At 34.9% G+C, this 288,358-nt stretch overlaps 1 protein-coding gene, 1 long non-coding RNA gene and 2 pseudogenes across 4 annotated transcripts; 3 read left to right on the top strand and 1 right to left on the bottom strand.

The window, feature by feature from the left end:
- Positions 1-25,784: 25,784 nt before the first annotated feature.
- LOC311606665 (tubulin alpha-1C chain-like) lies at positions 25,785-27,147 on the top strand (annotated as a pseudogene). Its single transcript has one exon. The product of its transcript is annotated as a tubulin alpha-1C chain-like (transcript).
- A 30,519-nt stretch (positions 27,148-57,666) lies between these two features.
- Positions 57,667-166,833, top strand: LOC311606507 (DNA-directed RNA polymerase II subunit GRINL1A-like; annotated as a pseudogene). The gene is made up of 8 exons (XR_014783667.1): positions 57,667-57,778; positions 57,919-58,047; positions 112,444-112,535; positions 116,920-117,794; positions 118,031-118,158; positions 160,152-160,253; positions 160,641-160,861; positions 166,658-166,833. The product of XR_014783667.1 is annotated as a DNA-directed RNA polymerase II subunit GRINL1A-like (transcript).
- A 14,388-nt stretch (positions 166,834-181,221) lies between these two features.
- Positions 181,222-182,538, bottom strand: LOC311607080 (C1GALT1-specific chaperone 1-like). The gene has a single exon (XM_084798631.1). It carries the CDS (start codon positions 182,403-182,405, stop codon positions 181,449-181,451), a length of 957 nt encoding a protein of 318 aa, XP_084654757.1. The 5' UTR covers positions 182,406-182,538; the 3' UTR covers positions 181,222-181,448.
- A 41,783-nt stretch (positions 182,539-224,321) lies between these two features.
- LOC311607903 lies at positions 224,322-227,539 on the top strand. The gene is made up of 3 exons (XR_014782788.1): positions 224,322-224,370; positions 225,740-225,839; positions 227,432-227,539. It is a non-coding gene; the product is annotated as an uncharacterized lncRNA (long non-coding RNA).
- Positions 227,540-288,358: the final 60,819 nt, after the last annotated feature.

The following is a 288,358-nucleotide window of genomic DNA, read 5'->3' on the forward strand; positions in this document are numbered from 1 at the left end:
AAAACCATGGTGCAGAACAATAGTCTGAAATCAAAATGAAAAACAAGAAAAAAAATATAGCCATACATAACAGAACGAGTACTGCAATTAATCACCACTGTAATTTTTTGAAATTGTCCAAGAAACAATAGTAAATGGATACCTATTTCTGGGGGCCATTAAATTTTCCTTTCATGACATTTTGGCATTTCAATGTATAAAATATCAACCAGCATAGATTGTCATATTAGGGAATACATGTATAGGTATGCACAAATCAGATTCTAAGGGCACATGAATACATCTGTCTTCTTTTCCCATTGTTTTCCTCCCAAATGATATGATATATGTGTTGTCTATTTTTCTAGCTTGTTTCATTTGCACATACTTTCACATAATTTGATTTAATTCACAATTTACCACTAATCTCTAATGATTTGTTTTTAGTATTTTTAGATTATAATGTAATTATCATACTTCTCCCTTCCCTTTCCTCCAAACCATCCCATTTTCCTTTACCCTCTATGAAATTCTTAGACACATTTTTGGTTATTTTTCATGCTCTTCTTTGTCGTGGCAAATCCTGTGTTCCATTTCTCAACAATGAATTTTCTTGTGCTAACAAGAAAGTTAAGATAAAGAAAAAGAATATGTCCTTTACGTGTGCCATAATTGTAAGTGGTGTTTCTTTACTGAAGTTCATGACTGCATGCTTGAAATCAAGGCCATTTCTATATGTATAAAGAGTCACAGTCAGCCACCCTGTTAGTTTATTATAGATGCATTTTTGTTTCTTGCTTAATGGGGAAATCCTTGCACGGGCAGTCCACAGGATTACAGTGCCTTATGTACCTGCTATAACAACGTTTTTGTGATTCTGTACTAAGGTAGAAAGTGTAAGCCAAAAAATTTTTTTGTCTTGGAATCAAGATTCAATTATCTTCTAGCAAAACATTGTAGGCATTTGAGAATGTATACATAATAATGAACGTTTGGTGCAATACAATTAGGGCTGTTTTTATCAAACTAGGCATGGATTATTTAGCTTTATGGGCCTTTCATTTGTTTATGTAGAACAAGCTTATTAGGAGTAAAAGCCAACAATTCCAATAGACCACACCACCAATCCAAGCTGATGAACGTTGAGAGAGCACGTAGTCCTCAAGCTCTATACCCCCCAATGAACAGCCATCCCTCAGCTGGGGCCTTTGCATAGATCCAGAAAAATATTTGAGCACTTGGTGGTCTGGTTGATAAGCATGCTTCCTTGTGGTCATTGAGATGTAAATTTATAGTAAGCGGGAGGGATCGGTGGTGAAGGAGAGTCTTTGCTAGACAAGAGAAAAGGAGGAATGCCTTGACTAAGAAGCTGAGGTATGGTCCCTGGGCGGTACCTGCTGATACTCAGTGGGGTACTGATCAGTAATAGAGCCAAGGCTGACAACTCTCCTCATGCATTATTACACATTGTTGCTGGACAATCAAGTACATTATCAGTGCAATTTCTAGCCACTCAGATATGTGAATTTTAGCGTATGTGATGAAGGGAACTGATTTAGTGACAAATGCAGTGAAAGTGCCTAATCAAATACTCACTATGGAACTCACTTCAGCTAGAACTTTCGTCTGGCCACCACGCAGGCAGCTGTTCCTTGTGCTCATTTTAAGCTTTGTCCATTTTGTTTCTGTAACAACCTTAAATATATATTTAATTGTTTTTTTTTTCTGAATCTGGTGACTATTTCTAGTAATTTACTCAGCCCAAATGTTGTCTTAGTGATAATGACAATTGTCATTTAGTATAATAATATTTATTTCTTTTTCCTAACCAATAAATTTTATCTTGTTTATTGAGACACTGGAAGTGAATTATAGGACTCTAATACAGTCTATTTAAGCATATGCAATTCAAATGAACAAACATGTAAGATGGAAATTTCTTCTGTAACTGCATTATCAAAAGAGTAAGGACAGTAATATTTGTGTAAAAATAGCATCATTAAGAAATGATGGCAGTAAGGACCATTTGCTCTGCCAAGTTTAAGTTTCATATTGAATTCATGTAACCCACAGAAATGTATCTCAACCATGTAGCATGCATAAATTAAAACCAGGATTTCTATTGGTTTTACATACAGGATTTCGATTAAAACATGACATTTTCCAAAACTGTTCTTGAAAATGTGATAATGCCGTCGCTAGTTTCAGTCATCAACTTTCAGCAGCCTTGAGTTACTAGAAGATTGGCCGGTCAGGTTGGCCTATGACTACACGAGATTTCCATAACTGATGACTGACGAAGGAGTGGCCAGCATAAAGGATTGTAAATGAACTCTAATAATGGACATAATACTATTTACATGCATGGGTTTTATTTTTTGTTTGAATATAATTATTCCCTTGTTCTTACATTTTGGAATAGACATGGGCATAAAATTATTTCTTTATTTCATGTTAGCTTAAGTACTTAAAATTTTAGAGAGATGCTGTGTTATCACCAAAGGCCATGTGGATATCTATGGTCTATGCTGGCTCCTGAAGCCACGTTTGATGTCCATGGGCTTTGCTGCTGTTGGGCTGGTGGCCATGTTGATGTGAATAGCCTGGGTAGCCACCTGAGGCCATGAGGGTGTCCATGGTCTTTGTTAACACCAAAATCCATGTGAGTGTCCATAGTCTATGCTGCCACTTGAAACCACGAAAATGTCCATAGACCAAGATGCTGTTGGGGACAAGATCAGTATCATGCCCATGTTCCTGAGACAATGATGATGTCCTTAGTCTGTGCTCGCACTTGGGTCTATGATGGTGTCCATGGCTATGCTGCAGCAGAGATCTATGTTGATATATATGGTTGGTACTGCCACCTGAGACCATGCACGTGATCACACCAGAGACCATGTGGAAGTCCATGATCCAGGCTCCTATAAATGGCAAGGAAGATTAGTATGACTTAAACTCACAGTTGAGAAAGAGAGACACAAAAAACATCGGTGACAGCTTCGACTTCCACCCCAATCCATCCTCAATAAATAGACTAGACAAAAAGCCAGAAAAGAGAACTTTTAAAAATGTGGTAAGGATGCTGACATATAACTCTCCACAACTGATGGCTCTGCCTGCCTGGGTTTTGGGTAGGGACAGGCCTAGTTTTCTTTAATGAGCTGGTTACTGAGAGTTTGATCATGCTCCTGTGAGTATACAGACAACACAAATTGTGCATGTTGGTTTTGTTTATCTTTTTTATTTCTGTTTTTTCTTACTATTTCTTTTTGCTGAGGGTATCAAAAGAGGGAGTCAGGCCTGGGAGGATGGGAAGTAAGTGTGATTAGGGTAGATGATGTGAATTCCCAAATAATAAAAAATATTATATAATAAAAACATTTTTATTTTTTAAAGAGACCATTCTAGGACTTTGTGACATAGACTTTTATTTTTCTATTAACCAGAGAAATTAAGAACAATAAATGAAAGGTTATGGATTAAATTGCTGTGGTGGAGTTTCTAAGTTAGCTTCAGCCATCAACTGAATGGCTCTACATTTTGAATCATCTGAGAGATTTGCTGTTAAGGAATTGGCCATATTAATTGGCCGTGGCCATGTCTGTGAAAGGCTATCTCAACATATGACAAGTTTGAGAGAGCCCGGACCCATGTGGGTACATGATTCCTAATTAGGTGGGTCTGGGCTACGTGTAAGGTAGTGAACAACCAAGCCTGGAAAGAATATTCCTTTTGGGGTCTGCCTCAGTTCCTGCTTATATCCCTGCCCTGATTTACTTTGATGTTAGATTGTAACCTGAATGTGTACATCAAATTAACTCTGTCCTCCCATAAGTGCCTTTGGTTATGGTGTTTATCACAACAACCAGAAGTCAAATTGGATGGCATTTAATACATATCGATGCTCAAGATTCACTTAAACTGTCTTTAACTTTGGATCCATATATAGAAAAAAATATAAAACCTGCTAAAGACATTGATTCGCTGCTCAGATTTGTTTGGAGTCAGTTTACTGAGTATGCTTTAGGCTTCGTTCATCACACCTATATGGGTGAGATAAGCTCAGAACTGAGTTAATGGGAGAAAAAGCTAGCACATGAACTGTATCAAGGCATTAGCATAAATCAGAAAAGAGACAATTCACTTAGGATACCTTTGTTTTCTGATTACAAATGGATATATTGTTGTTGTTTGTTTTCCTTAGTTAGATATGTTATAGTAGGAAGAAATAGTTTTACGAGGTAAAATTTATTCCTGGAATTGTGATCGGATATTTAATACACTTTCGATCATTGTGTGCTCTTCTGCTTGCATTATTTGAGTTTAAACCTCAGAGAAAATTTTCCGATGCCTGAAAGCAAACTCTAAAAGCTAGGCATTCAATATGTGGAAGAAAGAAAATCACCATTAATTTACAGTGCTTCAGTGCTTCATTTACAAAGCCTCTAAAAAGTAAACAAATGGACATCAATATTTTATAGACTTTCAGTTCTAAAATTTCCTTCTCCTTCGATATAAACACAAGTAAATGCAGTACCAACTTACCTAATGAATACCCAATTTACCAGAGTGAGTTTGATTTACATACAAGGTATTGTCAAAGTCTAATGCAGTTTTGTTCCAAAATGGTTCTTTATGTTTAGTTCACCATGTGGAAAACTCAAGGTAAAACGAGATTATTAACTGGAAATATAGTTCTCTATGAGCACATAAAACAGTTGTTCTGACACAAGATTCACGTTAATGCGCCCACTTGGAATCTTGTGTTTCCTTACCTTAGTGAGAGTCTCTCTAGAGCATCAGCATAGATCCATAGCAGATCGGTCCAATTTTCTTTTTCTGAAAACAAAGAAACAAGCAGAAACACATGCCAGAACACAGGGCAGTGAAAGCCCTGTTATCCGCTATAACTCCTTCATGCCTCAGGCACTTTGTAACTTAGAATGGTAAGTGAAGGACAGCAATAAACCAAGTTGTGCTTTAGATTTTTCAAAGAAGTTATAAGCTTATAAAACATTAAGTCAAGCCATGCCAGTTAAGATTTTTTATATCAAGTTACTTTTATATGAAGAAAGTAATATGTATTTTTGTGTATGTGACCAATCAGTCAATCAATAAATCTGTGATCAGTCAATCTACATAAAATAAAGATGTCTTGTGTTTGAGATACTTTTTTACAAGTTAAGACTTAAGAGTTTTTTGCTACATTTTAACATAATTCATAATTGTTGGTTACAAAAACCAATATACTTAATCTTATCTTTTATTTGATGAAAGCTATTGTTGAAACTTATATAAGATACTAAATAAAAAATGCTTTAATCTTTAATGTACAAGCCCTCTATTGGTGAAGCAACTATGGGGAAAACAAAAACCATTTTCATTAATTAATAATAATAAATATAAGAATGGAAGCTATGCAAAACATAATTAAAAGTTTATGATAATGAATGCCATTATATTATTTTAAGTAATTAATATATATATAAGTTTATCTATATATGTGTTTATATGTATATAGTATATATGTATATGTATATAAGTTTAGTAGATAGTAATGATAGAATAAACTGTGCCTTTGGTTCTATCATTGTAGCTAATGTTTTGTAAGGAAATGTAAAAGAATCTTCCCTACTCTCTAATGTTTACATGAAATCGCTGTTAATTTTCTGTGAATATTCACAACATGAGATTTCTATATAGTGCATGTTTCAGTTTTGAGTGAATCAGAAATTGTTAAAGTTTCTGGTGCATTTGTTTCTCTCTTCCAAATTTAAGGCAAGATACAGTTGACTTAAGGTAAAAATTAGGACAAAAGATAGCCAGGCAGTGATAACTCAGGCCTTTAATCTCAGCCCTCTGGAGATAGAGGCTGGTGAATCTCTGTGAGTTCAAGGCCAGCTGGGTCTACAGAGTAAGTTCCAGGAAAACAAAATAAACACACAGAGAAGCCCTGTATGTATAAATAAGTGAAAATTTAAATAAAATCCAGGCAGTGGTGGTGCACACCTTTAATCCCAGCACTCAGAAGGCAGAGGCAGGAGGATTCTATGAGTTTGAGGCCAACCTCCTTGACAAAGTGATTCCAGGACATCCAGGGATGTTAGAGAAACCTTGTCTTGAAACACCAATAATAGTAATAATAATCATCATCATCATGATCATCATAATAATCAACAAATGCGTAAGTAAAATACAATAAAAGCTAAAGACAGCAAGTCAGTCAACTGACCACAAGATATTAAAAAAATGATGTTAAGTTTCTGTCAGTTAGTTGATGTTTTCTTTGTGTTGGATGTTGGCTGAATTGAACAGGTGAATGAAACATTCTTTTAGGGATATAAAAATTAAGGACAATTTTATACTGCCCTTCTAACCTTGATCATGAGTTATAAGGTGTTATCTGAGTGATTCCCACATCATCCCATCTGGAATATTTCTTTCAATTATGCCTCTTGACATCCTAAATCAAAACTCAAGTAAAATTTCTGCTGAACAAGCAATTGTCCTGTAAATAAACATCAGCAAGAAATGACATGGCTAAGGGACTGGAGAGATGGCTTAGTGGTTAGGAGCACCACCTGCTCTTCCTAGAGGTCCTGAGTTCCATTCCCAACAACCACATGGTAGCTCACAACCATCTGTAACATAATCTGATGCCTCTTCTGCAGATAAAACACTCATATACAATAAATAAATGTTTAAAAAATGACATGGCTCTATAATTTATTAATTTTTCCAGTACATTAATAATTCTACTGCAGAGAATCTTGACATTATAGAATGACAGTTTTGTTTAATTCCAGATTCATTCATGAAAGTGTCTCCACAGTGAAAAAGGCAACTCTCTGTTCCTAGAAAACATTTTTCTTCCTTCAATATTTTGGAATTCCAGGAATGTAAATAAATACGCCCCAATTTGTGTTGGCCACTTGATGATCAATGTCTTGCGGTTAGGTTCACTTGTAGCTAGTGCAAATTGCATAATGGATTGATGGATTAAGCTGATTTTTGGCTGACATTGCCTCCTCACAATGACATACATTGTTTTCCGATCACACACTATGTCATGGTACTACCCTTCCATTCTCAAACAATAACCATCACCACCACATAACAACAACACATTTAATTTCTTTGATCATCTTTCAATTGTCTCCTATCACTCTGTCTTCATTTTTTAAATCTCTTTTTTAAAAGACTCATTATAGAACACTTTGCACTTGGTCTAAAGTTTTCTCCAAATTATTTTTAAACATATCATAACAGGAGCCAGGAATTCCCAGATATCTTTTCAATATCACTAATGACCACTACTTGACTAAATCCTACCATCAAAGCGCATATTCTCCTCTCTCTCTCTCTCTCTCTCTCTCTCTCTCTCTCTCTCTCTCTCTCTCTCTCTCTCCTTCTCACCTCTGTATCTTCTCTTTCTGGGTTATTCTTCTCAAGTTGCCCCTGAACAAACATTCTAAGTTTCTATCATACACCCTGATCATTTTTGTTTTGTTGTTTTGTTTTGTTTGTAATTATTTTCCACATGGACTTGATTGTAAAAAGTTTGGTGGCTCACACCTTAATCCTAGCACTCAGGAAAAAGAGACAGGCGGATCGCTGTGAGTTTTAGGCCAACCTGGTCTACAAAGGGAGTGCAAGATAGCCAAGGCTACACAGAGAAACACTATGTCAAAAAAAAGTCTCAAGATTCATCTTTTTTCTTTCTTTCTTTCTTTCTTTCTTTCTTTCTTTCTTTCTTTCTTTCTTTCTTTCTTATATATTTTATGTGTATGAGTGCTCTGTCTGCATGCACACATGCATGACATAAGAGGGCATCAGACCCCATTATAGATGTTGTGAGCCAACATGTGGGTGCAGAGAAATGAACTCAGGACCTCTGAAAGAACCCAGGGCTCTTAACAGTTGAACCAATTCTCCAGCCCTTCAAACTTTATTTGTCAAAATTATCATTGTTCAAAATGTTTTCTGCCAACTTCTACTAATCCTGAAAGCAATTCAGTAAAACTAAAGGGTAAAAATTATTAAAGAAAATTCCCAGTTCCACCTTTGACCCCCTTTCTCACTCCCCTTTTCCATGAGCCACGGAGGCTGGCAAGGAGTACCAACACACCCTGGAATCTCAAGTCACATCAGGACTAAGGTAATCCTTTCCCACGGATACCAAGTAAGACAGCCCAGCTAGAGGAAAGGGATCCAACAGAGTCAGAAATAGTCCCTACTCTAGTTGTTAGGGGACCCACATGATGAACAAGCTGCATAGCTGCTGCTTATGTATAGGGGATCTTAGTCCAGCCCATGCCCTTGAGTTAGTTTTTCAGTCTCTGTGAGGCCCATTGTGGCCTGGTTGGTCACTAAGTCTTCTTGTGGTATCCTTGACCTTTCTAGTTCCTTCTATTCTTCTACAACACTCCTCAAGTCCCCTATTATTTTGTCGTGGGTATCTCTATCTGTTTCCACCAGCTCCTGGATGAAACCTTTCAGAAAACAGTTATGCTAGGCTTCTTAGCAGAGAACCATTAATAGTCTCAGGTGTTGGCTCTCTGTCATGGGGTGGGTCTCATGTTGGGCCAGTCATTGTTTGGCTCTTCCCTCAATCTCTGTCTCATATTTATCCCTACACTTCTTCCAGGCAGAACAAATTTTGGATAGAGGGTATTGTGGTTGGGTTGGTGTCTTTCTCCTTCAACTGGAAGACCCTTCTGGCTACAGGTCTTGGCGACTTCAGGAACCATCTCTTCATTGCAAGGAGTTTCAGTGAGGATCACCTCATAGATTCCTGGATGCCTCCTTTGTCCCAGAGACACCTCCCACCCAAAAGTCGTGTTAGAAAAATAGGATGTCAACTAGTCATGTAATAATAGGATCCTGGAGTATCAGTGTGTTGGTTACTTTTCTACTGTTGCAGTAAAATACCATGACTCAGGAAACTTATAACAGGAAGAGTTTAGCTGAGTTCAAGCTTCCACAAGGAAACTCACAGTGGAGAATCATGGCATCTGGTAGACATGATGGCTGTAGTAACCAGTTGAGAGTCCACAAGCCGGTATCAAATGATATTAGTACAGGATAGTCAAGCATCAAAGCCAACCGTCCCCCATGATGTATTTCCCCCAGGAAGGACTCATAAACTTACTGAAACAGCACGTATAACTGGAGAGCAAGTATTCAAACATCTAAGCCTGTGCAGGAAATTTTCTTTTAAAACGTAACACATGGGTACCAGAAGATAGAACGTAATTAAACATGTGAAGCAAGGTAAACAAAATGGGCACTGGAGATAGAATGATATGTAGGTAATCTTATTAGTAGAATACTACAAAGATACATAATTTTATACCAGATTCTAAGAACATGGAAACATATGTAAACTGTCAAAAGGTAGATGCGAATGATAAGCAGGTGATACACAGCTGATTGTTAGTTGTATATATATATATATATATATATATATGTATGTATGTATGTATGTGTGTGTGTTAATATCTGACGAAATAAAGTTTAACTGAGCCAATTATCACACTTGGAGTCATCTCTTTTATAATATGCCATATAATATGTCATATGCCCTGTGACATTATGAAAATGTATTGTTTCCCACAATTCTGATATGACCTATAGCCCTTTGTTCCAGTGACCTCTCAACAATGACAGTGACATATATTATTCTTCTTTAGAACAATTAGATACAGGTTTAAAATTGGAAAAAACTCAAAGCAGCAATTAAAGGTGCAGTGAGGTTGTGAAATCAATGGAGAGTAGGTTATATCTATTGCTCATTGAGTCAGCTAAGCTCACAGAAGCAACTATAATCCTTTCCATGAAGTGCACTAAGGGAGTCAGTGTATTTGTCAGTCAGTAGGACACTTACATTAATTAGTCTGTATGTAAATGCTATTGTGATAATACAAATGAAACATACTTAAACTATGATGCTTAGACATAATAGCGGTGAAAATATTATATACCACATATTTCTCTACTGTAGTCTATTGATGATGAAAGCATAGTGAAAACATACCTAAGTGAGAGTCTCAATGATACACTTTTCACTCATGAAAAAATTTGCTGAAAAATATTATATTGTATATGTGGAAGGAACCATTAATTGTATAAGTGTACTATTTCCTAGAAAAAAAGTACAGCTAATGAAAATCATTATATTTATCTGGAACCATATTACAGTGCCGTATTATGCTTCTACTATAATATATTCCAAAAGTTACAGGGACACTGGGCACTCCATGAAGCATCATAATTTATGACAAATTAACAGCTGTTGTATTTTAATGACTTTCTTTAAGAAATACCCCATGTCACTTTGCAGGCTAAATTTTTCCTAAGTGTGAAATGAGATCTATAAAGTTTTGAAGCATGCTACAAGAGTAAAGTTGGAGGTTAAAATAGGAAAGTCAGCAAAATTATTGAAATTTATTGAAAAAATTAAAAGGGCAAAGTATGCATAGAATTTCCAACAGATATGAGCTGACAAATTGTATCAGTAATTTTTCTTGCTATTGCAACAATTTTTAAATTGCATCAGACTATTTTTATCACTTTATTGTAATCTTCTTCACAAGATTATACATGATCAATTGAAGTTGTTTTCCTGATTTTCTATGAAACTTAGACTCTTAAAAGAAGTGCTATAAAAAAAACCTCACAGATTGAGATTGACTATACCATTATTTTTAATAACATTTCTGTAGTGAAGGGGAATCATTTGAAAAAAAATGTACTACAACTATTAACAGAATTGATTAAATGCATACATCAACTACCTCGGAAATATCTTCATTTGCTGTTACTTTTTCCCAGGATACCTAGAATGATTATTCTGGTTTTTAACAATGTGCCTCAGGAAAGTGAATTTCTACATGACAGAAATATCTTAAAGAGAAGTGCACTAAATCAACTAAAATTCAGTGTTAGGAAGTAGTGATAGACTCATTTTGCTAATGCAAAATCATATACAAAATCATTTTTGCCAATAAAATCACATCAGAGAAAATATATAAATCATTTTCATAGCTGAAATAAATATATTCAAAAGGAATTAATAATACTGAAATATCCCATAGACATGTTTCATACACTCTTCTAGAGTGGTTCGTGAACTTTTGGGATAGGGGTTTTGAAAGACAGAGGTTGTCAAGGAGTGTTTGAAAATATAAATTGTTGTAAACAAGAGTTCACAATGGTTGTAATTATCTGCAGAAGATCAAGGCCATAGAGACTTCACTATTGAAAAAAGAGCTGCCCTTGAAATCCTCCAGTCCTTAATCAAGGAAGTACTGTGAGCCAATGCCTACTAGGAAAGAAGAGTCTAGACCATCATACATACTAGCAGAACTAATTTTACTCAATAGCTTTAAGATAAAAAGGGAGGGGGCTATTGTAGGGGTTCTTTTGATGTTTGGAAAAAGTAAATAGGGAATGTATATTATAAAATCCAGGTTATACCCATATATAATTCTAAATAAGTATATATATATGTATACACATGCTTAGAAAAATATAATGCCATAATATTGTTCTAAATATATGTACATTGTTAGATATGGTAACAGAGCTGATTTTAAATATTCCAATAAGTGTGACAAAGTCTTCCAGTATGATTTGTTTGTTGTTTCTGGTTGTTTCTAGCACTTTTTGAGTAAAAGGGTTACAAGTATCTTCATGCTCTCAGGCCAAGAATTTGAATTGTCTCTCTAGTATTCCAGCTTGCTCTGAGTTCCTGAGTTTTTGACATGGAGTTCATCAAATAAACCTGATTATGACCATTATTATTGTGTAGTTTAACACAATGTAAGGGGTGGAAATTTGACAGGCAGAAAGACGTCTATCTAAATGCAGCACAGTGATATCCATTTCCTTCAAATTACCATACTTACCCATCATGCATGACTCACCATATTGTAAAAATATAACATTAAGAATGAAAGGCCAAAGTAGTGATTGAGCCAGGAGACAATATCGTACTGAGATTGGTTTTGTTTTATTATTTTTGTATTTTCTCCAGGGCAAACAGGAAATTTCCAGTGTTTACCTCTCAGTCTCACCGATATAATATTTTGTAGCCTTCAGCAAGGCTACCTGCTCAATTTATGCTGCTGAGATGACTGGCTATAAAAATGATCATAAATATTTCAACTTCTTTGTCACATTTTTCCCTGATAGGGACTAATTTTCCTTAAAATCTTATTCATATTGCAATAAGCAAATACTTTACTGTGAAAAAATAAATGGAAAAAATTTCACAAGATGCTAATTCTTGATTGTCAACATTAATAAGATAATATGAAATTAAAGGCTATGTATAAGATCTGGTTATAAACACATGCAACATTTATAGAGAGAAATATATCTGACATTTAGCATGCTAATGTGAAGGTTGAATGATAGTAACAATTTGATAGTTTCTGAATTATTTTCATCATTTACACCTCTAGCAGGACACGTTAAATCATGTGCATGTATTTTCTACTTTTGTTAGATGTTATTAAAATTCCAAGGTAAGTAAATGGATTTAAATCATACTAATAAACAACATACCCACCTTATATGTACTGTAAAAACAGCAATTTAGGAAAAGTGGCTTATTGACAGAATCAGTGGTTATTGAGTATACAGTATATGTAATGAATTCTTATAAATGTAAGACAACATATCCAAACTGCTTGTCTACATGGAGCTTATCGTCGGAGGTGTCAGAAGATAAAACATAATGTATACACATTGACAGGTGATTAATTCTAGGAAGAAAGGTGGTGGAAGATTTTGCACATATGAACAAGATACAAAGAACAACTTCAGTAGTTAGAAACACGGAGAGGGAAAGCCTTGGAAAAGACAGGTAGCACTCACATATTTCACCGCTATCATGTAAAACAAGTGGAAAGATACCAAAATGAGTGTGCCATTACTTTTTTTCTTTTGGCTTATTCTTCTTTCATGTTACACATACCAACCTCTCCTTCCTCTGAGGTTACCACGCAGCCCTGCCCCCATATACCTTCCCTCTTATTCTGCCCCTCTATTTGCTTTCAGAAAAGATGAGGCCTCCCAGAGATATCCATTGACCTTCGTATAACAAATTATAACAAGTCTAGGAACAAATCCTCATAGTAAGGCTTGGCAAGGCAATCCAGTAGGATTAAATGTGTCCCAGAGTCAGGCAAGGGGTAAGAGACATCCCCACTCCCACTGTTAGGAGTCCCCCACACAAGTACGTCAAGCCAAACAACAACACCATATATGCGGAAGGCTTCGCTTAGACCTATGCACTCTCCATTAGAATTAGACAGTGAAACAGTCAAAAGTGCAGAAACATCAGTTGAGAAGTTTATTTAGACTAAGAAGGAACTGTCAGTAATCTTAGTCTTAAAAATTTGCTTTTAGTGGGAGTGCAAACTTGTTCAACCACTTTGGAAATCAATCTAGCTCTTTCTCAGAAAAATTGAGCTGAGCCAAGATCCAGCTATACCACTCCTGGGCATATATCTGAAAGATACTGCATCACACAACAAGGACATTTGCTCCACTATGTTCATAGCATCCTTATTTGTAATAGGCAGAATCTAGATATCCTTTGACCAAAGAATGGATAAAGGAATTGTGGTTTGTTTACACAAAAGACTCTTATTCAGCTGCCAAAGCAAGGAAATCTTGAAATTTGAACACAAATTGATAGAATTAGAGACAGTCATCCTGATTGAGCTAGCACAGACCCAGAAAAAAAATGCATGGCATATATTCACTTAAAAGTGAATAATAGTCCAACATAGATATCTTCTGAGAGACTCCACCTAGCTGCAGATCATGTCAGTTACTGAGACTCAAAGCCGGACCCTTGGTCAAGAGCTGGGAGTTGTATGGAAGAGATGGGAGATGGAAGGATGAGGCAGTGCAGGTGGGTGAGCCTTTCAAAAGCTCCACAAAGAGACAATCCAGGCTTGTGAATCTGGATCCAGGGCAGCTTGCACAAACTGATGCACCAACCTAGGCCATGGTAAGCAGAGAACCTGGTCCCCCTGTTCAGATATAGCTGATGGACAGCTCATTCTCCTTATGGAGAGCGGGAGGGGAGATGGGAGTTCTACCTTTGACAGGAATTCTGGTGCCAGTGATTTGATCACTGACCCTTATGGGAGAAGCACTGTGGGAACACCGAGGAGGGGGATGCAGGCTGTCCAGATGATACGGGATAGGCTGTGGTCAGATGGTGAGGGAGGGGAACCACAGCTGTCAGAGGTCTGGGCAAGGGGAATAGGACAGAAGAGAGAGGGTGGGTTGGAACAGGAGGATAAGAGCAAGAGGATTACAGTCGTGATGTAGTGTAAGTAAATTAAAATAAAAATGTAGATACAAAGTGAAAAACAATGTTCTTAATTGAAACTGAATTTCATCATTTACCTCTACCTTGTATTACTCCAGAATTTCTCAGACACCTTACATACTTTTTTGCTGATCCAGTCTTAAGTTGATAGATTCTTTTGCTTTGATTGTAATTGTTACATAAATACAAATTCAATCCTTTGGATCCATTTTTGGAGTTTGTGTGTCACTAGTATCAAGGATGAGCACTCTGCTTTGCAGAAGATTTGGAACAGATTTTTATCAGTGTCATTTATTATATTATAGGCTGATTTGACCACTCCTGCACTTGGAAAATAATGAAGAAAGAAGAAAGAAGAAACTAGGCAAAATTTGAAAATCTCACACATGGTACCAGTTTGAAGACATGGAAATTGCAAAATTGAGGGCGTCATGAAGATTACATGAGGCCAGATGTCATGAGGTAAGTTTGAACTGTCAAAGAGTGATAAAAAAAAATGGTCTTTGTTGATGGAGTAGTCAAAGTTCCAGAGTAGACTCCAATATATTGAAAATTCTAGAACTGTAAGATGACCACCAAAGACAATAGCAGATGTGAAATGCAAATACCTTGAGTTTAGGAAATAGATTGTGTGTCCAATGGATGGCAGAGAAGAAGGGCAGGAATGCTTATGTCCTCTAGAGCCAAGAGAATCAGGAATTAGACTGAGATGTTAGACAATGAGTTTTCCAGTGTCAGATTTTGGTTTTGCTTTAGTCTGATGATAACTTTCCCTGGTTCCTCTCAACTTTGAAATAAGAGTATACACATTATTTTGGATTTTACAAGAGCCCACACCTTTAGATAGATAGATAGATAGATAGATAGATAGATAGATAGATAGATAGATTTTTAAAAATGAAAATCTAGGACTTTTAAAGTGTTAAAAATTTTTAGACCTTTGAGACTTTTAAAGTTGTAATTCATTTTATGTTGTGATATTAATTTAAGTTTGGGGCACAAGAAAAGGTTATCATTTAACACTGCTAGATTTGTTTCCAGTTTAAAAAATGTTTTGCTTGCTATGGTTTAACTTTCTTGTCAACTGGATACACTCAAGAAGAAGGAACCTCAGTGGAAGGCTTATCTGCATCAGACTACTGTGTGGGCATCTCTATCTGGTAGCATTATCCTGCTGCAAATTAATATAGGAAGAACCAACTCATATTCCGTGGCATCATCCTTGGGAAGACGGGGCTGGATTATGCAAGAAAGATAGACAAACATAAGCCTGAAAGTAAGCAAGTACGTGTTTCTCTAAAATTTCTGCACCAGGTTCCTGCTTTGACTTTCTATTTCGACTTCCATAAAGGATGGACTTTAGCCTTTAAAAATGGAATAGGTCTTTCCCTCCCCAAGTTACTTCTGGTTAATACTGTTTATCACAGCAAGAGGAGGTAAACTAGAATGTGTAGATTTGGAAAGTATGTACTGTTTTTGTTGTGACATTTTATCTCTCAATATTGTACTTTGCAATACTATTGATTATATTGCAGTAAATCATAAATTGATCAATTTTATTTCCTATGCAGTACTCCATTGTAAGAAGATACCACATGCCATACATTTATAGCTGAAGGTTGTCGTTTGGATTATTTGGGGGCATATGATGAACTGAGGATAATTTGCTAGAAACATAATTGTAAAAGTATACTTAATGCAGCAGCAGGAGTTTCACCTCCAGCTTTCAAATTACACTCAAAACCCTCCGGAAGTCAGATAAATTTAGTGTTTGAAACAGTGTCATTCCCTACTTTATTACGCTCTATGTTCATTGCTCATGAAGAGAACCACTGCATAAGGTCTTTATTTCATATATCAGATTTTTAAAACATAAAGGATAGGCATTAGATAAAGATTTTTGTATACTCACCAGTGAAAATATTTATGCTAGTATAAATGAAAAACTTTTGGTTAATGGTGACAATTTTAATATTTCAATTCAAGTATTCATGGGTCTTATTTCTTCTTAAACTATTCTTAGAAAGACTGTGAAAAGTAAGTGGTCCAGGGTCCCTTCGTTTAAAACATTCAGGTACCCTGGAACATTTACTGAAATATATATGTTTTTTTCCATTGCATCTCAGTCGAATTGTTATTTTTCATTAGTAAAAATTTCTTTAATTAGTAAAAATGTTTATATCCTCTCTTTCTATGTGCATGTGTGTATGTATATGAATATATATGTGTGTGTTATGTATATATATATATATATATATATATATATATATATATATATATATATATATTGGTGTGTAAGCACAGATCCATGTAAATTTTTTGTGCCTGTGTTTGTAGGAGTGAGGCTGGTTGGCATCAGTCTTCCTTAGGTGTTCTAAAGTTTTGCTGTTGTAGTTTTGGCTTTTTGTTTTGTTTTCATTTCTTAATTTTAAACACAGCATCACTCACTGACTAGAGATCAGAATGAGTGGTCAGAAGACCCTAGGAAAACTCACTTCTCAATCTCTTTTATCTGATTCCTCAGCCCTGGGACTCTATACCTTCTTTTAAAATATATGGTTGCTGGCCATTGAGTTTGGGTCCTCATACTCAAGTGGCAAGCATTTAATAGATTGGCCAATTACTTCAGATCTTCCCTTAATTTTCTTGTATGTGTTTCTCTGTCTCTTTGTCTCTTATATCCTTTCTTTTTAACCTAAACAAACTTAGCAAAAATATGATTAATAATGAACTGAGAATAGGAAATATTATTCAATGCACGTTTTAGACTATCATGTTGGAAGCTCCTAGCTCAATGAACAAATTACAATAGACAGAATAACTGTAGGATTAATAACCAAATTAATTGTTTACTGGCGTAACTACATACAGACGCAGTTGAATAAAAAGTCTATCACCTTGGTTCATATTTGTATCATCTACATCTAATATCTCTCTCCACCAGAGTGTTCATTATTTATGTACATTATTTATTACTTACACAAAAATAGTGGTGAAATGTCTTTCATCAGTAGGCTTTCATTTGTCCAAGCAGCTGTGATTATTGTTACCTTGTGAAATTGGGTGCTTTCATAACAAACGAAAGCAACCAGTGCTCACAGAACTTGAATATTTTTATCTTTCATTAACTATTGTTTGAAAATATGAATTGTAGCTGCCTAACATGATTCATTAAGTGTGTACTTATTTTATAATATAACATTTTAGTAATACTTAAGTGGCAGAGGCTTTTGTTATAGTTCTTTATCAAATTCAACTCTGTTTTTCATTAGGCAGAACATATTGAAGTTATTAAAAATGGTGGTACTTATTCAGCCTGTGAATTCCAATCATGTGTGAATAATGTCACAGGGAAATGAACAAATTACTTAATTAAACTTATTTTATGTAAACCACTTTTATGAATGACTTTTCATTCCTGAAAATAATAAAAATGGTATGTATTTGCAAAAATATTGCATACTAAATTAAGTTATAATGGTTCTGTCATACCCTGGAATAGTGTAAATATTTTACAAAGGTTTAATGAGCTTGAGCTCATGACAGGTCACTAATGGAGTCAACTTAATGCATGTTCCAGAAAGCTCTTAAAATATTTTATCTAGATCAGTTCCCTGATCACTACTTTCCCTAATGATCAATCACATATAGCAAATAAGTAAATTAAACTGATAGAGGTTAGGTTCACTCTCACTTAGCATTATTTATGTGTAAGTATAAAATCAATGTGTCACAACATCCTGCACTTTTCACTTTATAAAATAAATAACAAAAAATCCATTCTTTTTATTTACCCACTCCCTTTGCTTTGAGTTTATCACTGGAGTATTTATAGTGGCAGATACATGTGGACTAAGCAGCTAAATATCATGGGAAAAGATCATTTTAAAGTTACTACCGGAGATATTTCTATACCAAAAATAATGAATTCTGTACTGAAGATTCATGTATTATTTGCAAAAATATGACAAATAATACAAAAGATAAGTTTTTCATTAGCAAATATTTATTTGATAATTATTAACGCTTTGGTGTTTATATAAATATGAGTTGACTGCTTTGTTAGCATATGCATTACTTACAATCAATTCTTTATTATCTTTGATAATATATCACATATTACCGTTCCAGATTTAATGACTCTATATAAATATCAAGTCTTCTTGGTGTAATTATTCCAAAAATTCTGAAAGTGAACTTGAACGGGGACAGAAAATATCACTTACATAGGGAAGCATGATATAAACTATTTTTAATATCTTTCTATGGGAGAGACAAAATTATTACAAATGACTTTATAAAGATTATAGGAGAATATATTAGTTAAAAATTGTGTACTGGAAAATATTACTATATATCTCCTAAAATATTCTATTATCATGGGTTCATGCAATCCTTGAGAGGTATTTAAACTACTGATGAGTACATAAGGTTTTGGATTTATTCTTCATAAAAATCATGTTGCTTGTAAAATGTACATGACACATGTCTTTGATTCAGTGTAGATCATTTTAAGTGATCTAATGATGAAGTTAGAAAACAGTACTAAAAAACGTATCATCAGACAAAAACTTTTTCTATTATTCATTCATTCATATATATGAATGATACATGCATAATTGTACCTTATATTATATCTTTGTCCATAAATTTCCAATTCTTATACAACACACACACACACACACACACACACACACACACACACACACACACATATTACTCAAGTTGTAATCATGGGTAATGCAGTCTATCTGAGGAGAAAATTAATCATCAATCATATGAGCTATGACCATTGTGAACTAGAATAATGACCAGATTGAAAAAAACATGACCACGGGTGAAATACAAGAACACACATGGGATCTATGAAGCTATTGCAAAATTTCACTTTCTGATTGATTCTGATTAAATTTAAAGCCTATTACATAAGATAAAATACATACCTGGTAACATTTTCTGCTAATAGCCATTGTTTAGAACCATGAGTCCTAGGGAAAACTATTTCTATAATCCTGCAAAAATAGACATCGTATTAAACTGACATTCTCCTGAAATTATTTTGTCCTCAATGTATTTTCTATAATTCATCTCAGAAGTTCTTATTTGTGGTAGACAGGAATTAACACATTGACCCACAGGCAGTAAAAACATAAAGAATAAATGCCTGTAAAATGTTTATCCCTGAATGTAACATATGTTTGTATCACTTTTTAAAAATTTTTATCTCTTGAACATAGGATGATTTCAGTAATCAGAAATTTTGCCATTTGAGATATGCCCTACAATATGGGAAAAAGAAAAATAGCTCATACCACACAATTTTAACTGATATAACCCAACTCTGATACTTTCAAGGATGAATGCCCTCTATAAGTGAGATTTGGTATTTTACCACAACAATGGTAATGTAAGTAATATAGAGAGCACTACAACAAGAGGGATGATGCTAAGGAGAGCCAACCTTGCTTCTTTGAGGAATGCAAATGACTTTGGAATAGAAAAGTAGTTGGATGCTCTCTGCAGTGCATATGGTGGCATTCCAGTAGTATCCCGGAAAACAGTTCTATCAGTAATGCAGACTGTGGACAATGACTGCATTCAAGGGCACTCTTGGCACATTTTGAAAACAATGCGGCTTGTTTTCTTGCCATGTCTTGAGAACATTCCTGAGATTATATGATACAGTAGTGAATTAAGTTCTTTGGTGGAAGAAATCATAATGCTGACTAAACTTGACTCTGCGGCATATTACTCTTTCTCATGTAGCCAGGAGTTGCAGGCTCTGAAATTAAGAGGAATACAAGGGAATGGTTCCATTAATTGTCAATGGAACTGACCCACTAGAAAAACAAATTTCCTCTTACCATGAAATTATTTTCTACTAGCATAGAAGTTTTGCTTATGAAGAAAGAGTGGCTTTTCCTGGAGAAAAAAAACATACAAGAAAGACAAAAGCATTCTATTTGAGCTGGAAGGAAAGAATTGCCCTTGACCACTACCATAAGTTAAGGTAATGACTAATGGTGTTAGGAGTGACTGATCCAGACCACAAGGGAATTGATTCCCTTGCCTAAAATGCAAGTAAAGAAGATTATGTCTAGAGTTCACCAGATCTCTCAGAGCATTTCTGTGATTAAGGTCAATAAGGACCGCAGCACAATCCAGAAATATTTATATAGGAGCTATACCCTCTAGAGATTATTGTATGGGTCAGTCTTACACAAAAATAGCCCAGACTTGCTGAGATAATTTCTGAGAATGAACTAAATACAGAAGATAGATATAAACACCAGCTAAAGACACATGACAAACTAGAGAAATAACTTATAACTGACATGATTGTTTCTGTCCTATTTTATTATAACATATTTTGCATGTATACATAATTATTAAACAGGTATTTGTGTCTTCTTTGTTATTTCTCTTTAAAATGTAATGCCATTTCTAATTATGTATTTAAAACACTGGGAGATTATTTTATTCTCATATATATATATATAAAATATTTGATTTCAATTTTTAATATATTAAGAAATATTCATAGTCACATCCGTACTTATCAGGCATATTTACATTCCTACCTGCAACAGGTAAGGGCTCACAACCCTTCACCTCTGTACCAGATTTGGTGTTGTTGCTTATTTTCTTTATAACAACCATTCTGAATAGAGTGAAATTACTTGACAGTTGAAATATAATAAACATTTTAATATGTTTGATGTTTATAGTTCTTTGTTTTAAAGATGTCTGCTTATTTTATTATCTGTTATTCAATCAATAACTTTCATTGTCTTGAAGATGTACCTAATGAATAATTAATAATCACAATATATAAATAATTGAAAATTTAAACAATAAATCAAAAAACCATTCCCAGTCTTTCAAACTTTATTCAGTGTCTTCAAGGAAGAAATATTGCAAAATAGTGCACATCAGTTTAATTACTCAACATTTTTGTCTTAATATACCTAAAGTCATAAAGAAGAGTGAAAGTTTATGTCCAAAAGAAATATCAAATTTTGAACATTTTTACAAGTAAGCAATATTTTAAACATTTTGAACCTTAAAAGTCTGCTTTTTGTTTTACTATCTATGGTATACAGGCATCCTTCAGCTCCATCCTTCAAGTATGACATGGAAGGAGACATACTAAATAATAAATACATTGAATTAAATCAGATATAAGGGCAAACATGTATTAAAATTTAGCCTTCAGTGATAACCATTTTTTTCTCCAATAGAATCTCTAATCGGTGTTCAGCTGTCCCATATAAAAAAGAGCAAATTTATTTTTTTATTTTTTATTTTTTATATTTCCTTTTTACATATACATTTATATTATTACACATAAATAAAAGAAACTAAATACAGCAAGAAGAACAATAAACAATCAGGAATTATATAAATGTTACATTCATAGTGATTTGGCTATTTATAATTGGCAAACTTGAAGGAAGCATCTTTCCTATCTTGGTGAGTCTAAAATTCTGAATGTAAATCAATATTTATCATATTTCTTCTCTATCAACTTAAAACATCTATCTAGACCTAAAAACATATTAACCCCTAAACAATTAAGCTTAATTGTAAGATTAAAATATCTGGTATGCAACCCCATCAGAACCTTGAGAAAGAAAAAAACTTAATTACTTGAGTAAACCGGAAGTGTAGTTAGCAGCTTCCAAACTGTAAAAATGACAGAGACAGTTTGCTGCCTGAATAATCACCTAGAACTTTCTATAATGTTGGAACATAATCTTCAGCGTTCTGGCCCAGTATATCTGGCAGATATATTTGTGAGGCAGGAACTATTGAGGGCTTCATTACCCTGACTTGGCAGAGTTGACTGTCTACACTGCCTGCATCCAACCTTGTCCTTTTTTAGGCAGAATTCTGTCTGTGGCAGAAATTAGGACATTTTCCCCAATGGCTTGTTTTCCACATTTGCAGCTATCATCACAAAGGAGGTTCTTTGAAGCTAATCATCCTTTTTGATATAGGCTGAGTTTTGCCAGGAGTTAAACAGTCTTATTGTCAGTGAATCTTGAAACTAATAAAAATGTCTTTAAATGCCATATTCTGTATGCCTCTGAGGTTTTTGAAGACCTTATCTAACTATCTAACTTACCTTATCTATCTATATAATCATATCTGTTATATCTAGAATATATATTCCTGTGATAAAAATAGACTAGTAATTGATGCGACCATGATTTGGTCAACTGACAATTGACTTGTATACCTTACTTATTCTAAACAGCATGCAATGGTACTTTCAAAGTATCGGAAGTATAACTTGTATTATAATTGAGTTGTATGGGTACAATACTTCATAGTAGAGTAGAAATATATATTATGTTTGTGAAGAATAACCTTAAACTTGAATTCTCTACCATCTATATAGAAAATTCTATACCAGTGAATTAAAACTAATCTTGTGAGTAACAATTAAAGCATTAAGTTGAGTAGATTCATTAATCTTCTTTTTGTCATATCACTCCTATATATTTCTATATTCTTCGTTCTTTCTTTTCAACCCTTATCTCCAAACCTAAGAAAGATAAAGGAAAGAAGAGACATCCCTGAGACCAAACTTGTTTTCTCTCTAAATAAGACGAATAATAACTTATAACCAACTTCAATGAAAATAAACATCTACCACCCAAGAAAGCAACCAAATATCTACCCAACTCTTTAAGGGAAATGGGACATCATTCTCTTAAGGTTTCTTTCAACTGAATTGGGACAAATAATAGCCATATAGAGCCCCAAATAAATTGGGGGAAATGGTTAAACAAACTAGGGATAGCATTTGTGGACCAATTTTTAAACGTCGAGAAATTCCAGGATTAATTAGAGCCCTGTGTTGGACAGTCTGAAATGCTGGACCAATCAGGATTAGAAGCTTTCTTCCAAATGAAGTTGAGATTTGATAACTTAAGGTCTGTAAAGAATTGTCTTGGAATTTTGATGAAAATTGTATTGAATCTATAAATTGCTTTTGGTAAGATGGACATTTTTACTATGTTGATTCTCCTGATAAGAAAACATTGGAGATTTTTCCATCTAAGAACTACAATGTTTATGAAATAATATTCATCTTTTTTGCTTCCTCACTAACTGTAGGTAAACTCTATATATTAAGTAACTGTTTTGCATAACCATTACCAATTCCCCATTGTTAATATTATTTTATAATCATTATATACGTTATTCTATTACACTATTGATCCAAGTAACTCCAATGAATGTAAAACACAATAGAAATTGTGCAAAGTGGAAATAAGGAAATTGTGGGATTTGACATCATAAAATCTGATGTCATTAGCCCTGCAAAGAGAAAGTTTATTGAAGTGAGCCAATAGTTTTAATCACCTACACTCACAAGATTTCAAATTCTTCTTAAAAGTTAGTACATTTTACTCAACAACTTATAGCAATATGCAACCTATAATAATCTCAAGATCTAGTTTCATATTAAATGTAACTAACACTCTTTAATCTTTTAGTCAGGTAGTTTGTTTCAGTGTTCCCAAATCCAGGGGCACACTCCACTTTCTAATTCTAGACCTATGAGCTACTTTAATAAATTCAGCAAGTAACTTTAATATTCTGTTCTTATCGCTCTTGCTATAAAGTTAGAATATTAAGCATTTCCTGCAATGTTATGAGAATTAATTATTGAATGTTTATAAAGTTCCTTCCAGCTTGAAAGAATCATATTTCTTATATGTTTAATAAATCTTTTTATAAGTGAAACTCATGGAAATATTACTTACTACTCCCAAAGTGTAAAATTTTATATCACAAAAGAAGACAAGGTGAAATGTATACAGTGTATTATATTGAATATTATTATAATTTGTTTGAGGAATGATTTTTTTCAAATTTATAGATTTTTGCACCAAGATGTGCTACAAACATGCTCATAGGTTAAAGTAGTCTAGCACTGAATCTAAAATCACTAAATGCTAGCAATTGTAAAAATAATGGTAAAACATACTTCAGGGAGAGGTGTGGGATCTGAGGTTTATGAAAAGAGCAATTGGAAAGAAGGCTTTTTTGACTGAAGTTTTAAATAGAGTCCATGTTCTAGTTAGTTCTAACTTTTCAATAGCTTGGAGTCATAGAAAAGGGAGTCTAAATTGAAGATTTCTTTGATCCAATAGGCCTGTGTCATATTTATGGAGAGTGTAGATTGCCTTAATCTAGGAGGGCCCAGGAGTTTTTGTTGGTGTCATTCTCTAGGAGGTGGTCCTAGGCTCTATGAAACAGCTACCTTAGTATGAACCTGTTACCAAACAAGCAAGCAGTATTTTATGTGCTTCCATTTCTTTCTGCTTCACATTCCTACTTGAACTCATGAACCACTTTCTTCTAGTTACAGACTATAATTTAAATATGGAAATAATTCATCTTCCTTCTTTAGTTACTTTTGGTCATGTTATTTGTCAAAGCCATAGAAATGAAAAATTTTAAATGTCATAACCATTACTATAAAGTAATATTTATAAATTATCAATTTATTGGTATAATAGCATAAACTAATGAAAATATTTTGTCTCTTTGTTCTCTATTTCTGTATATTTATTTTAGTACTATGTCAAAAGATAATAAGGGCATGAAATTAATTTTAGATAACTTATTTTGTAGTTTTAGCTAGTATATTTATCAATTGTCAGCATTATAATTTCTAAATGTTGCATTAAAAGTAATTCTACATGAACTTGCAATTCAGGAATGCTGACAGAGGGAGAAAATTTCCCTAGGGATGAGTACAACAATTAGTTATTCAATATCGCATGGTTCGCCCTGAAAACATACATATACAAGTAACATTTTACAGGCTGAGTAGGTTTAATTTTTGTATTCATGAATATATATATATATATATATCACATATATATGTTACTTAAATATATATATATATTTACATATAGATAAGTTTTATTTAGGAGTGTGTGTGCATGTGTGCGTATGTTTGTGACAATTAGAGAAACAGAGAGATATGAATCTGAAATAGAGCAAGAAAGCTATGGAGAGTTTTGGGGAGAGGGCAGGCAGAGTGGAATGGTACAGTTAAGTTATAATTTCAAAAAAGTCATAAAATTCATTTTAAAAACTATAGTAAAAATAATGGTAGTATTTTTGTATAGTGATGACTTGATCAAAGTTTAAGAGGTAAGGTGGCAAATTTGTGATTTTTTTAAATTTTAATTTTAATGTTGCTATTTTACAAACAAATATTTTAAATTTCTACTATTTAAATAAATATATATTTAAAGATGTTCCATAATCCTATATTATAGTGTATGAAGTGATTAGAGAGCATTAGGATTATGTCAAGAGACTACTTCTCCCTGGGGCTCCTTGGTAGTCTATTTGTGGGAGCTCCTCGTCACTCTGTCTTCACTTCCTCAGTTTTCGAGGACCAGTGCAAGGGCCCAATATGCGTGAGATCGTCTTCATCCACGCTGATCAGGCTGGTGTTCGGATCAGCAATACCTGCTGGGCGTCCTACTGCCTCGAACATGGCATCCAACCTAATGGCCAGATATCAAGTAACGAGACCATTGGAGAGGGGGATGCTTCAGTGGTACAGGCGCCAGCAAGTACCAGTCTCGGGCAGTATTCATAGACCTGGAACACACAGTTATTGATGAGGTTCGCAGTCGTACCTACCGCCAGGTCTTCCACCCTGAGCAGCTCATCCATCACAGGAAAGGAAGATGCTGCCGATAGCTATACCTGTATCACTACATCATTGGCAAGGAGATCACTGACCTTGTCTTGCACAGAATTCACAAGCTGCCTGATCAGTGCATGGATCTTCAGAGTTTCTTGATTTTTCCACAGTTTTGTTGGAGGAACTGGCTCTGGTGTCACCTCCCTGGTGGTGGAGTGGCTGTCTGCTGAATATGGAACGAAGTCCAAGCAACAGTTCTCCATTTACCCTGCCGGCCAGATTTCCACTGCTGTGGTTGAGCACTACAATTCCATCCTCACCACCCACACCACCATCGAGGACATGGATTGTGCCTTCATAGGAAAACAATGGGGCCATCTTTGACATCTGTCATAGAAACCTCGACATCGAGCACCCAACCTATACTAAGCTTATCTGCCTTATTAGCCAGACTGTGTCTTCCATCATTGCTTCCTTCAGATTTGATGGGGCCCTGAATGTTGACCTGACAGAATTCCAGACAAACCTGGTGCCCTACCTTCACATCCACTTTCCTCTGGTCATATATGCCCCTGTCATCTTTTCTAAGAAGCCTATCATGAGCAGCTTACAGTAGCAAAGATCACCAATGCCTGCCTTGACCCAGCCAACCAGATGATGAATGTGATCCTTGGCATGGTAAATACTTGCTTACTGCCTCATGTACATGGTGATGTGGTTCCCAAAGGAGTCAATGCTGCCATTGCCACGACCAAGATTTAGCATACCATCTAGTTTGTGGACTGGTGTCCCACTGACATCAGGGTTACCACTAATTACCAGCCACCCACTGTGGTGCCTGGTGGAGACCTGGCCAAGATCCACAGAGCTGTGTGCATGCTGAGATGCTGACCAATACCACAGCCATTGCTGAAGCCTGGGCTCACCTCGATCACAGAGTTTTATCTGTGATCTCACAGATCACAAGTTTTATCTGATGTATGACAAGTGTGCCTTTATGCACTGGTATGTGTGTGAGGTAATAGAGGAGGAAGAGTTCTCTGAGACCTGTGAGGACATGGCTGCCCTAGAGAAGGATTACGAGGTTGGGGCAGATAGTGATGAAAGAGATGATGAGAGTGAATAATATTAGCCCATGTGCAGATTTTACACTTCCATTGTCTTGTATTTGTCCTACACTGTCAACTTTAAGTGGAAAACAAACAAACAAACAAAAAGACTGTCCATAAAGGAAATACAAGGAGAGATGAGCCTCCATATTTTGTATCATGCACGTAAGTGGCTTGCATTCAGGATAAAGGGTAACATAATTGACTAAACACAGCACTGACTTGAATGTTCTTTGGTCCATTGTTTAACTATATTGATTCTTTTAATATATTAAGTTACAATTATTACTTATTTCACTAGTTCATTTCTATGTTTTAAGTACATTTCTGGAAAGCATGTGTTAAAAATTTAACATCATCTCTTCAGTGTATGTTTAAGTGTTTGAATGTGGGAGTAAAATAGAAAGTATGTAGGGTGTGAGGATGCTATAATATTAAATTATTAATATTAATTAAAATATGCTTGAGGTTATCCATTTATCTAGTACCTTTCACAATCAAATCTCCATTTTATTTCAGTAAGGTAACAAGGCCATCACTAACTCAGTCTTCATATATAGATAGACTAATATAGAAAAATATGAGTCAAATGTGCTTTTGTTATTCCTAAAGTAGTTTTTAGAACTATGTCTTAGCAACAAAGATACATAAAATAAATAATACAAAAAAGTTTACTTTAAAATTTCAATTTAAGTAACACTAATGACAATTTGTGTTTTAATAGATAATACATAGTAAAAATGTTTCTGAATGAATGAGAAAAATCATAGATCAAGTCGACAGGTGCAGTTGGGATAAGCCAAAGATTTGTTTGGTTAGTTGTTAAAAGTATCAACATTTCTCCTACAACCTTTTGTTTTGTGAAATGGGGTTTTATCACTATGAACTTTTGGAGTGATAAATTTAAGAATAATCAATAATAAAAAGCCCATAGCACTAAAGTCATTGCTCTTTCAGAAATGATTGATAGAATGGCCTGGTTTAAAAACTAACCTGTCCAGTTTTGTCGCATGACAAATAGCATCAACAAGAATATATTTGGGGGGGGGGAGTAAATTCCTTCCCAAATGCTATGGTCTGAGATAAGCACAACACCGAAAAGCAGATCAACATTTTAAATTCCATAATGATGAAAATTTATTGCGGTAAAATTGATGCACAAGGAGAATAATGACATTTTTAAAGTCATATTCAATTTAAAAGGCTTTTGATCAAAAAGCTAGCTTAGAGCAACAAATCATTCACTACTCAATAACTTTATCAAATACCTTGCTTGGTGGTTGGCCACAGAAGAACAAAAGTGATTATGCTGCCAATAAGACTAAAGAAGAGTAATTAAACTGTGAAAGTGAATGCAAATAGAGTGTTATGGTGTTTCATGAAAACTATAATTGTTTAAATTTTCTCAGGTGACCATGGACTCATTCAGTTCATACTGAAGCAATAGATATGTATTAGATAAGTGTTAAGAAGCTGTTATCAACAAATGCTATGATTTTTATAACCAGTTATTACTTTGAATAAAAATTTACTTAACTAATCTTTCTTTTATCAAACATGAAAAGAAATAGGTGATATTATTATTATTAATTTAATTATAAATGAGAAAAAGATTACAAAAATTACCTTTAAAATCACATTGAGATAGTGTACATATTCTTTGTTAAATGCTAACAAACATTCTAGAAAGTTCTTTGGTGTTGTTTCTCATTGCTGTTGTTTTTAAGATTTAATTATTTACTTTATGTATATTAGTGCTCTACCTGCATATACACCTGCATGTTAAAAGAGGGCATCAGATTCCAGAACAGATTGTTGTGAGCCACCATATGGCTGTTGGGAGTCAAACTCAGAACCTATGGAAGCACAGATAGTGTTCTTAACTGCTGAGTTATCTCTGTTGCTTATTTTCTTAAATTATTTATTTATGAAAGAAAGATAGGCATCAATTTCAAAACTCTATTGATTGAACCTTTTTGGATTACAACCTATCCACTATACATGTCAATTTTTGAATATTTTTATATGATTTGTATAGTCAATGTATTCATTGTTTTTCTCTGAGTTGTTCATTGTTTTTCTTATTCCTTAGCAGTATTTCCAAAAACTACAGAGTCTTTCTTCCTATATCTTTTACTTGGATGGTGCTTTCTTTCATATCACATGTCACATATGCAGAAAAAAATCAATTCATACTCCTACTTCACAAAAATGTCGTATTTAAATCCTCAATAATTTTTATGGTTTAGATAATACTTTGAGTCCCTAGGCATAACTCAAGTTCTTTATTTTTGGTGTGAAATACATATTTGTTATATTTTTAGAAATTATTATCCAAATGTTTGAGTATTTTTATTAAAAGTTTAATGTTCTCATGTTTTAACTGCTTTTTAATTAGCACAAATTAAGTTTTGCTTTGTTTTTGCCTTATTTGTTTATTTGTTATTCTTTTGAGAATCTCGTTATTTATTTGTGGCTATCCTAAAACTTAATATGGAGACAAGGGCAGCCTTGAATAAATGGAGATACTTCTGTCTCTGTCTTCAACTCATGTGTTTCGATTAGATGCAAGTAACACACATCTGGCATAAAATTAATTTTTACAATTCAAAAAAATCAGAAATAGGTATGTGTGTATTGCTCTCCACTATCTGTATGATGGATTATTTCAATAATCTTAATATAAATACTACATAGTCCCATCAGTGTAGTATTATAATTAATTTAAAATTTCTTTCAGGCAGTTTAACTGTCCATGTTATTAATGACTTTTAATTTTAGCATCTTGTCTGAAATTTATATAAAAAGGTCTCAGAAGTTTAGTAAAAAATGACTTGAATTTATGTAGTGATATTGGAAAAAAATCACATCTGCAATTTCTGTTTTCTTATTTATTCAGTTATTTAGTTATTAAGTTTTACTGTGATTTTTCTACTTTTCAATATCAAAGTGATAATCACATATAGCTACCCTTGGTTATATTTACCTACTAAAATTCCAATACAAATGCCAGTTCTATCTGGATAGAATTTCAAAGAATTTTGTATATTTTGGGTAATGTTAACCTGTCAGTGTGATGTTTTTATTTGCTTGGGACTTTTAAAATATTTATAACATTTACTTTAGATTACATATATCTTTCTTTTAATAAAAATATAGTTTCATGATACCCCCTTTTACATTTCCTTCCTTTAGGCCTCACTATCTCCCCCCAGCCTCTGTCATTTTTTTTTTCATTTTCACTAAAGCTCATGGCCTTTTTTACTTTATTACATATAATCACTTTTTTAGTCCCTGGGGATATTACAGCCTTTCAGCCATCCCTGGCTTCCGTGATATTCCCTAAACTTTGGGTACAGAAGTTACGTTGCCCATGTCTCCCTTGGCACTGGACACCCATAGTCAGTTGATCTTTACGATAATGAGTGGTTTACTTTAATAAGCTCCATCTGAGGCATTAAATAAATTTCTCTCAATTTGAAAGCTACACTTACATCATGAAATTTGAAACTAGAATGTGGAATGAAACTCTTTCTTTTCCTTTAATTATTTACCTTGGTCATGAAGTTTTAGCATAGTAATATAACAGTAACTAAGACAGAAGTTGATAGTAGGAGTTAGGCATTATGACAGGCCTCACTATGCTGGTTATGAGGGGAATGTGGAAGAATGTTATTTTGTACTATCAAAGTGGCTGAATAATGTAAGTGGGACTTAATGGAATAACCTAGTAAGAGCGTATAAGATAGTAAGGCTAACAGCAACATGGACTATGGAGGCCAGCTTTAGAGGTTTCAGAAGACAACAACAGTAACTAGGCCAGAGACCGTTTTTTGAAATGTTGAGGAAGAATGGAGATGCTTTCTGCTATTGCCCTAATACTCTACCTGAACCTAAACTTAAAATTACTCAATTAATTTCCCTGATGGAGAAAATTTCAAGGCAACCTAGTATTGACTCTGTCACATGTTTAATAGTGATCACTCTTATGTAGATCTATAAAGAAAAAAGAAGAAGCAGGGCAAAAGACTACAAAGTGTATAGCTTGAAGTGAAAATAAACACTAGAAATTTTAACGATGAAACCAAGGCCTGTGCAGACAAAGTTAAGGATATTAAAGAAAGACCTGTTCCAAAATGGAATAAGGGGATGGGTGCCCGCAGAGCAAGACCTCAATGAGCTAATATTCCAACTTAGCAAAATAATAGCATAAAAAGCCACACTAAAGCAAAGTACTGTGAATGTAGTAGGGATACAGGGTCTACTGTAAATGGACAGCTAAATCTGACAATGACGTCCACATGATTCTCGATTAGTCATAAAGGACACAATATATTTTAATTTGAGTAAGAATGGCCCCCATAGGCTCATATAACTGAAGGCTTAGTCACCAGGAGGTGGTATTCTTTAAAAGCATTCAAAGGGTTAGAAAAAGTGGACTTCAAGAGGCAAGTGTGTCATTGGAGGTGGTCTTTGAGATTCAAGAGCCATGCCAAGCTCTCTCTCTCTCTCTCTCTCACATACACACACACACACACACACACACACACACACACACACACACACACATACCTGCCTTTCAATCAAGATATAGCTCTCCATTACTTCTTTAAACCCATGCCTGCCTGTGTGCCACCATGCTCCCACCACGCTGACAATGGACTAAATCTCTAAAACTATAAGCAAGTCCCTAATTAAATTCTTTCCATTTATATCAATAGAACAGGAACTAAAACGCAGGTGTAAAGTACCTGTGAAATCTTCCACCAAGTTAAGGAGACTAATTAAGGAGGCCAGCCATGTAACAAGGGAGAACACGTGTGGATGACCTGAGAAGATATTTCACAAAGCTGTGAACATGAAACCTCAATTATGTTGGAGACTCAAAGATGTTGAAGATGCCAGAGCCATAATTTATGTTCCGAGGAAAGCTACATACATGAAAAGAAAGAAGCGCATTGCAAATCACCAGTCTAGAAAGGTGGAACTATTTAAGCCCTCTGACTTGGAGGTTTCTTTCTGTGTTTCAGTCTTACTTTAATCCAATAATTTCCCACTGTGCCCTTTCTTCCCTTTTAGAGATGATAACATATATTTTGTTCCAATGTTTGATGTAAGTAGGTAACTTATTTATTTCTTTTTCTTTTGTTGAGACTGGAAAGAGGAGGGAGAGTTTAAAAGTAAGAGATTGTGACAGGGGAGGGGAATAAGGGGAAAATGGGAGGGAGGGAAGAATGGGAGGATACAAGGGATGGGATAACCATTGAAATGTAACAAGAATAAATTAAAAAAAAAATCACACATACAAAAAGAGATTGTGCTGACCTCAGAAGAGCCTTAGGAGTTTTAATCTATGTGTGATTGAAAAGGTATGCAAAATATAGCCACAAACTTCTGAAGGCCAGATAATGGAATGTGATAGTTTGAATTGTAATGGCTCCCAGAGTCTCGCATACTTGACCACATGGTTCCCAGTTGGTAGAACTATTTGGGAAGGATCAGGAAGTGTGGCCTGTTGAAGGTGTGTCACTGAAGCTAGGATTTGAGTTGTCAAAAGTCTCATTCCATTTATAGTCTCTCACTTCTCTTTGTCTGTCTCTGTCTCTCCCTCTCCCTCCCTCCCTCCCTTTGTCCCTCCCTCCCTCCCTTTGTCCCTCCCTCCCTCCCTTTGTCCCTCCCTCTCTCTCTCTCTCTCTCTCTCTCTCTGCCTCTATGAGTAAGTTTTCTACTGTTTCTCTGTTCTTCCATCATAGATTCTAACTCTTTGAAACAAGCTAAAATTTATCCCTCTCTTTTACAAATTGCTTTGATTATGGAGTTTTATCACAATAATGGAAAAGTAACTAAGACAATAGGCATCACAAGGTAGTGTTAATCATCTTTTACCCCCATTGGCAAGTTTGACTAACAGTTTCTGCTACCAAGAAATCTATCCAGCAAGAGAGTGGCCTTCAAGTCAGACCCAGATCAATTCTTCTTAACCTTGTATGTAGTGTTTTTAGCAATAGGGAATGACCTTTAATTCCTTGGAGGCAACATAAAGCAGAAATATTGGGCCATATTGGTTTGGGAAATTCTCAGGCTCCCCTAAACAAGTCAAAAGAAGTTTTCATGCTGAGTACTGGGTTTTTTATTAGATAGTCCATGTCTTTTACAGGGAACAATGTTAACACAAATGGCATAACTCCACTGTAAATATAAAATGGTATTAATCACTATGGCCTTTGCAAATACTCATAGTGTTTTCCCTCTTCTTTCTCTCTCCTACTAATTGATCTGCCTTATCCTCTCCAATTAGATCTTCCTCCCATTTTCCATTCTCCCTCTCATATTAGCTGTTTTCTTTTACACCTTCTTCTACTCCAACTCCCATATTCCCTTTTTCATTTATCTGGTTCTATGGCTACTTTCACTCATACCTAAAGATTTTGGACTATAAATGAAAGATAACATGGGCCAGTCTTCTTTCTGGGTCTGGGTAACTTCAATATAGTACTTTACAATATTTACCAGCAAATTTCACATTTTTCTATACAAGTAAGTAATATAAGTGTGTATATGTGGGAAATTTTTACTATCTATTCACCTTTTGACATCTAGGAAGATTATAGTTCATAGCTTTGTGAATAAGACAGCTATGGCCATCAATTACAAATATCTGTCAAATTGTATGTCATGTTCTTTGGGCATATTCCCAGAAGCAGTGTACTTGGATCACATGATATTTTGTTTTAGACTCTTCAGGATTTTTCATACTGATATTCAGGATGACTGGAATTACATCTCATTATACTGAAAATAGCTATAATCTCTTAAATAAATTAGAGGGCTTTTTAAATTTTTCTGCAAAATACCTAAGATTATTATTTTTATATTCCATTTTCCTTTATGTCTTTAAGTATGAACACAATTCACTCCAATTCACTGAGACTTTGACCTTATAGCAAGTATTATTTTCACTTTTAGTTAACTATTCGTTTCATTGATATCTTGCCAGGATCACTTTTATTATTAATATTTATTTCTATTGTTTACATATGATCACTGAAACAATCCATACGTCATTTCAAATATTTCCATAGCTTTTCATCTCTTCTATGCCAACCCAGAACACTCTATACCCCAATCACGACTTAGTAAGTATTGTAAAGCCAACTTTCCAAACCATGACACCCTTTATAATTTATTCTGTTCAAAATGTCTTAATACTAAAAATAATAACTTTCAGTAATTTGTAACAGCTACAACTCTGCTTCTGATATAAAAATGTGGTTTATTCAGAGTTCTCCAGAGAAATCCAAACAGAAGACAATTATTTAGATAAATAGATAGATAGATAGATAGATAGATAGATAGATAGATAGATAGATAATAAGTAGATGTGGTGCTGTAATGGCCCACTCTACAGAGTAAGGGTCAGGGAAGTTTCAACCCTAGATATCTCAAACATGAGGATGGCAGAAGCAGCTATTCGCCTCCTCCAGACCTTTCACCTTAAAGCCAGCTTCTCCATCATCAATCCTAGTAAAGATTTATTATCCTGATAATTATCAAGCTTTACTCTTTGTTTTACTGTATGAGGCCCCCCTCCTAGACCCGCCAGACACTGACGATGCAGATGAAGCGTCTTACAACACCTCTGTCCTGGCAAATGGTGCATAATGACACAAAGCTTGCCCCAGAGAACCTGGCCATATCCTCAGGTCCATAAATAAACCTTCCCCCTCTCAATAAACGAAAACAGTTGTCTGAAGCTATTCCTGGGTGTGGTCTGGACTCTCCACCCACTGACATCCTGCACTACACTCACCCATGACGAGCTAAGTTGTTGGTTTTTTGTTTTGTTTTGTTTTTACCTTCAGTCTAGCTTGCTGTGCAAGAATTCTGGCTTCACAGAGTAGGAAGTGGACACAGGGTGGTTGATAGATGATAGATAGATAGATAGATAGATAGATAGATAGATAGATAGATAGTCAGTTAGTCATACAGTAGACAGATCAGTCTTAAGGTGATTTGCTCAACATATTATGCAGTCTGACTTTCACCGAACTCTGGTGCCCCATATTTGACCATGTCCCCTGGATGGGGAGACCTGGTGGCACTCAGAGGAAGGATAGCAGGCTACCAAGAAGAGACTTGATACCTTATGAGCATATACAGGGGGAGGTAATCCCCCTCAGGAACAGTCATAGGGGAGAGGAATAAGGGGAAAATAGGAGGGAGGGAGGAGTGGGAGGATACAAGGGATGGGATAACCATTGAGATGTAATATGAATAAATTAATAAAATATATAAAAAATTAAAAAAGGAACCTAAAAAGATTTATGAAAATCTTTGATTATTTGAATTTCCTATGTGACAATGTTGGCTTAATGAATCACACCAATTCTATAATTCTAAGAATCAGCCAGGCAATTGGTCTAATTCTAAGTATGGAGACAATTCTCGTGAAGTTGGGTTAAACACTTGTTCTCATTATTCCTATTATTGTCAGAACGAAAGGGCCGAAGGGCTTAGATTTCTGATTCACAAGAACAGAATGAAATGTCCCAATTCCAGGAGAAAAATAAGCATGTATTTTGTCTTCTTTGTAGCTTTCTTGTCAACAGCCAGTTGAATATTGGTAGCTTACACTTAGAGAAGAAAATCTCTGTTACATGCTGAACTCTTCCATAGACACCATCACATAGATACCAAAATCAGGCATTGTATCAGATACGGTCCTGTTTAAAACTCAAATTAACTTTACATTTAGAAATTTTAATCACTAGGCATTACTTTGATTTTTCTTTTTTATTATATTTCTCTTTTACTTATACATTCATATTATTACACATAAATAAAACAAATTACATACAGAAAGAAAAACAAAGAAACAATTATGAATTATATAAACATTATATTCAAAGTGTTTTGGCTATTTGTACTGGGAACCTTAAAGAAATATTTTTTTCCTATCTTGTTGGGTCTAAAATTCTGAATGTAAATCAATATCTATCATATCCCATCTCTATGAACTTAAAAAATCTATCCAGACCTATAAACATCTTAACCACTAAAAGGCTTACTGGGTTACTCCTCATGGGTTATTCAGTATACACTTGTGACACTCCCAGGACCACCAACAAGCCTGGCTACCAGTTCCCACAGAGAGCTCAGCCCTCCCACAGCCATCACAGACCTGGACACAAGCCAAATTTGTGACTTTCTTAGTTTAAGTTCTCTCTCTCTCAAAATGACTTTAGTTTGTATCAAATTAAAATTTTATTTTATTTTGTTTTTCTAAGTTTTTTATTAATTTATTCTTGTTACATCTCAATGGTTATCCCATCCCTTGTATCCTCCCATTCTTCCCTCCCTCCCATTTTCCCCTTTTTCTTCTCCCCTATGACTGTTCCTGAGGGGGATTTCCTCCCCCTGTATATGCTCATAGGGTACTATCTAGTACGTATACTTTGAGTTAATGTAGATGACTTGAAATGTAGAAATTGAAATACTTATACTTCCTCCACAAAGATTGATATGATACTCAAATAATAATATATTAAACATACATATTATATACATATAATTTAAGTATTATAACATTATAGTATTTATATACTATATGTAATATAGATATTATATTATGTTATATCATATTATTAATGGTAATTTTATTTTATTTTTAATTTTTTATTGAAAAATAAAATCATTCATATTACATCTCAATTGTTATCCCATCCCATGCATCCTCCCATTGCTCCCTCCCTCCCGCTTTCACCCCATTCCCCTTCCCTATGACTGTGACTGACGGGGACCTCCTCTCCTTGAATATGATCCTAGGTTATCAAGTTTCTTCTTGGTAGTCTGCTATCCTTTCTCCGAGTGCCATCGGGCCTCCCCATCAAGGGGACATGACCAAATAAGGGGCACCAGAGTTCGTGTGAAAGTCAGAGGAAAACCAAAAGCAAACCAAACCTCCTAGTGAAACCCAAACAAACCATGAACTGTATAAAAGAACACTTTGTCGTCTCAACTACCTTGTCCTTATTCATCATTGGTTTTTATTTGTGTGGTGTAGCTACACTATAAAGCAGAGGAATAAATTAATTTCAAACTAGTAATTTATTATAATAGTACTCATTAGATAAATCAAAATGATAAGCTTCGAACAAAATATTCAAACTAAAACTACGTATAGAAATTCTTATACAAAAGAATTTTGTTTATATTTTTAATTGACATAAAGTGAATGTTTTCACTTGTCCCTCATTCTTACCTCTAGCTCTCCTCAGCCACATCCTGTCTAACACCTTCTACATCCACTCTGACTTTCAAATTAAGAATCTCTTTTCCTTTAATCTTTGTTTTCTTCTGTGTGTGTGTGTGTGTGTGTGTGTGTGTGTGTGTGTGTGTGTGATGCTGAGTCCCTAGTCTCCTTTTGTTGGTAGTATGTATATAGTTTCAAGTTTGAACATTCTTCATTGAGCAACTAATAATGAGTCTCATTTCTAAAAGAAGCAAATTTTCCTTCTTCAAGCAGTCATTCAAAAATAATTCCTGGTCTTCCAATGGATTGCAGATAATGTGATAAGGAACCAGGGCTACCATTGGGCCAGTGAGTGCAGGTCCAAGAGAGATATCCAAGGCAACTTCTTGCCATGGCAAATCAGCCTGGGGTTCCTGCCAGTTTGATGTCTCACAGAAAAAAAAGTAAAAATCAGTTGAGAGTCGCTAGGTTATAGAAAAAACAAAACGAAACAAACTAACAAAAAACAAAACAGAACCTTGACCACTGACTTAAAAAGTGTTCAGTCCATCATAAACATCTGTTTATAATTTTCCACTAAGTATAGTACAATTAATTGCTTAATGGCAGGGGCATGATTTTACTAGCTGAAGATAGCTTACATTTGTAATTCTGGGGACTCTTCAGAGGGTGTAAATGCCAAAGCCTCAAGAGAGCCTGAGGTGGCGGCTGCCATCGCCATTATTAGACTCATCCCTGATGGTTAGGGGCATCAATTTCCTTGGGAAAATTTTATCTTTGTCCTAAGGTATCTATTACTGCTGTCGCTATCTGATGGATTGCTGGCTGCTGCTGGTTTTCCCAATTGGACATAGTTTATGTTTGGAATTCTTGAACTCTTTAGAGGACATAAGTGCTAGTGTCCTGAGAGGGCCTACAGTGGCAGCTGCTGCTCCCCATGCTGTTACAGGTTGCTTCTTGCTCCTGCTGCTGTTGCTGTTTACTGGATTGCTGGTCGGAGATATCCTGATGACAAAAATCAAACTTTTCCAAGAAACTTTATACGGCTGGTCATCTGGAAGGAGTCTAATAATATCAATGCCACTGACATCTATCCTCTTTAATCTGTTTACTCTCCTACCTAGTGTATGGAGGTTGGAAGGGATAGGGATGATGTAGTGAGGTAGGAAAAATAGCCCAATAACATAGTCAGAAAGCTGGCTGCACTGGCAGCTACACTTACCTGTGGGTGTAAGTATAAAGTTTAGAATAATGTGGGGAATGGAATAATGAGAAGCTGCCTTCAACTAGGAAGGAAGAATGGAGGCAAATAAAGAAGAAAAGAGAGGGATGAATAACATCAAGCTTGTTTGATAAGAGCATCAAGAAATTGTGTTACTTATATTTACCTAAATTTTGCAGAACATATACCGTATCCTCAGACACATTGATGTGTCTCTCTATATGTGGATGTTAAACCACTTGGGCTGACAATTCTCTACACCACATCCTAGGACTACTTAAAGGTCTCTTTTTAAATCTTGAGCTGGATCTAAACTGAAAGTTTTTTTTACTGTGGGGTCTAGCATCCATATTACCACAAAATACAATGTAAGATGCCAAATAGGGAATGAATTACACAATCCTACCCAAGTTTAACACTTTTGAATAGCATGGATATATATGTATACATATATGTATACATGTATGTATGTATGTATGTATATACATATGCATATATATGCTGTAATGAGTAGCACTCACATGTCAGTGAAACCAACCAACAGAGAAAGCCTGTCTGGTACTGGAAACGTAGCCAGTTTCCTGGAGCTATTGATGTCATGGATGCTAGAAAAGACTATCTACTATGGCCACTATACTACACCAGCATAGTTCCTTATTACCTTAAAAAATCATTTAAATACAGTAAGACACAAAACAATTTAAAATGAGATGTTTCCCCAAAGACAGACATATTTTTAAAATTTTGCTTTGCTTGTGCACTATTTAAGATTTTGTTTCTGGGTAAATCTTTTTCCTTTGAACCTAGTCATGTTAGTTGTAAAATTGGGATTTTAATGCCAAAAAAATTCAGACTTCATAGTTTTATAATGGGCTTAATTTAAGATTCAATGACAGTGGTTTCTTACTTGCTCACCTGTTTATTTGTTTGTTTTTTTTTAATTAAATGACCAGCTATCTGAAGCACTGATTGGTGTTAATATTTAGCCACACTAACAAAACTTCAACTTTACACTTTACAGAAATAAGCAATTATTTCTAGACTCAAGTACGTTGTTGTATGTTTCACTTGGATATTTGAAAGTACACAATACTATTTTTCTCATCAGACAGTAGACATCTCTCCTACTAGTTGTTTTTCAAAGGCACACAGCTTCTCATGGAAATAAATAATCTGACTAAGAAAATTGCTCTGATAGAGTAAAGCCCTGTTAATAAGAAACACTGTGCCTTTACAATGCCTATTTTACTTCCAAACAGCAAAGAACATTCAATCATTTTTTAAAAAGTGACTTGAATAAAAACATAGTCATCATTCATTTTTACTCCATTGGATTCTGGAATTGATTTATGGCAATCTGAGCAATTGGCCAATTTTAAGGGAAATTATTTCAAACAGTGTTCTCCGTAATTCTGAAGTTACTATCTTTCCTAGAGGTTACTACATCATTGATAACTGATATTTTTTCCTCAAAGATTCTCAATTGTAAATAAACAATTTGAACTTCACTTTATTTATAATTTAGTGGTGTCAGGAACAATGAAAAAGATATTCATCTCGGCAGAGTTCATGGAGACATGCATTTATGAAATACTGATTTTATTTCTACACTGCATAATAGTAATATGCACTCAAGAATAACCTGTTTGGAAGATTATTGTATTATAATCTCAATCCTCTGGCGAGTTATTTAATCAAAATAGCTCTATATTTAAGTGCACGACAAGAGAAGACATGAAAAAAATGTCAAAAGATCAAGGAGAGACAAAGGCCTGGGATTTTCAATGCTGAAAGTAATTTGGTGCTTTAGGGCATGCTACTTTTATATTTTCTTCTTAAACTCAAGGTGGAAAAAAATTCGCAGTAAAGTCAGGAGTATCAAAGCTCCAACTGAGATCTCAGTGAATGGGAAAGTAAATTCTCAAACTCATGCACAACTAAACACCTAGATTAAATGTGTTAAATCAAAATGCAAATCCTAAGCACACTGTTCTCCTTAATAGTCAGTGTTAGTGAAACCCTAATTAGTAGCATATGAATAGTGCAGCCCTGGTGGATTGCATTTTTTTTTGTCTTAACTCTTCTTATGCATGTACGTTCATGCAGACTTTTCAGTAACTCTATAAGCTGAAGTGTAGAAATACTTCTGTTTTCCCACAACAAGTTAAACAACATAATGTCCTTGCATAATAAATTAAGTGTAGAGGCATGCATTCTTATCTTACTATGGAAATCTATGGTAATTACCCTATTAATGAGTAGTCTGTGTTTAATCAACATGCTTAATTATCTTAAACTTTGATTATTGAGGTTAAAACAATATAGGAAGCACCAGAATATTTTAGTGAATTTTATTCCTATTTGTTTTTGTGTGTAGATTCATTAACAGCTTTCTCCATTGTAAGTTAATACTGGTAGCATTTCTTTTCAAACTATTATCTCAAATTTTTATTTTCTCCATCATCATAAATAAAATCAACATGATTGGCTATTGGTCATTTGTGTTACTGTTGAGCTTCTTTTAATATTTTTATGTCATTCCAATTTAATCGGCATAACCATAAACCTATAAAAATGTTATGGTTCATTTCAATGGAATTACAAACAATTTTGGTTAACTTTTCTCTGTCTCCAGACTTATCTACGTAGAGGATTAGCTTTTTATAGCTACTTTGTCAATAGTTTGTGAGAAGAGGGCTTTATTTTTTGAAGACTAAATTATATATATATATATATATATATATATATATATATACATATATATACATATTTGTGTATGAATATTTATATTTCCAGTTAATTTATCTTTTAAAAATATTTAGTTTCTCTTTTTTTTTTACTTAACATTATTGGCATGTATTTTCTGTATTTTGATTTCCCTTCAGAAAAGAACAGGCCTCCAAAAGATAGCAAGCAAACATACAAACTGGAAAAAGTACAAAGGAATAAATTAAAATAAAGGGATTTTATAACTCAGTAAATGAAATGTATACATATTTAAAGTTTTCAATTTTTTGAAATAAACATAAAAAACATTTTGCTATGTAGAGAATGTAAATAGTTGTTTGTATGAAGTAAAAGAAAATCGTTTTAAAAAGATGAGGCAAACATACAATGTGACACATTAATAAAATATGGAAAGGAAGTAAGATAAAATAAAATAAACAAAATATACCAAAATAGTAATATTCACATGTATGTATAAATAATATATGAAATGTATTGTATTATATTGGGCATATGTTATATTATATATATATAAAGAAAGACTGAAACTTTATTCCTCTGCTCACCTCTTTCACAACACTATCCTGCTTTAGGCTTGAAAGAACTATCTTTTTAATTATATTTGCTATGGTTGATTGAATAGAAGTAGGCTCCATAGACCCATGCGTTTGAATGTTTCATCCATAAGGAGATCCAGAGTAATGGTTGTGGCTTTGTTGGAACAGTTGTGGTCTTGTTGGAGGAAGCATGTCACTGGGCGGGGGGGTAGGCTTTGAGGTTTCATCTGCTCAGGCTACTCCCAATGTTCAACAACATCTCCTTCTGCTGTTGATCTTGATCTTCAAGATCAAGATATTGAACTCTCAGCTCTTTTTTCAGCACTACGTCTGCCTACATGCTGCCATGCTTCTCACCATGAAGACACCTAACTAACCCTCTGCAACTGTAAGACAACCACAATTGATGTTTCTTGTTTCTGCTTTTTTTTTTTTTTTCACTTTTTGGGTTTATTGTTGTTGCTGTTGTTGTTATTTTAAGACTTGCTGTGATCATGGTGTGTCTTTATAGCAATAGAAACCCAAAGATACTTGCTTTGAGGTTTGGGGGCTATAATAAAGTATTGTCTAATAGGTAATGTTTGCAGAAGACATTAAATTAGCATAAAATATAACAAATATTATAAACCAGTCTATATTTTTTAATGAGAATATCTCTTTTACCATAGCATTAATAATCTATGTTACTGTAAGCCACTGAAAAGTCATTTGTGTTTACACAATGTCTAATTAATTGCCAGTAAACTCTGTGTTTGCTATCCTGATCACCGCTGTGAGCTTGTATATTTACTGTACTCAAAATGTGCTGTATTATATTTTCAGATTGTGAATCTATTTTGTTGATTCAAGACTGACTTAAAATGCTATATCCTGCTGTCTGTCTCATGCTCTGAACTCTCATCGCTACTCGTTTATGGCAGAAGACTCTTGCCATTTATCTGTGCTTGTGTGGACCATGTTGGTGCATCTGGGGTTCATTTATTTTATCTATATGAAATAAAATATTGAAAAGAAGTTATAAAGTCAGACCATTACTAGGTTCATGTTTTAAAAAGTAAATATAAGATAGTTATCTACTCTACTCCAAGTGCGAAAGTAGTGGCAAGTTGAATATTTTCTTTGCAGGTTGAATTTTTAATAATGCATAAATAGACACTAATGCGTAATGGCCTCTACTGTTTTATCTGTAATTTGAAGATCATTTATTACAAAACAAAGTGGAAGTACACAGAGCACCAATAGGTGTCACTGAGAAAGAAGGGCAATGTAGAAGTTAAGTTGAAAGCTCACCCTAAATGCACTTTTTATGGAAAGTCTTATGCCAGATTGTGCTGAAAAGACAGCATAACATCAACAGTTAGCCTGGAAAACAGAAATAGAATTGAGAGAGTCTGGCTTTAGTAATCCCGAAAGCACAGCTGAGATGTATCAAGTCCCAACTCTAGCTGCTGGTTCTGTAAACAGTGCCAAAGGTTTCATATTCGAAATATGGATCATTCCTCTGGGAGAATACCATTACTCAAATCTGGAATGTTGTGACGTGCAAATCATAGGTTAGTACATAGAAAATCATGTTTGACTTTTTTTTACAGACATTTTAATTTGGCTATTAAATTTTAAAATTTATTGGAACTTTGTGACAACAGGTAAATTGTATGACCATTGCTCCCTGTGATTTAGTGTTTATTCAGTGCAAAAGTGAATAAAACAAAACTAACACTTATAGGATTTATACAATGATAATAGTAATGAATCTATTATATAAAGCATAAAATATTCTTGTATAATGAATACTATTAACATTGTTCACTGTTTTTCTTCTAACATATTTAGTTGGGAAGAGTTACTGTGTTTACTATTCTGATGTGGAAAGGTTTATTTTTTGTTTGATTTAATATCTTCAACGAATTTGCTTTTTTAATTTATTCACTATATTTAATTTAAAGAAATTCATCTACTTTTAGCTTTATCACCAAAGAATTAATATCAAGGGTCTCCTTTTCTTCTAGGCCCTTACATATCATTGAAATTATGCCATGAAAGCATGGGCTTCCAATATCATATCTGCAAACACAAAAGTACTTTTGCTACCATGAAATAAAACTAAAACATTTTTAAGTAAATACATGGAGTCAGCTGCTGGAATATCTTTTAAAATATGTTTTTAATTTAAATAGCTCTACATCTCTTTTTTCTCCCTCTATTCCCTCTCTCCAAACAGTCTCAACTACCTTCTTTCCTACTCCCTGCACTTTTCCCACATTTCTCTGGTTATTTGCCTCTTTTTTTGATTAGTACATTAAAACACACACACACACACACACACACACACACGCACTGACGTATGCACTCACTTGCACACATCTTTATGTATGTGCACACACACATATATAAAACCTAGTGTGTCAGTTTTTGTGTCTTATGTGAATAAGGTTTCAGGACTGACCACTCTACACTGAACAACTGATAAGTGGATTCATCTCTGGGAAAGGCTAAATTTCCTGAGGAATGATTTTTTTAATTTGTGAAAGTCTTGTGTTGAATCACAAATCATTATGATACTAAAACTTAAAATAACTTTGCATTTTGCACTACTAGCTTTCCCAGGGCCTCAGTTTCAACTTCCTAAAGTCCAGTGCTAGCTATTAGAAGGATTGTGAGTGAGCCTGGTGCTGGTTTTTCACCTGGGTGTCCTGAAAATCTCATTTACTATATCAGTAATCTTTTGGAAAAAATGTTGCTGCCAGTTTATGAAATCTGCTTTTGAAGAACTTTAGTTAGTAGTAGTTTTCTTGAATAACTCCTTTCTAAACTGTATTCACTGTAAAAGTTTAATCACTATCTTTTATTTTATCATTTTTTACTTATATTCTCTCAATATGGTCCATGTCAAGAAACTTTGATGTTCTTATTCTGATCATTATTATTATCATTAACATTATTTTTACTACCACTATATTAACATTCTGTAAGTTTCTATCTGCAGCACAGTGCACTCATGTGTACATCCTAAACTTTAAGTCCACGCTTCCAAAGAAGCATCCAGCATACTTACCTGCCTCAGGTGTTGTTATTCCCACCTCCCAGTTCTCCAAGGAGGAAGCAGATGTCATCATGTTTACATGATAAGCTTACAGAAATGCTGTGGTAGCATCTATCTTAGGTATAATGATCAAGTCCTTTCATAAAATATTATCTCCAAACTCTCCTTCAGAATCAATTCCAGAGAAGTGTTCCTAAAGCACAAAGTGCCACCTTTTCACTTTCCTTCATAAACACCCCCCAAAACATCTTGGCTGTCCTAGACTCACTTTGTAGGCCAGGCTGGCCTCAAAGTCACAGCAATCACCTGCCTTTGCCTCTCTGAATGTTGTGATTAAAGGTGTGTGCCACCATGCCTGGCTTCATTATGTTTTGCGTATCACAAAATTTCTCACTTATTAATTTGTTTAAGATGTGTTGGCTATGTAGTGTAGGCAAAAGAGTAATTAATAAATCCATTGTCTATACCCAGGACAGTGTATAATGATTGTTTAAAGTACATCCTTATAACTGAGATTAAATATGATTAAACAAATAACTACTTTCCACATTCTCTCCTTATCCTTTCTTAATAAAATGATTTTTTCTTTTGTCTGTTCATTTGAATATTTTATGACAGTCTGGAATATGCTAGTTTATTTTGTCACATGGAAAATCCATTCCTATTACCACCTATGTTGTTATTATGTCTCTAGAAACTATCTGAACCAGAGCCTGCTGAGTGCTCTTTAGAGACCTTAAGGCTCTGTGTTTGAATCTTACTGTGAGGTTGATTCAAATCTGTCTCTTAAAATATGTGCTTTTCTCACTAACCACAAAGTTCCAGAATTACATCTATGGGTTGGACTCTGGTCTCTACTTGTTTCTCTCTGTCTTTTCCTCTCTTCCTTCCTTCCTCCTTCCTCCTTTCTCTCTTTTCTTTCTTTCTTCCTTTCTTCTTTCTTTGTTTCTTCTTTAATTCTCAGATACTCCACGCTTGGATACGTGGAAGCTTTGGCATTTTCACCCTATTGCCCTCTCCCATGTTCCTTTTCTCCTACTCATACTCTTCTGCTGCCCAAAAACACTGCATCGAAATTGATGTTATTTTTAAATTATAGTTGCTTACATGAGCATGAATCTGTGTGGCGTTGTTTTCTGGAATGTGGGCAATTTACCAGATGTTGTGCCACTACAGAAAATGGTATCTCCTTCCCAGTCCATAGTCCCTCGGGAGAGGTGTGACTCATGAGCACATATTCCAGTGCATAATAAAATGACACCAGCCTTTATCTTGTTCAGATAATCACAGATGAAGTGAATTCATCAGTGCAACATTTGTGTCATATCCAGAATGCAGTGGACAATGTTTTGCAACACTACTCCACGAACTCTCTCTCTCTCTCTCTCTCTCTCTCTCTCTCTCTCTCTCTCTCTCTCTCTCTCTCTTCTCTTCCACAATGTTACTTAGATCTAAAAAGTAGTGAAACAGATCTTCTGTTACAATCACTTTCTCCACTTTGTTCTTATCTGCACTATTCTTTGGATATAAATCACACATATTTACTTAAAGTTCAATTGCTAGGCCTATGACAAATGTAAATTTGAATTTTTACAGTTTTAAAAATGTATTTTTGTTTTCATGTGTGTGTGTGCATGTGTTATATAAAAGCCAGTGACTTCATGTGTTACTTTGCCCTTTTACTGTGGTTCTTCATTCTCTGTTTGGCATGTACTCTCCATAGAGATCCTATCATCTGCCACTGATCATTTGCAGTAAATTACAGCAGTACATATTTTAAACAAAGTAATAAGTGTAAGATTTATATTTATTCATTTAAAGAAAAAATATCTGTTTAAATCTTTATTTTGAATCTTATATTTGAGTTCCAGAAGAATCCTAATTATTGGATTTACCTTTATATTTTATGTATACCGTTAAGTAGAAGTGCTTCATGGATGTATAATGCTAAAGAAAACTATTTAAAAATCAAAGGAATTTGGTTTTGGCTATTTATATTTCTAATCAAATCACTAGCTTTGATCCTGCTGAGTCTAATTTTATTTGGTAGCCCTGTAAAAGACCTCTTAGAATAGCTTATCTGTGTCATATAGTCCTAAGTTCCCACTACACTATAAGTCATTTCAAATTTTAGATTCACATTTTAATGGAAATTTTTCAGTATAAAAGCTAAAGCACTGAAATTATTGCTTTGAATACCAAATTATTCTATTACCATATTCATATCAATAAATTATCTTATTTTTTGAACCAAATCATTTTCAATTAATATCTCATCAGAGCAATCAGATATGTTTTGTCATTATAATATTAGAAGATTTGCCAATGTATTCTCCAGTTCCACTACATTTTTATGATCGTTACATTTTACCTTTCTTTTGAAATGTCATACATACAGCAGAACAAATTTATAGAGTTGAGCCTATCAAGCACTGTAGATATAAAATAGTCTCCAAGGAAGCAGAATCATCCATATACAACAGGAATTATATACATATGAACTCACAGAGACTGTGTCAGCACAAGAACTACACAGGTTCAAAACACACACACAATCCCAGCATTAAAATGCAGGGTGTGGTGGCACACGCCTTTAATCCTAGCACTCTGGAAACAAAGGCAGGCGGATCTCTGTGAGTTCAAGGTCAGCCTAGTCTACAAAGTGAGTCCAGGACTGCCAAGGCTACACAGAGAAACCTTGTCTTGGAAAAAAAAAAAGAATAATAGACAGAATTTCTTAGGCATAATAAGTCAGGAAACTATTTGCTGTTGACACCTGCTGCCAATGGGAAAATCAGTTTTCTTAAATGGATTGGCACAGTTCATGGCTAAAAGCCACGTGCATGAGTACTTGATCAAAACAAGACAGACTCCATGTTCTCTTTGATTTTTGGTGTGCTTTTTGTTTTGTTGTTTGTTATTATTAGCTTGGATTTGTTGTTGTTGCTGCTGCTGCTGGGGCTGCTGTTGCTTTGGTATCTTTTTGAGAGAGAGATGGTGGAGAATATGGGATTTTTGGATAGACAATTATCAAAATATATAAGAGAAATGAAATAAAAAAAGTATTTGCAACTATAAAATAATCCAATTCAATGAAAGAATTCTTAAAATATCAAAGAGTTCTAAATAATAATCTAATAAAAATGTTGTCTACTACTATATATCCTCTGTAAGCAATTAAATAATTTCATACTTACAGGAATAAGCATCCTGAATGTATTTTGACACTGTTTAATAAATATAATTTTCTGCTATAGATTTTTTACTCATTGGAAGGTGTTTAACAGCATTCCCACTGTATGCAAATTTTTTACCAACTTTCAACATTCAAACTTTGTTCAAATTTGTTCAATGACATGTTCAAGGCAAATTAATCCATGTCTATGTACAAAAAGAATTAGAAATGAAATGCATCTTTAATATGGAAATTAATCTTTTATCACATTATTCAATGTTTACCTTATGCTGAATATCCTGTAAATATCAAAATTAAGATTCATACATTCAATCTTGAAAATGAAATTGTATAATATTCTGACATAGCTCACGAATTAGAAAGAAACAATTCAACATGCTTCATGGATACAAGAAGGTATATGTAAGGTAGCAGAAAACTATGAAACTTCTAGAAGAAAACATATAATTTTCAAAACATTTGAAAAGACATACAAAATAGTAACAGATTCATACAAATAAACTCACTATCTTCAATAAAATGCAAATCAAAACTACAATGCAATATACAATATTCCATTTCAAATGACTGTTATTGATAAGGCTAGAAATAAGAGATATTGAAAAGACTATAAAGAAAGTAGGTCTTGGAATTAAAAAAAAAGAAAGTGGGAAGCTATAGACTGTTATGGATATATCCATATACTATAGAAAAATAATATCCTGGGTCCTCAAAAAACCTTAAAAATAGAGTGGCTATATGATTTAATAATAACTTTACTTAATTGGAAAAAAACAATGTTGAGAAATATATGCACTGTCATATTTATGATAACACTATCTACAACTGGCAAGATGTAGAATGACCTAAATATATAACAACAGTGAAATATATTAATATATGGAACATACACCTTTACATATTACCCAGCTATAAATATATGAGTTCTTGTATATTCATGACATATGGGACCAGGAGACATTTCAAAATAGTAATTGACTTTCAGGAGAATATGAATCCATGCATATGTGGAATCTAAATAGTAGACACATGGTAATATTGATTAGAGTATATATATTCATATATATATGCAACAACTGAATGTGACTCTGTGTGTGTGTGTGTGTATCACATGTATGCATGCATGTGTGTGTGAAACAATAAAGAAAAAGAAGCTATCTATTTGAGAGTAAAAGGAAGAATGTGGGTAAATGGTGAGGGAGAGCAGTACAGTACTGTGATGCCAGAGGGGAAAAAGGGAAGTGAGAAAGTGATATAATCTCTCTCTCTCTCTCTCGCTCTCTCTCTCTCTCTCTCTCTCTCTCTCTCTCTCTCTATATATATATATATATATATATATATATATATATAATATTAAACATATATGTTTAAAATATTTTAATATATATTCAAAAGAACACTAAAATTAATCACTCTGGACCCCCTTTTTAAATATTTTTTGAGCTTTTATTCGTATATAATGTAAATAACTATGATGACTTAATGAGGTTATTTTAGACCGTATTCCCTGAGTTTTAACTTGTAGTGATGTGAATAATTATGACTGCCTATTGAGGTTATTTTTCAGCATGTTGCAAATGCCAAATAAAGATATAATTGTGATTTTTTATTCATCTGTTATTGACATGAAACCTATGTAGATGCCTGTGGCTTGTCATAGCTGCAGAAGTAACTTCTTAGAAGGTGCACAAATAGAATTTTGAAATAGAGAATGAAAGGAGGATCCAATCATTTATTGGATACATGAAATTACAATATTAATGATAATATCATCTACCTCATTAATTTTAGAGCCATTTATACTTTAAATATATATATATGTGGTCAATCCCCCCTGTTACATTAAATAATTTAGTTTATATATTATGCTATATTTTTTCTTTGTTAAAATCCTTCACAAGTTTAGTGACTTATGATATACATATTATCCCAGATATATGATGCATGCCTTTGATCCCAGAGCTTGAGAAAAAGAGGCAGGCAGATCTCTTTGAGATCAATGGCAGTCTGGTCTACAAAGTGAATTTCAGGACGGCCAGAGTTGTTATACAGAGAAAAATCTGTCTCAAAAACAAAAACAAAAACAAAAACAAACAAACAAAAAAAAATCAAAAAAAAAAAGAAAGAAAAGAAAAGAAAAGGAAAAAGAAAGAAGAAGGTATGTGGTATATCTATTATATCATAGTTTTCTCTTTGAAGAGCTTAGCTATCTTTGTCTTTTCTGAGAGCCTCAAAGAGTCGCTGTAAGGAAATGGGGCAGGGCTATGATCTTACCTAATCTAAAACTTTCATTCAAGTTCACCCATCGAATTACACAATTTTATGCCTCTCAGGTGTGCTACTGAAGCCCCTGGATCAAAAAGGGCAATATGATAATTTATATAATTGCTCCAAAATATTGCACTGTATAACTCGTCTTGTCAATAAACAATAAAAAGGGTTACTTTCTTCCGAGGGAGTAGCACTGGAGAGATAAACTACTCTTAAGTGGAGGCTGCATGCTTAGCAGCAGCTGGCCAAAAGAACAGGAATTTGATGGTATTTTTGCTGTTCCTTGCCTCATAAGGTTGTGATAGCACTCTTAATTTTTATGTTATTTTTACATTTATATACATACATATACACATATATATATTATTCTATCTACTTACCCTCCAGCCTTTGTGTTTAAATTATGGCTTACAGTTTACTGTTTTTATGGTATTCCTAAGTCTGTGAACACATGGGTCACTATTATTTTTCCGCCCATTTATTTTGTCTAATACCTTAAAAATTTTTTTTATTGAAACTAGATTCTTCTCTCAGACGACACATCCCCCACAACAATGCGCCCTCCCTCTACTCCTCACAGCTTGTCCTACACCTCCTTTCTCCTCAGATCTACCCACCCTTGCTTCTTCCTCAGAAAAAAAAAAAAAAAAGCAGGCCTCCAAGAAACAACAGCCAAAGAGGACAAGAGAGGATGCAAAAAGACAATGCAAAAGTCATCATACTGAGGCTGCACAAGGCAACCCAATAGGAGGAAAAGGGTCTCAAGAAGAGGCAAAATTCAGAGAAACACCTGCTCCCACTGTTTAGAGTTCTACAGAAGCACAAAGCTAACAGTTGTGACAAGTATGCAGAGGACCTGGTGCAGACCCGTGATGACCTGCTGCTTGCTAGCTATTTCACTATGTGTATTATGTGAGCCCAGATTATTTGATTTGGTAGGCCATGTTCTCCTGGTGCCTGCATCTCCTCCAACTGCGACAATCTTTCTCCCTTTCTCCCCTTCTTCCAGGTAGGTTTTCCAAATTCTAGTGGAAGAAACTTTTGGATACCTCCAAATCAGATATTCTCTCTCTCTCTCTCTCTCTCTCTCTCTCTCTCTCTCTCTCTCTCTCTCTCTCTCTCTCTCTCCTCTCTCTCTCTCTCTGCATAATGTCTAACTTGGGTCTCAGTACCAGCTGTCATATGATGCTAAAGGAAGCATCTCTGATGAAGACTGGGCCATGCACTGATCTATGAGTATAACAAAGTATCATTAGGGATCATTCCATTGATTTTTTAAAAATCTGTTGTGTTTGTTTCTATTCTACATCTCTGGGCCATCCAGTATCCACTTACTGGCTTTCCAAGCAGTCTAGAGCATGGACCCCCTCCCCTGACATGGACCTCAAGTTAAACAAAACGTAGGTTGACCAAACCAACACATTCTGCGTGGCTATTGCCCAAATGCATTTTCCAGAAATGGCAGACTGTAGGTGCAGGGATTTGTGGATGTGTTAGTGTCCAGGTTTCACTTTTTGTTATCTACAGTGTGTTTTCTTGTACCAAAGAGACTCAAATATGGTAGTGAAAGTTCCATGCCCACACCAACTCCATCTCTCTCTCTGATTGCCCGAGGCAACTGAGTCCTGTTGTCAGTTTTCAGGGAGCAATCTGTCCTGGCATCAACCTTCGTTGTTTTGGAATCTCCAATGGACCAACTCGTTAAAGTAATGTAACCCAGTCCCACCACTGGAAGACTTGACTGGCTACAAATGAGGACCCATTCAGATTCTGTATCCTTTATTACAAGGAATCTACACTAGGGTCACATTTATAAATTCTACAAGTTTCCCCTGTGTTAAGATTCCACAATCACCTCCCAACCCTCTCTAATTCCAGCTGTGTCTCTTTGCATTCTCTTCCTTCATCCCTTTTTCTCCCACATGACCACCTCCCACCTGATCATTCCAGCTGCAGTCCCTACCTGTCCCCAGTCCACCCACAAAATCTATTCTATGTCCCCTACCCAGGGAGATCCATGCGTCTAGCCTAGACCCCTCCACTTTACCTAACCTTTCTAGGTATGTAGATGAAAGCTTGATTATCATTTACTTACTATCTAATATCACTTATAAGTGAATACACACCATATTTGTCTTTCTGTGTCTGGGTCTGGATTACCTCACCCAGGATGATATTTTTCTAATTCCATCCATTTGCCTGAAAAATTCATGATGCCATTTTGTTTTATGGCTGAGTAATATTCCATTGTGTAAGTGTAAAACATTTTCTCTATCCATTCTCCAGTTGAGGAACAACTACATTGTTTCCAGTTATTGGCTACTATGATTGAAGCTGCAATGAGCAGAATATTTGAGCAAATGTACCTGTCGTAAGATTGAGCATACTTTTTGTATATGCCCCAGAGTGGTATAGCTTGGCCTTGAGGAAAGTCAATTACCAAATTTCTGAGAAAACACCATATTGATTTCCATAGTGGCTGTACAATTTTGCACTCCAACCAGCAATGGAGCAGTGTTCGCCTTGCTCCATATCCTCACTAACATAATCTGGCACTCGAGGTTTTGATTTTAGCCATTCTGACAGATGTAAGATGGAATCCCAAAAATTTTTTGACTTGCATTTCCCTGATGGCTAAAGATGTTAAACTTTAAAAAAAGTGTATCTTAGCCATTTTTATTCCTCTTTTGACAATTCTTTCTTTATATCTGTACCCCAGTTTTAATTTGACTATTTGGTTTTTGCATGTGCTGTCCAACTCATATATATTAAATTCTATTTTATCTTACTGCATCTTGTAAATTTTTATTTTATTCTCAATCCACATAAACTTATTTGTTTTCTAATGAGAGGCAGAACATGAGCTGATCCAGAAGGAAGGATAAGGGGAAAGAACTGGAAGCAGTAGAGGTAAACAGCATAAACATATGTATGGGAGAAAAATATGTATTTTCAGTGAAAGAAACAATGAAGTGTTTAATTGTATGTGTCAGTTTGTGAAATTCCTAAATTATTGATAAAACATTATTCTTTGAACTGTTACTTTGAGTTGTTATGTAATAATAGTAACTTCAATAATCTTTGAATAAATCAGGGTGCTGTACATTATGTTACATGGCCCTCAACCATTTAAATTAAATGTCAAATAAAACACACAACCAAAATCTAACCTGGTCACTCCAAAAATATAGGAATGTCTACCTTTCTTTAATCCTATTGGACATGTTGGTTCTTCACAGGATATAGAAGCTCCTAGCCCATGCTGCTTATTTCTGAAGATTCTATGACCACACAAGACATTGGACTAAAATCATTGCTTTGTCCATCTCTCTTTTTCTCAGACAATATATTTTGCAATATAACCTTTTCTGAATAAATCTGTTCTTGTGTCATCATTGTGTCACTTTCTGTGCAGCATACCTTTTTGCTTTATTAAGGATGACAAGAAAGTGGTTAAGCAATATGGCACAAGGTACATAGAATCACTTTAGAATCTTTTTTCACATTTGTTTTCTCTGAAACAATTGATAGCTCTACAAATATTTCACTCAAGATGTTTAGCAGCTCAGAAGCAACATTAATTTAATGACACCCAATATATTATAGTTTGTCAGTCATAATACAGACAAATTAAGGTCAACATCATAATTAAAGACAGGTAAATTCACATTGCATTACTTGTCCCATTTTTCCACTAAGGAGCCATAAAATCTGAATAATGAAATATATAGAACTGTATCTATTCAAGTGTTTATGGCGTAGAAATAGAGAATAACTAACAATATGGAGGAAAATTTTACAACATAAAGTTCACAGTAATACAATGTAATATATTTATGAAAATCTATAATAAGATCGAAAACTTAATCAACAGAATATTAGTATGCAATATGAACTAAGAATAAATGTCAAGAAAAGTTTTTAAAAGTTTTAAAAGTTTATGATGGGCACAAGAAGCAGAGATGAGATGCACACTGTCACCCAGACCTCCTGGCCCACCTCCCAAGGAGGCATGTAGGATACCAGGAATCCAGCTCCGACCCTTCTCTAATACACCTCTGACTGCCTGGTCTTCCTAGGGCACAAGCAGCAGATGTGAGTTGTGCTTTATCTCCTTAGCTGCACTGTCAGGCCCAAGGCTCTGCCTGCCTCCCCAGGACTAAGAGGAAAGTTCATAGCACTAAGAGCCCTCATTAAGAGATTGAAGAGATCCCATACTAGCAACTTAAAAGCAAACCGGAACGCTCTAGAAGAAAAAGAAGCAAACAAACCCAAGAGGAGTAGACAGCAGGAAATAATCAAACACAGAGCTGAAATCAATAAATTGGAAACAAAGCAGAAACAAAACAGAAACAAAAACAATAGCAAAGAATCAACAAAACTTAAAGTTGGTTCTTTGAGAAAAAATCAACAATACAGACGAAATTTTAACCAAACTAACTGAACGGCAGAGAGACAGTATCCAAATTAATGAATGAAAATGAAAAAGAGAACATAACAACAAACATCGATGAAATCTAAGGAATCACTAGCTCTTCCTTCAAAAGTCTATACTCTTAAAAATTGAAAAAAAAAAAACCTAAATGAAATAGATGATTCTCTTGGTAAGTACTACTTACCACAGTTATATCAAGATAAAGTAAATAATTTAAATTTTACTTATACAAGGAATTAAAAGCAGTTATTCAGAGACTCCCAACCAAAGAAACCCCTGGAATAGATAAATTTTGGATAGAATTCTATCAGAATTTCAAAGAAGAACTAATTCTAATTATAAATAATATTTATATAAATATAAATAAGAAATACAATAGCATTTGGTACATTAAAGGATATTTGATTGAAAGGACTACATAGCTCCCTTTTAAAAACTCCTACATTACTTTAAAAGTAAACCACAAAATAACAATGTTGCTATAAACACTGCAACAAAAAGAGATTAGTCTAAGATGAAAGGTCTCTCCCATTCCTAGATGTTTTAAATAATCCCTGAATATTCTTTGCCTGATTATAAAGTATCCTGTGGTGTTTAGATAATGTTATGGATTTTTAAGTATGACATGCTGAGTTATTAAATACATCCTTAAATTAAATCTTAATTATAACTTGTTTGACTTTGTCTCTATATCATTTCATCAAGCTCAGAAATCCATCAAGAACACTTAAATGAATATGTTTATTCAATAATAATAAATTATATATTCATAGGATCCTACTCATTCATATTTTTACAGCATTGTTTATTCATCATTTATGATGTAAAACTAACTTGTGTATATGAGTGGTACCATCACCCAAATTTAGGAAAATAATTTTTATAAAGTTAAAATCCTTAATGACTCATATATAATAGTTTGCTAAATCATGGAAAACAATTTTTATGGATGTGTATACCATTCATCTATGTTTAGTCCTTTCTTATATTTACATTTATGAACAATTTTCCACTCTGAAAATTTCATGTTTTTTTAGGTTTATTTCACTGTAGTATTTTAATAGCATACCCAGCTAGCATTTACTGAAAGTTCATTGTAGAAACCATATGCTATTAGGTGTTTTTTTTTAATGAAAAAATATTTTATTTTCATCCACATAATAAACTAGTTGTCCATGAATATGACACATTTCTGAACTCTTTTTGTGTGCTAATAATGTACTTTACAGAGACAAGAAAAATTACAAGATGAAAACTGTATTCACAACTGCCTTCGACTTGCAGAAAGAGAGATTCAGAAACATCTGATTAGAAAATAGAGAGATCCTAGGGTAAACAGAAAGTTAATAAAAAGTATAATCAATGGCACAACCTCATATACAGTGGTGTCTGCCAGAATCTCACAGATGAAATCTGTTTGTTATGTGAGCCAATTACATAAAGGACCTTGTGATAAAGGGAGAAGTCAGTGAAACGCAGGAAGGAAAAAATTAAAAAGTAAGATTCAGATATTTTTGTAAAACTTCAGAATTTAAAAAACCTATATTGATTTTGTTATAAGAAACAAATTTGCTGTTATACCCAAAATTACTAATTTAAAATATGAACAATATATCAGTCAAAATCAAATATAAGCTAATTCTTGTAGAGACAGAGCTGTGATATCATATAGTAACTTTTTGACTTTATAGTTACATTAAAATATTTGGTTAAAGAAAAAAAGTGTGTGATTAAAAACAATTTTATTTATCAATTCTTCGGTTGAGGGAAATCTAGATTGTTTCCAGACTTTGGATATTACAAATAAAGCTGCTATAAATGCAGTTTACCAAATGTCCTTGTTGTATGGTGCAGCATCTTTGGGCATATGCTCAGGATTGATATAGCTCCAGCCTGAGGTAGCATTGTTCACAATTTTCTGAGAAAGCTCCCATTTGATTTCTAAAGTGTTTGTACAGTTTGCACTCCCACTATCAATGGAGGAGTGTTTCCCTTTCTCCACATCCTCTCCAGCATATGCTGCCACTTGAGTTTTTGAACTTAGTAATTCTGGCAGGTATATGGTGGAATCTCAGAGTTGCATTTCCATGATGACTAAGGACTCTGAGCATTTATTTAAGTGCTTCTCAGCCGTTAGAGATTCCTCTGTTGAGAATTCTCTGTTTAGTTCTGTTCCTCATTTTTAATTGGGTTATTTTGTTTGTTGGTGTTTAGTGTTTTGAGTTTTTATATATTTTGGATATCAGGCATTTGTTGCATATAGGATGGTGGCAATCTATTCCCAGTCCATAAGAATGGTTAAAAAATTGTGGTACATTTACACAATGGAATATTGCTCAGCTGTTAAATACAAGGAAATCATGAAATTGGCAGACAAATGTATGGAACTAGAAAATATTGTTCTGAGTTAGGTAACTCAGGCCCCAAAAGACACAAATGGTATATACTCACTTATAAGTGGATGTTAGCCTGTACTCCAGGGCAACCTTACTAAAATGTGCAGACCTAAGGAAGCTAAGTAACAACGAGAACCCTAGGGAGGAGACTTGATTCTCATTTAGGAGGGCAAATAGAACAGAAACTAGAAGCCATAAAAGAAAGGCAATAGGACTGGAGCCTACCATAGATGTCCTCTGAAAGACTCCACCCCGCAGGGGATTGAAACAGATGCTGAGACTCAGAGCCAAACTTTGCATAGAGTTCAAGGAGTCTTATAGAAGAGTTGGGGGACAGAAGGACTAATAGGCTACAGGAGCTCCACAAGACCAAGGGAGGCAGGAAATCTGGTCCCAAAGAGGCCTGCAGAAACTGATGCACCAACGAAGGACCACACATGAAGAGGACCAAACCCCCTGTTCTCTCTGAGGACAAGGGACGTGGGGATGGGGTAAAACGGAGGGAGTGTGAGACCAGGAAGAGACAAAGGAGGGGGCTCCAAATGGCACGTAAGTGAATAAATTTTGGAGAGGATCCAAGATGGCTGCGCCTAACACACACATTACCTGCTCAGCAGGATATCAGCGACTACTCAACAACCCAAGGGCCGATCTGAGAACCACAAAACATCAACTCTGGTGACCCACAGGTGAGAGGGATCCAAATTTTGTGGAGCATGCTTGTGTCCAGCCTCTGGCCACCAGGCAAAACCGCAAAGCACCTGGTTCCCACAGAAATAAGTGTACAGCCTACAAGGCTAGTGCCACATGTCCAACAGGTAAGCAGTTCTGTGCACTCCCTAGTGCATAGAATTAGCTGGGTACAGCCAAACCACCAGCGTCTGTGCGTCCTAGTACCAAGCTGACCCCACAGTCAGGATCACAAGAGGATCTGATCTCATGTCACCCAGAAAAGACACAAAGAGAGCTCCTGGGTTCCTTAACATCCCCCCACATGCATGCAGGACCCAAAACAACTAGCGGTGGGCTTCTCTTGTACCCCCTAGTGCTCAGAACTAGCTTGAGTCTAGCACTGAGAAGTCCCCCACATTTGGGACCACAAACAAAACTGATCTCAGGTCACCCAGAAAAGCCACAGAGAAAGCTCCTGGGTTCTAAAACAGTCACCACAAGCCTTCAAGATCCAAAACAACTGTCTGTCGGGATACTCTTGCACCCCGTAGTGCACAGAACTACCTTGATACAGCAAAATCATCAGTGTCTGTGGGTCCTAACATTGAGCAGACCCCTCAGTCTGGATCACAAGTGGATCTGATCTCACGTCTCCCAGAAAAACCACAGAAAGTTCCGAAATCCAAGAAAGAACTGGGCATACACTCCAACCAGAGACATCACAATGGGAAGAGGTCAGTGTAAGAACCCAAACAATAGTCCCCAGAACCATTTGATACCAGGAAAAACTGAATGGAGCAGTCCCACCACCACACAAGCCCTGGAGAGACTCTCTCAGCTGACACAATAGAAAAGGATTTCAATTCTGAGGTTATGGAAATGATGGAGGCATTAAAGGAGGAAAGGAAATCCTTTAAACTAGAACTAAAATACACAAAGGAAGAAATGGATAAATCACTTGAAGAAACCACAATAAACAGGAGAAAGAAATGAATAAAAGGTTTCATGACCTAAAACAGGGGAGTCAAGGTATGGAGAAAATGGAATCTGAAATAATCCAGGAAATGGAAACCCAAGAGAAGAGGACAGGATCTATAGACACAAGCATGACCAACAGAATTTAAGAGAAGAAAAAAAGAATATATAGATAGAAGATATGACTGAATAAATGGATATAGCAGTCAAAGAAAATGCTAGATCTTAAAAGCTCTTGAAACAGAATATCCACGAAATCTGGGACACTATGCAAAGACCAAACCTAAGAATCATGGGGATAGAAGAAAAGATTACCAACTGCAAGGCCCAGAAAATATTTTCAACAAAGTCATGGAAGAAAACTTCCCGAACCTAAAGAAAGAAATGATCATAAATATACAAGAAGCCTACAGAACTCCAAATAGATTGGACTAGAAAAGCAAATCATTCTGACACATAATAGTCAAAACACTAAGTGTACAGAACAAAGGATATTAAAAGCTGCAAGAGAAAAAGGTCAAGTCACATATAAAGGCAAACCTATCCGACTTACACCTGACTTCTCAACAGAGACTATGAAAGCCAGAAGGGCCTGGACATAAGTCATGCAGACACTAAGAAAGCACAGATGCCAACCCATTCTACTATACCCAGCAAAGCTCTCAATCACCAAAGATGGAGAAAACAAGATATTCCATGACAAAACCAAGTTCAAAGAGTACCTAACCACAAATCCAGCTCTACAGAAGATACTAGAAGGAAAGCTTCAACCCAAGGAGGACAAGTTTACTCAGAGAAACAAAAGAAATGAATAACCCCACAAACACAAACACAAAAGAAAGGAAGCTCATACACACTCTCTACCACTACCAACATCAACATAATAGGAACCAAAAAGAAGCAGACTCACCTAAGAGGAGTAGACAGCTGGAAATCATCAAACCCAGAGCTGAAATGAATACAATAGAAACAAACAAAATAGAAAATGATTAAAAGAATCAACAAAACCAAGAGCTGATTCTTTGAGAAAATCAATATGATAGACAAACACTTAGCCAAACTAACTGAAAGGCAAAGGGAGAGTAATCAAATCAGCATAATCAGAAATGAAAATGGAGAAATAACAACAGACAGTGAGTAAATCCAAGGGTGCCTGGTTGAAAATATGTACACCCTTGGCTTCTATTTCCTTAGAGGTATTAGTTACACACTCAGAAAGCTGGCTCTTCGTATGACTATTTCAATTTTATTCTAATTTATGCCACTTGACACCACTCCAACCAGTTCATTGAAGCATAGCTGCTTATTACAGACAATTGTTTGGAAAGCATTTCATAATAGCTCTTTAACACCCATCATAGAAAAAGAATGTGTAGCTTTGTAATTTGAACATGCGGAAGAAAGTCTGGTATGATTTTGTGTTATATGATGGAGCTCCTGACACCCATGAGAATTGTACATCACAATATTGGACAGGATCCTCTACAATTCTTCATGACCTATTCTCAAATTCAGATCTATGGTTAAAAGTATTGTGAAACAGACACTGTCACTGTGGAGAAAGACTCTCTAATACAATTGGCAGAAAATTACGAAAACATAATCACAAAATATACAGCCAAGGAATAGCATGTGACAAGCTGACAAGCAAGTAGAACCCAGCATAGCTCTTAACTGTTAGTGGCTTCCTTCCAGAGAGATAAAAACTCAGAGCAGCAGTGTCAGCACCTCCCCTGAGCAGTATCACTGTCTTGTGAGGAAGAAGAATGACAGATGTTGACTTGTTCACAGATACCCAGGCTCTATGCATTTCAAAAGCAGAGGTAAAGCTGACAGTGTAAGACGATTGTATATTTCAAGGGTAGAGCAGACATAGACAAGATTGAAAATATGTTACCCAAGTCACTATCAGGAATAAAATTAAATGGCTGAAATGGCATGACAAGTAACTAGAAAATTAAAAGAAAAAAATCTTGTGTTTTTTAACAGACGTCAAGGATTGCACATACCATCTCCTGTGCATAGACAATTTTGGAAAATTAAATATTTATTTATGGTGATTGAGAGTGTGCATAATTGCATGATCAAGAATATAGAATAAATTTCATATATTGACTATTTTCTCAAGTATATGCATTTGTTTAATCCATTCATACAAGAAAATGACAAATACTGAAAATAGGAAAAGTAATTATATAAAGATATTTGTCATTTGTATGCAGGAGGGCTACTGGTTTTTTGTTTTATTTTTTCTTATATATTATAATTTATTCACATGTCTAGATTTTTATCCCTCACTCTTATCTTCCTATTTCCCCCATCCTCCAATCCATTCCTCTCCCCTAGACCTCTGACAGGTGTGGTCCTCCTCTTCCACTGTCTGAGCACAACTTATCAGTTCTCATATGGACAATCTGCATCACCCTCCTTTGTGTTCCCACAGTACCTGTCTGCCAAGGGGGAGTTATCAAGTCCTGGGCACCAGAGATATTCTCAGAGGCAGTCCTCCACTCCCCTCCCCGACCCTGCTTCCACCCCCTGTGGATAATGAGCTGTACATTGAGCTGATTTTGTATCCAGCCACTTGCTAAATGTGGTTGTCAGCTATAGGAGTTCCTTGGTAGAATTTTTGGGGTCAATAATGGGGTCAATACTATCATGTCTTCTGTAAATAGTGATACTTTTACTTCTTCCTTTCTAATTTATATCCCTTGATCTACTTTAGTTATCACTCTAACTATAACTTCAAGTACTATATTGAAGAGATACAGAGAGAAAGGAGGGTGACAGCCTTGTTTTGTGCCTGATTTCAGTGAAATTCATTGAATATTAAGAAAATATAACCATTAGGCAACTATAGCTAAATTTATTTATGCAATTGTAGACTAAACTGGCCAATATATAATGCTACTATTTAACCCATAGATATATTCAAATTTTATTCAACAGTTGATTCAATATTAATTATGTGGTTCTACCAGACATTACTTACACAAATCTGCATTCTTTGTCTATACATTAAAGTAGGAATAGTTATCCTCATGTCTGTGACAGCCAAGAGTTTATCTTTCTATTGTCAAGTGATCTTTAAGATAATAAATACATCTTTAAATGCCATATTCTGTGGGCTCTTGGGGTTTTGGAAGACCTAATCTATTTTACCTTATGTATCTATAGAATCTTATCTATCCGTTACACGTAAGATGTGTATTTTTGTGATAAAAATAGACTAGTAATTGATAAGACCATAATTTGGTAAACTAACAATAAACTTGTATTACTTAATTATCCTAAGCAGCCTGCAATAACACTTTCAAAGTATTGGAAGTAAACCTTGTATTATAGGTGAGTTGTGTGGGTACAATATTTCATATTATAATATATATGTATCAATATGTAAGGAATAATCTTAAATTTGAACTCTATTCCAATTTATCACAATTAAACTTATTTTGCATCAATAAACAAAATTCTATACCACTGAATTAAAAATAAAATCGTGAGGCCGGGCGTGGTGGAGCGCACCTTTAATCCCAGCACTTGGGAGGCAGACACAGGCAGATCACTGTGAGTTCGAGGCCAGCCTGGTCTACAAAGCGAGTCCAGGACATCCAAGGCTACACAGAGAAACCCTGTCTCAAAAAAAAAGTTTAAAAAATTAAATTGTAAGTAATAATTCAGGCTTTAAGTTGAGGAGTAGATTCAATAATCTACTTTTGTTATTATCATCCTTATATATTTCTATATTCCTTTTAACCCCTTTCTCCAAACCTAAGAAAGAAAAATAAAGGAAAAGTGAGACATCTCTGAGTCCAACCTTGTTTTCTTTCTGAATAAGACCAATGATGGCTGATATGATGTCACCTTTTAAATAATGTTCAAACTCCAGGCATACTAGGAAAATCTAAATTATGACACTGAAGAGTATGTTCCACAAGGGTTTCATTGGTATGTACGAGTTTAAGTTTCTCTAAATAATTGGCTTGTTTTCTTAAAGAGTAAACAGCCCACGGATCTCAGAGTACATTAACTAACCCAGCCTCTCTCCTCTGACCATGCTATTCATTTTTTCTCTGGGTAAACCAACTTTTCTGGGAATAAGACTCTGGCCAAAGGATATACTATGATCTCAAAGTCTTCATTTGAAGCTGAATCTGTTTCTTTTTTTAATTTTTATTTTATAAATTTATTCATATTGCATCTCAATGGTTATCCCCTCCCTTGTATCCTCCCATTCCTCCCTCCCTCCCATTTTCCCCTTACTCCCCTCCCCTATGACTGACTGAGGGGAACTTCCTCCCCCTGTATATGCTCATAGGGTATCAAGTCTCTTCTTGGTTTCTTACCCTGGTGAGGAAGGGTATATTGTAAAAGCATTTTAGAGTACCTTGGAGAACATGGCCCACTGCATCAACTAAGTGAGGATTGCATGGGCTCACAGAAACTGAAGCACAGCGCCTGCATGTGTCTACACCAGGTCTTCCATGAACATGTTATGGCAGTTAACTAGGTGCTTTTGTGGAACTCTCAACAGATGTCCTCTGAGAGACTCCAGATACTGGGACTCACAGCCACCATATGAGTGGATAGCTAGGAGTTGTATGAAAGAGTGGAGGGAGCATGGAAGAACCCAGAGGGGTCAGGAGTTCCACAGAGAGACAATCATGGCTATTGGATCTGCACACAGGGGGGCTGCACAAACTGATGCACCAAATAAGGACAATGCATGCAGAGAACATAGACTCCTTGTTCAGATGTAGCCAATGGACAGCTCCTTCTCCAAGATGCAGAAGCTGGGGGTTGGGGCTTGGAGGGCTTTTGCTGAACCTCTGACATGCACTCTGGGGCCCACGATTTGGTCAGTGCCCCTTGGCAGGATGGCCTTGAGGAACAAGACACAGGCTATGCTGATGAGACCTGGTAGGCTGTGGCCACACAGTGAGGGAGCAGCCCTCCTCCCCACACCATCGGAGATCTAGGAGAGGGAATGGGCAGAAGAGGGAAGGAGCGTAAGAATGAGAATTTAAGATAATCAGGATGTAATGTGAATAAATTAAATTAATATCTTTTAAACAGAGGTAGTGGGCCTCTCACTGTTTCTTTTGCCTACTCTTGAGTTTTTAAACTCCCTATTAAGTTGTTTAGTCTTGTCCTATTTGTCTGTCTTGTCTTGGAAGACTGCTCCAAGGAAAATAGAATAGATCTGGCACAGAGGGAAGGTTGGGTGGCAGAAGCTGGGAGAAATGGAGATTGGGGAAACTGCATTCAGTATGTATTGTATGAAATAGTAATCTATTTTCATTTTTTTGCTTTGTTTTTCAAGACAAGGTGTATCTGTGTAGTCTTGCCTGTCCTGGACTCACCTTGTAGACCAGGGTGGACAGCGATCCGCCTGCCTCTGCCTTCAGAGTGTTGGGATTATAGGCATGCTCCACTGTGCCCGGTCCTAAAAAAAAAAAAAAAGAAAGAAAAAACACAACAACAACAACAACAAAACAAATAACTCATTTTAGAGTGGTAAGGGATAAATGTAAATTCTACAGGTGGTTTTTACATTTTGTAACCCCTTTTCCAAACCAAGTGCTTGATTTGTATTAGATATGGGTCATGATGAAATGTAGAAAATGTAAATATTCAGCAAGCATTTTCAAGAATCTTAAAGCATAAACAATTATCTGTTACTGTTTTTTGATAAAATAATCAATTAGACATGAGTTTCCATTAACAATGAATCTATTTAGAGTGTTAACTTTATCATGAAAAGTTCCCTAAATAATAAAGTCTTTCAGAGAAGATAAATAGGAAAATCATGATAGGATTTTAATTAACCATTACCCATTACACCTGATACTAAGGTGCATGAACTGGTGGTGGTGTGTGTGTGTGTGTGTGTGTGTGTGTGTGTGTGTGTGTGTGTGTGTGTGTGTTCGTGCGCGTTCGCTATATTTGTATGAGTGGTGTGTGTTTCTGTAAGGTAGGTCCGCAAAAACACACATTCATTTGGGTGACTTGAGTCCTCAACGGTATTGCTGATTTTTAATTTTAAGCAAGCATTATTCTATATTTTAGCTTAAGCCAAATAAAAATGAGGTTGCCTATTTTAGGGCAGTGTAAACATAGATGACCTGTGGATGTTATTGATCGCTCATGCCAACTGTATATCGATAACCTCACAAAAGTACGAGTTTGTTGTAGTTTGTGTGTGCATGTATAGCTTTCAATTTTGTGTTGGCTAGGAGATTTCTTTACAGTGCTCTCCACTGATGTTGATAAATATAGCAACAGCTTAACTCTCTGGAAGGATTAATTAATGTTGCCTGAAAAATACTTACTCTGAATTCAAAATGTCATGTCCCTCCTCTCTGCTGCTATTTTGCTGTTTCTTAAGATTTCCCCATTGCTACTACTGTGATCCAGTATGTTCATCCTCAGAACTGGAGCCTTTTCCTTTTTGCTTCTCAGAGGCTATTTAATTTTAATTGCTCCCCAAGCATAAGCCAATTCAGGATGGCAAGAGCTGAGCAAGAATCCTTCAGAGATCCTTTGAAGTTTGAAGAGCTCCTATTCATATCGCCTCAGGCTTCCTTCTAACATTTGTGTGCAAATATAACTGAACACCTCTGTCCTACATGCTCAGTGTTAGTTACCCTTAGCAAAAAGGACCTTGTGCAGATTTGAGAGTTTTCAAGTGCCCACAGAAACTTTAAGGTATCAAAACAGATGCTGAAGAGTTTCCAGAAGCATTAGCCGGACATGGTTAGGAAATACTGACAGTACTAGAATAAATTATTTAATACAAACAAAGCATTAAACGATTTTACTTGGAATTAAAATATGAAGAATTATGTTCTCTTCAACAGTAGTACAATATGATTAACAACATTTTTGCTCGCATATTGGCCAAAGTACACTGAATAGCATGTACATTATGAAAGAAATGCTAGTTAATTCCTTACAGTAATGAATACAGATATTCAGTTGCATGTAAAGATGTGGCCCACTCTGACTCTTTTGTGGAAGATAGAAGCTGAAAAAAACATGTTTCTTCTATGACAAACTGAAACCATAAAAAGTAACACAAAATATTTTAACGTAATGAGTAATTTTTAAGTAATACAGCAGGAGAAATATAAGCCTGAAGATATGTGAAAACAAAAATTTTAAGAGATTTTTTTCCCTTGATCACCTTTTGATAAGTGAACAGGATTATTTCCAAAAGGCTCGTGTGATTAAGACTTGATCACAATCTTCACACAGTCTTGAAGTGGCGCATGTATCAAAGGGCTTTTACCTAATCAATAGTTTATGAAAAGGTGGACTCATGACTTTCAAGTGTTTTCTTAAATATCATGAAAGCTTTGAACATGTGTCTTCCTCACCTACAGTGCGTTTCAGAAGTGTACCTTTTAAAGGGTATGTCTTGGCCCCTCCTGGGCTATTCCTGTGTCTCACATTTCCTGACTGCAGGAAGGTAACCAAGGTCTTCTGATATGCTTTCTTGCCACCAAGATTACCTGCTTCATCTCAGAACCTCAGATCCAAACTTGATGTCCATCCAACCTTGGGCTGAACTTTCAGAAACCTTAAGAAAGGAAAAAAGACAAGGCATTTCCTTCCTTAAAGTATCTTTTTCTAATACTGGTTAAAACTAATAAGTGAAAGAGCTGCGAGAAAGCCTGGCTTGTAGTCCCTGTTCTGCTGAGGGGAAACACCAGAGCACTTGAACTTTCTCTTTTCCTTATTCATGGAAGCAATATGCAGCTTGGTGCTGATCTAGGCAGGATCTGTCTCAAGGAGAACACTCGACAGAACATGTCTGCTCTGGCATCTTTGACTTCCCAGTTTCCAAATTTATTTTTTAAGCAATCCATGCAATTATCTTTTAGTGGCAAAATGAACAGATTAATCATTTCTCTCCTCATCTACATTTGTTTTTTCCTACCATTGATTTATCAATTAAAGAAATAACTTAAGTGCCATATTATGCTTTATGAATGCATAACCATGGATTTTCTGTTTTTTATTATTTTCTTTGAGAATTAAATACATGCATACAATGACCAGTTACCATATCTCCCTCTTATTCTCTCCAACCACCTCTGAGCCCTCTCTACACTCCACATTCTAACTTCATGTCTTCTTCTTTGCTATTTGCTATTTTTTAAATAACACACAATGTCTGCTGACTATTGGCTACATATTCACATATTCACATATTCGGACATCTTATGGCACATGGACAAGCTAACATAACCTAAATAGCAAAAGAAACATTTTTTCCTTTATAATCTATCAATTGCCATTAACTACTTGGTAGCAGTGAGGTTTTATGAATACCTACCCCATATATGCTGTAATTTTGAATAAGTTGAGCTTGTATACATCTTGTGCATGCAAACAAAGTGATTGTGAGTTAACAACTTCAGTGGCAGTGTCATGAACAGAAGACAGTTTTTCACAGCCATTTTGCCAAACTTAAGGATCTAATATTCTTTTTATATTCACTCTCTGAGTAAACCCTGAGCAATATCATGGTCATGGGATATAGGATACATGCACAAGGATGATAAAATTTTCTCATGTATGAATCAGCAGTTCCCGTAACTTATTTTCACCATTTGCTCAGTAACAAGTGTCTGTAACACTGATTGAAATTCACTGTAAAATGAGCTTCTCTAACCAAGTCTAAAATCTGTTCTTATTCAAGTAATCACATTATAGTAAACTAATGAATACAAATATTAATTCATGTCCAGAAGTCATCTTATTGAGACATGTATCTGCCTTATCTGTGTCTCTTCTTTTATTTCACCTTAACTGCAATGTATGCTGAGCCTTGAAGAGGGTACTATGGGTGCCCCATGGTGACTGCTTTTTCAGCACAATGACTGTTAGGACACTGCATTTATAACCATTTTCTGAGAGAATATTTTTTGAACAAGATGTTTTTAGGTCTAAGTAGATGTTTTAAGTTGATATATATGACACATATATATGTGTCCTCTCAGAGTGTGCACTAGAATGTTTATCAGTTGACAAAGACCATGGCCACCACAAGAGGCAGTTCGTTTTCTAGTGGACAAACATCATGTGTTTGCTCACAAATCTGTTTCCAGAAAACACCACACACTGCACAGCCTCACACAAGTCTGTTTCATATCCCATACTGTGGATCAAAGCAAAAACATGTTTACATCCACTATACTCCTTTCCACTTTATTTATTTCAAATGGTTTTATTGTCTGCCAAATCTATTTACTGTGATCTTTAAATGTATTTCTATTTTTGTGATTATTAATATTTATTATTCTGATTTATGTACCAACCTATTGATATATATATATTTCTGTACCAACTTCATCTATTATCTTAAATTTAACATGATTGACATATTCATTAAGATTACTGAGGAATTATGAAAATTACATATCTTAATAATGTATATTTGGAGAATTGGAATGTGTAAACTTCTAAGTTCTGGGCTCTGTCAAGGCTGATTGCCATTGGAAATTTTCAGAAGCAAGATTGTAAATCATACTATTTCTAATTCTAATACACAATGTCTCTTTATGCCATGCTTATCACCCTAGTTCACTTATACACTGTAGCCATTTCTTTCTTGTCTTTAATGTCTTTGCCACTTCTTAGGAAGTTATGCAACTAGAGTATGGTAGTTTAAAATGGCATTTGGTCATTTTTCTCTGCAAAATCTTACCTAGAGCAACACAGAAGATTGCTGTTACACTTACTTCTCTTTATTAAATAACTTATTTTTTAAAAATAACTTCTCTGTATGACATAAAAATTATTAATGATAATATTCTTTTTAAAAATATTTTATTAATTTATTCATATTACATATAAATTGTTAGCCCATCCCTTGTTTCCTCCCATTCCTCCATCCCTTCCACTTCCCCCCCTACTCCCCTCCCTTATGTCTGTGACTGAGGGTGACTTCCTCCCCCTGTATATGCTCATAGGGTATCCAGTCTCTTCTTGGTAACCTGCTGTCCTTCCTCTGAGTGCCACCAGGTCTCCCCCTCCAGGAGATGTGGTAAAAAAAATTAGGGCACCAGAGTTCTTAATACTCAAGAAAATTTCAAAGTCAAGGTTTATAATGAGAAATAATTTATGCTTTGCCTACATCCCAGGTAACTCATGGAATACATTATTTCCCACAATTATTTTTTATTGTGAGGCATTTTCTTGCAAAAGGTATATTTGCTAAAAGTTAATATTCATAAGAAAACTGCTGTCAGTTCATCAACGTGATGTAATCTAGTACTTATATTTCATCATAGGTACACAATAAATGGATAGTATATCAACACCTATGAAATGAAGTATCTATAAAAGTGCTTATATTTACTATTTAAACAACATATGAGACCTTAGCACATATTTATTCTGTACTTTTTATTTTGAGCCTAATTTGTTTGCTTTGGTTGTGTAAGAATATTTTTATTTTCTCTTTACTTTAGGGATATATTATATTATGCTGTCTAATTGTTTGGCCACCTGCTGTAACACTAGCTCACATTATACAGATATTTGGTCATTAGTCCGTGCAGTTATTTCACGCTTGAGAATTATCATTTTTAATTTGGCACCAGTGAACTAATGCCCAGCATGTGTTCAAAACTACCACCTCCAAAGAGCAATAAAGAGAGTTGACTAAGTTGATTAAGACAATAAAACTATCAGAACTGCTTCAAGGCTAACAGAAATGCTTACATCAACTCATACTGTTTATAATTGCTGGTATTTTTTTCTATTTTTCTTAATGACAATAATATAAGCTACTAATTCAGGTTGTAAATTAAAATATACATAAAATGATAATGTAGTACATAAATTTATGAAATCACCCATTGAAACTTTAATTGTTAAAATACTTCATGTAAAATGCACCATGATGAGACACTAAGCTAAATACATTCAAATAACAGACATTTGGTCTTCATCTCAGAATACTATAAGTTTTAGCAAGAAAAGGTAGAGTGAAATGAAAATGGAATGAGAGACAAAGTATGTTGTACAAACATTCACTTTGTTCTTTTACTCCAACACAATTAGTTGAATCTATTCTTTTCCTCGGTACTCTTCTATACAAAATGGTACAGGGAGTTTGTGCTTGGCAAACCATATCCTCATTTAAATTTCTTACCAAATATGCAAAATAAGAAGCATAAATGGTACATAAAATTTAATCCTATTTGATCGGCTGGTGTTATTATATTCTCAATATTTACTTCGGTGTCTATTTTATTTCTAATAAGCAAAGCTTATTCAACTTAGAAAATTTAAAAATAATGTTAAAGATTAAATATTAAGTATAATTAGACCAAACATATTAGAAACTCTTGTCTAATATAAGATGAAATAATTTTATAATGAGTGTATCCTCAATAATATAGAAATTTAAAAACCTACACACTGTATGAATTTTTAGTTAAACATCAAATCAAATCATTATATTTTATGAACTAGAGCAATCAACATTTACAAAGTGACATGAGAATAGCTTGCTTTATACACCACTTTGTTTTTATTCTACAGCACTGCTCTTAACTGTGACTGTGAGTTAAAATCAACAAGTAAGTATTTTAAACCAGTAGGAACGTGGCCAACTTAGACCAGTGAAGTAAGACTTTGATGCTGAGACACAAGCATCGCTAGATTTCAAAGCTTCTCAGACCCTTATGAAGATCAAGCAAAGGGCTAAACAAATTTTTTTTTGTTTTTCAAGATCCTCTATTGAAAATTATATCCCAGCTTATGTGTTTAAGACAATAAGGTGAACTTATTTAGATAAAAGCTTAATATTTCTCACTTTTATAATTAGCCAAAATGTCTCCTAATGTTTATGTTTAGAATGAATGGCAAATCTCCTATACTCCACATCTATGCTCTATTTTAGTGAACTTTTTTTGAGGCATTTTAAAAGCACTTTGAAGTTAATATTTATTCATATAAATTTCTACTTACATTTTAAAACTATAATTATTGCCAAGATTATTAGAAATGAGTCTTGTTGAGTCTGAGTGAATTCAGAGGCTGTGTTTAGCACACTGCACAACTTCTACTTACATTAAAATTAAAATAAGATTACTATATATGTGTGCCTTTGTGTCCATGTGTGTGTGTTCAGGATTGTGTGTGGTTGCCCAGGAATGTGGAGGCGGACTCATATAATTAATGTAAGACTCAGTATTACATGTTATTCCTCATGTTCAATTCATCCTCTTAAAAAAAAATACTTTACCCAGTCTGTGGGCTGTCGCTTTGTTCTGTTGACAGTGTCTTCTGCCTTACAGAAGCTTCTCAGCCTCATGAAGTCCCATTTATTGATTGTTGACCTTAAGGTCTGGGCTTTGGTGTTCTGTTCAGGAAGTTGTCTCCTGTGCCAATCTGTTCCAGGCTCTTCACATTTTCTTCTAACTGATTTAGTGTCTCTGGTTTTATGTTGAGGTCTTTAGTCCATCTGGACTTGAGTTTTGTGCATGGTAATAAATATGGATCTAATTGCATTTTTCTACATGAAGACATCCAGTTAGACCAGCACCATTTGTTGAAGATGCTATCATGTTTCCATTGAATAGATTGGATTCTTTGTCAAATCAAGTGACCATATGTGTGTGGATTCATTTCTGGGTCTTCAAATCGATTCCATTGATCAGCCAGCCAGTGTCAGTACCATGCTGTTTTGATTACTGTTGCTCTATAGTACAACTTGAGATCAGGTATGGAGATTCCTCCAGAGGATCCTTTATTGTACAAGATTTTTTTTTTTGCTATTCTGATTTTTTTCCCTATGGAGTTGAGAATTGATCTTTCAATGTCTTTAAAAAAGTCTGTAGGTGTTTTGGTAGGGATTGCATTGAATCTGTAAATTGCCTTTGGTAAGATGAACCATGTTCATACCTGCCTTATTCATAATAGCCAGAACCTGGAAACAGCCTAAATGTCTCTCAGTCATAGAATGGATAAAGAAACATTTATGCTATGGAATACTACTCAGCTATTAAAAACAAGGAAATCTCGAAATTTGTGGACAAATGGATAGAACTAGAAATGATCATACCGAGCTAACCATGGCCTCACATGGTACATACTCAATCATAATTGGACAGTAGCCCAAGAGGCATGTCCCATGAAAGTCTTCACTCACCAGGAGATTGGGATAGTTGTGAGGACATCCTACTGGGACTCAAGGTGAGAGAAGTTTCAGAGAATGGGAAAAAAAAGGATCCAGATGGTCCTAGAAAACTATAAGAAGAACTTAAAAAAATAGAGTAACCAGGAAATGCTGAGGCAATGCAGAATTCCTCATTATCACTTAATTTTAAGTGTAAAAAGATTTCTTCTATCAACAACCAGATTTATCTTAAAGTCTATATACATTATGCATTTAATAAATAAGCATTTTTCTGTATTACTACACATTAAAAGTAAGGTATAATACAAATGATACCTGTTTTTCTTGTATCATCGAGTAAATAAGATAATTCCTGCCTATAAAAGAACTAATTTCACAGCTAGCATGGCCAATTAAGAAAATCATATATAACATACTAATAGTTGAGTTATTTTAATTGATTATAATATGGAACTTTATCATTATGAAACTAGTGGCAAATAACCAGTAATAAGTTAAATAAAAAGAAACTGATAATCGACATTTTGAAAAATAATAACTATTATGTTAATTACTACATCATTAGGAAGAAATACCTACAAATAAGTCTCAAAGTAAAGTAAGTATTTTTAAATTTTCATTTATTTAATCACTTTACATCCCAATGCAAGCCCCCTCCCTTTGATCCTCCTAGTCTTTTCCTCATTCCCTCCCCGCTCTCGCCTCTCACTGTTCTCAAAAGAAGAGGAGGTCCTAAGGGGAACCAAGCAACCCTGGCATCGCAAGTCACAGGAGGACTAAACACTCCACGAAGTAAATCTAACAATGCTGAAAAAGATCGATTAAGCAAACTTTGACACCTAAATTTTAATGCAAAAAAGTTCTATAAAATATGTGCTATTAAACAAAATATTTTTGATACATTTGTAGTGTATTAAAATAATTACTGTTATTAATAGTATGTTAAGTATAATTGCCTATATTTATTTATTATTTCATAAAATATGCATCATTTACAAAGCATTCAATTTGACTCTAGTATTTTCTTTTGTGTATGAAAAGTTTCTCACTGACTAGATAGTAAAGTAAACGTAGAGAATATTGGACCACTAAAATTAAGCACTGGTTTGTACATGCAAGTTCTTAAGGGTTTATGAAAAGGCATTTTCTTTGGTTAGGATTTTTTAATGTTTATTATTTCTCTTTTTTACAAATACAATTATACTATTACACATCTATACAATAAACTGCCTACAACACAAAGAACCACAAAATGACCAAGAATTATATAAATGTTATATTCATAGTGCTTTGGCTGTTTGTATTTGGCAACCTTGAAGAAAACATCTTTCATACCTTGTTGCATCTAACATACATTAAGATACAAAGAAGTATATATATTAAAATATATCTTTTAATTGGAACATTGGCTCCAAGGGTAGGGCAAGGGGTTCACTTGAGATTAGCCAATTTAACTATCTTTTGAATAGCACATAAGGTTAGATGACACCTCATACCAAGGACATTTTGTATGTAGACCATGGGCATACTTTTCATTTTCCTTTCTTTATTGGAGTCAACAAAATTTTCATTTTATATTTTAAATTTTTATTTATTTCCTTTTTAGGCAGACTTTTTTTTTACAGAAAATGCAGATGTTGTTAAAATCCATTCTCTTGAAAATGAGATATTTAAGAAAGTAAAGATATAACACAAAGTCTTCCTTGATGAATACTTTGAGAATGTTGCAATAATGCTTGTTGATCTGACATATATTTGTCTGTCAGATATATTGGGCCAGAAGGCTGAAGATGATGCTCCACATTATAGAAAGCTTTGGGTGACTGTTCAGGCACCAAACTGTCTCTGTCATTTTCTCATTTTATAAGCTGATAATCTGCACTTCCTGTCTACTAAGATACTTAATTTTATTCATTCTCTAATCTTTGATGGGGTTAAAGACCAGATTGTTTAGTTTTACAATTAAGCTAAGTTAAGATGTTTTTAGGTCTAGATACATGTTTTAAGTTGATAAAAAGGAGATAGGATAGATATTGATTTACATTCAGAATTTTAGATGCAGCAAGGTAGGAAAGATTGTCCATGACTTGAACAGGGACATTCCAAATACTCATCAAGGAAGATTTTGTGTTGCATCTATACTTTCTCAATAATCTGATAGACTTCCTGATGTTGCATCTATTTCTCCTACAGCCTAGTTTGAATGCATCAGATTTTTGTCTAGCTCATTGCACTACTGAGAGAACATGTTATGAAAAGAAGTACATTAATAAACTTGTAGAATGAAAATATTAACTCCCTTATTATAACTTTAATAATTTATGTTCAGCATTTATGCTTTTCTTACACCCATATTGTGATGAACATATAGAAGATACATATGCTTTATTCCATGGTGTTTCTGTCCTTTTTCTCACTTCACTGACATTTCATTATTGAACTACACTAAGATTTAAACCAAATTTCTCAGAATTAGAATGTCTTTCCTAGGGATTGTTTCCTAGAGAACTCACTGATCTCTGAGTGAGAGAAACACGTACAATCCAATCGCATGATTATAAAGCATATTATTTGATTTATTCCACAATAATTGTATTTGAACTCACATTTTCATATGAAGGGCTGTTTAATCTGTGTTTCATGTTCACTAAGTGCTGTTCTGGTTCATTTTCATTTCAGCCACTGTGTTGATAGGGCTCAAAGGAAAACAAAATGGATTTATCCATCACTGAACACAATTAATTGTATATTGGCCTCTTTAGGAACAGAGTCAGATAAAATGACTTAATCACAAATTTTCAGGGGGAAATTATAAATAATTAAGTACTCTGACCAAGACTCCGATAAAAGAAACTGAAATTCAGCACATCCAGGCAAATGGGAATCAGATAAGGGAATTATATACGAAAAATGTTCTCTTATTCTGTAGCTAGTTGAGTTTCATAAAGCAATATCTCCTAGATTAGACTAGGGAAAGTTAGTATATGGTATACAAATAAATACATATTATTACATACAAACTGTTTGTGTCTGTACATGTCCATATGTAAGTTTAAGTTACTTTATAGCTAAACTATAAAAGGTTTTCCCAATACTATCCTTACCTACTGATTATTTCTTTTCATTATTTCTAATTCCATAAAGCATGCAAAATTAATGTGATCTCATGTATCAAAGTACTGAAATTAGAGGTGTGTGTTCTTTTTCTAGCATTTCAGAGTATGTGTTACATATACTTATGGATAATGATTTATGAGAGAAACTTGGAAAATATAGATATTTATATGATATGGTTGCTCACTGTTCAGTCTCATCAACCATACTTTGGAAAGATGAATGGTTTATTGTTCAAAAAACAAAATAAGTAATATTATACAGACTGAACTGGTTATATATAGAAATATATGCTTTGCTTTTGAAAGAGACCAAGGGAGATCAATATAGAAAGGTTTGGAAGGAGGAAAAGTAAAGGAGAAATGTGATTATGTTATAATTCCTACAATAAATTAAAAGAAATGGACAAATATTTTAGAGAAAAGGATTTCTGTCAAATACCATACTATTTTCTGATTAGTACTTTTAAAGTTGTGATTGGATTTCTAAAGACCTCTCTGATCAAAATAAATTTTAAAAATGTTAATTTATAATCATGATTGCTAGCAGAAAAACTGTAGACCTTTCTTGAAGAAACATTTTTTTAATCTTACAGTTCTGCATGCCAGAAATCCAAGGTTAATCAAAGGTTCACCAGTATCAATTCATTCTGTGGTCTAATTGGCTTGAAGCTATGGGTCCTCTGGATGTCTCCACACATAATAATCCTAACTATTTAAACTTCTTCCTCTTCTTAAAAGCACAGTGAAATAGAACCTTTATCCTAATAGACTTACATTAACCTAATCATCATTTTAACAATGTTCTTACTTTAGTTGTTAGTTGCCCGGTACTCCTCAGATGCAGTCAAGTTAGATATGAAAAAATAGATAGTAATAAGCTATGTCCTGAATGCTGTAGGTATTTCCCTGTAAGAAAATCTATATATTTAGTGGGTAAATTTGTGATGTTTATTATTAAATAAGAACAAGAATGTATTTATTTTACACACTCCTGGGTATTGCTATTGTCAGCATCCATTCTTCAGTCTCCTACCTGTTGGAGCACGTGTGATTCAACTCTTCTTCTATACTTGGTTTAAAATGGAAAAGCAACATCATAAGCTTGAAAATACTTTGTAGGTATCATGCAAAATTTGATTGTTTCGCCATTTCCACTACCATCTAAGAAGATTCATCTTCCTCTACCTTTATTTGTTGTTTGTTGTTGTTGTTGTTGTTTTTGGTTTTGTTGTTGTTTTTACAAAACATGTCTACATTACATCCTTGTTTTTCTACTGAGTCATTATTGATATAAAACTCTGCTTTCACAGTTATCTTCCACAGATTTATTTCATGCCCTATTCTAGAAACTTTCCTCTTTACACATTGAATTTATCTACTTGTATACATTATGCACTATTGGTGAGAGTTTAGTTTCTTTGTAATGTGTGTATATATATTTCAATATAATAATATTTTTAACTTTTCATTTTGTTCATTTGTATCTTCCATAGCTGAGATTCATTTTTCAACTTATGATGGTGATTGCTTACTCCCATTATCATTTAACTATTTTTTTTAACACTACCAACATCCATGCTATGAATGTTTCTGGTGAAGGAGGATGATCTTTAGTAAATATAAAATTACCTTTTTGGCTAGGCATTGTGGTGCACACCTTTAATCCCAGGACTTGGGAGGCAGAGGCAGGTGGAACTCTGTGGGTTTAAGGCCAGCCTGATCTACAGACTAAGTCCAGGATAGCCATAGCTACCCAGAGAAACCCTGTCTGGAAATAAATTACATTTTGGATAATGAAAATCTTTAAATATTAGATTATCTTTATATTTGCAATGCTCTAGTAAAGTATAATTCATTTAACTGCATTCAGTATGAGTGGATATTGTACCCTCATAAAGGATGTGTTCCTTTTCATTATTAATTAAGTTATTTACTTTACATCCCACCTTGGCCTTCCCTCTTTCCTCTTCTCTCTGTCCCTGCTTTTCACCTACCTCCTGTAAATGTGGTTTCTATTTTCTCAGATGATGGGATGAGATGAGAAGTGTACACAAGCTTTACTAATACATTGCTTGCGCTGATTCCAAAACATTTCCATCTAACTGTCCCTAGGCCCAGGCCTGGAATTTTTCTATCCTCCGCACAATCTAATCTACTGCAGGCCTGTGAGGATTTAGTTTCCAGCCTCCAACTGCTATCCTAGGCCTATAATGTTGTAAGCCTCTGAAACTTACTTCTGAATAAACTTACCCCCTTTCTAGTTCTTTCTGAACCCTGGCTGGCTCAACGCAGCTGTTCTGGCTCAAAACACCTCCAAACTCACTGATTGAAATTCGCTCCTCTCCACTTCTCACTGAATTGCTCTGCTTCAGAAAAACAAAAAACCAAAAAAACAAAACAAAACAAAATCTGTCTCTGAGCTCCACTATCTGAACTGCATAAGTTCAACTGCCACTCCACTGAATTTCACTGAACTGTACTCTACTCCTGAGCTCTCCTGTATTCCTGTACTGTGCTCTCCTTCTCTGTTCTGTTTTGTCTCCACCAACTCATTCTTTGTGCTGCTCTTAGGCAGCTTGTCTTTCCCGTCTGTTCTCCTGAGAGTGGTATTTACCCTATCTCTGAATCATTCTGTCAAATCTTTCTCTGATTTGTCACTTCCCCCTCAATTAGACATCATTCTTTGGGATTAAAGGTGTGTCCTAAATTCCAGGCAGAGGGATTGAAGGTGTACACTGAGGACATGTCTGTATTTCAATTAGATCATACAGACCTAGGGCTTTGGATGTGATCGCTTGCCAGAGCAGCCAAGTTCATGTTTTAAAATTTCTCCATACTCCTTATTCATCCCCCATCCCCTTCTCCTTAGAAAAGAGGAAGCTCCCTAAGGATGTAAATCAGCTTATTATGAAATTTCAATAAGTCTAGGCATATCTTCTTCTGTTGAGGCTAGACAAGGCTGCTCAGTTAGAGAAAAGGGATCAAAGGCAGGCAATGTAGGCACAGACAGTCCCTGTCCCTGCTTTAGGAGACACACATTAGGACCCAGCTACCCAACTCTTACCTATGTGCAGAAGGCCTAGGTCAATCCCACTCATGCCCTCTGCTTGGAAGTTCAGTATTTATGAACGCCAGTTAATTGATTCTTTAGTTTTTCTTGCGTTGTCCTTGACCCCTCTGACTCCTTCAATCTAAAAGATGTATTCTAATAAGTTATTTATATATTAAAATAAATTGAAATTTTACTTTCTCCTGTACAAATATTACTTATATATAAGTTTTTCTTAGATTTGTCATTTCTTACTTATTATCTCCTTAACAATTTTTAGTCATTTTCTTTATTCACATGAATCATTCTCAGTCATTGTTCATTCATGTCATCTTCCATCTTCCATTATTCAAATACTTTTTCTACATTAGCACCACTTAACAGTTTATTTTCTGTGATTTCAAATATCTTAACACTTCATGTAACTGGTTCTTTAATATCAATTCTCAGTCTGGCTTTGTCAACTCAGACAGGTCTTTATCATCTTCCCTTCATAATCAGAACATTATGATGCTATCATGATATGGTTTTAGTATAGATTAGAAGTCTATTTAATATCTCAGACTGTTTTATGTATATCTGCCCTCACTATAACATACACTTTACAGGCATAGGGATTATGTGATTTTTATTTAACTCTATAAGATTACTGTCTTCATTATTTCCTTACATAAAATAGACACGATCATAAATTGCTAAGTAAATAAAAGAAAAAAAGCAAAGAACATATATTGTATCAGTATACTCATATGTCGCTATACCTAATAGATAAATAATAAATAAAGCTAAGTGTCAGCATGAATAGAAATTCTGATGTCATCAGAGAATGAAAGAATAACTTTGGAAGTGTTGTTAAAGTTTCAGCTCTTTATTTTTCTCCATTTGAAAATGATGTCTGCTGTAGTCAACCTACAGTACAAGCTGCATAAAATATTCAAATGATATAAAAATACAGCATGTTTTTATAAATCAAAACTTTATGCTCAGATGGGAATGAAGACCTGGCAATACACTAAAGCTACATTGATAACTCCCCTGCAGTTGATAGATATCATTTATAGACCAGAAGACAATTTCTAAGTACTGAATTACTACTTGGATTCTTTTCTGTATTACTCTACTTCAAAATTAAGGTTAGTGTTTGCACTGTCATTGATTTTTCTTTTAAGAACACTATTAACTCTCTAGTAGAGTATTATTTCTCCCTACCTCATTATTTGGCATCAAGATTGGGTTATCTTTTAGAAAATTCATGAGTAAGGAACAATTTGAATTAATAGGAGATTTTGGGGTGGGTTCTTTTTGGTCTTGTAGTTTTATTTTGCAATTTTTATAATGACTTTTCCCCCTGTAATCCCACAACTTAAATTATCTGAATGAATATGACAAGGGTACACTTTTACAGCTAAATAAACATTTGTAGAAATGTGCACAGCAATAACATCTATTCTTTCTTCTCAAATGAGGATATTGAGGATTAAGCGTTTTAATGTATTTCCCCAAGTTCACAGTAAAGTCATTAGAGTTCATACTATTGGAATTTAAATTTATTAGAGTACAATCTTCTCTAATTTTAAAACAGAGCCTAGATTTCCAAGATATTTTTTACTTGTTTCATTCTTGCTTCCATTTTCTCCTTTGCAATTTTTGCCTGGTTACCTCGTCCTTTTCTGACACCCAACTTGCGTTAGTTTACAGAAATCCACTAGACTTTCAAAGATAGTTCTCAAAACGCCTTCTCTGACAGCTGTCAAATAAGACCTTCCCAACAAACTTCGACAAGAGACAGACCAACCACAAGTTTTGTCTCAGTTACAGATAAAGAAGTAATAACCTGGAAGAAAAAAATGGCACTGCATAAGCTGCTCATGCCTTACCCTCAGAAATGCCAACTTCTGAGCTCTCAGGGCTCCTCTGGCTCAGGCTGTTTTATGATGCTTTCACCTGATAAAAGCCTTTAACTGAGTTGTTCTCAATATTAGTTTTTTTCCTTTAATATTGACACTGTTCAAAACAGAAAACACTTTTTTCCTTTAGCATATGTGTCACACTACCTCATATATAATTGTACTCTTTCATAGACAGTAGGTCTGTTTTTAGTCCTGCTTTGGGAGGCATAGGAGATGCAGCTTTTATGAAGAAAGTGTGTCACTCAGGCTAAGCTTTGATGCTTCAAAGACATGGCTCCCAGTGCACTCTGTTTGTTTCATGGTTTTGTTTTGAGATGTGATCTCTCAGCTACTTCTGAAGCTGTAACTCAACTATGCCATCATAAAGCCCAACCTTCAGGAAACATATGTCAAAATAAATGTTTGTTTCTTTAAATTGCATTGGTTATGGTCTTTAGCATAGCAATAGAAAAGTCACTATTACATTTAGACATATTTTGGAAAGTCACATAAATGAATAAAATGTTTAAACATAAAACCTGTTATATTGATAGCTATGGTTGATAAAATAAATAGGTACAATTTTGATATGGAGGAAAGGTATGTGAAAGCATTACTGTCCTAATCTCTAAAACATTTTTTCATTGGTGATAAAAATAAATCTGTTATTATTTATTATCTGATATTCACCATGCAGTGTTGTGTTTTATATACTCAGCAAATGTTGTTTCACATAATATTTGATAATAATGGATTAAAATGTTTATATTTCAAACATAGTTGACAAGCAAATAGTTTGGACCAAAATAATCTGTTCATATCAAATATCTATATATTAGGCTTGAATATAAGCATTTTGTGTGTGGGATGGATGCAAAGATTATTTCATTTTTGAGAACACTTCACTTACTGTGCACCTATAAGGCCTTGAGATTTCACCAGAGTATTGATTCTAAAATACCTATAACTCCCGCCATGTGGCAAGCAGAAGCAAAAATATAGATGAGGCTTGTAGACTGTCAGAATAGTGGAAAAAAACATGAGAGCTCCATTTCAGAGAAAAACTCTGATTAAAAGTAGAAAAGAGCCTTCCTCTTGCCTCTGTATGCACATAGCACAGGCATGTACACCTGCTTGCACCTACACATACAAAATATCACACACACAGGAGAAAAATGTAATAAAATGTATTCAGTTTATAAGACATATCTAAACTTAAAAATCATACCAAAAATCTATAAATTTAAAACCTTCTAAGTTTATAATGTAGTAAGGCTATTCAAAAGTTATATGTTTTTGAAATATGTATTTTGATATCAGTATCCTATATCACCAACATTTGTTGATACACATGAGTTAGTATTTTTACTGGGGTTGGTTCTAGCTTATTAATGTAGCTTTTCATCTTTAAAATGTGTTTTTCTTTTTTATTTAAAACATTCTTTTTTTCATATAAAACATTCTGATTATAGTTTTCTCTCTTTCCATTTCTTTTATTTCCTCCCCACCTCTCCTTCCTGGAGATATGCTCATTTCTGTGTTTCATGAGAAAGGAACAGGCTTCTAAGAGATAACAACCAAACTTGAAAAAATAAAGTATAATAATAATAATAAGCAAAACCTATCATATTGAATCTGGACACAGCAACCCAACAAAGAAAAGAAAAAGCATCCTAAAAGCAAGCAAAACAGTCAAAGACCCACTCATTCTCCCAGTCAGTATATTAAAATCCTATTAATATAATTTATATGCGGAGGATCTGGTGCAATTCTAGTGTAGGCCTTGTGCTTAATATTTCAGTTTCCGTGAGACATTGCCCACCTTGCTTCGCTGATTCACGGGAATCGTGTTCCTGGTGTCTTTGGGATTCCCTAGTTCTTACCATCGATTCACTTTCTCTTACTCGGGATTCCCTGAGCTCTGTGGGTAGGTGGGAGATTTGATGGAGACCTCCAAATTAGACAACCTCTCCACAAAATGTTTGGCAGTGTGTCTCTGCATCTGTTTCCATCTGCTGGTTTTTTTTTTGTTTTGTTTTGTTTTTGTTGTTTTGTTTTCCTTTTTTTTATTAATTTATTCTTGTTATATTTCAATGGTTATCCTATCCCTTGTATCCTCCCATTCTTTCCTCCCTCCCATTTTCCCCTTATTCCCCTCCACTATGACTGTTCCTGAGGGAAATTACCTCCCCCTGTATATGCTCATAGGGTATCAAGTCTCTTCTTGGTAACCTGCTGTCCTTCCTCTGAGTGCCACCAGGTCTCCCCCTTCAGGGGACATGGTCAAAGGTGAGGCACCAGAGTATGTGAGAAAGTAATATCTCACTCTCCACTCTACTGTGGAGAAAGACTCAAATGGTATATACTCACTTATATCTGCATATTAGCCCAAGGGTCATGTCCCATGAAAGCCTTCACTTACCAGGAAACTGAGACAGAGGGGAGGACATCCTATTGGGACTCTAGATGAGAGAATCATGGGAGAATGGCAAAGTAGAAGGGTCCAGAGGGTCCTAGAAACCTATAAGTAGAACATTATGATAGGCAGATTTGGGCCCAGGGGTCCTGCTCAAACTAAGGCCCCAGCCAAGGACAATACAGACCGTAAAACTTTAAACTCCTACCCAGATCCATCTGCTGTTAATGGATGCCTTTCTGATGATGACTGAATGAGGCATCAGTCTGGGGGCACAGCTGAATATCAATGGTAATCTGTTTGTTTGTTTGTTTATTATTTATCACCTTCATAGATTCCAAGAAGTTTCCACTAAAGTAGGTGTCCACAACGACATACAAATGTCCCTAAGTTCCACCTTTCTATTATTTATTTATTTTAGACCAGTCTTGTTAGGGTTTATCCTAGGTCTCTGCTTTCTTTGGTCTCTGTTTCTCATTTATTCAAGGACTATGAGGTCTCCTTCTCATGCCTTTAAGACAAATCAGACATTGGTTAACTTTTCCCACAGTTCCTTGCTACCACTGCCTTCTTATTATTTGCAGGCAGGACAGATTTTAGGTTAAGGTTTTTTTTGGCCAGGTTGTTGTCTACTTTTCTCTGTTGGTGTCCTACAAAGAACCTTCCTTCATCACATTGGCCGGGAGGCAGGGGTGACAATTCTGTGTAGGCAGCAGCTCAATTCCTCTCTGCTCAATGCCAGTCTTGAGTTAGATTGATTCACAATTTTCTGAGAAACCACCATATTGATTTCTATCATGGCTGTCCAACTTTACACTCCTACCAGCATCATTTTTAGTGTTTCCCTTGCTCCACATTCTCCGCAGAATGATCTCCCACTGTATTGTTGTTCACAGTCATTCTGACAGGTGTAAGATGAAGTATCAAAGTAGATTTGATTTGAACTTCCTTGATGGCTAAGGATAATGAACATTTCTTTAAATATTTTCCAGCCATTTGACATTCCTTTATTGAGAATTCTCTGTTTAGATCTGTACCCCATTTTTAATTGGAATATTTGGATTTTTGATACCTAGTTTCTTGAGGAGTAAAGTGTATTTTGTATATTAGTCCTCTATCAGCTGTAGAGATGGTAAAGGCACCTTCCCTTTGTGTAGGCTGCTGCTTTGTCAGATAGACAGCATCTTTTTCTTTATAGAAGCATTTCAGTTTCATGAGATTTGTTCTGTTTCTATTTGGTGGAATAATTTGAGGAGCATTGGTGTTAACTCTTCTTTGAATGAATGGTAAAATTCTGTGCTAAAATCCTCCAGCCCTGTGTTCATTTTTAGTTGGGAGACTTTTAAGAACTGCCTCTATTTCACTAGGGATTATTATAGCTATATAAACTATGTATCTGATTTTTATTTAACTTTGATAAGTGGTACCTGTCAAAAAATTATCCATTTCTTTTAGTATTTCCCATTTGGTTGAATAAAGATTTTTAAAGTATTTTCTTATACTTCTCTGTATTTCCTAAGTATCTCTTGTTATATCCCTCTTTTAGTATCTGACTTTCTTACTTTCCATATTGGGTGATCTACAACAATGGGGAGATAAGATTAATATTCCTTTAATCTCAGACAATGGATATGTATTTTAACTAACAATGTATTTTGGTATTTTATGTAATATGACTTGATTGTTTCTGTGATTACATGGGAAAAAAGCATGGCTTTCTTGTATGGAGCCTGGCATGGAATGTGAGTACCTATGTGTGGATTCATAAAGATCTAATTGTACCTTGATAAACAGAAATGGGGAATAAGTTGTTTGAACAGGGCTGGATTGTAGAAAAATAGCTGTATTGTGTCAAAATGTATATTTTAAAGATGTTTTAACATCAGAATGTAAGTCAAGGAATGTGCTGCATTAGGGAAGAGGGTTTTCCCATATTTCCACATGTGATAAAAGACTATGGGTTCCATCAAAATTGAAAAAGAGCTGATCTGTGTAAGAGAATCTCCACCTAAAAGGCATGATTAAAGGAAAGAAGAGACACAGAAAGACAACAATGATGATGACAAAGAAGCCTGACAACCCCTGCACTGGGAAAGCTAAGCAAACTGGCTGAAAAAGACAGATAATTATCAGACTGGCAGACTGGAAAAGCTTGAAGCTGAAATGGATATTTGCTGAAGGACAGATGATCAGGACTGCAATTATGAAGGACCATCACAAAAATAGATCTTCATAAGGATATGCAGACTGCTGGATTTTGGGGATTGATAATTGTTTCTATTTAATATTAAACAGTATATGATTTTTAGCTTAAAGGGGGGATGTAGAGGAATTTTATTCCAGCAATATTGCTATTCAGGTAAAAGATCATATCCATAGACCTAGGTCTGTGTGATCTGCTTGGAGTATAGATACTCACATAGTATACATTTTTATTCCCTCTGGCTTTTATTCCCCCTTTAATTACTCTGACTGGAATATTGATACAACACACTATTAATCCCTATAATTAATGCCTTTATTACATACCTTTAATCCCAAACAATAATGCTTAATTGAGAGACAAAGTGAGAGATTAGAGAAAGATCTGACAGAATGAGTCAGAGATAGTATGCCCAACTCTCATAAGAACAGACAGGAAAGAGAAGCTACTTAAGAGGAATGGAGAGAGAGAGAGAGAGAGAGAGAGAGAGAGAGAGAGAGAGAGAGAGAGAGAGAGAGAGAGAGAGAGAGAGAGAGAGAACGCGAGCAAGAGAGTTCTGGGAGGCAGGATAGTAGGTTCAGGAATGCAGTACAGTCTGGGGAAGTTTGATGCAGTTCAGTTGAGTTCACGGAGTTCTGAGATGGATTTCGCCAAGCACAGAAATTCAGTGAGAAGCAGAGAGAAGCCAGTTTGAATCACTCAGTTTGGAGAGGCGTTTTGAGCCAGATCATCTAACTTGAACCAGCCAGATAGAATTCAGAAAGAACTAGAAAGTGTAACCTTATTTATCAGTAAGTTTCAGAGGCTGAAAATATTGTAGACTTAAGTTAGCAGGTATAGGCTGAAAGCTAAGGCCTCTAAGATCTGTGCTTACAGAAGATTAGATTTTATGGAAGCTGGAAGTTTTCAGGACTTAGCCTAGGTCAAGTCAGATGGAAATACTCTGGGCTAAATATAGGTAAAACTTGCATATGGTTCTTATTTCATCCCCTTTTTTGAGAAAATAAAAAAATAAACATATAAATATAACCCATTGAGGCTGTCTTTATTAGTGGTATGTATATAAAATATGTTTTTGAACCAAATAAAGTAGTTATTGTGCTGTAGTAGTTAAATTATCTGTATTATCAGTATTATTATGCCTACCATATTGGGCACCACTTGTTGTTTTTAATTATCTGTATTATTAGTATTATCAGTATGCCTGGCTAGCAATCAATCAAGACACTGACACTTGTTATATTTTTAAAATAACCTCAGTTAACCTGGGGCAGAGCAGACCTTAATCCTCTAAACTTCTTCCCCTGCCATCTGCTTCTAATAATAATCTAACAAGCTACCTCCCATCCATAATCCCAAGTACTTGTTAATGTTCTTCACCCGGGCTAAATCCCTATCCACACCAGCCACGTGCTTCTCTTCTCTCTAACCCATGGCGGCCTTCTTCTTTTCCCTCTCTCTTGTCCGGTCTCTCTTTCCTCTCCCCATGATTCCTCTCTGTCTCACTAAGCCCAGAAACCTTAGCCACACCTATCTCCTTTGCTCTGCCCAGGTGGGGTGGCTTGTTATTAATCAAAGGTGGGTCACAGAGACAGCAAGCAGTAATTAACATCAAAATGCATTAGACCATCACCCAACATTTTACTCTTTCACTGTTCTTTACCACCCTAGTCACTTAGACCAAACCTGTGTGCATCAGTGATCTGTATGGAATCAGTGTGTGCATCAGTGATTTATATGGAATCAGGTAGGTAGAAACAAAGCTATAAGAAAAAAAAATGAATGAATAACTTATATACAATGTGATGCATTTGTTTTTCTTTTATTATTTTATAACTATTTTTTCATTAAAAGAAAATCAAATATTGCTTTTCTGGTATTTCAGGATCTTCTCATACAAGACTGTGCTCAAAAGATTTTATGTGATAATTCTAGTAGGAATTTCTCTCAAGAGCAGGAAATACTCAGTTTATCAACGAGTTCATATTCAGCTGATAGCATGACTAAAGAGAAGCTTATTTAAATCACACACAAAAAATATGAATTGGAGAGAAGATAAATTAATCCAATAAGAACAATGAACTTACTACTCAGTGACCAAATGTCCAGCTTAAAAAAAAAAAAAAAAGAATGAGCATCACGCCTGCTGCCTCTAAAGGTAAATACAGAACTACTGTTTGTCACTCAGCACACGCAGAGAATGTTTACAAATAATAGTATGTGTGTATGTGTCTTTGCATATGTATTTTGTTCTCCAAAAAGAAAGTTATTTTTCTAATGTTACTGAGATACTGTTGTTGTGATACTGTTGAAAATATTCAGAAAAGACATAGCATAGAGGAATGTGTTATTATTGGAAATTAAAGTATTCATTCTGAAAATGGTATAAAACTTATCTAATCTCTCTCTCTCTCTCTCTCTCTCTCTCTCTCTCTCTCTTTCTCTATCTCTCTCTCTCTATCTCTCTCTCTCTCTCTCTCTCTCTCTCTCTCTGTGTGTGTGTGTGTGTCCCTCTGTCTCTTCATGTCTTTTTTCACCCTTTTATCTGTCTCCCTATAGAGATATGTCAGTGATACATACTCATGTATGTGATCATGTTAAATGTATGTGTGCACATTTGAACATGTATGTGCAGTTCAGAGGTTCATGTTGGGAATCTTCCTTAATTGCTTTACACCTTATTTCCCACAGAGTCTGAGCTTACTAGGTCTGCTAATTTAGCTAGCTTACCCAAGGAATCAGCCTTCTCCTACATTTAGGTCCGAAGCTGTTCCCCAAAGTGGCAGTGCTAGCGAAAATGCCTGAACATTTACTGACTGGGTAAACAGAAAGCAAGTTTCTCTTTAGCAAGAAAGCCACTACCTTTCTTGTAGACTCCAAAGGCAATTGCCTCAGCAAAAGCATCTCGTTCCTGGTGATTCTGGTCAGCCTGAATCAACTCTGAGACCTCTCCCTACCACAGATCTGACTGTACACTATATAAAATGTTCTCGCTTTCCTTCCAAGCTGCTGTTCCCTATTCTTGGAGGCCGTCCAGCAGTTTATCACAACTACCACCCAATCAGTAAATGTATCTTTCTTCCAAGAGAGTGGTTCAGTTCCATGGATTCAGTGTGCCCTTGCTTAAATCCAGCTCCCAGATGCTAGGTTTATAGGCATACAAACATAGTTACTATTTTATACGTGGTTGTCGAAGAACTGAAGTCCAGTCTTTCCATGAAAATATTTTATTCAGTGACCCATCTTCCAAGTCCCACGGTGGACACTCCAGCAATTGCCCACTCTGTGTTTGACTCTACTTTTCTCCTTGACATTTTCCTTAGAAGCAAAGCAGAGAAAGTATTTCTTATAGCCTTTTACTAATTTTATTACCTTATGAATTCAAATATGGAAATTTCAAGTTTAGATCTAAGTTACTTTTATCTTTAATCTAAATAGTTAGTGATGATAGGTTTAGTTTAAAAAGAGATCAAAAAGTGAGTCAACCATGAAAAGCATTATTTTAACAGTCTCTTCTATCCATGTTGCTGCTTTCCTAATAGTGTTTTCAGTCTTGACAATGAATTAAAATTCTGTATGTTGTATATTTTCCCAATAGTTTTGCTTGTATAATTTAACTTAGATGTTTCTAGAGCTAATTTTTTACCTTCAGCATTATTTTTCAAGGAGAGATAATATTAATATTGCAAAAACTGAAAACAGGTTTTGATGCTCTTTGGAAGTCTATCTTTAATATTTAGCATTTTGACCATCAAACTGACTAAACATGGATATAATCTGAAGTCTGTAATCTTTATTAATAAAAGCTCATCAGTTCAGCTAGAATAAGTAGATTGTCTAGAGCTACAGAAGCAGAGAACACTAGAGTGAGGATTTCTCATTGGTTTTGGCTTGCATAGTCTGTAGGTAGAAAAAGGTATGTTTCTATTTGATTTATGGAGGGAACGTGTAGTTTTAAGGAACTGTATAAATAAAACTTTTATTTAGTTATTATTTATTTTAATTATTTACAAAATAAGCAAATACTAGTCTGGTCAGGCGTCTCTTTCAAAATAAGATTAAAAAGCTTAAATAACCCAAGTTGTTTCCCAGGTTCATGGAAACTGGTAGTATAAGTCACTGTAACAATCCACTAAATTCTTGATTATAGACCCCGCCCTACATAGCAGTCAGCCATCTTTGGTCTTTCTTTGGTGCATAGAGAGGAAGGGAGTCAGCTGCAAAGATTATTTTCTCTTCTTAGAAGGCCAAGGATCCTATAGTTTAAAGCTCCCTTTTAGGACTCCCTTAATGGGGATTTTCATCTAAAAGCCCTATCTCCAAAAGCACTCAGAAGTGAATAGAACTTCTGTATATCACTTTGAAGGGCCTGATGACATTCACCACATAACAAAGGATATATTGACTTTTGTCACCATCTTTTCATCTCTGAAAAGCCTGTCTAGAGCCAGAGATTTCCTAGAAGGTGTGCTTATTATCTCAAAATAAATAATTTTAAATATTACATTGTTATTAACAGAAATGAAACAAGACAGCATTTGTTATTGTTAGATGAATCTGACCATTCTGTGCTAATTGAATTGGCCCTCAATGATCTCTTATGAAGAGTAACAGTTAATAAGAGGAAAATGGAGTGATTAAGAAATACTTCAGAAACAGGACTTGGACCAAATAATTCCTAAGTCAAGACCTAAACAGTGAATAACAAATACCACTGAAGAGCATTTCAAAATAATGGGGAAGGAAATGTTGTCTAACCTAATTAATAATACCAGGAAAAAGTCTTCAAAAAAGGAAAACAAGTGAATTTTTCCTTAGCTTCATCATCTAATTACTTAATTCAACGGCTGTGGTCTTGGCCAGTCTATAACTTTGTAATTGTTTTGTGGTTTGATTCTTGCAAGCCAGTTATGGTTTTTGATCCAAGATAATATAAACCATTAAAATTGACTTCTTTTAGCAGTGCTGTTGAGATTTTGGCTTTCATGTCATTTTAAATGAACCTGTGCAACTGCACACTGTGCTTTCTCATACTCCTCTTAGTTTCAGTATGTGAATGAGACCTTGGACAATTAGTTCATTGGTGTCTATAATGTGGTATGAGCAAGAATGGCCCATTAACTAATTAAAGTGTCATAAACTGCAGAGGCTAGATTTTACTCTCAATTTGTGTGTATCTTTTATGTGCATACTTATAGGAATGTATGCACACATTAATCACATGTGTAGAAGTAGTAGAGGCCAAAGATTAATGTCATGTGTTTTCCTGCAGAGCTGTCGATCTTATTTATTTATTTATTTATTTATTTATTTGGCACAGCATGCTTCACTGGTAATTTTTTAAAAATGAAACTAAGAGCCATAATATATGTGCAGAGTACCTGGTACTAACCCCTGTAAGCTCTGTGCTTGCTGCTTCAGTCTCTGTTAGCTCACACACACTTTGCTTAGTTGATTCAGAGGGCCTTGTTCTTTTGGTGTCCTCTATCCCCTCTGGTTGTTTTAGTCTTTCCACATCCTCTGGGCTGTTCCCTAAGTTCTTAGACGAAGGATGTGATGAAGATCTTCAATTTTGATGTTCATTGCATTTTTTCCTGTAGATCTCTGCCTCCTTTCCCCTCTAACACAGGAGGAAGTCTTTCTGATGATAGGATAAGAATATCATTAGAAATCACTTTATTGGTCTTTCTCTTCTTTTCCTCTCTCGCTCATTTCTTCTTTCCTTTCCTTCTTTTTTCTTCCTCCTTTCCTCTTCCCCCTCCTCCTCCTCCTCCTCCTCCTCCTCCTCCTCCTCCTCTTCTTCTTCTTCTTCTTCTTCTTCTTCTTCTCCTCCTCCTCCTCTCCTCTTCTCTTCTCTTCTCTTCTCTTCTCTTCTCTTCTCTCTCTCTCTCTCTCTCTCTCTCTCTCTCTCTCTCTCTCTCTCTCTCTCTTTCTCGCTCTGTCTCTCTCTCTTTCTTTCTGACCAGTAATATTTGGATCCTTCCTAGGTCTCTGAGCTATATATTATCCAGTTTTTTATTCCATCAAGAGGTGTGGGGTATGGGTTCTTGTTAATGGAGTGGCCCTTAAATCAAATCAGACATTGATTGGCTACTCCTAACAAGGCCTGTGCCGCCATTGCCCTAGCATATTTTACAGGCCAGATAAATTGTAGGTCAAAGGATTATGGCTGGTTAAGTGTTCACATTTCTCTTTAGGTGGTCTGCAGAGTACCTCCCTGCACCAAGAGACTATAATGCCTGGCTGGAGGCTCCATGTAGGAAGCAGCTCTACTTTTCCATGTTCAATGAATTGTATGAGTGTGTTATCCTTTGCAGTGGGGCCCCTACCACTTTGCCTAGAGCAAACCTTCATCTTAGCATCAAGCTATATTGTTTGGGAATTCCCATTAAACTCTCTTGGCCAACACCTCAATTGAATGCAACCCATCCTGCCACTGGAAGCCTTGCCTGGCTAAAAGAGAAAGCCAGTAGAGTGTTACCATCCTGTTTCACTAGAAGTCCTCATCAGAATCCCATTCATAGACTGCAGGTAATTTCTATTTTAATTAATTAATTAACTTTACATCCCCACTGTAGCCGTCCCCTATCCTCCCAGTCCCACATTTTCTACCCCATAACTCCTCCGCTATTCCTCAGGAGAGGGGAGCCCTCCTACCTGCCTAACCTAGCTCATCAAGTCACATCCAGAGTTCATCCTCTTTCCTGTGACAAGCCAGTCTCCTCATGGGGAAGTGACAGAAAGCAGAAACAGAGTCCATGTCAAAGAAAGCCACCGCTCTCCTTACTTATGGGTCTACAGGAAGCTTGAGCAGCCCCATCAGTTACATCTATAAAGAGGACCTAGGTCCTGCCCCTGCATGGTCCTTGTTTGGTGATTCAGACTTCACAGGCTTTTCTGGTCTTCCTGTGGGGCCCTATGTCATTTTATCCTCTCCCACTCGACCCCCACTTTTCCACTAGACTCCCTTTGCTTCGCCCAAAGTTTGGCTATGAGTCCCAACTTCAGGCTCAAACTGCTGCTTTGTGGGCCTCTCAGGGGACAACTCTAATACGTTCCTCTCTGCAAGAAAAGCAAAGTATCATTAATATCGGCAGGGATTGGCTCACTCCCACGGAGTGGATCTTAAGTCAGGCATTGGTTGGACTGTACCATAATTTTACACAACCTTTCAAATGACACCGGATTCCATCAGTCTCTACTGACAGTCTTTCTTTCCACCTCATCCCAACCACCCCCCAACCTGTTCCCATCCATATCCACCCACAGTAGGCCAGTAAAATCTTCTATTTTCCCCTCCAAGAGAGATACATGCATTTAGATCCTTCTCTTTATCTCCCTATCTGAGTCTATGAATTGTAGTTTGGTTATCATTTACTTAATGGCTAATAATCACCTAATTTTTAATTCTTTTTTTAAATTCATAAATCTTGTCAAAAGTATTGAGGCTATCGTTAGCAGATCAAACAGTAGTGCACATAGAAGAGAAGTCTCTGTCCAATAAAACAAGAAAAATACCTCTTTTCAAATGTATTGGCATACAGCCAGTAATTGAAATTGTGACTATTTTCAGAACACTTTTATATTATTTGAGTGCCTAATTTAATAAATATGCATATTCTTGGTGTGTATAAGTAAACGTGTTTTGGAAAAGTTACCCACATATTTAAGCCTTTCTTAATGACTGATCCTCAACTGAAGAGTTGCAGTAGGCAATTTTCTGATTTTTAAATTCAAACACCAAAAAGTTTTATGGCACACAGACAAAAAAATGCAAACATATACTTACCATAGTTTAAATGTAAAATTTCTCAGTGGAATTAATTTAATAATCCCAATTATTGCTTGGAAGCTGGTCACCTCTGGCCAGAAGCTAGGAATAGAGAATACTAAATAGTAGTAATTTAAATAATAAGAAAAAAATTGAATCAATTTAAAATAGGGCCAAGATATATTTGTTCCTATTAAAAGAAAATCACACTGTTCCTTAGAATCAATTTGTTCCCATTTGTATTCAAAATTTAGTTTTACTTACGGATTCTGTAAGTGCAGATATATGCAGAAGAACATCAAAGTTTCAGTTTTAACTTGATTGTACCTTCAGCAATAATTTATTATTTTTATAATATGAAAGGTGTGGCTCTAATAAATTAAATACAGTAGATTCTCTATTTTTATGTGGCAGAAACTTTAAGGTACTGACCCCGAATGAAATTTCTGAGAAAGAAATGTACACTAAAGTGTTCTTTTAAAAGTTAACAATGTGTTACAAATCTCGGCATTGTATTACACAAGAAAAGAAAATTAAAGATAACCCAGATGGATTGTGTGTTATTATTCATTATTTTACTTTGTGTTTTGTGTGATGTCAATCTTTTGTGCAATCCACTTGATCAAATTAATCCTCCGTACCTTCTCTGCTTCTCCTTCTTTTATCACATTCATGTTCTCCGTTTCCCTTATGGTCTCATTCCTGCTTTTGTACGCCAAAGACTATACAAATCCAGCGTTGTGTGTTACTGATTGTAATGAAGATATCATAGCCAAAATAAGACCATGTGACACTATATCCAAACGACAACAGTAGACTACACTGTTATCCTCCTTTAGCTGCACTAGGGCTTTTCTGTCTTCCAGGATGTTCCCTGAACCTAGGAAGGGGTTCACACAAACGTCTCATTTGGTTCAAAGCCCTCAGTAGTTCCTATTTTGAGTATCATCTACTGTTGACAGAGGTTTGTCTGGAAAGGCTAGCAGCTTCAGTGTTCTATCAGCATAAACATATGTGTTTAACAGTGCTTAAGCACATGCCCATTCAGCAAAGGATAAACATTATAATCTTCCATAAGGCTGGTGAATACTCTGATCTTTGGCATTGTATCAATTCTACTACTATGCTTGGTATATTTTCTTCTAGCGAGTAAAATCAAATTAGGAAATGGTTGGTTTCTCCTAGAATATCCATGACATTACTGCACTAGTGTCTGCCAAGAAGCTCAGTATTTTAACAGTCAGTGTCTACAATGGGTGTGATTCTGGTGACTTTTCCTCACCAAACAGCCTTTATAGCATTATGAAAACCAAGAAGAAGGGAGTTTCTACTTAGTTTCAGCTTGACTTCTTTGTATTTTGTACCCAGATATGTGGCATCTTCAGCAGAATAATCTTTTTTCTTTTATCACAAATGTATTTTTGCCCACATACTATATGATGATTATAGTTGCCCTTCCTAGCTCGAGTTTATCCTTCCTGGTTATCCTAGGTCTTCCTCACCTCCCTATCTGGATCTACCCCCTTTCTGTGTCTACATATTGGTTTCTGAAGCAGAATAAAGTAATAATAATAATAATAATAATAATAATAATAATAATAATAATAATAATATAAAATAAAAAGAATAGGAAAAATAAATAAAACAAAACAAAAAAAAGCACAAGGTACATAAAACAAATATACACTTAGGGGTATGCTTGTTCACACACTCAGGATTCCCATAAAAATACTAAACTGGAAGCTATAATATATACCTAAGAGCTTATAGGTGGGAAAGAAAATGTATATATAATAAAATACAAACACAAATACAAATAAATTTAATTGGAATAAAAAAAAATCACAAGTCATTATAAGACAATGAATCTCCAAAGATGCCATTGAATTACATTTCTGGTGGCCATCAACATGCGTTCTATCCTTAAGATTAGCTTGTTTACCCAGTGATACTCCCTTGGAAAAAACTGCATTTTTATTTGTAAATGATTACCAATTGGAGATAGTTTCTGTGTTAGCACGTGTCCACATCCCACTCAGCTTTAGCAAACCAGCTAGTGCAGACCCATCTATGCCCTGAATATGCTGCCTCAGTCTCTGAGTTCATATGTGCATTGCTAATATTGATTTGTGTGTATGTGTATTTGTGTGTGCTCTCCATCCACCCTAACTCTTACACTTTCTGAATCCTCTTCCAAGCAGTTGCCATGTGCTACAGGAGGAAGCATCTATGAAGATGGCCGGCAAAGCACCGATCTATGAGGACATCAGAAGATCATTAGGACACCTAGTATTCTTATTTAAGAAAAAGGTACTATTAGGTTTTACACTAGGTCACCTGGGCTAAATACTGTAGAATTCTGTCACCCAAGCAGCACCAGGTAGGGATTCCATCTCATAAAGTAGACTTTAAGTCAAATCAGATCTTAGTTGGTTAATCTCAGAAGGGTTGGCATAATTTTAAATTTTGTTTTTATTCTGCGTTCCTCAAATCTCTTTTTCCCTTCATTACCCCAATTCCCTCCAACACCTTAAAACCAAGTAGGAGAGAAAGAAAATTACTGGGGAGAGGGGGCATAGTTTTTGTTAGCTACTTCTTACTGTTCACAGTCATTGGGTTCCTTGGGGCAATTCCAATATTCAATATCTCCAACTTCTTGTCATCCAACTGCATCAACAGCAACCAGGAGCAACAGGGGGAAAACACCAGAAGCCTTCTTCTTTCTCAGAGCCGCCAGCCTCTCTCTGGGTCTGGCTTTCCCCCTCCCGCCCCAGGAAAGACCACGACCCTGCACAAGGCACTTCATAGCTGACAAACATCAAGTGCCCTTTCAGGAGGCAACTACCAGCTGTAGCCAAACTAGGACAGCCCACTTAGCCAACACCTGGGATTAAAACCAAAACGTATTTATATATAAATCAAAACTTCCACAACACAGGAGATTTGTGTTACCATTGCCCTAGCATATCTTGCAGACAGAGCACCACTGTTAGATCAAAGGTTTTGTGGCTGGGTTGGTGTTTTTTATTTGTCCTTTGGTAGCATGCAGAGGACCTGCCTTTGTCAAATATGCTAGAACATAGGAGTGAAGGCTCTATGTAGGCAACAACATGACTTCTCCATGTGCAATGAGTTGGGTAGGTGCTATCTTCAGCAATGGAGCCTTGCAATCTGTTTCTGATAAGCAACATATAGTCTTGGCAACAGCTTGGGTTATTGGGTGTGCCAGTGGGTAACTTTGGTCAAAAACTCAATTAAATATAACCTAATGCCAGTACTGAAAACTTCATTTGGTTATAAAACTAGCCAGCTGGTACTCTGTGGCCCCATTATTTAGAGATTTCATTTAGATTGCCTTCATATAATTATATATATAAAATTTCCATACTATGCCCCTCAAATAGCCCTTAATTTTAGTTGTCTCTCCCTGTCCTCCCTCCTCCATATTGTTTTCTGATCCCCTTTCTACCTGATCCTCCCATTACACACACACACACACACACACACACACACACACACACACACGCATCCCTACCTAATTGTTCTATCTCCCTTTCATAGGGAGATTCATCTCTTTACCTTACTCTATAACTAACTTCTATGGGTCTACGGGCCACAACTTGGTTATCATTGACTTAAGAGCTAATTACTACATATAAGTAAATACATAACATTTTTATTTTGGGGTCTGAGTTATCGTACTCATAACTATTTTTCTAGTTCTTTTCATTTACCTGCAAATATCATCAATTCATTGTAATGGCTAAGTAATATTCTATTATGTGAATGTACCACATTTTTAATCCATTTGTTGAGGGATATGATATATATATATATATATATATATATATATATATATATATATGTTGTTTTCAGTTTCTGGCTCTTATGGATGTAGCAGCGATAAGCATGTGTGAGCAAGTTTCTCTGTGGTAAGATGAAGCATCTTTTAGGTTAATTCCAAGAGTGCTATCACTCGAGCTATATAGATTCTCATTTTCTTAAGGAATTACCGCACTGATTTCCATAGGGGCTGTAGAAGTTTAACAAAGTAATATTAAAATCTAGTACTGGGGAACATCCAAGAACAGTGACAATTGCCTTTATTGTTTGGGGAGTTTCTGAGGGATCTCTGAAAAAAATTCATAAGGAAGTATCCTGAAGCTGATGTTGGTATTTGAGTTTGAAATTCAATCACTTCTAGAAGCAGTTAACCACTCATAAACAGTACTTCTATTCAAGCTCTTTATAAAACAATTAATTTAATTTTTTTCTTTTAATTACACATATGTGGTCAAATATCTATTTAATCATATATATATATATATTTCTCATGTGTATTTACAAGTATGTATATGTGAATACAGAGAACAAACTGGAAGTCAGTTCACTCCTTACACCATTCGAAATTAACTCAAGTCCTCATTCTACAAATTTGCATGCCCTGGGCCATCATAACCTTAGAGTTATTGTCCCTGCATTTACTTCCTGTGACATTTGAAAAAAAGAAATTTCAAACCTCGACTCTAGGAAGCCATCAATAAAATTTACTTAAACTGTATTCTCTAAAATAAAGTTTACTTACAAAATATTATAGTAAAAACACCCACTGAGAAATATTTTCAACATCCTTGACACAGAAATAAGCTATAATATTGTTTGTTAATCATTATACATGAATAATGCTGAATATAATACAAACATTAGAAAATAAATATAATTGCATAATTTTGATAAAACTGAAGGTAGACAACATAACGATTTCTATGCATATACTCAGTTAGTAGTGTTGTGCATTAGCTTCTTCAAGTTTTATAAGCACCAACATATTTGAAAACAAAAACACAGATCAAATCATTTTAGTACCACTGCTTCACAAAACAAGACTGTAAAGCAGAAATTGTTCAGACCTATTACTATGCTATTCTCAAATGTTTCTGAACATACAAAACTTGCCAGTACTAAAACAAAGTGATAGCTATCTGAACAAATTAGTTCCATCTGCCTGTGAATTACATTTTTGTTTGAGGCTATCTGTGTCTTAGTTACTTTTCTATTGCTGTTACAAAACACCAAAAGCCAAGGCAACTCATAAAAGAAAGCATTTAATTCAGCGCTTGCTTACATTTTCCGAGGATGGGCCCATGATCATCATGACAGCTAACATGGCAGCAGACAGGCATGCCTTGGCAATGAAGCAGTCGTTGAGAGCATACCTCTGATCCAAAGGCAGAAGGTACAGAAAGAGTGAGCTCACTGGTAATGGTGTGAGCTTTGGAAACCATAGAGCACACCTCCAGAGATATATCATCACGAACACAGCCGTAACTCCTAATTCTTCCCGAACAGGTCAGCCAATTTGGAATCAAATATTCAAATAGATTAGCCTATCGGGCCAATTCTCAGTAGATCATCACACTATTTAATTCCCTTCACCTCAAATCAAGTTTTAGAGACTTCTACTCCTCCTTGGAACAGAGGGCATTTCTAAAAACATATAAAAACTAGTATAGGCCAGTTTGTCAAGGACTTGTTAAATAGCCCTGGGTGATTAAAATATTTTTCTAGTCTTAGAAGACAAAGTCAATGTTGAACAATGTTCATGCATAACCAGCCACATAGTTCTAGAAGTCAAGTCACTCTGCCTGTGCTAATGAGAAAAATTCTTCTGATGAACTATTTAATTGGGTTTAACAAGGCTGTTTATAGCTAATCCTAAATGCACTAATAAGAAACTGAAGGCCTATACTCAATGTTAGTTTTAGTCCCTTTAGATCTGGCTCATAATTACAGTTTGCTCTTTAATTATTCCGCTTCTCATTTTCAATTTATGATTAAGACCAACAAGATGCCCTAGAGACTTCAAGTGCTGAGGCGGACAGGAATAAAACAGAGGACAGCAATTCCTTTGGCCAACTGGCCCAGGTGGTCAATACAGATTCTGTTTTGTTTAATTGTAAATAAATTGTTCAGAATAATCACAGATAACATGTTCATTAAGGGACTTAATGTATATCTCCCCCAAAGCAGAGAAAAAGCAACATTTTCATGGTATTTTAACATATTTTAATATACTACCAGTAAAATATTCTAAGATTCTGATAATATTATACACTGTAATAAAACTCAAATCTGGAAATTTTTGGCATTATGACCTTAAGAAATATTATTTAGATTTGTATGCCTTATTTGGGTAAGACTAATAGGATATAATACCAGGTGTAAAAGGTATTTTGTACTTAATTTAAAATATACAATTAACAACATCTGGTACATTGTAGCCCCTGGAATTCAGACAAGACAACAGTATCATTGGTGAAAAGCTAATTTTTCTATTATAACTGGAAAAGATTGTTAATTCCTAATCTGATTTATTTTCATTTGACTTAAGACCTATTTCCAAAAAGACAGGACAGAGAAATAGGTAAGAAACTGTTTTCAACTACAATTAGCACATTTTATAGGGAATATAAAAATAACATTTTCTACTTTTAATTATTTTGATTCACATAACAGGTGTTATGATACTTCAGAGGACCATTTCATTTCTTGATATGCTTTTTGAGATGCAGTAATATTCTAAACTTGACCTATCTCTGTAAAATCTTTTTCAAATCAGCATCAATTAGTTATAATAGAAAGGCAACTTACAGTTGTAAGTCTGAAATAACAGAGGGTGGGAGGTAGAGGTAGCTGCATCACAATTTAGCATCATTTTGAGATGGATAGCAGGTTTATATGTAGAGTAGGGCTCAACCACATCAAACAAAAGACAGGTTCTTACAGTTCATAATCTCAGGGATCACAATGGGATCAACTATCCATCAACAGGAGACTTTTAGGGTCGCTTGAGTGCAGGTCCTTATGATTGTCTTCTTCAACTTTATTCCTAGAGGGTAATGGATTTTGTTTCTACCAAAATCCATGTTTAACTTTGATTACAGTGATGCCATTGTTGGGAGGTAAGACTATCCATACTTGATTCTGTCATTAAAAGGGATTCGTTTCTTTCTCTGGGGATGAATTCTCATTATTTCCAGACTGGATTAGATACTGAAAAACTGTGTTGAAATTTTGTTTCCTTATATGGATGATCTGTCCTTCCTTTTATGCCATGATAAAAAAGCAAGTCAAAATCCTTCTCAGATGCATGGACTTGATCTTGGACAGTTCAGGCTCCAGATTATGAATGAAAGAAAACAAACCTCTTTTCTTTCTTAAACATTCAATACATGAATCCTGATATAACAAGAGAAATGGACTTATCGGTTTAACTTATTGCATCCTTTTTCTCTTTCCCTAAGTAGAGGAATAGGTGTGGTTGTAATCAATAAAATATTATTTTTAATAAAAGATCAAGAGCAGATCTCATCTTCTGGTGTGTTTTGCATATGTCTGTACCACAAACTCAGGATTTCTTAAGAGTTTCAGATAGTCTGCTAAAACTTGACCTTAAGACTACTTAAATAGTAGTCAATATAGAATAGAAAATCAAACAGCACAAAGAGTATCTATCTATCTATCTATCTATCTATCTATCTATCTATCTATCTATCTTACTATCTATCATTTATATCTATCTATATGTATATCTATATGTAAATATATAGATATTAGTACAATTATAGATATAATCTTTTTATAATCCTTGAACTTCATTATCTCTAAGTAAATCACAGAAATAAAATAGTAGGTGTGGTTCTGAACTTGAGAAATATATTTTTTCACTAAATATATCCTTAACAAGATGACTATAAATTATTTTGAATTAGCTACCCAAAAATATTTCATATTTTATACCAGAAGTCCCATCAAGATACACTTGAGACCTGTGCAGAATTCAGTGATAAACTTTTCAAAGATTATGACTTATTTTTAATTAGCTGTACAAAAATACTTACTATTTTTTCCAAAAACCCCACTGAGTTGTAATTGAGACTTGTAGACTTATTGATAAGAAAATTTTAAAGGGATAAGAAAATACTAAAAATATAAGGATATGAGAAACAATTGGAGTTTACTTTACTGGGTATACATAACCTAGAATAGGCCAACCCAAAATAGTAAGCAAGAAAAAGTTGCTGTAATTATGCACAAGTTTTTATAGCTTAAATTCACATAAACATGCAATCTCATTTTCTATAGTTAACAAATCAGTGTTTAAAATTATAACAGCAGGCTCCATATATTTTCTGTCGTAAGCTGTATAGTAAATTCTGGGGGAAATCAATCAGAGGAAAACACTTATCCCATAACTGAGATGTCTCTTATTTCAATAATTTGATGTAATAAGAAAACAGATTCTTTTTAGTATGTCAATAATTCTTATAGCCGTGATAAACCGGGATATTGGAGAATCACTAGATAAACTTGCTTTGAATTTTTAAAGAGAGGAACATATGATTTGCCAATGTCATTTTACAGTTTTAGAATACTTTAAAATATTTGAATTTAAATATATAGGTCATTGAAGTAGTCTTATTAATTGTGAGTATATTTAAGTTTTTCCCTTATAAACGAGAGTGAGAGTCTGAATTTTCATTGCTTCTCTCCAGTACAGCTATAATTAGACCCAGTTGATAATAACTGAAACATCAAGCATCATTTGATTCGCATTAGCAGAGCTCTTCCTGTAACAAGCTGACTTTGGAAGACATCTCTTTTACTATTTCAGAAGTAGAGAAACAAGTCAATCAAGAAGTCATCACATAAGAATAAAAGTATAGATACAACCCAAGAAAAAAGTAATTGGATTGAGGGTTACCTAAAATTTAGTTTTCATTTTCTTTCTCCTTCAGATCTGGCTCTTTCACCCTCAGAAAACATTTCCCTTCTTATTCAAATTGTATTTTTCATTGCCTGCCATTTCAGCAGCTAATTGAGTTTTGTGTCACCCTTGAAATGACTGAGAGAAAAGAAATAAGAATCTTTACACAATGTGCTTTCTTCTTTTCACTGAGAAGTGTTTGTCTATCACATGGAGACTCAAATGTCTTATGTATAAGTAGATAACTATTACTCTTACTAAGTCAATGACTAAGTTTTGGTTGCAGGACTAAAGTGTTTGGGAGCTGTTATTTAAAGCATACCCATGTTTTATCTAATACACTAAAAATATCTCCTTCCTTTTAGAGGGCTCCTTTATCCACTTACTAATCTACAAGTTTTATATGAATGTATAGTGCTGAGAATGCAAATTGAGTTAAATCCTACAGGTATGCAACTTGAGAATCGTTAATTTTCTGTGTTTTTTCATCTATGTTTTATAATAAGCACAAGGAAAATGGTAGGTATATATCATTTGGGGATGTGAGATTAATATGGCACAAAATTATGTATATGTCTATGTTATTTTATGCTACATGAGTAAGGGTACCTGTGGAGGTCTGTAAAATAGATCAGATCCCCTGAATACAGCTTGCAGGTATGTGTGCACAGTCCAGTGTCAATTATGAGAACTATGGTTTGGTCCACTGGAACAGAAACAAACAACTTTACCCTCTGGCACCTTACCAACCCTTATATCCTTTATAATCATGTGTATTGGAAATATTAGCATAATTTGCTGAGAAGGATAACTACTCTTATAATTTGAAAATGTCATTGAGAAAAAGCTATGTGATTTTACAAGTCCTAAAAAACGGTCCACAGGATTGGGGGGAGACAGTGGAAGAAGGATCAATAGAAGTCTGTCTCCATTTCTAGATGACATTTTCTCAAACAGAATTTGTATAATTCAACTCAGTACTGTTGTAGGAATCTGACCTGCATTCTGTCCGGTAACTCTGATGTTAACACTGATGTCTGAAGTCTAGCATTTGCAGTTAGCCTTTGAGCTTGGTGCAAAATGATGGACTCCTTTTAGCAGCAGGGCTCCCTCTTCACTGCCCAATCTGGGGAGCCTGAATCCTAATGAGACCTTGACTTTCAGCAAATGACCTTTAATTCATACCTGGAGTTCTTCCCCTACTTATAGGATAACTAATTACTGTGTTCCTCTCTTTACAATAGGAATGTACCACTGCATGTAAATGAAGTATCCCTAGCCGTCTTAACCCCAGCACATCAAATACATTCCTCCCCACGCCTTCCTATTGCCCAAGGTTTATAAAGTCCCAGATTCACAGAATAAAAGCTCTCATACCCCATTCCTGCACCAGGGCCATCTGAGCCTTGTCATTTATTCTGGGGAAGGACAGGCTGGACACCTGGGGCTTGACTGCCTTGGTCACCTCTGAAGAGGAGAGCTGCTGACTGCCAACTTTTCTTCTGGCTGTGAACTACTAAGGCACAATATCTATCTACGTCCGCTGACATTGAGACTACAGTTTCACCAAAGGGCTGCAACACTGTGGTATTATCGCCTGCTTTGGAATGCCTGAGTTAAAAACTGGTAACCGTACCACCCTGTGGGAACCCTTTCCCGAAGACCAGTGAGATGAATATTGCTCTGGGACCCCTACCTGAGAATTCTAGAGGTAACTGAGAAAAATGGAATGTGAGATGCTGAGATTCTACCCACCCAGAAGCCGAAAGGGCCTTGACCATCCTACTGGAGAGACACCTTTCCGGAGTGGTGCTCAGCCATGGTGGCAGCAAGGCAGAAGTGCTGGGGAACACAGAATCACAACCTTCTAACATACTTTGTAAGGTTTAAGGCAGTACACTTGAAAAAGGGTCACCTTGTACTTTAAATAGCAGGGATGTATGCTAATCACTGCATGTTATCACCTTGGTGTAGCAAGGACAAGTATGGGCAATATTTTGCACGTGCCTACATTGTTGCAAACTTCTCTCCATCTAACTGAAGATACTTCTAGGTAATGTAAAAGACAAGCCCCTTTTTTGTTCTCCTTTAACCCACTGCTTTTGGTTTCTGTTGTTGCTGTTGTTATTGTTGATGTTGTTTTTATTTAGTTCTGAAATGACAGACAATATAGAAAGGAAATGCTAAAAAATGCAGACAGTGGCATGTGTACCCATAAAGGCATACAAGGTTTGAAAAGATGAAGAAAGCATTCATTTATACTTCAAAAATTATTGTTAATATAGGGGAAAATATAGTAAAATGAAAGAAATGAATAAAACCAGAATGCAGGCCAATACAAACTAGGGAAGAGAAATATGATTTTCAGAGTGACTACACTAGATTTATACACACACACACACACACACACACACACACACACACACTACATCCAGAGATATAGCAAAAAATGGTCCTATTCAAGGGAAAAATAATAAAATATTAAATGTCACTTAAAAAGTACTAATGGTATATCTACTAAGGAACTATTTTTAAATAATTTATGACATGCCCAAAGAAGGTCTGTTCAGTTGGCTCTTGGCTCATCAGGTAAAAGCTCTTGCCATACAAGCCTGATAGTCTAGGTGGTAAAATTGGAGGGACTTGAAATTAGAGTACAAACGATGAGAAAAGGAATTATGTCTTTATCATTTTTATGTACTAATTTTATTTTTCCAAATTAATATTTTAATGGGAAGTTCACATAATGTACCCTGATCACATTCACTTCCTAGTCCTCCCAGGTCCACCCTCTGCCCTGTGACCTCCCTCTCCATCAAAAAAGGAGGAAGAAAGAAAAAGAAAACAAAAAAACCTCAAAAATCCAAATAGTTTCTTAAGAAAGGAGAAAGAGAGAGAGAGAGAGAGAGAGAGAGAGAGAGAGAGAGAGAGAGAGAGAGAGAGAGATGGAGAGAGAGAGGGAGAGAGAGAATTATTCTAGATCTATAACCCACAAGATAATAAGGCTTTTGGGAGATTACTAATGATCTTTGGTTTTGAATTTAAAGTAATATATTTTGCTGTGAACTTTTAGCCTCCATTCATCTTAACAGAACAAGCTATGTCTATACTTTCTCCTGATCAATAACAGTAAGAAAGAGCTCAGAATCACAGTCTGGTATAGCGATTCATTATTATGTTTTCCTACATAGGATTTCATATCTTCCAAAATTATCACTGTGAGTCCCAGAAAGACTTTGAAGAGTATTCTACTACAAATTTTAATAAGGAAAATGAAAGTTTCTTTATAAAATTCTCATTTGTACAGTTTATTTCAAGAGTGATCATGTTGGCAGACAGAAATCCATTAGTGAATATTTGCTGAAAGACTGACACTGCAATCAATGAGAGATTGTTAAAGTCTACAATGCAATGTTTCATTACAAGGCAGAATAACTAGGAAATCCTCCTTTTTATTTAGGGGGAGAATGGAATATATTTGAGAGGGTGTCTTCTGGAGCAGGGAGTTCTGATGGAATCCTGCCCAGTACCTCTGATGCAACATATAAGACAAAGTTTTAAAGTATAAAGCAATGCTTTTGAGGAAAAATACTAAACATGGAATGAAATATAAATGTCATATAAATCAGAAATATAAATGTCAATTAGGAGAGGTCCCCGAAGCTGTAGTGTACTAGAAGGTGATCAGAATTAAAGAGGATACTTTCACTCAATGATAGGTGATCATTACCAGTTCTCCAATTTATGGGCAAGGAGATATGTAAATCAGTTTCATTTAATTGGCAGGTGTTGACAAATAGCTCTCTGAATATTTATGTAAATATAGTATACTTCCTAGGCTATCAATAAGTTATAATGGGGCATTTGCACATGGGGAAATTTTTATCTAGGAGCTCAAAGCAAATAAAACATTAAACAGTTATTTTCACTTCTTTTTAATGAACCATCAGTAATTGAAGAATATTGACTTAAGTAACAAGCCATTGTGATTACCTGTTAAAGGCAACATTTTTTTAAATCAAACACATTCACATTTTTTTAAGAACAAAATTGGATTCTCAGTCTTATCTAAATTCAGATCTTTTGCTCACCTGGGCAGACAGCAGTATAAGGTCCTGCAAACCATAACCAGGTTAAATAGTTAATTTTAAAAGGAGTGAGATTATAAAACAATGTGTTTATATAAAACACACACACACACACACACACACACACACACAGAGCAAAGTAATAGATTTTTAATTCTTTAAAAAATTGCATAGATTATAAAACAGTGTAATTTTACCTGGAGTGTCAGCATCATCTGCTCATAAGAATGGTCATATGATAGAGATTATAATATGTTAATAAAAATAATATATTTTAATCTTCTAGGAGTACAATGGACAATAAAAATAAAATTTGAACAATAAAATATATGGTTACTAAAGCTCAACCCTTTGGGAAGGAGGTTGTACTCTTTAAGTCATAAATATTTGTGTGTACCAACATTCAGCCGTAAACTAGATTTTCTCTTTTTATTACTAGTTTAAATTTTATACATTTGATAATTTCAAATTTACTTCTCCATATAAAATAATATTAAAAATTGAAGCATCTATATATTGAAACATTTTCTAGTTACTCTCTCCAAAGACCAACTAATGATTCTCTTTTGGATTTTACTACCATTCTCTCAAATGGAGCATATATTAATCAGCATATTACTCTAATTACAAACTTTCTAATTTTGTTGATTATGATAATCAGTTATAACAAGTCATACCTTGTAATCCCCATTTCATTAGCTTTATTCTAGAAAGCCTAAATGTCTTGGAACAACAGGTTATTACTGTTTTCATTTGTAAACCATGAAGCAAAGCCAAGTTACAAAGAAGCTAAGAAAATTGATTGTATCTCAATCAAGTTAATTCACTGCGGGTAAATACATGTTCAAAACAATTTGATAAAATTTATATGGCAATCATTTCGAATCTTATTATAATCTGAATATAATTTCTAAATTTCTATACAAAGAGACAGAAAGAAAACAAATAAGGATTATCTTTAGTTTGAATAAATAGAGCAGAACTCTGGAAGATTCAATTAACTAAAATATTCAGCTCAAAATACAGGAAGTGAGAACATTTATAAGGCCCTATAAAAAGATGGTTAGAAGATTTGATTCCTTAATACGGGTGAACTCTAACAATGCCACAAACAGCAACTACAATATGGAAATTTGCACTATACATCAAAAGCCATTTTAATGGCAATATTTCTATTAATGTTCTAGTAGAAAGTGAAGAATTTGAAACAAAGCTGATGTTAGACCTCAAATTTTACACTAGTATTTGAGCAGAAGAAGCTGTCTATACATACCAATATAAATGGTTGTTAAAGGTATCCACAAAAATAAACTCTTCAAAAAACAAATACAGGAGAAGAAAATAAACGCAGGGAGATTAGAAGAAAGTCAGGGAGGAAAAGTTTTAGAGAAAGGCAAATGGAAGTAAAAAACTCTGACTTTAAAGATGTTGTAAAAATGATGGAGTTATTACACTGAGTGAGAGATCACTGATATTCATTGTTCTTTGTAAGTCAAATCAACTTATGTTATAGCATGGGAATCTATGACTCATTAAATATTAGATTATGAAAAATAATCTAGATGATCATTAAATACATTTTGAACTATATTGAATTGAATTCAGTTTAATAAAAGAGAGTTACAAGGGTTGTACAATAAAGTTATTGCAAATGCAGAGCAATGAATGATTTTTCTCTGTAATGACAATTTCATTAAAATAAGAGAAAGAAAGTGCATTATATGTATACTAAAGGCCACTAAGGGATTTGCCTCACAGTAAAGTGGGGTACTAAGAAGGAAGTATACTTGAAATTTATATAAGACACCTTTTGATTTGGAAAAAATCTCTTTAATATATACTACTCCAGAATTCAGTAAAGATTCCTGAATGGCTGTTGAATCCATTTGTTCTATTATAAATTAATGTTTATTAAGTATGAACTAATAACTAGAAAATACAGAAAGTGAATTGTTTTGAGCCTCTAGAAAATTAAACTTTAGGTGATATATGACAATGTAAAACAAATATTTACAAATGAGTATTAACAATGAAATAGGTTAATAACTATTGCATCAAGAGAAAAAAAATCACTGAACTATAACTTGAAGTTTAGGAAAATTTAGTCAACCTTGGAAAGAGAATTGTAGATAAAGAAGTTCTATGTACACCAGGAGCTGAGCTCAGGCTTCACAGAGAAACAAAATAAAATTACTAGAAAATAAATTAATAAAATATATTTTAAAAGAAAGAAAATTGAAAGCAAACAGCCACAAATCCTCCATATATTACATGGTGACACAATGCATATATATAATAAACGTTCACAACTCTACCTATAAATCTTACAAATTAAATAAGAACATAGCATAAAATGTAAAACTGTAATGTTAGTAATGTGCTACCTAGCTCACAATACAAAGGCCATTCTTCGAATGTGTGTACTGGTGTGTGTAGAACATTCTTTGAATGTGTATCCTGTGTGTGTGTGTGTGTGTGTGTGTGTGTGTGTGTGTGTGTGTGTGTGTGTGTGTGTGTGTCTATGTGTGTGTGTTTGGACTCTTTGAGACAGGGTCTCTCTGTTCTATGGAGTCCTGACTAACCTGGAATTCACTATGCAGCCCAGGCTGGCCTTGAACTCATAGAGATACTCCTGCTTCTGCTTCCCAAGTGCTGGGATTAAAAAATGCACCTCCATGGTGGCATTTTAATTTCTAGAATAAAATTATTTTAAAAAATATTACCTAATATATTTTAGAAACTATTAAGAAATGTAAATACACCCACATAATCATACTCAGTGAATACTGTATATGAACTTTTATGTTCATTAAATAATTAGGATTTAAAATTAGGAAAATCTATGTAGTTTTGGGACAAGTTTTTAAAGAAAATAACTCGAAGATTTATCCCCCAAGTAATTAATGTTCATTACTTACTATCTATACTAGCAATTATTAAAAAAATAATAATTATCATAGAATATAGTAATGGCTCAGAGGGTAAAAGTACCTTTTATGCAAGTTTAAGGACCCTAAGTTTATCTCCAGAATCTATGTAAAATTTGAGACCAGGGGTAAACGATCTACAATCCCAACACTCACACAGCAACATGGGAGGTGGTGATAGGAGATTTCTACAAAAGCTCACAGGAGAGCTAGTCACAGGATCATACATAGTAACCTAAACAAAGAAGCTTGGCTTCTATAAGGTGAAATGTGAGAAGCATCGGCCCAAAAGTAGTACTCTGATCTCCTCATATACTCAGCCACACACATTGTGTACACACACACACATACGCACACTGAAAATAGATAAAATTTACATCTTAAAATAAGTTTAAAAATACAGCCAATGGACAAGACATTCTCCACAGCTGAGTGGAGACCCGGGACTGACTTTCACATGAACTCTGGTGCCCCATATTCTACCACGTCCCCTGGATGGGAAGACCTGGTGGCACTCAGAGGAAGGACAGCAGGTTACCAAGAAGAGAATTGATACCCTATGAGCATATACAGGGGGACGTAATCCCCCTCAGGAACAGTCATAGGGGAGGGGAGTAAGGGGAAAATGGGAGGGAGGGAGGAATGGGAGGATACGAGGGATGGGATAACAATTTAGATATAATATGAATAAATTAATAAAAAAGAGAGATGATATAGTAAATGCATATGCATACATATATATTAATGACAGTTTTAGGTCAAAAATTATCTAATGAATTCCAATATTACATTGAGTTTGTGCTACATAAATTGATTTACTTTATTTTTTTCTATGACTTTTTTCTTATGGCTCCAAATAATCCAGGATTCCTGTAAGTGCCAAGAAATATTTGCTCCACGAGCAATTCAATTTTATAAAGAAGGCTCGTCCTTTAATTTACATATGTCTGATCCAGGATGAGAATTCCCAGGATCCTAGCAAGGCTGACTTAATGTGCATATGATGGTCTGTTCTCTGTTTAACTTCCTGCTGCATTTGGGAAATCAGCAGAACTCAAATTTTTCTACAATAAATTCTTATGCATCACAGGAAATATTACCAATTTTAGGTACCAACTCAGAAATTATTTTTGGGCCCAAAGGATTCATTCAATTTATATGTTTTTAATATTTGAACAGGATGCCATCCACCCCTGAGTTGAATCTTTTTCATGTTACTTAGCGTCGATTGAGAGAGAGGAGATGAATTCAACAAAATAAGTCAAAGGAGAGAATGTGACTGCATTGCGAAATACTAAGGATGTGTGTTCTCTGTTGACTGTCGATGCCGCCCCCGACCAGCAGGAAAGACACCAACACCAGGAACTCTTCTTGACGCAGCTTTATTCAGGATCCTGGACTACCGGAGTGACCCCGGGAAAAGCTCCCACAGAACCTTTATAGTGTGCCTGGTCCTATCAGAGACTACCACGTTGTCGCTTCTGGTTGGTGCATTCGGATCACGCCACCTCACGCTATGCCTTGTTCAGATCACGCCACTTCATGCTATGCCTTGTTCGAATCATGCCACCTCACGCCATGCCTTCAGGCATGTGCATAAGGGGGGGGCTTGCTCATTGCGCATGCGCATAAGGTTTACTCATTGCGCATGCGCAAAAGGGGCGCATTGCGCCGGGGAAGCAACAGGGACGCTGCTATCTGTGGCTCTCCACAGTTGACCATTACCACTGCCCCACAGAAGAAGAACCCTGATGATGTCATGAGGACCTGACAGCTAACACAGGTATTTCTTTGGTGAATTCCTAAGCTACACTGGTTTTATTTTGCACTGATCCCTTCCACGTCATGCAACACTTTTGATTAAAAACATTACACCAGGGAATTACATCGTTTGTGAATATGTGTGTAAAGCGTGCATGTGCACGACCTAATGTGCTTCTTTTCTTCTTATGGCTTTTAGTCAATAAAAAAATGGAAAAAGAATACTGCATAAAAGGCATCTGATTAGGTCTTCTTGAAAGAAACATTTCCTTTGAAAACAGAAGCAAATATATAAATTTAGCAACTACATTATATATGTAATCAGAATGGTCATTTCAGCAGTAATGAATGTAGGCATAAAGAAGAATAAAATAGGAATCATACGATTAAAAATCAAAATAAGGGATTTTAGTTTGTTTGCTTTTTTTTTTTTTTTTGAAGACAGAATCTCTTTATGTGGCCCTGGCTATGTTAGAACTCCCTGTGTAGACAAGGCAGGCCTCGGATTTATTAAGATCTGTCTGTCTCAGCCTCACAAGTACTGGGATTAATGGCATGCATTACTGTGATGTAATTTCAAATAAGATTTAAGGTAGTGTAAACTACTGTATCAAATACAAGGGGGACTTAGAACACTCATTGACCTGGGATGCCAGCAGCCAGCGTGAGTGGAAATGGAACACGCTGCCAAACGAAGAGCATCTGAGTCATATGTGGGGCTGAACTATCTGGTCTTCAATCCCATCAGAGACTTGGGAAGGAATAAAACTTAATTCCTGAGTGAACGAGAAATGCAGGTTAGCATCTTCCAAGTTGCCTGAACAGTCACTCAAATAATTGCTCATTATTTCATGTTTTTTCCTGCTGTATGTGGTTTATTTAATTTATGTGTAATAATATAAATGTATGTGTTAAAAAGAAATATAATAGTTTTTATAAGACAAAAGGGGAAAAAGGGTTAAATAATGGTTTCTATAAAAGAATAGGAAAAATTATTGATTGTTTTTTTTTATTTTTTTTTTCATTTTTTTCTCCTTTATTAATTTATTCTTGTTACATCTCAATGGTTATCCCATCCCTTGTATCCTCCCATTCTTCCCTCCCTCCCATTTTCCCCTTATTCCCCTCCCCTATGACTGTTCCTGAGGGGGATTACCTCCCCCTGTATATGTTCATAGGATATCAAGTCTCTTCTTGGTAACCTGCTATCCTTCCTCTGAGTGCCACCAGGTCTCCTCCTCCATTTTGAAATTAATTTATAATAAATGAGTACAAAACACTATACACTCAGGTAGACTGAAAGACCATGCCAGTGAAACTAAAGAACTGTGTAGGCAGTTAGGGGCATACAGTGTGTAAATGCATTTCCCAGAATGCTCATCTCCAGTGAAATAATGTGCTCATTCTGTGAAATCCCACTTTGACAAAGTAAATATTCTTGCAAAAAATAGGAGATAATATGGCCATCTCCCATGAGATAAAGAGAAAGAGGAATTATTTAATCATAAGAAATTGAAATATAAATTCCTTAGTATGCATGAATGTATATATTGCCTTACAACATCAAACTCAGGCATCCAGATGCCACAAACATTAGCTTTCATTGTGTCCTTTAAGTCTTGAATATTAACATAGAAGGGAGCATGGTTTATATGTGAAACTGAGTCACACATATTCAGTTAGGGTTTCAGGTATCAAATAATATAAATATATAAAAATATGAACATAGAAATATGAAAATATATTTTGTGTTAAGATAAGAATAAGAGTATATATGATTGTGTAATTATATAAATGCATCTCTACAATTAAAATGTAAATTAATTATGTTACAAGAAGGTATCTGTAAGTATACATATTAATAACTGTAGCTTTAATAGGAAAATAACCAACTTAATCTCAAATCTTATAGAGAAAAATCAATGAACCAAAAAAATAAATGAATAAATAAATCAGGGATTTATCAAAGTAATTTTGTATCTTGGAAAGCAACAAGAATTTATCACAAACTTCATTGGAGAAATTTGAAACAAAGTAACAGATTTTGAGCATTTCTGTATTCACTGTAAAAACCTCTAACTTGGCTTCAAATATGCTTACACTAATGATAAACATTGCTTGGGTTTTCTAACATATGAGGAGAATAAATTAGAAAGGCAAACATCTAAATTTATAATACTTTTCTGTAACTTCAAAATCAAGACTGAACTGAAAGTTGAGTTGTTTTTATACTATGTGTGGACAATAGGAAAGGTGTAATTAATGACCCTGCTTCACTCCGTGCTCAAGGCATTGTCTGGCTTATTAATTTAATATATTTTAATTTAAATTGTATTTAACAGTGTGAGCATATGTATCTATGGGAAAGTCAGTGATCCACATATAGTAGTTTTTTCAACTGGTCCTTCCCTTATTTTTAAGAGATTTTCTCATGGAAACTAGGTCTTTTGGATTTGGCTATTCCTGATGGCATGCACAGGTCAGATAGTCATTTACCTTACTTCTGGTTTCAGGTACGTGCTAACACAGACAGCTTTTCTTTGCTGGAAAGCCAGACTCAGTTTCTCTAATTTGTGTGACAAATATTTTACTGACTGAGCCATCTTATGAGCTTCATTGTTTGGTGATTTATAACCATTAACACATTCTGAAAGGGTCCTAATTTCTCTACTTGGCACTACTGAGAGATTATTGAACAAATTCTGTAAAAGTTGTCTGTCTTTAATGCATCCTCATCCTCCCTATGGTATCTTTACTGGATCCACAAAACTCAGTTTTGTGTATATTCTGAAACAGGGACAACTCTATCAATTAACACACTTTAATTCTACTTGACTTTAGTGTCTGGCAAAGACTTACCTCTGTTTCTATTTAAACACTCTTTTCTTTCTTATGCAAGACATACATGCAGAGTTTCAGAGCCCTTTCTTTTGTTCAACTTTCCAACTTCTGGAATATATGATGCTCTTTGGCTCAGACAGCAGACCTTTTTCCTTCTTTGTCTTCACTCAGATTTTAGCTCTTTTGATTGTTTTTTTTTTCTACCTTAAAATTTTATTTGAATGGTGTTTTCCAAATACAATGTGTCCCAGTTCTCAACACTTATACTTATATATTTTCCTTCACTAGTTATCCTACCACAAATGGAAATATTACATTCTGTCCTCTAATCCATTTCAGCAAAAACGAAGTGTGTTTCACTACTGACTCTACTTTCCAGTGTAAAGCACTTCTTTTCTCACTCTTCTTTCTATTTCTATGTTGATTTGTGACTGGTTGTTTCATTGTTACTTAAAAAATGATTATACATGACAAAGCATACTAAACATTTATTCTTCCGTAGACAAAGAAAATCTCATAGTGTATCAGAATCTATATACATGAGTTTCTTGGTGGAAGTCATACTCCTAGTTTGAAGAAATTTAAGTTCCCATATTCTCCTACCTAGGCCATAAGTCTGTCTACCTAGTGGATTTATTTTGCTACTATATTCATTATCAGTAATTTATAATCATTAACCTCACAGAGAAAAAATTAATTGTCCTAAATTTTCTTAGTTGTTCTTGGAGCATAGAAAGTTTATCAGTTACAGAAAACATCAATTGTGGCTGCTCTCTGAGCAGGTAAGACCCTACTACATTGCTAAAATAGACTAACGTTTTCTACACTTGAATCTTGTCATTTTTAAAGGCCAGGCTTGGTTGAGCAAGTGACTTCATTTGTCAGACATAATTTTAGAAATGTTCAGGCTATACAACTATGGAATCAGAATTGTGAATTGAGTTTATCTACTTCTCCATTGTTTGACATAAGTATCTGATATATATTCCTGCTGCACATATTATTATTGTTCCTATTTATTAACATATTTACTGTGTTATTTAAAGTTAGAAAGATAAGAAGTGCATATTTCTCTAGGATTAAGATATACATCAATCTCCTAACAATGATTCTTCAAGGAAAACCTAATTACTTACATTTTAGCTATACTAGTAGAAGATGAGGCTTAAAGAACTATGAGGAAGTTACCCAAGCCTTCAGAGTCATCCTTGAAGACCTCATTTGATCAAAATTCTTATTTATTCACACCCTCAAGCTTTTATTTCAAATGGAGACAAACATGTTGTTTATTTTTGTCACTTCCAAGCAACCCCAGTCCTCTATTAAATAACTCCATCAATTGAATAAGTGTCTGAAATAAATTTCACATAATAATATATACAGGTTTTGAAATTACCTGAGGAGGATTTCTCCTCAATGTAACTATTAAAACAGTCTCAGACTCAGGCTTGTTGGGTTTGAATTATTTCTCTGAGGCTATTTTCTTCCTAAAATTCCTGTCACTGTGGGAACTGAGCAGGCTCACAAAATGCTGACATTAAACAAAGGCAGCCAATTTTCAAAGTGAGCTGTTTAAATATTCTAGGGTAGCATTTTCCCATCACTGAAAGTGCAAATGTTATTTTCTATTCATAGTTTTGTTAGCTGGAATGTGCAGTACTTAATACTAAGGGTAAGGGCAAATGAAAATACAATACCATAAAAATTCTGAAGTGATAAATTGAACCTTCTACTACATTTTGTTCTATTAATATAAAAATTATTGCTTCTCTATTGTTCTTTTCCTTTTCTAACACTTTCAGTGGCTAAAGTGATATGACATTTTATATGCTACTGTGCATTTTGGCAAAAACCAAATCCTTAGTAAATATTAGACATCAGTATTTTGGTAGATCTTTTAGAGCATTGACTGTACCCAATATACAGTGACTCTAACCTAACAAAATTATTATCCAATAGGCATTCAGTGAGAATCTTCCCTTTTGATTTTGTGCTTCTTTGGGCTAGATGTGTGTAGAATCATCTTTGTTTAGTTTGTTGGACAGCAACAGAGCACAGAGCCTTTAATTAGTTAACTGAGCCTAAGTATAAAAAGGCAAAGTATTCAGAGTACTGACAGGCTAGAGATATTCTGAAAAGATGATGTTTACTGAATGTATTTATAGCTATGATCCTTTACTCCTTTCTTTTCTCTCTCTCTCTCTTTCTCCCTCCCTCTCTCGCTTTCTCCTTCCCTCATCATTCTTTTCTTACTTATTTGATTATTCAAGCAGAATTTTGTAGCACCTCCAACATTAGCCTCAAACATCTTTCATTAGCTTTTTTTAATCCTGGGATTTTGGACAGGAGACAACATGGGTAAATAGTGAGAATTTTGAGATTCTCTGGGTTTATCCAGATGCAGCTCATTATTAGGAAGGAAATAGCAATATATATTCCAACCACAGAAATTGATTATGGAATACAGTGTGTAACAATACTGTAACGAAAACACAACAACAAATAAAGAAACTTGAGCTAAGTCAAAGTTGTCTCCAAGTTCTTCACTTTCCTGAGTTCTATAAAATCTGAACTGAAGTCATTTTCATGTATGAATCATCCTAATTGCCTATCAATAAGGAGTGTTTAATCAGTCCTTATACTGATAATGATATATCATAAAACAGATCCATACTGCTTTTTTAAAAAGAAGTGAAAATGTAGGGAAGGAAGAAAGAAGACAGGAAATGGGGATTATGGATAGGGAGAGATCCATAAGTGAGAAAAGGAAGGGAGGCAATTCTTCCACTCCACAGTGTCAATCTGAGGTCCCCTTGTAGCTGTCTTGCATTGCTCTGTAGGATATTTTTTTGTCTTCATTTTTGTTGCTTTCAATCTTGCAATGAATATTTGAATCAGTATTAGTAGGATTAATTTTTATATGTATTTTTTCTCTACTTCACCATATCCAAGACTCTATAGTAGACATATGGGTGGTCAAAATGTACAAGTATTATAGTATGCTTTATTTTGTATAGGTTGTGTAATAATATTGCATGTATCAGAGGACCACAACACATTAAAATGTTACTTTAGATATTTTAAAACCAAATAGAGATAGTTAAGCAAGCTTTTTGAAAAATCAGCTAGTACCACAATAATTTAAACATAAAACTTTAGTTGAGCCTGTTCACATATATCCTTATAAGTGGCAAGAATAATATCAAAGAATATACAAAAGGCCGAAATATCAAAGCTACTCTATATATTTTTTTAGCAACTATAAAATTTTGAGTGATCTGAGAGCGCAATTTTTAAGCTCTGAATGTAAATAAATAATTGTGCACAAAGAATGTTACAACCTGGAAAGTTATCTCTCAAAACTGATGGAGACACAAACTATTTCAAGGCAAACACAAATTAAGGCAATTGATGAAGACCAAGCCAGCTCTATAAATAATTGTTAGAGAAACACTAAACCAAGAAGGCAGAGAAAGATCGTTTCCTCCATGAGAATGTGTGAAAATGTACACCTAAGAATGTAGACCTAAGAAAGTAGCAAGCATGGTCTTCCAGGAAAATGGCGACTCCTGCTCATGCCAGGGAACCCCTGCCTGGCTGAGCAAGGCCCAGGCCATGCGCAGTGTGCTAGCTGCCCCATGGCTCCCGAGGACTAAAGGTAGCTGGAGGAGAGGTTAAGGCACCGACAAAGGTAAAAAAAAAAGATCTCAGACACCACTGCCAAATTGGAAGCTGCCTTTGCAGAACGTGAAGAGGTTGGAGAGAGAGAGAGGTGAACTGTTTGACGCTGTTAGAGTAGACTGTAAGCTAAGGCAAGAAGCAACCACAAGAATTGATACTGGGGGCTGGAGAGGTGGCTCAGTGGTTTAGAGCACTGTCTGCTCTTCCAGAGGTCCTGAGTTCAATTCCCAGCAACCTCATGGTGGCTCACAACCAACCATCCGTACTGGAATCTGATGCCTCCGTCTGGCAGCAGGTGAACATGCAGATAAGAGCAGTCATATACATAAAATAAATAAATAAAAAAGAATTGATACTGATGTAGACAAGGCCTAGAATTCTGTTCTGATTCTTGATCCTACGTCATTAGCTCCTGGATGTTCTTCTGTAGATATTAAGTCCTCTAAAGCAACCTCAGAAACCCCGGGACCTGCACATCTCACTCACAGAGGGAATGAGGAGACTTGGGAGGTTGGCGGTCCAGTGAACACAGGCCCAGCTCCCAACAGCAGAGCCAGGGCTCCCCTCATCTGAAGTGAACCCACATCTTCCCCAGCGCCCTGTTTCAAGTGAAGCGGAAGATACTCCCAGCAGCATTGGCAGTCTGTTAATCACTAAATTGCAGAAGACCAGACTGAACCCTCAGAAGAAAACACCAGCGCTGACGACCTTCCAGGACTCCAGAGCGAGACGCCTAAGAAGCCTCATTACATAGAACTGCTAGAAATGCGAGCCAGAACCCCAGTGACCTCTCCTCATAAGTCTAAGACAGAACCCACGCAATAGAGTGACTCACCAAGTTATGGTCAGAGGTTGCTAGGCAGCATCTTAATGACGTCACAGCAACACACCTCCTTCTGCTACATCACCTGGCTGCACAGCTGCTCTGTGTAGAAAAGTTGCAGGCTCTGAAGAAAGAGCAGAGGCAGAATAACGAGGAGATGCAGGCAAAGCTCGCAGCACAGAAAATAGCCAAGAGACTGAATATTAAATGCAGAACTACAATCCAGAAGGGGAGTTTTCAGGGAGATGTCCAGAAGTGAGGGGTGAAGATGATGCCCAGTCCTTGGATGAGTGCTGAAGATGAGCGCTGGGAGACCTCGGAAGCTGACTGCTGAGCTGTTATTGTCTCCTTCCAAACTTCCTAACAAGTATCAAGATCAGTCTTAGTCAGACAGCGTTTTTTGAAGTAACCCAAAAGTAGCTACAGAGTAAGAACCAAGTTCATCTTTCAGAAGATGATTTTCACGTGCTAGAATATTGCTGAATATTTGAACTTTGTGTTTGGCCGTATTGTATTACAGTTTTTTAGTATTTTGTGCATTGGTCTGATAGTTTAGTGTGGTAGATCACACTTTTTCTTTAAGATAAGTTCATTTTCTTTATTTTTACTCTTATCAAATGGCATTGTTTACATCCCTTCTGGTGAAATACTTTGTCATCCCAGGCACCTACAATGAATTAAGAAGACCTGATTCTCTCTCTTGAGATGAAGGGAGCAGACTAAAGAGCGTTACGCATGGTTGCATGGTGTTCTTAAGGAGCTGGAGGCGAAGTACTATGTAAAACACACAGGTATGTTACAAAAGGTATATTTGCTGTCTTCCTGAAATGAGAACGAGAAGCCCTTTGAAGAGGTGCTGGATTGGGGGGTCTGGGCTGGTGTGGTGAGCTGCTCTTGGCATCCCCCGGCTTGAATTCATAGCTGTCTTGGATGATAGGTACCTGTCCTGGCGCGGAGGTTTGGTAAGGAAACTGGTGTTTTTCTAAAAGTTACAGTTGAATTGTCAGTGTGTTGCTTTTTTCCTTTTTTAAACTCAAAGAGGTGTTTATAGGCTGCAGAAACCTCAGTCTCATGTATGTACACATTTGTGTTGTTTAAAATATGATCCTACTGCCATGTAGCAGGAGGGAAGAAGGAGTGGGAGGATACAAAAGATGGGCTAACCATTGAGATGTAATATGAATAAATTAATACATTTTTTCTCCTTTATTAATTTATTCTTGTTACATCTCAATGGTTATCCCATTCCTTGTATCCTCCCATTCTTCCCTCCCTCCCATTTTCCCCTTATTCCCTTCCCCTATGACTGTTCCTGAGGGGGATTACCTCCCCCTCTATATGTTCACAGGGTATCAAGTCTCTTCTTGGTAACCTGCTGTCCTTCCTCTGAGTGCCACCAGGTCTCCCCCTCTAGCCAGAACATGGAAACAGCCTAAGTGTCCCTCAGTAGAAGAATGGATAAAGAAACTGTGGTACATATACACTATGGAATACTATTCAGCTATTAAAAACAAGGAATTCCCGAAATTTGTGGATAAATGGATTGAGCTAGAAATGATCATAATGAGCGAGTTAGTCCAGAAGCAGAAAGACTCAAATGGTATATCCTCACTTATATCTGCATAATAAAATATTTTTTTAAAACTTAAAAAATGATATGATCATTTCCCGCAAAGATACCAATATGTTATCAAAAAAGCCCTTTGTCCATTATATGGAACTTATGAAGGAGAAATCAAACACCAAAGAGAAAAAAGAAGAAAGAGAAGAAGAAGGAGGAGGAGGAGGAGGTGAAACAGCAAAACCCAGAAAAGCTTCATATGTTATATAAGAGAAGGAAAAGAAATACCAAAAATTCAGAAAAAGAGAGCATCACATAACAACCTCATATGAAATAGAAAACTCTTTCCCGTACAACTTAAAATGTAAATGACCATCATTGTGACTGAAAAAAATGTAGACTACTGGACTGGATTAAAGTTAATAACAATAAAACCAACAAATATTAAAAAAAAAACTTTATGTTTCCTTTAAGAAACTCACTAACTTACAAAGCACCCGAAAAAACACCAACATAGAATGGAGAGAGATAAAGTAAACATAAACAAGCAGGTACAGCTAATCTTACACCGGACAAAGTAGACTTCAACTCAAAACTAATGCTATACAAGGAAGAAAATTATCTACTAACAATGGGGAAAATCCTCCAAAATCATAAAAATTGTAATCATTTATACGGCAAATAATGGAGCCTTTAATCTCACAAAACAAACACTACATGACATAAAAGTAGCATTCATTCTGAAACGATAATGGTGAAAGAATTCAGTATCCTACTCTCAATTCAGATAGTGATTCAAATGAAAACCAGAGGTAGTGGAAACAGTTGAAGCTAAAATATGCTATGAGTAAATAGGGAATTATAGATGCAGAATATCTCACCCAAGAGATATGAAATGTACACTTTTCTTAGCAGCACATAAAACTTTGTCCCAAGCTGTACATAGTATATGACACAAATCAAATCTTAATAAATCCAGTCTAGTCTGTATAACTGTTTCTATCATATCAATAAATAACGGAATAAGTACAAATCAACAATAGAAACTAAAAATATTTGGGGGATGAAATGATCTTTTTTTAAATGAACAGAAATGAGGTAAATATTTTTAAGTCTTAGAATAAAATTATTCCTTTTTATGATTTATTGTTGTAGGAGAGAGAGTAGCTATGATTACCTTATGCCAACCTTCACATTCTGAGAAAATTTGAAATGTAGACCAGGTTCTGTGAATGACAATAGGAATAATTGCAATGGCATGAAATAGTATGCTGATGTAGTATACAGATACACAATGGCTTAAAATGAAGTAATTATAGTTATAGATATCATCAAGATTGAAAAAATGTTTCTGGTATACTTTCTGAAAATGAAAGTAATGGTTCTAGAAAAATATAGTTTGTTGATGTTATTGTTTTGCACACTAAATACACAGTTGAATTACAAACATCAAGGAATATGGGCTGCTATTCTTAGACATGAACTGTTTATTCGTACTCTTTGACTTTCCTTACTGGCAATAAGATGTTTTTTCGTCCCATGAAACCTCTATCTATAAATGATGGACACCAATTTCCATGTTACTATCAGTCCTATCCTACTTAGTTAGCTAACGGGCTTCCAACAATAATTTCCTCTGTCCTTGAAGAGATTTATTCCACTTATATTGCTTACAAAAAGCCATTATGGAGAACTCTGGAATAATTCCAATTTTTTATTTGCAATGAGAGAGAACAGGTGTACAGAGAATGAGAAGAATTCATTATGCATATTATTGGATTTTTATAGGGTGTGTTCAATTCATAAGATCCAACAAAACAAAGCTTTTCATCGGGCAAGAGGGCTTTTCTCCCCAGGTTTAAAAGTGAAAGCGTGAAACTGGTTGAGTGAATGGCACACAGACAGAAGAATAGCACTTACGGCATTACTAATCGGTCTTGTGACATTGGAATTTGACTAGAATTTTTAACTATATTTTTGTTTATGTGTTTGGTGAAAAACATGAATCAAAGACATGGTTTTAAAAACCATGTGACAAACAAAATACAACTTCCTAGTTTTAAGTAAAGTAATATAATAAAATGAAAGTACTCTGTTTCATTTTCTTTGGGAACCTGATGGGATTTGAAATCCACAGAAAAGAATATCTCTGGCTGCTTCTGTGACAGTGTTTCTAGATGTGGTAAGCCCTGAGTGTGGGGTGTGATGCAAGCAGAATAAAAAAGGAAGAAGTGAACTGAGCAATAACTTCTATCTCTGCCTCTTGACAATAGATTTACTGCGACACCCCTTGTGCTCTTGACTCCTAGGTTGCACCGTTAGAAGTTATCTTAGCTTTTTCTCCAAATTCTTCTGAAGGTTGAATATTATATATTTTTACTTCGTAATACCCAGATCGCCCAGCACCCCCAAAAAAGACCACTAGGACTCGATACCCATGCAACATACACAGGCGCCTGTATTAGGGGCTCGAGCTCAGGTCACAGTCCACCGTGATGCAACAGGATAGGACAGTGACCCACAGCTTCAAGGGCAATGGCTTTATAATAGGGAAAAACCATAAGCAGGTGCTGTGGGTCACAAGAATGTCACTCTTCAGGCGGATTGAGTGGAGACTGAGCCTCGAGGGGAAGGTTGTTTTTTTTGTTTGTTTTTTTGTTTTGTTTTTGTTTTTTTGTTTTTTTTTTTTATCTCAGTGGAACACTGGATGTTGATTATATGTAACTGCTCTGGTACAGTCTGTGAGACTTCTGGCAGGTGCAGTTCACAGCAGTGCGTGGTCTCTCCTGGAATTCAGGGAGAAGGGTCACCTAGAGGACAAGTTCTCACAGAAAATATCGAACATGGCATTAGTTACAGGACATACAGAACGTGGCATTAATTTGGTCCTTACAACTTCAGATTGTTTTGATTATTCACCAGATCATTAGAATACTATACTCAGTGTGAAAGAGAAAGCACCCTGTCTACTGGATTTTACAATGCAGCTATGACAGAAATTAATAAACACTAAACCGAGAGATGTGTAGTATGGTTTCTAGTACCATGGATGACATAATTGAAAATAAATCAAGCTAAGAACGTGTAATATGGTGGACTGGTTTCTGCCATTTTGAAGAGGTGGGATCAAAGATGGATGCCTTTTTTTTTTTTAAGACACTCCTATCTAGGTAGGAATTTGATTCCTGAGTATTGGAGTTGAGACGTAAGAAATGTATGTACATTCACATGGTCATCTCTGTTAGTTTTTTGCTAATTAAATGGCAACCAATAATTTAACATTATTTTTTAATACTAAAATATCTTTAATAATATATTAAATAAATAATATTATGTTAATGCTAATAATATAAAAGGGAACAATTAATTATTGTCACTTGCTTCTGTAATTCGGTGTTATTGAAATACATTTAGAATATGTTTATTTTAAAAAATGTTAGAAAAAGCAAAATTTTATTGAAAATTTTATAGTTTATCAATGTGTTTGATTTCATTATAAGAGAAATAAGACTGTGTGAGAGGTGTGTGTACAGGTGTCGGTTTACACCTACTTGTGTGATTTCCCTTCATTTTTCACCCTATGGGAAATGTAAAAGCATCTTTAACTGTATGACATAGATGTTATAATATATAAAGATAGATCAGCCACCATACAACATATATAGAACACAAAGTGATTTATTGTGGGAAAGGGGGAAGAGACGAGAAAGGAGAGGGTGCCCCATGGGAGAAACAGAGAGAGACAGGCAGAGGGAGAGAAACCTGAAGAGACCAGGGAGAGAGTGGACAGGTCCTTTTATCCAAGACACACCGGTCTGCCTGGTAGTGACATCAGGGCTTGCTAGGCAACCTAGAAACTGGCTATTGGACTAACCATAGAGAATTTTTCTAAAAATTGTCACCCATTAGGAACAGAATGTCAATGTTGGAAGGTGGTAGAATACTAAATTCCTCTTGTCGATAATTTTGGGTTTTTTTTTGTTGTTGTTCTTTTTTTCCTATTAATTTTTTTTTATTTGACTTTGTTCTTAATTTTCATCTGTCCTCAGAATTTTTTTGTTCTGTGAGAAGTGAAAGTCATCTACTTGGAAAAAAGAAATGGTTGTTAAGTAGTTTCTAACCACAACAAATGGCATCTGTATTTAGAAATATTTGATAAGTACTAAAACAAAGTGCTTGACATCGTTACATGCATTTACAAAAAGAATATTCTGTGTAGCATGCAACAATTCTCCCTTTTTACATTTAATTAAGTATGTAGCAAACATGCAATAATTTCTTTTACTCTGTGATTGAATAAATTTTGAAAGGGTAGCAGATAGCACTGATGATTTTACAGTGGAATAGATCAACATCTTTACTTCCAGCTACATGGAATTAATTCTGTATGGTGATATTGAATGAATATAGTAGAGTTCCTCATTGAGGAAAATATACAAACAAAATGCTAAATTTCCCACTCTGAGCAAAACATTGTGATCACTAGATCTGAGTTGTAACAGTATTGGCCTAGATAAAACTTGCGTCCATGGAGAAGTCAAGAACAGGAAGAATGAAAAATATAAACAGATGTATGACAAGTTTGATCTATAGTCAAAATGCCACTCTGGCCCTTCTGAAGAATAATACTGTACATGGGGATTTTGGATCCCTGGAAGTTGGACCTAAGCAGATTAATACAAATTAGAAACAATGGTGCTCCCACTTTTTGAAAAAATGGTTGTAAATAAGGAATCAAGTGAACAGCAAGAAAAATTTAAGGATGACTGGATATGGCTCAAAATACCTGTTGAGTTGTTGTACTTTCTTTTTTAAAAGTAGATAGAAAAATAGGCATGGATTTTGTAAATGAAGATAATTTTGTTTCACTTTCAAAAATGCTTGTGTGATGGTGTGCACAAAGAAATGGACGTACAGCCTTGAAATTGGCAAGAGTCTGTATGTGAGGGAAACTGTAAATGAATAAAGTGGACTTACTGGAAGGTGGGCAGCTGTTTTGTCTTCAGGTTCTTTTTGTTATCTTTCAAGAGCAAAGTGTTCATGCCAACCAACCAAATCAACCAAACCCATGGTAACAGACTTCAACAGACTACTAACAAAACCTGTTCATTAGACAGAGGAAATGCTGGCTCTTATAAACTTCTAATCCCCTTGGGCCCATCTGTGAGCTATGCTATGGAAGATATTTTCAAAAAGCTGTTGAAAAAACAAATTGTTAGTATTCTGCTTCAGTCAGCCTGTGATGTCACTGCCTACCTGCCACGGGGGTGTGGCCCTGCCTAGGGCCATTAAAAGGACAAACCTCCATGTGGCTCTCTCTTTCTCTTTCTATTCTCACTCTCCTTCTACCCTACCTCTCTCTACATTTCTCTCCTCCTCCTCCTTCTTCGTCCTTTTCTTCTTCTTCTTCTTCTTCTTCTTCTTCTTCTTCTTCTTCTTCTTCTTTTTTTTCTCTCTCTCTCTCTCTCTCTCTCTCTCTCTCTCTCTCTCTCTCTCTCTCTCTCTCTCGGGTACCCCTCCCCCTTTCCTTCTTCCCACATACTCATTTAATAAATTCTGTATAACAAAACATCTCCTGCCTGGTACTGTCTATCTATCATTGGCCTTAATTATTAAATATCACAAAAACAAAAAACAAGAACAACAACAAAAAACCCACCAACAACAGAAACCCAAAATTTTATAAAACACTGAAATCTGAATTCATGTTGGTGTGGCCAGAAGAGCTTTGGCCTCAGACATGTCACTTAGTTTATTGCTCCTTTTTTTAAATTTAGGACTTCTACAGTTTACTTTGAATTTATTTTTGCAAAAAAAAAATATTAGTCATCATCATTAAAAGAATGGTATCCATTCAAAATGTTTCATCCCCCTAGGGGGGTTCATATGCTCTAATTTTATATTTGTTTTGAGCTTTAACTTGGATGAACTGCTTTATAAAAATACGAACTCCTGTGAATACACAGATAAGGACAGTTCAGTACTGTTCTTGCCATGGCAAAAATTCTGCCAGTCTAGGCTTCTGCCAGCTGTGTCAATGACTGAACATGCACTTTACATGCCTTTTACATTTTTATCCACTAAAATGCATTATTCTCTTATCGCAAAGCTCTCTCACAGAAATGCTTTTGTATCTGTGTGAACAAAAGGGATAGATCATGTAACTTTCAAAGACCAATATCCTTCATCTATATCATAAGAACAGGCTTACACACACACACACACACACACACACACACACACACACACACACGCACACGCACACGCACATGCACACGCACACACACCACAGTTAAGTGTGCTCTTAAAAGTAAAAGGGATGTTCTGTCTATACCAAAGTGATGAAACATTTCTCCAACATTTATTTTATACATCTCATCAACTGAGCAGGACTAGAATTCCAATCCCTCTAAGGACTTACAGTCAGATTTTACTATTCATGTGCCATGCCCAGATTGTGAGAAGCCCAAAAAATGACACCGGGACTCGGTACCAATGCAATACACACAAGGACATATGACTTTTTTTGACTTGAGCCAGGCTCTGACAGTCAACACCACAGTGGTATGAGGAAGGTGCCCTAAACTCTGAGCTGAGGGTAAATTTATAGGTTCCTATCCCTAGCAGCGCCCCGAAGTATGAAAATTTCAGCCTTGCAAGCACTTATTGGTTGAGTAACATAAGAAGACCTAATGTCTAAAGGTGACAGGTTACAGAAAAATGCTCCAAGACCTCCCATGGCTTAGCTTTCTTTATTCTCTTTGTTTATTACCTTGTCCAAGGAAGTGTCTGATTTCTTATTAATCCTATCTCCAGTGGGCAGGAGGGAATGTGGCCATAATACTGGGTCTCTTAGCAACTCTACCTCTGGTGGGTGGAAAGGCTGGTTCTTCCCTGCAGCTGGCCAGATTATCTCATGTAGGCCTATTTCTAACCTTTGCCCTGGGTGACCCTGAAATCTAAATCTAATTTTATTTCTTCTGGTATCTCAGATGTTGAGAGGAAAGCAAATAAAATTATTCTGACTATCATCTGCTATAATATGCTAAAATACCTAGTTCTTTTCACTCCAATGGTCCAATTTTTAAAAGAGTTTTCTTCCTGAGACTGTATTTTTTTTCCTAGATAAATAAACCAAATCTGATTTTTACTTTTATCAGGTATTCTGAAAATCCATAGATTTAATTTTGTTTGGTTTTGCCTGGGTAATTTCAGGCAAATTGTAGTTGCTTTTGATGCTACAAATAGTAACTCTAGTATGTTTAGCTGTGTAATGTGCCCATGAAGATGGAGGATATTTAGGAAGTCCTTTCAAGTAACAACAAATATTAAGTATTGCCTTTTCAGTTAATATTATGTTAAAATGTGTTCTTATAAATATTATTTCTAAGCTTTATTTCATGATGTATTACACTATCATGTATTAAAATACATGTTTGGTATTAGTGTTAAGAAGACCTTGCTTCTAGCTAAGATAATCTGGATATTTACATTACTCAAAAAGAATGACGATAATTTGATAAGTTCAATACTATAATCATTAATATTTATGTAGGAAAGGTGTTATACATCAGTTTCCTCAGACCTTGAAACATTCCAAGGAAAGCAGGAAGGAAACACTCAAAATACTGCCCTGAACTCTCTGGAACTAAAAGCTGAGAGTCACCCTCAGGTGACAGGAAAAGCCTCAAAGCAGACTCTGAGACCAAAGCACCTACGTGTAAGAAGCAGAAACCACAGATGTTCTTGGAAGAGTCACTTGGAAACAAAAGCTCTTCAACCTGTTTAAGTGCATACAAACTGTGCAGTGAGCTCCGTGTTCCCAGCTGTGCAGGCTGTCGGGACAAATCAGGGGCTTTTAGTGATGCAGCAATCTTTAAGTCATTTTTGATCTGGTAAGAAGCCCCTAACCTATATTCGTGTGAATAACCCCAATAAAACTCATTGGTTCATTAAGATGATCTTTAGTGGCATCTGTACTTTGGTATGTCTTGGATTCCCTATCTGGGCTCTACCTTGTGTTGCATTTACCTTCATGCTAAAGAGCTTCCCTGAGGATGGACTGTTTTACTCTCTGTGCAAATTGTTACTGTTTTGTCAAAAATTGTGATGCCACACTAAATTGCGCATTATAGACATATTTTAGTTTTTTAAAAATACCCTATTCTAAATAAAAAGTATCACTTCAATTTGCTTTGCCTTTTATAATCTGATTTTGTTTTAAAGAAATAAATTCTCACATATCTAAGAAATGCATTGATGAATATCATCTGGAAAAGACAAAATATATTTTCTTAGCACATCTTGACCCTACCCACCATTTGATTTCTCAGATAATTGCTGATAGATAATTTGAGCTATGTGGAAATTGCAGTAGACACGCAATTTAAAATGAAACTCATTTCAATTAAAATATTTTTGAACTGAGTAGATGAAGATGACCTGAAAAATGACCAAGAAAATCTTAGATCAAGTAAATTTCATTTGACAAATACTGCTTAATATGCTGGTTGTTTTGCCCTTGAGAACTCTATAAACCTGTTTATTCCAAGTCTAAAAGTTGCAAACTTGAGTTTTAAATTCGACCTACTTGGCAGCTGTTGTTGTTACTCTGTCAAATAACTCACCCATTGTCTAGGTCTCAGTGGGGGATATGTGGGAGGTCCCACAGTTTCTTTCCAGCTGTTACTTAGGCTAAGATAATGTTTTTGGTTCTGTACAACTCCCAGCATGCAGCCTGCTCCTGACAGCCTCAATAAAATTCCATTTAAGCAAAATGAATTAAAAGTTGGTGTGAACAAAGTTTAGAGAAAGAAACAATTAAGAACTTTTTTTTTCTGAATTGGCTTATGACTTAGAGCTTCATCTTGAGCAAACCTGTCACCTTGAAAGATAAAATACCACAGGCAGCTTTGCAAGAGCCTGATCTTACCTTTTGCTTTTCTGAGCAAACTCGTAAAAGAGTTAGAAGGGCTTCTACAGAAATATCTAAAGCTTAAAAGCCTGCAGCATCTGTTCAGTATGATAACAGTAGCAGCCTTCTTCGCGGCAGCCTAAACCCTAAAATCCTCAAATGTACCCCAGATTTAGAATCAGGGGGAAAAAGATTGTGTTAAGCTACTATTTTTCAAACTTTCTAAAGAGAATAAGATCTGAAAGTGAGCTATATTTATGCATATACATAAGCATGTGCACAAATGCTATCAGAGAGAAAGCATACAAACACAATGAAAGAGAATTAGATGCCGTTCGAATAGTCAAATGGAAAGTAAAAAAGACAAACAGAGTATTTGGGGAAAGGAAAAAAAGGGTCTTCCTGGATGAATGGATGTGACTCCTAATTACTCAAACCAATAAAAGAGCACGAGGATTATTCTTTTGAATATATAGTGCGAATATAGTCACACTTTGCCATCACTAAGTTAATGCACCTGTTTGTATTCTTTGCCATGGCTAATAACTACCTGGGTTTGTGTGTTCACTCAGTCCCTTACCAACTTCCTTTTCCCTCTCCCTCATTCTCTTACTACAAAGGAAAGATAATTGTAGAATCCATCCCCAATATTAAAATAGTGCCAATTTCCTAATAGAAATGCACATCCGTTGGCTACCACAACACTTATCTTAACATTTAACAAGCCCTATACACCAGGCTGTCATTGACTTCAACAGTGTCATCTACTCATAAGTGGCTAAAAAGCTCTAACACATACACGATCTGCAAAAATGTATTTGCTACTCTAGTACATGATAGTTATTGCAGTACTTAGACATTTTAAGAGGTGATATAGACAATTTTGTAAATAGCTTTGAAATTTGTAGTGCTTTCATCTATGTTTTGATAGTCATACTCACTGAGCTAACTCCATTGGTTTACTGTCAAAATGGACATAACACTATTATAATTAGTTAATTAATTAATAGCTACAATGATCAAGTAGTTTCTGACTGAGACTTCACTGTCTATCTTATAAATCCTTATAAATGGAATGTAAAGGCGAGAAGATTAGAAACGTCTTCTTAGCTACATAACCAGTTCAAAGCCAGAATGGACAACATGAAGTCTTGATTTAAAAAAAAAAATGAAATAAGTATTTTCTGAAGAATAAACATGTAAAACTTATATACAGCGATATGATTTGGGATTTAAGAGTGAAAAGAGAATAAACTCAAATTTACACAGTATGGCTGCCATTAAGGAAGAAGGAAGCCAAGGAGTTCACGGGGGCTTCTGCCAGCACTGATTTGGCACTTCTCTGACTTTCTGGTTGTCTAGAAGTAATGGAGACAGTTCTAGAAGCTTTAAGTCAATCTGTGAGATGCAGGAAGGCATCTTTTGGCCCTTTTGACAACAGTTCTAAAAGAGAACAATTTCCAAAGACTCAGGACTAGGTCTGTATTTTCTTTTTAAACAGAATTTATTAAGGAAGCTGGAAGTCAGGTTACACAGGCACTGCATTTTCCCAGTCAACAGGCAGGCTCCTTCTTCAGGAAGGATGACAGTACTTTCCAATAACAGGAGTTGCCATCCTTCTTGAATACCCATGAGTAACGACAGAAGAGGTAGATAGAGCTAGATTATAGCAGCTGAGCAGCGGTTCGCCAGATCTTCTGGCAGGTGGTGGTATATCCAACACAGACAGTGCCTCTTAGAATTCTGCTTCAGTTGGCCTTCCTGTGATGCCACTGCCTACCTCTTATGGGGGCGTGGCCCTGCCCAGGGCCATATAAAACGACAGACCCTCTTTGTGGCTTTCTCCTCCTCACTCTCTTACCCCCTTACACTCTCTCTCTCTCTCTCTCTCTCTCTTTCTCTCTCTCTCTCTCTCTCTCTCTCTGGGGTATCCTCACTCCTTTTCTTCTCGCCCCATGCTCATATAATAAATGTCATATAACCTAATATCTGGTATTATCCTATCATTTTCTTATTCTAACATCTGATATCTTATCTCCTATTCTCTTATTTCTTATTATTAAACACAAAGTTGGTTCTTAAAATCCAAGATACAAAATCCAAAGGGCCAAATTCCTCTCTTTAAGTACTTTCTCACTGCTCTCCGGCTTCCTGCTGCCACCTAGCCACAAGGCCATCAGTGAAGAAGTCTTCTGAACCAACTTTTCAACACTGCCGCTGAGACCATGATTCGAAGCTGAGATAAATTTCCGGAGGGCAGGTGTTTTGCTTTGTTGCATGGCTGTACACACCCCACAACTGCGCTGTTCACGACAGACCATCTATTAATTGGTAAGCAAATGCCCACCACAGAGTGTGACCAATTTAGTGTCCCTCTGGTGGGAGGGGCTTTGGGCTGAAAAGTGCTCTGCTGATAGTGCATGGTACATAGGTGATTAATTCAGCCACCTGGAGCACCCTGCCGTGCTGATCTCTACACTACTCTGCTGCTTCTGCACTTGGGAACCCTAGCGTCAGGCTCTGGGGTTTTTGGCGCTTCTCAGGGAATCCTTCCAGGTTTAGGTTACTCCTACCATGTGGCCTGCGCAGAGCTGGGTGAAGCCTGGATGTTGTCAGCAGAAAACCCACAGCTGCCACCTCTGCCGTTGCCATCCTAGCGGCAGAGGCGCTGCACAGCCTGGTCACTGCAGCCTCCAGCACAACCTATGTCCCTACGCTGGCAGCTGCAGTGGCTTGAGCATCATGGCAGCTTGATAACATTTTCAAATCTGTCCACAAAGCGTCTGCATGACTGTGGCTGGTCTTCGCATACCTACAACTAGAACAGTTCCCTGTGAGTGAGAACTAACACAGTCACCCCTGCAGCTGCTTGGCCTTCCTGCCCTCTACCCTAAAGTTTCAGGGCACAGCTTTTCCTTCCCTTCACTATACAATCTGGACATTTTGCTACTATAATGTGTGCTCTCTCTTTTCTCCCTTATCTACATTTATATATTGTAACTTACCTTAGACAAAAACAATCCAACGTTCCTCAGTTTTCATTATAGGAAAAAAGAGGAATGTTAGAACTCTGCTTCAGACTGCCTGCCTGTGATGTCATTGCCGACCTGCCATGGGGGTGTGGCCCTGCCTAGGGCTATATTAAAGGACAGACCCTCCTCCTCGTGGCTCTCTCTTTCTTTCCCTCTCTCTCTCTTATCCCCTTACTCCCTTTCCCTCTAACTCTGTCTCTGTCTTTCTCTGTCTGTCTCTCTATAGGTTACCCCTCCCCCTTTATTTCTCTCCCCATGTTCATTTAATAAACCTCATATTATCTAATATCTGGTATCATCTTATCATTTTCTTATTCTTAGTCATAAAAGTGCCTTCAGCTCACTTTCCCTGACGCTAAGAGAAAAAGCAGAGAATTGTGACCTGGGACTGACTGGGCTTTACTGGGCTGGTTTGGAATCTCCTGTTTTATCTACACAGTGAATGCCTTCCTCTGGACTGTAAAGCCCAGGACCAGCACTTTTCACTGAAGTCAGGGAAGAAAGCTGCAATCTCTTTGCTGGCAGAAACCATGGGGTCTGAGCCATGGGTAGTATTTTAGGTGTCAATGAGGCCCAAACACCCACAAATTGCATCTCAGACCATGTGATGTTCTCGAAATGCGCTGGTGTGTCCCATCAGTGTCCTCCAAAGCTGGATGGCATCTTTATGGGCATGGCCAGTGGCCATGAAGTCCACCAGCCTCAGATAGAAGATTGGCCTAATTACCATCATCTGGGCTAAGTCTCTATCCACGCTGGCCATGTGCCTTCTCCTTCACCTAACCCATGGCACAGCCCTCTTACTCCTCTCTTCTCTGTTCTCTCTCTTCCCAAGATTCTCTCTGTCTCTAGGTCTGTATTTTTTTAACTATTACTTTGAGAATTTCATATGAGGTGTTCTGATCATAGTCACAGGCCAGTCTTCTGGTTTTTTGTTTGTTTGTTTGTTTTTTCAGATCCACTCCCATTTCACCATCATTCAATTTCTCGTCTTGGTTTTGTTTTTTCTTAAACCAATCAAAACCACTTTGTCTTGTACAGACCCCACCCCTACCCCTTGGATGTGTGATGTATGTAGTCTTTTCCATTGGAGCATACTCAAGTTAACAACGTCTATTTGTAAAAGGAAAGGGATTGTCTCTCTTAGTAGCTAACAATTGCCAATTAATCCTTGGCTAGTGGTGGGATGTCATGTTGACCTTCTGTCTCCATGCTGGAATTTAATCTGGTTTGCACTTAAGCAGTGCTTGTGCTTCCTATGGCAACTGGTGTTAGTGTAAGTGTTTCATGCATTAGTGTGTTTGGAAGGCACTGCTTCTTAGTAAGCTTCAACCACTTCTGACTTTAATAGTCTTTTCACTCCAATTTCTTCAATTGTCCCTGAGCTTTGGGAGGAGGGGGTGTGTATATTAGGCTGAACATTTCAGGGGTCTCTTATTTTCTTCAGCTTTTCCATTTGTGCGTTTATCATCAATTGCAAATAGAAACTTCTCTAATGGGGGTTGAGAAATGCTTTAATTTGTGTGTATGCAATAAGTCATTAAGACTTGGATAACACTGTGTTCATTTAGCAGAATAATAGTGGTAGTTTTTTCCCCTGAAGCCTATGACTGGTCTAGCTACAATGCTAAGAATGCTCAGTAATAGTGCTGGATATGGAATTTATTTTGTGTTTGAGAACATAAATTTAATCAGAGATTGACAGTTACTACCATAAGGTTCATGATACTATTGTACCAGTTGGCATGCCTTTGCAGGCCAGTCATCACTGTAGCCTACAAGGTTCACAGATGAGTAATATGGATTATTATTTTTCTCTTACAGCAGTGTGCATACCCTGTCCCGCATATTGAAAGCTACCCAGCATGAGTGAAGCTTCCAAATCAGTATCAGTTTAGTTTCTTTCACGTTATGTGATAGAAGTATGTGATGTCTTCAACATTAACATTCTACCATGCAGTTCTGGAATATAATTATCAATATTATTGATAGGCTATATTTTGGAGGTACAGGTCCTCATTCTCCAACAAATTCCAAAGTAAATAATCCATTCCTGGCACTAAGGTTTTCTGTCTAGTAAAGACGTTGTCTAATTAAGGGCTAGACACCTGGGCCTATGTTATCTAGTAAGTACATTGTAGCCCCATTACACTATGACACCATTTTAAGCCTTTTTATGCATGCGTGCATGTTCCATATTAAGTCAGTTGTTACTTTTCTGCAATTATCTGTAGATCAATTTCATAGCTTCCATTTGTAATCCTCGTTGTCCCGTGTTAGTACAGAATAGTGACATTTTCAGCACTGCCAAGCAAGAGGGCTCTGTTGGAGGAAGAATCACTCTATGTTTGAGTTTACCTGTTAAGGCATATGACACAGTGGTATCTGGCTGTGTTTTGAATCTATAGTAATTCAAAAAAGTTACCCATTTCTAGTGAAAGCAAATAGCACTCTTATATAACCATTAAAATCTAAAATCTTAAGTGTACAAGAATTTATTTTGTGTGTGTACCCCATTCTCCCTATTACTGAAGCTACAATGTCCTGGACTTCACAGTATAGAAAGAAAGCTTGATCCCTTCAAAATCTTGTGGTCCTTTCAATAACGTTCTTGAATTCTCCATAGAAAATGAGAACCCAATAAACCGAGCCAAATGTGATATCAGAAAAACTTACTTAGATTTGCTTCAATATTTCTGTTGACAAAAGCATCAAAAAGATTTTTAGAGGAAATGAAAGAAAATAAGCGAGTCATGTTCAGCTGATCTTTCTTCATATAGGTAGAAATTATTAAATTATTAAATGAAGTTGAGCGGACGGCGCATCAGTTACATAACAGCATTTTAGGTACAAGTTCATTGAAGAAATGCTGATTCCATTCCTTTTTAACATATTTGTGTTCAATAAGTAGTTCTCATGTTTTTACTTTAATTTTTCAATATATTTGGTGTGCCCTAAGTTTAGCCTCAGTTTCAAGTTTGTTAGTCCTCGTACATTTAATTCTCTCAGTTCAGAATGAGAGAACATGGGGTGCTTTAAAAGCAGCAGTCGATGGGCAGAGGGATGTCTCTGGCTGCTTCTCTCTGCAGGGAATTTATAGATGCAAATGCGATCTTGTTGCCATCTTAAATTGTTTGAAAATATTAGCATAATGTATTTAATTTTTACTTCCTCTTGATACATACTATAATAGAAATAATACATAGTAGATAATTACTGAGTGTTATTTAGGAAACAGAATGCATGGTTTTAGATGAAATATTTTAAAATATTTTAAAGTTTTCTATAAAATATGATGGATCTCTAAACATAATTGGAAAAAAAATCAGACATTACATATATATTAAAATATTGTGAAATTTTATATGATTTAATGCCAATTATTTATTTAAGTTTAGTTGTTTTACTATTTTCTTTGACTGTCATTTTAAACTCTCAGGTCAAAACTGCAACTTTCAAAAATACACCTTTTCTTTGAGGGAGAAAAGGATGCCCTGTGTTACTAGTCACGGTCGGTAAGAATATTTTATGAAAATTGAGTAATTTTTTTTTGTTTCTATGCTTCTGACACATTCTATCTGCATTCTTGACAAGGAAAATTAAACAGAATGAACAAGAAAATTATAATTGAGGTTTCATAATGTTTAACTAAGTACATGTTCACAAAAGTTATTTCAGAATTGTAGATTAGCTATCAAAACATTTTTATATAACTAAATTATATATGCAATATACTAAAATATGTGATAACACATTTTAAGCTTTTATTTATTGAAAAGTCTTAAGATTTTGTACATTTGACCATCGCATACTTCTTAAAGTAGCTAATATTATATTTTCATCTCTCTCTTGGACTTCAACACCCTCTGTCTTTCTTTGTCTATTTCCCCTACAACATGAAAAAGAAATAACTATTTTCTTTAAATATGGATCATAATTTCTGTACTTTAAAAATATGATACAGATAATATGTCATAAATACCTTTAAAACTTTATTGGTTCAGTAAAGTTGTGTAGTCCCAAATTTATCCTGGCACCTATCATGAATTTTTGATGCACCAAATGTTCTTTTGAACACTCATCTCACATTTGCATGTAGTATTTTCCATTTTCCTGTGCAGTTTGAAGAAGAGGAAGTGAAGTCACTAAACAATTTTCCTGAGGTTAAATTTGTCTTCTTACAAAAATAAGCCTAATTATTGCTTGAATATAAAATGTACAGAACTAACAAGAAACTTGATCTAAGTACCCTAATTCGTGAAGCACAAAATATATAAAGTTTTATTGTCAAAATTCTATCATTAGGAACCTTACATAAAATAATCAACCTTTATATAACTAAGGACAGAAAAACCATGCATGTTTTTTGTCTATAGTACAAATATTCATATAACTAAAATAATTATTTTCAGATTAGTCAGGACAATTTTATATTAAATTTGGCAATGGTAAAAGACAGAAGGTTGCATTCTTAAAGTTGATACTAATTTTTTCCCACCTCCTTGTTTTGGTTTAGCAAAGTAAATTAACATCCTGTATATGCCTATGTACTAGTATATGTAGTGCAAAGGGGAGAGATGGAGGAAGGGAAAAATGGAGAGAGAGAGAGAGAGAGAGAGAGAGAGAGAGAGAGAGAGAGAGAGGATGGATGAGAGGAAGTTCATAGAAAGGATTAGTAAAGTGAAATGTCAAACTTATTGCCATTTTTAGAAAGCATCTATTGGTATGGCTAGCAACTACCTGATATAAACATGAAGGTGTATCAAACGGAGACAATTGCAGATGTTGCCCACAACCTAAAATAGCTACTATGATGTTGAAAGCCTAGAGAGCTCAGGCCTTTTGTAGCTGATACATACAGTAGGTAGCCAAACACCAGTCAAGTCCTTTTGCTGTTATTCCTGCAAGGACTGGACTCTCAACAGCAGCTTGAGCAGACTAAGCAAGAAGAATTGGGTGGTGCCGTGGCACTAAGCTTACACAGTGCCGATACATGCCTTGTGTTTTAAGAATCCCAACTTGAATTTGACATGTGAGCTGGGAAGTACAGTCACTAGAGATAGATGTCTCCCAGGAAGAAGGCCTATCAGACAGCACAAAGTCATCCCTCTTCCATCTCTCTATGCTGACTTCTCAAGTCTTCATTCTTTCAAGGATGCTAAACCTCTCATGGGACCCTGTGTTTTCTTTATCAATCGGCCTCATCTAAGGCTACAGATATCAGTTACTTTACACACTGGAGTAAGGTATGTTCATTGCATCTTTCAGGGCCCAGAGCTCCAGTGTTGTGGGTTTCTTTACTCCATCGAACGTCGTGCTAGCTTCTCAACTAAGTATTGGCAAAATGGATTTAAAAATACATTTATTTTTTAATTCTAAGAATTTTTTAACAGAAATTTGAGGCCCCCCAAATTAAATGCTGGTGAACTTTAAAGGAGCTGGTAGAGAAAATTAGGCATATTATTTTAGAGAAGCATGTATAAACAAGAAAGTCTATGGAATATTGTTCCTCACCTTTGCTGTTGCCATGTTCAAAATAAAGTTTATTCCAAAGAACTAAGATAAAACAAATATCAGTGCTGTTCTTCCATTAACAGTATTGATAAAGTATTCGTAACAACCTCACCTAGTCTCTATGCCTGACTCCATTATCTGTCACTAGATTGACTTCTTTCTATAAATTAAGAAATCAAAGAGCAAAAATAATAAATAAATAAATAAATAAATAAATAAATAAACAAGCCCTAAATTTTTTACTTTTATTTGACAGGAATACTAACAAAAAATTGAGTTAAATAATGTACATAAGACTAACCTTCGTATTTCTACAAATTGAGAGTCCTACGTAATTTTATGGATAAATATACGATAGGTAGTTGGCAGATGAATAGCTATATATATGTGTATATTTAAAAATTGAATAAACCATCTAATTTTCATACGATGAGTTGAGATTGCTGCATAATCACTGATATAAACTAAATGCTTATGTCACTACCATATGGAAGAATCCTAATCCCATGCGATTTTGTAAGGAGGTTTGGCTTTGAGAATTCAACAGACGTCAGGGTGGTATGAGTGTGGGTCCTACCTGATGGTGCCAGTGTCATCCTTGGAGAATTTCAGGAGATCAGAACATCTTTCTCTTCATTGTATAGAACACAGCAAGGCGAATACCGTATTAGGTACAGGATGAGTGTCCTTATAAAACTTGGCCATATGGTGTTTTTAATATCATCATTCTATCCACTAAGAATATAGCAAATACATTTGTGTTATTTATGTCACTCAGGTTGTGATATTTTGTTTTAACAAATTGACTACCCTAAGATAGAAATCCTATGAATTTCTTAAAAAAAAAAACATTTCAAATCACTCTAAAATTATTCACTCATTCCAACATATTATCTTCCAAGAGACATAGATGGCAAGTTCATTTTCTTCCGCAGAGGTTCATATACATAACTCTTAAATATTCATAGCTCTTAAAAAGCCTTGTTAATTATTACTCTTCAGATTATTTAGAAAACACCTCCACAGGGACACCTGCCATGACTATCTTCACTAAGCTCTCCCCTCCTGTTTGTTTGAATATAGCAATCTTCCTATGCGGTTATTTTCTACACTGAAAATTTCAGTCTATGATTATCTGATTCATGATGAATTCAGTTGTACATTGTTCATCTGACAAATACAAACAAAGTTTCAAAGTGAATAAATGTCCTCGGTGCCTTTGTACTCTCTGCCTTCTCTGTCTTTTATAATGTTTGATATTAATCAGTAGTTAAAATGTTTCTGGAATGAATGGGCTGCCTCAAAAAGTTGATTGTAAGCAATGCATGATGTCCTCCAAATTCATGTCTAAGGGACCAAACAAACAACAGCTCAAAAAAAAAAAAAACCTAAGAAATGTAAGTGGACTAAACCTGTGGACTAAACCTATACATTCCTATTTCACTACCCTCATAATTATATGATATGAAAACTATTTATATTCTGTATTTGATATTAGATGTGGAATATATTATTTAATTGCAGGCAGTAATGTACCTAGATTCTGTGATAATCTTATACTAATGTATGTAATGGACTTGACATTCAGTAGATTTTAGTGTTTAGCGACACTACCTTCCCTCATATCATATAGATGGACATAGATATCCATAGGTATATAATTCTGTGCCAGTTACTTTTCTAGGCCTAAATCTTACACCATTCCTCAGAGGGTGAATCAAATCCACCAAGACTATGAATATGACGCACATTTTTGCAAGTGCTAAAGCTTTGTGACTATAAAACACTGTTTGTTATCCTCAAGTCATTACGAAACCCAGACAAGAAATGAATCCTTGGTGTCTAAATCAACATTGTTTAACATTTTGCTCCGTTTTTTGAATAGAGCATATGCCAAATGTGACCCCATTATTATGAAAATCTATCTTTTTTTGTATTAGTTCCTTTGATTTCATTTTTGTGATTCTATGAAAAACTTTTAAGAAGTAAGTTTACACAGAAATGGAACTCACATCAGTATAACATCAGGAACTATTCTTAGACTACATGATAAAGAACATATTTGGAAACAGAATTTTATGTTGTCCTATATGACCACTCTATTTTGTAGCATGACCTGGGAGAATGGAGCCATAAAAGGATATAAAAATTAGACAGACTAAAGCCTCATGCATTAGACAATTGATATTCAGAGGACATTCTGAGGGTTAAGTAAGGTCATGCGAGCACAGCTAAGTTAAATTTAAATTAGATACAGTCACAAAGTCAAGGTCACATGAGTTTGGTTATATACAGTTACAAGGACTATATGCTCTTGGAAACATCATCTAAATAATAATGGAAAGATGATGTGTGATCTGAAGTTAAAATCTGGCATGGACGTCAAAGCACATTCCATGAACAGAAATCTTTTTTCTCAGTCAAATTTTTATAGTATAATTGAACTTCAAATTTGAGATAAGTATAAGAAAACCAGTCATGGAAAGAAAATAATTGGATACAATTGCATAGTGTAATATTGATAAATAAAATCAAGCTTCCAATCACAGCTAAATATTCTCTTCTAAGAGAATAACACCTGTGCATTCTTGAACATAAAATGAAAATATTTTGTTGTTTACTGTATTGCTTTAGTGCTCTGATGAAAAAAAAATCCTGTGCTTGACATGAAGGAACTTAAGGCTGGAAGGACTTATTTTTGGCTCACAGTTCAAGGGAACCTGTCTATCATAGCAGGTGACTGCAGGAGCAGAAGGCAGCTGGTCACACTACATCCACAGTTAGAGAACAGACAGGAATGAGGTAGAGCTACGCAACCTCAAGGGCCATCTGCCATGACCCATGTTCTATTCCCAGGCTCCCCCTGCTAAAAGTTCCTCATGCTTCCCAAGCAGCACACTGGCTGGAGACCAACACATAGTATATGGGGGACATATCACACCCATGCCGTGATTTATATCTAGAATATAATGCAGCTATTTGAAATACTTGCAAGTCATTTTTTTAATTCCATACAATCAGTTTTCTTTTCTTAAGAATTAACTGAACTTTTCTTACTCAGATACAAATTATACTTTTTTTTTTCCTTTTCTCATCCTGTGCCTGAGTTAAACGCCAGTCATGACTATCACTGAATCAGGATAAATGAAGGAAAAGCTGCATGTGTGTGATAGGATCTGAACCTGAGATGCAGATATGAATATCTATCACCTGAACAACTATGGAGAATGCACGCTGCCACCCATCTCAGTAACGAACACGTTGCAGATCTTAATCAGGAAGCTAGGCAGCAACCGTGCCGTGATCATGGCTCGTCCGTCCTTTGTTGAGGCAACTGCTTATTTTCGGAGCTGTGTTGTCGAGTGTTGAATTCTGAGGTCCATCCTTCCCAAACTCAATATAGCATTATGTGCTTGGGTGGAGCATCCTTTCAGATGCTAGCAAGATTATAGTGTAAGAGACAAGACATACCAAAAGGAAGATGGCTGCTCTTGGTTCCTTCTCCACAGTTAATCTTCCTAACTGTGATTGTTTACTACTCTGAGGAGCCGTTTACTTTGGTAGAGACTCTAAGCCTTGTTGGATCTATTCCTGTGCAAGTCCTAACTGACTTCTTTAATTCTACTTGGGCATTTCTGCATTATAATGTGGTGCCGTCTTGTCTCTAGGAACAGAGATTTTATAAGACTCTTGTTTAGCTGGAATTTTCTCAGAAGGTGTCAGAAACCTCACACAGCTTCATTCATGGACCATCTTCCAACACTTAGAAATTTGAATGGTATTTTCTAATGATCCATAAAGTTTCTTTATATTTGATGACTTGGTTAAGTGAATAAAGTTTCCAGATATGAACTTGTACATCTGCAACAGCAGCTATTATATTAATTATGATATCATAGAATTTCTGTGAATAGAAAAGAGTAATATTGTTGTACATGGCATAATATGGTCTGCCATATCTCAAAGGCTCACTTCATTACCTTTGCCTTTCAATGAAAATGTCACCTTGCTTAGCCCCCTAAAATCATGCAAGTCAGAATCATAAACACATTACAACAAGTAAGAAGTTAAAGCACGTAAAGTTTTACTTGTGTTTTCTTGTTCATCAGAAAATTTCATTTCTGGTTTATTTCATTTTGCACAATCGGCAGCAGACAACATAAAATAATCCTTTGAAATGTTGTTTCCCTTATTTGGAACAATGGTGCCTTAGTAAAGCAATGAAGGGAAAAGACAAGCAAGTTCGAACAAGGAGAGAAGAGGCAGAAGAGAAATGTACCTGTGTTCCCAGGGAGAACTATTTGGAAAATAAATTATTCATCTTTGATTATTCATGATTCTATTGTTCTGGTGCCTTCATAGAGGTGACAGTTAGAAAAAGCCAGTGTAGTTTAAAGCTGTGTGGTACTCAGTAATATACATGTGGCTACTCTCAACACCGGAGATTCCTCTGTTTGCCTGGAAACAAACGGCAGGCAAATAAAATATTGCAAAACAACACCCTTTGCATTCTGTACAGTCTGTGGAATCACAATCAGTCCTGTGCCTCACTGATAACACTTCATTATACCTTTTAAACACTTGGAAGACTTTTTTTTGTTTGTTTGTTTTGGTTTGTTTTTGTCATCTTTTGAAGTTTAACCTAACAAATTCATAATAAATAAGTATGTTAGATTTTATTTTTAAAAATCATATTCTTTTCTGGTTTTATCACTTTTAAAAAATTTACAAACTGAAGCATGGAAAACGTAAGATTTTTTTCCCCAAAATTCAAGATTCTGAAAAACAAAAACTACTAGTACAAAATCCACTTACTGTTCAGATTCTGGTGTCTAAGTACAATCCACAAGAAAATAATTATGGGCATTCTCTCTGTAAATGAGGAAGGAGCCATGGGAAGGAAGGTTTTCTCCACCGTGTTGCTGTGTTGCTATAGAATACAAGTACAGCCACCTACAAAGAAACCTCAGCAGTCAAGACTCCCTGCCCAATAATAACTTACAGTGTGATTTCTCAGCTCACCAAAAATGTCCAAAACAACAGCACTATTAGTTGCTTCAGGCAGCAAGCTTGAGAAAGGCACAGTGAGTTTTATTGTTTCTATAGAGCAGGCTCTATTATCTCCTTGGAACTACAGTCTTTAAGAAATATCCTGATCACAGTCAACCTATAAGCCACACCACCCATTGTGAAGCTGAAGAGTGGCTGTGGTGTTTAACGTATGTGGATTTGGACCAGGCCTGCATATATAGGCTTCTCACCTTGGACTAATTATTTTACCTTATAAAATTGGCATTTTGGAGATGTTTAAAAGAATGTGCATAGAAAAACCTGGAAAGTTTAAAAACATTATTTTGAAAAACTCTATACTCTGAATCATTCTTTGTTCTCTCACCTTTTATTAGAAAAATTTTATTATTAAATTGTTGTACTCAGCATTCTTTAACATTCTTAACATTTCAATATTAAATTATTATACTCAACAGTTATTATAGAGTTGAGAACTAAACAAAGCAATCAAAAAGTAAACGAATAATAGCTTAAAATGATAGATTACATAAAATGAGGAGTATTTTTTAAATCAATGATAGGATTTCATAATAGGTGAAGAAAATCAAGATCAATGTTATAGCTCTTAGGAGATCTGCAACTTTCACAATGTTATTATATCTTAAAAGTAAAGTTTGAAGTGCAGGAATAGAAAATATATTTTTTATAGTTTCTATTATACTGAGAACCTAGGAAACATTTACTGTGTCTCATTTAGTAATTGTAATTATCAAATTACTCCTATACTAGTTCATGCGAAGTAACCAAGCCATAGCAATAACATATATATTGTTACAAGTGGTATAATGCAAATATCTACCTTGGTTAAAAATGTCTTTATTCACACTGAGAAATATGAAATGACAGGGATTGTCACATTTAAGACACACGTTTTATATTGCACAAGCAGTGACACCACCTTGGTAATAACAACTATTTACAATGATTGTTGTAATTGTTCCTAATCTGAAAAGCAGTATGTCTAGTTCAAGTCCAGAAGTTTATCTAATCAGGAAGACTGGATGTAAGGGAAATAACAGTTGCCATCATTGTAAAAATTTCATATAATTTTATTGGACTTGGTCTTCATACTTATTTAGATCGATAGCTGTTGAAGTATTGACGGCAGTACATACAGAGCTATAGGCCACATGCTACTTAAGTTTGCTTTCATAACTGTTCTGCTAGAGGAATCCTGCTAATATTAGATATTAGTCATAAATTCCCAGAATTTAAAGCCTTTGTGTACTTGGTGGTAAACATAGTGGTGTGTGTGTGTGTGTGTGTGTGTGTGTGTGTGTGTGTGTGTGTGTTTGTGTGTCTGTTGCTAAACTTAATGTTGGGGTTCCCAATAGTTATGTCCTAGTTATTTTAAAGTGTGCTATTGTGGTTTGAATAAAAATGGTCCTCATAGGTCCATAGAGAATGGTACTATTAGACCTTGAGGCCTTCTTGCAAAAGATATAACCTTGTTAAAGGAAGTATAATTCAGTCCTTTCCTGCTGCCTAAAGATATGGATGTAGAACTCCCAGCTCTTCTCTGCCTGCATCCTGCCATATTACCTACCATGACAAGAATGGACTAGACCTTGGAAATGTAAACAAACCCAAATTAAAATTTTCCTTCATAAGAGTTGCTGTTGTCATGATGTCTCTTCACATCAATAGAAACCCTAAGGAAAAAAGTGTATCAGGGATAAGGATATCGCTGTAACAGGCTGAAGCACCCAAGCAGTTTAGAGAATTGTGGACACTGGGACTTTTGGTTTAGGAAAACAGTGGAGTGCTTTAAGTACAACTTAATGGGCAACTTAGGGGCACAGAAAACAGAAGTGTGGAGGGTAATTTACTATGGGGGTCCCAACTCAAGAGATTTCAGACAAGAATAATTTAGTGTAGAGTCATCTTAAATGAAAACCTATGATTAAATATAATAAAGGCAGTGGTGTTGCAAAACCCTAGTTGGGCTAAGCTTCCAACTTGTGAAAAATAACTAAAGAAAAGATCAGTTACGGATATGGTGGTACAAACCTTTAATCCCAGTACTGAGGAGACTGAAGCAGGTACGTTTCCTAGTTCAAAGACATCCTCATCTACAAATCCAGTTTCAGAATGCCAAAGCTTATGCAGTGAAAGAAACCATAAAAATATGAAAGCTAATGAAGATGTAATTGAATGAGGGGCTATGTTCCAGCCCCAGCACACAGCAGAACCTTACAGCTTCAGCCATGTTGTTGTGGGTTTAGAGTCAAGGACAGAAGAAAGAGATTATGGAATCTCCCTTGAGGACTAAGGAAAGCCACTGAGCCCATGCGTGTGTCAGGTTGTCTGTAAATGGAGGCCTAGAGAGGCTATTGTGTGAAGCTGTGAAAATGAAGCCTCGATTGCCTTGGAGACCACAAAACACTGGAGACAGAAGAGCAGTGGGCTGACTGGTAAGGAGAGCTGACAACTGGGAGCGGAAACAATGCAAGAGACAGAAGTGTGTTGCAATCAACAAAGCTGAAAGGATTTGGAGATCTGATGCCACACTTGGAGATGCATAGTTTTGAATTTGCCCAGCAGGTTGTTAATCTTACTTTTTCCCAGTATTTCCTCACTATGCTCCTTTTCGAATGATAACGCACAACCTGTTCCATTGTATGTTGGAAGTATGTCATCTGATTTTTCATTTTGATTTATATCATTTAGGAGATTACAGCTGAGAGTTTAAGAAGAGACTTTGAACTTTTAATGTTTAAACAGTGATGAAACTGTTGGGACTTTTGAAGTTGGACATTTTTTTTTTGAAGGTGCTAGTTTATTTATTTTTTGACCACTTAGATTTTATTTTTATTTTTTCTTTTTAATTTTATTTTATTAAATTATTCGTATTACATCTCAATGGTTATCCCCTCCCTTGTGAAGAGGCTAGTTTATTTTTAATACATATTTTCATTATAATTTATTTACATTGCATCTCGATTATAATCCCGTTGCATTTGTCTTCCTTTTCCCACCCTCCCTTCCTCTTCCTCTGTATTCCACTCCCCTATACCTCTGACCAGTGGGGTCCTCCTCACCCCACCTTCTGACCACAGCCTATCAGGTCTCTTCAGAATAGCCTGCATCCCCTTCCTTTGTGTTCCCACTGGGCCTCTCCAACAAGGGACAGCGACCAATCGTGGGGACCAGAATTCATATCAGCGTCAGTTCCTCTCCCCTTCTCCATGTAGAAAATGACCTGTGTTCAGATGAATTTTGACTTCTTAAGAGACATATTTTACTAACATAATTGCAAAAGAAACCAATATTCTCATCTAATGATACAGTGATTATAGAGCATGGTGCAAACAAGTGTGAAGCTGCAGTAATCTATTGTGCTTACAGATGAATACACTTACCTTGCAAGCTTTTTAAAAACTCAGTGAATTTGTGATGCCTTCAATGGCAATATTATATTTCTAACAGTGAATAGGGGGAAATGTCTTCTCTCAGGAAAAAAGTCAAACACCCCGTCTTATAAATATTTGGTAAACAGACATCCTTGAAAAGATAGCTAAGATTCCTGTCAAATGTGTTGATCAGGAATAACATAGAAAGCTGGTTCCTAAGAGATAAAGGAGTACTCAGAGCTGTTGGATGCTGTTTACTCAAAAGGAGAAGTTGATAACTTCCTGAAACAATTAAAACTAGATTAATACTTCAGTCTGACTGCATACAATATGGTTACTTATAGATTATAAGAGTGAGTGGGATAGAAAATGAGAAGTTCATTGAGAGAACTAAAAGAATCTTAATTCATTTAGGGCAAATGGATAGAAAGAAAATTTTGGGCTAAATTTTCAGATGATCTGGCTTTGGTAGACTTATTAGGATGATCATCACATCCTGCCCCAGAGAATCCTCTCTCTCTAGGGAAGGCAACAAGAAGAGTGAATTCATTTCCAGTCCTCTAAACTTGAGAAAATAAGAGACATTTGGTGCTGTATGAAATAGAACTTAGAAGGACACTTACATGTACAGCTGGGGAAAGCAGGCTCATTCACACTGTATTTAATCACTCTAGCCTGAAAACATCCAAGTGGAAGCTATCTGGTAGGAAGTGGAAGTTTAGACTGCTAATGTGTTGAAATCAATCTTTGATGGAAGTGAAACTATGGTGGCTCACTTGTGAGTCAGTGAGCAAAGAGGAATCTCAGACTACTGTCAAACTTGGATAAGAAGACGATCTGACAGTGGAAGTGAACTTAAGAATAGAATATTATGGGAAAAATGAGATCAATTTGACATTTACAGAATAGGTTTTTAAATTGTAAATGTTACGTTTTCATGTTTCACAAACATGAACACTAGTTTATTTTTTATTATTTTATTTTTTACATATACACTTACATTATACACGTATGTACAGTAGATTACCTATAGCAAGAAGAAACACGACACAGTCAGAATTATATAAATGTTACATTCTCAGTGTTTTTGTTATTTGTATTTGACAGCCTTGAAGAAAACATCTTTCCTATCTTGGTGGTTCTAAATTTCTGAATATAAATCAATCTCCATCACATATGGTCATTATCAACTTAAAACACCTATTTAGACCTAAAAACATCTTAACTCCGAAACAACTAAGCTTCATTGTAAAATTAAGCTCCCTTTTCTTCAACTCCATCAGAAACTTGAGAAGTAGTAAACTTGATTATCTGAGTATGCCGCAAGTGCAGATTAGTAGTTTTCCAAAAGAGAAGATGAGAGAGACAGTTTTCTACCTGAATACTCTCCTGGAACTCTCTATGATGTTGGAGCATCTTCTTCAGCCTCTGTTCCAATATGTCTGACATATGTATTTGTGAGGCAGGAACTGTTGAGGACTTGCAAAATGCATCCAAAGAGATGTAGAATGAACTCTAGTTTCAACCAGAAAGTAAATAACTAAATAATAAATATAAAATTAGACCTCATCACGTCTTGTAAGTACTTTTCAATTCCTGTTGCCAAAGAGTACTGTATTAGTTATTTAGTAAACTAAATGTCACTGTTTAAAAAGCCCCTGAATGTTTTATATCTCTTTGTAATATCTGTCATGGTGAGTCAGAATTTGAGGATAATTTAGTGTGCTGTGAGTTAGTTGAGTAGCACATTCTCTTTAACTGTTCATTTCCTTTTTTTCTTTTATCTAAAAATATATGTACACAACAAATAACTCCTGATAAAAAAATTTGCTGGCAAACATCTGGAAAACATTGCAAGAAATCACCAAATTGTATCCATTTTCTTCTGAATACAATTATTGCTTGAATTCCAGTAGCTGAAACAGTGAGGTTATATAAAAAAAAATCTGTCCTTCTAGCACCCTGAAGCATGATTCTCAGTTGAAAACAGAGAATCCAAATCTAGCTAACTCAAGCAGAAGGCATTTACTAAAAGGAGAGACAACTGCCATTATTCTGAGAAAATTACGAAATGCCAGGGATTCAAGGTGGACAGGAGCGTAGAAATTCATGTGTTCAGTGTCACACCTAATATGAGTGGGCTAACTGATGATGGTGTGCTCCGCATGTCAAAAGTTACAAAGCTCTATGAAAGGTTAAGTTTGTAATGTGTCTATACATGAGTACTGTAGTTATGACTATAAATCATGAGCTATGCAATCTGGCACACTCTTCTTTTGGTACAACAATATCCCCGCTTTTCTGTTGGCAACATTCACAAAATTAACAGGAGTAGATGGCAGCTTACTAATCATTACTGAATATAGTAGTTAGATGTTTTATATTATAGTCTTCAATCCAATTTATTTTAAGATGATTCTACTCTTGGATAAATATTCTAGGTTGTCTAATAAGCAATGGAGCAATGAAATATATTTGAAGAATATAAAACCAAAATGACACTCTGTGCCTTTAAGTGAGCCATGGTCTACTGGTAAGAAGTCATGTGAATGCGACCTATCATATAATGGAGCCAGTGTTCATAGCTTTTTTTTCTTTAAGTGTTTTGAAATCATAGGGGAGAAAATAATTCTGCCTGCAAATCAGCAAGGAAGCTTCAGAAAAATGAAATAAGTTATGTAAAATTATCAAAATACCAGTAAGGAACAAATATAATTTATTTGTTGGGAGTGTGAAATGTTTGGTATATTTTCAGTCAAACACATGGACTTGATTTTTTATATTTCACATAGTAGAATTAGTAAACTATAGTTCAATGGGGATAGTTTGTGTAACTTCGTCCACAAATCTATAATGACTTTGCAGTTTTCTCCTATCTTTGCAAGACCCTCCCCTCTTTTAAAATACAAGACATTTTCCTTAATATTTTAGTTACTGGATGATAAGGAAAATAACATATAAACAGAAATAAGAATTTTTGAAACAATGTGTAATGTGTCAGAGAAACATATTGTGAAAATGAATTCTCTGTATATCCTTGAGATTTAATCTCTCTCCAATGTACTCTTGAAGTGGATGAAAGACAAGATAAAAGTATGCATAAATGAAGGATGTTTACATTTTCAGCTTTCCATCTGAAACTTTAGGGTGTCACAGGTATTTCAATTATCTTTCTTTGGTTGAACAGAATTAAGCATTTTGGCTGTGCAGTTAGTGTAACAAATAGCTCCATAATTTCCTCAGCATGAGCCATGAATGTATCATGATGCCTCCCCCAAGAGTGGTAGCAAGTATTGTCATTAACACTTTGAGGTTCTGTATTTTAGTACTAGTATTTTTGTTTTATAAAGAACATTTTAAAAATAATAATGGTTTTTAGGAGCATGTAATAAAAAAAAAAACTGGATGACTTGATCAAAATATCTCAGTTGCCAGCTCATCATTACCTTCTGATTGGGCATTTTTTTTCTTCCATTCTCTCTCTCCCTCTCTTTCTCTCTCTCTGTTTCACACACACGCGCGCACGCACACACACACACACACACACACACACACACACACACACACACACACACCTCTTTAATGAACATTAAATTGCTGAGGTAAAATGTGTCCTTGTCATTTTTTAGTTTTCCCCCAAACAATATCTTGATTTTTCTTACACTAGTGAGCATTATTTTGTATTACATTGTCATCACAGAAAGGGGTCTTCTAAAGTATATAAATAAATGAGAAAAAATAAGGCTTCCAGAAGATTTACTTTTTTATAAATTATTTTAATTACCAAGAGTGACTCTAACAGAAATCCATGAAAGAAGCATTAAAAACCAAATAGATAAAAAAATCATCTATAGTTTTAGATAGCAGAATTGGAAAGAAATACACAATAATTATTATTTTGAATAAATAATATTTGAAATTATAAAAATTAATAAAACACTAAAGCAGATAGAATTCCCAAGAAATAGTAGGATTAGATAATGCATTCAAATGTGAAGGGAGCTAAATCTTAGCTATCATGTCTACAAGAAATCACATGATTCAAATAAGAAAACATTTTATTGATTTGGGTAGTGAGTATTAAAAGATTGTTAGGCGTGTGTGTGTGTGTGTGTGTAAACGAATGCACGTGCATTTGGCAATAAAGCTAAGGTGCTTTGAGGATATGTGTTGTTCACGAAAGCTGTGACAATATCCCAATTGGCTGCTAATACTCTATTAATATCTTTAGCAAATGCTTTGTTGCTTTGCTATTCTTAAAATGAATTTTATGAAAAGCACTATGAGAATGTTAAGGATTATCTTGCCATTGAGGTGAGTGTTTACACAGATGATTGGTTATTTGATTGCAGCTTTTAGCCTTCCTATGAAAAACTGAGTGGGCTGAAAAGAAATAGCTGAAATTGATATTCAGGGGGTGATATGGGACATTCATCTGTTCCACATTACATTCCACCCAGCATTGAACTAGTTATTAAATGTGTCTATATGAAAACTAAATCCACAATTTTTAGTGTAAATAGCTTAAAGTTTCCATCGAGCTGTAACTTTCTCTGATTTTGGATCAAGGTTAAACTGCATTATCTAAGGACAGTTCCTCAACTTTGTTCATTCATAGCTGCCTTATTAATAATAGCCAGAGACTAGAAACATCCTAAATGTTCCCCAAAGAAGGGTATCATGACTTTTGTCTCTATTTTGATTTTGTTGTAGTTTTTTTTTATTATTGTTTTTGGTATTCTTTGATGGTCTTTATCTTTTGTCTCAGAGAAAGAAAACATAGGTAGATAGATATGAGAAGATCTGAGAGTAGTTGAGGGAGGGATATATGATCAAACTAGTCAATAAATTCAGAAAAGATTATTTACCATATTTTGTATTTAAAACATTAATTTTAAATACAGATTATATTATATTTAGAATACATTTATAACATTTATGACATATTATCTAATTTTACTACCATTATGGCATCTTGGTATTGAGAAACTGTGTATTAATTTCTAGAAATTACAAAGTCAATAGGTAGAAGAATCCAGATTTGACATTTCATTTGTATGTCTCAACCTTTCAAAATTTGTATGTATGTTTTCATAATAAAATTCTGGATTTGTATATACATTAAAATGTATATCATATCTATGATTCAGGCTTAACATAAAGAATACTATGTGAGTTTCTTGTATTCAAACAGATGAAGATGGGATATTATGGGCATGTACAGATGGGAACTACATCCAGTTCTTTAACATCACTATATGATGAGATGTAATATATTCTTTATAGCCTATTCATCCTTTAGTGGTCAACTTATGGCATTTGTTGACACAATGTAGTCAAGATGATCAAGTCTTTTACATCAAATTGATATTAAGTGTATACATATTTTCTCTTTTGCATAAATTAGCTTAGAATGTTTTCTCTCTATCCAAACAATCCTAAATCTGTGGCTCTTCATATACTCAAAAACGTAGTCAGTAAGGAAAGCAAACAAATAAAAATATCGTAAGATAAGATAAAGGTATTGCATGTAAATAAAAGTTATAACTTCACAATTACATTGATTTGATAAAAGACAATCTAAGAACTCCCCACAAGTGATGATTTTTCCCACATGTTTAGTAAATTGACAAGCAATGGCCATAATCATGCTTTTAATATATTCTGTGAACATAAAAGTGCTCTTAGGATTATCTGCAGCAATAAAAATGTGTATATAATATAGTTTATGATCAGTTTTTATCTAGTTGTGAAATTAGAAAAGTACTGGATAATACATCATAGGTATGAATTAATTAAGAGTCATTTAATTATAAAAATGTCATTTCTCAACTGTGAAATAAAGCCAACTCCCAGTACAGCAGTTCTGTGTATATGTTGTTTCTGAAAAGGAATAAAGTCAATGGCCAAATAAAGGAAACTACTGATTTGATCGCTATCTCATAAAGAGTGTATATAACATCCATAAAGTCTACAGGGGGTGGGGGAAGTAAATTATTTACTGTGAGAACCTTGACTGTGAAATCATTTATGTGACAATAACATTTATGTGACAGAACAGAGCTAGAAAGAGCATGAGAATCACATTTCTTTGTATTGCTCTACATTTTCTATTTCAACATAAGGCATCCTGCCTCGTAGACTTTAGACATACAATCAAAATGCCTATCACAAACTTTCTGGAACATAATTGCTGAAGGGATTTCTAAGGCATTTAAAAATTTAATTGTGCTTTTCTTTGTTCTTTAAAAAATGCATTGGATTTTCTATAGCTTTTAGTGTGTTTAAAAGCATATTACCAGACACTTTACTCTTGCCATGTGTAATATAAAATATATATTAAATAGCACTTTGTTACACGCAAGGATTACTGAGAGCTATGTGCTGAGAAACATAGAAAGTGAATGTCCCTGGGCAATACCACAGACTAAGTACAAATTAAACCACTTAATAATACTCCAGAAATGTCCCACTCTATTAGTTACTATTTTGAAAAAGAAAATTCTGACAACTAGATTACTTCTTCTCTGAAAGAATGTTGATCAATTATTTGTTCTTTTAAAGCCACCAAATTGAGGTTTCCTGAAGCAAAGATACATCTCTATATTAGCTGGGAACTGGATCTTTTCTATATAACCTTGTAAAGGCTTAAAAATATGTTAATATGAATATTAACATATCCTTATCACTACCACTGTAAAAACCAAGCAGAGATTCAAAAAAGAAAAGATGACTTTCCAGTGTAACAGATGGTTCTAGAGGAAACTTGCACTGAAAATGATGCGCTTCATTTTGTTCATTGATAACTACTCAGTGCAATCTAAGAATCCCCAGAGGGACAGGTAACAAGTGAGACTGAATCTCCAGCAATGTCTTCTCTAGATTTAGCCGTTCAAAAATCCAGGACATTTTACACTAAGAAAATTGAAAAGTACCAACAAACATGTCAAAATGGACAAGAAAATCCCATGTAGCCCAAATCTTACACTAAGAAAAACTGGCAGCTGAGTAATACTGGTTGTGAGAGAGGGACCCTCCCTAGGAAACAGCACAGTGATTATGTTGTTCAGGGCCAAACAGTGTACCCTGAAACCATACATGCAAGTAGCATTACATGGACTCAGGTTATATTTAGGAATACATTTGTCTATATAAATACATACATGCATGCTGTAACAATTAATAATTATAAAAAGGAGGCCTTGAATTTGAAAGGAATGGGGAGGGATATAAGGGAAAATTTGGAGGAGTAAAATTATTTTTCACCAGCAACTTTAATTCAGTTGTCACTTGTGTACAATATTTATGAGTACAACATAAGCACATACATTATCCACAGCATTTTTAATACGTGTAGTAATATAACATTAGCTGGGACCACAGTTGATGAGTTTGTTCTATCTCTGTAGTAAATGTCCTATGGAATAGGTCTCTGTGATTGAGCTGGGAGAAACAGTAATGCCAGCAAGAGTAATTTCATATATAGTGTATTTCAACAGTATAATCTTTCATTGTTGTGATGCAGAGCAATCATAATTACATGTCTGTAAATAACTCCTACTAATGTGTTTGTAGAAATATTTTTCTCTCCTTCCTTCCCTCCCTACAGCCCTCTCTCTCTCTCTCTCTCTCTCTCTCTCTCTCTCTCTCTCTCTCTCTCTCTCTCTCTTTCCCTCTCTCTCTCTCAGAGAGCTTCTTTTAAAATTCCTTCCTGTTATAACAACACATGTTTTCTTTCATGTCTTACAACAAACTATGACAACAAACAATCACATTTTTGTTGTTATCAATGATTTTCTCCGGAGATGCTAGTGTAAAAATTAAAATGGAAATAATAAACTCTGGGTTTATAACAAAGCTGTCTTTCTGATAAGGAAGCATACACATATAAGTGATAATATAGGATGCCCTTATATTAAGACTATAAATAATATGTTTACTTTTTACCTTCAGTTATGATAGGAATCTTTCTCTCCATGTATGTACATATGCTACATGTGCTATTGCATGTTAATTTTTTATGTCGTGATAATTTATGTTAAGTTTTGCTTCATTTCAATTAAAGTATACAGGGTTATTTAGCAGTTTTATTCACTAGGTCTCAAGTAAGATGACCTATATTCATAGAGTTCTGAATAGTTACAGAAGTTTGAATTGAAAACAATGAGATAATAAGAATTCATAAATAATGTTGACACCATGTGGAATGAGGCAAAATTAATATAATTAGCAGAATGATAGAAATTTTAAACTATTTATAATACCATGTATGGAGATATATTTAAAAAATTCATTTTATGCTTTTGATATTTCAAAATCATCAAAACCCAACAATTATTAAAAGATAAGATAAAATCATTTTAATCATACTTAATAATCTTCAGGTTTATTGCATATTTTAGGCAATATTTATCTCCCAGTAGGTGTTACTGAAAACATAGGTGTATGCAACACTGATTTTGTAATCTTTAGGAAATTTAAACGAGTACACTGTATATATATATATATATATATATATATATATATATATATATGTGTGTGTGTGTGTGTGTGTGTGTGTGTGTGTGTGTGTATACATTTCAGTTAAATTTTAATAACATTTTTAAATCACTATATAAATATTTCAATTTCCCAAGGTCTAATTATTTTCTTATAAATAAGAATAGAACCAAAATATCCAAACTTGCAAGCTTCATTAAGTTTCCTTTCTATAATATAGTATGTGGTCTTATGATGATAATTTTCTACATGGAGTAAGTAGTCAGCAACAAGAAGACATTTAATAGTTGCCACCCTAGAGCAGTGCATGAAATTTTTGGATTTATTTCCTCTCTCTCTCTCTCTCTCTCTCTCTCTCTCTCTCTCTCTCTCTCTCGTGTGTGTGTGTGTGTGTGTGTGTGTGTGTGTGTGTGTGTGTACTGTTGTGGTTGGTACTTCTTTTTTTACATATAGAGTACACTTCATTGGATCAACCAGTCTACATTTATACTCATATCTTCATAGATATAAACTAGAGCAAACAAAATGATACAGCAAGAGAAGTGGAGAAGTTGTATATTAAGCAGCACAAGACATGCCCCAAAATAGACACCTATTAGAGATCAACCCGAACTTTGCAAGGTCAAACTTTGTTTCTAAACCTTTAATGGTAGTTACACTGGCTGTTATAATGAAGGGGTTAAATTAAACTTTATGTAAACCTATGAAATATAAGCCTGAATTTAAAAAAATAGTTTTACTGTGAAATTGCACTAAATATATTTTTGAGGATTTAAAACATTGATAAATTTTGAATTGGACTCATGTGAGAGGCTGAAATGTATAATAATTAGTATATTTTAAATTTCAAATTGAGTCATAATATTTAGAAATTCACCTGAATGTATTATAGACAATAAGCATTTTGATTTTGTATTGTTGAAAATGTCTTCCGGAAAATTATTACTGTAGACTAAAATAGCAGATGGACAACATTTGGTTCTCAGGCCAAAGGTTTGCAACATACGTACTCTTTTCATTGTTAAAATATATTAGGGTCAAAGGATAATATTAAAACTTGAGGTTTAGTGATATATTAAAATTGGAAAAATCTTTTTAAAAATATATTTATTGACTTTACATGCTGGCTGTAGCCACATCCCTGTTTACCTCCCAGTCCCACCGTCCCTTCCTCTCTCACACCTTCCTCCCCTATTCCTCAGAAGAGGGGAGCCCCTCTTCCTATGCACTTCAGCTCATTAAGTCATATGAAGACTGTGTGTCCTCTTCTCTTGTGCTCTGGAAAAGCAGACCTGCCAGTGGGAGGTAACTGAGATTCTGGCAAGAGAGCCAGAAAGAGCACCTGCTCCCCTTACTAGGGGACCCATATGAAGCCAGAGCTGCTCACTGTAGGGGCTCTATGTCTAGTCCATGCGTGGCATAGAATTGTACTTTTTCTTAGAATTCTAATACATTAAGTCACCATTATTACTAAAGATGAGGCATTTATATAATTTATTCAGTCTTATATGTGCTTATAACTCAACAAGGAATCTGTAAATTTGTTAGTCACATACTCATTAAAATCGTACTTTGGTTAATTCATATATTTTTAAATTTTAATTTTACAACACATTTAAGGCTTGTAAGCAATTATATATGAATTATAAATGTACTAATACTCAGGTGAGTTCAAATTTTGTCCTTATTTCCCATTATTACTTTTCACTTACAATTATATCATTATCTTACTTGTTTATTATTCATGATTATATGACTATATATACCTACGTATATGTTCTTATGTAATTTATCAAATGTGATTTTTTTATATCTTGATAAAATAGAAGAAGAGAGTAAGCTTGTGAGCTGACAGTGTTAATTAAAGTTTAACAACATTAGATAAGACCCATAATCACAGCCTTGCCTCAGGGTTTGGGGAAAGATGATTTTCATGAGCTTGAGCCAAGCTTGCTGACTTTAACCAATCTATAATTATATAGTGAGAATTTATATGGAAGTGTTTGGAACAAAGAATGGAAGGGGAAAATAGTATAGTTAAAATTAAAAGAAAAAATAAAATAAATATGTATTTCAGAATACACAAACATAAACACACATATGTGTGTAGCAACAATTAAAGGAAGAGGTGATAAAGTTGAATAATAGTGGAGTTCAGGTACATAAAAGTTAAAAGGGCGGTAAGGGAAGAGTAAATAATGTAATTATAATTGCAAAAATGTTGTAAAATATATAAAATAAACAAATTAAAATAGGTAAGACAGAGAAAATGTGGCTTTAGTAATTTTATTATGAATATAACTCTTTAAAATGATATTGATGTATTTGGAAATGAATGTTATTTCATTGTCACTTGGTTTTCATAAAGTTGTTCATGAACACAAAAGAGAAAAAGGTGAGTGGTTTGAGAGCCACATATAAATAATATGATATGTGGCTTTCTTTTTTCTATATAAAAAATCCTATCCTTAATTCTAAGTCATAAATGAAAATTTTAACAATGTATAAATATCAAAGATCCATATAACATTTGAAATACTGAAAAATGCATATAAAAAACAGAAGGCACACTTGGTTACCTATTTATTATTTATTGTTCTTTTTAATGAATACAAGGATAGTAGTATGTTTCAAACAAAATACAGTAGACACATTATAGCAATTTATGATTTGAGTCCTGCTGCTGAGAAGCCTAGGTTAAATTATGTGGAATATGTATCTCCTTTACCTGCCTGGGAATTTGAAATTTCTATAGATATGTTCTAAAAATGGCTAAAAAAGACACATATATCACAGTACTGAGTAGCCAGAGTAGTTGTGTATTATTAGAGTAGGTTGTATGGACATCATAGATGTTTGAAGTAATGTAAGAAGAAAGTGGATCAATAACACATAGGTGTATATGGAGAGGACACTGAGAATTAATTTTTTGTTCTTTTTAACTTTTGGCATGAAAATATATGATATCATGGAATGTTTTAGTAAGTTTTACTTTTGTTGTCTCTTACTTTTTCACATACAGAATCTGTTTGCATTTAAAATAATAATATACTTCATCACAATTATATGTGTGCTGAAGTCAAAAATTATTCAATAAAAACAAAATGTATTCTAATGTCCTCACATGAATTAGGTAGATCTGCATGTTCAATTCATTGGTTCTTGAGTTTTTCATAAATATGTTATAGTGCATTTTTTAGCCTTTTTTTAAAAATTAATTTATTCTTGTTACATCTCAATGGTTATCCCATCCCTTGTATCCTCCCATTCTTCCTCCCATTTTCCCCTTATTCCCCTCCCCTATGACTGTTCCTGAGGGGGATTACCTCCCCCTGTATATGCTCATAGGGTATCAAGTCTCTTCTTGGTAACCTGCTGTCTTTCCTTATAGTGCATTCAATGCATCAGATACCTAGGAAAGTTCCAATGGCATTTAAGTGATTTATACATATTTATGTTAATAATTTCTAATTTTTTAATAATAAAAAGTGACATATTACTTAAATGAATAATAAGACAATGCAAAAGCTATCCTAATTAGTATGAAATGTGTCCGTTGATAATTAGTTTTGATACATCCTTACCTTGAGAATATGCTCATAAAAAAAGACAAAATGAATACTTTAGTATATGAGGTAGCTCTTCTACAGTACTCATTTTTATTTAGACACATATTTACATAAAATTGATTAAAGATATTCTGCAATTTTAAATAATGAAGCAAACATTTAATAACCTTGATGGTTGTTTTTGGTTGTCAACTTGACCACATCTAGGACTAATGGAAATAAAAAAAATGGATTCTTGAGTGCTGTTTTTTTGTATCAGTGGCTCATTTCTTTGTACTGTGGAATAGCATCTCATTCTGTGGATATGCTATACTGTATTTATCCATTTTGTTTTTTAAAAATATCATTTAAATCTTTTAATTTTGGGGGGAATTTCATTCAGGAGTAGTGTACTTACACATTAGAAAAAAAAACAAAGATATACTAAAAGGAGGAATGGAAATGAAGAAATACTGTAATTATGCTATAAAGTCAAAAATAAAATTTAAAATGTTTTATTTAAAAAAAAAACAAAAACAAAAAAAAATGGAGAACAGCCCTCTGAGGACATAGATCCATTTCTAATCCTTACATATAATCCTTGTATGTAAAGGTACACATGTAATACATACCTTTTGTAGACATATGACTCCTGGCACACACACACACACACACACACACACACACACACACACACACACACAGGAGGAGGGTGGGAGAAGAGTGAGAATTCTATGAATTCTGTTACTGTAGAGAATGCTGACTAACACTACTTAATAAGAAAAATGACCAGAGATTGTGCAAGATGATTCATGCCTGAAGTTGAAGCACTCTGGAGCTGAGCGGGGAGAAATATCATCAGATTGAGACTGTATTGGGCTGAATTAAAAATTCTAGCCTAGCCTGGGCTAACAAATAAGACATTATCATAAAAGGAACCAAAACTAAGCAACTAAATAACTAAGCAAAGAAACAAACCATAGAAAAATAGCTTTCCTTACAGGTGTAAGCCTGTGACTCTAGATACATAAATGTCTGAGGCAGGAGGAGTGGACCCCAAGTTCTAGCCCATTTGGGGCAACATAGAGAGTTCAAGCCCAGTCTTGGCCACTTAATGAGATAAAAATCACCTGAATAAAATCTTGTTTCTAACTACAATGTAAAAGGGTTAGGCCAAACTCATATGGAGAACAATTGTGTAGCATAGGAGAGGGCCCAGGTTTAATCTCCATTACAAGAAAAATATGGTTCAAAAAGAACCAAGTTGGTATTTTTATATTTATTAGTATTGATGGATACAATCCATTTGTCTACTATTGATTTGTAAAAGAATGGTCAAGGAATTTCATCTTGAATATAAAATAAATATTATTACTGTGTAGGTTTAAGTAGTCAAAGTAAACATTCCAGAGTTTAGCTCTTGAATAAGTCAAGAAGATGTATAAAATATATACCTGTGGTAGCATAGAGTACTAACCTCAGCTCTGCAGAGCCATAAGTGTCTATTTTTTCAAAGATAGAACCATAACAGGGAAAAAATGCCTATTGCAAAGGGAGATTAAAAAAATTCTATCCATTTTCAATGGCAAATATAATTTCCAAGGAAGTAATCTTAGATAAGTTAAAGTCACTCAAGAAAGTTTTAAAACATATTTGCATTTTTCCCATTTTTTTATTTATTTAAATCAGTTCACATTGCATCCAGATTGTTTCCCCCTCTCTCATATCTTCCTGTTCCCACCCTCCCTTCCTCTTTCTCCCTATATCCCTTCCTTAGACCTCTGATGGGGCGGTGGACACTCCTCCCTCACCTTCTGACTACAGCCTATTGGGTGTCATCAGGACAGTCTGCATGCCCTTCCTCTGTGTGACCCCAGGGCCTCCCCACCAGGCCACCAGAGTTCATGTCAAGGGCAACGCCCACTCAGCTGTCCATTGGCTGTATCTGAACAGGAAGTCAAGGTTCCTTGGTGGGCACATTTTGTGCAGGAAGGACCCCTGGAACCAGATCCATTGGCCTTCATGGTCTCCCTGTGGGAATTCTAGAACCCTCTGGGTCCTTCCTCACCCCACTTTTTCAAACAACTCTTAGCATTCTGACCAGAGTACATCTGCAAGTTCCAGCATCAGTTCCAATCCCCTGCTGTGTAGAACCTCACAGAGGACATCTATGTTGAGCTAATATCCATTTTTCAGTGAGTATATACCATGTCTGTCTTTTGTGGTCTGGGATGATCATTTCTAGTTCCATTCAGTTGCCAGCAAGTTTCATGATTTCCTTGTTTTTGATAGCTGAATAGTATTCCATTGTGTAAATGTACCACAGGTTCTTTATCCATTCTTTGGTTGAAGGACATCTAGGTTGTTTCCAGATTCTGATTATTATGAATAAGGCTTCTATGAACATAGTTGAGCAAATGTCCTTGTTGTATGGTGGAGCATCTTTAGGGTATATGCTCAGGAGTGGTAAAGCTGTATGTGTGTGTGTGTGTAATTGTATATTATATATATATATATATATATATATATATATATATATATATTTGTAATAAAATAATTGTATATGTAAAAATAATAAAATAAACATATTGAAAGTAGATTTTGTTCATAAAATATATTATATTTATGGTTTCCACACCTTAAACTCTTTATATATCCTCTACCACTACCCATCTACCCCAATCCATATTCTTATTCTCTTTCTTCAGTAAAACAAACATAGTTTGAAAAATAAGGAGACTAAAAAAATAATAAAAAAAAAACCAAAATAAAAACCAACAAACTTAAACAGAATAAAATAAACAACATAAAACTAGTGTCAAAGAAAAAGCACAAGAAACACATAGATACAGAGACAGACACAAAGATCAGGAGCCATAATATACAAGCAAGAACTATGTAGATTAAAGGAAAAACGGTCTTAGGCAAAGCTTTATCACACAGACCAGACCAAACCAAACATCTAAAATTACCATCAAATTCCTTTTATATCAGCCATCTACTTCTGTGGCCTGTACTTAAGATTGAATACATGGTAAAATCTATTGGAGAACACTAATTTTTCATATGCGAGTGGTTATTAATTGGGAATAGCTACTGAATGAGTGACGTGGATGTGTGTCTACTTCCACTCTCAGCACTGGGACCTTATCAGGCTCAGGCCTGTGTATACTGCCACAGTCTTCCGGGTTCATACATGCGTTGGTCCAGCTGTGTTTAGAAGGCCTTTTTTTTTTCCTTGTTGTTTTCTATTGCCTCTCGTTCTTACAAGTTTTCTACCTCCTCTTCCACAGCGTTTCTTGAGATATAGTGGGAGGAAATTGATGGAGACATCCCATTTAGGACCTAGAGTTCCAAGTCCTTGTCTTCTCCTTCTGGTATACTATGTTTCTCAGGTAAGGTTGCTGGGCTCGATCGAGATATATCGTTCAGGCCGTTATTGATCGTACTTTTACACTGGCTTCTAGGCATCTGGGTTGCAGGGGCACATAATTCTCACCATTGATCCCTGGTTTTGTCTTTGTTGGGTAGGTTTTCTTCTGTTCCTTGGTTTTTGCCTCTGGATCTTGGGAATGTATGGTGACGGAGTTTCCTGGTGGGAAGTGATTCTGATTTCCTGTCAGCGGTGACCACTGGGACTTTTCCATGTAGAACTTGTTACTATATAATGTTACTATATAGTGTTACACTGCATGGCTCCTGCTGTGTTTAGAGGACCTCGTTTTCCTTGGTGTTTTCCGTTACCTCTGGCTTTTACAATTTTCCTACCTCATCTTCTTCAGGAATTCCTGAGGGGAATCAGGATGGGCTGGAAGGGAGCAAAGGCAAGGGGCTGAAGGGGTCCACAGAGGGGACGAGTGAGTCCTGTGCCTGCCACAAGATCTGACTCCCCAGCTGGTGTGGCCATCAAGTTTCCAGGGAGAGACCATCTTGGGTGTTATTGGATGAGGAAAGAGAACTGTAGAAGAGATCTACTTACTTCCCATGGAGTTGTGGAAGGAAGGTGAGGCTGCAGCAGGAGGTCTGCTATAAGTAAAGGTGTAAGAGTGAGGAACTGGAATTGAAGGGTGGGTAGAAGACTAAAAATTGATTTCCTTATAACCCTTTCAGACTGGTCAGTGTGTTTCTAGGAGGAGCTATTGGCCTTCAGAGGAGACAGAGGGGGAGGGGAGAAGGGAGGGAGAGAAAGAGAGAGGGGGGGAGGGAGGGAGGAGGAAGAGAGAGAGAGGGAGAGAGAGAGAGAGAGGGGGGAGGGAAGGAGGAAGAGAGAGAGGGAGAGCAAGAGAGAGAGAGAGAGAGAGAGAGAGAGAGAGAGAGAGAGAGACAGGGAGAGAGAGAGAGTTCAATTTATTGGATTCTGTCTTTTTATGATTTTTTTGCAGGGGGATGAGAGATGACAAAAATCATAAGCAAATAGTATGCAGCATAGGTAAGGTTATAATTTTTCATGTAACTGGTACTTTAAATGTTCAAGTAGTTACAGTGTTTTTACTCTTCTCGAAGACATTTTGGTTAAAAATCTTTTCATATTTTTGTATTAGTTTTCAGTGTATGAGGAACATGTTGCAAATTAACATCTTCTCTTCTGTGACAGAGCATGGTTTGTGATAATTGGAAAGTAACAGTGTCAAGTTTACTTTAATCATTTACATACTTTTCTGTTTCATTATACGGAGGTGCAATAAATGTTCAAAAGTTTACCCAGTAAATGTTTCATATAATGTTTATTAAAAACATTCCACAGGGAAACTTTTAAAGTCCCAATTGCAATTTCAGTCCTGTTTAAAACTATGCTAAAAATACTCAGAACAAAATAAAATAAGTATCAATGTGGCCAACTAGAATTAAATGCACAATTAATCCTAATTTAACTGTTAAAGAAATAGAATTATGTAAATGAAAGTCAATTTATTCACAGAAATAGTATTCAAATTGTACTTATACATACTATGAACTAGCTACTGAGAAAAGTCTATGTTGTATTTAAAATAAAACCATGCCAAATGCATAAGAAATTATGTGTAAATCTTGATAAAATAGCCTTTTCTGATATGAAAAGTATTACAACAAAAGAGAATAATAGAAATGGGCTCTTTTGAAGTTTGATATTACTACCATAATCATACTTAACATTCATGTTAAATAGAAAAAAATTTATGAACATTTCTTTTGGGTACTATCAGGGAAGTTTAATTTAGCCAGGACAGAGCAGCTTATTTATGTAAACAAATTAATTACTCTTTCCTGGAAATATTCCTTCCCTCTATAATTTCTTAGATTACTATTATTCCCAGTTTAGTATTTTTTTTTTTAAGGATTTGCTATTTCTATCCCTAGAAATTCTGTCTCTTTGGAGATTTGGTTCTAAAATCTCTTTTATAGGCTACTGGATCTCCCATTGCTTCTGGTGCTGGTTTGGAAAACAGTTGGACCACTATGAAATGGAGTGTTAGTGAGGAAGTGGGTCATGTGCAGACTTGCTTATTTTGGGATTACCATATTTCAGCCTAAGATAGAGATTTTGATAGCTCTACCTTACAGTCCTGTGATTGAATGGTTTATGAAATATTTTGAGAACTTGTCTTATATGAATTTCTATTGCTGTGATAAAACATGGTGACCAAAAGCAACTTCGGGATACAAGGATCAAATTTGCTTAGACTACCACATCAAAATCTATCCTCGAAGAAAGTCAATGTAGGAACTCAGACAAAGAAGGAACCCAGAAACAGGAAGAGACACCAGAGTGGAGGGCTGCTTTCTGGCTTACTGCTAGTGGCCTTACTAAAGCTCCCAGGACCACTATTCTGAGAGAAGCCACTTGTCAGATTGAGATGTGTCCTCAAACCTATCATTAATTATAACAATCCACCACAGACTTGTCTAGAGGCCAGTCTGGTAGGGATATTTACTCAACTGAAGTTCTTTCTTCCAAAATGATCCTGGGTTATGCCAAGTTCACATAAACTTGTTAAAAGATGTCACGGCCCATCCAGTGGAGCCTGTGTGACAAATGTTACTGCACAATCCGAGGCGATGACCCCTGTCCAGGCAGAGCCTCCTGGAATGGGTCTGATGTTCCTGCCAGGAGTAACTGGTTGTAGCCTTCTTGTTTTGGAACATTCTGTCTGTTTTTTCTCCTATTACAGAACTTTCCAAACATGACTCTGTTGCTATGAAATGCCCTAACTTGGGACTGCAGCCAAGGGTTATTCAGACCTACAGTTTACCACTGAGTTCTGTTCCACTTGTTAATACAAACATGGCTAAGGATTAATCATTAGTTAATAGTTTATATTATGACTTACAAATAAAGTGTTTAAGACAGCTCCAGATAGTGATGCGCAGATTAAAAGAAGAGCTAAGAAAAAACTGTCTTGACACACAGATGTTTGGCATAATGAAAGAACATTGGCCTTTGATAAGGAAGGCACATGCCTACTGATACCAAGTTAATGACTTAAGAATAGAATAGTGACTCAAGATTGATGACAACATTATTACTTTGCATCCTGTATTTTAAACTGTGACTTACTTGAATGAAAAAAATGTAACCACAAAAACACTCCCCATTTCAAAAAATGTGTATAAAAATCTAGCTTGCTTGCCTGCAATTACACTCAGATCAAACTTCCCCTGGGTTTGTCTGTTTGTCACTTGGCCTATCTTTGTCCACCGACAGTCTGAGAACTCTCATTCACAAGGACGTATACCCAACTGAGAAGTCTAAATATGTTATGATACCTCTGTTAACAATGACCATAGTGAATAATACTGTTGTAACTACAATCAGTTTTCTTTTGAGGCATCAATGGATAACTTAGAAAGACTGCAGTATCCGTCCAGTTTTATTCCATAATCTTCTGAAGTCACCTGTCCTTAATTTGAGTGATCTTTGTAATTATTCCTGGTCATCGGTGAAGTCTAATGCTCTTTTATGGCTACTAGCAGTCATTGAATTGAAAATTTGAAGAGAAGCTGTATTGATGGTATGCATGTGAACAATGTATGCTGCTGTACATTTCTCTAGTATTTTCCTATTTATTCCTGTTCCTTCATTTAGAATCAGTGAGAAGTATTTTATTATGACAAAATACGTATGTAGCATTAGATGTAATTTTAAACTAACTTCTACCTTATTAGTTCAGTTATATTAAAAACATTTTATTATATCACTGTCATTGCCATTCATCTTTGTAACAGATGTTATTGTAACAAACTGAAATTCTATATATAACCATGAAGCAAAATTTTATATCCATCTTGACAACCATTATGTTATTGTCCTTTATTTCTTTTCTATTTAAAATATTAACATATATATGTGTAACATACAAGTAACATATATGTTAAACACATGCACACACATATATACATCTATATGTATATGCATATATACATACATAAAATTCATTCATCACCTCTTTCTCTTTAGTGTTGTTATGAATAAATGTGTAATGCATCTCAATGATTTCATTGACAAGGGCCCTTAAGTATATGCTCTTATGGTTGAACACTAACTTTGGATAACTAATTACAGAGCTCATAACTGGGGAATATTAGATCTTCTTCTCTCAGCATTCATTATTTACATATGGATTTATCTAGGTGTGGGACATTGTGAGAATCTCTCCATATCCATGTTGCTGTATCAACTGATGTTCTTCTTGTTGCAAACTCATGGTTGGACTTCTCTGTCCTTCAGCAGATGTCTTGGTCCGTGGCCCTCAAATTATTTTTATCCACCTCAAAGAATTTTCCTGAGCTTTATGTTTAGGGTTTGTATTGTATCAGTTGACTTTGGGAACCATGAAGTCTATTGTTCTTTGCATTTTGAGCAAATGAGACTTTCTGTGTTTGGGTTCTATCTGTAGTGCAAAGAAGCTGCTTTGATAAGAGGCGAGGGCTCATAAGAATAAGTAGAAGAAATGTCATTACAGGGGCTGAAGATACAATTTGAAGTTAAAAGAACGGGCTGGGCCTCCAGAGGGGGCAGATTCCCTTCCTAACATGCACATGGTATATAACTATCTGTACATTCAGTTCCACAGCATTCTTCACTCTCCTCTATCTTCATGGGCACCTTGAGTGCAAACAGTATATAGATATACAGACAGAAATAAACCCATAAAATAATGAATAAATAAACTAAAGTTTAAGAAGGAATGCAGTTAGGGTTTATACTGTCTGGGTAAGTCATAATAAAAGTTTATCCATGGCCTAACCTGTCATGACTTGATGTTTAAAATTATAGGCATGAATTTCCTCCAATTGAACAGACCTTAAGTCCAATTTAAAAACATTTGAGGATATCCTACTGTGTTTTTCATTGCTGTGGTCTTTGACTTCACAGCTGGGTAGGTCTATCTCAAATAAATGGATGAATTTCTGGGTTCATTGAAACTACCAAAATTCAGTTAAGAAGAGATCAACAACCTAAATGAAACCTTAACAAATAAGGTGATTGAAACATTAATAAATAGCCTGTTGTCTAATAAAAAAGCCCAGGCCCACATGGATTCACAGTAGAATTCTGCCAGATTTTCAAAGATCTACCACCAATTCTTATTTAATTATTTAAAAAGAAATAGAAACAGAGATCTTCCAAATTCTTTTCTTAAGCCAATATTCTTCTAATACCAAAATCAAATAAAGACACAACAAAAGTATAGGCCAATATCTCTGATAAATACAGTAGCAAAAACTTCAGTAAGATACTTACAAGCTGAATAAGGGCACATATCAAAAAGATCATCCACTTTGATCAAATTAGTTTTACCTTAGAGATATGATAACATTTCAACATGAAAAATGTACATCAAGAAATGTAAGAAATGTTATAAATGGGCTTAAAGACCAAATCACTTGATCATCTCAAAAGATAAAGAAATGTCAATGACAAAGTCCAATGTGTCTTCATAATGAAAGTTAGAGAAAGAATAGGACTGGAGGAAAATGTAAAATATGAGCTAATACATTTCTTTCCTCTTAATTGCTTAGAACTCACTTAGAAATAAAATTCCTTCAATACTCCAGCAGTACAAAGAAAACAAGCTCAATTGAAAAACATCAATTCCCCCTTTCTATCCCCCCTTGTTTGTGTGTGTGTGTGTGTGTGTGTGTGTGTGTATGTTATGCTTGTGGGGTATGTGGTATATGTGTGCATGTGTGTGTGCTTGTCTGTGTGTGTATTTTGCATGTTTATCAAAGTAATTATAGAAAAACAAACCTACTACTCTACCATAAAAACACATACTGACTGGTACAATATTTAAATGAATTTCATTGTATCTACAACAGATTTTTCTATGAAAAATTTTTCTAAATGAAAAATAAAATTATATATATATATATATATGTGTGTGTGTGTGTGTGTGTGTGTGTGTGTGTGTAAATTAATCCCGAAAGTGTGAGGATAAACTAACAATATGATGGGTTTATAAAAAGAAGCACAGTTGATTTGGCGTTTTTGAGCAAATTTAAAGTCAACGTTGTATGAAATTTTACCTTTCAGGAAATACATGTTAGAACTAAGGTCTATTTTCCCATAGGAATAAAGGATTTACACATTTGGAGTTGGAAGTGTTTGGGGATGATTCAAGACTGTCTCCTCTCTTTGCAAGTCAGGATGACTCAATTTTCTCTAATATAGACTCCTAACTTTGATTTAGGAGACTCTTGTATTATAGTCTAATCTGTAATCTATGACAAGGTTATCCATTAGATACCTAATTGTCTACTAGATTGAATTAAATTAAGTTGATAATAAACATCTATCAAAATTTATTTTTCCTCACAGGCATTCTCAATTTTATTGTATTATGAAGCATAAAGAAAAGGCATGCAAATCATACATTTATGGAGTCTGGAAGTCTGTCTTGCTCGGGCTGTGAATCCTAAACCAAAGTTATGTCTAACAAACTTTTATCAGGTGATTGGTATAAAAAGACAAGAGAAATACAGGTCCAGTGAATTAGCAAACATTCATTTATGTTTTCCTGTCTTTTTTTCTCACCCAAGACAATTTCTAACAGCACTTACTGAAGTTTATAGCTTAGATTTTATTATGGGAGAGTGATAGTTACTTTTTATTATCCACTTGGTACACCTACATTCAGTGTGGAAAAGGGAGGCTCAATTGAATAATTGCCTAGATTAGATAGGCCTATGACCATAACTCTGAGAAAATATCTTACTTGATAATTCATGTCGTAGGACCCTACCTAGTGTGGGTAGAACCATCCCTGAGAAAGTGAGCCTAGGCTGTATAAGAAAGGGGCTGAGTAAGAGCCAGGGAGCAAGCCAATAAGTAACATTCCTCCATGGTCTCTGCTTAAAACTCCTCCACTGAGTTTGTGTCCTGTTTCCTAGAAGTGTAAGCCAAAAATCATCTTTCCTTCCTCTCTGTTTTTATTGGGATGTTTTATAATAGCCACAGAAATATTCAATAATAACAGATAGCATGAGCTCTAGAGACATGGTATGGTTTGTCATACTTGCCCCTAATTTGGTTTCTGTATAACTTATGTGATTAGTATTTTCTTATATTCAAATTTGGAAAGTGAGATGCCAAAAAAACATACTATCATTAAAAATGGGAGGAAGATTGTAAAGATTGTGAGCAGTCTGGTGAAAATATTGTCTCTTCTTGGAAAAAAAAACTATATTCTGTAAACCTTGTCTTTAGTTTAGTCAGTAAACACACAAGCTGTGTTGTTTCTCATAACTGCTAAATGTTGGCAGCTTTGAAATAAACATATCAGATGATTAAGGACCTCTTTGAGAAGATAATGAGGTATCCTGAAGCATCCTGCACTACACTCACCATCAACCCACGAAAAGATTAAGCTTGGTTGGGTGAGTAGAGGAACAAGGCAAGAGCGGAAGTGTTCTTCCTGACCCTACTCACTTGGAACAAAGCTAATACACCTCTCTTCCTTTTCTTCTTCTCTTTCTCCATCTTCTCTCCTCTCCTTTGCTCTTTTATTGTTCCTTCCCCTTTGCTGCTCCTTCTTTTTGTTTCTTCCTTTGTTGTTTTCCAATAGAAATTAATATTTTAATAAGTGGAAATCAGAGAGGATTAAACAGAATGTTTAAAGACAAAATTAGTTTTGTTATATATTTCTCGAGTTTTGGAATTTTAGTACTTAATATTTTCACAAACATAAATGAAATAAAATTTATATTTTATAAATAACATGAGAAGGGTAAAAAGTGAATAATTGTAACGATGTCATGATTATTTCATTAATTCATCTGAACAACAGCAACAACAACAATTAAAACAAGTATCATCGCATATTAAGAAAATTTAAATACAGAGAAATTCCAGAGTAATAGCTAACCTCTGTTTTTAAGTTTTGTTTTTGTTTTATGAGTTTTTGTTTTATTATTTTGTTTGTGTGTATGTGTAGTTTTGTTTTTTTTGTTTTTTTGTCTTGTTTTGTTTTGTTTTGAGACAGGGTTTCTCCATGTATCCTTGGCTGATGTGGACTTTGTAAACCTAACTGCCTGCCTCTGCCTCCCCAAATGCTAGGATTACAAGCATGGACGACCACACTCAGCTCACTTATTGGTTTTGTTTACCATGACCAGATGTAGTCTCAAATTATCAAATGGAAAATTCTATAAATGAACAATTTATAATGATTAAATTCCCCACTGCTGTGAGTGGCATAATGAAGTCTCACACTGACTCACTTTGGCCCACAAAGTTTACTCTGTACTCTACTAATTTAATGATCACTTAGGCCATGGCTGAGGTCAAATCCTATGACACCCCAGTGCTCATATTAAATTTACCTTTTTAAATGTAAATTGTGTGATACTTGAGAGTATAAGTTACAGATAATGTGTATATGAGAAAGAGAAGCTATGAAAGGAGAAGATGAAAGTAAAATTAAATACTGTAGTATATATAGAGAGATCATATTCACATGCATGTTGTTACCATACACCTTTCTAATTGGTCCAAGTTATTATTAGTTGCCATTATTAGTATCTTACTGTGCATAATATATTAACTAAGCTTTAACATACACACATATTCTCAGAGTAAGCACTCACTACAATACATGTAGAATTTGGTAGTATCTGTGATCTTCAGGCAACCATTATGGATCTTGTGATACATGTCCAATCTATAAGGGAGCCTATTATAAATTCGAAGTATTGGTAGCCAAAAGGGTATTAGGGAATTGTACTTTTCAGAGAGATTCCATAACATGAATTATTAGTTTCAAAAATATATTTCATTTCTCTAAGGCAAATATGAATGGATGATGTAGTTATTTATTCAACCTGCTTACAGATACTTGAGAATATTTTTTAAGAACTTTTCAGTTTGCTTGTGCCATTAATCTCCTATAAGTTCCACCTTCAAATGCCTTAGCATGCTTTCCAAACTAAAATTTGAAGCTAAAACAACTGAAATATTATACTTTCTCATTATTTCCATCCCTGTCATATCATTTTTTGGTATAGTACTTGATGATAAATAGCACCATAAATGAAATTGCATGCTATAAAGTATCATAATAGAATAAATAAAACAGGGACTCGGTGGTGGCTTCATTTTATTTTCCTTGAGCCATTAACCAAGCATCGCCATTATCTTCAGTGACAGAAATGGGTGATGACAAAAGACCTGCATTTCCAGATGCTAAGCTGAAACCACAGGATAGGAAACAAGTAGAATTTTTATAATTTCATTTGTTACTGTAGTTTACAGAGATTTATTCTGCTTTTCCTGAGTTTTCTGGGTGAATATGGCTATAATGAGTGCATAGTTTAGTTTTTAAGGTAAAAGCTAAACAAAGCCCAGGCCAGTTATTTATTCTTACCTCTTTTGTATAACCAGCAGTGAACCTTAAAAACCATTTTTAGCTTTCTTAATGTGCATTTTCTAAAATATCAAGTAATAAGGAAAATAAATCACCAGGTTTTTCCTTATTACATCAGTCCTTCCCACCACATTACTTTTCTAATAGTTTAATCAAATCTATTAATTTGACTGTGGCAACACCTTTAGATCAACATCTAAAATTCCATGCTGAGCATAAGACACTGAATTTATAAAATTTATAATAAATATTAAATTGAGGTTTCTATAAATTATTTATTGAGGGTTATCAAATTGATGACAGTGAGTTTTTTCTCATAAACATGACAGTAAGGCTTTTGAGACTAAATTCAAACCATGCATATACAAAATCATGTTTAACAGACAGAAAAATACATATCCAAGTTTCTAAGACTAGACAAATTTCATGATGAATTATTTTATATTTTGGTAATATTGCTGTACTGCAAATATCACACATATAACATATATGGATTTTATGAAGCATTATTAAATGTTAGGTAGGCTAAAAATTAGTATAAGACCTGTTCAGAGATTTACATCTACTTTTGAGGCTATGAGTGGACTTATGTATAGAAGTCCAATTCATGTTTGGGAGGCATATTGAGACAATGCAGTCTAATGCCTAAATTAAAGTCAAATAATAAACTGCTATTAAGGCAATTTTGTTGGTTTAATTAAAAAAAAGATAATAAGATGCCAGGCAACAGATATTAGATGGAGAAGTTTATTAAATGAGCATGGGGGGAGAAGGAAAGGGGGGAAGAGGGGTGCCCAGAGAGAGAGAGAGAGAGACAGACAGACAGACAGATAAGAGAGAGAGAGACACGAGGAGGGGTTGGCCTTTTATAATCTTAGGTAGGCCCATGCCCCCATGGCAGGTAAGCAATGACATCACAGTTAGGCCGACTGCAGCAGAATCCTAACAACTGGAAGTGATTGTAGCTAGCCTTAGAGATAGGAGGATATAATTAATGATTCTTATGCCCCTTACATTGGCTATCAGACAAGTAAAGGAATAGATACCAAACATTGGAATTTCCACAGTAATTTTGAGCCTGGGGTGACTAGTAGGGGATCTTGTCTCTGAAAGAGTTTTACAACTTATCTGATCACCTTTCAGGGCAAATGGGTTTAGACAATGATGATGTTATATGATCCTGAAATCATCTTGACCAGGATGGCTTAACAAAGGCTGATTCTTGACTTCTACTTAAACTGCAACAATTGCCAGAAACTGAAGATGGGCTTTGAATTTCTTTGTGTCTCATCCAAACATGGCTACGTTGAATAAATATTTTTTACTTGGCTTATTAAAGACGTGTGGTGAGTTTGGCTTGCTATGGCTGCCAGAGTACATACTCTGACAGTAATAACTCCAGTAACATGATGAATGGTTTATTGTCAGAAGAAAAAAAGGGGGAAAGAAAAAGATAGAAATGAAGGTAAGAAGGAACGGGGTAATGTGAGGAGCAGAATAGAGAAGAGGAACAATGAAAATTATACAAGAAGAGAGGAATACAGGGGAGAGGAGAGAGAGTATCGGAAGAGAACAAGAACACAGGTATGAAAAGAAGGAAGTAGTAATTAAAGGAATCATAGATATAATGAAAAAGACAAAATATTAATTACTCTACCAGTTTACATACCACACAAAGACACCTCTCCCTGTGTTTGCATATTTACATGTGCTTGCCAGAAGCGGAAAAGCTCTACTCCTTCACACCTTACAGACACCATTTTGTTACTCTCAGTCCTTATGGCTGTCTGATAGTGAAAAGAAATTCCTGAAACAAGGAAGAAAGTAAATTGTCCTCTGTTTCTCCAGTTAGTATTTTCACAGCAATGAATGTCTGACTAAAACAAAAATGTAAGGGAAATTTTTTTTCACTAACTCTGGAATGATATAACACTATGAGGTGATTGATTGTATTGTTCAGCCTCATCCATAAATTGAAACTAAAATCCCCAGAATCCCCAGTGTGGTGGTATTCGGCATTGCAATATTTAGGAACCAATTAATTTTATATAAGTTTATAAGAATAGATATCAAAAGGTAGAAGCTGGTTTCTTGAAAGTGAATATGCCAAACTATTCTATTTTGTCCTGTAAAGTTGCAAGATGAAGTCTACAAAATAAAAATCTGGAAAAGTAATCAAGTCATTTGGCACCTTCATTTTGGCATATCAATCTACAGAACTATGGGCATTATACTTATATTTAGTCCATTGTATGTATATATAATGTACATACTATATATTATATATATATATATACATATATATACAATTTTACCCATGTATATGTGGGTAAAAATTATAAGAATATGCAGAAGTAGCTTTAGCATTGTATAATGATTTGGGACTATAAAAAATTAAATGTGTATTCTATGAAGATACCTATATTGCTGGGGAGGACCTATTAAGAGCAACTCTGTTGATGACTCAGAAAGATAATTTTTAAATAATTATGTAAAGAGAATAAATTAAAATATGGTTAATGAAGGACTATTGGACACAACACAGAGATTAATAGGGTTATATTTGGTAATCAGAGAAAAGGTGATCTTTGTTTTAAAGTAGCCATAAAATTCTCATGATTTTAATTATGTGCTAGTGTTTTACAGGAGCTTGAACCCATAAAAGAGAAAAGGTCATGAAAAGATGCAGGATTCCTATGAAAAGTATTTTTAAAAGCAGCTGACTTGGCCTAAATTATTGAATGAAATTTGAGGAAAAGAGAAATAAAGTCAATACTATCATGTTAACACAAAAGAAATTGAAACTTAAAAATTTGAAAAATGTCTGTCTTTCATTCTCTTTTCTGTACATTCTCTTCCTCCTTCTCCCTCCAACTCTTTGACCTTTTCCTCTCCTCTTTTGTTTTAGTTTATTTGAGATGTTTCTTCTCTAAGGTCCAGGATGTCCTGAAACTTAGTCCAAATGCTTTAATATCTTTCACATTCAAGTTGTTAATTAGTGTCCTCCTATCTTGATCCTGTCTTCTTTTCATAAAATAAAATAAAAAGCCTCTAGGACTATTGTCAATAAATGTTTATAATTCAGCTCCCTAGAATATGAGATTTGAGGATTTTTGTTGTTGTGGTTTTAGTCAAAAAGAAAGCAGAAACACAATACAAAAATCAATGTGCAATAAAATATATACAATAAATATTAAAGGCAATCCCATATGCAACAGAAAACAACCTTAAAATCATGATTAATTAAAAAGTTCCAGAAAGACACTGTGATGATTAGTGATACTTGTCAGGTTATCAATGTGACACATAAGTTTCTGGGCATACTTTGGAGATTTCATTGATTAAGGTATTTGATGCAAAAAGACCATCACACTGTGAATAGTACCTTTTTTGGTTGGGATCTCTGACTGTATGGTTAGAGAAATGGAACTGAAAGACAGGTGAAGGTGATATACATATGTATGTATGTATGTATGTATGTATGTATGTATACATATAAATACATATATATTTAGTAGAAATGATTTATATTATGATTAGAATATATTTATACATGTATTATTCATACACACAAAATCAAAATGATAAAGTTCTTTTATAAAGAGAAAGGGAAACAACTAAAGAACAAAAGCATAAAACAACAACAACAAAAATAATACTAGATTATGAGAATTAGTTTTTAATGTTCGACTGAGGGAGTGAAGGACAAATACACGCGGTCATATCCAGTTCCAACTGAATAGAACAAGTTTCAGATTAGTATGAATGTAATCCACAACACTGAAATATAGAAATCATAGAGTCATCCCTACATAATTCTGTGTATAAGTTATTTAGAACATATCGTCCAGTCTCATTCATGACAATTAATGTTGAAATAATTCAGATATGAAAGAATCTAAAACTGACTTTTTTTTAATCTCCTCTAGTTATGTTATAAAGGAATTACTAAGAACAAGTACTTGAATGGTGAACAAATGTTGTTAATATGTAATCATGTACAAAAAACTCACAAAGAACAGTACTGCAACGAGAAGAGAATATGACTCAAGAGAAGACCTTGTTAGCCTTCAGAGACATATGCTGAAGGAATACATGATTAAATATTACTGAATATTTAATTTTTATTAAATATCATTTATACTCTCTTTATTGACTAGCAAAATATATTTGAGGCTTGTTAAAATATATTAAACTTGTGTATAGCTTCATCTTACTTTTTAATGCATATTTTCTATCTATACTAAAAATTTATGGGATGCCATTGTCACCTATTCAGTTTAACTAGATCAAAATCTTCTTAAAATTCAAAAGTTTAACTCCGGAAGTTGTCATGCCATCAACACTGGAATCTAAGTAATAATTGGATTATTCTGACTTTATTGTGCAAATTCAGAAAAACTTCAACCAAAATAGTCCCAAATTATTTCATGGATCTTAACAGACTGTAGCTCGAAAGTATGCATATGCATAACAGCAAATGAGAACAAAAACAAAATACTGAATGGAGCCAAATCATGGGAGAAACAACACATAGCATTAAGCTCTAATGTAAAGTCACAGTTATAGAAGTAATGTTGTATTATCCAAAAATGGTAACATATTTAGAAAAACTATATAGGGCTTTGAAACTGATTACCAAAATAATGGTATTTTAACTTTTATATAAAGTAAAGGAATTTCACTAACAACTCTCTTCAAATAATATTTGAACAACTCATATGCAAGGGAAGAAAAAAAAGAGGAAACATTATATTGGTGCATCATTTATACACACACACACACACACACACACACACACACACACACTGCAGACTTAAACGTACAATATAAAACTATGAAACTTCTTGAGTAACATGGGAGTCAATCAAATTAACCTTGTGTTTGATGATACAAATTTTAGACGTGACATCAAATATAGAGTATATTAAACTCAGTCTGTTAAGCTTCTTTGAAGTTTTGTTTTGTTTTGTTTTGTATTTACACATTAAGTGATTAATTTAAAAGCAAAACTGAGGTTGGAAGAAAGCATTCAGGTAAATACATATCTGATCAGAGCCTCATATATCCAAATTACAAACATCTGGAAAAAGTCAACAATAAAAGAGGCTATTTTTCAAAAGAAACCACTACCTTTTGAGTAGTTTATAAATTTGCAAAAGCTGCCATAAGTGATTACACAAATTCAGTGGCTCAAAAATTGAAACTTAGTTGTTCATATTTCCATGGTCTTACATCCATGTTTAAATTATTAGGATATCTGCTTCATTCATTGACTTGACTCTAATCATCAGCGATCTTTGGCTTCTAGAAGCGTTGCTTTGCTTTCGCCTTCTACTTTGCTTAACCCTATGTTCTTGCCTGTGTTTAAATTTCCCACATTTCTGAAGACAGCGACCACTTTGGAGTAAAAGTCCACGTTATCAATTACCTCTTATTAAGCATTCTTCAGGTACATCTAAAAGTGGCCCTATTCACAAAGTTTCAAACTGAGATACAAGAAATACTGTAGAATGTTAACCCTTAGGACAGTTGATGCAGCCCACCACAGCTCTTTCTTTGATCTTTGCTCTTCATTAAAAGTGAATTAACAATGAGTGCCACCACACACTTTTTGGGATTGGAAAGCAGTGGTGACACTATATATCAAGAAGCATATGAAGCATCAAGACACCCATTATTTACACTTCAAAGAGCAACATGATGCAGACACAAAGGAAAACGGTTCATTCTTCTGATGCTGACTATGTTCCAAAGTGCTAATGTAATGTAGGTGCACATTCACACTCTCAAAGACAACACTGAAGGTATATGTTTATATTTATTATCCTGACAATTCTTCAGTATTCAAGGATGATGAGCATCGAAGAACCTCCTTTGGAGATTGCTTCAAATGTGACAAACAAGCCACTTTGAAAAATGTCCTCGTTTCAGCCACAGAAAAATTCTGCCTAACAAAGGGCAAGTTTGGATGCAGGCAGAGTTGATGGCCAAATTCTGCTTAGACAGGGTAAGCAAATCCACAGTAGTTCCTGCCTCACAAGTATGTTTATCAGATATACTGGGACAGAAGGCTGAAGAAGATGCTCCAACTATATAGAGAGTTTTGGGTGAATATTGAGGCAGTAAACTGTCTCTGTCATCTTCTATTTTGGAAAGCTACTAACCTGCACTTCTGGCATACTCAGGTAATCAAGTTTATTCCTTCTCAAGTCTCTGATGGGGGTGAAGACCAGGTAGCTTAGTTTTACAATGAAGTTTAGTTGTTTTAGATGCTCCAAAATAGGAAAGATGTTTTCTTCAAGGCTTTCAAATACAAATAGGCAAACCCTAAGAGTGTAACATTTACATAATTCTTGATTTTGTCGTCATACTTCTTGCTATATGTAGTCTATTGTATATATTTGTAATATATACTCACTTATATCTGCATATTAGCCTAAGGGGCATGTCCCACGAAAGCCTTCACTTACCAGGAAACTGAGACAGAGGGGAGGACATTCTAGTGGGACTCTAGATGTGAGAAGCATGGGAGAATGGGAAAATAGAAGGATCCAGAGGGTCCTAGAAGCCTACAAGTAGAACATTATGATAGGCAGATTTGGGCCCAGGGGTCCTGCTCAAACTAAGGCACCAGCCAAGGACAATACAGGTGGTAAACCTTAAACCCCTACCCAGATCTAGCCAATGGACAGAACACTCCCCACAGTAGAGTGGAGAGTGGGATATTACTTTCTCACACACTCTGGTTCCTCATATTTGACCATGTCCCCTGGAGGGGGAGGCCTGGTGGCACTCAGAGGAAGGACAGCAGGTTACCAAGAAGAGACTTGATACCCTATGAGCATATACAGGGGGAGGAAATCCCCCTCAGGAACTGTCATAGGGGAGGGGAATAAGGGGAAAATGGGAGGGAGGGAAGAATGGGAGGATACAAGGGATGGGATAACCATTGAGATGTAACAAGAACAAATTAATAAAATAATATATATCTTAGAAAAATAAATAAATAAATAAATAAATCTAAAAAAAAAGTAATAAATATCATATAAATGTGGCAGGTTAAATGGATGGCTAACTGATTTACCAATATACCAATCTGCACCATGAGAATTTTATGTAAAATTAATTCTGATAGTCCTGGACTCCAAAATTGTTTATAAATTGTGAATTTTTGGCTAAATGTAAAAAATGCAATAAAAGAATAGAATTATTAAAAAATTAATGACTACTGAATACTAATAATATCACAAAAGAAAAGAGGTTGGAGTTGGGGTGTCAAAAGTAAAAAAATTATGGACTAGACACAAAAAGAGAAGAATGTGAGAGTTAATGAAATACAGAACAAAAAAAAAAACACTACTGGTCAATTCAGTCTATGGCACAATTAAGAGATTTAAGCCAACAGTTACCTCTGCAAAACCCATTTGTGTCAAAACCAAATGACATCATATTGTGCAATGAAGGTCACCTTTGAAATTCACCACTCTTTCCACTCTTCTTCGCAGAACAGAAAAATAAAGAGACTGATTCTATAGTATCAGATAAAATAGTAAAAATTTTTTATTGCATAAAAAGGAATATCTAGCTTCAGAGATATTCAAAGTTTAGCTTAAAATCAATTTTAGCTTTCTGTAGTCCTGCTTTCTAGGTCTGTGTTTTGCTTGTGTCTGTCAAGTCATCGTGTGAGAATTTGAGGACAATCCTATCAAGTATATGGATGACATCTATATATTTCAGTTATATATGATGTTTCCTAAGTGTTATTGTGTTTCATTTGAAAAAAATTATAAAATACAACTTTATTGATATTTTATGAATTTTAATTTTGTATTGATTTTTAATCCCAATTAAATTCTAAGGATTGGACCCCATGTTCAAGCTTCCTTTATATGTTCTTTTTAAGAACTACTGATTGTTTGCCAACTTCATACCATGCACCCCAATTCCACTTATATTCCTGTCTCTTTGTAGCTGATTTCTGCCCTTTTAAGTTTCTCCAACACATTAAAATAAAGCAAGATAGAATAAAAGAAAAAAAAGAATAATTCCCAATTTTATAGAGAGTACCACATTAATCTCCGAAGTGGTTGTACAAGTTTGCGCTCCCACCAGCAAGGGAGGGGTGTTCTCCTTGTTCCACATCCTCACTAGCCTGTGCTGTCACTTGAGTTTTTAATCTTAGCCATTCAGAATGGTATTAAACGGAATCTCAAAGTCATTTTGTTTTGCAGTTGCATGATCATTAAGGATGTTGAACATTTCTTTAATTACTTCTCTGCCATTAGAGATTTCTCAGTTGAGAGTTCTCTGCTTGCTTTGTACTCCATTTTTAATTGGTTTGTTGGTGTTTAATTTCTTGACTTCTTTACATATTTTGCCATTATCCATCTGACAGATGTAGAGTAGGTCAAGATGTTTTCCCATTCTGTAAGCTGCCATTTGCCCTATTGACAGTGACCTTTGCCTTACGACATTCATGAGCAGGTCTACCTCAAGAACCAGCTCTTCCACTCTTGGAAGTATACCCAAAATACTCCCACCATACTGCAAGGACTCTTGCTGAACTATGTTCATAGAAGCTTTACTCATAATAGCCAAAAACTAGAACAACCTAGATGACCCTCACCGGAAGGATAAAGAAATTGTGGTACATTTACACGATAGAATATTCAGCTATTAAAAGCAAGGACATTTTGAAATTTTCAGGGAAAGGAATGGAACTAGAAAATATCCAGAATGAGATAACCCAGACCCGGAAAAACATGCATGGTAGGTACTCATTTATAAGTGAATAGTAGCCATAAAATACAACATAATCATGTTACAATCCACAGACCCAAAGAAGCTAACTAACAAGGAAGACCCAAGGGAGGATTCTTCAGTTTCACTCAGAAGGAGAAATAAATTGGACATATGAAGTAGATGGAGGGAGGGAACCGGATGGGGGTGGGGGAAGGGAAATGGGCGTGGGGATCTGGTGTGCGGGGACTGGAGGTTGGGAGGATGAGAGAAGAAGACAGAGAGAACTGAAAGTGGGGGTCATCTCTGGAATAGGAGGAGGCTATGGAGGTGACCCTAGCTGAGAGTCATAGCAGTGGAGGATATGGTTCCTGAAGTGGCCACCTCCTGTCACCAGCTGACCCTTCAAGTGGGGAGAGGGGGACACCAACCCACCAATAAAAAGTCCAACACAGAATTTGTCCTGCTGACAAGAAGTATAGTGATAAAGGTGGAACCGTGATTGACAGGATGACCAGTCAGTGAGGGGCTGAACTTGAGACCTCACCATGGGAGAAAGCCAACCTCTGTCACTATTAATGATACTCTGTTATGCTTGCAGACATGAATCTAGTATAACTGTTTTCTGAGAGGCAGAGACTCACAGCTAAACAACAGACAGAGCTCAAAGACATATATGGAAAAGTGGGACGAAAGACTGAGGATGTCTGAGAGGATTAAGGACATGATCTTGAGTGGAAATTCAAGTGTGTCCAGTGTGTCATACAGTATAGTCTTTTGTCCACACATCTCCTGCTGCAATGAGTCATCTAGCCTGTTTGGAGGCCTCTGCCTTCGGCTACACTATCTAAACTGGATCCAGACTGATTCTCCTCTCAGATATCCTGTGTTTCCCTGTGTCATGGAGATCCTGCAGCTGAGGATCTAGAGGACTGGTCCTTTCATGGTCTCCACCAGATCACCTCAGATGTTGGGGTGTGTCAACTCGAAGTCACAGATTTGGGCCTAGGAAGTCGCTAAGTTGACCAGCCTTCCACTTTAACTATGCCTGTACCACCAGGGCAAGCTTTCCAGCACTGCCACGCTATCTCATGTAGTGCTGCCATCAGTAAAGGCTAGAACCATCTCAACCACAATCCCTGCAACTAGGGTCAGTTCTATTGTGTGACCCAGGCAATAGCAGGGCCTGCTCTCCTGAGTGTCAGTGTTCTCCTGCAGCCAAGGATGGTCAGGGTCCATTCTCTGACTCTCATAACCCGCCTGCCATAGATAGTGAGGTGGGAGACACTGTTCCCTTTAATCACACCACTGCATGGCAGACACGCAGAGGGGACAGACCTTCCCCGCTCTTTCTCTCAGGCCAGCAAACACACTCACCCTCATGAGTCAGCTCTACTGGGCTGCTAAGGACAGTGATGGAGCCAGGTCTGCACAATACCTCAGGCTGCATTACAATCCAAAGTCCAAGGACTTCCACATGAGATTTGGTGGTATCAGAGTCCTGAGGAATTAATTAGGACCACAAATTCAATCATAGTCTCCAGCAGCAGTCTGGGCCTGGATGTCCCTATGGCCTCAGGTAGCAGAACAGGCCACTCAGATCAGCATGCTCCTTTCAGCAGCATGGACCACAGACATGTGCCTGGTCTCTGGTGATAACTCAGGCTACAGACATCAACACAGACCCTAGATTGCAGCAGGATCATAGACCAAGACATGATCCTTGGTGGCAGCCTAGACCAGAACCTTATTATAGCCTCCTCATATCTGTATGTCCTTCACTACAGCTCCACTTTTCTCTCTAGTAATCTTCTTGGCTTCACTTTGTCTTCCATACACCCTGCTCACCAACACCCACCCCTACTGGATCTTTCTCCTCTGTCCATTACGCATTTGTCCATTATGTTGGCACCCAGATCAGGTGCCTTGGTGTCTTCCTTCTGGTCTCCCCTGGATGACACCTTTTATATGTTCTTACATCAGCACATTTCAAATAGTTTAACACTCTAAAACATGATCTTTCTTTAAAAATAAAGTTAAGATTAGTCAGATTTCTTCAGTAAAACATGATCTTGTTTGAACAATAAGGTTAAGATTATTCAGATTTCTTTAGCAGATAACTAAACCTAAATTAATTAGAGTTGTTGGTTTTCTTTCTCTCTTACATACACAATGGAAAATAGCACTTCAAACAAAACATTGGGGAAAGTAATAATGGATGTGTATAAACTCAGGTTACAATATCAGACAATGAATTAAAGAGAAATACCTTAAAAATGACAGGGCTTACATATGTAGCCTAATGACTTTGCAAAAACTATCTAAGACATCCCTGTACTTTGTGTGTGTGTGATTTCTAATATTTTTTTTAATCCATACTTAGGTGAAAATTTGTACATAATCTACATAATGTGAATTTTTTTCTAGTGTTTGTTTGAAATGAGCCACAGTTAATGACTCCTTTCATGTTCAAGTAAGGCAAAAAGATTCCATGTCATATTTTTAAAAATATAAGTTATATGTAGGTTTGTTAACTGTGTCACTTGATAAGTAGAATTTTATTCAGTGGATACTATAAGGCTCCCAGTGAGGTTTTGGTTTTGGTTTTTTGTTTCTTTTTTTGTTTTGATTTTTCCGAAAAGTATTTCATTAGATGAATTTTTATTTACATATATTAGAAACATAAAAATTATAAAAATTTCAAAGTGTATAAGCAAAAGCATAACACATATTTTAATGTTTGTAATTTACCTTCTATAAGGCAAATATAAATGCATCCTTTATTTACATTTTGTGGTTAGTATTAAAGCAAATTTCTATAACACATGTAAAAATTTTACAAGTATTTTAAGGTAAAATAACCTCCTCTTTAAGGCTGTGAAGTGAACTTAAATCCGGATACAGTGTTTCTGGGCCAGAAAAGAAACAGGCTGCTGTCTTCCTTATGTCATTATTGAAACTAACATGGCTCCTGTGTTTATCAAATACAAGCTCTTACTTTTTTTTTCAGTCATTGTCAGAACCATTTGGAGGTAAAAAAAACAATGCATCACTGAAAGTATGTCCAAATGCCCTGAGACGGTACACCCCATACATCATCACATGCAACTGATCAGCATAAAGTCCACTGAAAGTAATGGCCATATCAGAACAGCATCCTTCGACTCTCTCGTTTGGGTGGTCAGACATCGCCTCTTTAATAAGCATCCCAATCGTTTTTGTATTAAATAAATTTTTTCCTTCAGCATCTTCAGCATTTTCTGCGAACACTCCCCCAGTCTGCAGACAGGCTGCTAGCTGCTGATCTTCGGACACCTTCCAGATAGCTATTCCCTCTTCGGGACACCGTTGAGGGGAACTGAGCATTCTGGCGAGTCTTCGCATTGACTCTATGCTTAAGACAATTCCCCCCTTCACACTCACATACTCAAGGCCATTGCTATTCTCAGTGTGACCCAGATAGAAAGGTTGTGATGAATCTTTTCTCAGCAAAAAATACTTTAAATTTTCAATAACAGCAAATGTAGTAGGATATGCGAGAAAGAACCAGTTATACTGGTCCTTGTATTTATCGAAGGCATATGCGTAAGCTTTTCTCATCATCAACCATTTGTCATTCTCGCCCACAGTAACTGACTCAAATACGTTAACATATTCAGAACTGAAGAACTCTGCTTTGTCACAGTGTTTGACCCAGGTTTCCTTCACTGCCGCCCACAGTCTCAGCTCTTTGGGTGTTACGAGAATGATACAGTACACAGGAAAGCTCTTGTTGACTTCCGTGCGTTCAGCTGCTGACATTTCCAATACATCTTCCTTGTTAGGAGCTTGAAGGTGGTGGTGTTCGTGTTGGTGCTTCCCAATTCTATGACCAATCCTTATGTGTCCTAGCATCGTGATCAAGGCAAAGGTGACACTCCCCAGCACCATACCCTTCAGAAACGAGCTGCATTCGGAAAGCATGTTTTCGGAGACTAAAATGGCTCCGTGGCTTTCTCTTCAAATCCAGTCTATTCATTCATCACCTGGCTTGGCAACATTAGATGCCAGTGGTGCTGTCTCCTTAAGTCTCGTTAAAGGAGACAGTTACATAGGAAGCTGGGGGTCTTAAAGGTACGGAGAGCCTCAAGGGGCAAAAGAGCTTTGCTCCCCTTCCCTATGGAGAAGCCCTTCTCTGATGTGAACATCAAAGGGGTCGTTGTAAACTACAGTGCACCTGAATTATTTGGTCCTAGGAAAATAATCATAGTAGCTATGTTTAGTTACCAATAGGTAACTATAAACAAAATAGAACTTGATTCTGAGTCCAGCCATAACAAGTCTGGTTATTTGCCTAAAATGGCTAACAAAGTTATGGCCTAGAGGCTGTGGGAAAGGGACATAATCATCAGCTGTGACTTCAGGAGCACTGACATAAGTGTCATTATGTTGTTTCTTAAAGTTCTCTTCACAAGTTATTGTTTAAGTAACAAAAACAAAAGAAACAAAACAAAAAAAACTATACTGGAAAATAGAAGCAACAGATTCAATGGATTTCTGCAAATTCAGAATTATAGTTCTATATTCAATTAAAAGGATGGAGAAAGGTGTGTGTGTATGTGTGTGTGTGTGTGTGTGCATGGACATAATAGTGTGCATATTTAATAATGTGTGTTCAATTGCAAGATTTTTCTTTAAACCTTTGTTATTTCTGGTTTCATCATTAAGCTTATCAAGCGCCTTTGCATATTTATTTTAGGGATGTTTTTTCTGACATTGATATACAATCCCAGGACTTTTACTGATGACTGGAGGTGATTTTGTAACTAGTATGTTTCTTCTTCTCACCATTTGCTCCTAGTTTTCTGATGAGAGTTTGCCTTGTTTTGCTATGATTCTGTCTTGGTCACATATATATTGATTCCATATTATGTACTGAACACATAATAATACGTTGAAAACAGATATACCCAGGCTTATATGTATCTATGGATGCTAATGTTTATATTTCTTCTGTTAAAAGCTACAGATAGTTGACGGTTTTATATTTGGGGGTATCTAATATTTAGTAAAATACTCTTTATAGTAGCTTCAATAATTTATTTTATATTATTACTAATGTCCAAGTGTTGATTTACTTACTACACAGCATAAGAACACATAATATTAACTATTCATGACAGAAAACTTGTTAAGTATTTTTAAAAGTTTTTTAAAAAATAAAAACTGGAATTTTTTGAAGTACTACAGGGAGTAGTCTAAAATATTAGGGCTGGTTATGTGTCTCAAGCAAAATGTCTTAAATAAAGATTAATTCAATTAAAATATTGCAATTTTCAATAGAAAATTATTAAGCAAGATATTCTGTACGTAGTTCATTGTGCATCAAGATTCTATTCACCATGTACAGAAGAACAGGAGGTAGTAGGGAAGATGCCGTAAAGACAAATTCATAGTCCTTGAAGATACAACCTAGCTAGTCTATGTAAAAGTAAATAGATAAACAAGTTTTTTTTTAAGATTTCTGATTTTCTGGCTTCTCACAAAACATGCAAATATTTGATGAAGTCCTTTAAAATGAACTTAAAGAATGTCTACATTATGTGTTAAAAGCATATATTAAATTCCTACATTATGCTAGGCCATATATCTTTACTGTCCACCTCACATGCTTGAAATGCCTACATGCCTGCCTAACTGGACTTTGCCTAAAGAGTACACAGTAGCTCACTTGCCTATAAAAATAAGAAAATTTCTAAACCTATGTAATGCTGTATATAATCAAGCAAATAGATAAATGACAACAACAACATCTCCTGGCTTCATTAAATGTCCACAGATAGAAATTCATTTTTTAGCTGAATTCCCTGGAAAGAAAATCTCAGACTCTTAAAATTCAGGGGCATTCCTTGTATATCTTGCAAAAATACTTTGGTTTTAGAGACATCTAGCCACACACTAGTAAATTTTCTATTCTTTTCTTTCAACACTAAACAGATTAAGATACAATTTATATATTTAACTTTCAGTACATGGATTATTAAATCACTCTTTGTCGACTAAGTAATATGAAATGTAGAGACCTTAAACCATTCATGGGTAACAAGCCTGTAATTCCAGATACAAAACTGAGGATGATGGTACATGAGCTCACAGCCTGTCTGTTCTATAGTGTGTGGTCTTATCTCAAAAATAGACATAGCAACAGATTAAAAGAGACACATTTGATTATGCCAAAATGTGTATGTGATGTGGGTGTTTGTGTGACTTGTGTAGAGGCCTCAGACAAGTCAGTTGAGTTCTCATTGTCACTAGGGCTTATGTACTGAAGATAGGTGTCTCACTTGAAACCAGAGTTGAAAACTCAGCCAATATCATTACTTATCTTTGTGTGAGATTATGTGTTAACATCCCACATCCTGAGGTTAAAAGAAGACCTCCATCCTCCTCTAGTAATTACATGAGTGTGGGGCATATGACCTCAGATATTTCCTCATGCACCAAAAACGCTGTGTACTGAGCCATCTCTCCAGCCCAAGACATATCTATACAGAAGTAGAAATGTGATACTTTGAAGAAGGAATGCTGATTTAAACACATTATTCTGAATAATAATTCCTCTCAATGACAATATGACTTAAAAGTTCCTTTGACACAAATAATAAGCGTTGTTTTGATTGATGTTTTAATATTTTTCTGTTGTTATATTTTATGTTTAATTTGTCAGCATATCTTTGTGAAGGCAGACTTCTTTTTTTATCTAACCTTCTGATTTGAGTTTTTATCACGGAACCAGAAAATCTGGTTAGCTTTTCTTATTCTAATTACTGTAATATACAATTTCTACTTATTGTACTTTCACCATTTGTCAATGTCAAATCCCTTATTTCCCTCCTGTTTTGACTTTCTTAATTTAAACAATTGTAATTCATATTTTTGTATTAACTCTTGTTATTTTCTCTTCATTGTATTTTTCATGTGCATTAAAAAATGTATTATTTACTCATGGCTCCTCTAAAACCTGGATATTTTATCTTGATTAGTTCAACTATAATCTGAAATACTTTGCACAAATTTCAAGACAAAGAAAGAAATATAAAATTCAAGGCCTCACAAACACTTTTCTTATCTTGTTCTACTTCTGTGTATTTCAACGTCCATATATTTTTAAGCGCTACATGTTCTGCTACTGTTGTCATTCTGTCTGTCACTGATTTCATTAGGTTGAGTGGTTCAGTCCAATAATTACCAATGTTGTAATCATTTGTTAGGTAAAATGAATAGCCTAGATTTTATTTCCAGGTATCTACAGGTTTCTGCCCAGTTTGCTTTCCACACATTTCACAGTCCAGAATGGTATCTATGCATAATATAGATTTGGTAAGTCATCTAGACCTCTATGAAATGGTTCCAGAGTTTTGCTACTGAGTGTCATCGTTTCTTTTAAGTAGAGATTGTCATGTTGTAAAACATTTGTGATTACTTATTTTATTTTATTTTTTTAATTTTTATTTTTTAATTTTTTCTCCTTTATTAATTTATTCTTGTTACATCTCAATGGTTATCCCATCCCTTGTATCCTCCCATTCTTCCCTCCCTCCCATTTTCCCCTTATTCCCCTCCCCTATGACTGTTCCTGAGGGGGATTACCTCCCCCTGTATATGTTCATAGGATATCAAGTCTCTTCTTGGTAACCTACTGTCCTTCCTCTGAGTGCCACCAGGTCTCCCCCTCCAGGGGACATGGTTAAAGGTGAGGCACCAGAGTGTGTGAGAAAGTAATATCCCACTCTCCACTCTACTGTGGAGAATGTTCTGTCCATTGGCTAGATCTGGGTAGGGGTTTAAGGTTTACCGCCTGTGTTGTCCTTGGCTGGTGCCTTAGTTTGAGCAGGACCCCTGGGCCCAAATCTGCCTATCATAATGTTCTACTTGTAGGCTTCTAGGACCCTCTGGGTCCTTCTACTTTGCCTTTCTCCCATGATTCTCTCATCTAGAGTCCCACTAGAATGTCCTCCCCTCTGTCTCAGTTTCCTGGTAAGTGAAGGCTTTTGTGGGACATGCCCCTTGGGCTAATATGCAGATATAAGTGAGTAAATACCATTTGAGTCTTTCTGCTTCTGGGTTAACTCACTCATTATGATCATTTCTAGCTCAATCCATTTATCCACAAATTTCGGGAAGTCCTTGTTTTTAATAGCTGAATAATATTCCATAGTGTATATGTACCATAGTTTCTTTATCCATTCTTCTACTGAGGGACACTTCGGCTGTTTCCATGTTCTGGCTATTATGAATGAGGCTGCTATGAACATGGTTGAGCAAATGTTCTTGTTGTGTGCTGGAGCATCTTCTGGGTATATTCCAAGGAGTGGAATAGCTGGGTCTTGAGGAAGCCCTATTCCCATTTTTCTGAGATAGCACCAGATAGATTTCCAAAGTGGTTGTACTAGTTTGCATTCCCACCAGCAATGAAGGAGTGTTCCTCTCTCTCCACATCCTCGCCAGCATGTGGTGTCGCTACTTATTTTAAGAAAAATAATTAGATAAGGATAGAAAGCAAACCAACAACACAAAGTTTGTGCTGAGGCTTTGCAGGGTAAACACAGTCAAAGTTACTTATGCTTTCCAGTGGAGGAATAAAAAGAGAAGAAAGTAGAATCAAATGAACCAGAAATGTGCTAGTGAGCATAGGACAAGTAATTATTTGCTTGGAACAGAATTTTTCCAAGCACATTTACCTAACATTCAATCATACTTGTTTACATAAATGAGTTTCTGTAAAATATTCAAGCTGTTGGTATTCACTCCATTAAATCTCATGATTTACAGTCCTGAGTTATTTGCTTTGTGCACTTGGATACATGGAAGGATGCTTTCCTAAGATACCTTAATGTAACCTTAAATGTATTGCATATATTGGTGACTGCACATTTTTCATAGTGATAAAATTTAAAACCATATTTTATAATGTTGAAAAAATTTAGACTTGTTCACACTAGAAAAACTTTGACTTTCTCAGAATACTTTGGATAGGAAAGCAGGTGGTTTTCAGTGGCTTATTAATTCATCTTTACATTTCACCAGCAAGCAGTAACTGGTGTTCTGAAATATTACTTGAAATATTTTTACTTGATACTATTATTTAGGTTAAATATATTATTGATAAAGTGCTTTGCCTGTACGTGAATATTATCTGACAAAATAACCAAGAAAGGTTATATCTTGGCTCTAGGACATCCAAATTTTTGTTAAGGTTTATTCACACATGGTGAAGAAGTCACGGTAGTTGAACCCAAAGATGCCTAGTCAACGTACAGAGAAAGCCAGAAAACAAAGAGAAATGAAGAATACTGTTTACATGTTGTTGTCGCTTGGATTTTAAATTCAGTGAAATTAACAATGAAATTCAACCACCTTAATCACTGATGTTTTATTTTAGAGACTTTAAACAGTCTGGTATCTCTTTCACATGTGCTTGTAACTGCTCTTCAAATTTTGAGCCAGTCATCTGAATTAGGAATTTGAAAATATTTCCAAGGACACACATGAATCATCTATGCTTCTAGAACAAAGTACCATAGGCTAAGTGGTTTAAACTAAGTTTTTTCACCTACATTATCAGAGGCAATTAGTGCACTCTTGGTGTTTTGTGAGGTAGCTCCTCCTGTATGAAGACAGCACCTTCTTTGTTCTCCACATGTCTGTTCTCCTGCAGACCCTCTTCATTTATGGTCCTTCCTTTTTTTGCTATATTATAAACACATGAATAAAATAAACTACTTTCAGCAGGAAAAACCATGAAACAAGCAGGAATTATATAAATGTCACATTTATAGTGATTTGGCTATTTGTATTTGGCAAACTTGAAGAAAATATTCTTCTTATCTTGGTGCAGCTAGAATTCTGAATGAAAATCCATATCTATAATATCTCATCTTTATCAACTTAAAACATCTATCTAGACCTAAAACACCTTAACATCTAAACAATTAAGCTTAATTGTAAGACTAAACTATCTGGTCTTCAACCCCATCAGAGACTTGAAAAGGAATAAAACTTAATTACCTGAGTGAACTGGAAGTGCAGGCTAGCAGCTTCCCAAATGAGAAGACAACAGAGAGAGTTTGTTGCCTGGACAGTCACTCAAAACTCTATAATTGATGGAGCATCATCTTGAGCCTTCTAGCCCAGTATATCTGACAGACATAGTTGTGAGACAGGAACTATTGAGAACTTGTTTACCCTGTCTTTGTAATTTAGTCTGCACCCAAGCTTTCCCATATTTAATGTACTCCACTTGTATTGGATCTCATCCCTCCTTTATGAACTCATTTGTTCTTAGTTATCTCCTTAAGGGCTCTATTTCTAGACGCAGTCAATGTTGGAGGTTAGGGATTTGACTTCTAATTTAGGGAAGGCACAAGTAGTGTATTATGAGCACCCTTATCAAGTATTATAAAACCACCCAGTTTGGAAAAGGCAAAATGTAGACCATCATAAAACCTTATGTCTCTTTCATTATTTGAAACTCCATATTCTCATTGGTGTAACAGTGGCATTATTTTATCAAATGAACAACTTAATTAACATTTTTACCAGGTCTCCTTTTTTTTCAAGTCTCTTTATTAAGTTACTTTTGACCAACTGATGCTCTGTCTCCCAACTGAACTTGATATACATACCACTGAACTAATATTTACCTTGGTGCACTGACACGGCTTGAAAAGGTCAACAGAGCTTAATGGACAGAAAGCACAATTATACTTGTCCTTTGATCCTTTCATAATTGCTGCTAAAACTTGGAGTTTCTGGAAAGAGTTATTGTCTCTCAAGCCTGATGCCTAAAATAATAGATTTAGAACTCTAGAGTCTTCAGGTCAAGTATGTGTGACAAGATGAGAAAATAGATCTAGGGAAAAAAATCACAGTTACACAGTTAAAGTAGAGGTTTATTTATAATTATAGTATTGCTATAACTATCTACTGGTATACTAACTTTCTGCATATTGTTTTCCTAGTATGTACCTATGTAGGTATTCTCGCTAATATAAGACATTGGAATCATATGCAAAAGATGAAGTCCATACTCTCTCAAACTGTGATTAGCCAATTAACCATGTGTTATGCCATTAATTATTGATAACCATCTGTGGATAAATATCCATTATTATCATTGGTATGTACATTTCCAATTAAACATGTAGACTAACAGTTGCTTCTTTAACTTAAATGAGAGAAAATATTCATTTAAAAATTTTCGTATTGTCACTCCCAAATGATTCTTATATTTAATTAAGTTAGTTGCTTTTGAGTCTCCTCCAGACTGTTGTACCATGAGGCACGTTTGGCCCTGATGATGTCACAAGCAGCAATCCATGACTATCACTTCTTCATGTCTCATGCCAACTTAGCCTACATTGGCAATGCCAATTTCTGTTGAACTTTGAGCGGGAACTTGATGCTTTCAGACTTCAGATACAGTGACTTCTAAATAGTTTGAGTAGGTGACCTTGGTAAAATACAGAAATAGAGCAGTTTGAATGGAGAATCTTTGGTGCTGTCTCCTTCTGAAGGATTTCCTTTGAAAATGATTTTAGAGTGTACATCCTGGGGCCTTTGCCTGATGTAGTCTAAGAAATCTATGAAATTCCACCAAAGCAGGTTCCTGTTGCTCCTATGAAAAATCCTACAGCTCTTACAATTCTTCTTAATGACATCAGTGTCTTTAATAATTGTGACCCCCTTTGCTTATTATTTAGTAGTAAAAAATCTACATTTCTTCTACATAATTTGTACCATTTTCTATTCCTTATCTTAGATGCTCACCTAGTTAGGAACATCTAGCAGTAGCCACACCCTAGTTGCATAATTATGATGATTTGAATTTTTCACATGAAAATAAGTGATGTATCCATTTTAAAGATTTTTTCAACCTTAGATGTATGAGTTTTTTGTTGTGTGTGTGTGGCAGGGTGGGCACCATAGAATTCAGAAGAGGGTATAACATATTTTGGAACTAGGGTTATGAGAAGTGTGAAAGCACCCGTGTTGTTCATGGTGCTGAACTGATGTCTTCCATACTTTGAGTCCATTGTTTTGGCACAGGTGGATTACTTTGAACTCAGTTTCATTAGAATATTTTGGACACAGGAAAAACAGAAAAGTCACTTACTAACCATGACATGAAGACATCTGGATATTGCTTTTTGTCAAGTTCCTTATAGAATCCATATTTCCATTTGAAATCTCTTGAGGTCAAGGTCACCTTTATTTCTGTATTTATATCGGAATTAGTCTCCTCATCTCTGACCATGTCCTTTCTTCCCCCCCCTCTCTCTCCCTCCCTCCCTCCCTCCCTCCTGGTTTACTTTTTAAATTTTATCTTTCTTTTAATAAAAATAGATTTTTTCATACAATATATTATGAATTAGGTTTTCACTCTTCCAGCTTCTGTAAAAAAACCCACATCCTTTCTACATTCTTTCTTTCTTGGTCTCCTCAGAAAGCAAAAAGCCATCAAAATAATAATAAAATAAAATAAGACAAATCAAAAACAAGAAAATGACAATATAATCAGAAGAAAAAATAGCTAAAGAAAAGTACAAGAATTTGGTTACACAAATATTTCCAAAATGGAAGTTCCTTAAAAACACAAAAAACAAAAATCATACTATATGCCTATATATACAAATTACTGGATGGAGAAAAGTCCCTGACAAAATATTATGAGACACAGAAACACCAAAAATGCCATTGAGTTGATTTCGTGTTGGCCATCTACTGCTAGACGTTGGGCCTGTCCTTAAGAATGGTTTGTTTACATGGAGAAATTCCATTAGAGAAAATTATTTTTTCATTTGTGAATGGCTATCAGTTGGATATAATTTCTGAGTTAGTAATGGAATTTGTGTCCCTTTTCTTCTTCGTGCTGTGACCCCATAAACCTCAGACCTAAAAGTTCTTGCAGTCACAATACCTAAATGTTCATATGTTCATTGGCCTAGTCTTTCGGTGTCCTCCATGCCCTCCGAGTCTTTCAGCCTACTCTTCCACAGGGTGCCCTGAGCTGCAAGGAGAGGGAATTGATAAATACATCTCATTTAGGGCTAAGCATCCCAAGGTGTCAACTCTACATGTATTCAGCCTGTGGGTCTCTGTATTTGTTCCCATGTACTGTAGGAGAAACTTTCTCTGATGGTGGCTGAGCAAATCATTGGTCTATGAGTACAGCAGGATGTCATTAGAAGTCATTTTTTGTATCTTCCTTTAACAGAACAGTTATTTTGTTTTCCCCAAGGTCTCTGGCTTACCTATTCTCAGATTCTTGGTTACGAGCAAGGGTCAGCAGAGTTCTATTGCATAAAGTGAGATTACAGGCAATTTTATCAAGCTCAGATAAAAGTACTAGAGGGATTCTCTGGTCTATATTTTCAAAATGTTGCAAATTGTTTCTACAAAGTTGTTCTAAATGCTAAGTACTCAAAGATGAGTTCTAATAGAAGGAAAGATACACTTCTCTGGTAAAAATTTTTCTGTTATTTACCTGTGCATCCCTGTGGTCAGAATACTTGATAGAAGCAGCTTAAGAGATGAAAGATTTGGTGTGACTGATATGTACAGTAGGTTTCAGCTCATCATGACAGAGAAGGGATTTAAAGTAGCACAGGAGGTAAGCAGATTGCTATAGGATGGTATAGTGGATGCTGCTCATGTCAATGATTACCAGGAAGTAGAAAGAGAGTCCAGAAGTGCAGGAAAGGTTGTATGAAATTCAACAGCTGACTTCCAAGTGCAAAGCCCAATTTTTAGGGTTACACTGTCACTCAACATAGTGTACCTGGCTAGGGGACAGGTATGATAACTGATGCCTGCAGGTATATTAAAAATTCAAAACGTAACTATAGATCCCTCCTATCTTTCTTTGTCTCATTTTCACACGCATGATTTTAGTCAATTTGGTTATTCACTTCCCCACCATCCAGAAATACTTATAAGTAAAAAAATTACAAGGATTTTTATAGTGAATGTTGACTTCCTTTTCCTCAGTTTTTCAAAGCAAATGCTATGTTTTAATAGTTGTTTTTTTTGTGGGATATGCCTAAATGATCTTTCAGTATTTTAATACATGCATGAATAATGGCACAGATAAAGTCATGAAACTGTAGCAATAAATAAATAATTTGGACTTGGCATTGGGAATAAGGAAGAGAATTATTCAGCCTTCAGAGAATCTGAACTGATGGCAGTTTGACAGTAGCAAATCCTGCTAACTTGCCAGGACTGTCTAAAGTTACATCTTTGTAGTCATTAACAACTGATTTATGACAATTAGCCATAGGTCTGTGTTGCTTAAACTTAGGAAATTGGAGCTGAACATCTTAAGGAATTCACTCAAGTGCTTAGATTAATTTAAAAATTTTCAAAAATAGTTTGTTTACACATTTTTCTATGTGTAAAACTTCTGATTTAAAAAATTTTATGGTTTAAATAAACAAAAATACAAGAATATTAAGGACATAATAACTTTTAACACATACTTTGTAAATACAAGGCCTGCAAGAATTCAGTGTGTAAAGGCATTAATAAAGCTCATGTCTGCTCTACAAATGTGGAAGATGTACTGAAAACAAAGGTTGACCTATCACTTTAGCATTGAACTCTCCTCCCTTTTGATAAGTAAGCTTAAAGCTAAGGAGATTAATTCAACTGATTTAATTTTGACCTGCAGCTTTGAAAGTATACAGAAGATGTCAACTGCTCCACTATCAGATAAAAACATTCTCTTATTGTGTTTTTATAGTGTACTAGTAGATTGGCAATAGTATTTGTGAGGAAATCCCTGACCTACTTCAATACTTTCCTTTTATCCTGCTGAGAGAATTATTCAGCTAACACAGGGGCCAAAATAATTTATATGGTTTTACAGGTTTATATCTTTTAATGAGTAAACACACACACACACACACACACACACACACACATACACACACACACACACACACACACACACACACACACACACACACACATTTCATGAAATTATCACACAGCACTATGGAGGTAGATGTACACAGATCTCTGTTTAAAGCCAGCCAGTTCTACAAAGCAAGTTCCAAGATATCCAGGACTGTTACACAGAGAAATCTTGTCTAGAAAAACAAATAAATAAATGGGAGAGGAAGAGAGGAAAGAGAAGTAAAGAGAAGAGAAGAGAAGAGAAGAGAAGAGAAGAGAAGAGAAGAAACAGACAGAGAAAGAGACAGAGACAGAGAGAATACTAAGAAGGGAAATGAGCCATTTTAAAACTAAAAACTGGCTGGACTGAGTTCACCCAGTAAGGCTCACCAGAAAGAAGGGTAAAAGAGATAGTACAAAAGTCAATATAAGAATGTAATGAAAATTAAAAATAAAAATAAATGTAATAATTTACATAGTTTAAGTGGAAACAATTATTTGATCTGACACCAAATGATGTCTTTTGATTTTAAGCATAGTTGCACTTTAGAGTTCACTATGTGCTATAATTAAGATGTCAACAACTGGCTGTTGGCATTTTTGTCTTCTGTTTTGATCAGATAATTTGCTTTCAGTTTTTCTAATGTTAAGTGCTTTCTTTTATTTTTTAAATATATTTTCCACATCCATCTTTAAATTTGAAAGTTATTATTAACAATAATAAAATATATTATAATTTTCTTGTCACATGACAATAAAAGCCGTGGTTTCTTTCATTACCAATAATCAGACATTACAATGCCTCCTTCATATTTGAGCAATTACATGACAATCACACCATAAATACCAGTATACTTAAAAAAAGAAAAAGCATAAAATTTAAAAGCAACAAACTCATCTCAACTCATAAAAAAAAAACTGTGTGCATAGACTCATGATTTTCCTGATTCTGTGAGGTCCCTTTCGCCTCGTCTGTTTTGTAGCTACTGCTAATATTTTCACCAGCTAAGACCTTCCATAGCTTACCTAAGTTCAGCTTGTTTTTACCTGTGAAGGAGTTAATAGCTAACATGGTCTCTTCTGAGGGAAATAAAGCATCCTCACCCTATCAATCTTCTGAGGTAAGCATGAGATAAGTAATTTTTCTCAGAACCCAAGGAAGCATACCTTCCGCAGTGCTTCTGATGGAGGTTGTGCGAAACCATAATAGAATGGAAATGCTTGCTTAATTGCCATGGCTTGTATAAGTGAGTGCATTGTATGTCTGCTTAGGATGAAAACACCGTTTCATGGACTTTGCAGATAATGTTCAGGAGTTCATATGTATTTCCTAGTCCAACTTGCAGGAATTGTTGTAATGTAAAATATTTATTTTTTGTATAGTATTTGTCATTTATTTCTTTATGTAAATGCTAAGCTTTTCCAAATCTAGTTAAGAATCCATGTCATCAGGAAAAATAGAGAAAAGATATGACACATAAAGGACATAGTTTTGGACAGGTCACAAAATGTAATGCAAAAAAAAAAAAGATAGAACTCTTCCTGAATGCCCCATTATTAACATGAGCCTCTGTAAACTGGTAAGAAAAAGATGTACAATTCATATTTGAAAAATGCACAGGTAAAGCTTTCATTACGCAAACTTCTCAAATTTATGAAACTCTTTAGCCTTCACAAACTAGTGGGGCAAGCATGGATAAACATCCATCTAGATGATTGCTGGATTGATAAATTTCTCATTTAAATGTATAAACCACTCCTTTCCCATACAAACTAGAGAGTTCCAAGCAAACAGAGGTGAAGATCATCCTTGAAATGTGAAAGTATAGATACTTACTGAAAGGTGAGACTTTGTATTTAGTTGCTCTTCCCTTGCTATGATGAAACATCAAAGCCAGAGGCAAGGAGACTGTTTTAGCTTACAGTTCCGCATGGGATAGAGTCCATCTTGGTGAGGGAGGCAGGCGGATACTCAAGGACAGTAAAGCAACAAGAGCAGGAAGATGGGGATGACATGTTTAGCCCTCAGGGAGCAGAAGGTAAGAACAGTATATGGGTGTGAAACGTCTGTTCCCAGCCAGAGTGTCCACTTCCTCCAGCAAGGCCCTGCCTCTTAAAGGACCTATAGCCATCTCAAGTCACACCACACACTGAAGATTAAGTATTCTGATTCATGAGTCTGTGGGGAATATTTTGTACCTACACCACCACAACATATATATGTTTCTCATGTTGAGCAATATAATTTATAAATTGTTGCACTCATGGAAGGATGAAGGTAATCACCTTAACATTCTAATATGATTTCTCATTAGAAGAAAAAGCCCAGCCCTTTCATATATTTGTATTTTCAAAAACAGAGAAAATAAGAAGTAATAAAGCTGAAAATTTTTATTATATTGAAGAAACACAGCCAATTGTTACATTAAATTAGGAACTTCCAGTTTATATCCTAGTAAAATATTGTTAATGTTATTGTTTTTATTCAGTAAGTCACCAAGGGTATATTCCAGAACAGCTGTAAGCCTAAAAGTAGAATAACTTTAAAACTATGAATATAATTTTAAATTATACACTGTTATATGTTTATAATCCAATGAATCTAAAACATAAAAATTATATTAAATATTCAGAGAACCAAATTTGTAAACAAAATTTGCTTTATTGATTAGTAAATATATTACCCACTGCCAAAGTCCATTCCCTAGTATCATAAATGCATAGTCCCTTAAATATTTAATAAAACATATAATCAATAAAAATATAAAGTATGTATTTTTAATCACACCCTGTATGCCTGTATGATCAATATTCTGCCATTAGAATATCAGCCAATATTTTATGTCTCTTTTATACAAAACATGTTGAAGAGAGATAAAAACATGAGCTTTTCCTTATTCTTTGATTCTTTTCCATCCAATATAATTCAGAATTGACAATGAGAATTTGATTTTTTTGAATGAATGAAGTACTAAATTAAAAAAAGAACGTTCATGAAATTTACTCAGAAAATTAAGGTGGATATTATTTTCAATGGAGAATAGTACAGCTGGAGTTTTGCAGTAAGAGAGAGATTTGACTTTAAAAACTTAGAAAATTAAAAATTTAAAGTGAACAAATTGATTAGGTGTCAGTGCTTGGAAGATTGCTAAAGAAAGACTGATCAGAATGTGCAAGAAAAAGGTTAGAGGGAAAGGTAATGTAGGCCTTGGTGGGCACAGGGGCCTGTGTGCCCCTCGAGAAGTCCTGCTGCAGATAGGGCTGGGGTAATGCAGTGGGTAGGGAGAACGTCGGATGAGAAGATGTGAATGAAGCTGTGAAGAAGCGGGCAGAGGGACAGGAGGCCACAGCAGGTAGTCTGTTCCAGAGATGGGAAGGAAACAGGGATTGGAGTTGAGAAAGAGGAGGAAGAGATGAAGGTCTGCTTTCATGACATTATGAATGCATGATGAAACCTGAAAGCCAATAATGGAGTATAATCATATAACAGCTTATGATCTTTGGAGGAATTCTGATTCTTCTGACACCTGACATCATTAGTAGAGGCAGCATGTTTTCTTATCTTTATCTCTAAAGGGATATTCTGAGAAATATTGAGGTTGCCTGTGGGTAAGGGAAAGTTCCATAAAACTGAGCACTGTAACGAGAACTGACTAATGTAAGTTGTCCTGTGATCTCTACATGTGTGAAGTGGTATTTGCCTGTGTACACACACACACACACACACACACACACACTCACACACCAAACACACACATAGACACACTTACTTTTGTGAGAAAATGCATAAACACACACAGAATACATAACAAATACATAGCTAAAAGTAATCTTTGTTATTAATATATCATTATTAATTAGTGTGTAGTCAAGACATGCTAAACTTGGAATTACTGAGGAAAAATAAGGGGAATTTGTTTTTAATGGAAGTGACACAAATGTATTTGAATATAATTTATAAATAATATCTCTTATGGTTTTAACAGATATACACAGTGTGGAAATGACAGGAAAGGAAAGGAGAGGAAGACAGAGAATATTTAAAAATCAGTTATGAATAAGCAAAAGATTTATTTCTCATCCACGGAAATGAGAAAAGGTAGAGTTGCTTGGATCTTATGTTGATTGACTAGGAATTAGAGTTGTACAAAGCAAGACAGGTCTGTTTAGGATCTGTGTGGCCAGTGCCTATTGTACACTTGGTTCTTCAAACACGGCATTTCCCTTTTTGAGTTGACAAATTTAAGAATGCTCTCAGTCAAGTTCTGTTACAGAAATTTTTTACGACTAGACTCTCACTCAAAAAGGTAGAAGAGATCCAAAATAAACCTGTGAAGGTTGTCCAAAAATATCCATGTACTTTGATAGCCACTTCTTTATCTAGTACTTTAAGTGGTAGAGGAGGAAGTTGAAACTCATATGGATATTTTAGGTTTTAGAAGTTCAATGTAGGTCAAGGTGAAGCATGAATTCAACCACTGGATATGAGTCGGCCTAGCTGGACAGTAGACACCTTCGGGTATCCTCGGTGAGTCAATCATAATTTTCTAGTCTGTAACACTATAGTATTAATTGTGAGTGAAGAGAAAATAAACTAAAAGAGGACAATGGAGAGACGAAAGCAGGAGAAGACTGTCAAAGTTTGCTTCCTAGTCTGTGTAGAGTTTTATCTGTAAAATGATGTCTTATTTTCCTGATGTAAATTTGGTCTTAGACGTTTACTGCCTCAGTTAGCTAATTTAGGCATACTCCTAGCAGCTTCTATTATTCATATAATGTAATCCTAGCCTAGAATATTTTCAGCTTCTGAAACTTACTACTGAATAAGCTCATATTTTCTAGTTTTTTTTTTTTCTGAACTTGGCTAGCTGTTTCGACTCAGCTGTTTTGGCAGAAACTTCTCCCTGAGATTGATTGATTCAAACTAGCTTATCTCAGCTTCTGACTGAATTGCTCTGCTTGCCCTCAAACTAAATCTAGCAATCTGTTCTAAACTTTTGTTCTCTTCTCATTCTCTGGCAAGTTCTATCTTCACCCATGTCTGACTTGTTCTATCTTTAACCTGTCTCTGTAAAACACCCCAGTTAAACCTGCCTCCTCCTTTCCTTTCCTTTTCTCTCTGTTCTTGTAAGAGTTGGTCATGTTTTTTGTTTGTTTGTTTGTTTGTTTTGTTTTTTCTAAGACAATGTTTCTCTGTGTGGCCTTGGCTATTCTGGACTCGCTTTGTGGACCAGGTTGGCCTTGAACTTACAACAATCTTCCTGCTTCTGCCTCCCAAGTTCTGGGATTAGAGGCATGCATCACCACGATCTTATCCTTGACTCATTCTGTCCGAAAGTTCTCTGTTTTGCCACTTTGTCTGACCCTTAATGAAGCATCACTTTCAAACATGGGCACTTCTTGCCATTCTGTGTCTGAGGGGAGCCTGGGCTTTGTCGGGTACTCTCCCAGAAAGCTCGGCCCGACTGGTCAGCATGGAAGTGCTTTCTTCACAGTGAAAAAGGATGAAACACATGGCCAAAGGCTTTCAGGGGTCCAGCCATGAATTCTTTGGGGGAAAAGTGGAACCTTTCTTTCATGAGAGGAAATGATGAGTCAGCTGGTTGTGGTAAAATGGATGATACTGGACAGAGACTTTTAAACCTTGGGAGGTGAGAGTGGTTTTGAATGTGATTGTCTTTGATTCACTCAGGCTGTGGGTGCCAGGGATACTTGATTTACATATAGTAACACAGTCCTATCATGAGAAGGGAAGCACAGTACTTAATTATCCTATGGGTGGAGGAAGAACACCAGGTATGGTTAAAAGACATTGGTTGAAAGCCTATACAGGAAGACATCACATTAGCATAGGATGGATATTTCCAGGAATCCCCAGTTGCTTGCCAAATGGGTTTCTTGTAAGAAAAGGGTTGGCCTTGTAATCTTCCTGGGGGGGCTATGTGATGCTCCTTAGAAGATCTGGAGTTTCTCAGATCAGGCAGAGAAGCAACTCAGATGAAAAAAGAAAAGAGTCCATCATCTTATCTGAGCTCAGAAGCTATTCCAAAATGCCAAACTTGCATATTAACAGCGGGTTCTCAAACTGCCTTCTACAAACTAACTTTACCTTCATTGTTTGGGATTAAAGTTGTATACTAAGAGTGTGTCTGTAGTCCAGCTAGAGGGATTAAAGGTGTGTGGCATGACCGCACTCCACCCAGATTACACAGACCTAGAATGTCTTTGAATGTGATAATAGAAGCCATGTTTCTGAATTTAAATTCCTTTTCATTTGTCAAAATACACTCCCCAGTTTTAGCCAAACTGAATTGTCAGAGTGGAAACACAGTGTTCAAAGAATGTATGTATTGTTGACACAAAAGATCAATTGAAGGGACCCCAGAATAAACCTCAGGTATATGATAATTTCATAAAAATGAATAAAAATAACTCACTGAAATCTGCCATGATGACCATTGCTTATTACTGGGACTTTTTAGCATCAGAAGCAGACAAGTTAAGCTGTACATATGGCAGGACGTACAAAGAGTCCATGCACAAGTCTTCCATTGTGCTCAGGACAATTTTCATTTACATCATTGATGCCTAGAGCATGTACTCTGTACGTATAAACAGGAAAACACTTCACCTTGTGGGTTCTGGATCCGCCCCCCCCCCATCTTCATCTTTTAGAGCTGACTTGGCTACACAAGGCTAATCTCTATCTTTAGTTTTTTCCTACCTGCTTATTGAGCTGATATTATAGAACCCACCAGGACTCACCTATTAGGATAAACGAGGATACATGTTATCAGAGCTTCCTTATAAATAGAAAAGACTCCCTTATCATCCAGGAAAATTACCGCTCCCATGTTTAGTCTCTCAAAAACAAGGGTAAAGTCCAGACATTTCTCTATATAAGTAAAAATTCTTTTTATAGATGTGAAGTGAGTGATTAACTAGTTCAAATGCTGCTGAGAACTCTCCTCATTATTGATGCAATGTAGCATTTTTCAATGGTACAGGGCACTGAACTTCTAGGAAGTTCTGATAATAATGAAAAGGGGAAGAGTGAGAAATTCCTGGAGTTAATATTTTGAGTAGATTTGATCAGATGCGAATAGAGGCACAGGCAGATATAACTTAGTCTGCTACCATGATTAAAATCACGGTGGTTCAGTCATGTAAGTGAAGAAAGCAGCATGTTTTATAGACATTGTGAACTGAACTGATATGGTAAATATTTGTACCCATTACTTTTTGAGTGCTGTCATATATAACCAAAATGAAGTTGCCAAGATTTAAGGAATGTGAGCATATCAAAGTGGTGGTGTTATTCAAAGAAAATATAAAATGTAAATATCCTAAGAAAGACTCCTGGGCTGATATGCTGTATAAATATATTATTATGATCTCATTTTATTGGGGCCTGTGGTGGTTTGAATAAAAGTGGTCCAATGGGCTCACATATTTGAATGCTAAGTCAGCAGGCAGTGGAACTATTTGAGAAATATTAGAGGACTGGGAAATCGTCCTTGTTGAAGGAATTGTGTTACTGGGAGTAGACTTTGCTGTTTCAAAATCTTAAGCCATTCTCTCTCTCTTTCTCTCTCTCTCTCCCCCCCCCTCTCTCTCTCTCTGTGTGTGTGTGTGTGTGTGTGTGTGTGTGTGTGTGTGTGTGTGCCTTCATATCTTATAGATATCATATAGGAGTTTGTGGAGCAAAGAAAAGAAAGGGAGAGATATTGCAATCATATGATATTTTCAAAAATGTTTTTAACAAAAAATCCTTTTAGATGCTGTCATAATTTAATATAATCTGACATGACCAAGACCCTTGTAAGAGTCAGGTGAGGACTCCCATAAGCATGTAGCAATCCAAAATCTAAAGGAAAAGACATCTAGAAAACTTGCTTTAATTTTAATTTTAATTTTTTTTCTGTCATAAAATATCCTGACAAAAACAATTTAAGAAAAAAAAAAGACTCTAGTTAACAATTTGGGGAACTGGTGTATCATGACAGAAAGGCATGGTGGCCGGAAGCTGAGGCAGCTTGTCGCATTGCATTTGCCGTCAAGAGGCTGAGACCGATGCTTATCTGCATTTTAGCTTCCATTCTTTTCACATAGTCCAGCATTTACACAGACCAACCCCAGAGAAATGTCAGCACCCACAGCTGGTGTTCCACTTCAGTGAATCTAATCAAGACAATTCCTGACAGACATCTCTTTGGCCCGTCTTCTAGGTGGATCTAGGTGCTGGCACGTTGAAACCACCACATTGATTATAACACAGTTCTTTAATTTATATAAGTTTAGGAAGAAACTGTTTGCTCTTAATATTCATTTTTATTGATGGGGAACTTTACATTTGCATGTGTATAATGTGTTTTTATAAAATGCATACAATTTTCCTTCTCTCCAATAATTCCTCTATTTTTAAGGCCCCTCAACTCTTCCAACTTCATATGCTCTCTATTCCTAAAAGTCAGTTTCCACTTAGTGTTATCTGTTTGCCCGTGAGTATAGGACCATCCACTTGATCATGGATAGCCTATCATGATCTTTATTCCTGAGGAAACTTTATTCTGACTTCCTTCAGATGCATTAATTATTGAGCTTCAGGTAAGGGTGAAACCTCATAATCACCTCCTCTTGCCTTGAGATTTTGACTGACTTGACCTTCTGTAAGTCTTGTGCATGTAGTCACAGCTACTGTAGTTAATCTTCTCAATGCTCTGTGCATGTTTTTATTTTGAAGTCATATTATTTAGTTATTTATTATAATTTGTTCATATTACATTTTGATTGTTATCCCCTCATTGATATCTTCCCGTTCCCATGTTCCCTCCCTCTCTTCCTCTGTTCACCCCGCATAGACCTCAGACAGGGAGAGCTTCCTCCTCCATTGTCTGACCACAGCCTATCAAAGTCATCTGGATAGATTGCACCCCTTGCCTCTGTGTGCCCACATAATCTCCCCACCAAGGAAAGGTTCAAGTCAGGAGCACCAGAGTTCCTGTCAGAGGCAGTCCTGACTCCCCCAGCAACTGTGGAAAATTAGCTGTCCATTGGTTATATCTGAATAGGGGTTCTCTGCAAGGATGTGCATGTTCTTTTAAATTGCAAACTCTATGGAGATATTCCATTCAAGGAACAGCTAATGCAAATGTCTTTATTCAAACTGTGTGCATAAACTCAGAGGCCCATAGAGAATTTTCTTGCAAAATTGTGGTGAGGAGATCAGAAATTCCTTATAAGAATATGTAAATTCCCCAATTAATAATGAGTTGTCAAGTGCGAAAAGATCGTTGGGGAAAAATCTGAGATTACAACTATGTTTCCTTTTCTTTCTCTTATACAAGTACTCTTATAAAGCTTCTTACTTGCAAGATGTTATGATAGTATGTAATAGAAAAATGAGTGAGATGTGCATAATGCCTTAAAGAAGTCACAGTCTAGTAACAAGGATAAAGAACTTACTTGTAATTCAATTCTTAGGAAGCAGCCCTAGCCACAAGTAAATGTGCCCTATATACAACTATGTCAAATTCATATTTTTTCTATTTACAAAACACATGATCTATATGTGTATAGTGTAAGGCAACTATATTTACACTGATACACTATACAACTATATTTTTATAACATAAGAATATAGCATGTATGTGCATAGTATAAAGCAAGTCATGGCGTAATGGTGTTTGATAGAATCAGATCTAAATTTTGTGAGTGTTCTTCCAAATAAATTTGTTATGTTACATCACTTGCATGCAATAATTTTTAAATACTTTAAATAAAAATTAATATAAAATATAAAATTTTACACTTTATTAAATTTCAATATTATATCAATACTATCTAAGACGATCATACTTTATTCATTTAGTTGAGAATATGTTTGCCATTAAAAAATAGCCAGGTAATATATATGTCTAAAAAGATATGCCATTGGAGTATATTCCCTTGTAAAGATAAAAATTCTACTTGTGTCATTGTATCAATAACCCCAAAACAATAATATTTATTTAGTAAATTCTGAGTGAAATAATGTAAAAAACTAAGATCAATATATAATGCATGAGTGCCACCAGATCTCCCCCTCCAGGGGACATGGTCAAAGGTGAGGCACTAGAGTACGTGAGAAAGTCATATCCCACTCTCCACTCAACTGTGGAGAATGTTCTGTCCATTGGCTAGATCTGGGTAGGGGTTTAAGGTTTACTGCCTGTATTGTCCTTGGCTGGTGCCTTAGTTTGAGCGGGACTCCTAGGCCCAAATCTGTCTACCATAATGTTCTACTTGTAGGTTTCTAGGACCCTATGGATCCTTCTACTTTGCTATTCTCCCATGATTCTCTCATCTAGAGTCCCAATAGAATGTCCTCCCCTCTGTCTCAGTTTCAAGAGACTTGATACCCTATGAGCATATACAGGGGGAGGTAATCCCCCTCAGGAACAGTCATAGGGGAGGGGAATAAGGGGAAAATGGGAGGGAGGGAAGAATGGGAGGATACAAGGGATGGGATAACCATTGAGATGTAACAAGAATAAATTAATAAAAAATAAAAATAAAAAATAGAAATGTCACAAGCAAAAAAAAAGAAACAAAAAATATAATGCATGAATATGATATGCTATAATGCAAAAAATTATATACTAGACTTACACTATATAATAAAATACATATCACTTTACAAAAATATAAATTGCATATGTGCATTTTTCTGGAACTGGCTGATGATCATAGAAAATTATCATCTCTACATTAAGTCTATAAAGAATATCTGCAGATACATTCAAAGCATTTTACGTATTAGTTGTGATTCTAGAAACGGAATGATTTAACCCAAAGTGTTTCTATTATAACATTTTAAACAAAGCAAAAACTGAAACTTAAAAGCTATGTTAAAAAAAATCAAATAAAACATATGAGATCTCTTATTGGTAGTAGTCTTAACTAGCAGGCAAAGTGTAGAAGTCTGTACTTAGCACTTTTGGCCCACAGACAGGGAACTTTCTCCTCGACAGAAGGCTAAGGAACAAGTCTCCCTGAGTAACCAAGGAAACAGGCCTTCAGAGTGAGCTGCTGCTCTTCTCTCTTAACAGATTATATTTTTTATAGATATTTATTAGTGCATCTTAAAAGTAATTTACCCAAGTAACATTAATTTTTGCATAGCCTTAAATATTTTCAGCCTGACTGGTTTTTGATTTCCTGACTGGTGTATCCTTGAGTTAACTTCGTTTTAGAATGCTAAATGTGCTTATTCAGTGCTTTCCCTATCCCACATGTATTCAATCTACCTGTCCCCAGTCAAATCTTTGTTAACTTTACTAATTCCATGAGGTGTTTATTCAAATGATTCATTTAATTAGTGCCTTTTCTTCCTCATATCATTATCTTTGCCTAAGGCTTTTATATTTCACGTTCATAACTTCAATAAAAATTAGTCTTGTTGTTACTCATACCTATAAATTCAGATACTTTTAAGGTATTAAATTGAGAAAGTAGACTATTTAGCTCTGGAAGGAAAAAAAAAAACAAAACAAAACAGGACAGAAAACAATATCCAGGCACATGTAACCAATAAACACAGTAAGTTTTTTGTTTGGTGTGGTTTGAGAAACGGTGTCTCTGTGTAGCCTCGGCTGTCCTGGACTTGCTCTGTAGACCAAGCTAGCTTTGAACTCAGACACTGGCAGACTTCTGCCTCCCGATGTGCTGGGATTAGAGGCATCCACCACCGCAATTGGCCACATAGTAGTTATACAGTTTATTTTACTGTCAATTTCATTGTTTGGAAAACTCTACATCTGAGTTAAAAATCTTTTAAGCTATAATGTTTTGCCTTCTAGATGAGTCACAGGAAAAATCAAAGTTTCTCTGGTAAAGGGCAGCCTATAAAAGCAGCTCAGGTTACAGAAAATCACAAGTCCCTTCAGCCTTTGTCCTGAACAATTTAAGAGGGTCCCAATTAAACTGGAGCAAGGGACAACACAGCTATTGTATGTCTTTCATTCTTGTGAACTCTGTGTCTAATATGTTGATTCTGTACACCTTCATTGTTGGGCGTAATCACAGTGACACTGACACTGAGGCAGCCAGGGTTCATAGTTCAATTGCTTTAAAAGAAAGGACTTTTCCAGGTGTTACTGCCCAAACCCTTTTCTTTATTTAACTGTTTTAGATGGGAGTTAATGATATAATACATACTTCACATCATACCCCTATGGCAACACTGAATACTATGTATGTATGTATGTATGTATGTATGTATGTATGTATGTGTGTATTTTCTTATATAAGGGTGAGAGAAAATGCAGCTTTCAATTTAGAGTACAGAAGCAGCTATTTTCAAATAGATAAATAGAGAAAAGTCTAAACTGATATCATTGGGAAGCAAATTATGTTTTCTTACACTAAAGTGAAGGGAAAATGGAGGAAGGTTTTGGGTAAGATGATAACATGATCAGAAACGACCTGAAGCAGATTCTTTTTTCAAAAACTAGACACATGAGATTTGACTGGTAAGAGCTTCAGTGAGGTCTATAAGCTACCTGATCTTTGAGAGAAAGTTGTCATTTATGCATCTTAAATTATGGCCTTTGCCTAATTAGTTGTTAATGATCTAACTCATTGTATTTTGAAGATAAAGGTAGACAGTACTATACACCACAATTCTGTGGGAATGTCAGGATAAACAGCTCACACTAATTGTTTCACGGGACATTTGTCTATTTCACATCCACTCTTTTTATATTGTTTTCATTTTATAGGACTATTTCACTCACGTCAATCTCTTTTTTACTATTTTCACTAGAAAAACGGGGCTGGGCCGAGTGGTGCATGCCTGTAATCTCAGGATAACTCTCCTGAGCTTCTGGAGAACCTACCTCAAAAACAAACAAACAAGTAAACAAAAAAAAAAACAAAAAAAACCAACCAAACAAAAAAGCGAGAAAAAACAACAACCGAAGAAACAAAAAGAAAAGAAAAGATACTTTTGCTTTTCCACAGATAGCAAAGTTTTTAATTTGGTCCTTTTGTAAAAATTTTTATTTTTACTTTGTTTATTCTTGTTTAGCAAACTAACCATTGCTTACTGATTTCAAACTATAATAATAGATGTTATAGTTCTTGAAATGGGAGACAGTAATAAATGCAGAATTCAGGAAGGCAATTGTAGAGAAATTTTAAGTTAGCAACCTGGCTACTGGGGGAAGGGATCGCATCCAAAGACCTAGGTCTGTGTGATTCAGCTTGTTTATAGACACACCCTTAGTATACAAATTTAATCCCACTAGTTGGAATACAGATACCCTTTTAGTACACACCTTGAGATGAGGTAAGGGAGGGATGGAGGGAGAGAGAGTGTTCAGTTCCTGGAGGCAGTACAGTTTAGTTTGGAATAGTTCAGTTTGTGGAGCCCAGAGGCAGTTAATCCAAGCAGAGCAATTCAGTGAGAACCTGAGAGAAGCCAGTTTGAGTCAGTCAGCTTGAAGAGGAATTTAAGCCAGAACAGCCATCCAGAACGCTGAAGAAAAAAAAAAAAAAAACTACAAAGAATGCGATTATTCAGCAGTAAATCTCAGAGGCTGAAAACCTTGTAGGCAGAGTTTAGTAGATCGAGGCTAGAAGCTGAAGCCTTTAAGGTCTGTATTTGCAGAAGATTAGATTGTATAGAGGTTTAGAAGTATCCAGGTCTAGGGCTAAGAATAGCTAGAACACAGAATGAAACACTCTGGGCTCAGCCAAATCCATGTATTCATACACCTTGTTTGCAGCTCTCATCCCATGCCTCATCTGTGGGAATAAAGCTATGTTTAAAGGTGGCAATATTATTAAACATTAGTGGTGGTGATTCTGTGCCCTGCATTATACAAATGGGACAAGCTTGTCTGAGATTTGAAGTCACTGTCACATACAACCCTGATAAACTGACAATGTGGTAGAAGACCTATATATGCTCATTTAATTTTAATTTATGTAAATTACTAGGCTTCTCTAGTCTCTCAAGACAGAATCTAGACTTTTCTGAAGTTTTTAACTATAATTTTCCAATAATAAGAACATGATTATTCTCATATTTTTGTCATTTGAGCTCAAAAATTAGAAAAGTAAATTTTTCATTGGTTAAGAAAAACGTGATAGAAACCAGATTCAAGGGGAAATGATAGCAAGTTGTTTTATCCAAATAGGAGAAGAAACAAACAAGGTTTGGCATATTTTTAGAATTTCATTAGAGGAGAATATTGAATCTCATATTTAATAGCTAACTATTGGCCATGAGCAAACAAATTAATTTTTCAACTTTTATAAGCCTGGAAATATAATAAATATAATATATATATGTATATAAATAAAAATATAGTTTTCTATATATAATATATAAATATATAAACAAATAAATTATACATATATTAATATATAATAAAAGTGTCAATAAATTTTGAAGGAATTGAAAATGTTCTTCATAACCATCAGTAAATCTTACCACATCATAGTTTCCTTGTTTTCATGCTACCCTTTGCAAATATTACCCTACTTTGATCAGTTTGCCACTTCTGCTTTCAGCAGTTATGAGCCATTGATATTTCTAATCAATATCATGTTATTTTATATTATATGCTCTTAAATTTTATGCAGATACTGGTTCCATAAAATTATAATGAGGAGTTTAAAGTTTACAGCCTGTATTGTCCTTGTCTGGTGCCTTAGTTTGAGCGGGACTTTCTCACGTACTCTGGTGCCTCACATTTGACCATGTCCCCTGGAGGGGGAGACCTATGGCACTCAGAGGAAGGACAGCAGGTTGCCTAGAAGAGACTTGATATCCTATGAGCATATACAGGGGGAGGTAATCCCCCTCAGGAACAGTCATAGGGGAAGGGAAAAAGGGGAAAATGGGAGGGAGGGAAGAATGGGAGGATACAAGGGAAGGGATAACCATTGAGATGTAACAAGAATAAATTAATAAAAAATAAAAAAAGAAATTATAATGAGGAAATCTCTTAAGTAAGTGGCAATAATAATTTTAAATAGAACAAAATTATAGTGCTTTGTCCTGATGCAGGAAAATGATACACTGCTTCATGTTTGCCTCATCTGCCATAAGCTTAGTTTGGGGACAAGGCAATTCCCTTAAGTAATGGCAAATTGAATTATACATTATGCCCTCTGGAATTGCAACAATAATGGCATTAAGAAATTTTCTAGGTCCTGGTTATTAAAAGTCATTTAATGGAGCTGAATAACATAGGCCTATAGTAGATGTAGACCAATCAGATATATTTTGAATCAAACACAAATGTGTATCACGTATCTTCTAAAATAGGCCACATGACTTTAACTATATTTCTACTACTTGTAGTGGAAATTGAAAAGTTCATGTAATACAATGGTTTTGAGTGAGAACTGCCATATCCTCTAGAAATTCTTCCTAACACTCTTAGAGGAAATTAAATTTACAAGACAAGCTTTCTGTCTCTGAGTTTATCATCCTGTTCTACAATTAAGATGGCAGATATAGCCTCTCCTCTTATTAAATCCTGTAAATGTGCCTGGAGGCAACTGCAAAGAAACATCCACAAAATGAGATGAAGAAATACATAAATAAGAAATGTGAGTTTAGTATTCATTACTCGTGATTTCAATCTGTGCATCGAAAATGAGCTCAACACTCCCATCCATCCACTTTACTAATATTGACCAAGCAGAATGCTCGCAAGGCGCCACTGTTCTGTCAGTGATGGAGGGAAACAGGAATGCAGACATCACTTGTCAAGTTCTGTCCTTCTACATGTGAAACACAAATATGAAAAACAAATAAGCTAAAACAGAAAATCCCTTCCAACAATTCAGACTTACTAAATGACAGGTCTGACATATAAGAAGGAGTATAGAACTTGTAAGTTTGCAAGTCTGTATACTAATGCTTTGCTAACACTTACCCTGAAATGGAGTACATTAACACAGTGTGTGTGTGTGTGTGTGTGTGTGTGTGTGTGTGTGTGCGCGCGCGCGCGCGCTCTGCTTGCTTAAATGATAATTTGATAACATATATAGATATGATAATTTTGAATGTTATACATGTTAAAAGCATTATTAACTATGTAATGTCAGTTTTCTCTCAAAATAAAAATGATATGAATACAAATTACATATACCAGTATAATTGTAAATATAACATAAGACTTAACACTTAAATATTTAAGATATTTAGCTAACAGAAGACTGAAAAGAAATAAAAATTTGGAAATAGAACCACAGTGTATTTTCATAGAGGTTTCTTAGAGAATTTTAACAAAAATAAAGTCATTCATATGACATTATAACAGTGCAAATAAAACAATATTGACTATATGTCTGTTTATTTAAAAAGTGATCTGGTGGTGGGGTGGGAATTCAAGATGGCAGCACCTAACACACAGTTTGTTTGATCAGCAGGACAGCAGTGACTGTACAGTGACCTACAGACCAAGCTGAGAAGCACAAAACAGCACGGCTGGTGATCCCCAGGTGAGAGGGGTCCAAACTGTGGGGAGCATGGTTGGGTCCACTCTCAGGGCACCCGACTAATCCAAAGAAAAGTGTCTGGACCCTGCAGGCACCAGGGTCCAAAGGCTCCAAAGACTACTGTCACCTGCTTGGCTGGTGGACAGCTTCTGAATTCCGGGTTTCAGAGGGAACTGTGGTCTACAAAAACACCAGCGTCTGTGGCTTCTAACACATAGCCAACCCCACAGTCTGGAACACAACTGGATTGGACCTTAGGTCACCCGACCATCTACAGAAAGTTTTTGGAGTCCAAGCAGGAATTGGCACACCCTCCAACTACTAGCCACAAGTAGGGCTGGCTGGCAGTTCTAAACTCCAGGGCTCAGAAAGAGCTGTGGGCTGCAAAAACACCAGCATCACTCATCGTCCCCTGGCGCTAGGAAGCAAGTGGCCCCACAGGAGCCGAGAACTGCTCCAATGTCATCCTACCTGCCTGGTAGGTACCTACCAGCTGTCTAGTAACCTGGTTCATAAACAGGGAGCCAACAGAGACAGTGAGCTCATCAGAGGTGAGTTGGGCTGTTGAAACAGAAAGATGATTGAGTTGTAATGTAATTAAATTATAATAAAAATATGTATTAAAAACAAGATGCTCCAACATAATAGAGAGTTTTGAGTGACTATTCAGGTAGAAAACTGTCTCTGTATTCTTCTTATTTGGAAAGCTACTAACCTGTGTGTTTTTTTTTTTTTTTAGTATTTCTGATAATCAGGATCCTGCATCTGAGGAGAGTGTCCTGTTATTTGTGATGTCTTATAGTGATTAAGTCATAAAATATTAATATATCACAAGATATAATTACATTGAATTTGAGAAACATAAAGAGGAAGAAAAGATATAGGTATAGAATAAATAAATCACAAATACTTGGGTCTATTTTGAACAATTTCTTCTGTTTTTTTTTTTAAGAAAAGCAGACACACGACATCATCAGAATATATTTTATTTATGGAAAAGAGTTTTCTACCTCACCTAAACTTCTCAACATTTTATTTGTCTTACCCAGAACACCCCAGCACATTCATGGCAAGTGCACTTGACTTCAGTAGCTGCAGTGACAGTCAACACTTTATCCTAGTCTGGCTTCTCCTTTTTTGCTTCCTCTACAGCAGATCAGATTGAACTGTTGCACAGAAACAGTCATGCAATCCTAGTGTCATTTTAGCAGCTCTTAAAAACTAATGTTGGTTTTTGTACTTTATCAGCAGTAGAATTTGGCTGCATGTAATATATTTATTTAGCATACGTCACAATAAAGACATTTCCACAATTTCAGTATTATGATAAAAAATTTTGGGGCACCAGGTTTGGTTGTTTCTTTCACCCTTTCTGATGTTCATAGAAAGACTGTGTATTTCACATGTGACTTGATTTTGTAAGTGTACTCAGGCAATGGTGTGAAGGATCTAGAAGCCTGAGTGTCAATAGATTTAAACCTCTAGTGAATAAATCCTTATTTGTTATAATAAGGAGCTGGACATTGGCAATTACCTGAAGTGTCTCCAAAATAAGGTAGCTAATCCCTATCCCCTGAACAACACTAACATAATTAATGATAATTCATTACTATATTAACTTGTATTTTAATAATTATCAGACCAACATAAAACATTGAAACTGTTTTTAATATTTATCATAAAAATTAACAAAGTTTTGGTATTAAACCTAGTTAAAATATGTAAAATTATGCATTCTAGATTATATTTATTCTGATTGAATGTTAGCATACTCCCTTGATAGTAGGCAGGTTTTCGATTAAAGCAAATGATATTACTGTGATACACAGAGGCATAAATTCACACACGATATTTACTGCCCACATGTTTTAAAACATATTGTAAATTGTTTATCACATTGAATGTTTAGTATCTAATTCTAAAAGAAGCAAATAACATGAAATTGATATTTCAAATGGAGGAATCTCTAATAGGTGCAGAAACTATCCCCCACACCCTGCACACACACAGAGTCAGACTCACACTGTTCTTAGCCTTGGATGGCTCTTAATGCACAATCTTATTTCAGCTTTTTAGTGCTGGATGCTGTACTTGAACATACTGGAGCACACAAGAATATTTTCTTTTCAGTTTTTGCACAGATTCTCCTTGCTTTATTTCCTGCTTTCTTTAAACTTTCACTGTTTACCTATTCCTGACATCATACTGTTTGTTTCTGTCATTCTATGGGTCAAACCCTGAGTTGAACCTGGGGTCTAATCTGATCTCTACCTTCAGTCTATTTAAACTATAGACCTGGAGGTGAAATAACATTATCTATTTGCTAAATGAAACCCAACTGCAAACCTGTTCCAATGAAGTAATTTAATACCCATATCTAAGGTCACTGTGCATTCAGAAGATAAAAAAAGAAGTGAATTTACATGATTTTCAGTGACACTTTCACATTCACACATTTTTGAAATAAATATTATAAATAAAGGAGTAAGAATAAAAGGGCATGTTATAAAGTTGGAATTTTATGTTCATAACATGTAAATTGAATAACATAATGCATTTTGGGAACTACATTAACAGCTTTCAACATTTGTTGCACAATGTAAACAAATGTTACGAGGTAAAACCAGAAGGGTAAATCAAGATCAGGTGATAAGGCATCTCTAGAGCCCATTGAAAATATTATGTGATTTTGTAAATAATGAGTCTTGTTAAATAGAGGAAACACAATATAAATTTCAAAGGCAAAGAAGAGGGGTAGGGTTCCTTACCTAGAGAGCAGCTGAAGGGCATCAATTGTGATGCTTACTTATCAATATCGGCTATTCTAAGTAAGTGTTCGAGCTGCGTGTGAATGAAGAAGATGATGCTTTCTGAGTGTAATAATGTGTGCAGCAAGTTTGGAGATTAAAAAGGAAATTTAATTATAATATTAATGCAATACATAAATCAGATTCAAACACGTAGCTTCATCAATTCAATAATTGATTACAGAACTAATTCTGTGATGAATGGAGTTTCCAGACGTAGGACATACATGATAGACTAATTTTTATCTCAGAAGACAAAAAAAGACAGATAATCAAAAGATTCACCCTAATTCTGTGTAGAATATCTGAGGAGAGATGCTGAAATCTACCAGAATAGAAAACTCTCAACTCCTTGACAGAGGGTCACGAAATGGTCTTAGATTCCTCTGGTGCCTGTGCAGTGCTAAGGACGATCAGTTTAGTGATCGACACAGTTGATTCTCATCCAGGAAGCAATCTGCAGAGTTTCCAGTGATCGGGACTCTATTTCAGGCTCTATCCCATCTGTCTGATTTATCTTATTATCTTTGCTGTATTCGTGTTATTTCTCCAATCATTAAATGATGACACCAATTGATATAGCTCTTGATTATTACTTGTGCTTAATATGTACTCAATGACCTTGGTATTTCTTCCTATCTCAGGCCACGAATGACCACACAGTGATATCTGTTTGAAAGAAAAAAATCTATAGTCTGATAGTCATTTCTAATATAGCTCTCCTGCCTGGTGACCATTTAGGCAGTTCAGGATCATTTCCTGCTGTCTACTAGATATCTCATATCATATCCAATATGTTTCTCAAATTTTCTAGGTCTAAAATTGAGTTTTTAACTCTCAGAAAAACCATTCTCTTCCTGCATGTTGCAGACAAAAATATCCTAATCTTTTCTGTGCCTTTTACAACAGGTGTTAGATCATCATTCTCTGACACGGACAACTGGTCTCCTGGCTTCCGTAGTCTCTTCACACCCATTGAGAATACTGTAGTCAAAGTATGGTTTGTATCATTTCCTCCTTGGCTCAACCCTACTAATCCACTCACAACACTTGGAAAAAGGATTCTCATATTTGTATATAAAAGATTTTGTATTATATTATACATTATTTTTAATTTATAGTGCTGAAACCTGTATCATCTCCTTTTCTGCTTTTCATGCAATTGCAATACTGTACAACCATCTACATCCTATTATTCACTACTTACCTGAGTACAACTCCATAACCATTTATCAATTCAAAAATAGCCACTGCGGTAAAAAGTGGGTTTTCAGGACCCCAAATGACCTCTCTCTCTCTCTCTCTCTCTCTCTCTCTCTCTCTCTCTCTCTCTCTCTCTCTCTCTCTCTCTCTCTCTCTCTCTCTCTCTCTCTCTCTCTCTCACACACACACACACACACATAAAACAAGTTAAAATCTTAAAACAAAATTGCAAAAATATAATCAAAACCTGCAAATTTAATATGATCCCCTTATGACTGTTGTTTTCTTTTATTTATTTATTTTTACTTAAGTAATTTATTCTGATCACATCTCAATTGTTATCCCCTTGCTTGTATCTTCCCATTCACCTCTCCATCCCTCTTTCACTCTATTCCACTCCCTAGTTCTGTGACAGGGGACCTCCTCCCTAACCATATGATCACAGCCTATCAGGTCTCATCCAGGTAGCCTGTTTCCCCTTCCTCTGAGTGACATCAGGTCTCCCCACCAAAGGGAAGTTGTCAAATTGAGAGCACCAGAGTTCTTGTCAGAGTCAGTCTTTGCTCACCAGACAACTGTGGAGAATGTCCTGCCCATTGGCTAGATCTGAATAGAGGGTCTAGATTTACTGCATGCATTATTGGTTGGTATAGACCCCCCTGCTTCCAGATCTGCCAGCCTTGTTGGTCTTCTTGTAGGTTTCTAGGAACTCTGGGTCCTTCTTCCCATTCTTCCATAGGTCTCTCATCTGGAGTCCCACTAGGAAGTTCCAGCATCTATACCCAGCTCCTGCTAAGTGAAAACTTTCAGGGGACATCCCTGTTGGTCTAGTGTCCAATTAAAAGTGAGTATATACCTTGTGTATCTTTCTGGGTCTGGGTAGCTTACCCAGTATGATCATTTCTAGTTACATCCATTTGCCTACAAATTTCAGGATTTCCTTGTTTTAATAACTTAGTAGTACTTCATAATGTAAAGGTGCCACAATTTCTTTTCCCATTCCTTGACTAAGGGGCATCTAGGTTGTTTCCAGCTTCTGGCTATTACTAATAAAGCTGCTATGAATATGGTTGACCATATGTCCTTCCTGTGTGGTGAAATATGTTTTAAGTTTATTCCAAGGAGTAGAATAGCTGGATATTGAGACAGCCATATTCCCAGTCTTCTGAGAAAGTCCCATATTGATTTCTAAAATGGTTGTATACATTTGAATTCCCACCAGCAATGAGTGTTCCCCTTGTCTACCTCCTCTCCAGCATGTGCTGTCACCTGAGTTTTTGATCTTAGCCATTCTAATAAGTGCAAGATAGAATATCAGAGTCATTTTTATTTGCATTTCTCTGATGACTAAAGACATTGAGCATTTCTTTAAGCACTTCTTAGCCATTCGATATTCCTCTGTTGAGTATTCTCTGAATACTTTTCAGCCCCATTTCTTAATTTTGGGTCATTAGGTTTGGTGGTATTTGATTTCTTGAGCTCTTTATATATTTTGGATATTATTCCTTTGTCAGATGTAGGGTTAGTGAAGATCTTTTCACAGTCTGTAGGTTGTCACTTTGTTCTGTTGACAGTGTCCTCTGCTTAACAGAAGCTTCTCAGACTCGTGAGGTCCCATTTATTAATTGTTGACCTTAAGAACTGGGCTGTTATGTTCTGTTCATGAAGTTTTCTCCTGTGTCAATGAGTTCTCTACTTTTTTGTCTAACAGATTTAGTGATTCTAGTTTTATGTTGAGGTCTTTAATTTGCTTGGACCTGAGTTTTGTGCATGGTGATATGTATAGACCGATTTACATTTTTCTACATGAAGACATCCTTATGTTAGATACACCTCCTTCTGTACAATTTCCTACCTTTAATGGTATTCCAGCTATGTTGATTGGTAATTTCTGGGGTGATAATAATAATAATAATAATAATAATAATAATAATAATAATAATAACAACAACAACAACAAAAACAACAAAAATAATAATATTTAACTTTATTGTATTCATATTACCTTTTCTCTCATTCTGTTCATCCTAGAATGAGTTGAACACAGTATTTTAAGAGGAAAAGTTCTGTCAAGTTTTAGCTGAACTCTCATTCACATACATCACAAAGATGAATCAGTGCTTACACATGATTACTTAAGTGTTTAGTCAAACATCAAATGTATCAATATAAGGAGTTGTTTGTACATTACTGTTGTTGTAAATTATCACAAAGCTGATAGCAAAATCATCATGTTTTAAAAAGTTTTGAATGTTACAAATCAAAAAATATTGATGTTGGTACAAATTTCTTTTTCTGGAATCTCCAGGTAAGAATTTTCCCCTTCTTTCTAGTATAGGCAGGCCTCCAACATCTGGAGCTTTTTGCTTTATCTTCAAACTCCAGAAGCATGGCATTGTTTCCCTTCCTTCCCCTTGTTTCTTCTTGTCAGTTATCTCTTTCTGTCTCTGCTGCAATGTCTTGTATTAGTCATCCTTTCATTGGTGTGGCATAATACCAGAGAAAGTAGGTTAAGAAAGGAAACTTGTGCATTGTGGTTTTTGTATATATACAGTCCATAGTCAGCTGGTTGCATTTCTTTTAGGCTGCAGCAAGAAAAACATCAATGAAGCAAATCTGTTCACTTCCTGGAACCAGTGCAGAGAGAGGCATCAGAAGCTTCATAAGACACATCCTTCAAAGGCACACATCCAATGATCACTACCTCCAAGTAGGAACAATTATCCCGTACACACTCCACACTATCATTATCAGTTTCTCTCAATAGCACTAAGAGCTGAGGACCAGTTTCATCAGGTGAACATCTTTGGTCATTATACACTTAACCATAACATTCCATATTCTATGAAGTCTATGTTCACACTAGGTGTACCCAGAACATACAAGAAATTCCCTTAGGGGGAGATTTTTAGATAACCACTCTTAATTGAATGTTCACATCTTTTTTTCCAGGGCAAATGAGAAGCATTCATAGGTCTTAGAGTAGATAATTTGAACACTAAGTTAGTTAATATTTTGTCAATAACAGAGACATTATTATTCTTCCACTAAGTTTAAAGGCAATATCTTTTGGAATTCTGTATGAGTGCACATACTGGTACGTATAAATAATCATGCAAAGTGATTGTAGCAAAACAGTAGGGAATGTCAGCTTCAGCAAATATCACTGGTGACCTGGATTAGAAGAGAAAACAAATCTCTGATCGCTGTATTCTGTTTGAAGTGCAAAAGACATACACATGAGAATGAAAGCCATGTCCAATGAGGTGGCAATACATGAGTGGAAACAGAAAATGGTCACAAGTAGGCAAACTAAAGGAAATCTGGTGCAGAACAATTAAAGCCAAATTCACAGTACAGATTACAGTAAATTAAATAAATTATTCTTAGCTGCTACCAGCATTTTATGATACTGTGAGGTTTTTTTTTTGTTGTTGTTGTTGTTTGGTTTTTTGTTTTTTGCTTTATTTTGGGGAGACATCAATATAGTGGATTAACATGCTGGAATTTACATGCTGCATTATTCATTCATTGGTAAAAATTGTATACATTTAAAGCTAGTGACACAGACAAATTAAATTACTGATTCTTATAAACATAGGCTGAACATGATGTTTATAGAAGTGCTTTACTTGAAACAAGCTATCATTAGACTCTATATAATCATTAAGAACAGTTCTAAATATCTTTACTGTCTCCATCACAGCATCTTTGTTGTACAAATTTATGATCATGTATTATATGATTATATGTAAACATTATATACATATATATACATACACACATGCATATATATGAATATGTATAAGACCAGTCAGTATAATAATTTTTCATTATGTGAAAAAAGGGATAAAATGTAACAGATTGTTTGCCTTCTTCAAAAACAGCAGGTTACCAAGAAGAGATTGATACCCTATGAGCATATACAGGGGGAGAAAAAAACCCTCAGGAACAGTCATAGGGGAGGGGAATAAGGGGAAAGTGGGAGGGAGGGAAGAATGGGAGGATACAAGGGATGGGATAACCACTGAGATGTAACAAGAGTAAATTAATAAAAAAAAGAGATGTAAAACCAATGTTCCTTGAAAGGTAAAATTGTAGGTAGCATGTAAGATTCCTAGTACCTCCAACTAAGCATGTCATGCCCTCATCTCACGGTAAATTCTCGCCATTATATTTACTCTTGATCTAGGCTTGCCGACCACCGTTACCATGATAATTCATGCAAAAGAAAATGAAGTTGTATGTTACTGACTAATAAGTATGTATTTTAAGCAGATATTATTTGAAACACCAGAGACATACATATATTAAGACGTTAGGTGAGGACTTGGAGGGTTAAGAAGGAGAAACTGCTCAGAATGTAATGTGTGCAAAGATAACTTGAAAAACTATAGAAATTTAGCATATCATTTCTACTTAACATTTGTTAAAGAATTAAAACTAAGGGTTATCATACTAAGAGAGAATTTTAAATTCCAGTTGGTTTTTGTCCATGCTACAAAGTGAGACTGAGTTCTATTTATTAGGAATATTTAAACAGAACGAATAAAATCTATATAAAAATAAATGTCAGATGTTTTTCAAAGATTTATATGTTGATAAAATGAACAAATTATATGAAAACCAGAAATAATACAAGAACTTTGAGTTAGAATTTATGAAGAAATATTATTTCCAAGAATAAAATAAATTTTCAAATTCCTGCTTACACTTACTATGTCTAATAAAATTGAAATGCATATTATCATCTTTTGTAGTCATCATAATTTTTAATATTTTAAGTCCTTTCTTTATCCTTTAATTCATCAGGAAGTAAATGGAGTATGCTAAGAATGTATTTTATTCTGCATACTTAACTTCCCCATTGTTTCTATTCTTGAATTCTTTTTATCTCAGAGTAGATACTTTAAAAAGTCTCCCTTTCTATTGAGGCATTGTCTGCCACCTTTAAAAAAAACAGTGACAACTTTTGTGTTACTGAAGATTTGAGATTGTTGGTTAGATTTAGTACCAACTTGTAACATTTTAATTGGAAGCTCAGCTTATTTTACACTTGGGTGGTGATTTTTGCCAACTGTAGTGTTTCAAGGACATGTAAAAATTAGTTATACAGTTAGAACTTCTCTTTATTCTTATAAAGCAAGTGGGTTTTCTTTGAAAAAAGTCCATATTTGGATATTTAGATTTAAAACCACGAGAATAATTGAGAATAATGATTTATTCTATAACATTCATGAGACAGTTGTAATAAATTCTACTTCTCACTCGTTTAAAATTTAATAATTACATTTTTCAATATTTTTCCTATGAACTGAAATGAAAAATCTACATAACTGGTTTCAATAGCTTTTAAAAATTATTTTACTGAATATTCCAGATTATTTCATAAATTCTATGAAATGACATATAGCCTTCTTATACAGTTTAATAAACTGTAAATAGGAATAGCATACACATCATTTTATATATTTCTATTATAGTTTCAGGCTTTTTCTTTATTTATATTAATTCTCAAAGATTATCTACTGTCCTCAAAGAATGTTAATATTCCATTTTTTATTTTCTTGATAAAAATATATATAGACCTATTGCCAAGTGTCAGTTATTACATTAAGGAATGAAATAAAACTTTTTCATTCAAATAAATAATTTGAATATATATATATATATATATATATATATATATATATATATATATATATATATATATATGTAAGAGACAGGAATGCCAATCTCATTAACTTAGAGCTTCTCAAGCATCCTCCAATCCTTTCTGCTTCATCAACCACTATGTATGACCTCTTTTGTTCTTTGCTTCATACTAAACTAGACTCAGTCAGTTTTATCTTAACTTAAAATTACTACACCATACAAATGTAGGCCAAGGCCAAACTCCTGTGTGACAGAGTCCCTGCTACATACCCAACACATGCATTCTATTCTCTACAGAAAGGACACATGCTTCATTCCAAAGTGTGGTTGCACCAGTGCTTACTCTGGTGAATCAGTGGTTCTCATAAGTGAGTGCTGAGAGGTGACCTACAAGCGGCCAGGGTAACTTAAAAGCAGTTGCATCACTGTGAATCCCACCTGAACACAGTGACATGTCTGGAAAGCTGCAGCCCTGAAGCTCTTTAGCAGCATAGAGACAACTCCATAGTTTGAATACCTTGCTATCCATGGTCAGAGCTTTCACTTCCAGCAGTAGTTACTCTTTTTTTTTATACTGCTAATTATGAGTTATAGGACATTCTCTCTGTTCTCCTGGACACATGGCTTTCTGTTTACTTCATGAATCTCATATCTTCTTTGCATGAAGTGCTTCTATTTAGAGGGGACATTGAAGCTTAGAGGAAAATGCCATATGTAGTCTGAGTGAATATTTGCACTCTGAAATCTTACATTCAAATGTGAAAGCACTGGCCATATCAGTTAATAGTTGAGTGACTATGAATGAGCTACAGATTATATAGAAGACCTATTTTTCATTTGGTAACAAATCTCAGAAACACACAAAAAACCCATCATACTTGAATTTTGATAAAATAAAATTATGTTCAACAATTTCCTTTCCCAAATAGAGAACACAGTAAGTCACAATGAATTTAGTAAATAGCTTGCAGTTTCTAATTTGAAAATAAACACAGAAATTACCTTAATGGTGTTTCAGCCTGTCACATTATTTCCTTTCTTAATTACCTACTTAACTTTACTTCATTTTAAAAAAACCTCATGTTTGTAGATATACTGCGTGAAAGAGAATGATTGTGAGACAATCCCACAGTAGTAGACTGTGTAGCTTATCTTAATGTTATATTAGGTGTATGGAGAATGAGGCACAATAGCTAACCATTAAAGTAGTAAATATAATTTCAGGTTAAAAAAAAAACAGATAGATATACAACCAGAGAATGAAATTCAAGGATGGAATTTATAAAAATATAGTCCTATTCATAGTATTGTTGTTGTATCTGATGTCCCTCTTAGTATCCCCTTTGTTATTTTATCAAATATTTTATATATTGAAAACTAACTACAGAATATTTAAAACACTCTCTAATATATTTTCAAAAGCATCGATCATGCTTCATGTATTTTTTTTAAATAGAAGTAATACAATGTTATTTTTTAATTTTTAATTTTTTATAACTTATTCACACTACCTCATATCCTCACCAAAGTTAATATCTTATAGTTATTTTCCTATTTTTATTATTACTATGTAAGAACACTATTTGAGTTGGGATGTTGATTTGCCACTGAAATCCTAGACCCAAAGAGCAAAAAGCAAGATGATTGCTGAAGATGATCAACATTTTCTTTAAAAATATAATTTAGAAAAAAAGTAAAATATTTAAAGTCTAACTATTTAGGATGTAAAACTAAAGCAAAACAAACAAATGGGAAAGAAATGGCCCTCTGACTACTATTGTGTACAAAAATATGTTCTGTGAAAACTGTGGTTGCTCAATACTTCAGTCTTTCCAGGAATTAGGGGAGTGTGTGTGTGTGTGTGTGTGTGTGTGTGTGTGTGTGTGTGTGTGTGTGTGTCTGTGTGTGTGTCTGTGTGTGTGTGTGTGTGTGTGTGTGTGTGTGTGTGTGTGTGTGTGTGTGTATGAATCAAAGTAAGAGATAGGAATGCCAATCTCATTAACTTAGAGCTCCTCAAGCATCCTCGGACACCTTGCTGCTTCATCAACCACTAAGTATGACCTCTTTTGCTCTTTGCTTTATACTAAAATAGACTCAAAAGATGTTTTTTTTCAATGTTCATTTTAGGCCATTAAGTGTTCTTTGAGGAATCCTTATGACCAATATTACACATTATGTTTGAGTAAACCTTAATAAACATCATGAATATAGCATCATGATTACGTCTTTTATATTTTTATGCTTGAGTAAACCTTATTAAACTTCATGATCAGGTCTTTTATATTTTTAGTGCTAAGGTCAACTCTCTTCTTAAAAATTTCAGGACCAGCAGCCACAGAGAGGAAGGGGAAGCAGGCTATTCAGATGAGACCTGATAGGCTGTGATCATGTGGTAGGGGAGAAGGTTCCTTTCTGTCAAAGGTCTAGGGATAAGGGAATAGGGCAGAGGAAGGAAGAAGAAGGGTGGGAAGTGAAAGAAACCAGAGAGCCAATGTAATCTGAATACATTATAATAAATTAAGAAAAATTTCAGGAGTAATAAAATAGAAGCAAATTCCACCAATAATCTCAAATTTAAAATGTGACTTAAATGGGTGCTCTAACTAGAAATCACCTAATTAGAAATTGTCTTCTGGTCACTATTTTTGCTGCTGGATGACTGTATCCACTGTTGCTGGTTTGCTGATAGAAGCCTGGAACTCACACATATAGTGTTAGAAAGGCATATGCTACCTGATTTAATGCAATCTTAACACTGAAACTTATCCATGAAAACTTTTCTTTTAAGAGCAATGACACATTTCTGAGGAACTTTAATGTTTTTCTTATAATTTATTAAATTAATTACACTTTTAAACATAGTGTTCAACTTTATCTATGTCATTATCTTCATAAATAAATTTATTCCTTGTCTATTGTTACCAATCAATTTACTGTTTCTACAGAGCATCATATGGAGTCCAGAGGCATTAAAGATAAAAAGTCAATTGTCTCAACTTCATGATATATTGCTCTAGAATGTGAAATATAATATGCTCGATAAGTAGCAATTATTTTTTGTTCTTCCTTATTTACTCAAATTGTTATAAATTATTATATCCTATTATGTGTTGTACAAAATAAAGAGAATGCATTTAGAGAAAACATTATCAAAGATATATGGACATGGACCTGGAAAGAAATCCAAGTGATAGAAATATGGAGACAATGTTAAAAAAGAAAAAGGAACATAAGATCAAGACATCACGAGATAACATGGGTGTGAGTGCTTGGGAGTCCATACTTACAGGTTAGATGCATGCTAGAACTCAAGAAAGGTAAAAGCTCAGCTGTATGAAGTGGAGATTATTGATAGAGCAGGAGGATGGGATTTCTAAATACTTTACTAAGACTTTGTTTGAAATACTGAAACAAGCAACTATACAGCTGTAATGCATTCTGAAGGATTTCAAAGAACTACTGGTCACAGTTATGACCACCATTGTGGTCTTTCTTCAGAGATATGATAAAAATGAATCCATAGTCACTCATGAGAGATAGAACAGTACTGTCACTAAGAAGAATATTGCCTCTACAATTTCTAAAAATAAATTTAAACTTTCTATTTAATGAGTTTATCCTATGATATTGCAATATATATTTTTTATTTTGCTACTGATGAAAAATAAGAATGAGAAAAATAACTAAAAAGGATGTATAGATGAAAAATTTTAAGTAGGAGAATGAGAATGTTGACACAAATGTGCTCATAAAATTAATTTGCATACACTTTGCTATTGTGCATATGTGTTTAAGAGAAAGAAAGGATGGGAGGAGAGAGAAAATGCCTTAGAAAAGCTCGGTCACCTAAGTACCCAAACAAAAGACCCATGGAGAAATTATCAGAGCTCTATTGTAATTGGTTTTAAAAGCTAATCAAAAACATGTTTTCCGAAACAGACAGAAGTGTATGTTCTCAGAATATGACAGAAGGACATGATTCTCTGCGAATATATTGTATAATTTACCATTAAATAAATTATGTTGAATTGAAAATAAACAAAGGTACACTCATTAACAAAAGTAGAATGAAAGGATTTTATTTAAAATAAAAATCCTAGTTAGACTTAAAAATCAGTTTTACATCCATTAATGCATTAAAAGTTTCAGAAACATGGTTCTAAAAATCAATAATTTAGCATTTGGGGAATAAATATTCACATTTCCTCAAAGTAGTATTTGATGATATACTTATTATTTCTGGAGGAAAATAAAAATTTTCTCTCAGAACAGAGTGATCTTAGATTGCAGGAGGGAAATGACTTCCTGTGTTTCTTGCTTAACATAATGAAGAACAAATAACATTCAGTATATCAACTCTGAGATATTTCTAGGAGAAAGAGTAGGACTGTACAGCAACACAGTGGTAAAGAACAGCAAGTCTGGAGGAAATCCATACGCAACTCTTCTTGATACCTCACTCATGTTGGTAGAAAAAAGACAAGAAAAAATACTGTGAGTGTCTGAGGAAGACTGAAGATTAATGTTTATCATACTCAGACTATGAATCTGCTTATTCCCCAAAGTAGAGAAAAAAATGGCCATAGTAGATAGAATATTTTTAAATACATTGGAAATACAGAAAACAAACCACATGTCCAACAATATTAATAACAGTTGAACTAAAATTCACTTGTGATAATGCTATTAAAATAATACATAATTGTCGTTTTAGGAGCAGATGCTGAAGTTTTCAAATATTTCAGTAAAAATTAAGGTCATAGAAGAGAGCAAGAAAAAGAATAAATAAATGAGAGTGCCAGAGGAAATCGGCTTAGAATGGAAAGGTGAATTGATCTGGCAAAGAATACTACTTCCCTGTTTCTGGTGGATGTGCATGGTAAATACAGTATGTAAATTGGACAAACATTTGGATCCCTATTCCTTTCATCTTATGATATATTTGCAACTATGAAAAGCATTTGAAACTATTATTAAAACATGAAAATCAGATGCATACACCTGCTTTAAATGCACATTGGTTTCTTCTCCATCAGATATATTTATTTATAACAGTAATTTCTGTGACTTGGAATTCATTGTCTAATACCAATCAATGTAATGCCATATTCATTTATGAGCCTATTTAGATAAATAATATAGTGTCCCATTACTTAGGTGTTTTATTGTACTCTATAAAATAAACATATAGGATTTATGTCTCAAATAAATGCTCAATTCATGTTTATTTATTATCACTGTCATATATTTATAATAAAATAATGTATTTCATTGAACATTTTTATGGCATTCACTTTTATAATTTGAAAAATCACTTCAATTAGCTATGAAATATTTACAGCTGCTGTGTAGCTGAAGGAAAACTGAGAGATATTTCTTATTCTTATAACTTTCCTACTGCAGAATTGATGGTATTAATTTTAGACATTTCTTTTGCATAAAAATTAAACACTTCATCTATTTCTTTGACTCTTTTCCTGGAGGTTGGCTAATAGTGATTACCTCAGTTACAGCAAATTGAGTAAAAGTGAAAATTAATCTACAATGAATCACAAACACATCTTTGATTCCTCTCTCAACCCATCTTTGCATTCTGACAGCATTTTGTCTTAAATGGTAAAGTTTAATTTCTCTTTACTTGAATCTTAAAAGCCAGGTAATATGTTTTGTCGGGTGATAAAACATGGCGGAATCTGGAAGAAACCAACTCAAAAATTAAGGTCTCCAATGCAGTCTATGTCCTTGGGAGCCATGTCAGTCCAGAAAGGCAACATGGTACAAATGGGACAGTGCTTCTGGGGGTAGCACTGTCTTGGTCACATATTACCATCTGAGAGGAGCTTCCACAGTTTTTCTCAGTGCAATTTTCTGTTACTTGGTCATATTTCTCAGATGACTTCTAGTTTTAATATTACAATGTCTGTGTTATATATAGTAACATAAATATTTTAGGGGCCTCTACATAGATCTCGTCTATATTAACCCTTTCTACTTGTGATACTGTTGCCAGATATTGATGAAATAATATAGGCTATAGATTATTTGTTATTATATTTGTATGTGTCTTTATATTGAGAAATACGTTTCTGAATGCAAGTCTCTTTGGAAAAAAATATATTAAGAATCTAAGAATATTTTTCCTCACTAAAGTTAGTAAAGAAACAAAGTTAGCTTATGCAATACTATTATTTGCAGGCTCACATGAGTGTTTCACTTCTTAACTCCCCTGTTCTTAATAAAGTGGAGTTAGAAAAAAATTGCTGACATGGATGCAAAACAGCAATTTTGTTATCAGGTAAAGTTTACTTCCGCCTTATTTATAATAAATTACAAAATTCTCCCAAAGCCATGAATCTTCATAAATTAATGCAAACCAGTTTATACATGAAAAATTGGTGTAAGAAAACAGGTATTTCAACAAAAATAAATGTAAGTAAATTTTAGTTAGAAAAACATTGATGGAAGATGTTTTGAAAATGACTTGTTTATATCTCAAATATAAAACAATGTTGTTTAGATGTTAATATTGTTAGCTTATTGAATTTTATGGGTCCAAATGTTAAATAATCAGAGTTTAATCCATTTAAACATAAACTTCTGAAGACAAAGAAGTCTGACCACTTATAAATTAAGGAGAAACATGTTTCTCAATGTTTTTACATCATCCTAGATTACAATTTTTAGATTATTTAAAATGACTTTTTGTTATTGATGCTTAGAATTAATGGAAGCTATTTAACCTAGCTTATTTGTGAATGATTTCTTTTTAAAAACTAATACATTTATTCAAAAATTTCTGCTTGACATTTTGTGTTTTGACTGGCATTTTCTTGTAGCCAGCTGTCATAAAAAGGACTGCAACACACGCCGTTAGAAGCATATGCCTTTTTTGGGTGCTGAACAGCATTTTCATACAAAAAATATCAAATGATCCATAACATATTATGCTGTCATTTGAAAGCAGCATCAGAAATGAAACATTTTTCATGCCTGTAATATATTTAGTCCCCCAAGGCTCAGCATAACATTTGCTCAATACTTCTGAAGATATAATGAGGTGAACATTTATTCTTTTAATTCTGAGTATTAAAGCTTTCCCAACAGTAATACTTTTCCATACATAAGGAAAGGTTGTAAAATTCCATCTAAAAGATTTAATATTTTTCATTTATTTCACTGTTGTCTACCTTACCTTGCATCCTCACGCACAACTTTTCAGTACTTACTCATCAAGAGTTACAAATCTGCAGAGAAATGACATTTTAAAGACTTATGTGTTCACCACTTTGAGTTTGAGCCTTTAAGCCCTCAGACAAAAGTATTAAAATCAAGACAACTAAATAAACTAGATGTATAGATTATTTATTTATTTTACTTGATATTATACACACACACACACACACACACACACACACACACACACACATATATATATATAATTCAAGGTTTGTGTTTAAAGAAAAAGATCAGTAAAACCTTAAAATGAATTGAAATATTCATTTTTAATTAATGCAATTTAATCTGAAATTACACCACTGCAATTGTAGTTCCAAACTTGGAACTGAACTTAAACATGGCCTTTTAAAAGCATCTTTTCTCAATTTTAATTATCCATGTCTTAAAAATTGAGTTGTTTTTGTCTTTATAAAATAAATGTTTGTATTTGTAGTTGACAGAAAAAAAAAGACAAATGAATACATTGTCAACATTTTTTTGTATGTGTAAAATTTAGGAACTAGGGAAATTATTGATCTCTTTAAAAATTCTGTATTTTTCATCTTCTTTAGTTAACACGGAAGCTGTGTTTCAGCAATTTATATCTTGCTTCTCTATTCGTTTCAGCTCCAACATTAGTGTCTAACACGAATTGCTGAATGTTGTTTGCAGGATTAGATGTGTGAAGAACAATAACAGAAGGAACACATCTGTGTTCTACTTGAATTCAAGCAGGAAGACAGGAAAAATGAAGAGGTCTGGGAGGAGAAAGGAGCCTGATGAAGGGTCTAATGTGTATTTCTTGATACATTAACATCCAGAATTTCAAACCAATAGAAAGAAAAACAATGAAAAGTGTTGTTGCCATCTTCTACAGGGATACATAATGCCATCTGAAGATATTTCAAATAATAGTGTTAAAACCACTGTTAAAAACGCCTTACTTGGGTCAAAATATAAGTGATATTTTATATTTTTAAGATTTTTAGATTATAATAGGGTTACATATCTCCTTCCCTTTCTTTCCTCTTTAATCTTCCACATATAATGCACTATTATATATTATACATATATTAGTAAATGTAACCCCGTTGGTCTCTACAGTCCTATTTGTATTTATGTTTTCAAGTTTGATCATGTTTGGAATTATCCCCTCTTCCACTCTCAGCTTTTCTAATTGTTTATATTCTTTGTGTAGAACTAAGCTGAAGGCCTGCTTCCAGACAACTAGCTTTCATGGTACCAGAAAGCACCATCCAAGAGAATTTTTTATTTTAACTTGTAAGCACTCTTTTCTCATCAATGAACCTAAGCTATAAACTTTTGTTCTGATCTCAATTACAAAGGAGGAAACATAAAAAGTGATGTAAATTAGCCAGCTCATATTTATTTTAAGTTACCTTGTTTAATTTTGAGATTATAATATAATTATTTATTCATTCATTCCATTTCCTCGCTTTACATCATCCCATATACTTCTCCTTATTCTCTTTCCAATACCTGGTTTCTGTTTCATTAAGTGTTGTTATATGCACATACATACATATATATATTCACAAATAAGTAAACAAAACGTTCTCAGTCTGTATTCTGTTTTATAATTTTGTATTTTTATTTAGTTTTATATTTAACGATTTTACATATACATTTATATTATTATACACGTATACAATAAACTACCTACAGCAAGAAGAACCATGACAAAATCAGGAATTATATAAATGTTACATTCTTTGTGTTTTAGCTATTTGTATTTGGCAGTCATGGGGCAGGGAACATCTTTTCTATCTTGGTGTGTCTAAAATTCTGAATGTAAATCAAAATCTATCATATCTCACCTTTATTAATTTAAAACATCTATCTAGACTTAAAAACATCCTAACTCCTAAACAACTAATTTTAGTTATAGAACTAAACTATCCTGTCTTCAACCCCATGAGAGACTTGAGAAGGCATAAAATTGATTACCTGAGTATAATGGGAGTGCAGGATGGCAGCTTTCCAAATGAGAAGATGACAGAGACAGTTTGCTACCTTAATAGTCACCCACAACTCTCTATAATGTTGGATATGTATACTGTTATTTGTATTAATGTTTTATTGGCTGACCAACTGGTATTATATAATCAACGGGTATGCTTTCCCTGGAAAAGACTATCTTTCACTTTCTCAAGCATTCCTAGTTCCCTGTACTTTTGGTACACAGCTCATATATACTATTTAATTGTAAAACTTTGCATAATCTTTAAACCTCATAATGATTTCTGTCATGGGAACATAAATAGAGATATATACATGATGGTAGGTCATAGATAGATGATAAATAGATGATAGATAGATAGATGATAGATACATAGATACATGCATAGGTAGATAGATACATAATCAATATATTGAGGTAAAAATATTATGTATATGTAGGTGTACATGGATGATACACTACAATTGCTAAGATACTGAAGTCCCTCTGTCCATTTTATCATATGTAAATCAACTTTGCTTTAAAAAGATAACGCACTTTTCTATGATAGCAAACATAATTTTGGCCATAACATGGTGGTCCCTATGGAATATCCATTACTCTCACCTACATGTAGAGTTTTCTGTGCTGAGCTAATTCTTATTGACAGCAATAAATCAGGAAGCTAGCTTTTAAAAAGTTTACAGTGAGTGCAGAAATATTATATGGAAGTTAAGTTTGATTGTGTTACTCTTCAGAGAGCTGGGATAGAGTTTTGATGTGTTTGTCAAGGGTCTTCCAGAATAGATTTGTGTGTGAGTCCTTAGATGAAGAAAGAAGTGTATTTTTTTTAACATATGTGGACAAACATCATTATTTAATTTGGTGCAAACACAGTAAAAAGTACATAATTGCTAATTCTAGCTGCCTGTCATGGTATTGAAACATTTGTTTTCTTTTCTCCTCAGACATTCATTTTCAGAATCTCAGCTCATTTATTCGATCTTCTGCTGAGTAACACTATGCAGAAATGATACTTCGGCTTATAGACCATTGGTAAATTAAGTCATTAGCTTGGTATGTCTTCAATTTTCAGTTAGCAGGTTGTTATTTTTTATGTTCCATAATCATACAAATACATTCCTACCAAATAGAACTTTAAAAGATAAGTATTATTCTATACTCGATTACCAATATGTGAAATAAATGATCCTTTCATACAGAATATAAATGAGTGTTCTATAGGTCTGATTCTCAGCACCAAAATAAGAGAATACGAAATTCTTACCTCTAATTAGTGTGACATTAAATGTGATGATACACACACCAAGATTTCCATCTTGAAAGCATTCAATCTCCTTGCTAGAAGAGCCCTCATTTAAATGGTAATTTAATATATGAAGTTAGATACGTGACATGTGTGACAATCTACCCATACGGTGCCAGGATCTGTGGTTCTTGTTCACTTAGTAGACACATAGCATGATTTTGAAGAAGAGACTACCAACTAAAATCACATCCTTCTGAGAGTCCATTGCATTGGATACCTGGCTATATGTTATTGTTATTCAGTAGAAGCTTTAGAAGAAATTAATGCTCAGAAGATGTGAAGCTAAAAGAAATTAGTTAAGTATTTCTCAAAAAATTATCTTATAAGAAACAATTGTTTAAACTAGGGAATTTTTATTGGTATCAAAGTATTTCCTTCAAAATACACTATAAACAATTGAATTACATTCCTGATAACTAATGTTATGACATAAAATATGTGGTTTTCCCCATATACAGTATGTGGAAAATATATGTTGAGTCTTGACACAAGATTATAAGGTGTTCAAATGCAATACATAGCTAGTAAAAGATAGAACATTTTCAAGATGAAAAATCTACACAACAATTTAAACAGGATACATATAGAATTAGTTATTTAAAAATACAGCTAAATACTCACTTGCCACAGAAGCATTTCAAAATGCATTATAAGTCAAATTTGGTGTTTGACATTAATTAAATTATGTATTGCATATGTAAAATAGCAATTAATTACAAGGTTATATTGAAAATCAATAAGACTACAAAGAGATTTAGTGTAATTATTCAACTTGCTGTCTATATTTATAATTATACATTACCTTAAATTAATCATTATTTCTCTTGTTCCTCAGAATGTACTTTTAAAAAATAACACTGAAAAATAAGTTAAATGTTGAATTGGAGTGATCTATCACTATCTCCAAAAATAACTATGTCATTTATCTTTGCAGTTATGAAAACATAATCTTGCATATGGTTATGTGTCAGTGAACCTGTGTCCACATGAATAAAAAGAGATCATTTTTCGCTAAGCATACTTTGAATGGAACTTTTAAAATTTAAACTTAGGCAATTAGTATAAACTGGAAGAAAGCATGAACATTTGGGAAAACCAAGGCAGGAAAGGAAGAATATTTTGTGAGCTAGAAAAAACGATTAATGATAATTAAATAAAGTTCTTTTATTTATTTGATGTTAAATTTTCAAATTCTCCATACAACATAAAAATACATATTTCTTATTATAAAATGTGTAAATATATCTCTGAATGTTTTTGAAATGACCAAATAGTACATAATCAAAAGAGATCTGAATTATTTAAATGTATTTTAAATTGTTGAGTTCATTATCTCCACATTAAGAGATTTAAGAAAAATATTTTTTGTAACAGTTTTCTAACTATGAAGACTGAGGTCTTTCATTAAGATAAATATGAAGAAAAGCAGTATCAGAAAAAGATATTTAGTTTAAAAAGTGCCAATTTTACTTACTGGATTTTATTAACAGTAAATTAACAGCTAATTTTATGTCATTAATACGATTTTAAAAACTACTTCTTTTCTGCTCTCTTAGTATGCGCTCACAAAAAAAAATAAACAGCCATAATCAATTTGTGGGGTTATATTATGCATTTTCTTTTTGTGTCTGATGTATCAAACTCATTTCCAACCATTTTACTATGGGAGGTTTTCTAAAAATAAACTGTTCATCTAACTAATAGGTTTTCTCCGTGGTTTTTTTATGGCTGATGATATATATTACTTATGTTTATAAAGTAGGTTATTTTTTAATATAGACAGCAAGTAGTGCAGAAAATACGTGTTGTGTTTAGAAATCTTTTTTTCCCTGGGCCTTCTGTGAATTCCTTTACTCCCTAAGTAATTTAGCGCTGATAGTGTGTCTGGGTATTAAGTAGGATCATGCTTTAAAAGTTAACTCCTCTTTGTGTAAAGTATGTTCTATCTTTTGGCACACCAGGCTGAGCAGGTGTCACTAGATGTGCAGAGACATGCGGAGTCAATGCAGCAGGGCTGTCAGAGAAGATAGACTTCTCCACACACTTCCAATTTCACAGATGCCGTTGAGGAAGCTTCTGCAAGATGCCTTCCTTAAGCTCAGTATTACCTGGCACCTCAGGCTGCTGCAAGTGCTGCCAAGGGTGCCACCAACCCTTGACTAGGCAATATGCCATCGCTACAGATGGGCACAAGTACAGGCCACAAAAAAAAAATGTGAGATGTAAAGGTGAAATATACTTCTAAGGATTAACGTCTCAAGAGGGAACACTGAAATAATCACTACGGTGACTAGGTGTTCTTAGCAGTAGCAAGGGCAAATTCTTTCCAAAGGAAACTAAGCTTTAAATACTTTTTGAATTGTATAAGCGTTTTCTGAATGGTGGAAGCTGAACAGCTTTACTTACCCTGTATATTCCTTCTTTGTTTATGTTTCTAACATTATGTTTCTGAAATCACTTTTGTTTATTAAACAAAACCTTCATTGTTTACTCTTTTTTATATTTCTTTCACATCTATGCTTCTCTCGGATCCTTGCTGTATTTCATTTCATACACTAAAAATCAATCTCTTTCACATTTTCATAAAAATAATAATGATTTTCCTGGTCAGACTACAGTATGCAAGACACATTTAAGTATTTGAGTTCTGCCTTAAACAGCTAGGGTCAGATGATAATAAAAAAATGAATTAGTAAATTCTCAACATGAAGTAATTATATATTTTATCCAGCTAGTTTTGTCTTTACTTTTTTTCTTTTCTATTTCATTACTATTATTACTCTTCTATTATTAACATTAATATTTATTACTGTTGTTCCTTTCTTGTTTAATTACTCTTGGCATTGTCTCCCTCCATTAGTACAACTTAAATTCAGTTGTTCATGTCCAGATTATCTCTTACATTTCTGTTCCTACATTGTCATCATACTTTCTTACAATACAGCAATTATGCGATTATGCTTACCTATTTCTGAAAGTGTTGTTGGTTATTTCCTTTCTTTGTAGTCTAAATGCAGTTATATTTTACACAAACATTATTTATTTTAATATTATATACTTCTATTATTTTATTTTTATCTTTTTTTTCTTTTTTTATAATTTTATTTTTTTATTTTATTTTTTTCTCCTTTATTAATTTATTCTTGTTACATCTCAATGGTTATCCCATCCCTTGTATCCTCCCATTCTTCCCTCCCTCCCATTTTCCCCTTATTAAAGACAATCTGATGGCATGTAATCTAGGCTATATGAAGATTTTGCTATGAGATAATATTTAACTAAAATATAGGAAATATTCTAATAAATCTATGTGAGAAAACTCAACATAATAGTGTGGTGTGATGGTTTATCTTAAACAATGAGTATAGAAAATTAACATATAACATATATGAATTATTTTAGTCAACATCTTATCAATTAAAATTCACAGCATCTTAAAACAATTTATAAACATGCAAATGGAACTGTTAATGAAAACAAGTAATACATTCTCTTACTTACACATTGCTTACTATGCAGCAAGCTGTATCACAGACACTAAACACAATATTCCTTTATATATGAACAATGCCTCTTAAATTAGTATTAAACACAGACACCTACCCATATATCTTTTAACTGTTATGAATCAAAGGTATTAAGTTGTATATTCAATTGGATATAGCTAGTCAATTGAAGGTTCAAAATTCTTACACACATTTGACTTCCATGATGCTTGGAATGCCATTTCTCTACAGAGTTATAACTGGCCTTAAATGATGATAAATTGACATAGACCCAGAAAGGATATACTAAAGCTTTAAAACTTACTTGTGTTTAAAATTATTATTATAGGAGTGGTTTACAATACAACTAATTTTATTATGGAAAACAAAAATAACAATATTTTGGTTGGCCTGAACATTTCTCAAATGTGATTCACATAATTCTAAACCATATTTTCATTATTTAAATAGTCAATCAAGTTAGACTAGTGATAGAAAGGTGGAACTTGATGGCTAAGAATTTCCCGCTAGCCCAGCGTACTTTTGACAAGGATGCGAATGAATTTAAGCAACTGCTGCTTTCAGTGCATTTCAAAGAATGTGGGGCAAAGTAGGAAAGGTTTTCAAAGAAAATAACGAACACATAACAGGCATCAGCTACACTCAGCCTTTTGCCAGACGTGGAGTATGCCTTAATCTGTTGTTCATTTTGTCTTTATTTATTTATTACATACATATAGGCAAAATCTTATGCATTTCACTCTGGGATCGATGTTCCCACCCTTCCTGAGGTCACGGCATGGAGTACTGCAGCTGGTTTCTATGTACCTGAGGTTTGAAATCAGAGCTTCTTGGATGCCAAGTACACAAGGTATCTAATGATGTACAAATCCAAATTAAAACATAGAATTTAGAGAGAATTGGCCCTTTGATTTTCTTCTGGTCTTACAGAAATATTTATGAAAATAAAATAACAAAATACTCAATTCTAAAAATGATTACAGATGGATCATTTGTAGGACAAACCTTTTAAGTATCCAACTATCATGTATTTTCCTAAAAGTTATGACACAATTTATCAAAAATTAATTAATGTCAGTGATCCTAATTACTATTCCGTAGAGTAAGTGTGCTTTAACTTCAGTATGAAATTTCTCCATGATATAAGACAATTTCTGATTGTCTTCTTTGACTAGAAAGTCAAATATAAGCACAAAGAATCAAAGTAAAAAGTGGGGCTGTTAGAATTTCTTTGAACAATATAAAAAGACTCAATTTTTGCTACCATAGCGGTGAAGTGAAATCCAAGGTTATCCATTGTGGGAGTCGCGGGGGTGTTAGGGTGAGACACCGAGAAAGCTGTGCTTTGAATGCCCTATGCTTTTGATCCTTTCTGGGGAATAGAAAAGGGAAGAAGTGAAAGAAAAAAGTCCCTGTGCTGAATATGACTACAGCTCCAGGAACAACCGGAACTGCACTGCATTAAATCCACTACATTAAAAGCTATAAACAGCCCACGCCTGATAGTTTGACAGTAGTTGAATGATAGTCAAGTGTAAAATGCACTAGCTATTCTTTTCTCACAAATTTCTTTGAAAATGCAGGCAGCATAGCATTCAGCACGTTGGTTAGGACCAATTTCGAGTTTCTCTAAGAAGTGAAACAGTCTTAAAATAAGATAAGATACATCCTGACAACAGCTCTCTGGTTTGCTATGCTTTCCAGAGAGCAGGCAAATGGCAGTTGTTGATTATTCACTGTAGTGGTTATATAATAAGCAAGTTGTTGAAACGTAGCTTTATTCAGATAGTCTGTTGTTGATATTCAGAGTGAACTATGTAATCAGACTACCTACAGCTCCAGATTCCTTTCAATCTCTAAATATTTGAGACAAATTTACTTTTAGCAAATCTATATTGTAATGCCCTCTCTATGTGTATATATAATGCAACGCATAATTCAGAAATAATAATTCAAAAGGCAAAGCAGCTCACTATAAGCTTAAATTTCTAGAAAGCTACAAGCTTCTAAACTGCCATATACCTGAATAGGCTATTTTAATAATAATAAAAATGTCCATTGCAAAGAGAACATTCTCGGTCTTTGTTATAAGGACTCATGAGCATTCAAGGAAGATTAGTGCCATCAGCTTTCAGGGAAATTACCCTTCCATGTGAATCAGTTATTTTCTTCATGTCACAAATATATAGATATAGTCTGTCTTTCCACATGGGAAGGGAAAACTGTAACTATGCTTAGATTATGATAAACAGTTTCTTACGCCCTGACTGATGGGCATCTTGATGATTTCTGTGAAAAAGATTAAAATGAAAATCTATTATAGAAAACGGAGAGAAAAAGACTACTCAGGTCCACGCATAAAGGTCATGGTTAGAGATGAAGTCATCCCAGGAATTGTACTTCCCTGACAGGTTTTTCATCTCAAATCCTTCACTGGGTTCCAGGCTTATCCTGATATAGGACACGAAAGCACGTGTTCTTCTTGCCAGTTTTTTGCTGTGATCTGAGTCCCTGTGGTGGTTGAGTACCTACAAGTCAGAATATGTGTATATGTCAAGCTGTGCCAGCAATCCAGTCGCAATGTTCTCTTACCTGTGTAACTTCTCTTAGATCCCTAGACAATGTGGATACATAAAAGACCTTGTTTTTCAATATTTCTGTTTCTAATAACTTTCAAGATGTGAATTTTCAGGTTGCGTCTTATCGTTTACTCATATTAGTTAGTTCCCAATGGGCTTTACATAGCTCTGTGCATTATTTAATTATAGCCTTCCTTAAAACCTATGACTTACTAGAGTATTTTAGCCAATGCTGCTGTTTGAATCATGCACAGGAGGTCTTAGTGTGTTAATGCTGACATATTACTCATGCATCAGAGCCACCCTGTATAGTGGGGGATAGAAATAATTTTGGGGGGTGGGGAACATTTTGAAGGTGCCTAATACTTCTCTGTGAAATTGGCCGTTGTAGTGACTATTTAATACTTAATGTGCAAATATGAGCTAGCTTATTTATGTCTCTGGGACATGCCACAGGGGGGGGGGAGGAGTTAAAGGAGGAAGTAGGAGCCACAGGAGAGGTCAGGAGAGGAGCTGGAGCACAGAAATCTAAAAAGTGCAAGTATCTCAGGGATGTATGCCAGAAGAAACCCTGATTATCTTAGAGGGATATAAGAAAAGAGTAAAAACTGCTCAGTTGTTTGTTGTGAGCTTATTATTAAACAAAGGTAAAGGAGTCTCAATTATTTGTGTGATAGCTAGACTAAGAGACAAACTGAGATACAAACATAGTTTATGAAATTAACTTTAACAGGCAAAAATTAGACAGAGCTTGGGGAATCCTATGGAAGAGTTGGGGGAACAATTGAGGGAGGCAGGGAGTTCAGCTATTCCACAGGAAGGCTTAAGAGTCAACTAACCTGGGTTCATGGGTGCTCACAGATACTGAACCACCAACCAAAGAGAATATATAGGCTGAACCTAGGCCTCTTACACATATGTAGCAAGTGTGTAGCTTTATCTTCATGTGGGTCCCTCAGCAACTGGTCCTCTCTGACACTGGTGCCTACCTTTGGATCCCATTCCCCTAACTGGCTGCCTTGTCTGGCCTCAGTGGAAGAAGATGCACCTAGATCTGCAGGAACTTAATGTACCAAGGCAGGTTGGTACCCAGGTGTGATTGCCCCCTTCACTGAGGAGAAGAGGAGGGAAGTACGGGGGGATGGGTGTATGAGGAAGGACTGGAGGAGAGGGAGAGCAGGAACCAGAATGTAAAGTGAATGAGTGAATGAATAAATAAGTAATAAATAAATGCAGAAAAGAATTTAGACTCCTAGCCTAAGAAAATCTATTGGATTTCTAGGATCTCAGACCTATTAGAATTGTTTCAGGAAAAAGCCTGGGTAAATTACTGAATGCACATTATGCTATAAAATGGTAGTACACCTTTATAGATCATTTAATCTATTTTCTCATCTGAAACTTTGCTGTATCTGAAAATCCATGCCTAACAGGACATTTTGCTTTGCATTTAATGCCAAAACTACATCGATCAAAGCACATACGTGATAATTCTACACATTGTTAGCCTTGTTATTGTCAAAGGCTTTACTATGACAACATAAATATTTAAGATCTCCAGAATCCATTTCTAGCATTTCAACTTTTGCTAACTTCCAAAATTTTTACAAACACACACACAGACACACACACATACACACACACACACACACACACACACACACACACACACATTGATGCATTAGAGTTAAATCCTCATATATAAGTATGTAAAGCTTATCATTATTTTGGCAAATTCAAGACAAATTAATTTGTGTTCTCACAGCCTAACATCAACTGTCATGTGTCTAGAGAATTTTGCATTTTGGTATACAAAGATTTACTATGATTTCAGTATCAGTGTGAAATTCACATTGATTAATATCTGCTGTGAGCCTCTAAAGAGTTCGTAGTCAATCTAGGCAAAATCTATTTGTATATTCCTAACAGGGTTGTAAAAGTTTTCATATACACACTTTATAATACAGTATTAAAACAAATGCTTATTTCAATATGTTGTCTTATTCCCTAAGAGCAATGCCTGTGTTTGTTTGTAGCTGGATTATTTACACATCAGTTGATAGTCTACAAATATATGATGATAAGTCAATGATTGATTGTGATAATATTTGTTTTTCTCTTAAATCTCAGTATTTCATATTTAGCAGTAGACATCTTTACAAATGGAGATATCTGGTTGGCCTTAAATTCCCTCTGTAAAGGTGCTTTATCTCAACAGTAAGCAAGGAAACTAGGAAAGAAATACAAGTTCACTCAAATATGATGAAAATTTTAGTTAGAAAAAAATATGTTGCTAACTGCTGATATAAAAAGTATGGACTTTTTTCATTTACTATCATTTACATATTATTCATCCTATTAATTTACACACTGACTTAATTATGTATTGCCAAATATTTTATTATATTATTTATAGTGATTATCTTTATAAGTAAATCATTTTAATTTATGTATATACAATATGCAAATCTATAAGAGCATTATAGCTCTGCTTCAATATCACTGTTAACATTAACATTTTTCACTTCTTATAAATCTATGTTAAACATAACTGTAAGTTTTTACTACTTATTTTCACTTACTAATTTGAACAGCCTTGTCTTCCATTACTAATAAATTATTATCTTAAAATGTATTTTCAAGCTCTGATGAGTTAAATTTATCTGGGACAATTAAACAAAGAAAGATGATCAAGCTGAACAAAGATGAGAAAGAAATCCTCAGTAGTTCAGAAAGTTTAGGAAACATTTTCAAGCATTTATTTAATTGGTGTGTGTGTGTGTGTGTGTGTGTGTGTGTGTGTGTGTGTGTGTGTGTTTTGTTTCCTGATTTGTAGGCTATCACATCTTTCTTTCATTCTCTTTTCTTCAGTTCCCCCAGCAGTAATTTGAAAGCAAAGTCTCCAAAAGCATGTTGTAGAATTGTTACTTTAGTAAGGGGTCAGATAGGAATACATTTAGTTTAAATCGCTTGCTCCTTGGGGTATCTTCCTTTCTGCATGTGAATTTTAAAATAACACCTTTTCCCTTAAATTATGATAGAGGGGATTTTCTTTTGTAACTTAATTTTATAGATTCGTTTTTTGTGAAAATATAGAATGTTTTTCTATCATTGATTTTTATCAATATATGTCAATATCATTTTATACTAATTTATGGCCTTGTAAATAAAACTGATGAATTTTTGAGTAAAAATAAATGTCCCAATGCAGCAGAAATCTTGAACTTTTCATATGAATATATTTATAAAATTTTACCATATTTATTCATTTTCTTCATCATTAATCTTGATCTCAGGAAGCAGAAATTGCTGATTAAGTATTGTTTTAATATTTGAAGAATCTGGGCTGAGAAATTGGTAGTTAATATTTATAATTCTAATATTCACTCTGGTTTTCACTAGTGTTACTTCTCTACTTCAAAAATGATTGAAATAAAAACCAAGTGTTTCTCAATAGTAAGTAATTTTATATGCAAAGTAGCACAATTAAGGCACGCCTAAGGAAAGCCTAGAGGTATGGCCCAATGGTTAAAGGTGCTTGCTGTTCTTCTAGAGGGAAGTACTTGGATTTTGATTATTTGTAGCTCTAGCTTCAAGGGTCCTATGTCTGTTCTGGCTTCCATGAGCACAGGCACACATGCAGCATACACACACACAATTAAAATGAAATATTAATGTGAAATAAATATATTTAAGCAGTAGAAATATATGCCTTGGGGATACTTTAAAGAAATCTACCAAGAATGGTAGTTAGGAAGATGGAGAGAGGTGCATAATCTAGGTAAAGGTTAGCTGGTAAGAACCATGGAAAATTGGTAAGACATCAGTCAGAAAGTGTGCATATTTAGTACTTAAACTTTTAGAGCAAGGCAGCAAACAAACAAAACAACAATAGTGAGGCAAGACTGAATGGATTTTTTTTTTTGCTGCTGTTACTGTAAATCAAAAGAATTTAGAAATAGATAATTATCCAAACATTGTGCATATATTTTAGTATTATAATATACAAATAAAAGAAAATTCATTAAAGATTCAAATGTGATTAAAAGAGAACACCACATATGGACATTTATTAAATTATAAACCACACAAAATCCATTATATAATAATGTGTATTTCTTAAAACCTTAATAATTTCTAGTATTTTAAATGTTACTTTTTAGCTTTATGGTAGCATAAGAACAGATTTTTAAAAGTAAAACAAATCTTTCTCCAACATGTTTCTGTTTTCATACTACAGTTAAATTTTTTTATTAAGCTGTCAAAGTAAAACATGATCAGTGGCTTATTATATTTTCAATATTGTCCCCTAAAACTTTATGGTTCATTTAACTTTATTTAAAATTTTATATATGTAGTTTAGGGCTAGTTCCAAAAATATCACTGCACATTAACTTTAAATATGTGTTCCTTTCATCCAGTTATTAAAATATGAGCTCCTTTTAAGAAAACAGACCATCTTTATATATATATATATATATATATATATATATATATATATATATATTTTTTTTTTTTTTTTTTGGTTTTTCAAGACAGGGTTTTTCTGTGTAGCCTTGGCCATCCTGGACTCACTTTGTAGACCAGGCTGGCCTCGAACTCACAGCGATCTGCCTGCCTCTGCCTCCTGAGTGCTGGGATTAAAGGCGTGCGCCACCACGCCCGGCTATATGGTTTCTCTATATATGTACATCTCTCCTTTTTAATTGCTTAACCAAACAATTTATTTTCTAGTATACACATAAATTAGTTCCTTATATCAATGAAATCCATATGTGTTCACAGTGTTACTACAAACTCTAAACGCTCCTTGCTGTGAAATAAACATAAAAATATGTTAAATGGAAATTGTTCTAATATTATTTTTCCAAGCAATATTTTCTTCTTGTAATTACCTCTACTGCTTCAGGAGACAAACATTGACTCTCAAACATTATGAGAAAAATAAAATAAAACATTAATTATTGTAAACTGAATGTTATAATGAAGCCCATTTTATTCTTACAAAAATACATTACAATCAAATTTTTTTACAATAAAGTCATGACAAGAATGAAACATTGAAGATTTACATTATTAACCCTATCCATTAATGAAGGTATTGACAATAAGTTATTGAGCTTAATTATTTGGTAATATGATCAATATTAAAATTAACATACTGGCAAAAATGATGGAAAAGTTATCAGTTTGCCTCAGGTTATACCTGCAGCTGAAAGACACATGATAAAATGAAATGGAAAATGTTAGTAAGACAAAAAGTTTGGGTCTCAGTTCCCAATGCTTTCAACATGGATATCAAAAGTGGTTTGAACAGGGAATAGGGGCTAACACTTGGATCTATTCGGTAATCTCTGTGTTGTGGACAAAATATTAAATGTGTAACTGACATTAACAAAATAGAAAGTATGAATGAAACTACCAAACCTGAAATAAGCTGGTGTTTGTAAGAAGCACATCTAACTCACTCAAGTATTAGAAACTGCTCCAGCATCATCAATCTTTAGACCTGCATTCCAGCTGCTTGAGTAATTTATAGAGTAGGATATTTCAACTTGTACTTATAGTCAAGATTGGAGCAACTAGAAATATGTAGCAGTTTAAAAATCTGGGCTCCTCTTTGGTGAAAAGTTAGTTAAAAATTGCCTTATAGCAAAAAAGAAACTGTCTGATACATTCTTAAAAAACAATGTCCTATGCCACCTGCCGTGGTCCTGGATGGATACTTTGGCACTATTTTGCCAAAAGAGGTAGGAGTGGCACTTGGCTAAAGCACCCCAAGTATTTAGAGAACATCCAATTCTAGTCACTTTCACAAAAAGAGAAAAGGAGGAAATGTAGAAGAGAAGGAGGAGGAGGAGGAGGAGCAGGAGGAGGAGGAGGAGGAGAAGAAGAAGAAGAAGAAGAAGAAGAAGAAGAAGAAGAAGAAGAACAAGAAGAAGAAGAAGAAGAAGAAGAACAAGAAGAACAAGAAGAACAAGAACAAGAACAAGAAGAAGAACAAGAACAAGAAGAACAAGAAGAACAAGAAGAAGAACAAGAACAAGAAGAAGAACAAGAAGAACAAGAAGAAGAACAAGAAAAACAAGAGAACAAGAAGAACAAGAACAAGAAGAACAAAAATGTATTTAATCTTTCCCAGCAAACAACTGAATTCTGAACTTTCAGAAGTACTTTCTTATTTCCATCTTTTCAAATTAGAGTCAAATAAAAGAAGTAGATGGCATTTCAGCTGGGAAAAGGCAATTAATGGGATTTTATACATGTGTGTTGTACTGCCTTGTGGTCCACAGAATAGTGTAGGTCTTTATTCCTGAGAAGCGCAACTGGTGATTGAGAAGACAAAGGTAAACTATAGACCAGAGACCTATTCTTACCTTTGAACATGGCCACCTGTGTTAGGTAGACTTTATAGTATTTTCTAATGTTACTGAATGAAATAACTTTCTGATGGGGCTGTTTCATCTCCAGATACTTTACAGGACTGTCTGGATTAACTCTTAAGCTTTATCTCTGTGTTTTAGTCAAACTCCTCAAGTATAGAGTAATCTTAGGCCCTTTTTATTTTTGTTCATTAAAGACATTGTAGTCATACTTGGGACCACAGTTATAACTCAAATCCATTTTTTAAAATCAAACATTGTGTCGTATACCAAAGTAGAAAGATTTCAAGAAAGTGAAATGAAAAATAAACTTTAAGATAACATTTTACCCAGGAGAAAATAGGTTTACCTTGATGAGCCTAGATAAAAATCCATGCTATCACAGTCTGTCAAGTGGACAAGTTTCCTTCAATTTTGTCTAATCTATAACTATCATATTCTGGGGCAGTTAAGATACATTTCCTTTTCTTAAAGCTATTGGTGTGATACTAAAAGTAGGGATGAAATTTATTATGGAGGAGGGGAGATCTGTGACATGCTAATTTCTAACCGCTTAGCACTGTTGTCATCACAGTGTCTAATTAAATCTCTTAAAATGTTTACTATCAGTCTGTCTAAATCACAGGGTAAGAGTTTCCTTCCTTGACTCTAAAACAGTTTCTGGGAGGTACTGGAGGGAATGGACTAGAAATTCAATTACACTCACAAATAAAATGAATCTCTAAATATAATGTTCCAGGCACTAGGAAAAGTAGCCACTAGATATCAGGGAGAGAAATAAAAGGTTTAAGTAGCAAGGTAAATAGTCACTCTGGTAAAGGTTATATTTATTTACTGTTATGCAAAAATATCATTGTTGCAAAAAAAAACTTTTCTGGGGCTGGTGGTTGATTTATGACAACAGTAGAAAACAGTAAGACAGTAAGACACAGAGTCCATTTGCCATTATAGGAAAAAAGTTTTTTTTGTGCTTGAGAGTAGAGAACTCCCATCAGCCAATTATGTGCTAGTTCTTCCTTGTAGAAGAATTTTAAACTAGCAACCTGGCTGCTCCTACAAGGGATCATACTCAAAGACCATTTAAGTCTATGTGATTTGGTTGAAATGCAGACACACTCTGGAACACAGGATCCCCTGGCTGGAATACAAACATACCCTTAGTATACACCTTTAATCACAAACATGAAGGAAAAATTTATATAAGGTACCATTCTTGTTTGAAAGTGACATCTATAGAGTGCCAGACAGAGTAGCAAATCAGAGAAGGGTTTGACAGAATGAGTCAGAGATAGAATACACCCAATTCTCACAAGAGTAGAACAAGAAACCAAAGCTACCTAAGAACGGCACAAGGAGAGAGGAGAGTTTTTACTGAGTTTTTTTTTAATAGGAGAGTTGTACAGAGACAACTTTGAAAACAGGTTGAAAACAGAGTAAAGCACAAAATGAGAAGAAGCCAGAAGATTAAAACATACTGCTAGAATTAGTTTGAGGCCAAACAGAACAATTTAGTCAGAAGCTAAGCGAAGCCAGTTTGAGTTAGTCAGCTTGGAGAGGAGTTTAAGCCAGAACACCTGAGTTGAATTAGCCAGGGAGAGTTCAGAAAAAGCTAGAAAAGATTAAACATGGCTTTCATCTCAACTCTTCATCTGAATAAATAAAAACAACATTTACACTCTTATAAGGAGGGCCAACCAAGGAAATACTTTGGAGCATAGAGTAGTTCTTGATACTAAGTAAAGGTAAATATATGGCAAGGATTCTGAATTAACATTCCATCCCCATTAAACAAAGGAGAATGTCTTCTTTTAAGGCTTTTAAGGGAATGGGATATCTTACATTGTAGGAAGAATCTGGACTTTGTGAATTTGTAGCTTACAATTTATGATAAGAAACACTGTTTATCCATAAAGGGGCAATGAAACCAGTTGTGGGACATGCATTACATGAGAAAAATCAGACTGTTTCTGACATCTGTTTGGCAAACATGTGCGGATGTTCCTGCCTTGCTTACAGCCATTTCATGTTAGAACTTCCTCTCAAACATTTTCAGCTTTTCTGTTTTGGCTTAAAAAAGAAAACAGAGATAACTTTATAGAAAACTAGACAGGGCTAAGGACTAAAGAATTAGTGAGCATCAAAATAAGCATTGCTACTTAATGCTGTTTAAGGGAGGACCCCATTTTTGGGGACATCTCCAAGTTCTGTGGTGAATAGTCATAAGTTAGTCCTTTGGTTAGAGGCTTGAATCTGAATCCATACATAAGGAATATTCATTTATTATAAAACTCACTGGAGGAAGATTTGTTGAATTCTTGAAAGAGTTCACTGAATAAGTTACTAAAGAGAGAGAGATAAATATAAGCAGATAAAAGTAGCAGTGAACAAAAACCATCTAGGTATAGTTCTTATCGTCTCTGGGGGAATAAAAACAACATTTACATCTTGGCTATAAAGAGAAGAGGTGCAAGTGGAGCTGAGGAAACAAAGACCTTGATATAAGGAGCTTTTGGGAATTTGTCAATGCATGGTTTTAAGCTATTTGGGTCCCAGTAACATTCAAAACCAATGGTACAGTTTCAGGCCATTGGTAATAATCCAATTTGTTCATGAACAAATAATATTATAAAAGAAATCAATTATTCTTGGCTATTTTTCTGAAGGCAAAGAACTTTAAGGCTGTAAATAAGGCAATGGTGTAGGTGTGACTGCCATCAGTTCCTGTGTTCGATGTTTAAACCTGGTCTAAAAAGGTGGAAGAAGGAAATAAACATTTCCCTGTGCTTCGTATTTCTTTTGAAGATGAATTTAGACTACAAGAGTAGGTCTATGGCAACTTGGCATGCAATAAGAGAAGACCAAGTATGCAATCTTGGCATGCTGGGACCGACAAAAGGGGACTCTGTGGAAGAACCTCTGATGTAACATGAAGATTTGTTTTTAAAATAGTCAGGATAAAGAGGGCTCCCAATGTGGACCATGAGACTCTCTAAAGACAACAGCAGCTCACTAAAGAAACAGTTCCACGTTAGAAGGCAATGCTGGAGTTCATTACAAATTTGAAATGCCTGTTTCCAAAAGTGAAAAGCCATGGCAGAAAGTTCAAAACCCCTTGATAGGCAGAAAACTCTTTTTGGAAATGACAAAATTATTGGTGAGGAAAAGGCAAAGGGCCTGGTAAGAAGGGCCAATGGCTTAGTGGGAAGAACAGTTGGGGAAATTGATGTGGAAGGTCAAGCAGGAAGCCCACACACAGGACGGGCAGGCATCTCAACATACCTAAGGGTCTTTTGGGCTTTAGCACAAGCAGGGATGCTAGGCTTTTACACACCCACACACTTACACACATATGCACTCATACACACACACACATACACAGGAGAGAGAGAGACAGAGACAGAGAGAGACAGAGAGACAGAGAGAGACAGAGATAGAGACAGAGATAGAGACAGAGACAGACAGAGAGAAAACGAATATATCTTTCTTAGTCAAGAGATTGATTAGCACCACAACCTTCAGTGGAGCTGAAAAACTGAGATCACAGTTTCAGAGCCATGAAAGAAAGACACAGAACAAGGCTTCTTTTCCTATAGTTTTCATTATGGAAACATGGGCCTAGCTAATGTATAACTAATGCCCGGCACACAGGCAGGAGAAACCAGGCATATGTGACTTATGCCTTGGATAGTAGTGTTGGGATTAGTTAATGTGTTCTGTCCTTGCGTACAGTTCTCCCAGGTAAGGACCTGCATTCTACTGCTGGAAACATTTTGTTGTTGTTAATTTTCCTTTCTTATTTTTCTAGATGGAAAAAAATAGCCAATGTTAAAAGTATTATAAACAAAATATTGACATATTATATACTGTTTGAACTGATTTTTCTTTTCAGTCCTGGTAAAATCTTAGGTAACAAAATGACCTATAGTATTATAGACTTCTTAGAGGACAATAAAGGAATTTGCACATGATCAAGATATTTGATGTCTTACCTCTATTTCCTTCTATGAGAACATGAGGAGAACATTTGGACAACAACAAAATATTTACTCAAGAGTTTTCTATATTCAAAGAATCACAACCACTATCGTAATACTGAAATCACACAGTGTAGTATCGAGATCACCCAGATGGCGAGACCCACAAAAATGACCACTAGGACTTGATATTGATGCAACATACACAGGGTCCTGTATTATGGGCTGGAGCCTCAGATCACAATCCTTCCTGATGCAGCAGGATAGGAGAGTGACCCCGATCCTCAAGGGCAATGGGCTTATAAAGGGAAAGGGGGAGTGGGGGTGGGGGGGAGGTGTGTATGGGGGTCACAGTAACATAGACCTTTAGGCAGGTTGGGGAACAGGAAGGCTAGATCTTCACGGAAGTTGTGGGACACAGGAGAGCTGACCTTTTGGCATGTTGGGTGGAGACTGAGTCTGGAGAGGAAGTTTGTTTGTTGGTTGGTTTTTTGTTTTTTTAATCTCAGAGGATCATTGGGAGTTAGTTATATCTAAGTCTAGTCAAGTTGATAATGCAGCTTAAAAGTCTTACTAACGTTACTGGGAAAATAAAATGTATAGTTCAGATAAATGATCTAGTGGCTAATTCTGTCCATTTTAAATTAAAGTAAATACATGTAAATAAATGTTACTCAAATATACAAATTCAACAAAATATACAAGAAAGATTTGAGGATTTTTACTTATTATATACTTTTATTATTCTGTTTTTGATGCTTTTAATAAAGTTAAAAGAATAATTTCATTACTGTTTAGAGTAATGTATATCTTCATTATCTAATAAAGAAAAGAATATACAGGTATATTTGCACTCATGATAATGTAATAATAAACAAAATATCATGAGAACCTATACATAAGTAGATAAAAATTGTATATTTTTTGTTCTTTGTGCCAAAATATGTCTTGGCCATAAGCACACACTAGTTTACTGATTTAGGATTCTGGATTATATACATGAATAAATTAAAATATCCATATAATAACAGTGATCTTCATCAAAATATTTTGAATTAGATAAAAATATAGTTTATCTCAAGTTAAACACATATAAAATTCTAACCTGAATTTTTAAAAACATTAACAATATGATAAAATATACAAAACTTTTACAATTCAAATGGTTTAAATTATGTATGTTAAACTTTCACAAGATACTTAAATGTAGCATTTAGGTAAAACTATCTAAGAAGTCACACCTTGGGAAAGGGCCAACCTCTGACATTGTTAGAGATATTCTGTTATTCTTGCAGAAAGGAGCCCATCATAGTTGTCATCTGAGAGGCTCCACGAACCAGCAGTTTGAAACAGATGCTGAGAATCACAGCCAAACATTATGTTATGCTTAGGGAGTCTTACGAAAAAGTGGGGGAAGGAGAAAGGGACGTGGAGGTGACAGGAGCTACACAACTAGCCAGGGCCAAGAGACACTAAATGAGACTGAAGCACCAACCAAGGACCACGCATGGACTGGACCTAGGCCCCCTACACAGATGTAGCCAATGGGCAGCTCAGGCTTCATGTGGGTCCGCTAGTAAAGGTAGCAGGGGTTGTCTCAGATACAGACTCTGGGATCTCCTGGACTCCCTCCAGGTGGGACGGCTTTGCCAGTGGATGGGAAGAGGAGCTTCTTTTCTGAGGAAGACATGTTCATATCCACACTTGGGCTCAAAACAAAAACATGTTTACATCCACTACATGGAGGGCGGGGAGAGAGGGGAAAGAAGGAAGGAGGGTTGGACTGGGAGGAGGAATAGGGCTATGACAAGGATGTGAAGTGAAAAAAAAAACCTAAAAGTAAGTACATTTTTAAAAATACCTAAAAACTGAGCAACATCAGTAGAACAATACCTTCTTAGAAGAATAATTAATGTTTACAATTTGAGCCAGGATGAATAGTAATCCCCAAAAAAAGAAATCTCAAAGATGTTTTTATTCAAATTAATTAACTGCATGGAACATATTTATAATAGCTATCTTTACAATGTCTACACATATACATTTTGGAAATTTCCTGAGGTTTTCTTATATTATGACAAAATATGCATCTTATTTTTAGTATCCATTTACACATAAATATCCAATTACACATGTAATTTTCAAACACACATTCTTTAAAAGTTCAATGCATCAAATTCCCTAAAGATTTACTTTTATTTTCAGAAGATTAAATATGAAAATGGGAATTGATATTTAATACTGTGGTTTTTCATTTTTAAAATACATAGAATTTTCTTTTTAAAATCAAATGAAACTCATAAATAAGTTTAGGTGACTTTGAAAAATTCCTTGAGTAAACATGAATACTTACTTAGATCGCTTAATTAAAATAAAAATAAAAATGTTTCATATGTGGGCATATATCACTTGAATTCTTTCTGTATTTAAAATTTGCAATTCTTATAGAAGTATACGGTATAGAAGTATTATTTTCTATTTTTTGTACTAAACAGAAAATATTGACTCTGATTGTATTTTTCAATATTTCCTCACAAACATTAGTCAGACATTTGTCTTTCTCAGTCTCAGTCACTGCAATTTTCATTTTGAATCTGCACAACATGGTAGCTCATGCTATGCCCCTTTGACAAGGACAATCTTGTTCCTGTGTAGCCAGTGCTCTAACTTCAGGGAACTCCTCATCCTGGAGTCAGTTGGTTATTTGAAGTGGATTTTAGTACATTTGTATGTAATATATTATACTAATAAGACATCTGAGTAAATTTACTTTTGAAAACTATGGTGAATCTTCTCAAACTAATAACATTTTAATCTAGAAATGATAAAAATAAGTTTGTAAAAGGTGAAACAGATCCTAACCCTATGGAAAATTATATTTCCAATAACATAGAAATGACTCTCTCTATATGTCAATATTTCCAACAGACTATATTATCCATTTATTTAGCTAAATCAGTCTGTGGCTGAATCTAATATTATTAATTTAGAATTGCATTCTTCTGCAAAGAAACCAAAAAAAATATTAACTCATATTTTCCCTATATAGCAATATCTATTATTTTACCAGAATGAGGCTAAATTTTTTATTTACAGGGTAATTATTTTTTAATCCTTTCAAAATTCTTTCATGAATATAGATTTAGTATTTCATAGTATTTCATTCACATCAGGCATTTCTCCAGCTACATAGTTACAGTGTTGGACAAAAGCAGATATTATCCAAGATAGATTTATAAAGTGTTTTATAGATTTACTCCCCTGGTGTCAGCCCTTTAGACTATTGAAATCCTCTGAGTGAGTTTTATATGTATGAGTAATCATCTCACAGGGCATATTTTTATCCTACTCTATCATTGGCCTCTTAGTTCAGTCTTATTGACATATTGAACCTACTCTTGTGGCTACCTTGCATCTGGGATTGATTGATAGTGTTTTTTTTGACTGATTCCACTGTTTTTGCCTCTATACATGCCATATTTCTTTCCATGGCACAAATAACTTGGATTAGGCCATCTGCCTATGGCTTTGAATCAGAGTTGGCATTAAATTGCTGCCTACAGTATTATGCTTATTGAAAAGTCATGTATTAAAATGAAGATATTATCTAACTTCTAGATTTTTACCATGAACCAGAGACCAGAGTTCTTATTCCAGTTCTTTGTGAACATCTTTGTAAAATGAAATATTCATGTATTTTGCAAGAATGTATCAAAAGTGGTATATGTGTATAATAGCAATTGATGAACAAATAGGCCATGAATTTGAATGAGAGTTTTGACGGAATAAAGGGAAGGGAGAAATGTAATTAAAACACAATCTGAAAAGTAAAAACCAAGAAGCGTAGAAACTATTTTTGTACTATCTGTCCTTAAATGATCTTTTGTGAAGCAAGCCTAAAATCCATTGAGAAAACAGTTACTTGCCCCAGAACTGTAATGCCACAATCGTACTAATAGACACATATTTCTTGTCAGATTAGTATTGAAGTTTGTAGTATCAAAAGCTGGGTAACACCTTTGATGTCATTTTTTCCCTTGGCAAGGTTCGTAACATCTTCCAGTACTATGAAAGCTAGCCAGCCAGGAGGAAGTTTCCCAGGTGCTATGAAATTGATTTCTCTATAACATACAGTCAAAATGTCTGGTGTTTCCAGAAATATCGAATTATTAGGTAGTTATGGTGATTAACCGAATGGCTATGACTTCTATCCTTCTGGAGAGCCCTGTGTCCTTCCAGAACAGTAACTCTTAAGGAGATATCAAATATCCCATATTGCAATTTTCATATATATATATCTTCTGGGAGTGACATTGTCCACCCATGAAGGTAGTTCCAATTAAAAATTTTTTAAAGTTCTACTTTTTAACAATTGAGACCTTGTCTGATCCTGTGACTCTGGGTAGCCTGGAACTTGGGATGTAAAATAGGCTGTCTTTGAACTCCCAAAGATCTGAATGCCTCTCCTTCCCAGATCACCAGATTAAGTGTGTGAGACACTGTGCTCAAAAAGTTGCATTTTGAAACAGCTTACTAAAGTGGGTTGCTCATATTTTCTTAGTTTTAGTTAACCAACCCATAACTGCCTCCTCTTTCCAGTTCACTCACTGCCATCCTCACCCTATCATTTAACTGACAATATAATCCCCTTCTTTAATTTCATATGCATTCTACTGTCCATGCACTTTTTTTTTAAAAAGTTGAGTCATGAGATAGTAGGTTTCCTTATCAATCCCCATACAACCATTTATTTTTTGTCTGGTAAAGCTCTTCATACCTCATATTATCATGTGTCTTCTTGATATAGCCTATTTTCTTTGAGTATCCAATTAATTACTTTCATTTTGTCCATAATCTACTATATCTTGTCCCTTAATGGGCTCTAACAAAGGACCTTTTCTGCTTGGTTGGCTTCCATTTGTGTTCCAAGCTAAACACACACTCACACCAACCCCTACCCACACTTTATTTGGAACTAGAATTTACATATACAAGCAACCATACAGTGTGCACGTTTTTGGACCTCAGTCACATCACTTCATGTAATTTTTGCCATTTCTAGCCATCTACTTTCATATTTTATGTCAGTTTTCTTTATAGCTTGGTACTATACCATTGTATATATGTGTAATACTTTTCCACTCTTCCATTTGTCTGACAGTGTGCATGTAGATTGTTTTCCATTTCTAGATAGTTTTCCCCTTCTTAATTGAAAGTAGATTATCTTCTCAGATACTACATCCAAACCACAGAGTCTCATTCTTCCATTGCTCCTAACTGTCCTCATATTCCTTATGGCCCAGATAAACTTCACCATGGTTTCTTCCTTAAAGAGAAAGCCTCTAAGAGACTATAGCTAAACAGGACAATATAAGATACAATAAGACAAAGCAAAATCACTCATATTAAGGCTGGACAAGGCAACCCAAATAGGAGGCAAAGAATCTCCAGAGCAGGAAAACATGTCAGAAATACTCCTCATGTTCAATTTGACTTAAGCTAGAGGGATTTTGGGAGAGGGGAGACTTTTTGTGTGTGTGTGTGTGACAGGGTTTCCCTGTGTATCAACCCTTGCTGTCCTGGACTCACTTTGTGGACCAGGCTGGCCTTGAACCCACAGAGCTCTCCCTGCCTCTGCCTCCCGAGTGCTGGGATTAAAGGCATGAGCCACCACACCCAGCTGAGAGGGAGACTGAATTGGGAAAATTTCCCCACCTGATTGATCTGTGTGCAAGCTTGGGATGCATTTTATTCATTGATAACTGTTATGAGTGTGCCTATCCTGCAGGGGAAAGCCAGTAAAGAAAATTCTTCTAAACCTTTTGCTTTAGTATCTGCCTTCTGGATCCTGTCATGAGTTCCTATACTGAGTTCCTCTTATGATGGGCTGCAATATAAAAATAAAAAATCAAAAAGCAAACAAACAAGCAAGCAAACAAAACAAAACAAAAAACCTTTTGAACTCCATGTGCTTATGGTCATGGTGTTTTATCAGAGCAATAGAATCACCTGCTAAGACACTTAGCTATTGTCAACAAAGTAGCAGTAAACACTGATGTTCAGAATATCTCTGTAGTAGGGGCAAGTCATTGGCTATAGGGTAGAAAGTACTATTGTTATTGATAAGTACTCATTTCTTAGACCATCTTCTAAAATCTATGTTTATACCCATAGACCTGAGTTGTTCTCCACCTTGATTAGAAAAACTTCTATTTCAGCATGACAGAAATGCATGAATGACCATATTACTAACATTAACATACTCAACACTCAGCCATAAAGAGATATCAGTATTAATATACCATCAAAAACCCTCAAGAAATATCAATGCGTCGGTTATACAAAGAATGTAAGGGCAATGGACGAGGAAGAGGGATATGAAATACTGCCTTCTCTGCATATGACATGATTAATGCAATTGTGATCTCATGGCAGCCATGATTAACTGTGAAAATCCTATAAAAGACCAACCACCACTCAAAATATAGATGTTGCAGATGACCCACATGCCATAGCCTGCACTGCGACACATCTGGGCATGTTTAGTTGCTGGGCGAAGAAGAACCATTCTTTGTTGAGGATATGGACACTGGTTGATTTCTCATATTCCAGTGGATGTCCCTACACTAAGTAGTTATGCAATAATGGATAGCTATCATTATATTTAATGGATTATCAGCAAAGAGAAGGACAATGTTGGAAGGAGTCATTTTGGAGAGATATTATGGTGTTTGAGGGGAAAACATATGTGTGTGAGTGTGTGTGTGTGTGTGTATGTGTGTGTGTGTGTGTGTGTGTGTGTGTGTGTGTGTACTTATCAAAAAAGAAAGAGAAATCTTTGTTTAGAAGTATAAAGAATTTCTACTAAGTCGCTTTTTAGGCATCTGTGGAAAGGTATTAATGCCCAGTTACTGTATTGCTTTCATGGGCTCTTCTCTGAACTCACGTGCTATCTAATAAAGGGATTTTTATCAGGAAAGTCTATTACCATTATCCATTACCTCTTGTAATATCATATTCCCAGTTGACTAAATGGAGCAGTTTTATATAGTATAATAAACCACCATTCATGCTATTTTTATGTAATTTTTGTTTTTTTTTAATTTTTTCTCCTTCATTAATTTATTCTTGTTACATCTCAATGGTTATCCCATCCCTTGTATCCTCCCATTCTTCCCTCCCTCCCATTTTCCCCTTATTCCCTCCCCTATGACTGTTCCTGAGGGGGATTACCTCCCCCTGTATATGCTCATAAGGTATCAAGTCTCTTCTTGGTAACCTGCTGTCCTTCCTCTGAGTGCCACCAGGTCTCCCCCTCCAGGGGACATGGTCAAAGGTGAGGCAACAGAGTATGTGAGAAAGTAATATCCCACTCTCCACTCTACTGTGGAGAGTGTTCTGTCCATTGTCTAGATCTGGGTACGGGTTTAAGGTTTACCGCCTGTATTGTCCTTGGCTGGTGCCTTAGTTTGAGCGGGACCCCTGTGCCCAAATCTGCCTATCATAATGTTCTACTTGTAGGTTTCTAGGACCCTCTGGATCCTTCTACTTTGCTATTCTCCCATGATTCTCTCATCTAGAGTCCCAATAGAATGTCCTCGCCTCTGTCTCAGTTTCCCGGTAAATGAAGGCTTTCGTGGGACATGCCCCTTGGGCTAATATGCAGATATAAGTGAGTATATACCATTTGAGTCTTTCTGCTTCTGGGTTAACTTACTCATTATGATCATTTCATAAGACTTTAACAACTTAGATCAGAATCTTAATGTTATTCTTTCTTCCACATCTTGTCCATTTGAAAAATCATTTTAGCTCAAGTTTATTTAGCTCAATGCAAATTACTGAATGAAAACACCACCATAATTGGTTGCCATAAAATGCAAACATAGGGAAATTATATTGTTTCTTTAATTTCAACTACAGTGTTAAAGGGAGTTTGAAAATATCTGAGCATTTATAGACATACATATCTACTTACACACACACACACACACACACACACACACACACACACACATATATATATAATTATATATTTTAATACAATCTTGGAATTTTGATTCCTCATTTAATAGATAATTTATTCCACAAGGAAATTATTGAGCAATTCTGACACTGAACCACTCACAAAAAATAATCAAGCTTAAATGAGCATATTAACTTTAGTGTTACATAAGAATAGAAGTGATTACTTTTTTAAAGCATTCTCCAGATCTTATTGTTGAAACTTTTCCATGATTAAACTTACTCAAAATGTTTCATTCTATCTCTTATCAGTTTTAATATGAAGTTATCATGGGCATACATTACTAAGTAAGAATATTCTCAACAACTCTGTTTACATCATCAAAGAAAGCATAATGACAATGCCTTCCATGGATCCCCTTTCCTATGAGATCTCTTAGCTTGTCAGAAACTGCCCCAAATACAGCAATACAGAGCGAAGAGTTCAGAAAGAACAGAGACGTGACAGTAGAATTACAGAAGTGTAAATATTCAGAAAATTACAAAAATCATATAAAATAGAATTTATGGAAATAACTACAAAGTCAAAATAATCATGTTTGTAATGGGAACACACAGAAAGTGCAGTTTTTATTCTTCAGTGGCTGTTATTTGGACAGTTTGTCATAGCTAGAAATAGAGGTCAACTTGACACAAACTTAGAAATATGTTGGCAAAGGGAACATCAACTGAAATAAAATTCAGTTTCGATTCCTGATTTATGTATCAAGGCCCAGCTAACTGGGCAATGACATCCTTAAGTACATGGGCCTGTATTGTATATGATCAGAGGCTGACTGTGAGACATGTGGCAAGCCAGGAAGCGATGCTCCTCTATGGTTTTGAGTCAAATTCTAGTCCAGTTGAGTTCCTGCTCTGACTTCCTTAGTAATAAACTACAATGAATAAGGTGAAATAAAACTTTTTCTCCCCAAGTTGTTTTAGTCATGGTATTTCTCACAGCAACAAAAAGGAAAGTAGCATAAACAACTTAAATCATCTTCAACAATGTATTTAAATAAACTTAATACTGAGTGCATCTAAGATATTATCATTCAAGCATATACAGTGGAAATAATTTAACCTTAGTTTTATTATGAACTATATCTTTAATTTATGGATTGGAGAATAGTGTAAAGCAAAGAAAAAACATAATAAGCTTTTCCTATACTCAGTAAGGTAAAATAAACATGGCTTCTAAGAAAGCTAAAATCCTGATGATGTGTGTAAACAGTAAGGTTAAGTAAGACATTGTGGGGTTTACCTGTAAGTCTAGCATTAGTAAGGCAAAGACACAACAATCATGAGTTGAGGGTAAATCTGGGCTGCATAGTGTACTTGAGTTTAATCTCGACTATATAGTATACGGCAGTAAATCAAAAGGGAATAAAAAAGAGAACTGGGGCATATTAATACATATTCATAAATTTAATTTTCACTACATGGTTTAAAAGAAAATTGACAAAATACCCTGGAGCACTTGAGTGAATAACGTTTAAGACTTTATCCTTTCTAGGAATCTTGGAAAGAGGAAATTGATTGAGGATACCACACTTTTGAGGTGTGAGGTTCACTATAAAACCCCTTTAAACTAGTTGTACCAATGTAGTTTTCATGTTGCAGAAATTACTATTATTTCAGTTATTATTTTTAGTTTTTATCTAAGTCTTTTATCTCTGTAACTACTTTCTTATAACTTCTTACAATGCCAGCTATGTTATATTATTCCCTCTTGACAGCCTTCTATATATTTGAAGGGAAAAAAGTCAAATGAGTTTTTTTTTATTGTTTTATTATTACAACCTGATTGTATCCCCCTCTCTGGTCTCTTTCCAGTCCCACCCTACCTCCCCTTCCCCTAGTCCTAAAAAGGGGGGAGACATCCTCCCTTACCATCTGACCTCAGTCTATGAAGTCTCTTCAGGATTGTCTTTATCCTCTTCGTCTGTGGCCTAATAGGGCCACCCTGACAGGGAGAAGTAAAGGAAAAGCAGGCAACAGTTTTCATATCAGAGACAGCTCCTACGCCCTTTATGAAGGGGCTCACATGGAGACTGAGATGTTCATTGGCCTTATCTGAGCAGAAGGCTTAGGATCTCTGCATTCATGGTCCTTTGTTGGTGCATCAGTCTCTTCAGAACCCCTGGGCCCAAATTTGGTGGCTCTCTTGGTTTTCTTGTGGAACTCCTGTCTTCCCCTGGCTCTTTCATCCTTCCACTTAAAAAAATATCTAAGAAAACATGTTTCAATTCTTTATAAGGCAAACTACCTCATGCCACTCAAATCCATGACACCATATTGTGGGATTTCAAATGTCTATGTGTATTTTCATATTTTTCTATGAAACTGATAAAATTATATGAAAGAGGAAACTGGAGAAATTTTACATAAAGTGAAATAATAGATTAAAGTGTTTTAGCTTCTGTTCTCATTTATTGAATCAAAAAGTAACTCAAATAGCAATCAAACATACAAATATGCCCATTTAGTTTGAAAATTATAGAGGAGATACCAGTAAGTAAATTACAGCAAGTACCTCAATGGAGAATGACTGTAAAAACATACCTTCTAAAGAAGTAATTGCCGAATTTACATTGGGAAAGATCATTTCCCTTTTAACAGTGTGATAAAGTGGTAATAGAGATACTGTTTTTAAAAGGATGCTTTCTGGTCCATCTGCATCAGCATCATCTGGTTACCTGGGAAAATTCAAATTCTCAGACCTCTTAGCAATTATGCTGGATCAAAAATGAGGGCTGTAAGCACCATTGTCTTTAATAAGTCCCACAGGTGATTCTGAAATGCATTCTACAGAAACCAGTTTTCCTGGAGACTTGGCTGTTCTTTCACCTTAAATAAAGAATGAATGTTACATATATTAAATCCTGTTGATGTTCAAGTGCATACAATTGCCATTTATTAAAGGGCAATAGGAAATGTAAAATATTCCCGTCTTTTCTCTAGTGGAGTAATTAAGTCACTGTCCCTTCCTTCCTGCTCCCTTCCTCCCTCTCTCCCTTCCTCCCTCCCTCTCTCTCTCTCTCTCTCTTCTTCTTCTTCTTCTTCAACCCTCCCCTCATGAATGCTGAGTTATCATTGCTTCAGTATTAAACAGGTATGTATTTCTTCTACTAAACTTGAGGCTACTAACTTCCTCAAGAACAGTGTTGTATGGTAATGTCATGATAGTTGCTTATATGACATAAAACTAAGTTTCTAACATAATATTTTTATGGTCTATTATAATTTGAATATGAAACATCTTCTAGAGATTCATGCATGGAATGCTTGACAGTCAGCTGGTAGAATAATTTGGGGCAATGCTAAAAAAATTCAAGGAATCAAGTAAGTAGATACCTGGGTGTGTGCTTTTCAAAGATATGACCAATTGTCAGTTGCATCCATCTTTCTTTCTGTTTGGTTCTATCCTGCTTACTTCCTGTCATCAGATGAGTAGTCTCTGACACATGCTAGGACTGAGATGACACTGTGCATCACCAAATGGCCAGAATCAGAAGAGCCAAGGATGATATAGTGAAATAGATAAAAGAATGTATCTTCATAATTTTCTCTCCTCTTCAGGTTGTTTTTGTCATGTAGTCTCTTATAATGATCAGAGGCTAAACGAATACAAAAAAGGGGGGCGGGAAGAATATGTCAGTTTAAGATTGAAAAAACACACCTAGGAGTAGTTAGAAAAAGAAGGTTAGAGAAGCCTTAGTACGCACCAGGGAAAAGTTTAATGTGTGATTCCTTTTGGAGCTCAGAGAACACTGCTTCTGGCTAAACATCAGGCTCATAGATTTCAGTCTATGCAGTTAATAATTGGCCTACAGGCCATTTGTCATGTATTTATTCACATTTTTCAATGTCCTGGGAATCTGGGTTAAGCTTTATTTAAATTATACATACTAATTAATTTTAGAGAACAACTCTGTAAACAGCACAACATTCAGGATGTAGCACCATTAAGTCTGAAACTACTTAAAACCATGTACTCTAGACAGAAAGGGGCACATTTAAAATTATAGACAAGGAGGTGATAAATGGCATATAGGTGAAAACTGTGGTGAAATAAATCAACAAATGTTCATAGGGATGATAGGAAATGTGCCTTGGGAGAATCTCAGAGATTGCACAGAACTGATCTATCACAGTCTCTAAGGTATAACAGTGTAAACTTATCTAAAAGACATCACTTAAGAAAGTTCCAGGAATATGTACATTTAGAAGGTTACCACAAAAAATTATTTCCTCAGATTCATATACATATGCACTCAGTATTTCAAAGGAAATTCTTGAAGACTAGGAAGTGCTTGAAAGTTCAGATACCCTGAATATATCTTATAAGAGGTTAATTTGGGAAACTGTGAGGGGATATGTATATGTGCATGTATGTGTATATACATATACTCATATATATATATATATATATACTCATATATATTTCCTTATATAGAAATACACAGTATGGTTTCAACTCTTCCATTTTTATTTTACTTTTTTACTGAAAAATATACTGGTTACATGGAGTATACAAAAAGAAAACTTTACAATAGCTTAGAAGGAAAACACCATTATCAATTTTCAATTTTTTTCATAATTTTCCATGAAAAGTGCCATATGGACTCCAGATTCTACTTACAAAGTTAATGGTTATGCTCATGGGTAGGCTCTAGATGATTCCATAGCCAAGATGATACTTGAGATATGAAGATTCTTAGGTCTCAGGAGAACAACCATGTCTGAAGCAGCCCACATGAGCACCTGCTACATGGCCAGGAGAATGCAGGAGGGACATGAGGCACAACTAATGACAGTACTCCAGCCTCTGAAAGCTAATTAAAAATTTACTAAAGAGGCATGCAGCAAGGATACAGAAAGGAAAATAAACACTACACTTGAGTGGTGCAACGGCCACAACAGCCATCTGGGCTTTCTTTGGTCACACTGTAAGTGGGAACACTGTGACCTGTCCCCAGGTCTGAGACACTGCAGATATGGACAACTTATGTGGTGATGCTGCCTTGTGGTTACTCTGTCTCTTTCTGTTATCGCAGAAGCCCTGGACAGTATGATCCTCAATCTTATTCTTTATTATATTTTCATTACAGCAGTATATTTTAGTTAAGTATGCACAAAACTTTACATCTCAAATATACTTTTTAGAATAGAATACTCAAAAACATTGTATATTTGGTATAGTATTCATTTACAATGGGAAATTCTTAGAAATTTATTTAGAATGCAGTTAGGAATTATACTAGTTTAGGAAAATGACGATGATAGGTTCTCTTATAGGTTCTATGACCTCATCAGCTACAGGTAGTTTTCTAAATTTATAGTGTTAGATATGACTTAATTTTGACTGAGCAGGTGTGAAGTACAGTAAATTATCTTTTGGTTAAAGGCTTTACTTGATATCATGGGTTGCTTAGAGTTTTAACACCAATTCTCTTAGAACCTTTGGCTTAGTATGCTCCTTTTTTATTTTGACTAAATTTAACAAGATTTAGCCCATACATTTTTAGGTTTTATATTAGATAATTTCACAATGTTGTAAAATTTGTCTCTGAATCTTACATTATTAAAAAGCCAAAAATCCTGACATTTCTAATAAAATAAATATGTTTTTTGATCCTTCATTTTAATTAATTTATTACTTTGAAGATATTTCTGAAGTTTATTAAATGTTGTATATGATCTATGTATGCTTACACAGGACAAGGCAAACTACCAAGTATATGAGATTCTTCTTCAAAGTGTGCGCTTATTATTATGAGTAAGTACATACTCTGAAGGCAACAAAATATATAGTGTTTAATCATGTAGCCTAAATAACATCATTCCAAAGGACTATGATTTATAGTTACTTATAGATGTGTTTTTACAATGAAAATCTCAATCAATGGAAATACATTAACATATGATCCCAAAAGCCAAATTGTTAATAGTTTATTCAATCTTGTTTTGTTTAATTTTTTACTCTCAATAATATTTGCCTGCTTGTCACAGAGAAAACTGCTCCCTAAATGACAAGGTCTAGCATGGTTGCATTCAGATAGAGGCTGACGGCCTGGGAGACGACGTTTCCCTCTGTCACGTATACAGTCGTCATGATTTCTACAGGATTTTATTGGCTTTAGCCTTCTCTTCTACTAATTTACCAAGTCTGATATATGAGGTGCAGGTTTTTGAGAGCTCTTCTTGAGATGAAAAGAAACCCAACTGCTTTCTAGTATTTTGCTTATATATTGTTGGTTTCTGTCTTGTACTCCTTGTTTTGTCTTGAACTAATCTAGACATAGTTGGGAAGAGAGAATCTAAGTTAAGAAATTGCATCCAGCAGATTGACCTGTGGATATGACTTGTATATTTGATGTGAAAGAGCCAGGACCAGTGAAACAGGTTGCATTACTGCACATGAATGCCTGGGCTGTACAAGACATGTAGCCAAAAGAAGCAAACCAGAGAGCAATATTTCCTTGCAGGGTCTCTACTTAAGTACCTATCTCCAGGTCCTTAACTTGGATCCATGCCTTCATTTATTGCTCTTATTTACATCAGTGATAGACACTGATAGGAATATGTAAGCCAAGTAAGCCATTTCCTCCATAAACTTGCATTACTTAGTATTTCATCATTGCAACAGACACCAAACAAAAACATGCGTATTGGTCTATATATTTTATTCAGCTTCATTTTTCAGGCTTCAAGATCTTTCATAGAAGAACTTCATAATAAAACAAGTTTACTTAAATTCTTGTCTTTACATGTGCCTCCGGTAACTCAATCTAATATAGTGAATAAAAGCACCTGTATCCTTGGGAAATGGATGGCAGGGAGTTCAGAAACATAGCACATCTAATTGATTTCTGCCTACTGTAATATGCTTTAGTTCCTTCAATTTAAGCATGAGGAAAACAATTCAAATGACTGCACCAAATTCTTCTAATTTAATTTGTAACTGATGAATCACTTTTCATTTGAAAAACATCAACTTCCTTATAAGTAGATTTAATCTAATTCATTTGCAATATGTTCATTGAGGGTGGGAAAGACATAATTGATACTAATATGTTTTAATCTAGAGATTCTTAGTAGAGGACTATGTTAAGATAACATTAAAAGCAATTTTAATCAACATGCAAAATGTTAGCCACACCGTGATTATTTTCCATTTCACCAAAGACTCTGTAATAAACCTGAGGTAAGCAACCCATATGTCCTTACAAGACATCTATGCATGTATATTGTCTATCTCATAAGAATACCAAAAATAAAGAATCCTTGCAGAAAATACCTTTATCACTACTACATTATGTGCTGCCCCCTGGAATCACACTATAAAGATTTTCTCTCCACTCCACTGTGGAGAATGTCCTGTCCATTGGCTAGGTCTGGGTAGGGGTTCGAAATTTACTGCACATATTGTCCTTGGCTGATGCCATAGTTTGAGGAGGACCCATGGGGCCAGATCTGCCCATCATACTGTTCGTCTTGTACGTATCTAGGACCCTCTGGATCCTTCCATTCTCCCATGCTTCTCTCACCTAGAGTCCCAATAGGATGTCCTCCCCTCTGTCCCACTTTCCTGGTAAGTGAAGACTTTCATGGGACATGCACCTGGGCTAGTGTGCAGAAATACGTGAGTATATACCATTTGACTCTTTCTGCTTCTGGGTTAACTCACTTATTATTATCATTTCTAGATTAATCCAATTGTCCACAAATTTCAGGAATTCTTTGTTTTTGAGAGTAGGGTCTAACTTTCACGAGAACTCTGGTGCCCCATATTTGACCACAATCCCTGGATGGGGAGGTCTGGTGGCACTCAGAGGAAGGATAGCAGGCTACCAAGAAGAGACTTGATACCCTATGAGCATATAAAGGGGGAAGAAATCCCCCTCAGTCACAGACATAGGGGAGGGGAGTAAGGGGAAAATGGGAGGCAGGGAGGAATGGGAGGATACGAGGGATAGGATAACCATTGAGATGTAATATGAATAATTTAATAAAATATATAAAAATAATAAAAACAGCTCGTAAAAGATTTTTGCTGCATGTACCTATATCATCTGCACTATTTTCACTTCAAAATTTTATGATTTATCTATTTCTTAAATAGCCCAAATAGTCAAATATTTGTAGACTCATTGATTATAGCTTTTATAAATTTCCTTGTACAACTAACTGATATCTTTCCATTTTTCACTCTTACATTTAAAAACATAATGTAGCACTGGAAAGCAGACTCCGTAGTTAAGAGCAACGTCGGGTCTTCTAGAGGAGGGTGGTTCAACTTCCAGAACCCACTTAGGAACTCACAATTCCATTTCAGAGGATCTATTCCCATTTTCTTACCTGTAGACACAATGCAAACACATGGTGCACAGACAAATATGCAGCAAAAATACCAGTGTACATAAAAGAAAAAATGAATAATTCATTTTTAAAAGGCTAATAATTAATTTCTTAAAAAATTTGTTGATATTGAAATTTTCAGATATTTAGATTAAATGTAGCTGCAGACATTGTAGTGATATAACGCTAATGTGCTATTCATGCATATTGATTGATGATAAGTCATTAACTACAATATGATCACGAAGTTGAGCAAATGCATTGGCATAGACACATTGATGAATATATTCCTAATACAGTCTGAAATTGGATTTGAATCAGAAAGTATTTTTACTACATCATTGAAGAATTAGGTATAGCTTTTGCATATCTATCGTGTGCCACTATTTAAGAAATAAAATATTATTTCATGGTAGAAGAGTGTCAGATTTCAAGCATTCACTTCTTACATGGTCCCATATTCTTAAGGAAATCTTTTTCTAAACATGAACATTCATAAGAATTAGACTCTGAAATGGCAGACTAGGGTGATTTAGGAAATAAACATAATATTCATAGACTCTACTTCAGTGAATGTTCAAGATGATACAAATTGTCGTTGCTATCACCAGCACTGTCACAGGAATTGCTGCCTCCTCTTCTGCCATATACAACTCAGGAGAACCACATTACCTTTGTCAAGAACTCTGCTTTTTTTGTGTGTAAAATTTCCTTAACTATTTTGTAAAATATGCTTTGCAGTTCTTATATACTCTCAAATCACTTATAAATATTCACATTTTATGTTTCTGTCAGGAAATTGAAACAAGAGAAAAATATATGCAGTCATACTTTACCTCTATAATAGTTTTCCTAATACTTTTAACTCTTTTATTACTCAAAATTTTTTCCTGTGAAAATCATCAACTAATGTTTCTGAGTTTACAAAAAAGCTGTTCATTTATTAAGTTACATGACAATCATTAATTGCTTAAACTCAGTTAATTTCTTTAGAAAGAAAGTGAAAATACATTAAATTTGTTTAGGTTTATTGAATTTTGAAAATTAATGTTTATAATGTATACTAGAATTTTTGGATGTTATAAAAAGCAAAGAAAAAGAGACTGGATAGGGAAAAGTCTTTATGATTGCAATGTATTCATATGACAGATTTGCGGATAGCAAAATGAATGCCCATCACATATTATTACAGTGATAAATATGGATTTTTAGAAATTTATTAATTTATTTGTTTTCTTTCCATCCCTTCCTCCTCTCCTCCTGCTTCCTCCCCCACACCCTCTTCCCCCATCCGTCCTCAAAAGGGTATAGACAGACATCTGGTAGACTATAAGTGCCCACACTACTATGCCAGGCAAAACTTTTAAACATCATATATGGGGAAAACAAGGTATCCCATGACAAAGCCAAGTTTAAACAATACACATACACACACACAGACAGACAGACAGACAGACAGACAGACACACACACACACACATACACACAAGCTCAACCTTACAGAAGGTGCTAGAAGAAAAACTCCAACCAAAGGATGTAAACTACTTCCAAGAAAACACAGGAAATAAATAACGCCACTGCAGCAAAGCCAAAAGAAGAGAAACACATCATACTAAAATCATCAACATCAAAATAACAGGAGTTACCAATCATTGGCCTTTCATAATTCTCAACATCAGTGGACTTAATTTCCCAATAAAAAGACACAGGCTAACAGAATGGATGGATAAACAGGACCAACCATTCTGCACACAAGAAACATACCTTAGCACCAAAGATAGTTTCCAAACAAATGGACCCAAAAAAGGAAACAGAAACACGAGGAGAACAATAAACTCATGGAAACTGAACAACATGACATTCAATAACCAATAGGTCAGGGAAGAAATAAAGAAATTAAAGACTTTCTAGGAATCAATGAAAATGCAGGGACAACATACTTAAATTTATGAGACAAGTTGACAGCAGTGCTAAGTGGAAAGTTTACAGCACTAAGTGCCTTCATAAAGAAATTGGAAAGTTCTTATTCTAGCAATTTAAAGGACACTTAAAGCACTAGACAAACTATATTTTCAAATAGGGTCAATCATTAAATTATGTATATTGAATATAGTTAGATTAAGTCAAACTCTGAACATTTAATTTTGTGTATTATGATGCGTGAAGCCTTTTATCCAAACTGTTAAAAATATTTTCCTAAATATCCTCTTCTTTAATTGTTCTTATAGAAAACACATACACTTCTGACATGATTCTTTACACTTTATTTCACTAATTCTGTAAACACTTGCTCCTAACATAAATTTAAGCAATCTTAAGTGTTTTGGAAAGTGTTTATGAATGTTATTTAAATGTGAAAAACAAAGCCATTCTCATCTCTCTTTGTACTTATATTGTTATCCGTAACTCCACAAAAAGTTCAGGCTCTTTAGTGTAAGTTTGAAGTATTACCATCATTTCAGCAATGGAAATAATAGTTCCCCCAATGTCATAAACGCTAGTTTCATTTATACAGAATAAGAGATTAAAGGCCTTTGCAATTTAATGAATAAGTTCATAAATATTTTATTGGTGTAAGGTGTTTTTCTTACCAAGATGTTCACTATTGTTTAATATAATAGTTATAAAAAACATAAAAAATTATAGTGAATGGAGCTTGTAAACCAAAAGTAGAGCATAAAAGTAAGTTAAAAATGTAATAGCTGTATTCATCATGGTCAATAAAACTTTATTGAGGGCTTTCTATTTATTTAACTTTAGGTTAGATGCAGAAAATGAAAAGAAAATTATGGTACATTCATAGAACGCATAGTCTTTACATGTTTATAAAATGTGTACCAGAAACATAATCATAAAATTTAAAAATTGTTGAAGGTGAATAAAAAATAATCATCCTTCTTCTTTTCTAGACTTTTCTATATCCCTTTTTACATGTTGGCCTGCACTCAACACTTTACTTTATATGACTAGTTAAAGAATAACTTAATTGTAAATGTAGTTATTGGTTTGCTAAAGTATATTTTTGTTTAATAATAGGAAGAAAATCAGTTTAATTAGGTAACTTAAATGATTTTAAATGTATTTAGAAGTTCTGTTCACAGGTTTGGCTGGGTCATACTTAACACTGATGTTTTCCAACTATTGATGTAATGAAATTCAATAGTGTCTCAAAAGTGTTAATTATGTTTTAAGATCCAAAGGCTACACGATTACTCAAAGGAAGTAATCACATATACTAGGATGCTCTGCTTATGTCATAAGACTAACAGACTCTTGAAACACAAAGCTTTATTCTTTTTGTTTGTTTTGTGAGATATTTATCTGTGTAGCCTTGGTTGTCCTGGACTCACTTTGTAAACCAGGCTGAACTCAAATTCACAGAGATCCACCTGTCTCTGCCTCCCCAAGTACATGTGTATGCCACCCGGCCCAATCACAAAGCTGTATTCTTATTTGCTTTATCATTCGTTAAATAATGTTGGTTAACTTGTGAAGTCAATAAAGAATAAAAAAATAAAGAATATATTATTTATCATCAGAGTTGATAAGGTGACATACTTTATGTTCCCCTGGATGAGCCCACACATGACAACTGTCTGCAACCTGGATTTAATGGGACAGTGGAGGAGAGCTGTGAAAGCAACTAGTGATGAGAGGATCAAAATATATCTTAGATATATGAAATTATAAAAATATGTTAAATGAAGTAAAATTCACAACTAATTTACTAAAAAGCAGCATGATATATATGCTATATGTATGTATATAGAATATAGGTCAAATATTCAAATATTCTTCAGAAAATATGACAATAGAAAAAATTGTGTTATATTTAGTGTATCTCATTGAAATATTCATAATTTTGTAGGTATCCAAGTACACAGATAATTTCATGAAGTGAGCAAGAAGGCACCAATAGGCCTACCAAAGTGGACAGGGAAAGCTCAGGAGCTTCAATCCCATACAAAGGTCTACAGACAACTAATGATTTTACTGTGGTCAAAATCATCTTACTCAGGGTAGAGGCCATGAAGTGATTATTTAATCACAAATGGTCAGCCACAAAAAGCGTACATGCAAGCAGCAATGTGAAGACTGAGGAGAGTAAATTTAGGAATAGATATGTATTAATATATACCTATATATACATGCAATAACAATGTGAAGGGCATTGCAGACAGGAGGCTATCAGAGTTGTCCACTGAGAGGCCCCACTGAGCAGCAGTTAGAAACAGAGGCAAAGACCCACAGCCAATGACTGGACAAAGTGTAAGGAGTTTAATGAAACAGTGTTGGAAAGGATAAAAGGACCAGGAGGTGACAGAACTTCCACAGGAAGACCAACAAGCCAGCTCAGTCCTGATGCAACTTGATGAGCTGTGGTGATGATGATGTGTGTGGGGGTTCCTCCTTTTAGAGAAATAGGGGTGGGGAGCTTGTGACTTGGAGGAGAGGAGGGAGGGGCCTATGACTAGAATATAAAGTGAATAAATAAAAATTACCAAAAAATGTAAAAAGAAGCCATAGTTTTGAAAGAGAACAAAGAAGGGAATGTGAGAGGGTTTGGAAGGTACAAATCCTGTAATTATAACATAATCTAAAAAATTAAAATAGGAATGCCAAGAAGTTGGGCTCACAGCTCAGAGTTCTTCCTCACTCTCTCCATCACACATTCCGAGCTGATAGCATCTCATCTCAGCATAGAAATTCATTCCAAGCGAGGTGCTCCTGTGGTGAATGACTCCAAGCCCCATGTTTGCTCTCCAGTCTACTTTTTCTATTATTCTTTGGCCTTTCGTAGATACATAATGTCATGTGCACAGCACTACAGTACCATGGAGACGTTCCCACAACTGTGAATGTCTGAATTCCCCACATCACCATTTCTCCTCTCCTGCTTTGAAAACACTGGTCTAGAGTATATTTCTGCACTGTTCATTGTAGTTCACGTTTTTTTTTTTAATTTCATGCTGTCATATTAAACTTTTTTAGTCTCTCTCTCTCTCTCTCTCTCTCTCTCTCTCTCTCTCTCTCTCTCTCTCTCTCTCTCTCTCTCTCTCTCTCTGCCCCCTCCCCCCTCTAGCTCTAGGTCTTTCCCTCAAACTCTTCTCAAATAACCTAATCCAACCCAAAACAGATCTCCAAGTGAGGACCAGAGAGTGTCTTCTTTAGAAAGTCTCAGAGGGTTCTGAACCGGGCCTTACTTAAAATCATTGCTGCACTAACAGGTGCCATATTTTCACATTTACTCTACAATGCTTGATGTACGTTCCACACTTTGCCTAGGAGCAAATGTGAAGACATTAAAGAGCAAGCAAGAGATTATGACACAAACAAAGTACTTAGAGTATAGCTTCTTACCTCCAAGCAAAACAGTGAAAGTGTCACCATATTTCCTTTGAAGAGTTTTCATGACAGCCAATGGATCCTTTTGGAATTTCAGGGACATGCCAAGATAAGGAAGCCAACCTTTTATCAAGGGAGGTTCACCAGGGCGCCTTTGAAGAGAGAAAAAAAAACTAACAAATAATGAAATCATTCTTATTTTAATATGTGTGGGTTACTTATCCATTCTAAATAAACGCATGAGTTGCACAGCTAAAAAAAAAATTAAAATAAAAATAGTGACAGCATATATATATATTAGTTTAAAATTCTTCAAAAGACTATGTAGTAAGCCTCTCTCAAACAAGAACATGTAAAAATACTTTTGTAAATATATGCTTATAAATTAAAATAAAGTTATAGCCCTTCTTTCAACAAACAAATTTAGAATAACAACAAAATATTAAAAGGATATATTAATTTTTCACTCAGACACCATTACAAAAGCAAAATAGCCATGTTGGTTGGAATACTTATTTATGATTTCATTCTACATATATGTATATATGTATATATATATATATAGATGAGCTGAAAAAGTGTATTCTTACTGCTTTAGAGTTTTTACTGTGTCTTGTAAATGCTGTGAGGTGTGTTACCATAGTCCTAACATCAACTTTCACTCCATGACTCAAGGCTTTTGGGGTAGTGCTTAGATTTTAATCTTGTCTTTTATCCTCATTTATAGGAAAAATCTCATCTCTAAATTAATAATATTTTTGTTGTTTTTGTTTATTTATTTATTCATGTATTTGAAAAAATAGATGAAGATTGTACAGCTGAGCCACATACAGGGCATCATTCAAGTTCCACCAGTATATACCTAATACTGGTTGGTCCAAGATGATACTTGGTTTTCTGTAAACATAAGTTCTTTTTTTTCCTATACAACTTTATTTTCTATAAAGAGAAATATTGTTTCACATTGATCTGTTCACTTTTGTTTCTATATTGCTTTCTAATTTTGGTGGGTGGTGCAAAGAACAGTAAAATAATAAACTTTAATTTAAAATAAATTATAATCCATGACGTATTTATAAATTTACATTGGAAATACTTACTGGTTTTATTTGACAATTCTATATAAGTCAGCAATAATAATTTTATAAAAAGATTTTATACTAAAAATGATTTATGGCTGAAGGTAGATGGGGCATATGGGTAGTAGAGATCTGATAGAGAATGTGGGCAAATGATGGCAGCAATTGGGAGACACATTTGAGGAGTGATGTGTAAACCTAGTACAATAAATGGAAGCTTCTTAAAACATATGTAGGTGATGCTAATGAAGACTCTTAGTAATGAGAAACCCATAATCTCAACTGGTCATATCTTGGCTCCTGACAAGGATTTCTTTGATGGGATTGGGTTGCGTTCAATTGAATTGTTGGTCAATGGGGCCCCATGGGAATCCCCAACCAAAAAGACCTTTGCTAAGATACAAGGTTGCTCTCTGAAAACTGACAGTATGGCTCTATAGATGAAGTCAACACCCACACAACTCACTGTACATGGAAAAGTTGAACTGGTGCCTACATGGAGCCATCACTCCTATGTTCTAGTGTATTTGGTGAGGAGAAGGCACTCTTCAGGTTACCAAAAGAGAATCATGAATACCAACCCAGCCACAAAACCTTTGACCTGCAATCTGTCTCATATACAAAATATGCTAAGAAATGGTGGCTCAAAATTTGTAGGAGTAGCCAACCAATGAAAGATTTGACTTAGTGGTCACTCCTTGAAAGAAATCCATACAGACACTGCTGGGGCAACCAAGAAACAGAGACTAAATATACCCGAGACTTAGAATAAAACCAAACTAAAAATCAAAAACACCAATAAACTGACTCCTAGTCATATTCTGCTATACTCATAGATCAGTTTTTATTTGGATAACAACCTAGATCATGATGTCACATTTATGAACTTATGTGTAAAACTACTTTGTTGTGTATGGAAGGCACTGTTTTCTTGTAGTTATCCAACACTGAATTCATTTTCTATTAGTCTTACATCTATACACCATTTACACCACAGCTTTTATTTTTAAAGTGCTCATTAAAATGAATATGCATGTGTTTATATGTTCTCTTCCACAATAAGATAGTCAACAATGTGGTTTCTATTCAAATGTCTCATGTTGTCAGCATTTTTCTGGTGTTCATGTTAGCAACTAAAACCATTGTGATCTTCATTTTCTTAATCTGTCACTTGTTTGGAATATTTTTATTGTTTCTACTCCCCTATTTTACACAGACAGAAACAATTTCTAAGAAACCATTTTTAAAATGAAACAGATCACCATATATGCTTTAAGTATTGAACTAATGCATGTTCTTGTTTATTCTCAAATTTTGTGACGTATGTTTCTATGTTTAAAATTAAATAAGACAAAAAATATATATTTGTTTCCCTTAAGTTTTAAATGGTATTAGGAACTTATCCAAACACAGTGACCCAAATAAGCTTAAGAGCAACAGTGTGTAATGTGTGCATAACAACACACAGTTACACTATAAGATTGATGGAAAAGTTTACTTGTTCAGAATTTTAAAAATAGTCCTTTTGAAGAAATAATTGGTTTGTTGCTACAAAGTATAGAAAAGTAAACCTAGAGAAAGTGTTTAAGCTACAGTGCAAGTAGGCAACAAAATTCATTTAAGCCTTGTTTTTTAGTAGAAGGCTTTGACAGTAATGCCACCCATGTGTCACTTTAGGGCACATAGCTCTTACATCTTGTTTTTTTTTATTACTGTTACCTAAGGAAAGCAACTGGAAAAATATTCTAGAATCTAGAATGGAAATGTGTATATGTTCCAAAGGTTTTAAGATGTTTGTGAAGTAAAAAAAAGAATGCTTAACAAAGAAAGAACAAGAGAAACTGAGGAGAGAGGAGAATGATGGTGGGAAGGAAAGTGGAAGTAGAGGGTAAAATAGAGGGAAAGAAAAAAATAAGGGGACAGAGAAAAGAAAAGCAAGAGGCAAGAGGAAGGGAGAGGGAGGAATATGGTGATCAAATGGATGGGAGTATATAAAGGATATACAGAATTTAACTAGAACAGCTTTATGCCGCCCAAAACTAGAGAATTTCCATAGTGACAAGTATAAAACTAAATACTTTCTAAGTCAATTACGGAAGCTTACCATGGGGCTTTTACCTTAAAGGCTGCCTGATTTATCTGCAGTAGTGCTGTACAGAGTTGCCTGGGAGGTGATCTCATTCCAGGAACAGAGTGTGTTTTCTGTGACTGATTAGTGACACTAAGGAAACACTCTTTCCCTCAGTTGAAAACCTTCATTTTCTTTCCTGATACTAATCAACATTCCTTGGGACTCTCAGCACAGCAGGACTTCAGCTAATGGCACAACTTTGCTTTCCCTCTTCCTTCTTCGTATCTGTGCTCTCACTAGTAAAATTTTACCTGAGCACATTTCCACAGTATTCACTGAGACAGAAAATTTTTGTTTCAGCCTCCTCTTTAAGATACTATGAAAACAAAGAATGAAATAACATATTACACTAAGTGCCTGTTTCTGCCTTTTTGTATGTAGCTATATCCAATTTAAGACAGGTAGGTGTGTGTGTGTGTGTGTGTGTGTGTGTTGAAGACATGTTGATTCTGCAGTCTAAGATTTTTCACAACTTACAACTTTCAATAAAAACAAATCTTAAAAGGACTATCTATGTTTTGTTCGTATAAAGTTTAGAAAAGAATCACTGAGTTACTAGCATTGTCGAACTTGGATAAAACATTCTCTGTGTGTATAAGATCTCAGATGGAACTGAATAAGTGTGCAATGTTCTGTTGTACATGTCTATATTAATGATTTGGAGTAATTATGTATATTAATGTAGTCATTTTAGCCAAAATTTATTTAAATATAAGAAAAAACATCATTTGTAGGATTTCATAATAAAGTACTATAATTTATTATTGATATAAAAGTAATTATAAATGAATGACAGAAGCAAAATTAAATTAAATTATTAAAAGATTGTATTCTTCACTCATTGTTTTTTAGACAAAAAAGGAAAATGGAAGAAAGGATTAAAACAAGAAGAAAGGAAGGAAGAAAGGAAGGAGGGAGAGAGAAAGGAAGGGATGGATGGAAGAATCTTGAGATTTTATTGTATCAATAATAAAATTTATTCATGAACCAGTAATGTCACGCTTCTTCTAGTACAGTAATATATTCTCTTTGAAGAGTGTTTTTCTCTGGACAGAATATAATACAACTCCTGAGTATACAAGAGACAGCAGTCGGCATGTGCCCTTCAGTTTGACAACTCAACTTCAGTTTTATGTAGCCCACTATATCTTTATTACTACACCAACTGCTCTTATTGCTCAGCACACAAGAAAAACATATCCAGGAATCTGTGAGAAACTGAGTTCTTGAATGGAAATATTGTATCAAATGAAGACTTGAATAGGCCTGAGATTTCTGTGTTTTATCTTTATTTTGTGTTCTCCTTTGATGCTCAGCAATTATGGTAATTACAAAATGTACTGGATAAGGTGATTATATTGGTAAGAATGGATTCTATATATCAAAGATGGGGGTAGACTTTATGTTACAGAAGTTTTTGAGTTATTCTATTCAACAATGAAGGTATTTGGTGTCTGAATGTTATTGTTCTGGTCTATTCCATCAGGGGCTAATAACATTTTTTGCTATTTAAATATTTGTTTGACTCTATTTTCTTAAAGTATGGCTTTGCCAGATTGTAGTTCTGCTATTAAGCAACACTATTTTCTCGACTCTTAAAATTATTTTAAAGTAAAACATAATTACATCATCCCCAATACCCATTCTTCCCTCCAAATCCTTCTATAAATGCTCCTTGCTCTCTTTATATTGCTTTTCCATCAATTGTTGATGTGTGTGTATATATATATATCCATTCTTTGTTGAACAGAAATCATACCACAGTTCTTTCTGGTTCTTTGTGAAATATCATATTATGGTGTCCATTACCCTTATTTTAATCTCAGTCTATAGTATACCAGAGAATGCACTGTAATGCAATAAATATTAGTCTGTGGTTACTGTTCCCCTCACAGTTCTAGATTATATATCAGTATTCTTATATTCTAGGAATGGTGGAATTGGCCTTAATAATAGATAATATAAGCAAGAGTATTACGTAGATGATACAGTAATTGCTCTTCAGAAACAGAAGCTTGAAAAGGGTACATGCTTTAGTCAATGTGGCTTATGGGGAAATTCTGGTCTATTCACTGCCTGAACAATTATTTTTTAGTAAAAAGACACAATCTTGAATGAAACTAACAAAGTTACTGTTTCTAATGAAAATAACACTTAGGCTACCTCCTTGTTAGGAGAAAATTATCTTCTTTATACAGGAATCCTGTTAATTCATATTAACAAAGTTCCAGTAAAGAAATCTAGAGGTAAAGCAGAAACAATCACTAACTAATTCATAGTTCTTATGGTATTGTGGATCATACATAGGTTGCTATTCCAAAGCTTATGCAGCTTTAAAATATCTGTATGCAGAATACACATAGGCTGGACTGTGGAAAACCTTAAATTGGTTATCCAGTACAAAGTGATATTGTTAAAATCAGTTACACATAAACAACAAAATGGATTTAACAGAATATATATACATATATATGTGTGTGTGTGTGTGTGTGTGTGTTTATTAAATGTTTATATGTATAACAAATAACAACAAAAATTCAAAGGAATATAAGACTTCAGTTGAAGAGAGGGTTTGGGGGTAATGAGAAGAGTTTTAGGACAGAGTCATGTGTGAGTTTGAATGGAGGAAAGATAAGGGGAGATTTACATAATTACATTATAACTTAAAAGTATATTTTAAAGAATAAAAAGGAAATAACTGAAAACTAAAACGATTGTGGCTTCATATAGAATATTTGTCCAAACTGACTAACAGATGATTCTTAAGACAGAACTAGAGATCCTATCCTTGCTATGAGCTATTCCAACAGTCAGAGAGAAACATAAATAAAACACTCACTTGAAAAATGGTATATTTAGGAGCTTTCTCGCAAATTGAATTTCAGGTGTGATATTCTACATATATTAAAATGTAAGGTTGTTGTTGATACAAACATTTACAGAGTTGTTAGGACAATTTCATAATTCCATTATGTTGTGCTCTGAATTCTATGCTATCGCAGTCAAGGAAAATTCAACTCTTTAATTTACAGAAGAGGTTAAACTGATAGCATATTTCCTTTTGAAATCATTAGCTTTCTGTTAGCATGTGGAGAACCTTAGTAGAACAATTTAAAGGAAGTCTATCCAGTAGGCAGAACCATAAGCATATTATAAAAAAAAGTAGATAAATGAAATTCCTGCATTTACAAGGTTATTTGTGTTTTTTTTAACTCATTGGCTAAAGCTAATGTTCTTGTTTTATTAATAGACAATTGCGTCTTAGTCGTAATGCAAAAATATTCACAGAGGACACATTTTATGCATTTTTTGGCCATTTAAAGAAAAAGATGAAGAAGGATCTACAGATGCCTGAAAATAGCAACAAATATCCTACATAGCTCTAGACTTAGTGAGACAACCTGTGTCAAGAGAGGAAGGCATAAAATAATAGAGCAGGCCCTGCCTTTCCGGTATACTTGGGTCACAGCCAGCAGAGATGAACTGAGTGATGTCCCATGAGCTCCATTCTCTGGTCCACAGTTCTGCTTGAACTCCTGAAGATGCCTTCCTGGCACCAGGAACATTCAGGTTAGAGGCCTCCCAGAAATCCCATCCCTGCAAGGCCCATCTTAGGCAAAGCAGGCAGAGGTGAGCTGTTCTCTGTCCCTTGAGCTCCACTGTCAGGCCCAATCTCTGCCCATCTTCCTGAGGAGGCCTTCTGTACCCCAGGAACATTCAGAACCATCTGAGGTATATCTAGAAAAGGTGAACATCATGCTATTCACTGAGGTTCCTTGTGAGGCCCATTGCTCTGCCTTCCTCCTAGAGGAGACTTTCAAGAATTAGGAGGATTCAGCCCAAACCTGGGACAATAAAGGCTAAAGGCCAGAATAAGAACAAAATAAAGAAGAGCCAAGGCAACATGGTACCACTGTGTTGCCCAGCTATCCTATTAGAACAAGCTCTGGACATACTAACACAGCCAAAGAAAAAGGCAATGATCTTAATCCAATAATATAAAAATGATAATATAATGGCCTTTAAAGAGGAAATGAATAAATCCCTTAAAGTACAGGGCAATACAATCAAACAGGCAAAGAAAATGAATTAAAACATTCAAGACCTGAATATGGAAATAGAAGCAATAAAGAATATACAAACTGAGGGAATCCTAGAGATAGAAAACCTAGGAAAGAGAACAGAAACTACAAATGCAGGCATCATTAATAGAATAAGAGATAGAAGAGAGAATCTCAGTTGTGGATGACACAATTGTAGAAATCAAATGTTGGTCAAAGAAAATGCTAAATCTACAAATGTCCTCTCACAAAGCATCCAAGAAATCAGAGAAACTATGAAAATTTCAAACCTAAGAATAATCAAAATAGAAGATGGAAAACATACCCAGCTCCAAGGCCTAGAAAATATTGTCAACAGAATTTTAGAAGAAATTTTCCTCAACCCAAAGAAGGAAATGTGTATAAACAGAGGGAGCTTACAGACTACCAAATAGATTGAGCCTGAAAAAAATAATCCTCCTGCCACATAATAATCAAAACATTATTGAACAAAGAAAGAAGACTAAAAGCAGTAAAGGATAAGAACAAGTAAAATATAAACGTAGACCTATCAGAATTATACCAGCTAATAACAATACTCTGCAAACTATTCCAGACAGTAAAAACAGAAGGAATATTGCCAAGCCTATTCTATGAAGTCACAGTCACCGTGCCACCTAAACAATGCAAAGACTCAACACAGAAAGAGAATTTAAGACCAATTTCCCTTATGGACATCAATGCAGAAATATTAAATAAAATAGTGATAAACCAAATCCAAGAACACATCAAAAACATCATACACTATGATCAAGTATGTTTCATCAGAGGAATGCAGGGATGGTTCAATATACAAAACTTTATCAATGTAATCAATCATATAACAAAATGAAAGAACAAAAAAAAAATATCATCTTATTAAATGCCGAAAAGCCTTTGACAAAATACAACATCTCTTTATGTTAAAAGTCTTGGAATGAGTGGGGATACAAGGTACATAACTAAGCACAATAAAGACAATATACAGAAAGCCAATAGCCAGCACCAAATTACATGGAGAGAAACTTAAAGCAAATCCAGTAAACTCTGGAACAATAGAAGGCTGTCCACTATCTATGTATTTATTCAATATAGTACTTGAATATCTGGCTAGAGCAAACTGACAACTAAAGGAGATCAAGGGGATACAATTGGAATGGATGAACACAAAGTATCACTGTTTACATATGATATGATAGAATAAACATGTGAATTCAAAAATTCTACAAGGCAAATTATACAGCTGATAAACACCTTCAGGAAAGTGGCAGAATACAAAACAAAAAACAAAACAAAACAAAAAACAAAAAGAACAATAAAACCTAGTATCTTTTCTGTATATAAACCAAAAATGGGCTTCACAAGAAATAAGGGGAAAAACGCCCTTCAACATGGCCACAAATAAAATAAAATATCTTGTTGTAACTCTAACCAAGCAAGCGAAAGATCTTATGACAATATCTCCCAGTCTTTGAGGGAAAAATTTGAAGGAAATATCAGAAGATAGAAAGATCTCCCATGCTCATAGATCAGTAGGAATGTCATAGTATAAATTGGCATCTTATCAAAAGCAATCTATAGCTTCAATGGAATTCTCATAAACATTCCAACACAATTCTTTACATACTTTGAAAGAGTAATTCTCAAGTTCATATGGATAAATAAAAATCCCAGGATATCTAAGACAATCCTGTACAATAAAATAACTTCTGTAGATATCACCATACATGATTTCAAGCTGTACTATAAGTAGTCATCATAGGAAAAAAACTGCATGGTACTGGCATGAAAACAGGCAGGATGGTTGATGGGAGAGAATCAGAGATCTAGAAATAAATCAAGCACATAATTGTTTTTTTTTCCTAAATAGAGAATTCCCAGTAGAGGAATATTTAATTACCAAGAAGTACTTATAGGATGTTCAACATCCTTATTCATCAGGGAAACTAAAATGGAAATTATTCTGAGATTCCATGTTACTTCTGTTAGAGTGCTTGAGATCAAAAACTCAAGTGACAGCACATGTTTGTGAGGATGTGGAGCAAGGGGAACACTCTTCCATTGCTGATGGTTGTGAAAACTTGTATAATCAATTTTGAGTTCAATCCGGCACTTTCTCAAGAACCATTCTGGGCATATACCCCAAAATTCTCTATCATACCTAAAGAACACTTACCCAACTACATTTATAGAGCTTTACTTGGAATAGGCAGGAACTGGAAACAATGTAGATGTCCCTCTGCTAAAGATTGGATAAAGAAAATATAGTGTATTTACACTACTGAATAATATTCAGCTATTAAACATAAGTACATTATGATATTTGCAGGTTAGTGGATAGACCTAGACAATATAGTGAGGTAACCTAGAAATATAAAGACAAGCATGTAATGTACTTGTTTATAAGTGGAAATTAGTCATAAGGGACAGAATAACGATGCTATAATCCACACACACCCCAAGAACCTCAGTAACAAGAAGGGCCCAAGGAAGGATGCTTGAATCTCACTCAGAAAGGGAAACAAAATAGACATAAGAGGTGAAAAGAGATTGGGAAGTGAGTGGAAGGGGGGGTGCAGAACTGAAAAAGAGATCAGGTATGGAGTGTCAGGAGAGGTGAAAGGACTGGGAGACAGAAAGAAAACAGTAGGGGATATCTCTGGGACAGTCTAGAGACCAGCAACTAGGATTCTCCTGGCATTATGTGCGGGCGACCCTATCTGATACTCTTAGCAGAGAGAGATATGGATGGAGAGAAGGGGGTACCAATACAGGCACAAAATATTCTACCCCAAATTTGTCCTGCCTACAATATGTCCAGTGATAAAGATGGAGCAGAGACTGATGGAATGGCCAACCAATAATTGGCCACTCTTTTGAGACCCATCCTGTGGGAGAGAGCCAGCTCCTGACACTGTTAATGATACTCTGCTATGCTTGCAGACAGGATCCTAACATATCTGTCTTCTGAGAGAAGCTTCACGCAGCAGCAGATGGAAACAGATGCAGAGACCCACAGCCAAACATTAGGCAAAGCTTGGTAGTCTTATGGGAGCCATAGCGGTCAAAGACACCATAAGAAGACCTACAAAGTAAACTAACCTGGGCCCAAGAGGGCTCACAGAAACTGAACCACCAGCCAAAGAGCATGCATGAGCTACACGTACCTAAGCGAGATATATGTAAGTGGCAAATGTGCAGCTTGATAATCACGTGGTTCCTTTAACAACCGGAGTTGGCTGTCTGTGATTCTGTTGTCAGCTTCTAGATCCCATTCCCCCGGCTGTCATCACCTGCTGCATTGGGAGAGGCTGCATCTAGTCCTACTTGGACTTGATGTGCCAGGGAGGGGTTGCTACCTATAAGGGGCCTCCACTTCTTAAGGAAAATTGAGGGAGCAGAATGAAAGGATGGAACTCAGAGGGCAGGAGAAAGGGAGCTGCCATCAGATGTAAAATAGATGAATAAATAAGTATCAAACAAACAAACAAACAAAAATAATAGAGCAGAACATCTAACATCCTCTTCCTGCTTTTCATTTGAATGCAGTCACAGGTACCCATAACCAGACAGATGTGCACAAACATCATACCACATGCGTACGCACGCGCACACACACACACACAAACACACACACACACACACACACACACACACACACACACACACACACACACACACACACACACACTTTCAAGCTTTCATGAAGACCACAGTTTAATGATGAGCCTACGTGTATTCATAGAGTATGTTCATGTTTTTACAACATGATTGATTGTGAGTACATGCTTTTGGTCATAAACATTAGCAATCTCGTTTGCACTGAGTGGAATAGATAATATTTTAGTCAATGTTAAGAGGAAAAAATCATTTGAAAACGGAGGAGGGTAAAATTCCCCAGAGACTCAGCGCAGCGAATCATCAGTAAATGGATTACATCAGGCCATTAAAGGTTGTCCCATGTGGCTACAAGTAGACACTAAGTGAGCTTGACCTTTAATATTTTCTAGTTGTCGCTCATCTTGCAGCAGAAGCAAGAATTCATGATAAAAGCTAAGGTTTATCACGGAATTGTCAATTAAGTTCTTCCACCTGGGATACGTTCCTTCTCGCCGTTGTACACATTAAGGGTTACAAAACAGCACACATGAGCATGAAGACAACATTAAAATATACATCTCTATTCTTTGCCTTCTCAGAGCACATGAATCCTGTGGCTCAAAGCAGGTGAAATACATGGTATAGTTAATGAAATAGCTCGTTGAAAATAGAAAAATAGATACGAGAAGCACACTGTTCTGAAAATATTGCTCAGGTCAAAATGCATGAAATAGAGAATTATGAATCCCCCATACACGCATTCTACATATTCAGTATTCCTAAGCAACACTAAAATTTGTATGTTGTATTAGTGATTGTACTTAACAGTGTGCATTCCAAAAGGCTCTAGAGATGGGTATTAATTTAATTCTATGTTGCTAACTATACTACCTGGAACCACTGAATTGTCAGTTTGGCAGAGAAAGTTAAAGACTATGATAGCTTTTCTTTTCTTGTAGGAGTAATTAAAATGGCTAATAGACTTTATAGTGTTATCAGCCATCTAGGTAAATATTTTAGCATTTTGCAGACCAACTGATCAATGTATGGAAGGCAGAAGTCAAATACATCAAATGGTATAACAAACATTAATCTATTATTATGGAAACTAAAACAAATATTCACGAGTATACTCCCATCTATGAATATAAATATCATTTTTGCTATTTAAAACATACTTATAATTGAAATATAATTATATCACTTTCCCCTGTTGTTTTCCTGACTCCAGCCACTTCTAGGTACCCTCTTTCAAACTTCTCCTGTGGCCACCATTATTAACTTACCTTTATTATCATTTCATACATTTAAGAAACGTAAAGCCTGGAGCAGTGGTGCATGCCTGTACTCCCAGAAGTAAGAGAGACAGAGTCAGGCAGAACGTGGTGAGTTCAAGGCCAGCCTTGTCTGTAAAGTAAGTCTAGAACAGCCAAGACTACACAGAGAATTCCTGTCTCAAATAGCCAAAAACTAAAAACCAAACCAAACAACCTCTCCTCCAAAAAAATCATCATCTTGGTAATTTCATGTAATCACAGATAAACAATATATGCCATGTCACCTTTCTCACTTATATGACATTATTAATGCTTTGTCTTAGAGGTTCCATATTTGTTTCTCAGTACCATGCAGACTGAAACATGGTTTCTTAACTTTCCAAGTTTCCTGTCAATATGATCTGAACAAAAGAAATGAAATGAAATTTCCTACTGGCTCAGTTCTTGTTAAGCCATTAATTTGCTCCTGAGCCTCAGGTTATGTATACCCTTCTCAGATGTTTCATTTGTACTGGAAGCATTATTTCCTGATAGATCAGATAATAGTAGGGCTATTGGACCTGCACATTGAACTATGCATCTACCCAGTGATTATTGATTCCTGGGAAAAATTCAAAGGAGGAAATACATGGGTCAATATGACACTAATCTCCTTGTAAGCATGCTCTTGGTAAGTGTACTCATGGTATTTCACAGTGGTGAGTCCTTTTCTAAAAAAAAATTATTTTCACAGAAGATCTGTGGGTTAGTAATTTTATAAATCCATAACCTACAGGTACATGAACTGCTCATGGGCTTCTTAAGAAATACCATATGAATTACTCAGTCCCCCAAAGGGAATGATATATTAACGTGATGGTGTAAAATCAGACTATACCAGCTAGGAAATTGTGGACCAGGGGATAACAGAAATATTAACAATCATGTACACTTTTATCAATGATTCTGTTTGAACTTCTACTTTGTTTCCAAACCCGTATCTGTTGGCCATTGCATTCTTTACTACCCTCCTGCAACCACAGATGATAGGTTCCTAACTTAAATTTGTGCTTTCTTTTCATTGTCTGTTACTTATCACCTGTCTTTCTCCATTAAAATACAAGGTGTTTGTGGAAAAATTATTCCACTATTTTTCTCATCAATGAAAAAGTATCCTCTTCAACATTAACTAACATGTAATGGATATGAATATTTGTTGACTGAATAAGGGTGCTCAGAATAAGTGTGGTGCCATGTAACTCCAGAGATACTGTGGAATATACAATCATTAGTAATGGAGAATCTGCCTGGCATTTAAATAATACAGTTCTATGTCTTGACACCAGAAGAATTTAATGAGAAAGAATGAGCACCTGCAAATCTATAGCTGAATATTTTTCTAGCTGAATAATCATATGAAATATAAGGTAATAAAGTCATTTTGATGACAAATGAAGATGCACTGACTTTCTTCTTAAAGTAAATAATATCTATATTCATTTCAAGCTTATGATTTGAGCATTTTTGGTGACTGATAAGTGTGTATTTTTCTTTACACTTAAATTATTAAAATGAATTTTGGAGGAAGATAGAATTTAATAATAGATTAATTGTAGTCTACAAAAATAAGCATAATATGAGTTGAGGAAGTTTTTTGACCCTGAAAACTACAAATTTTATTGAGATATTTATTTTTATGTATTAGAACAAATAAAAAATTAAGCATAAAACATACACTTGTTCGTGTATATTTTACTTAGATACCTTAATTTTAACAGGTGAATGATTTGCCATCAAAAACTAACAAAAAAATTTCAAAATTATAAACTATACATTAGTAATATAATGTTTTATGTATTTAAATTATATAATTAAGTAATATAGATTAGATACAAACTTAATTTTTCTTATCAATATAAGATAAAATATATAATTTTGAATATGGGACAATAACATATATTAACCATTTATTCAGCTTTCACTAATTAATCATTTTTGCACTTCATTTTAAAATGTTTTTTTAAAAAGTAACATAAATTTTCTATAGACAGTACATAAAACATATCTTACAGTGAAATTTATATGAGGCAGGTGAATATATAAATGAAATTAGTATAAAAGTGGTAATGACATAGGAATAATACAATATGCAGACATTTTTATATACATGAAATAAGCCAAGACATTAACAATTGCGATGTCATCTCTTCTTTCATTTTTGGAAGGCAGAGTAATGCCTCACAGAGATGTTCGTAATTCTAATCCTCTAAAGCTCTGAACATGTCAAGATCCACAATGAAGAAAAAATAAAGTTACATGTGGAATTACTGACCTCTCACGAAATGGATCCAGAAGAAGTAAACTCTTCTTCGTCATTTTGGTATTCAGTTACTAATTACTGCAATCCCAGTAGTAATATGACATTGTTTTGTTATCACTCTTTGTTTGTAGGGACAGTTCAGGTGGTATATATTAGCCTTTCCCAGCAAATATCCCTCACTTTCAAGATCAAAGAGCCTAGGTGGAAATTCTCTCCATTGTTGATAGAGTCGTTCCTGTATTTCTGCTTTGAATCTGTACAGGGGGCTTGGTTCTGCTCTGATAATTCTAGTTATCTTACTTTTTTCACTAGACTACTTATACAGATTAAGTCAGATCTAACTGGAATACCTCTCTGTTTCCCTCCTAAGCACACCATGAACTACTAGGAAGTGCCATAGGTCGCCATTAACCAGACCATACTCTCAGTGATTTGACTTATCTGTTCATTATGATAACTACATCTCACTTGTCCTACATAAGAAAGTACTGCCATTTGACCCCTGCCCCACTGGCATCCAATTAGCTCCACTGCTTTTAAAGATCCAGGTCAGTGGCTGTAGCTCCCACTGAAATTTACAACCTGCACAGAATAACCATTTGGACCTTAGAGAATTCTTGGGCTTCCCTCCCCAATTTATTATTAGGGTCTCTGACCAGGCTTAAATGAAAAACCCACTTTAACATATCAATCTCCCTATGGTTTAGAGAGCTTCAATAGTGTCTTTAGAAAGTGAGGGCAATTCCACACATTTGGATGAGGCTAAATTCTGTTCTACATTTTAACCTGCCGACAAGAGAAATTCTTAGTGACTTTCTAAACCTTCTCTGTATAATACCCTATTGTTATAACATTATGTTCAGTATTTCTACTTACTATATCCAAATTAAAAACTTTGATGGGATCGATACTTATGTTTCTCTCAGCTTTTTCACAGACATTCCTCATCTATATGCCTATTTTAATTTGGAAAATCATTCACTTATTCTACAGTGTAGTACAATTTCTCACACCACATATATCCCTCCATTACAGTCCAAAGATTGAGTCTAGTTAGAAATCTAGTGCCACAGAAATATAGAAAGTGCAGGTCCTGACAAAAGCATTGTCTTACAATGGAGCAACATAAGCCTTTTTCCCAATGATGTTGCCTTCTCAGATGAGGACTTGGGAGAATTGATAAGTTCTATGTCTTTCATGAGGTTCTGCTTATGTGTTCCTTTCTATTTTCAGGATTTCTTCCTTTCACAATCAATGTGATCACTGTAAGAGCAGAAATTCCTCAAGGTCAGAAACTCAATTTTCCTTCTGATACATGATGGAGCTCTGGATTCTGTTTTCAGAAGTTTCAACTTCAAGCTATAGGAGAAAAGAAATTATTTCTGGACAGACAGCAAGATGCCGAACTCATGTACGGCTTTACTCTTTATATGTACATTTTTAGGACTAAAAACAGACAAGAAACGGTAGCTTTATTTTTTTAAGATCCTAAGAAATGCAGCAAAAAGATAAACAAATTCTTTCATTGGTATTTAATTAAGAGTATATAAGAGGGAACACTCATGTATTTTTGGTGTCCCTTTATTGATGAATAATAGGAAATGATGCTTTAAAACTAATGAAGCTTGTGAATCAATTCCAGGAATGCAGGAACTACAAAAAGAAAATTGAATTAAATGATTTTTCTAAAAATCCTCAGCATCAAAATCTGTAACAATAAAATTTTTGGAAAAACCAATGTAATAAAGACATAGGCATACACTTATAAATATAGATTAATCTGGATATTTAATAGATGCAAATGTGAGGATACTTATAGAGTACAGTGTACATACATATATATATATATATATAAAGAAAGATATACATGTGGCATTTATGCAAAAACAAATATGAACGTATAGTGGAGATGGGTGTGCATATAAATGTAGATGTGACTATAAAGATAGATATGCAGTGATATAATGATATACAGATAACGTAACAGATAAGTTTATCTCTGACATTCAGCAAACATATTTTATTACATTCAGCAAAGGCATTCATGCCAGAAATAGGCTTTATCTTCATCTTTCTTGATTCATGTTTCCCTTTGCCTGAAAGCATTCCTCTTCATCACCTAATATGATTCATTCTTTGTCTCCTTTATAATTCATATATTACAGCTACATGTATAGCTGTTTATTTACTATATAATACATATAGATTATGTTTTATGTAATTATGTAAAGTATATAATATATGTATTATATTATATTTAATATATATTAAAAGCTAGAATCTGCATATTAAGAAATATATTGTTATTTTTTTCCTTCTGAGATGGATAACATTATTTAATTTTATACTTCAAAGTACATCTAATTTCCTGTAAATGAAATAATTTTTTACAGCTTAATTATATTTCCCTTTGAATATATATAAATTTTGATTATTTATTTATGTGTCATTGACTCTTTAACTTTGATATTATAAACAGATCAGATATAATATAGAGTTCTCAAGGTACATGTCCAAAAGCAAAATAGTTGGATAATACGGTTCTTCTATTTCTCCTATTTTGGAAGAACCTCAAAATTGATTTCCATAATGACTATACTAATTTGCACTACAATTTGCAGTTAAAAAGAGACCTTATTCTCTTATGCCATGTTCAACATTTGGTGTCAGATTTCTCTATAATACCTTTCTGCGTGAAGTGCTATCTACAAGTAGTTTTCACTTGTACTTCCCTAATGATTAGGAATTTTGAGCATTTTGAACAGTTATTGGCCATTTATGTTTCTTCTTCTGAAAACTTTTCATTTAGATAAACCACTTATTGATTGGTAGATTTGTTTCCTTGGTATTTAATTTCTGGTTCTTTATAAATTCTGAATGTGAACTCTTTGTCTGAACTTTAGCTGGGGAGAAATTTCTCCCAGTATGTTCTTTCTAGTAGTTTCTTTTTATTTAAATATATATTTTATAATATCATGCAGTCTTTATCACTGCAGTTCTGTAATAATGACTGTGTTACTACTTTTTAGAATTGTTTTGGTTGCTCATGTTTTTTTGTGGTTCTGTATTTTTTTTCCTAAGTAATAAATATAACATCAGAATTTTAATGAGTGTTGCGATAATTCTGTAGATTAACTTTGGCAGCATAGACAGTATTAATTCTTCCAGTCTGAGAGCATGGGGGTCTCTCTCATCCTGTAGTGCCTTTCATTTCGTTTCTCTGTGTCTTCTAGTTTTATTGTAGTGGTTTTTAATTCTTTTGTTAGGTTTATTCCTTTGTAATTAATTTTTGAAGATGGTATTATAAGATAGATTTCTAATGTTTTTCTCTGAGAATATACTTCTGTATATAGAAAACATTTCTTTTATATTGATTTTGTGTCCTGAAATTTTACTTTTTATTAGCTATAATAGTTTTGTAGTTATTTCCATTCTTTTAGCTATTGCCAACAATGCTGCTTTGAGTCTTAGGATATATGAATCTCCTCAGCATGGAATTTAAAATTTTCTTTTGTATTACAGTTCTCATAGTGGAAATTTTAGACCACGCAGTGGATCTCATTTTACCTCATTCGAGAAAAATATGTTCTGTGTTTCATTATGACCACACAAATATACAGTCCTACAACAGTTCAAGGCCTCTTCAATCATAACATCCTGGAAATCATGCAATGGTTTATATCATGTTTGAAATATCCATTTTAATTAGAGGTGATTGTACATTGTTGTTTTGTTGGCTTTTTCTTAGATATATATTCTTTGGAGAAAAAAAGTTTACTCTGGATGTGTGGGATACTTTCAGGAACTCACTTTTGCTTATGCCCTGAATCTAATTTTATGTGAAAATTGTCCTATCCTCCTTAGTGCCATTTTGTATTACTTATGCTTCTAAGTCAGTTGGTATAGTGCCTGAACTCTGTTCCCATCACTCCAAGTAGCTTTGGGAGATGTTCATCTGTTGCTTTGCTTTGAAGTGTCATATGAATTTCAGGATTTTTGTGCTGTGATAAGGAACAGCATTGAAGACTTGATGGAGTTTGCACTGAATCTATGTATTGCATTAGGTAGTATTTTTAACAGTATAAATTCATCTACTCCATTATCAAATAATTAATTTATACTTTCTTTTTCCTGTACAATGTTCTACTTTACAAAGATACTCTTTATGTTTACTCATTATTTGTGAACATTTAGGGTCTTCATATATTTTGATGATTGTTAATTGTTCTAGTATGATTTTTGTTCAGGTATAGCTTTTTCTATTTTTCATGTTTATATAGCTACAAATGACATCTTTAGCCATAGAATTATTGATATAAGTTTTTAGAAAACTGCCTAATATAGTGACTGTATCACTGCATATTCCTAACAGTAACAAAAATACGGGAGTGTTCAAACTTTTTCACATTCTTTATAGAGCTGGTCCTCTCTTAAACATAATGATTCATTTAGACATGGATATAAAAGGATATGTTTCTGGATTTTCAGAATTAAAAAAAAAGATTTTTATTAATTTATTCTATCACATGTCCCACCTCCCATCCATCCTCCCCAGTTTCTCTTTAGAAAATGGCATGCCTCCTAGGTGTATTAACCATACATGGCATATCAAGTTGCAATGTCTGTAGTTTCTCTAGTGGAATCCTTTACCCTCCTGGCTCCTACAATCCTTTCCCTGCTTCTTCAGGATTCACCTAATGTTCCACCTAATGTTTGGTTGTGAGTATCTCCATCTGTTTCTGTAAGTTGCTATATGGAGCCTCTCTGATGGTGACTATGCCAGGCTGCTGTCTCTGAATCTCACAGAATCTCATTAGGGATCATTTATTTACATTTTTGGGTAAAATGAGATTGTATTGCAATTTTGTTTGCTGTTACCTAGCGACTAATGATGTCAACATCATGAGTTTCCTGAGATTCATATTCATTAATGACATATCTATCCATGTCCTGTAAACATTGTTTGTGTTGATCCTATTTATTCCATGAAATCTATGGAAAATTTGCTGTCCCTTTAAGGAAAGCATTTTAAACTTCATTCAAACCAGTGGAGGTATGTCTAGTCTGGATGTCATGTTTAAATTCTTTTCCCAGGATGATGAAATGCTAGTAGGTTTGCTATCAGAGGGTAAGAGAGTTTGAGACACATTTTATGGAGAATAAATAAATGATGGGTGGAAGAATGTGGCTATGCTCATTATTTCTGAGATCTTTTGTGCTGTATAGAAAACTTTTTTTATATTTCATAAACACTGTATTCTTGTTTCAGGAAAGAGACTGTCTGGCTACAACCAGTTTAATGTTGCAGACAGTCTAAAGCCAGAGGCTTAAGTCATGTTCAGTCTGAGAGGCTGAAGAAATTCCCCTTTAGGTAAAGAACTGATGCTATGTTTTTATCATAAAATTGATCCATATATTTTGTAGGTTAAGGAAATTTATTTCAAGTAGACTACACATCTAAGAGTTTGTGTGCTACTGCATATATGATGATTTATTCATTGCTTATAAGAAATAGTTTGTTGAACTATTTATAAGTTTTCTATACAACTTCCTACACCAACCACCAAACTTCTGTTTTTATTATGAAGGCAAAACTCTTGGCCACTTAGGATGCTTCTGTTTTCCCTTACCACTTTTCAGCCATTTATGCAATTACTCATTCTAGCACATGATATTTCAGAAATATTC

The sequence above is a fragment of the Acomys minous genome (genome assembly GCF_964271855.1).
Source record: "Acomys minous genome assembly, chromosome: 10".
NCBI lineage: Eukaryota > Metazoa > Chordata > Mammalia > Rodentia > Muridae > Acomys > Acomys minous.

Coding starts and splice junctions, on each gene's coding strand:
- LOC311607080 (XM_084798631.1), bottom strand. CDS start 182,405: ATGCTTTCCGAATGCAGCTCGTTTCTGAAGGGTATGGTGCTGGGGAGT.